Source organism: Podarcis pityusensis (genome assembly GCF_964106645.2).
Source record: "Podarcis pityusensis genome assembly, chromosome: 8".
NCBI lineage: Eukaryota > Metazoa > Chordata > Lepidosauria > Squamata > Lacertidae > Podarcis > Podarcis pityusensis.
Genome location: NC_138033.1, coordinates 24,734,894 through 25,022,276, shown reverse-complemented (window position 1 = coordinate 25,022,276; position 287,383 = coordinate 24,734,894). Strand labels below are relative to the sequence as shown.

The 287,383-nt window shown below is 44.4% G+C and overlaps 7 protein-coding genes and 3 long non-coding RNA genes across 23 annotated transcripts in view; 4 read left to right on the top strand and 6 right to left on the bottom strand.

Moving 5' to 3' along the window:
• The first annotated feature begins 5,742 nt into the window (after positions 1-5,742).
• Positions 5,743-41,997, top strand: WDTC1 (WD and tetratricopeptide repeats 1). Its single transcript, XM_081015740.1, has 16 exons — positions 5,743-6,002; positions 11,296-11,444; positions 13,472-13,555; positions 15,212-15,258; positions 25,211-25,322; positions 27,982-28,169; positions 28,695-28,877; positions 30,167-30,261; positions 30,594-30,709; positions 32,462-32,537; positions 34,298-34,394; positions 34,929-35,102; positions 35,843-36,078; positions 36,555-36,723; positions 36,913-37,105; positions 37,698-41,997. Exons 2-16 carry the CDS (start codon positions 11,316-11,318, stop codon positions 37,893-37,895), a joined length of 2,097 nt encoding a protein of 698 aa, XP_080871866.1. The 5' UTR covers positions 5,743-6,002; positions 11,296-11,315; the 3' UTR covers positions 37,896-41,997.
• Positions 41,998-46,161: 4,164 nt separating this feature from the next.
• Positions 46,162-55,508, bottom strand: LOC308482587. The gene is made up of 2 exons (XR_013989343.1): positions 51,856-55,508; positions 46,162-51,279 (listed from the first exon to the last, which is right to left on the bottom strand). It is a non-coding gene; the product is annotated as an uncharacterized lncRNA (long non-coding RNA).
• A 10,342-nt stretch (positions 55,509-65,850) lies between these two features.
• LOC308482586 lies at positions 65,851-80,198 on the top strand. The gene is made up of 2 exons (XR_013989342.1): positions 65,851-65,938; positions 80,086-80,198. It is a non-coding gene; the product is annotated as an uncharacterized lncRNA (long non-coding RNA).
• Positions 80,199-97,953: 17,755 nt separating this feature from the next.
• On the bottom strand, positions 97,954-108,464 carry LOC308482559 (trophoblast glycoprotein-like). 4 transcript variants are annotated; one of them, XM_081015782.1, is made up of 4 exons: positions 107,244-108,464; positions 104,058-104,263; positions 103,553-103,863; positions 97,954-100,680 (listed from the first exon to the last, which is right to left on the bottom strand). In XM_081015782.1, the coding sequence occupies exons 3-4, from the start codon at positions 103,828-103,830 to the stop codon at positions 99,843-99,845; spliced, it is 1,116 nt and encodes a 371-aa protein (XP_080871908.1). In that variant the 5' UTR covers positions 103,831-103,863; positions 104,058-104,263; positions 107,244-108,464; the 3' UTR covers positions 97,954-99,842. The 4 variants fall into 4 exon arrangements, with proteins under 4 accessions (XP_080871908.1, XP_080871907.1, XP_080871906.1 ...); XM_081015781.1 differs by lacking the exon at positions 104,058-104,263 and having other exon boundaries at positions 103,553-103,859; XM_081015780.1 differs by lacking the exon at positions 104,058-104,263 and having other exon boundaries at positions 107,244-108,463.
• Positions 108,465-112,906: 4,442 nt separating this feature from the next.
• LOC308482581 lies at positions 112,907-118,508 on the top strand. The gene is made up of 3 exons (XR_013989335.1): positions 112,907-114,123; positions 114,654-114,930; positions 116,344-118,508. It is a non-coding gene; the product is annotated as an uncharacterized lncRNA (long non-coding RNA).
• A 2,558-nt stretch (positions 118,509-121,066) lies between these two features.
• On the bottom strand, positions 121,067-132,445 carry TMEM222 (transmembrane protein 222). Its single transcript, XM_081016777.1, has 6 exons — positions 131,916-132,445; positions 128,413-128,497; positions 126,928-126,959; positions 125,973-126,069; positions 125,457-125,587; positions 121,067-124,558 (listed from the first exon to the last, which is right to left on the bottom strand). Exons 1-6 carry the CDS (start codon positions 132,065-132,067, stop codon positions 124,471-124,473), a joined length of 585 nt encoding a protein of 194 aa, XP_080872903.1. The 5' UTR covers positions 132,068-132,445; the 3' UTR covers positions 121,067-124,470.
• A 4,704-nt stretch (positions 132,446-137,149) lies between these two features.
• LOC308482569 (uncharacterized protein) lies at positions 137,150-148,311 on the top strand. The gene is made up of 5 exons (XM_081015807.1): positions 137,150-137,420; positions 137,590-137,694; positions 138,837-138,908; positions 139,258-139,318; positions 148,160-148,311. The coding sequence occupies exons 1-5, from the start codon at positions 137,241-137,243 to the stop codon at positions 148,264-148,266; spliced, it is 525 nt and encodes a 174-aa protein (XP_080871933.1). The 5' UTR covers positions 137,150-137,240; the 3' UTR covers positions 148,267-148,311.
• PHACTR4 (phosphatase and actin regulator 4) lies at positions 140,941-229,736 on the bottom strand. 4 transcript variants are annotated; one of them, XM_081015734.1, is made up of 14 exons: positions 229,483-229,736; positions 204,464-204,510; positions 165,406-165,582; positions 164,614-164,694; positions 159,114-159,278; positions 156,275-156,652; positions 151,824-152,388; positions 149,924-150,141; positions 148,978-149,137; positions 148,320-148,375; positions 147,000-147,061; positions 145,901-146,038; positions 143,945-144,021; positions 140,941-143,379 (listed from the first exon to the last, which is right to left on the bottom strand). In XM_081015734.1, exons 1-14 carry the CDS (start codon positions 229,719-229,721, stop codon positions 143,364-143,366), a joined length of 2,379 nt encoding a protein of 792 aa, XP_080871860.1. In that variant the 5' UTR covers positions 229,722-229,736; the 3' UTR covers positions 140,941-143,363. The 4 variants fall into 4 exon arrangements, with proteins under 4 accessions (XP_080871860.1, XP_080871863.1, XP_080871861.1 ...); XM_081015737.1 differs by having other exon boundaries at positions 229,589-229,689; XM_081015735.1 differs by lacking the exon at positions 164,614-164,694.
• Positions 229,737-244,084: 14,348 nt separating this feature from the next.
• Positions 244,085-247,847, bottom strand: MED18 (mediator complex subunit 18). 4 transcript variants are annotated; one of them, XM_081018203.1, is made up of 4 exons: positions 247,721-247,847; positions 246,109-246,219; positions 245,807-245,892; positions 244,085-245,326 (listed from the first exon to the last, which is right to left on the bottom strand). In XM_081018203.1, exons 3-4 carry the CDS (start codon positions 245,877-245,879, stop codon positions 244,773-244,775), a joined length of 627 nt encoding a protein of 208 aa, XP_080874329.1. In that variant the 5' UTR covers positions 245,880-245,892; positions 246,109-246,219; positions 247,721-247,847; the 3' UTR covers positions 244,085-244,772. The 4 variants fall into 4 exon arrangements, with proteins under 4 accessions (XP_080874329.1, XP_080874328.1, XP_080874331.1 ...); XM_081018202.1 differs by having other exon boundaries at positions 247,700-247,840; XM_081018205.1 differs by lacking the exon at positions 247,721-247,847 and adding an exon at positions 247,526-247,674 and having other exon boundaries at positions 245,807-245,890.
• Positions 247,848-260,467: 12,620 nt separating this feature from the next.
• The window catches only part of SESN2 (sestrin 2), a 59,581-nt gene continuing 32,665 nt past the window's right edge, over positions 260,468-287,383 (bottom strand). For 3 of the 5 annotated variants that reach the window (XM_081015745.1, XM_081015747.1, XM_081015749.1), the window contains exons 2-11: positions 277,146-277,211; positions 272,677-272,874; positions 270,662-270,844; positions 269,920-270,132; positions 269,112-269,271; positions 268,335-268,450; positions 267,511-267,701; positions 265,977-266,121; positions 263,510-265,107; positions 260,468-263,479 (exon numbers count right to left, since the gene is read on the bottom strand). In XM_081015745.1, the coding sequence (XP_080871871.1) occupies positions 265,021-265,107; positions 265,977-266,121; positions 267,511-267,701; positions 268,335-268,450; positions 269,112-269,271; positions 269,920-270,132; positions 270,662-270,844; positions 272,677-272,874; positions 277,146-277,211 (1,359 nt within the window). In that variant the 3' untranslated portion in view covers positions 260,468-263,479; positions 263,510-265,020. The remainder of the gene's footprint in view (positions 263,480-263,509; positions 265,108-265,976; positions 266,122-267,510; positions 267,702-268,334; positions 268,451-269,111; positions 269,272-269,919; positions 270,133-270,661; positions 270,845-272,676; positions 272,875-277,145; positions 277,212-287,383) is intronic. The other 2 variants (XM_081015746.1, XM_081015748.1) reach the window with 1 other exon arrangement.

Genomic DNA, 287,383 nt, shown 5'->3' with positions numbered 1-287,383 from the left:
CAGTCTCCTGGGCACTGACTGGTTCCCCGCCCTAGGACTGAGTATATCAGGGCTTAATTCAATCCAAACCTGCCCTGAGATGAGCGAGGCATTATGCAAAGAATTTGCTGGTCTCTTTAATGGAAAACTGGGTTGTTATAAAGGGCCCCCAGTTGACTTCGAGTTGGACCCTGGGGTGGCCCCAATCCGACTCAAACCAAGGCGAGTGCCATTTGCACTGCAACCCAAGATCGAAGCAGAGCTGGAGAAATTGGTCAAGCAGGGAGTTCTCTCACCCGTGGACTCTGCTAAGTGGGAGACTCCAATCGTCACGCCCCTTAAAGCAAATGGGGAAGTCAGGATCTGTGCAGATTACAAATGTACTATCAATAAGGCACTCAGGGGAAACTCATACCCCATTCCAGTCGTATCACATCTGTTGGCTAAACTGGCTGGGGGCAAGGTGTTCGCCAAAATTGACCTGGCACAAGCTTACCAACGGCTGCCAGTAACCCCACAATCAGCGGAAGCACAGACTATTGTCACACATAAAGGGGCGTTCAGAGTTAACAGATTACAATTTGGAGTTTGTGTGGCCCCAGGGATTTTTCAAGGGCTCATGGAACACCTGTTAAGAGGTCTGCCGGGGGTCTTGCCATTTTTTGATGACGTTTTGATTGCTGGAAAAGACCCACAGGAACTGGTTGCGCGTGTTCGTGCAGTGTTGCTCAAATTCAAGGAGGTGGGGTTGCAACTGAAAAAGGAAAAATGCAGTTTTGGGGTGCCAACTGTGGATTTCTTGGGGTTTAAAATTGATGCATCAGGCATCCACCCCACAGATGCTAAGATTAAGGCCATCATCGAGGCGCCACGACCACAGAACAAGACGGAGTTGCAGTCATTCCTGGGACTTACTAACTTTTATCATTCGTTCTTACCCCAGAAAGCTTCGGTAGCTGAACCATTACATAGACTGTTGCAGAAAAAGAATGTGTGGCGATGGGGGCAGGGGCAGCAGAAGGCTTTTGGCTCCTTGCGAGGAATGCTGAGTAGCAGGAGTGTCCTTGCTCATTATGACGAGTCAAAGCCTCTGGTCCTGGCATGTGATGCCTCTCAATACGGCCTGGGGGCGGTGCTAAGTCATAGGGAACCGGATGGGTCGGAAAAGCCCATCTCTTTCTATTCCCGTACGTTGTCACCCACGGAGCGCAACTATGCTCAAATTGACAAAGAGGCGCTTGCAACTGTGGCAGGAATCAAAAAGTTCCATGATTATGTGTACGGTCGCCATTTCTGCATTGAAACGGACCACAAGCCACTGTTAGGGTTGTTCAACCCGAACAAACAAACGCCACAAATTCTCTCCCCCAGAATGTTACGTTGGTCTATATTCCTGAACGGGTTCCAGTACACCTTGACCCATGTGCCGGGGAAACGGTTGTGCCACGCGGATGCGCTGAGTCGATTGCCCCTTCCTGGCGGGAGCACTGAGGATCCTGCTCCAGCGGAGCACATAATGATGCTGGAAACACTTCCGGGGGCTCCTGTAACGGCTACTGATATAGCTGAGAAAACGAGGAAAGATGCTGTTCTCTCCCGTGTGCTCACTTGGGTGGGGAGGGGGTGGCCAGGTGGTCCGCATGAAGACAAATTCAGGCCTTATGCGACTAGGCAGCACGAGTTGTCCATGCATAAGGGTTGTCTCCTGTGGGGAGATAGGGTGATCATCCCAGCACCACTGAGAAACAGGGTTCTTGAGACGCTTCACATGGGACACCCGGGAATGGTCAGGATGAAGTCGCTAGCCCGATGTTATGTGTGGTGGCCTGGAATGGACCAGAACATAGAACAATGGGTACGAACATGCAAGGCATGCCAAGAGGTGCGGCCGGAAGTGGCCAGAGCACCAGTCCACTGGTGGGAGCAGTCCAGATCTCCCTGGAGCCGGCTGCACTTAGATTTTGCTGGGCCATTCCAAGGAAAGGTCTTTTTGGTTATCGTTGATGCATATTCCAAATGGTTAGAAGTGGCGATGGTCCCTAGCATGGCATCAGCTGCCGTCATCAAGGTGTTGAGGCAGCTGTTTGCAACCCACGGGTTACCTGAGACCATTGTATCAGATAATGGGGCAGCTTTTGTATCCCAAGAATTCAGGGCATTCTTGGCTGATAACTTCATAAGAGGGGTCACATCCGCGCCCTTTCACCCATCCTCCAATGGGCAGGCTGAGCGCATGGTAAGAACAGCCAAAGAATCCATTGCGCGCTTAATGGAGGGTAACTGGTCAGCTCGCATCGCGCGAATGTTATTTTTGCAGCATGCGACGCTGTGTACCGCAACGGGCAAGTCGCCAGCTGAGCTGCTCTTGGGTAGGAGACTGGTAACGGTGCTGGATTATGTCCACCCGGATAAAATGCCAAACCATAATTCAAGAGCAACCCCCCAGGCTGAGACTGACACAACAAGGTATCTCGCCCCTGAAGATCTGGTCTGGGTGAGGAACTATTCACGAGGTTCGCGGTGGGTGGCTGGTGTGGTCACCCGGGCTAGTGGACCTGTGTCCTATTATGTGACCTTGGAAAATGGGCAAGTGTGGAAGAGACATATAGATCAGCTGAGGCGCCGGGCGCTCAGCAGGGAGGAGCCAGATAATTCATCCCTGGCTAACGACGCAGAGCTGCAAGACCAGAGTGAAAATGGCACAGAGGTGCAATCACCAGGGGCTTTAACAAATGAACCAGGGCCTGCTAGTCCTCACGATGACGAGGTACAGATAGGGGACCCTGAGATGTCGGGGACTCCATCTGTTCCTGACGAAACCCCTAGAGCAGCCCCTCTACCACAGGTAACACCCAATTCAGAACCTGCAACACCTGTTGTCAGGAGATCAAGTAGAAGTTGTAGGCCCCCACAGTACCTGAGAGATTACGTCTGCTGTGCTCACTAGGGGGGAAGGGGTGTTGTGTATTGAGTCAAAGGATTTTATATCTGTATTATTATTGTCTGTATTTGCATTAGGGTAAAGTAACTGCCTTTTGGTTCCAGAGGGTACAGCTACTATTGGTTCATTTAAGCTGCTGTATTTGGATCCTCTGTCTTATTGGTTCCCTCCAAAAGGCAGGACTGTGATTGCCTGATATTGTTCCCTCCAAAATGTATCCTTTCTTGCTAGTTCCCTGTCCCTATAAATGTAGCTTTCCTTTCCCCAGTAGTCAGTCTTGTTGCTTTAATAAAGAAGTGTTACTAGAGAACTGTCTCCAGCATGTTATATCAGGAGAGCTGAAATCACAAACCCCACGTCACAACAGGCCGTACTTCAAAATACAAAGGATTACAGCTGTGCAGTCCAATTCTATGCAAAAACAATGAAGTGTCCTGTCAGCACCATAAAAGTTAGTATTTGATTTATTTTTTGATACATTTCTATACCACACTTTGTGCAAAGGCCACAAGGTTCTTTTCTCTGCATGCAGCATAGCAAACAACATGACATACATACGGAACATAATATGCATAAAATGGAAAAGATAAAAAGAGCTGAATTGGTACAAGTACCATCAAATTGTTCATAATTGTTTTAAGTCACTGATATCATCATTTGAAAACTGGCTGGAAGAGGCGCTTTTCCACCTGTTTCTCAGGAGGAAAGCAATGGTGTGGCTAAACACATCTCTAGGAGAGAAAGCTTTCCGCAGATGTGGAGCCACCACTGAAAAGACCCTTTCATGGGTCCCAGTGGTTTGCATCTCATCCTGCACAGTGACCACCAGTCAGGCCTCATTCACTGACCTTAAGGTACATGCAAGTTGATAGGTGTGAAAGCATGTTCTTAGATCTGGGATGGGAAACCTTTGGCCCGTCCATCATCCCTGACCATCGCCCATGCCTGCTGAGGCTGATGGGAATTGTTCAGCAACATCTAGAGGTCCAAAGGTTCCCGCCCCATCTTAGATATTGGGGACCCAATAGTGTCGTGACTATGGCTTTCATGAACCATTTCATCAGCTGCATGGCAAGCTGTTATGAGATGAGAGGCAGATATGAGAAAAAGCAAAATAAGGGATGCTATTACAAACTTAGGCTGGGAAGCCTAGCAATGCAAGATGTAAGTGTTACTTTGCAGGGCACAACTTCAATTCAAGATCCACATTTTTTTAAAAAAAACAACAGAGTTATCTGAGTGAGCTCTGCGTTCCTGCATTGCAGGGTTGGACTAGATGACCCTTGGGATACTTTTCAACTCTACAAATAGATGATCAGGCAAAGTCTTCAAGGGTGCCATTGTGCCTGCAGGTGCTACACTGGTAACCCAACTCTGTTACTGTTTTCTATAGTCAACCATTGGACTCTCTTCAGTCCAAGTCTGATGGAGTCATATGAAGCCTATACATGTATACTCAGAAGTAAGTTGAATATGTCGGACTTCCTCAGTTTGTTGCAAAAGGACTGCAGCTTAACACAGAACCCCCTCCAGAAGAGCTGTAATGCAATTGCATCAGCTCTTAAAAAAATTATCCATCTTTAAAAAGACTTGGTACACATTATAATTTATGTTGTGAATGTATGTTGATGCAAGATTTTTGGGATTTAATTTTGATAAAAATGATACATATTACTGAAGAAACTATTGTTTGCTGTCCAAGATTAATGTTACTGATTTTTTATGAGGCAAACGTAGATATGTCAAAATAACTAGTTTTGGATATTATTTTGGCAGCTTGAATAGTAATACAAGCCTCAAATGTTATATTGGATAATTAGTAACACTCATTCTACAATATAGCTACAGTGGAGAAAATTTTGCATTATTTGATATTTTGACAGGGATTAGAATCTCCAGATTTTTTTTATGATTTGGCATTCCTTCATTACATATACAGCAGAAGCATCATTTTCAAGACAAGCCCTGCCACAAGAAGGGCAAATCTGGAACTATACTTGGCAATCAAATAACACTAATATTCTTTCATGTGAAAACAACTTTTATTGTCACTTTTTTCTTGCATGACATGGACGTTATGTAACTGTACTTATTCTATGTCCCTATTTTATCGTTTTGCTTTCAACCTTTTAAATTTTCATCTGTTGCTACTATTGTTCTCTCTCTTATAAAAGGAAATTTTAAAAAAATTAAAGCAAAAAAAGGCAATTCCTACGACTTTTTTTTTTTTAAAAAAAGCATTTCCGGCGGACACCTACAATTTCCTAGTGAACACTACGGTTCTAAACTTTCACACTGCCGTCCGACGCATGTCTACTCAAAAGTAAACACAACAGAGTTCAACAGAACTTACTCCTAGGTAACCATGCATAGCACTACAAGCAAAAGCAAGAGAAAAGAAAAATTAGTCGCGAAGCTCCCCCAGGCGGCTTTCATAGAGAAGGCGGGTTTCTGCCCTGAAGAATACCTCCTCCTCCCGCTTTCCGCTGGCCTAGGAAGGAGAGCCCATTTCCCTCTTTCGCAAACTTCAACTCCCAGCATCCCCTTCTGCCCCTGGTACGCCGGCCCCTCCCTTTACGTTACTCTAAGTGCGCAGATTGGCCCGAGCCTCCAACCAGTCAGCGGCCTCCCTTTTGGTCATTACGGCCGTCACTCCCAGCACGGCCAATTGGACGTTTAACGTCAAGGGAGGACGCGCTATTCCCGAAGCGCCCTTACGCCGCTCGCGCCGCGGAGGGGCCGGCGCGGGGATAGGGGTTGGTGGCGCAGTTAGCGTCGCGCAGGCGCTCTGCGGTCCGAGTCGGAGAAAGGGGAGGGGGGCGGTGGGAGAAGGAGGTGGCGTTAGCTGGAGCCCCAGACAGCTGGAGGGGATAAACAGAGGAGGGGGCCGCGGAGGGCTCGGGTCCCAGCCAGGCCGGGGCTGCGAAGCCTGGCGAGCGGCTCAGGCTGCCACCCAGCCACTCACCTCCCGGAGGGGCCCCTGCCCTGGCTCGGGCTTCGGGCCGCCCCCCTGCATGGAAGTTCAGGGGCTTCGTCCACTGGCTGCTGCGGCTGCTGAGCCTGCCCTGAGGAGGCCTGACAGGTAACTCCCGTGACCCTCCCTCCTTCCCTCCCCGTGAGAGATATCGGCTCCCCCCTCCCCACTTTTTTTCCTCCAAAGGTAGATTCCCCCCTCCAAGTGACACACGATCCGCCCCCTGCACTTCCTTGATTCCGTAATAACCCCATAGTCTGTTTCAACAAACCCCCCCCCCCACGTTTCCTCCCCTCTCCCCACGTGAATTTACAGGGGCACAAAATGGACCGCAGCATTTTGGGTTTCGAATAAGCATGTAGCTCCTCTGGCTGCTTTTGCAACCTCCCACTGTGTTCAAGAGAAGTTGGTGCACAGCTCACTCCAGGTTTCTTTCCCCCCACCTCCTTGAGGTTTCTCTCTGTCTCTCTCTTCCTAGCAAATTCCAGGGTTAGTCTTTCACACAGCAACGAACTCCCTCTTCCCCTTCGTAAAGAGATGGTGTGCTTTGTGGCCCCAGCAGATTCACTGTGGCGGAAGCTTTTAAGGAAGGTAGGAAGTTGCCTTCATGCAGAGTCCATCTAGCTCAGTATTATCTATGCTGACTGGCAGTGGCTCTCCAGGGTTTCGAATGGGTCTTTCCTGGCCCTCTGTGGACATGCTGCATATTGTGAGCCGAGGACCTTCAAGGAACATAGGAAGCTGCATTATACTGAATCAGTCTAATGATCTATCTATCTCAGTGTCCACCCCTTATCAGCAGCAGCTCGCCAGGATTTCAGTTAGGGCTTTCTTCCAAGCCTACCTGGAGATGCTGGGGGTTCTGCAGGAAAGGGTGTGCTCTGCCAGGGAGCTATCACCCAAATTTTAATAGAGTAAGGCCCAGTTTGTTAGCAGAAATAATAAGTTCATTAAAGCTTCTGCCACACTATGAGGTATTGCAAGACTTTAATAGGTAATGTGTTGAGGCAAACATCTCAGATCGGTTAGCATAGAACAACTGTCCCTACCTTGACCATAGAATAGTTATTTCTCTTGCTGTCCTTGGAACACATTATTTTAATACTGTGCCAGCTGTAAAAGTGATAAAGGTCTGGCAATATTTGTATGTGTTCAGCATTGTGATTGTGAGCAGGAAGGAGGTTTGGAAAAAGAGCAATCTGTGTGCTCTATGTGGACACAGACACACAAACACCAGCCCTCCTCTCATTGGTAGTATTGCCTGTCTTTGTATCTTATGTTTACTGCCTTGCTACTGTTTCTTTCCTGTCTTGCCTCTTCTGTCAGAAAATTGTCCTTCCTAAATTTGATAAGTAAGTTCTTAAATTCTACAGTAGTTTTAATATTATTCATAGTTGTAACCCCAACAGTTGTGAACCCTTGGTTGTTCCCATCCCATTTTTTTATGCATGGGGAAGTGAGGTATAAGTGAATGTTGTGCTGAGGGCCTCCTTGCATTTTCTTAGCTGTGGAGGAAATGTGTGCTAACTGCTAACTTCTGACTTCGAAATACCTTTCCTTGATGCCCATTTCCCTGCTGCCTGGCCAATGATATCTTGCACCCTGCATCCCCTTCCTAAAGCATGCTCCTTAACTACCATTTTAGTGCATAATTTTAAACTGGGTTGGTTTTTGTTGTCAATTGGTATCCAAAGTAGGTTTATTTCGCTCATGCAATTCTGGGCTTTTGAAAATCTCTGTGCCCTGCTTTCTGCTGTGAGTGTGGGCATTTGTACAAAGCAGAGTGCAGTATTTCTTTTTATTGACATGTTTCCATGTAGACCTCATGGGGGGAATTAAACCTGTGCTTGCTTTTTATTGTAATGGCAAACATTAAAAAAATAGGTATGAAATCATGTCACACATGTGCCTCTGACAGCATCAGAAAAGAGGTAGAACAAGCTCAAACATTAACCTGTAAAGCCAATCTAGATTAAATGTTTTATGTGTTAAATGAGTGTATCTAGCAAGTGTGAGGCTTAATGGCCAACCTGTGCTAAAGGAAGTTGGGAAACATCATTTGGCTCAATACTGGCTGACAGCCTATATGGGAATGTGTTCAACTACTGGTGGATGAATCGCATGACTGAATATGAAGATGGAAAAGTGCTTATAGGCATCATCTTGTTGTGAATGCAGATCTTCAGCATGCCTGTGATAAGTTATATTAGAAGATCCATAGAGCTCACTACAGCACAAGTATAGTTGCCAATCATACTTGGCTTGGTGGTATGATTGACAGATTTATTTTACTATTTGGAGTATGTTTATTCCATCTTTTGGGGTCAAAAACTCTTCAAAGGTAGTTCATGTTTAGAAGCATAACAGTGATTTAAAACATAAAGGGTAGCCATCTAACATGTTACATAAAGAAATTAGTGCCAGTTAAATTGTGAATTGGCAGCCTTGTTTAGTTAAAAATAGATAGAAATTATCAAGGCCTTAAGAATAATTTAAAAACAGCCAGAGAAGGAGCCAATCATACATCCATTGGAAGGAATTCCCCAGTGACAGGGCCACTACTGAAAAGTCTCTGTATCTTGTGACAACCAACCAAATTGATGTGAAGAGTGGGCCTATAAGCAGTTATCACCACACTGCAGACAATTGAGGAGGATTAGTGACAGTATAAGTGGAGGAACAGGACTGTAGACACAGCAATTGCATTCTGTCCTACTTGCAGCCTGATTCCATACAGGCTATTCAGGCGTACCAGTAAATTCTGCTCTGTTCAGTGAGATGTGCTCCCAAGTCAGTGTGTGTAGGATTGTAGCCTTTTAAAGGGACAGGCAGCATTTTAATGTGGCAGTGAAGCAATCCTAGTCAGGCATCCAGTTCCCCATGCCACATGCTCAGTCTGTTTCAGGAAACACATCTGCATGGACTGAGAAGAAAGCCTCCAAAAGTGAGTTGACCCTTTACTTCCCCTTCTCATGTCATTGGAGCACTGTGTCTTGGCCAATTATCTTTCTTCTCCCTTTCAAAAGTGAGAGCTCCTTTGGGCTATTAGGCTTCTTTTGAGTGGTTAGCATAGTTTCTTGCTGCAGAGGCTGACAGCCAGACATAATTATATCAGTATGGGACAGAATGGCTGTCAAGTTCTGTCCCCTGTCACCAAGCCTGCCATGCGTTTCTCTGAGGCTGGACTCCATTGAGCACGGATTGCAATGCTGGCTGAATCCCATCCTGAAGAGGCATCCAAGTCTTCAACTGTTCCTCTGTGGAGAGATGGTGTCCTAGCTTCTTCATTCCTTTCTACCATTAAACAAGCCCCTTGGGGTTTCTGTGCATGATCAGTTCTCTTGAGTGAGCACTGCAGCTTGTTTGTTTGCATGCATGATGCATGGCACAGCCAAAGCTCAAGTGCACTTTTACAAAAATGAGGAAAAGCCTATCTTGATATAGGCTGTTTTTCCTTGCTTCAGTGGTCGGTTGCATTGCTCGCATTCCTTCCTACAGTTTTGCCTCACGCTAACAGATTATAGGTAGTGGAATTGAGTGAGGATCACAATTCACAGCAAGTATGTAGCTAGCTGGTCAAGATAAGTGATGACTAATACGCAGGGATATATATAAAGTTAGTGGGGTGGGGGAACAAAATTTATTGAATTAGAAATTTTATCTTTATTAAATTTATATCCGGTTCTTCCCAAAGGAACCCAGCACAGCAAACACATCAGTGAAAAAGCAATACGATTAAAAATGAACATTTAAGCATGTAAAAAGATCTAAAATCAATCAAACATTTATAAACAATTACAGTGGTACCTCGGGTTACAGGCACTTCAGGTTATAGACGTTTCAGGTTACAGACTCCGCTAACCCAGAAATAGTACCTCGGGTTAAGAACTTTGCTTCAGGATGAGAACAGAAATCGCGGTGGCGGCAGCAGCAGGAGGCCCCATTAGCTAAAGTGGTGCTTCAGGTTAAGAACAGTTTCAGGTTAAGAACAGACCTCCAGAATGAATTAAGTTCTTAATCCGAGGTATCACTGTAAACATCTAGAAACAGTTTAAAACAATCCTTATCCTCTTGGCTAATAATTTCAAGGTTGCCAGGAACGGTTTCTTTCAGCTATCAAATGCCTGGGTAAACAGGAATGCTTTTAAATTTCCTCCTGAAACTAAGCAGTGAGGGATGCAGACCTCACCAGACCTCCCATAAATGGGTTTATGCCACGCAGGTAACAACAGGGCCTCCCCTGCCAGTCATAGGGCCTGAGATGGTTAATCCAAAAATCTCCAAGCCTTCCACACAAAATACTAAAGTAATTATCAGTAATATACAGATAAAACCAGCAGGATTTAAAAACCATTTTACGCACCTGACTTATGTCCAGATAGGTTTTCTGTACTAAAAAAAAATTTAAAAAAATGGTTGGTATCTAGAACAGCATGATTAAGGTGCCTGTCTATTATTAATAGTCGGGGTGTTCCAAAGCGTAGGTGCTGTCATGCTGAAAGATCGACTCATGGATGTGGAGCAAATGTTATATAGCACTTGTAAAACTTACACAGATAGAAGTGACACATATGGGGCAAGGCACATATGGGGCAATCCCTCAAGTCAACTGGCCTCAAGCTGTTATGGGCATTATATACTAATAGTAAAACCTTGAACTGGGTGCAGTAGCAAATTGGTAGCCAGTGCAGATCTTTGAGCCGAGGTGTAAAATGCTAACAGGATCCCACTTGGTGGACCAACCACAAGGGAAGCCTCACATAGAGTTCATTGCAGTAATCCAGTCTTGAAGTTTCAATTGCCTGGACTACCTCAGCTGTCGCAACTATCGTAAAGCTCAAGGTTCATAGGTGGCATGCCAGTGGATGCAAGTTGCTGGGGAGCAAGAGCAGAAAGGGGATGTTGCCTTCCTGCCCTGCTTCACTAGCTTCCTGAGGCACCTGGTTGGTCACTGTGGGGGAGCAGGTTGCTTGAACTAGATGGCCTTTGGTTGGATCCAGCAGGGCTCTTCTTATCTCCAAATGTTAGTGATGGATTCAGGCGGCTGATGGGGGAAAGGGGAGATCATAGTGGTAGGGCTAAGGGGAAAGGTGGTGGGAACTAATGACCTTGCTTGAATGGGAGAAGGTGGTGTAGGACCTGAGCCACAAGGTGTTGTGATAGCCGTGTGTTTAGATGGCTTTAAAATGGGGTTAGGAAAGGCAGCAATATGGAGGTCATGTTATCAATGACTACTAGCTCTAATAGCTAAATGGAATTTTCAGGTTCAGGGTCGTCTTCCAAATGCCATTTGCTGAGGGCGGTGAATCAAAGCAGGAGAGGACCATAGCCATCACATCATGATTTTCTGTATAAATAATAAAAAAATCTTCTCTTCCCCACCCCCCTTATTTGACCACAGGTAATTTCAATGCCTTCTGTATGGACACGAACTCTACTGGAATGCTCGGATGCACAGCAACACCTCCACTAGCTTGCTTTCGTCAGCCCTATTGTGAGAAGATGGCAAAAGCAAACATAACTAGAGACCTCATCCACAGGCAGCTCAAGGTACCTCTTGCGCTAAAGGGAGGGAGGAAGATAATGAATTTGAAAGGCAGTTGGAGTAGTTTGGTGTGGTCTCAGAAAACATACTTTTAATGTTTTAAGCTCAGATCAGATGTCATGGCCAAACCATGGTTTGGCTGTCAGTGCTGCTGGCTCTAGGTTCTTTTGAGGGGGGTAGAAGATGGGCAAAATTCCCTCTGAAGGCTTTCCTTGCTGAGTGGCTGTAGCACCTCTGCCCTGCCACTGCCCAGTCACTTGCCTTCACCCTCAGGACACAGTAGGCACAACTGCCCAGAGAGAGAGTGTGTTTGTGCTCTGTCTTATCACTCTCATTGCTGCTAGCCCACTTGGAGAAGGCAATGAACAGGTATATATGTATTTTACTTCATAGCCCAACTGTCATCTGTACAGATAAGCAGGTGGAATACAAAACAAATAAAACAACCAGATGCACAACAATAAAATACAATTTGAAACAGACAAAGGCAACCAAAAAACAACCATTCACTTAAAATGTCTCGGGAAAATAACCTGACATCAGAATGATGACAGCTGTACTTGTGAGAAGAGGGCATTCTGCAATTAGGGCACCACCACAGAAGGCTCATTTATCTAATTTATTTTGCATTATTGTATGTTGCTTTTTGTCAAATATGCACAAGGTGGCTTACATCAAAACAAATATTTATTTATTAAAATTTATATACTGATTGGTTGCAAGACAGACAAACTCTCAAACCTCTTATATCTGTAGGACTTACAAAAGCAGTCAAAGTGCAATTAAAAATGATAACAAGCAATATTAAATGCAAACAGTAGAAGCTGCCGGGTGGTGGGGGGGGGGACACTTGAAATTAAACTAAACATGACCTCTGAAAGTTTCCGGAGAACAAAGAAGTCTTCACTATGTGCCAGAATCCCATCAGTCATGGCCACCCATGCGTCTCACATTGTTAAATATGGAGCTTCCCCGGTTGTGAAACAAGGAGAAGAACCTCTTCAGAAGATCTCAAAGCAACAGCAAGGAGAAGAAGCAAGGGGCTTCCCATCATTTCACAGCTCGGCTGCCACCTCTCCTTCACAGCCACCCTCCATACCCTGGATTGTGGGGGCACTTGGAAAAGGGCCTCCATGGATTATCGTAACACTGTGCCTTCTGTTGGAATGTGTCAGGGCTGCCTCAGGTCTCAGCTCACAAAAGACCAACGCCAATCTCTTCTTATATACAAAAGTGTTTATTGCAATTCATTGTTTGCTTCATATCCGAGGCGCGCAGCCCCACGTCTGTACGCTTAGACCGTTGAAGTCCCCTCTGAGTCAGTCCCTCCCCTGCACCAGTTTAAGAGCCTTGCGCTGCTCCACCTCTTTCTCTCTTTCCTTTTCCTCAAGGTCTTCCTGCCCGCTGGGGTTTCGCCCCTCCTGGATTCCCCTGACGCGCTATCCCCCGACTGCTCTTCCCCCCTCCTGCGGGCTTTAGGACCTGGCCCTTCCTCCGGGCTCCCTGTACTTCCGTGCGCCTCTACATTTGAACTTGGCGCGCGCGCCCAACCTCTAACTTTCCTTTTGACAGTTACACTACTCCCTTCACTACTCCCCTCCCCTTCCGGGAGGGTGGCTTGCTCCGACCGACCTCCCTTCTCTGCTGCCGGAGCTGCTTCCCCTGATACACTGGAACCTCCACCCCCTTCGCTGCACTCTGGCGGGGAGGCTGGTCCTGACGCCCAGCTGCCACTTTGGGATCCCCCGCTGGCCCCCTGTTCCTGACACGTCCCCCCTGGGGCTCCCCTGGCCTTGACCACTGGCGCCCCCTTCTGGGAATCCTCTGATTCGCTGGAAAGACTCATGGAATCTCTTGAGTCATTGTCATCCTCTTCCTCGCTGTCCTGGGATTCATCCCCATCGCTCTCCATCTCCTCCCTACCCTGTGCCTCTGTCCCTGAACCCCTGACAGAATGGTATAGAGTTAGATTTAAGAGCTCACATATTGATTCCTGACATAGTAAGGCATGATATCCATTTGCTCTTTATAGGAGAAGGGTGCCCTCAGCTTTGAACGACACTATCATGTCACTGACCCCTTCATCCAGCGCCTGGGCTTGGAGGCAGAGCTGCAGGTAAGTTGCAAGTGCTGGAGGAACTGAAGTACAGCTCCTCCCCTTACAATGACAGCTGCTGAATGCTAACGAAAATCCAGTTTCCCCCTCAAGGATTGGTGTGCCTCTTCTGACACGTTTTGCATTTATTTAACATTTTGTGTTGGCGAAGAACCACATGAATTTGTGTTGGCAAAGAACCACCTTCAAGTGCCACCGTTTTTAATCTCTTTCAGGGATTGGGAATCTGTTGTCCTCCAGGTTTTGTTGGACTCCAGCTGCTGCCATCCCTGACCATTGCTCATGCTGTCTGGGATGATGGGAGCTGGAGCCCAAGAGTGCTTGGAGAGGTGGTCCATCCTTAGTCTACTTGGATTTCCCCCTTCCAAGAGCTAGGTCTTTGCCTAAAAGAATTGAGCACCTACCTATGTGTTTGTGATATGCAAATCTCAGCTAGATCTAAAGCATCAGTATCCTGTGAGTATCAGCCAAGCAGTCTAATCCTATGTGAGGTTACCTAGTTGTAAGGCTCAGTTCATTAGAAAGTGACATTATGAACCTACTTCCCTCAAATGTCCATGATTCATGGCTGTTTTTTTAAGGTAAAAAGACCACATGGCCACCTTGTCTCTTATCCTCCTTATTTTATTGAACTAAGGCTTTTTAAACAGGAGCATGGGCTTTTGCAGACAGCAAGTTCCTTGGCAGGAGGTGGCAATTCAGTAGCCGCCCCACACTGGTTGGCGCCAGATAACTTGTCGGAACTTGATATATCTGTATCACAACCCAATTTCAGTCATGTTGAATCCCTAAAATATCAGAGGTGGACATGATTTTTAAAGGGCATTGAGACTAGTCAGAGGGTGTTGTTGAGCCTACCCCCTGCCCAGTATACTTCCCTGTCTGAAACCTCCTTCCTAGCTGCCTTTCTTCTGGTGGGGCTGCGTTGGGAAGAAGACCTTTCATAGGACAAGGAGAGTTCGGCACCCTTTCCTTTCTATCGGAAATCATAGAATCATAGAACTGTGGAGTTGCAAGGGTCATCTAGTCCAACCCCCTGTAATGCAGGAATCTCAGCTAAAGCATCCATGACAGTTGGCCAAATGTTCTTTACATTGCTCCTTCATTTTATAAGGATTCAGCAGTGGCTGTGCTGACACATGGGCTGTCTGTTGTCACCTCTAGCATTGAGTCTCAGTTGCTCTAGACTAGAGCAGTCTTCTCCAACCTCCAATTATTGTTGAACTCCAACTCACCACCAGCCCCAGCTAGCATGGCCAGCGATAAAGGGTTAGTGAAATGGGGCTTGAGGATTCCTTTCTCTCTCCTCTCTTGGGAGTTATAGTCCAACAAGATCTGGAGGGTGCCAGAGGTTCCAAGAAAGATCTTCTGGAGTTAGTGGGGGCTGCTTTGCATTTCCTGCAACTTACTCTTGTTAGTCATGGTGTGGGAAGATTGTTTTCATGAAGTATGTGCAAGCAAGCACATTATGAGTAGGAAAGGGAGTGACAAGGGACAACTCACACTATACATCCAAATGAGGGTCTGAGAACTTAAAACTACAAGTGGAATTGGACATGTCCGAATAGTGTGATATTTTATTTTATCCCCATCTTGGAATTCTGTAAAATCTCAAATTTGTATAACACTTTGCATTACCTTGTATAACTCTTTCAGGGTCATACTGGCTGTGTCAACTGCCTTGAATGGAATGAAAAGGGAAAGTAAGTATGTCTTAAAATTTAAAGGATGACTGTAGCATGTATCCAGTGGAGGGAACTCTGTAAAATGTGATGAGCAACTGAGTTTACGATGGGGCCACTTTCCATTTTGCTCTCTTGCTTAGCCAAATGGTGCCTTTGCTATAGTCTTCCCACTTCCAGCAGCAATTTTTCATTCGTTTTTAAAGTGTAGATCAAGCACATTCATGCTGTGGCTAGCAGCTGTCAAACTGAGAAGCCATTGCCTTTATGCCCTCCTTGTGAGCTTCTGAAGACATCTGGTTGGCTGCTATTTTTTTTTAAAAAAAATATTTTATTAAGGATTTTCTTGTTTTACAGAAGTAAGTGTAATGCCTCATATTTCCCCCCCCCCCCATGTAACATTTTTACAAATCCGTTTCATTTGTTGAGGCATTAGGGGGAGAAGAAAAAAAGGAAAAAAGAAAGGGGGGTGGAGAGAGGGAAGATGGATGGGGGTGGAGTCGGGTGGCGGTGTTTCTATTATGTTTAATGTATGTAGAGTTTGGTGTCAGCGTTGCTTGTGTTGTTCACTTGTGTTCCTTTGGTGGTGAGAGAGGTTGGGGTTGGCCTAGGGTGTGATTGTTTGCTTGTGATTGGCTGTGGTGATCTTTGTTTTCGTGTGTGAGTGAGGTGGGTGTGTGTTTTGGATCAGGTTAGCCATATTGATTTGTATGCTGTTGGTGGATTATTGTCATTGTCCTGTTGGGCTGTGTATGTGATAAAGGGGAGCCATACCGGGGTGAAGGTGTCTTCTTCTGTTTGTCCCCGTGTCAGTTTCAGTTTATTAGTTAATTTTTCTAGTAGGGCTGTTTCCCCTACTATTTGGTACCATTGGTCCATGTTTACTCCTGACAGGTCTCTCCAGTGTCTGGTTATGGTGTTTCTGGCTGCTGAAAGTAGGTGGGTTATGAGTACTTTGTGGTGTAAATGGGCATTGTTGTCTTGGAATATGTTTAGTAGGGCCAATTCTGGGGTGATGTCTATTACTTGCTTAGTTATTTTACATATTTCTTGTATGGCTGTTGTCCAGAATAGTTGGGTTTTGGGACACTCCCACCACATGTGGAGGTATGTGCCTGTGGAGGTGCACCCTCTCCAGCATTTTGGTGAGGTTCCTCGGTGTATTAGCGCTAGTTTCCTTGGTGTTAGGTACCACCTGTAGGTGAGTTTCAGTGTGAGTTCTTTTCTTTTTGTTGATATGGATTTAAAGGGGGGTTTAGACCACATTCTGGTCCATTGAGTGGGGTTAATCTCATAGCCTATGTCATTTTCCCATTGTTTTTTGATTGCATCTAAGGGATTTGCGGGATTTTGGAGTAGTATTTTGTATATTGCGGATACCGTCCCTTTACCGTTTCCCTTTGTTGTTAGGAGGAGGTTTTCGAAGGTTGTCAGGGGCCTAGTTGCTGCTGATTTTACTGTTGGGTTGTTTAAGAGGGCATGTAGTTGGTGTTGTGTTAACCAGGGCATTTGGGTGTCTTCTAGTTTGTCTTGTATTTCTTGTGTTGACAAGGGTTTGTTATTTTTATAAAAGTCTATTAGGCAATATAAGCCTTTGGTTTGCCAGGTTTTTATCTGGAGGTTTTGTGCTGCATGGTGGAATAATGGGTGGTACGCCAGGGGGATTAGTGGGGATGGGGTTGGGGATAGTTTGCCTATTTGTGTTTTCCATGCTTTGAGCATGGTCTGTGTGTACCTGTTAAGTGTTGTGGGAATTTTCTTTAGTTTGTTTGGGAGGAGTGGGTATGTTGTGGTGCAGGTATTTTCAATTGTGTCCCTCTCTAGGTGTACCCATTGTTTTGTCTCATCTTCTAGTATATATGGGATTATATGGCGTATTTGGTTGGCATTGTAATATGCTTCTATGTTGGGGATTCCCCGTCCTCCTTCTGAGGTGGGGAGGTGCAGGTATTTGAGGCTTATTCTTGGTTTTTTATGTGAGAAGATGAAAGAGTGTAGTTTTCTCTGCCAACTGCAAAGTTGGGTTGAGGGGATCCAGATTGGGAGGGTTTGGAATAGGTAGGTTAGTTTTGGGAGTGTGATCATTTTGATCATGGCTATTTTGTCTGAGAGAGTGAAATTCATGTTGTTCCATCTCTTTAGGTCTTTGTTAATTTGTCGCCACAGGGGCTTGTAGTTCTGGAGGTACAATTTATTGAGGTTTCTGGTTATTTGTACCCCTAGGTATCTGAACTTGGTGTGGCAAAGTTTTATTTTGGTGACCTTCGTGAGTTCTTTTTGGGTGTGAGGAGGGGTGTTGAAGCACATAGCTTCTGACTTTGTAAAATTTACCTGTAGGCCCGACACCATTGCAAATGTGTTGAGTTCTCTGATTAGGGAGGTTGCTGTGCTTATGGGGTCTGGTGTTGTGACCATTAGGTCATCTGCAAAGAGCCCTAATTTATAGGTTCTGCCTTTTATTTCCACTCCCTTGATGTCTGTGGCTGCTCGGATGCGGATTGCTAAGGGTTCCAGAGCCAGGATAAATAAGAAGGGAGACAGTGGGCATCCTTGTTTTGTGCCTCTTTGGATAGCTATAGTATTAGAATCCATATTGTTAGTTCTGCATTTTGCTTGGGAGTATATTTGTTTGAGGATTTGTAGGAAGTTGGGGCCAAATTTCATGTTAGTTACTACTGCTAATATGTATTTCCACTCTAAGCAATCAAAGGCTTTGAGGATGTCTAGGGACATAATTGTCAATGGGAGTTTGGTTGCCTTGCTGTGTTCGATCAGGTTCAGTAGTTTCCTGATGGGGTCTGTTATATTGCGGCCAGGGACAAAGCCAGTCTGGTCTGGGGCTATTAACTTGTGTAGGAAGTTTTTTAGGCGGTTGGCCAAGATTGATGTGAATATCTTGTAGTCTTGGTTTATTAATGAGATTGGGCGGTATGATTCTACTTTGAGGCTGTCTTTTAGTGGTTTTGTGATGGAGACTATTTTGGAGTGGGTCCAGGTTTTGGGGATGGGGGCCCCTTTTATGATGTCATTGAATAGGCGGGTCATGTAGGGCATCAAGGATTCTTTGAATTTCCTATAGAATTCTGCTGTGAAGCCGTCTGGGCCTGGGGCTTTGTGTGGTTTCAGGTTTTTGAGGACCGCATCTATTTCCTCTGGGGTGATAGGGCTGTCCATGAATTCCTGTTCCTCATCAGTTAGTGTAGGCATGGATAGTCCTGCTAGAAATTTTCTGATTTCCTTCTCTGGTGGGTTATGGGAGGTGTATAGGTTGGAGTAGAATTCTGCAAATTCTGAGGTTATTTCTTCGGGGGAGAATGTTATGTTGCCGTCTTTTTTGGTGATGCAGTGTATTCTTGTTTTGAGTGCTTTTTTCCTACATCTATTTGCTAGTAATCTGGAGTTTTTCCCTCCATATTCGTAGAAACGTTGTTTAGAGTATAGAATGTTGATCATTGTTTTGTTAATTTCTAGGGAGTCTAGTTCTCTCCTTTTTTGTTCTATAAGTTTGAGGAGTTTTTTAGATCCTGTTTGTTTGTAGCGTGATGAGAGGGCTGTGATGTCTTGTTCTATTTTGCTAATTTTTGAGGAGGTTTGTTTTTTAAGGAATGTTTTCTCTTTTATGCAAGCTCCTCTGGTGACTGCTTTTATTGCGTCCCATAGGAGGGGGGTTGTTATATTGTTTACATCGTTTTCCTTGAAGTAGTTTTGGAGGGTTTTTGTGAGACACTCTAATTTGTTTGTTTGTAGTTAGGATGGGACTGAAGGACCATGATGGGGTGGTTTGTGTTCCTTCTCCTATTTTAACGATGACTTCTACTGGGGCGTGATCTGTGATTTTAATGTTACCTATGTTTGTTGATTCCACTGAGGGGATCAGACCCTGTGTGAGTAGAATGCTGTCCAGTCTGGACACTGTATCATGGCGTCCCGATTGGAATGTATGGCTGATGTCTCCCGGGTTTTGCTCACCCCAAATGTCATAGAGAGCCCTGTTTTTTAGCATTTTTAGTAACTTGTAAGGGTTCCTAGTTGTTGGGGGTTTCCTTCGGAGGAAGGTTGCCCATGGGGTTGTAGGGTGGATATCTTTCAGGTATATACCTTTCATATTTAGATTGAGGTCCCCTCCTAGGATTGCTTCCCCTTCAGAGAAGGAGAGGAATTTGTTTAGTGTCTTCTGGAAGAATTCTAATTGTTTCGTGTTTGGGGCATATATGGAGCCGATTGTCAGTTTGATTTTGCCATCTAGTGTCCCTTTAGCGAAAATGAATCTGCCTTTTTTGTCCTTGAGGACTGTTGTGGCAGTGAAGTTCAGGTCTCTACTGAGTATTATGGCTACACCATGAGCTTTCCCTGAGCCTCGTGCGACCCACTGTTGACTGAAGCGGGGGTCGCTCAGGAGTTTGCTGCCTTTGGGTGGGTTGTGTATTTCTTGTAGGAAGGTGATGTGTGGTTTCATGTTGTTTATGTATGAGGTGATGCGTTTTCTTTTGATGGGGTTTCCCAGCCCCCTCACGTTTAATGTAATTGCTTTTAGGTTAGCCATCTTGCTTATCTATTATGTGGGGCGATTCCCTGCCAACCCATTTGGGTTGTCTTGTATCTCTCTCTCCGTGTTGTTTAAAGTACCAGTGGGGTTGTGCTGACCTAGGGTGTGGTGGGTGGGGGGCTAGTGGGATTAGAGTGAGGTTTGGGTTAAAGAGTAGGGGGTAAGTTGTAGGGAGTTTCCTATATGTAGTCATATAGGTGTTTGTTTGGGGTATTTTGGGCCATCTGGCATTTAGCCGGTTGGTCCTAGGTCTCAGCTGGTGTGGAAGGCCGTGTTCAAGGACAGGCCATCCCCCCTGTTGTTTGCGATAGGGGGTGATCAGCGAGACAGTGTGAAGTGACTTTGTAACGTCACTGTCAGGTATAAGGTTCATAAGCAATGTTGCCAATGTTATGAGCAACATTGTTGGTGTGTTGGGGTGGGGATGTGGGTGCTGGTACGCTCTGGTGCCACCATAGTGCTGGTTGGGTATCAGATTTTAGCCTGATTGTGGGTTGTGTTATTAAGGTTGGAGGAGTTTTTTTTCTTAGTATGGAGTATGGGGATGTTGAAGGTGTGGGTGATGGGGAATGTGGTTGAGGTCGTCTGGACTGGTGTTGGGGTGGGGATTTCTGTGGGGGTGCGGGGCTGGGGGGGGATGTTGATGGTGTTAACTAAATCTATGTTTTGGGGGGGAGAGAGGGGGAAGGGGGGGGGAATCACCAGTCCTTCAGTTTGTGGTGTTTTCCTGGTTGCTTCATTCAGCTGGGGTTGTTGTTGTTGTTGTAGGGTTGTCCATCTGCGATGAATTGGTTTGGTTAATCTTGGTCTGGTTTCTTGTGTCGTATGGCCGGCGGGACGATTCTGAGCGTGATGCTTCTCTGCATTGGTTTGCATTGTTGTGCCGCTTCTGTTCTTTCTTTTTCTTCTGTACCGTCGTCCAGTTGTTTGCTGTTGTTTCCTCCTGGTTGGGGCTGTCACTTGGTGTGTTTGTCGGTTGCCATTCCGGTGGGAGGTCGAGTTCAAGGTTCTTTAGTAGTTGCAGGGCCTCAGGTATGTTGGTAGCCATGTGTTGTGTTGTATTGGTTGTTACAATGAGGCGGAAGGGGAAGCCCCATCGGCATTTGATCCCTGCTTGTTGGAGACGCTGGGTGCATGGACGCAAGCTTTTCCTCCGGTTTAGGGTATCCTGAGATAAGTCCTGTAAGGCCAGAATGGGGATTTCTCCATATCGAAGGTTGGTTGAGTTTCTGAGGTGGTTCCATACCTCTTCCTTCTTTTTGTAGCGTGTGAAGCATACAATGATGTCTCTTGGGGGGGCACTGGGTTTTGGCATAGGTTTTAGGGCTCTGTGAGCCCTCTCCAAGTCATCTGCCTCAAGTTTCAGGCTTGGGATTGTGTTTTTCAGCCAGCGTATAATTAGGTCTGCTGGGCTTTTCTCCTCTGTTTTTTCAGGAAAGTTGCGGAAGCGGATGTTACAACGTCTATTGCGGTCTTCAAGGTCGGCTTGCTTAATTTTCATCTCTCTGTGTTCTGCTTCCATTTGGTTTACCAGTTCGTCCAGTTTCTTGTTCACCCGTGCGTTCTCCTCCCGGTATTGCTCTATTATTCTTTCTTCCATTTGGTTCTTGTTCTCTAGAGCTTCCACTTTGGAGGTTAGATTGTTGATTGGTACCTGCATGGGAGCCATTGTGGCCTTCAGTGTTTCTTCTAATCGTGCTTCTAATCTTGCTTCCATTTCCCTCAAATCTCGTTTCGTTATTGGGTGGTCATCATCTTGAAGGGGAGTTACCGTCTTAGCATTGTTTGTCATCTCCCTGGTTGGTGTCATCTCAGTCTCCCTGATGGTTTTGGTTTGAGGTTGGCTTGGCGTCCACTTGGAGTAGGGTGTGTGGTGGTTAGGAGTTGTGGCAGTGGTGATTCCTGGGTATTGTTGGGTTGCTGAGCTGATCAGGCGTTCTTGGCTGGTGGCTTTTACAGAGCGTTTGGATTAGGTGGTCATTTGTGTCACTTCTAGCCTGTGTTTTAAGAACTTCTCTAGGGTTTCTGTAGTTGCCTCAGCGGTGCTGCCAAAGCGGGGGGGGGGGGGGCAGGTAAGCAGAGATAGGTAGACTAACGGACAGACAGTTCATATAAGGGGAGGGGCGGTTAGCAGGTAGAGATGCAAAAGATTAGAGGGGTGGGGCCAGGGGAAATATGTGTTTAGGAGGGGGTTGTATATACCCAAAAGGGGTACTGGGGTCCAGTTAAGGTGGGAGTTGGGGTTGGGAGTGCGCTCAGAAACAGAGACAGACAAATAGGCTATATGTAAAGGGTGGAGGGAGAAAAAGGAAGAGGAAGAAAGAAAGAAGAAGAAGGGGGGAGACGGGGAGATTGGAGTAAAAGAGGAGAGAGAGAGAGAGAGAGAGAGAGAGAGAGAGAGAGTTGAAAGAGAGAGGAGAGATGGTACAGTAATATCAGCGGTCATAGATTGCAGCAATAGTTTTAGCTATAGTATGAGGGGGGCAATGTATGATACGATGATATGAATGTGTGTATGTGTTTCCTTTAGGAGAAGGGGGGGATGGAGAAAGGGAGGAGGGAGAGAGACGGAGAGGAGGAGGGGGAAGGATGGGAAAAGGAAGGAGAAGAAAAGAGAGGGGGAGAGAGGGGAGGGGGGAGGGAGAGTGAACTGTGGCAATGGTATGGGGGAAAGTCTTATTTTAAAAGAGGGGGTGGGGGTGAAAGGGCTCCCCCCTCAAAAACAAACTGACAAACAGGCTAAAAAGGGGGGTTGATTTTAAAAAATAAAGGGGATAGAAAACAAAGTTGGGGATGGAAAGTGAAGGGTGGGATAAAAGGAAAAAATAAGGAGGGGTGAAGAGAGAAAGAGAGGAGAGCAAAAAGGAGGAGAAAAATAAAGGGGGGGAAATTGAGGGGGAGAGGATCAATAGCAATAGCAGTGATATGGAGAATTTTTTTTGTTTTAAAAGAGAGTGATGGTCATAGCAGGGGGCGAAGGATTCCCCCCTCAAGAAGAAGCTAACAATTAGAATAGAAAGGGCTTTAAAAGGGGGGGGGCGGAATTGTGTGTGTTTTTTTTCTTAAAAAAACAAAACTATTTCCCCCTAATTATTATTATTATCCTTTGTTTGTAAAAAGTAATTAAAAATGTACGGGTAAAAGATAAAAATGAGAGATAAAGGTTTAAAAAAAAGGGGGTTTTGTTTTTATATATATATATAGATGGATAAAGTTATTTTATTTTTAAAAATGTGTAAAGTACGAAGAGGATAGGTAAAAGAGAGTGGAAAGTCTGGGGCGAAGTGGCAGTCCCAGGAAATGACCTGTGTTGTTTCAGGGCTCTTTTCTGGATACTGCCATTTTAATTCTTAAGAGGGGAGATTGAGGTGAAAATAAAATGAGGTTTAAATTGAGGGTGTGTGTGTGGAAAAGTGTGTCTTTAGATAGTGTGTAGAAAAGGTAGAAATAAAAATAAAGATTCAAATAAAGGGTGGCTGCAGCAGCAGTGGCCCCTCTTTTAAAAAGAATAGTGATAAAAGTAGGTATATGGGGGGGGGGAGGGATAAAAAAGATATATATTTTTTTTTAAAGGGGGGGAGGGAGGGGAGGAAGGGGTTAAAAAAAGGGGTTAAAAAAAAGGAAAAGGGGAAAAAAGGTAGTTTCTTCCTTTCTGTGATCTCCTTTGTTATGCGGCTTCTCTGTGTTTTCCTTGCCGCTGGAGCTCACGGTCAGGCTCAGCCACGTGTTTTCAGGCTCAGCCACGTGTTTTTTCCGGAGCCTCTTTTGCCTTCCCGTGCTCACCTACCTCTCCTCTGCTTTCCCGTTGGCAGAGATGGGGGCAGCAGCGGTAAATTTGGGGCTCATTTTTCTTTCTTTCTTTTTCTTCCTCTCTCCACCTTTCTTTCTCCCTCTTTGCGTTAGCTCCACTGTCCTCCTGGTTTTGGAGCTCCTCTCGGCTGTTGGGGGTGGTGGTCGGGTGCCTTTCCGGCTCAATCTCAGTCGTGGGGGGGGGTGTTGGCTCCTTTGATAGACGCCCGGGCACCCCTGATTCCTCTCCGCTGGCGGTGCTGGCGGCAGCAGTCCTGGGAGCCCGGGAGTCGGCCAGACAGAGCCTTTTACTCTGGCTGGCTTCAGGAGCTCTTTTCTGCTGTTGCAGCCGCCATGCTGCCTCGCCGGAACTCCCTATGGTTGGCTGCTATTTGAAATTAAATGCTGAACTGGATGAGACCTTGGCTTAATCCAGCAAGACAAATTTTACTATGTTATTTCTTGCAATACAAAGTCGTGACTTTCAGAAAGGATTAAATTGGGAGTGGAGAATCTGTAGATCTCCAGAACTGCTTTCAGAATTTTTTTTTACAATCAAGCTGTGTATAAAATTTATGATATATAAAAAATAAGATGAAATAAGCAACATACATTCCCAACTCCTATCAGCCCCAGCCAGGATGGCCAAAGGTTCAGGAGGGTGGGAATGGCAGTCCAACAACATCTTCATGCCTGGATTAAATTCTGGGAGGTGGGAGTTATGTTAACCATAACATACTGTAAGCCATATAAAGGCAGGCTGCACAGTACAACCTGGAGACTTGCTGGAATAGAACCTGTGGACCATGTTTGACATGAGATGCTGGAAGTACTTTCTTACCTGTAAGTCAAGTCCTTGTATTGTGGGGAAAGTACAGTAGGGAAGAATAGACAACTCCATTAAATGTCTATGGAAAGCTTATCTGGCCAAGGGAACAGTTTAAATCAAAAGGCATTAGTTGGAGGTATGGGGCACTTTCCACAAATTGTCAGCTGATGATTTGCCATTACAGTGGTGCCCCGCAAGACGAATGCCTCGCAAGACGGAAAACCCGCTAGACGAAAGGGTTTTCCGTTTTGGAGGTGCTTCGCAAAACGAATTTCCTATGTGCTTGCTTCGCAAGATGAAAATGTCTTGCGAGTTCCTGCGGGGGTTTTTTCCTTTCCCCCCCCTTTTTCCCAAGCCGCTAAGCCGCTTATCAGCTGATCGTTAAGCCGCTTATCAGCTGATCGTTAAGCTGCTTAACAGCTGATCGCTAAGCCACTTATCAGCTGATCCGCTAAGCCCGCTAAGCCGCTAATACTGTAGTGCTAATCCGCTAAACCGCTAATGGGCTTGCTTCGCAAGACGAAAAAACCCGCAAGACGAAGAGACTCGCGGAACGGATTCTTTTCGTCTTGCGAGGCACCACTGTATCTTGTCCTGTTTCTGTCAATTATCATGCTGATAGTGGAGTCATTTTCTTCTCCTTCTAATTCCTTGCTGTGTGCTCCACAAACCTACATAGATTCTAGAGTGTCCCAGGTTGCACTTGCACCTGAGGTCTTCCTGCAAATGAATGTGGAACAATATGGAAGATCAGAGTTGTTTTCATGGGCAGCAAAGCTCATAACACTTTGTCTCCTTTGACTTCTCAGTTTGCTGGCCTCTGGCTCTGATGACCAGCACACGATAGTGTGGGACCCGCTGCACCATAAGAAGCTCCTCTCCATGCATACAGGACATACAGCAAACATATTCTCAGTCAAGGTGAGTGGGTTTTGGACAAAGTGGTGAAAGGATGAGCAGAGGGGAAATGGTCTCTTTAAGCAGTATGCATTTACGAATGGGTCATGCAACAACATGTCACAGTGAGGAGTGTTGCTGTTCAGGATTCCAGCCATTCCATTCTATTGTCCCCTGCACTCAACATTTATGCAACATTTCTTGCCTACATTTATTCCTCAGTAGGCCAATTTTAGGGTCGCCCTGCCTCCCTTTAGGGTTTTGTTGTTGCTGTTTTGAGTTTTTGCTCTTCTGCAAACCTTGTGATTCCTCTAAGCCTTCAGTGGGGAGTCTTCAGCCATCTAGAAGTTGCTAAACTGCAGCTCCCATCAGCCCCAGCAAGCAAGGCTCAAAACCTCGTGTACTTGTCTGGCTACACAAGCAACGGCACTCGCAGTCTGAATATTTGAAACAGAGGAGAACTTGTAAATCTTCAGCATTGGGGAGCAGACTGGACACTGCTGTGACAAATCTATTGTGCAGTGTCTCAGACCCAGGGACAGCCCCAGGCATTTGGAGGCGAATAATTCAAATGATGCCTGACTGATGGTGCTGTTCCACAACTGGTGCCCATTTCAATAGCACTTGTCCCAGAGAACCTCCCAGTTGGTTGTGCCCTGTGGGTCAAATAATCTGTATTCCACTCTGCTGCCATTAATGGCACTCCAAATCCTCATGGTAGGGCTGTCTCTGCTTCAATTATTTTTACATGGCCCAGACTTGGACTGTTTTTGGATGGTCAGTGTTGTTATTTCCTCATTCCCCAGTCAGTATACCAGTGGTGTGAAATAGCTGTCATCAGCACAAACTTCTGGCATGCCTGTTATGGCCTGCATGGGTTTTCTCTCGTAGCTCATTGCATGTGCACTAGCTGCTGTGTTTATGGTGACAGACTCATGTGACTGGTTCATCCAGTCCACATTCAGCTGAGGCTAAAGAGGGGAAAGGCGGCTGCACAGATTGAAAAGTGAAGCTTGCAGTTGTGTGACTCCCTTGCTGACATCAGAATGAATGTACAGACACCAGCTCCACACAGATAATGGTAGAGGCAAGCACAAGCCCCAAGTTGTGATGTTTTTCCTGTATATGCTGAATGATGTGTGGTAGCTACAAATCTCTGGGTGAATGAGTGAATTGGGCAATGTATTGTGCATACTTATCACACTTCTCTGGGATGCTCCAGTTCAGCATAAAGCAGGATGTCATGTGCTGTGCTGTCTGAATAGGTGGATTTCCTTTGTCACCATTTTTATCTCTCAGTCTTCCATTTCTGTTCTTTTATATTTGAGCATAAGGCCACTTATAAAATTATTATAAAATTATCACTCAGTAGGGCAGACAAAATAACCCACAGTTTGACCAAAAGTAACAATCATTTATTTCATAAAATTTATATACTGCTTGATTGTTTTTTGAAAAAAAACACCACCACAAGACCCCTGAAAACAATTTGCAAAAAGAATAAAATATATGTGGTGGTTCCAGTCCACATCAGGACACTCCTTGTTGTATGCAACTAGTGGGTCCTGCATGGTGATGTACTTACTCATACGCATTTCTCAAATATATAGTGGGTGCCAGATTAGCATTGTAGCAGCTCAACACAAACAGATATGTGGTTCTTCCTTGCTGGATCAGAGTGTATCTCTAAGGCTGGACTGGGGAAGCTGTGGTCCTCTGGATGTTAAGAACATAAGAAAAGCTTGCTGGATCAGGCCAATGGCTCATCTTATCCAGCATCTGATTCTCACAGCTTTCACCCAGATGCCTGCAGGATCTGAGCACAAGAGCACCCCCCCCCCCCAATTTCCAGCAGCTGCTATTCAGAAGCATTGCTGCCTCAGACTGTGGAGGCAGAGTGTAGCCTCCATCACTTCTAGCAACCATTGACAGACTTATCCACCTTTAGCTTGAGGCCTGGGGCCAAATGAACTTCCTGCTTTCCCTGCCTCCCCAATTGGCCCTGAATTGTGAGGGGTTGAGATTTGAGATTATACCAGTCCTATCACCATGGTGTACCTGCCTTCCTGGCCATTTGCACATTGAACTTGACATGAGCATATGCACCAACACACACACAAACACACACACACACACACACGCACAAAGCCTAATGTGCTTAATTCTCCCTGCAACCCCCGTCAACACACAAGAGTGTACATGTATGTACTTTATGTGCCCTGGAAACATTTGCATGCAGGGCTTGGGTTTCCTCCTCTTGTATTTGTCCTAAAAGCACTCTTAGGAAATACTGGAAATTTCACTGGAGGTGGGCACTTATCAGTTATGGGATGTATCCAGTGTTCTTTGTCTATAAGTGTAAGTTCTTTTGCGTTAGCAGCAGAAATTCATTGCACAATAGATTGTTGTACAATAAACTGCACAAGGTTACCAGCAACCTGCTTGTGCATTACCTTGTGCAACAACATTCCCCTGGAGCAAAACACTTTGCCAGCAGAACAAGCAGACCACTAAGTGATTTTCATTTAGTGCTACATTGGATACAACCCAAAGCCAATCAAATGGGGCTGCTCAGTGGCACTATCCTAAGCAGGCAATAGGATGCCTGTTTGTTGTGAGGGGAAAGTGTTGTGGTTGTGTTGGAAGATCCATGCTTTGAAAATCTTGCTTTGTTTCTCCACAGTTCTTACCACATGCAGAGGATCGGATACTTATCACTGGGGCTGCCGATTCCAAGGTGCATGTCCACGACTTGACGGTTAAAGAAACCATCCATATGTTTGGGGATCACAAAAACAGAGTCAAGCGTATTGCCACAGCTCCCATGTGGCCCAACACCTTCTGGAGTGCGGCTGAGGATGGGCTGATTAGGTACAAGTGCTTTCTTATCTGAAGTGCAACAGCTCTTCCTACTAATGGCAGTGAATTTTGTGAGGATGCTAAGAACTCTGTGTTGGATATTACAGTACTGCAGTTCCCAGGCTTGTGTGGTGTGAGAGCCAGAACTGTTTGAAGCCAAATTCAGTATAAGGTGCAATGCTGCCTTATACTGTGTTGATCATTGGCCCATTCAGCCCTGTACTGTCTGCTCTGTCTGGCAGCAGCTCTACATAGTCTTTGACAGAGACTTCACATTGGCCTGCTACTCTAAACTTTTAACTGGAAATGCCAGAAATTGCACCTGTGACATTTTTGCATGCAAAATGTGTGTTCTGCCAGTTAGCCTTCATCGAAGAGAACCCACCTAAGCAAAACCTAGGTAGGAAGAAGTAGACCAACAAAGCATTGGTGCCTTAATTCCCCACTTTCCTTGGTGGCTAAGTGTGTGATGCCTATCAGTAGCTTCTTCTGTTCTGTATGTACCTGTTAACACTCTTTCATTTGCTCATTTTTTAGACAGTATGACCTGCGAGAGAACAGCAAACACTCAGAGGTCCTGATTGACCTGACGGAATACTGTGGACAGCTTGTGGAGGCAAAGTGTCTCACTGTCAACCCCCAGGATAATAACTACCTGGCAGTGGGAGCCAGCGGGCCTTTTGTACGGATCTATGATATACGCATGATCCACAATCACAGGTAACGGTAGCTAATTCTTGGAGCTTGGTAGGGTTTAAGTCTTCAGGCAGAAGGGAAAATAATGTAAAACCAAGAAGAAAGACTTGCACCAATTCACATGAACTGTAGAGGGGGCTGCAAACTCAGAGTTTATTACAGGTTCCTTAGCGTTAGCTGTGCTGGTTTTGTAGCAGCAAACCATCAGTCATATTGCTGTGGAACCAAGGCCAACATTTATTTTAAGCTTAGCCATAGAGTGTACTCTGCCATGAGATGGAGTGCTTGACTGCCTCACCATAAAGGTGAACATAATGCACTTTGAACATGACGGTGCATCCGGGGTCACATGAGTAATTTCTGTTGTCCAAACCTTGGAAATTGTTCAGCTGTGAGTGATATATGTGGCTGTTGTAGAGAAGTAGACTCTCGGAAAGTATTCAGGTTAGTTTATTGCAACAAAAGAGAGGGACCTGTAGCAGCTTTTAAAAGGTGGAATGATGTAGCACACAGTTTCGTTTCAGAGAGCTTGATTCTTGTACAGTATGATGTGGACAGTAAAGGTGGTGAATATATTCATTTATGTACATGCATAGAAAAACTGGGGGGGGGGGGCGGAGACCAGCTTTATAAAGTGAGATAAAGGGGTACATCTTGATCTTTGCTTTTGCTGTAATTGAAAATTCTACGCCTGAATGCCAAAGCTATCAGTAGTATGACATCATACCAAAGACTTGCAGGGAGAGCACTGGCTTGTATGTACTGGAAGCTATTAAGTCTCGTTCCTGATTGAAAGTAAATCTATGGCATTTTATTTTGTGTTAGCTACATTTGCTTGCCTTTTTCCCCCCTTCTTCTTCCCTCCACTCTCTTTTGAATTGTTCCCATAGTTGAAATCTAAATTGTGAACTCTTTGGGACAATGATTTTTCTTTGTTTTGCTGATGTTAACTTGGTAAATTGCCATGTTTATAACAGCAGGAGTCTGTAAATAAAACTTTTTTAAAATAGTCAAACTTTAACATTGTCTGTTGCACTACACATGAAGGATTATTCCTTGTGGTAAGATGCAATCTGCATTCCTAATTTACACCAAGTGATAATGCCTCCCAAATTCAGCAGCCTCCTGTTCCATCAGTCCTCTTCTCCCATCTCTTTAATCATATAGAACTCAAAGACTGTCCCAGTATCCTCCCCCACTCTGCTCCCTGGTAGTTTCTTTGTGTTTCACCTTTTTAATTTAACAGCTTTGGTACTTTTCTTGCCCTCAAAACCAGCATCATCAAAATTAAATTCTTCCTCCCTTCTGGCTAGAAAAACAATGAAACAGAATCCCACAGCTGGAGTCCATACATTTTGTGACCGGCAGAAACCCCTTCCAGATGGTGCAGCACAGTACTATGTAGCAGGTAAGACAGTTTTGTGTGTTGTGACTAATCTGGGTCTGCTTGTGTTCCAAAAGATGGTGGTTTTGCTGTCTCATTAAGGAGATGCAGGTGCTTTTAAGTTACTTGGACTGGGAGTCGATGGCTTAAACATGGATTTCCTTGACTGTTGATAGCTTAGTATGAGTTGAGAACTCCTTCATATCACAAGTGACGGGTGCTACAAAGGCCATCACAAATATGAGATGCTTTTACGGTAAAGCACCTTTTGAAAGTTTGTAATAGTGGGCTGAGGTCACTTCTACTCTGTGAAGTTGCAGAGGTGAGCTATGCTTGAGTTTCTTCTTGTTCTTCAGGGCATCTTCCAGTGAAATTGCCAGACTACAATAACCGGCTGAGAGTTTTGGTAGCTACATATGTCACCTTCAGTCCTGATGGTACAGAACTCTTGGTCAACATGGGAGGGGAGCAGGTAAGAAGGATCACAGATGATTACCCATTAGAAATTGATGGGCAGGTGTTTTGGTACTGGGTTGTTGGAGGTTGTTGTTACCATTTCCCAATTTTATTTCTTTGAGCAACCCTCACAGGGCTGGAAAGTCATTCAAAAGATTTCCTAGATAAAACTCAAAGGGGTCAAGGTCAGCACCACAAGGAGTGAGTGGCCTTTGGCCCATCCACAGTGCAGAAAATATTGCAAAATAGAGAAAGCAAAGATTCTGATCAAACCAAATATGAAACATAGTTCTCTTATGTGGAATTACTGGTGCTGGTTATGCCTAAGAGCTCCCATGAAGAAGACGTGAAACATGTTGGGATCAAACCATACTTCCCTGCACCTGGAAGTTTCATCCCTTCTCCTTTCTCCAAATCTAGGTTTGCTGCCACATAAATCTCTGGAAGGGCCTATTTAATTATAGACTTGAAGTTAAATATATGAATTGCTTTCACTGAAAAGCATTGCATTCACTGCAGGGCCAGGTAGCTCTGAGCCCGGCCTTGGCTGCGGAGGGCGGGGTATAAATAAAAATTATTATTATTATTATTATTATTATTATTTTATTATTCAATGGTAGTGGTTTCATACATGTGGACGATCGCTTGGCAGTCATTAAATGATTTGCACAGTGCTCGTTCTGGGCAGCTAGTACTGCGTATGTTCTGTAGTAGTTCCTCATCCCTCCAATCTCTTTGGGTTGAGAGTTTCCTGAAGATAACAGCTGTGGGGACTTTCCATGAAGGTCATGAATCCCTTGGGTTGCCCTCTAGATGTTGCTGGGCTAGAAGTCTCACCATTCCTGACCATTGGCCATGTTAGCTGGGGTTGGAGTCCAGCAACTTCTGAAGGGCACAGAGTTCTCTATCCCTGCCTTAACTGTCTCTGAAAATCATAGGTCCCCTGGAAACGCTGGCAATGAACAAACACCTTATCCTTCCCAGCACTATCTGATTTTGGAAGCAAAGGAACACTTTCTTTGGTACTAGGAAAGTGTGACTTGGTGTACAGAACATGAAAGTGACATGGTCTCTGTCCATAGGTGCTTCCTTTTGGTAGTTTCACTGCAGGCTGTAGACTTAAGCTGGCTTTTCAGTGTGTATTATTATATTTTAAAAAAATCATACTCATGGTTTTCAGAATAGGAATTTTGCTGTTGTGTCTGAAGCCACATAAAATTGCCATTATATCCTTCCCTACTCTAAATTAATAAACTTATTCATGCTGTGTGTGTGCACACTCCAAGGCATGGGACACATTTTGGTAATTCTGATAATTCTGGGACCATTCCTAGGCTTCTGCATGTAGTCCTAGGAACATATGAAGAAATCCTTTTCCAAATGCAGGAAGTTTTTCCGTGGTTGCTTTTGTTCTCACCTGACAAATCAGTTTTCTAAGTCAAAGAGGTGGCTTGATTTAAAATTTCCATAAACTGATATAGTTTTGTTGTTTTATGACAAAGAAGCTGTTCTGTATATAACTCTGAAATCCATGGTTCTTTCTTAAGGCATCACTAGGCATTCAGTTCCCAGTGACCATCTTTTGAGGGTGGGGAGGCGCCTTTTGGGTTCTGAAGTCATGTTTTACATTACCCAGTAGAGGACATAGTTGCTCTCTACTAGAAACGTGCATGTTCATGGTAACTGGCAGAAAACAAATCCTTTTATTTCTTCATCATAACTTGGCTTGTGAAGCCTGCAAACTTACTGTCCTCCACTTGATTTCTAGGTTTACTTATTTGATCTGACTTACAAGCAGCGGCCATACACTTTTCTCCTGCCAAAGAAATGCCACTCTTCAGGAGGTGAGCGAACTACACTTATCTTGAATTGAAGAAAGCGCCTGTATTTGTATTCAACTCTTAAGGCATTTCTTTGTGGCCACTCCAGCTTTCCGCCTGTTTCTAGCCGTCTTGGAGGTTGACATAGATTTCAAAACTGGTGTTGTCCTTGGAATGGTGGTTGTGTGGAGGACTTGCAACTCAGTTCCAGCAAATTTTACTGCTTTTTATTCCCAATCAGTGTAATTTAAGTGTCTTTGAACAAACCGGGGAGATTCCAGTATTTAATTACTTAATGGGCTTTGCAGTATCCCATAGATAATGTGGTGACCCTCTCCTTGCTATTCCGCCCCATTGTTTTTTGGTGAATAAGTATTAGATACCCTTTTTGACTTTGGTCACATTCATGCCATTGGTATGTGGCTTTTGCTAATAACATGCAAGTAAAATATGCAAAACTCGCTGTCACATTGGAAGTGGTGATCTTTACCAAACAAGTTGCCAAGGTAGGTAACTTACGACATGCTGTGGCTTTGTTTAAGAAATAAACGTAATGGAATGTCAGAGCATGTTGCAAAGCAGAAAATGGGACTTTTTATATTGAGTTGTAACTCCCCAGTGCATACCTCTTTGCAGAGCAATAAAACCAGATGTTTATAATGGATAGACACTTATTTGCTTAAAGGGAATAGGGCTGAGGGAAGTGTATGAGGCAGGACTTAGTGGCTTTGAACAATCAACAAAGCTAATGAAACAGCACCGCAAGGCTTCCTCTTTCCCTGTACCACTGCAAATGGAAGCAACATTGCTGACTTCACTTACCACTCATAGTGCAGTTCTCTCTGTGTTAAGGGTTTCTCTCCCATTTGGAATAGTACAGCATGGAGTTGGTGGTGTAATGCTAGCATGTCAGGACACTACAAACATAAGCTAGTTCAATAGCCAATCTCCCTTTCCCAGGAACTGTAGTTTTGTGTGTATGTGCACCAGGGGTGGGGGATAGGGATCTTAACAAAATTGTTGGTGCTCTCTCTGACTTACGATTCCCTTGGGTTGCTTGGGAAAAGCTATTATCGTTAAATATGAACAAAGCCTACTAGTTTGCCATTTAGTTGTTATTTTTTGTTAAGTTTAAGTAAATGTGCCTCTGGAGGGAGCTGTATGCCCACGTCTGCATTCCTGGTTGATGTTGACTTTTGAGATACCTGGCACAGGCTAGCGACAAAGAGTTTTCAGAGATCCAGGAGCAGCTGCATCTGTCCAAAAGTCCAGGCGGGGGCGAGGACCATAGCACTTCTCAAGCTGGCAACTCCATGGGGGGAAGGGGGTGCCTACTTGATGTGTGTCATTAGGCCCCCTTTGCCTTGAGTTGACCCCAAACAGAATACCTCAGCAAGCAGGTCAAAATGGCTTCCCAATGCCTTGCCAAACCCTTCATCTGTAATCAATAAAAGTTGTGGCCTTATTTGGCCCAAGCTATGTGCCTTGTATAATTGGTATGGGTGGTCCTTGGAGGTGGGGGCGCCAGGCTTACACAATGAGCTGTGAGCCAGGGAAGAGCAGATTGAAATCTTGCTCCTTGATGAATGGCTACAAGTTCTATGTGAGTTATGAGTGTTTATTTCTGGGATGCAGGGGGTGGTGGTGGTTCGAACATATGCACTTTGTTTTACCCTTGGCCTCCTTGAGGATCGATGAGTCCATGAAACTGAATGGCCAAGTATGTGCAAGATGCCTGTACATTATCTGCAACTTACACCTTGCTTGTCTTTCCAACACTCAAGAGGTGCAGAACGGAAAAACATCAACCAATGGCGTGTCAAATGGCATCCATCTCCACAGCAACGGCTTCAGGCTGTCTGAGGGGCGAGCACACATAAGGTAAGGTGACATGATTGTCTTAAATGGTTTTGTATTTTTGATCTAAACCGTGTCCAAAAAGTTCTGGGAATTTACTTGAAGAGACTGAGAGTGAAGAGTCAACTTGACTGGAAACTGTGCCAAGTCTTCACCAACCTGTTGCCCTCCAGATGTTTTAGACTACAGCCTCATGCAACACAGCTGTACTGGTTGGGGCTGCTGGGAGTTGTTGCTGTTGTTGCCATTAATGCTATTATCTTCCACATATATCTCAAGGTGATGTACAAAGCATAATAAAGCCAACAAAAACCACTTTAACAACTGCACAAGAAACAGCAGAATATAATTTTTTAAAAAACAATACAGAATAGACTTCTGTGGCAGGAACTTGTTTATCCAGCTGGGAGAACTGATTGAAATAAACGTGTGTTTAGTTTTATAAAAGCAGAGTATAAATTTAATAAATCAAAGGGAGGTTGGGGGTAAGGAGGGGTTCCATGGCCAGGATCTATCTTGACATATTCCAGCTCTCCTCTCCTCCCCTCCTTTCTGAAGTCCACAGGTGGAGCTGCCTCCCTATCTGGAGAAAATCAAACTGCAAGCCAATGAGGCTTTTGCTTGTCAGCAATGGACTCAAGCCATCCAGCTTTATAGCAAAGCTGTCCAGAAAGCCTCCAGCAATGCCATGCTGTACGGAAACAGAGCTGCTGCCTACATGAAGCGCAAGTGGTAAGCAAACGAGGCCACTTTACTTAATGAAATGAGCCTCTCTTGCCATCTTAGGATAGCACTGTGGATACCTCTGCCCTTTCCTTGATCTCAAGAGTATGTGGATATTACTTCCTCCATAGGCAGCTGTCAGTCTGACTGCTAAAGCCACTGGCCTGCAGACTCTCTCGTGGGCTGTCTCTTTTTTAGACTAGCCTTCCTCAACCTGATGATGCCCAGACATTGTTGGGCTCAAGCTCCCATCAGCACCAGCCAGCATGACCCAGGGAGCTGTAGTCCAACATCATTTTGAGGGCACAAGGTGAGGGGAGAATGCTCTCACCAGAGGAGCCACATGAGCACCCCCCCCCCCCGATAGTTTATGCCTTCCTCTGCTTATCTCCTAACAGAAATAATGTCTTTCCCTCCTGGGAAAATTCTGCAAGCAATAGTGCCCATATATCAGGACCAAGTATAGTCTGGCTTTTGCTGCTGTAGAAGGGAAGCAGAGGTGCTTCTGTTTTGAGGGAAATGTGGGCTCATTCATAGCTCCGTGGTAGAGTGCATGGTTTGGATGTAAAAAGTTCCAGGTCCAATCCCAGGCATTCCAGGTAGGACTAGGAAAGACCAGGTCTGAAACCCTGGAGAGATGCTATCAGACATTTCAGAGAATACTGAACTAGATGGGGGTAAATGAGTTTTGGAAGCAAGAGGGGAAATGCTTTCCCACTGAATAATTAGGATTTTTGTCACCTTTACAGGGATGGGGATCACTATGATGCATTGAGAGACTGCTTAAAGGCCATCTCCCTAAATCCATGCCACTTGAAGGCTCACTTCCGCCTGGCTCGCTGTCTCTTTGAGCTGAAGTATGTGGCAGAAGCACTGGAGTGTCTGGATGACTTCAAAGGAAAATTCCCAGAGCAAGCACATAGCAGTGCTTGTGATGCACTGGACCGGGACATCAATGCAGCCCTTTTCTCAAAAAGTGATAATGGTGAGAACTGTTGTGCCAGCGTATTGCCATCCTGCCCTGAGCATTGGTGAAGGCTTAGATTCCTTTTCTTAAAGTATCAAACCTCTGAGGTATACATGATTCAAGACTATTCAGCTGCAACTTGCGTTAGCACTGCACTTTTCTTTTTATGCCTTTATGTTTTTCCGAACAGCGCAGATATCAGTTGTATGGTGGTGGGTGTAATTTAGATCAGGGCCAGACTGAGAAGCTAAGAGGGCCACATTCAGCCCCGGGCCTGAGGTTCCCCACCCCAGGATCCAATAATTTCTGAGGTCCCTTCCAGCTTTAAAATTCCTAGGTGGTTGTTGTTGTTTAGTCGTTTAGTCGTGTCCAACTCTTCCTAGGTAGAGGATGTTATTTATCGCTGTGAAGTAGGGTAGACTGAGAAGCAGCAAGGCTTTCTTGTGCTCTCCCAAGTGCTAGAAACAAGTAACACTGTGTTTGACTTTTTTTAGCGGAAGACAAGAAAGGGAGCGGCCCTATCTGGCTGCGAGCAACGGGCCGAAAAGATTCCATTTCGGATGATGAGATGGTGCTGAGGGAGCGCAGCTATGACTACAAGTTCAGATACTGCGGCCACTGCAACACCACCACAGACATCAAAGAGGCCAACTTTTTTGGCAGGTATGTCAACTTCTCTCAAGGTCAGGAGTGGAGTTTCTGCTGTTTATGTATTGCCCTTCCATCTGTACTGCCTGCTGAATTAGGGATCGAGAGAAATTTTGTTTGGTCCACATTTTACAATGATCAAACCTAACTCTTGCTTCAATTTTTCTACTTACTCTCTCCAACAATCCCTGCCCCCCCTCCCAGCAATGCACAGTACATTGTCAGCGGCTCTGACGACGGCTCCTTCTTCATCTGGGAAAAAGAAACAACAAACCTGGTGCGGGTGTTGCAAGGCGATGAGTCCATTGTCAATTGCCTCCAGCCCCACCCGAGTTACTGCTTCCTGGCCACCAGTGGCATTGATCCAGTCGTACGGCTGTGGAATCCCAGACCAGAGGTATGATCAGACAAAGGATTAGACAAATGCATGGATCTGCCTTCTACAGGCAACCTCTAGCCCTGGTTGCTGAATGCTACTTGCATGTGCTGACCTTTAAAGCCCTAAAAGGCCTCAGCCCAGTATACCTGAAGGAGCATCTCCACCCCCATTGTTCAGCCCGGACACTGAGGTCCAGCACCAAGGGCCTTCCGGTGGTTCCCTCACTGCGAGAAGTGAGGTTACAGGGAACCAGGCAGAGGGCCTTCTCGGTAGTGGCGCCCGCCCTGTGGAATGCCCTCCCATCAGATGTCAAGGAAATTAACAACTATATGACTTTTAGAAGACATCTGAAGGCAGCCCTGTTTAGGGAAGTTTTTAATGTTTGATGTTTTATCGTGGTTTTTTTTTATATTCCATTGGGAGCCACCCAGAGTGGCTGGGAGACCTGGCCAGATGGGTGGGGTATACGTAATAAATATGATGATGATGATGTTCAGAGCAATGTGCCTGCCGTGGGTTAAGCTTGGAAATCCAAAAGCAGCCCCACCCACTTTGGTTTGCCCAGCACGAGCAGCTAACGTTGCCTGTTGCCCTTCCTCTTGTTTTGCAGAGCGAGGCACTGAACGGGCGAGTGGTGGAAGACATGGAAGGCGCTTCCCAAGCCAACCAGAGGCGGATGAACGCTGACCCACTGGAGGTGATGCTGTTTAACATGGGCTACCGGATCACAGGACTGACTAGTGGTGGGACTGGAGGCTCAGATGATGAAGACAGCTCCGAGGGGCAAGTCCACTGCCGGACCAGCTAAAGCTGAACTGCCTCTCCTTCCCATGATTTTGGGGTTTTTTTGTTTTTGTTTCTTTGTTTGAAGGGAAATCTAGTTTGCTCAGTTTGAACTCTGATGAACGACTGCACTGTTTCACACTATGCACAGAGTAGGACACGTCAGCAGGGGCAAGAGTGGCTTTGTTAAACTGCTGCTACTATTTCTTCCCACCTTTTGCCCCGTTCCACTATTGAGCAGCATGGTAACGCGGCCTGTTGAGTTTTGCCTCCCAGCAGAATCTAGTCTGTACAGGGGTTCCTTTTCCACATTGTCTGTGAGCAGTGTAAAACTGGTAGCCATCCCCTCCTCCAGCGCTGCTGCATGGCCTGGACGGCGGGAGGCATTGCCTACATGAATGCATTTTACAGAGAGGATGTTTAAAAACTCAATAAAATGTAATACTAGGGCAGGGATTATGGAATTAAGTTTAATGCGGTGATCTGTGTCTCTGAAGCTTGGCTTGCCTGCTCTGCTGCTAGCTATTGGCCCATAGTTGTGGCCTCTCTGGTGTCTCTTCCAGCCCACAGGACAGCTGATGAGCCCAGCCTCTGCATCTAAAGCCATGGTCACAACCAAGTGGCTAGAGAGAACATGGACAGCTTAATTCATGTGACTCTGGAGGTGCAAAATACATGACACCAGGCAGAGAAACTGACTTCCTGGTATTCAATACTTTATTTCTTCCATGTGCAGAGAGAGAAATGGCTGTAATAGAGAGAGGCCCTGACACGGGGCTCTGTGACTTATGTGACTGGAGCTAGTAAAAAGACCTGATGTTGCTGCTCTTTGGAAAACTCCTGATTCCCCCACCCCACCCCTGGCAACTTCTCCCAGAATGTTTTCTTTCTTGTGTGTCTATGGTTAGGCATGTGGCGTATGTGGGACATGCCTCATCACTGCTTGGGACTGAATGCTGAAAGTGAACTGATTCGCTGGCTCTCCACAAGGTTGTCCTTCCTCATTTCCTTGACATTTGTGTGACCTCCCACCTCTGCCATGCATAGAGGAATCTCCATGGGGTTTGTGAACTTCTTAGTGGAGCCGCCTATCCTTTCTCAAACCTTGTTTCTGGTGGGCAGGAGTCTTTAAAGTGGCACAGGATGTTGACTCCTCTTTTTTGTTAAATGACTCCATTTTACCTGTTTGCTTCTAGCCATCAAATGGATACCACATAGTTGATGTAACGTGGCTTTTTTAAAAATATGATTGTGACCTAAGCCCAAGAGTCCCTGCGCAATACACGTAACATTTGTTCTCTCCTCATTTATGTTAAATTCTAGCATTGTTCCTTGAGGTAAGAATGGAGGGCGGAGAGAGAAAGGTATGCATGACCAGGACAAATGCTACGTTAAGGCTGGCTTTTAGGAACACAGAATTCCTGTGTTTTGTTTGGGAAAGTGATCTCTGGACATGGCGCACACCTTGACGTCTTTTGTGTCACATCTCTGGAGCAAGTGGTTGCAGAAATAATGGTGGCATAAAATCTGCTGTCAGTACAACTTCAGGGTGTGATGGTGTTGATAATGCGCCATTGTCTTGAACCAACTCAGACCTTCTCTTCCAGGTAACTCTTCTCTGGGATTTATGCTTGGAATTGGAAGCAAGGCAGGCAGCCATTTGTGGGTGGGTGTTGAGGAGAAATATGACTGTAACATTGCTGTCTCCATTAAACATCTTTGCTTTGCCTCCCCTTGAAAATGTGTGCCCTGAAATAAGACCTTCAATAGCATCCCATGGTCTTTCTGAGTAGAATGACATACTGTAGTCTTGCATCATGTAGTGCAGCATTCTCCAACTTGGTTCTCTCTAGATCTGTTGGGGCACCAGGTGTTGTTGGACTACAACTCCCAACCCCCCAACAACTGGTCATGCTAGCTAGGAATGATGGGAGTTGTAGTTCAACAACATCTGGGGACCCAAGGTTGAGAAAAGCTGCTCAAGGTGATGTTGAACTCAAATACATAGCTGTCCCAGCAAGAATGACCAGAGGCCAGAGATGGTGGTTGTTTTAGTCCAGTAATGTCTGGTGGGGCACCAGGTTTGAGAAATCCTGTTCCTTTCATGGTCCCCAATATGTTAACCAGAAAAAAAACTATGTTGTCTTTTGGCTCAACCCTTGCCAAAGCCAAGATGTATGCATATTATACAGAAGCAAAGACCTTGGTTTCACATAATTTTTTGTCACTAAGCAAATGGTGATTGTACACCCTTGCAGTCAGCATAACTCTTAGGAAACTTGGGCCAGACTATGCCAACTGTAGATTGCTCCCCTCACCATTTACTCAAACCATATTCTGTTGTCTTGGCTGGACAGCCACTTCCAATCCATCACTTTTTTATATTCACTGCACGCCACACTCTCTTTAAAAATCAAGAGCATTGCTGTGTTTTCAAGGATCTTTAAAACAGAATATCTTCTCTGAGTTGTAGGTAAGAGTTTTCCCTTGCAGTTTTCTTATTTCAGGAACTTTCCAGTTGTTTAAAAGTACCCCCCCCAAAAAAAAACCCCTGAGTTGATTGCCTAGTATTTAGGTCTCTGAGGGAAGGAAATATATTTTTTCTCCTATCCCACCCACTTGTTTTTGCTGGCTCACCCTGCCGCCTTTTTCATTTCATTGGCAATGCACTTTCTCCAGTCTGTAGGAAATAAGGTGCAAGCTTGGGTCTGCCTCCACTCTGCTCTAGAAGAACATACACACACACACACATATATATATATATATATGAACATATATACATGTATATGTATATGTGTATAGAGAGAGACAGGCAGACAAGAGAGACAGAGCAGGGTGACCACTGCTTCAAAAACATTGCAGTCTAGGGATAGTCAACATAGTGTCTGCCCTCCAGATGCTGTAGACTACAACTCCCATTGTTCCTGACCATTGACCATGTCAGCTGAAGTTGTGGTACAGAACATCAGAAGAGAACCATATTGTTTTACCCTGTTGTAGTCTTTTGGATTCTCCTTGGACCTTCAAGCATCCTGTTTATTGGATTCAATTGGCCACAGCGTTAGAACCATCAGCAGCCTCTTGTTTATTATAAATGGAGCAAAAGGAATAAAACCGCTTTGCGCATGGTTGACTATGGAAAAGCAGCATACAAATAAATGATGATGATGTATTAGGTGTTCCATGGGATAAGGAGTCCAGCGAGGAGACCCTGAAAGTAATTTGCCTTTCTCTGTTCTGGAGACGAAGCCACTTCAGTGTGTGGAGGGCAGGTCACAGGTGGGAGAGGTGCACAAGCCTTTGGTGGAATAACCCCAATACAGTCTGTAATTTCTCACTCATGTTCAGTTTCTTCGTCCTTGCCACATGCCACTTCAACTTCCTTTTCAAACCTTCACATCCAAAACTTGTGCAAAAAAAGTAATGCTGAGATTAGAAACTCTGTAGGAAATAGGTTTGGAATTCCTCTCTGCAGAGCTTCCACTGTGGCAGCTAATTTTATTTTATTTGATTTTGCTGCTGAGCACTGTGTTTTCCTTCCCTGCTATCCATGGAATGACAGCTGAAGTATCCCTTTCCTCTGCCATGGATAGATTTTTAGTTGCTGCTTAACTGAAAATAATATTCATGTTTTAATAGTGGGCTAATGGTTGCCCCATATTCTAGAGTACTTGATTCTGGGCTTGTAGACTATACTTGTGAATGAGGGGGGCATCTGTGTGGATGGAGAGAAGAAAACCGTGATGGAGGAAGAGGCGCTTTTAAATTGATCTTGTCCCTCTGCCTTAGCTTGTGTGCAGGGAGAGGATATACTCATATTGTTTTCCTCTTGGTTAACTCTTTCTAATAGAGAGATGCCCCCCAAAATACTATTTTTGTAATCAAGCACAGGGATCTCTTCTGGTGTATAAATATGATGAATGCATAGAAAAAGCTTCATTTTGGCTGCTGGGAAAACAGTTGCCGTATAACTTTTCAGGAATCTGAAATGAGATTTTCCCCAAAGTATATGTCCTTGCAGAACAACTGCCTTAGTTTTTTTGGAAGGTGTGGAGGTAATGGGGTGTTTCTGTTTCTCTGATCCCTGGAAGAGAAGGGGTTAAGCTATTAAAAGCATTTTTGTTCTAGTTTTCTTTTGGTGTCCTCCTTCTGTTCTTGAGACAGTTCTGACCTTGTGCCACTAGTTTGCTGCAAAGATTTGCATGGTTGGTGGGTATGCTAACGAACACCTGATCTTCCTGCTCGGAGGCAAGATTTTTACACTCCCCAGTTGCATAACTTGCGAAGCAGCAGCTTTGCATAAAAACGCAGAATTCAATGGTGGCTATATTTCTTATGCAGGGAGAGAAACTTTACCAACTTCCTAAATAAAAAATCAGCGGAAAAACCATTAGATGATCCTCTAAGAATCTCTGTATTTTTCCATGAGGGGAAAGGTTTAGGAATTGCTAGTTTAGGAGAAACTCGAATGGTAGCTGTTTGGCCCAGTACATGGTGGTCTGCTTTATGCCTCCTGTCAAGAGGGGTGGTAGCTGCCATATCTATACTTGGGGGAGAGTATAGCAAATTATTTGCAGGCTCAAGGGCTTGAGTCCCATCTACTTACAGCAGGGATGGGGAGTTTCAAGCCTTTGGGGGTCACATGTAGCTCTCCAGGCCTTTATGAGATTCTCCAGAGGCCAAAGCCCCTAACTAACTCTACTCTGTGCTGTCCTTGAGTGCATTTGCCTGGCTGGAATGTGCCCTTGAACTCTGACCATTCCTCTTACTTGCCTAGAGGGGGAAGGGTGTAGAAGTATAAAAGTCAGAGTCTTACCTGCTGTCCTGCCCACTTTTTCCTCTGAGTTCTCCCATGCAGTCTCTGGAAGGTTATCCACAAGGAAATGCAGCCCTGTCCCTGATCCTAAAGGAAGAGGTACCAGGTACCATATTTTTCACTCTATAAGACGCACCTAGTTTTTGGAGGAGGAAAACAAGAAAAAAAATAATTCTGAATCTCAGAAGCCAGAACAGCAAGAGCAATCGCTGCGCAGTGAAAGCAGGAATCCCTCTTGCTGTTCCGGCTTCTGGGATAGCTGCGCAGCCTGCATTCACTCCATAAGACGCACACACATTTCCCCTTACTTTTTAGGAGGGAAAAAGTGAGTCTTATAGAGCAAAAAATACGGTAATTGAAAGCACACCTGTCTGAAATCTTGGAACACTGCTACTAGTCAGAGTAAATTGCTGGTTTAGGAACAAATAATCTGACCTGGTAAAGGGTCACATCCTATAGTCCCATAAATCTGTGTGTGTGTGTGTGCATGGATGCATGGATATTTTCTCAGGGAAAGTTTGTCGCAGTCCTAGTAGAAAAACTCATGTCTTCTGTTTCCAGTATCCTAGAAAAATTACAAATCCTTATCTAGACCCATCACAATTACGTTTCTATAGTGTGGGTAACTGGGCAATCAATAGTATTGGCAGGATCAGTAAGGGAATGATGCATCATCCTGTGTTTGACAGCATATCCCTGCAGTGCTCCTGGTTTTCTTGTAGAAATAGAAAGCTCAGAATAGCTTGATTCCAAAGACTTTGCAAAATGAAGACATCTGCTAAGAGGACAGTTTGTACCTAGACCAGTTGGCTACACGTGTGCACCCAAGGATGAAGACAAGGCTGGCTGATATTCTGGCTTGCTTTCAGTAGAAAGATCCCTCTCTTAGGGATATCTGTAAGAAATTGTGCATACCGATCCTGAAAGGGTTGCTTCGCTAGGTACAAACTGTTCTCAAGAGAGCGCTCTATTTTGGGGAAGATCCTATTTTTTTATGCCTGGCGCTCTGACATTTGGCGCACAAGTTTGTAGACCTCCCTTCCCTTGAGGCTGCATTTACTAATCAAAGCAGTAAGCTATTAAGATTTGTGAAATATTTGCTATCTTTTTAACCTCTGCTACATCAGTGGGGTAAAAATGAATGGAGCCAGGTGCAATCACATTACATATCAATCTTCACTCCTGCATAATTGTATGGTTTTCATTATTAAATGTGAAACTGGTGAGCTGTTCATGAATGCATAATGTCTAAATGCCTTCCTGTACAGCTTGCCTCTTTGAATGTTTATATGGCAATTCAGTAGGGGCTTGTCTCAGTTAACTGTAAAGCAGAGACAGTCCTTGGCTTCCCTTTCAATTTGAAGATGCCTAAATTCACATATGGGATGTGGGTGGCACTGTGGTCTAAACCACTGAGCCTAGGACTTGTCGATCGGAAGGTTGGCGGTTCGAATCCCCGCGACGGGATGAGCTCCCGTTGCTCGGTCCCTGCTCTTGCCAACCTAGCAGTTCAAAAGCATGTCAAAGTGCAAGTAGATAAATAGGTACCGCTCCGGCAGGAAGGTAAACGGTATTTCTGTGCGCTGCTCTGGTTTGCCAGAAGTGGCTTGGTCATGCTGGCCACATGACCCGGAAGCTGGATGCCGGCTCCCTCGGCCAGTAAAGCAAGATGAGCACCACAACCCCAGAATTATCCGCGACTGGACCTACTGGTCAGGGGTCCCTTTACCTTTAAATTCACATATGCAGTTGGGGATGACCCTAAGAATATATTTGGGGTGATATTCTGGGTAGCAAATTCAGTTTTGATGTATTGCCGTCTGGGAGTTTTCTGCCACAGGCTTGGGCCACCCCTACAGAGATGTTTGTGGCCAAAATATGAGGTTAACCGACCTCCCTCCGGATTCTACTCAGGCTTTATGGCCATAGGTACACATGGATGGCTTACAGTTGAAATCAAAATTATTCAACCACCATTGCAAATCAGGTTTATTGTCAAAATTTACAGACTTTCAGCTGTTTGCAATGAGCAAATCAAACCAAAGCTATTCACACAGCTCAGTGCAACAGATGCTTCAAGTGGCTTCCCCAAATTCAGCTGAAATTGCAACTTATACTGGCTTCTCCGAGAGGAAATGGTGGGGCTCTGTCCTCTGGGGTCTCCTAGGTTCTGCACCCACCTGGTGAAATCCCCCCCCCCCATAGCCTTTGATTTCCACTTCAGCCATTGGGTAAGGTTGATTTGTCTCTTCCTTCCACCTCTTGTTCCTGGTGAAGATCTTCATTCACCTCTTCTTCCTTGGCAGGAGGACGTGCCATTTTGTGGTTTGCCTCAAGTACCAAAATGTCTTAGGCCATCCCTGCTTAGGGTGCTGCATTTTAATGTGGCTTGAGCAGAGAACTCTACAGGATCAGAACTATCCGCCTGCCAGTTTAAATGATACCAGAATTCACAGTGGGGTGTGCTTGCCTTGGCTGACCTCATGGTGGAGCTGTTCGTTACTTCTTAATGCAGCTATATCGTACAGTGGTACCTCAGGTTACATATGCTTCAGGTTACAGACTCCGCTAACCCAGAAATAGTGCTTCAGGTTAAGAACGTTGCTTCAGGATGAGAACAGAAATCAGGCTCCGGAGGCGCAGCAGCAGCAGGAGGCCCCATTAGCTAAAGTGGTGCTTCAGGTTAAGAACAGTTTCAGGTTAAGTACGGACCTCCAGAATGAATTAAGTACTTAACCTGAGGTACCAGTGTATAGGGAAATCACTTACAGACTGAAACTTCTCAGTGGAAACAGAAAATTGTAGGGTTGGGTATGGGTGTTTTTTGGACGGGGAGAGGGCAGGGGTCTTTAGCAGAAGCTCATTATAATATCCCTACTTAGAAAGCAAGTGGGAATTGCAACCCACTCCACTGGAGAGAATGAATTTTCATGGTAAGTCTAACATTCCCTTTTTGCATCATATTGTTCAGAGCGACAACACACTGTTAGGCACGAAGAAAAATTCTACAGTGCAGCGACTTCAGTGGTATAAGATGTCACCCCCTGCAATACAGGAATCTCTTGCCCAACATAGGGTGAAGGCTAAACACAACTCAACCAATGTTTTTATTAAGAGTAAACTGACTAAATAGAAATAATGATAGCCACCCTTTACTGCTTAATACCATTGTTTACTGCTACTATGCAGGGAATGGTTTAGTCAAAGATGACCCTGATAAAAGCACCTATATATGAGCAGAGAAGTGGGGTGCATGGCTGATGGACTTTGCAGAACTGGCGAAACTGATGGGAAGAATCTGGAACCAGCAAGACCAAGCATTCCAAAAAGACTGGAATAAATTTATATTATATTTGAAAGACAACTGTAAGCAATTAACATCTGAAGATTTGTAAGATGAAATTGCTACCTATTCAGGTTGAGTAATATAATATTTTGGGCAATGATATATAACAAGGATAGGAAACGAAGCAAATTGTAAAGATGTAAAGTTTAATTTTGTAAAACATCAGATGGGAGGGAGGGAAGTCAATAGGTTCAGTTGAGCCAAAGAGATAAAATAAGAGGGTACGATGGTACGTAATGTGATTATATGTAAAACCAATAAAAATCTTTATAATAATAAAAGAAGAAGTGTGAGACTAAGGGGAATTTCAAGAGGGCATTTGAACACAGAGCCATAGCTAGGTGATCTTGCGCCCAGTCCAGATTACGCCCCTAGCCACGGACATCCATCCATTCAAGTCCTCACACACTTCACCTTGAAATGAATTCTTTCACAGAAATCCAGTATTTAATTTATTATTTCTTAATAAAAGGTTTCAGCAAAGAAAATTACATTTTGATGTGAGTTGACAGTTTTTAAAAAATGTCATTCAGTTGTATAACAATACACACAAAAAAACGGTAAAGGACCCCTGACAGTTAGGTCCAGTTGTGAATGACTCTGGGTTTGCGGTGCTCATTTTGCTTTACTGGCTGAAGGAGCCGACGTTTGTCTGCAGACAGTTTTTCCGGGTCATGTGGCCAGCATGACTAAGCCACTTCTGGCGAAACCAGAGCAGCGCATGGAAACGCTGTTTACCTTCCTGCCGGAGCGGTACCTATTTATCTACTTGCACTTTGACGTGCTTTTGAACTGCATCTTCCAACCCACCTTTGTGCAATGGTATGCGTGTGCCCTACTCCTTACTAAAATGGAGACTTTATGTGCACACTGGTCCCCAGCCTCATTCCCTGAAGAATGGGGTTCTGTCCCCAGGTTCATCACAACTACCTGTGAGGAGCTGAGTGAGTTCCAGAATGTTCCCTCAAAGTTTCTTTCCAAAGTTTCCCTTTCCCCCCAGCATAGGGAAAAGACCACAAGGTTGGTAAAGGTTTTTTTTTTTTAAGGTTTACTTATAAATTCTCCAAATGTCAGATTCATGTGCTTCAGAAAAGGTTGCACAGGCAGTAAAACTCAGCTTAGATGCAAATTGTTTAATGTTACTTACTTACTGGTATAGGAATTCAAAAGTGGCTTGTGAGAGCCGTGCGGTTGAGATGGAGCAACCAGCTCAAACCTCTTCACACACTGAAGACTAGGGGAGAACAAAGGGAAATATTGGTTCCTACCAAGGTGAGGGGAAGTGGACATGTAGCTAAACCTGGCAGGATAGCTTACTCTATGGTAATATCTTCATTCATTCATTAAAATACATGTTGGTTATACGAAGCTGGTTATCCCACACCAACCACATATGGAAGTTGCAGATTCCCCTGCCTTGTGTCTTGTTAAATAACCCAAATAGGATTTGCACCTATTTCTCTGGTGTTACGCTGTTCTCCTTCTTGTCCTCAGGATCCTTCCATCTCTGCTCCTTCTTGGATTTAACCAAAGAGCTGTCACTCCAACCTGCCTATGAAAACTAACTTTTCTGTTCTGTATCATGATACCAATCATATTTTGTAATAAATGGCATATTCTTTCAGTCTAAGCTTGGCTTGCTGATTTCATTGCTAATTTACTCTGTTCTTGAGCCAAGAGTCACAGCAATCTGTGTTGGTTGAGAACATATGCACAAATGCAGTTAACCGGATTCTTATTGGTCCCATCTGCACTAGAAATTTAAAGCAGTATTATACAACTTTGAACAGTCACAACTTCCTCCAAATAATACTGGGAATTGCACTTAGTTAAGGGTGCTGACAGTTGTTAGTAGACCCCTGTTCCCCTCACAGAGCTACAATTCCCAGAATTTCCTGGCAATAGGGATTGCCAAGCTCCTCTGAGAATTGTAGCTCTGTGAGGGGAACAGGGGTCTTCCAACAACTCTTAGTGCCTTTAGCAAACTACAGTTCCCAGAATTATTTGGGGATTGTTTAAAGTTGTCTAATATTGTATTGATTTAAATATATAGGCCTTAATTTTATATTTATATGTTATGGAATTGTAGTGACCCAAATGGCTTTACACATGCAGAGTGCGATAGAAATGTTTAAATAAATAAATAAAACCCTCAGTGGGTATTTCAGAAGCCATTTTGTGTCAAATGAATGGTTCCTTAACCCCTGCTGAAATGCCTTGGGAAACCCCACATAGGTTTCACTCCCCTTCTTGATGATGACTCACAGGGGGAGAAACCAACTCTGCTACATGAAGGGGGACAAAACTTTGAGCCTCCAGCTATGGAAAGCACTACATCCAGTATGCCATCTTGAAGAATATGTGAAGTGCATGCCGGTTTTATGGTGCCAAGGTAGAGTAGGGGCAAACAAAAATAGTAATGCTTGGGTTTCAAAGGAAAAAAAGAAACTGAACACTCTCACCCCTCCCCAATGTTTGCCATGAGTTGGTTTGGCCCACTGCTTCACGATCTCCAGCCCTCCTGTTTGGGGACTCAGATTGAAAAGGGCTTTGCAAGGGGGTGGTGGGTTGGGTAAGTCCTGGAGGTTTGCAAACTGGCTGGCGTGTACGTGTTGCCGTAGGCCAAGAGCTAGTGCCATTTCTTTTATTTCAGTCATATCAACCAGACTTCTCTTAGCTTAGATAGCCATTATGGTTTGGGGAGAGGAGCTTAAGGTTGCTTTCCTTTCATTTTCCTTCCACTGGAAGCCTGTGTTCTTCCTTGCTCTGTCTGCACTCTTTAAAAACAATTATATTTCAAAAGGGTTGCACCAGTGTAATTTGAGCCTAATTTATGCCATCAAGGAAATATTTGTAGGAAATGCAGCATTCTTGACACTTTTTTCAATACCCACTACCCCAAAAGTTGTAATTTGCTTCATTATATTCATTAAAACAACAGGGCTTTTCTTCAGAGAAGATAATAATTAGAATGGGAGTATTAATTTGAAATTGTTTTTCCTCAGCAATTGACTGAGGCACATCGCTCATCCACACAGAAGTGTGCTTTGTCCCTTCTGTGCCGTGATTAAAATAAATAAAACTTGTTGCTGCTGCTTAAAAGTTCATGTTCTCAACCCTGAGGAGGGGGAGCCATGACAATACTTCCAAATGTGTACAAACTTCCCATTGGATATTTTTGTATTTGTTTATTTTATTTGAACAATTTATATATTGCTTAAAATTAAACAGGACTCTGAAGTGAAACTAAACAAAAACAAGTGAAGATTAAAAACTTTTAAAATGGTTAGGCTTCAGCAATCCCTCAAGAGAGATTCCCTCCTTTTCTTCCATATATGGTAATTCCACAGCATACTCCCACATAATGGAGAAACCAGGGGCTTCAGTTAGATCACCATTTTGTTCTGTTTAGGAATCATGCAGATTAAAGTTACCTGTTTCTTTTATGTTCAACTCTTTCTCCAGGGAGCATAAGGCATCACAGATTGTTCTCTACCACCCAGTTTATCCTCGCAGCAGCCCTGTGAGGCACATTGTGGAAAGGGCTGTGGCTCCTTGGTAGATCATCCACTTTGCATGCGGAAGGTCCCAAGTTCAATGCCTGGCATCTCTCCAAGTGGGGCCTTCCCTTTCCAAAACTGGAGACCCACTGCCTGTCACTATTGAGCTTCTTCCTATATTGAGCTCACCTTCCTATAGTTCCTAGGTTAGGCTGAGAGCTAGTGACGGTCAAAAATAACCCTAAAGGCTGAGCAGATTCATTGTTCTTAGCACAACTGGAGAAATAAATGAAAACTTTTTTAAGGCCGAGCAGGGATTTTAATAGCCTCCATCCGTAGCTCATCAATCTATCCACTAATGCACTAGTTCTCAGCTATACTCTCTCCTGAGCAGAAGCTGTTAACAGATATCTTAATGAGCACCTATGGCAACAATGCTGTGTTAACTGGTAACCCCAAAGTAATGCTTCTCAACTTTTCTATCTCACCAAAAGTGAGGTTTTCTCGCTGGTAATCTGACATAGTGCAGTGAACACAAAAGCTGCATGCACAATCTCTAATCCTCCCATGGCTGTTCTGTGGCTGTAATCATAAAGACTTGGCTTGAACGTTTCATTCACCTTAGGCATTAGGAACAGTGATCTTACTGATGGTCAGGATTCCTCTGTGTAAGAAAAAATAAAGGAAATAAGGGGGGAGACCACAGTCACCATGAAAACTCTTTTATTAAAAATATGCTTCTTGATGGGTAATAACACAAACTAAGGGCAATAGTCTTTTAGGCAGTGAGCAATGAACCCACTGACAGCCAATCATTGCTGGTCCCCCATCAATGGTAACAGATGATAATTGGTGAAGAGGCAGGCATGCTTGTAGCATAGTTCTCAACACTGAATGCAACACTCATGTCTGACAACAGAATAAATTTATATTTTATGGAATTGTGGTGTCCCAAATGGCTTTATGCATGTAGGGTGCGATAGAAATGTTTAAATAAATAAATAAAACCCTCAGTGGGTATTTCAGAAGCCATTTTGTGCCGCATGGTTCCAGCAGCAATGCTTAACCCCTGCTCGAATGCCTTGGGAAACCCCACACAAGTTTCTCTCTCCTTGATGATTTACCAGAGGCTTCTTGTAGCATAGTTCTCAACACTGTATGCAACACTTAATGTCTCATCACAAATGAAACTGATCTGTAGAAAACACAACTTTAAAAAAAAAAAAGACAATGCGCGTATTTTTGTAAACTAAGAAATCTTTAATAAAAATATTTTTTTTGAAAAAAGCCTGAAATATATCCTCATTTCTCGTTCTACCTTTCAGTAGTAGTAGTTTCAGCAGCCCTTCTTGGGAGATTTAAGGATGAGTTAATCAGTGAAAAGCTGATTGCTAACAGCACTCCTTGCAATTTGGGGACTTTTTATGGGGGCTTTAGTGCTTCTGACGGTGGGTTGGTCAACGACATACAGACAGAGAAGGTCTGTGTCATATCTGCTGAGGCTGACATGTCCTGTTACAACACTAAAGGAATATATCAGGTTCAGGGGTAGCATACAAATGAACCTGTTCTATCGTCATGATAGTCAGCCCCTGATCCTGACCAAGCTTCAGTTTTTGGTAGGGCTCCCAGGTTCCAGCTGATAGATCATGATTTTCTTCCCCTCTTTCCATTAGATCGGGTTTGGTATTAGGCATTTAAAACATGCCACAGAGTGCGTGCAGAGTAGACCACACAGATGGAAACACTGAAAAGACGCAAAAATAACATTGCATGGTTTAATAACAAAACGCTTAACATACATCTTACATAGCGTCTATAATCATCGCCCATCCATCCACCATGGCAGAGTAAGGTACATACTGCACATTATATATATATCATTCACAATTGCTGACACAGCTAATTACAGTGACTTATCAGCACCTGCTACACTGCTACACAGCTGTAAAAACTAGGTCAGGATATGCACCCTGGCTTTTAAAGTGGTACACACCTTGTGAAACAACGATGAACCCTAACATTTACAAACTATTCAACAGCTTCCTGGGGGAACTTGGACTCCAGTGCAGTCAGCAGTTTTGCCACTTGTTTCTTGTTCTAATCTGGCAGCTTGGTTGTTCCTCTTATGATGACCAGCCCAAAGGAAAAACCCCATCAATAATGGAACTTGATGCGTTGACTTTTTGGTGCTACTATAGATTACCCGTAATGAGGCAAAAGGGGCTACTTCAGCTGAAAACAACAAAATTAAAAGCCCACTGGGTTTCTTTGTTCCCTTCAAAAATTACATCATGAATAAGAACTGGGTATTGAAAACTACCATCTGGGAAAGGAAGAGGGTTCCTTAGCCCTGCATCAAATGCATCTGTTTGCACAACAAACTTTTTAGTAAAATTAGGCCCCTTCAGTGCTGGATTATAATGGGTTCATTAAGTGCTGAGTAGAGATATCAGGAAATACTGATGGAAATAAAAGAACGGAAAGCGCCAATTTTCATTTATTTGTCCCTTGGCCACAACAAAAATCAATTCAGTGAATACTATCTGTATTTGCCACTGTTACTGTTCGCAGACTGAAAGCAACATGTAAATAATTATTTTTGCATTGAGTTTCCTTTATACTGAAATATATGAGATAGAATAACATGCCAATTATGCTTACATAATTTGGTATTTAGTTATGTACGTTATGTAATTTTACCACGGTGGATTGTGGGGTGGATTGTTTTTTGGGAAAGACAAAACTGCAGAGCAATGGAAACATGGCTGTGGCTGAAGAATTCATAGTGGAAAATAAAACACTCCCGTCTTAAAACCCTAATGCTGAGCTGAAGCACCCAGCCCAAAAATTTCCGTGGGTGGTTGTTCCCCCCCAATAAATACTTAAGTTCAGAAACAGTACAATAAACCAAAGGAACACAGAAACCAACATATATTCTACATAAACAAAGCAAACAAAACTAAGATGAGAAGCCTGTCCATAATTTGAATATCCACAGAAGGAATGCTGGTGACAAAGGAAGGGCATAAGTCTTATAAAGATACATACATCAGTACACAACAGAAAAGAGGTATGTGTGACTGTGAAGCAGAGTTAGGAATCACACATCCTAATTTACAATACAATGAGCTAAAGGTAGTCTGGGTTCTCCAGGGTTGGAGTTGATATAGGAAAGAAAAAGGAACAGGTTTTCACAGAACCTGTCAAGCTTCATGCCCTAAAGACTCTGGGGGCATGCCTACTCAGTTGATTGCAGAGTACCAGCTCCAAAGGGATGTATTAATTTCATTAGTAATAGTTTACTAAGGTAAAAATAAGCTTAACAGTTCAATAACAGATCCCTGGAATAGTAATCTCTTAATAATCCACTTGCAGCAAAAATACATAACAGTAGAATAAAACTTACACTAAGTAAAAATCAGTCCATAATGAGAGAGGAAAAGAACAGGGAGAGAGGAAAAGAATGAACCCCCATCAAACTGCAGTTGTAGACAGTCCTGGGGCAGTTTGGCCTTGAGGGAGGGATAACTCACTAAGCTCATCCCAGCTGCATTTCTGTTCCCTTGAGAACCCTCCAAACTAGAATACTTCCGTTGGCTTCTGTACCTCAGAAACTCCATTATACCTGACAGAACCTGCCCTTTGTTTCCCCTGTGGCCAATTTAGATTGCCAAGTAAGTTTGTCTGATAAAGCTTCTTGCCATAGGTAGGTTTTGAGAGAGGGCAAAAGCACCCTCTCTGGAAAAAAAAGCAAGGGAGCATTTCTCATGCTGTGTTCTATAGCATTGTCATTGTGTGCCCTGTGGCATGGGACCCAGTGCCGTCACACTACCCTAAAACTGCTTCTGCTCTCTGAACCACGTGGGCAAGTTCCTGAGGCAGAAGGCCCATGTCAGACAGAATGTCAGAATATGCCGTATTGCTCCCAGACATACATACTTGAGAGAAAATATGTCTGCCCCCATTGTGGTCAAAGAAGGAAAGAAAATTGCACAGGACAGTTCTTAGCATTTGCACCCCTCCCTCAAAACAAACCTGTTCAGGCGGCACTTGCACCTCCAGAAACCTATCAAAATGGCAGGATTCCTGAGAAAACTCTTACCTATCCCTCTAGCATTGGCAAGTACAAAAAAGGGGCAGGGGGAGTTGCTGCTGTTGTACAATTTGGACTATTGGAGTTGATAGCTGGAAGTTATGGTACAAGGGTGTACATTTCTTTTCATATGCTGTTTTTATTTATTGCATTTGTTCATTGCTTCATACCAAACAACAACCTCAAAGCAACTTAATAAAGAATTGTTATAGGCAGGATAAACTTAGAAATTAATAAATGCTAGGATTTTGGTTATTTGTGGTATGAAGGGAGAATGCAAGCTGCAAAGGAATTCCTGTGCTGGCTTATGCAGACCAGCCCGGCTGGCTGGGGGAAGAACAGACAAGGTGTTTGAAGGGCCATAGAAGGATCCTTTGACCTGGGGAGTCAGATGTCACAAAGGTTGCTGGGGTAACTGTCTTGGGGACAGGAAAGGGGAGCTCAGACACAGGGGCTTCTGGGCAGAAGGAAGGAAGAAAGGGGAAAAGGAAAGGTCAGCAATGCTTTTGGCCATGCTTTAAGATCTGGACTCCCCCCATGCGGACTGAAGGTGTAAATAGGTGAATAAACCATATTTTTCAACGGCTATAAATATTCCCTCCTGGGCAGATTTTCCACAGTTTATGCTGTTATCCAATCCCAGGAACAACAAAACCTTCCACTCCTGGTCTGCACCCTATTCTGGCATTTTGAGTTTTGTAACACTCTGGTGGAATTTTGCTTGTATTGTACCATCAGCCTGAGATGCCCAACTCCTTGGCCTACCTAGCAGCAAGTCCCACTGGCTGTATGCCAAGTCCAAAATTAAACAATTCATTGGGTTGATCCATGTAAGCAAAGTGCCCAAAGTCAGGAAACACAGTCCAGGATCAATCAACACAGTCCCGTAGCAGTCGTAGAGCATCCGAGACCAAGGACCACCAACAAGGGCAGTTGAGTAGACCCAGCACCTTAGCTCTGCTTCCCTTTTATACCTTGCATGTTGATTGCAGCATCTGGGCTTCACGAGGCAGGTGACCATCATCTGTTCTGAGCCTACTGCAGCTGAGGAATCACAGGGAGAGGGAGTGGGTCAAGAAAAGGTCTACAGGAGAGGAAGCCGGAGGGTGGGGTTAGTCAGCCTCAAAAGCGGACATGTCCATGAGGCTCTGGAGAACAATCCCTCCCTCCAGTTGCATCAGGCGCCCTTGCAGGCCCTCACCGCTGCCCAGCCCTGCCGGGTGTCAAATTGCTGCTGCCTGAACCAGGGCTTTGTCCTGAAAGGGGGGGAAATTGTCCCTTCTCACTTCCAAAGCTGAAAATGTTAAATTCCTGTAGTTCCTTGGAAGAAACCTTGCCATTTCAATTGATTTCTAAAGATGATGTCCTGAAACACCCAGACCCAGGAGATTCTTTTTCTGCCCATTTTCTGAATGAAATCAAGGAATGTGGTGGCTATGTCTTGGCTCGGCAAGTTCAGCCGCTCATAGCAGCTGCTGAGGACCCTAGGGTCTATGCTGGGCACTGCACCCTGGAAAATCTGACACGGCAGCCACCTATACACTCTGGTCAGTGACCGAAATCAGTTGACTCAGCCACCTGCTGCCGTACAGAGCTGAGCAGTAGCCCATTGTAACGGCCACTACATAATACATATGGAGGTAGTTTGGGGTTGGATGAGTGAGCAGATGCAGGAGCAAACTGGCACACTGGGAACTCCAGTGGCAGCGGAGACAGCAGTACCAGGCAGGGCCCCAGATTGGCAGTTGGTGGGGCAATGGAGGTGGGGCGTCGTTGCTCACCTGCCTTCCAGATAATTGGGTGTTGCTGCCGGTTGCTGAGAGGGTGAGGCGTGAGGAGCACACAGTGCAGGCAAAGCAGAGGAGCCCCACTTGTGCTGCCCCATCAGTGGCCCCATGCTGAGAGCTCACTAAAGGTCTTGGGAGACCCTCTTTCTTCTGTTACTGGGAGGGCATTTTCCTTTGGGAAAGACACAGGAGAAAGACTCCACAGCCCACATTCGGCAGATACGGAACATGGAGCTCTTTGCTCATTTGTCCGCACTCTGCCTTTAGCGCCTGTTCATCTTGTGGAAACATTCATAAAATTTAGCAGAGTTTAAACAATCCCCTGTTTGAGATTATGCAGCGACAAGCGGGTTGCTAACTCATTTGAGTCCTATCAATAATTATACCTTCCTGGTGATAATCCCTTTCTTTTTTAAAAAAAAAAAGATATTTATTAAAGTTTCAGATAAAAGACACATCAATAAAAACAAGAATTTAAAAGTAAAAAGAAAAATACACAATACAAAATACAGAAAGAAAAAAATAAAAAAACAGTTAAAAACAATTCCATCTTTTCATCACTACTTTTGAATTTACTTATTTTCTGGACCTCCTCATACCTCCCTCTTTTGTATTCCAATTCAGTTTGTTTGTCCAGCAATTCCTTTCCCTGGTGATAATCCCTTTCTGTCCCTCTTAAAGAAAACAAACATGAATCTGAATCATATTAAGATAAACTACTATCAGATTCATTTGGGTTTACAGAGTTATTCCTGAAGGCAGGCTTAGGTTACATGATAGATAAACTATATACTAGATAGTAGTGAGTCATGAGAAGACTGCATCCAAGCAGTTACCAGTTAACACTCCTTTCAGCAACCGACTGTGGCGATCACACAGGGTCCCCGGACGTTTCACCATCTATTGATCCCTGTGCCACCACTTTGTTTCTCGCTGCCACAACCCAGGCCCTACCTGGTACAATACTGAGTCCAGTCAGAGTTAAATTGGAACATAAACGTTTGTTTATTTATTGCAGTTTAATAAGCGTGTGGTTTCATAAACGGTATCAGTCAATTACAATCATGGGGTGCCTATCCAGACCTATAACTTCCGCTACCTGCTCTCATTCACTAAACCAGTTCTCAGATATTTGTTTTCCTAGCTCCCAGCTATTCCTGACTCAGCTTATTTTGCTACACTAACTCAACCTACCCACAAACTATCCCAATTCACTCCCACGCCACCCAACGAACTCTACTCTTTTTCCCCTCCAAAATTTTAGTGATTTTCCAAAATTTATAACAAACATAAATACTAACTGTAATTATTCCACTCTTAATAACATTAAGTGACTTCCTCAAATCCCCCTGGCTGAGTTTCAATGTATATCATTGTAACAGTTTTCCAAAACAAATTTCTCAAAATTTACTTAATCAATTAACATCTTTCTTTTCATTTTAAATTTAAACATATTACTCTAGAACGTCACATATTTAAATCCTAAGCCTATTTGGTATTTGCAAGTATTTCTATTTAAATTATCTTAGCATATCTAACTAAATAGTCTTTGAATTTCATCCATTCCTCCTAGTACTCCTCCTCCTCCTGGTCGCGGACTCTTCCAGTCAGGTCGGCTAGCTCCGAAAAGTCCATCATCTTCATCTGCCATTCCTCCACTTGTTAGCCATGAATTGGAAAACACAAGAAGTGCCAACAAAATTCTAGGTGCAGTTGTGGCGTACAAAAACAATCTAACATCTTTCTTGGGCAATTCCAAACCTGTTATTCCAAGAAGAAAGGCCTCTGGTTTCTTAATAAATGTATATTTCAACATTATTATTTTTTTTCCAATTTATAAATCTTCTCCCAGAAGTCTTTCACCTTGGGGCAGGTCCACCACATATGATAAAAGGTACCTTCTTTTTCTTTACATTTTCAACATAGATTATCACTATTGTGATATATCTTTGCTAATTTTACAGGAGTTAAGTACCATCTAAACATAATTTTCATAATATTTTCCTTTAACACCGTACATACAGTGAACTTGACCCCTTTCCTCCACAACCTTTCCCAGTCTTCAAACATTATGTTATGTCCCACATCTCTTGCCCCAATCTATCATCACAGATTTAACTTGTTCGTCCTTTGCATGCCATTCCAACAATAGATTATACATTTTAGACAAATTTTTAACTTTAGAATCTAGCAACTCTGTTTCCAACTTGGTTTTTTCCGATCCAAAACCATTTTTCTTGTCTAGTTTATACAGTTCATTGATCTGGTGGTAGTGTAACTGATTTACTTTAATCTTTAATTTGATCAAATGGTTTTAATTTAAATCCTTCTTTATCTTCCAGTAATAGATCTGAATATCTCAACCAATTAGTTTCCATATTTAACTTTTTCTGGGCCTTTGCCTCCATTGGCGAAAGCCAACTGGGTGTTTTCCTTTCTAAGAGATGATTTTTAAAACCATTATGGGCCTTTATCTTGTCAATCCAAGTTCAACCAAGTGCTTTTGCAGAATTTTGTCTTTCTCTCCAACAGTCTTAATTCTTTGCTTTCTTCCTTCAAATTTGAAGGAGAGACCCTCCAGGAATTCCCCAACAAACTGCCCCTCCCAGAGCTGGTTTTATAGTCCCTCTGACTCTACCCCCTGGGTCCTGATTGGGTAACCTGTTTAACTATTTCACCTCCAGCACTCTCATGTTAACGTCACATACCTCCTCCCTTAAGAAGTTTTGATTCAGGAGAGTTAACTGATCAAACAGTTTTTTTGTTTTGTTTTTCTCTCTCTATATATGTACATAAACAAGTAAATTATTGATTGTCTCTGTTCATCCTTCACTCTCTGGTTTTCGTGATAAGGCTTCCGCCACAATGTTCAAGAATCCTTTCACACTTTTGATGGTAAAATTGAAGTCTTGTAGTAATAAGGCCCACCGCAGCAACTATTACTCTAAATCGATCGCAGCCATATCAACGGTGAGTGGTCTGTACATAACACAAAGCTTCATCCCCAGATGTACGGCTTCAATCTTTGAAGGGCCCGCACAGTTTCCAAGCATTCTTTCTCAACTGTTGAGAGGTGCTTTTCTCTAGGCAGTAACTTTTTGCTGATGTAGGTGGTTGATGCAGGTCTCCCTCTGGTCCTGGCTGGCATAATACGGCTCCAATTCCGGCATTTGAAGCATCCTCCTGTTATCCGGTAGGGGTTCACAGCAATTGGTTTGGCTTCCCCTGTGTCTATCCGATGTTCCACACCCTTGGCCACTCCTGGAATATTACTGAATAAGGATTCATATTCCTTCAAGATCTGTTTTACATCTTGCAATTCAAGGGTTAAAGACTGAGCCAATTTTATGTCCTTTAAACTACCCTGGGACTCTCTCGTCCCCCCAGCATGGTATGTCTGGTTCACATGGATCCTCTCGTAGGGCATACAGTGCCCAGTTTTCTGTTCTAAAATAAGGTTTGGTCATATTTATATGCACCACTTTCCGCCCTTCCTCTCCTTGCTGGATCACATAATTTACTTCATTCATTTTGGCTATTATTTTATATGGTCCTTCCCAAGCTAATTGTAGTTTGTTTCCTTTAATTGGATCTCTTTAAGGTATTCTGCAGATTAAACAAATACTCTACTATGGACTCTGGATCTTGATCTCACTGTTCTTCCCAATTCATGCAAAGTAGGTCCAGGGGCCCTTTTACTTTACGTCCCATCAATAATTCAGATGGGCTAAACCCGGTACTTTCTTGGGGTACATCCCTATATGCATACAGTAGTGGTTGTATTTTGTCCCAATCATTGGGATTATCTGCGGTATAGGCTTTAATCATTCTCATTCGGGTTCCATTAAATCTTTCAACTAATCCATTAGTTTCAGGGTGGTAAGGTGTTGATGTTAAATGCTTAATACCACACACTTCCCATAGTCTTTTCATTAGTCTTGATGTGAAAGAAGAACCCAAGTCAGTGATGATTTCACTGGCAAAGCCCAACCTACTCATATAGTTAATTAAAGCGGTTGCCACCGTTTCTGTTTCAATGTTTCTCAATGGAATGGCTTCTGGATATTCGGTTGTGTAATCCACTATGTTGAGGATGTATCTGTTTCCCTGCCTGCTGGCTCTAGGCCAGGGGTCTGCAACCTTTAAGACAAAAAGAGCCACTTGGACCCGTTTCCGAAGGAAAAAAAACCTGGGAGCCGCAAAACCATTGCGACATTTAAAACAAATATAACACTGCATATATTGTTTCTTACCTTAATGCTATATATACAGGATCGTGCAGTCAGCTTTCAATCTGAAGAAAAAAAGGACTTTCACTTTTAATTTACAGGGTTAATGGGACTTTTGCTCCTGAACCTCAGTGCTCAGTGTCTGCACATCAGGGCTGTAAGACGTCACCTTCATTTTCACACAGGCTTGCAAGCTGTCATCTGTGAGGCGTGATCGATGTTTGTTTTTAATATAGTTCATGTTGGAGAAGACCTGCTCACATACATATGTGGAACCGAAGATCGACAGGACTCCAAATGCATACTTTTTCATGTTTATATAAGTGTTGGGGATGGCATTCCATGTTTTGAATACAAGTTTGTCCTGTTTGGGAAGGTTTTCAATATCACTCCATTTATAATTCTGAGCCAGAATGGCCTTCTGACAGGCAACATCCTCAAGAGTAGCGGTCAAGCATTTGAACTTGGACACCCATATATCTTTGTCGGCTATATCGGCCAGTTCCATCTCAAGATCAGGTTGACTTACACCTGCAAATGCAGTCATATTCAATAGGGATGGATCGATCGCCAGGGGAGTGACAGGGAAGGATAATGTGGTTTTTTCCTCTCTGAACTCACAGAATCGTTTCCCAAACGAGCTTTGCATTACGGTGATTGCAGACTTGAAATATTCCAAATTTATCATATCATGACTTTGTTTGAACTCTGTCAAAGAGGGAAAGTTGAGACAGTGTACCTCTCTGGAAATCTTTGACAAACACTGTCAACTTGCACTCGAATGCCAAAACCTCCCCCAGCATGTGCAGGGCTGTGCCTCCTTTCCCCTGAAGGGTGTATTTAGCGTGTTTAGATGGGCTGTCATGTCTACCATAAAATGTAATTTTTCCAGCCACTCTGGCTGTTCCAGCTCAGCAAAGGTGAGCTCTTTGCTGGCCAGGAAGGTTTTTACTTCTTCCAAACATGTGACAAAGCATTTTAGCACCTCGCCTCTGGACAGCCACCGGACCTTGTTGTGGAGCAGGAGGTCAGAATATGTGCTTTCCACCTCATCCAGTAGCAAACGAAACTGGCGGTGGTTTAAACCAGTGCTCCCCAACCTTTTTATCGCCGCGGACCGGTAAATGTTTGATAATTTTTCCGTGGCCCGCTTGCTTTGATTTAATAATTTTAATTTAATTGTATTTAAACATGCCTTCAAAATAAAATAGAGCTACACCAAAAAATGAATATAAAGTGATTTATTTTATTTAACTCACTAGAATGCCAAATCAATGAGAACCCTGAGCTTGTTTCTTTGCAACAAGATGGTTCCATCTGGGGGTAATAGGAGACAATGACACCCGAAGTGTGTTGCTTATGTCCAGTTTATTCCATTGTTTTGTTTTGGTTGCTGTCACTGCAGAAAACCCCGCTTCACACAGATAGGTTGTCGGAAATGGCAATAGGGATTTAAGTGCTGTGGTGGCAATCTCAGGGTATTCCGCCATGACTTGAATCCAGAACATCGGCAGAGTTGTTGTCTTGAACGTAGTTTTAAGGCCACCGTCATTTGCAATCTCCAGCAGTTGTTCTTCTTCTTGCATAGACATGCTAGATTCGCCTGATTTGTTGGCAAATGGGTCACGGATCCATTCCTTACCAGTTCGTGGGTCTTTTGTGGTTGGGAAGTAGCGCTCAAACTCTTTTAAAAGCAAAGACAGGTGATCGTGCACCAACTGGCAGAATGAATGTTCAAGCTCAGTCTCGCCTACAAGCCCTGCTAATGTCTGAAACATGTCCAAAATGCCTCTGTTCATGCGCCGTCCCCACAACTCCAGTTTGGTTTTAAATGCAGCTACTTTGTCTGACAACTTGAAAACAGTTGTCATTTTCCCCTGAAGGCCCAGATTGAGTTCATCGAGCAGGCTGAATATGTCACACAGGTAAGCCAGTTTTGCGACCCATACCTTGTCACTGAAATGTGCTGCCAGCGGTGACTTTTTTTCTGAGAGAAATCTTTGCAATGGCTCTCGTAATTCAAATACTCTGGTTAGCGATTTTCCTCTGGATAACCATCTTAATTCTGTGTATAAGAGAAGGCATCTGTACTCTGCGTCCATCTCCTCACAAAGCTGCTCAAACAGGCGCGAGTTAAGTGTGTGTGCTTTGATGTGGTTAATAACTTTAACGACATCCATCAATACGCTGTTAAATTCCGGTGACATTTTTCGGCTTGCCAGCATTTCCCTGTGAATGAGACAATGCGTAGATTCACTCTCAGGTGCAACTTCCTTAATTCGAGCAGTTAAACCAGACAGTCGTCCGGTCATGGCAGCAGCTCCGTCTGTGCATATGCTGACACAAAAGGACCATTTCAGTTTTTCTGATATATAACCATCCAGTGACTTGAACAGTTCTGCTCCTGTGGTGTTGGTTGGCAAAGATAGTGCACATAACAAATCCTCATGCACATCCTCCTGATATAGATATTGCACATAAACAAGTAGTAGTGCCTTGTTGTCGATATCTGTAGATTCGTCAACCTGGAGTGCATACCACGGTGATGTATTAATCCTCTCCAACAATTGTGCCTCAATGTCTTCGGCTATTTCCTCAATGCGCCTAGTCACAGTGCTAGCTGACAAAGGCACATGTGCTATCTTTTCCACAGCAGCCTCTCCTAGAAGTTCACGGCAAATGCCTTTAGTGGAGGGCAAGATCAATTCTTCACCAATAGTAAATGGCTTTTTAGCCTTAGCAATGTGGTTAGCCACCAAATACGATGCTCTCAGTGCATTCTCCTTTATTGATGTGGTGGCCCTCATAAATATCTTCTGTGCTTCGTGCTCCTGTTTTTTTCTTTCAAAATACTCCAGGGGCTTGTCTTTTATGCCAGGGTGCTTGGCGGTCAAGTGGCGAAGCAGTTTTGAAGGTTTCATTGCCTCATTAGAGAGCTTCTCACCGCAAACTGCAGAGTGGTTTTGATGCGTGGGAATCACCTCTCCCGATAAATCCATATTTCAAATAGGACTCATGGTATTGTCTGTTAAAAGTTGCATGTTTCTTTGATGTTGAAGGCTCTTCTGTCTGTTCACTGGGCCTTTTTTTTCTTCCCAAGGAAACTTTCTAACGATGTCTGTTTCATACTCATTTTTGCTAATTTGTGGGTTAAAGCAGACACAATAACACGTCAGTACACACGAGTACCGGTGAACAGATAGAAGAGCTAGAAGAGTGATACCTTCTCTTTCTCTTCACTCCACTGCTGCTTGCAACCGCTCCGCTCCAGATGCCACCTAAATCCGGATAGCTCAGTTGGTTAGACCATGGTGCTGAATGTAAATCAAAAAACTATCAACACAAAAATGTGATCAGTGTTTTAAATATATGACCAGTGTATCAAAATAACTGTGAAATATATATATATAAATCACAAAAGATGACTGTGCCCCCTTTCAATACAGAGATGCCAGCGCTCCCCTTTCAATACAGAGATGCCAGTGTGCCCCTTTCAACACAGATGCCAGCATGCCCCTTTCAATACAGAGATGCCCCAGCATTCCCCCTTTCAATACAGAGATCATCGCGCCATAGTGCTGAGTCTCCTCAATAGCAGAGAACCCCCGCCCCCCCCTCCGTGCACTTATGCCTGAACCCGCACACATTCGACCCAGGAGTTGTTGACCTAAATAAGTGCAATAGGCCTGGGTGAATGAGAGGGCATTCTAATAAAACCATTGCTGCTCCTCTTTCCGTTTGATAGTGCTGAGTCCCCCCCCCCCCCCGTGCACTTACCTCACGGCAGCTTCTCTTCAGTCCCCACGTCTCCGACCTCGAGTCCTCAGTCCTCCCGTGGCGCCTCGGCCAATGGCGTGAGGTTTGCCTTTCGGCCAATCAGGAAGCGGGAGGACCCGCTCCCTGATTGGCCAGGAGGAGCATCAGTGTAACAATAGCGAATTTTCATTCGCTATTGTCACACAATGGGCGGGCTTGAGAGGGCGCAATGCTCTGCGCCTCGGCCACCCGCCACAGTGACATGATTTGAAGTTCCTCGGGCGGCCCGGTGCCAATTGATCCACGGACCGGCACCGGTCCGGGGGTTGGGGAACACTGATTTACTTCATTCATTTTGGCTATTACTTTATATGGTCCTTCCCAAGCTAATTGTAGTTTGTTTCCTTTAATTGGTCTCAGCAGCAATACTTCACTCTCAGGTGCAAATGACCTTACCCTGGCCTTGTCATACCAGTTTTTTTGCTTGGTTTGGGCACTTTTAAAATCTCTCCCCCCCCCCCCCAAACTCTAGGGATCTCTTTTAAGGTATTCTGCAGATTAAACAAACACTCCACTATGGACTCTGGATCTTGATCTTGCTGTTCTTCCCAATTCATGCGAAGTAAGTCCAGGGGCCCTTTTACTTTACGTCCCATCAATAATTCAGATGGGCTAAACCCGGTACTTTCTTGGGGTACATCCCTATATGCATACAGTAATGGTTGTATTTTGTCCCAATCATTGGGATTTGTTGAGCAGACTGATTTATTGCTCAGATAAGCCTGACGTCCGGCACGCTTCCGCTGCGCAGCTCTTGCCGGCCAGGCCTCTGCATTCCAAAGTCCACATTCCGATGCTCTGAGCAAAGCAGAGATCAGCAGCGGTAAGAGAAAGACCGCAAAAACTCCAGTGCCTGCTTCAGTGTGCTTAAATAAAGTCCACTCAGGATCTTAGCAGCTAAAAGAAGTTTTATTTACAGCAGACTATCCATTATCTATCACAGCGAACAGCATCGTGAAAAACACGTCCTCTCTCCTCAAAAGCGAAAGTAGAGAGAGAGAACAAAGGCTTGAGGCTCTCTGAAATGACGAACCTCCCCCCTCCCAACAGTAGGCAGGGCGTACACTCTGAGCTGTTTAACCCTGTAAGATCAGGTTCTCCTCACAGGATTATCTGCAGTATAGGCTTTAATCATTCTCATTAGGGTTCCATTAAATCTTTCAACTAATCCATTAGTTTCAGGATGGTAAGGTGTTGATGTTAAATGCTAAATACCACACACTTCCCATAGTCTTTTCATTAGTCCTGATGTGAAAGAGGAACCCAAGTCAGTAACGATTTCACTGGCAAAGCCCAACCTACTCATATAGTTAATTAAAGCGGTTGCCTCCATTTCAATGTTTTGCAATGGAATGGCTTCTGGATATTTGGTTGCGTAATCCACTATGGTGAAGATGTATCTGTTTCCCCGCCTGCTGGCTCTAGGCAATGGCCCTATCAGGTCCAACCCTAACTGTTGAAAAGTGGTTGATATGATAGGCAAGGGGTACAATTTGGCTTTTGTTTTGTCTTGTGACGAGGGCAGTAATGACGAGGGCCTGCTCGTCACAAAAATAAATCAGTCTCACACCAGGATGCTTTTTTGTAAAGGGTCTAACAGCCTCAGGAGAGAGAGAGAAAAAAGCCTCTCTGGAGCTGCAGCCCAGCATTTTTATTAAGAACAGTACAACAGTGTATCAATCATCATGCAAGGCAAACACCAAATATGGGGATCACCCCATTATCAAGCCATACAATAAGAACCAATCACCTTCCTTGCATGAGGCGATCACGCGCTCATCATGCCTAACACAGCCTGCAGTATCAAAAGGTCAAACTATAGTAAATTTCCATCCTGGCATCCATCTTGTCATGTAGGTACAAACAACCATTTTCCTACAGTCTTGACCGGTGCCTCTTCTCTGACATATGTCACAGGCTTGACAGTATTGTTTTATTTGTTTTCCCATGCCTGGCCAATAAAATTTTTGAGCCACTCTCCATTTTGTACATGTAATACCCATATGCGCTCCAAATACACTATTGTGAGCGTGCTGCATAAACTGTATCTGTCAATTATAATCATGGGGTGCCTATCCAGACCTATAACTTCTGTTACCTGCTCTCAACTCACTAAACCACCTCTCAGATATTTACTTGTCTTCCTAGCCCCTAACTATTCCTGACTCAGCTTATTTCGCTACACTAACTCAACCTACCTACAAACTATCCCAATTCACTCCCACTCCAACCAACCACCCAACTCTAACAAACTCCAGCACCTCCAGCACTCTCATATATTAACGTCACACCGACCAACGTGACAAAACTGCCTGCCACATAGAGGCAGTTAGTCCTCTCTTGGAATGTTGGACTTGACTGACAGCTTTATATCCCACACCCCTCACCTCCAGGAAGATGACTGCAGTGACTTCTGGCATCCCGGCAAAACGCTTACTCTTCAGAGCTGAAACGATGTATGCCTCTTCTGTCCTCCAGGTGAATGAGCACATAATAAGCCCCCACCGTAGTGGAGTAGAATTTGGCACAGGACAGGTCAAAAGTTCTGTGAAATCAGGATGTGGCGATCACACAGGGTCCCCGGACGTTTAACGGTCTATTGATCCCTGTGTCACCACTGTGCTCGCTTCCCCGCTGCCACCAACTAGTTACTCTCTGGTAAAACACTGAGTCCAGAGAGTTGTTAAAAGTGAACCAAAAAAAAAAAAAAAAAGTTTATTTTACAAACATTAACAAGTTTATGGTTTCTCAGATAATATTCGTGTCAGTATCTTTACCGGCCTATACCTTCCTAATACCTTCTGACTGTCAACTGTTTGACTGACTCCTCTTAACAAATTCTCACACTGTGGCGATCACACAGGGTCCCCGGACGTTTAACGGTCTGTTGATCCCTGTAGGAGCTATCTTTATTTCTTGTAGATTGCACAGTTGCTCCCCTCTCCCTTCCCAGCATGTTATATCAGCTTCGTCTGGATCTTCACGTATTGCATACAGTGTCCAGCCTTCTGATCTAAGATAAGGCTTTAACATGTTCACATGAACCGCCTTACGCCTTTCTTCCGCTTGTTGGATTGTGTAATTTGCATCACTCATTTTGGACACGATTTTGTACGGTCCCTCCCATGCTAGTTGCATTTTATTTCCTTTGGTTGCTTCACTATCGGGTTCAAAAGTTCTTACTCCGGCCTTTTTTTCATACCAGGTTTTCTGCTTTGTTCGGGCTGCTTTTAAATTTTCCCCTGCTATCTCTTAAGGACCTTTTCATGGTATTTTGCAGGTTGCATACGTAGTCTATCACTGACTCGGGATCTCTGTCTTGATACTCCTCCCAATTCATACAGAGCAAGTCTAACGGTCCTTTTACTTTACGTCCTAGTAACAGCTCAAAAGGACTAAACCCTGTACTTTCTTGAGGTGTAATAATTGTTGTAATTTGCAATCCCAGTCATTGGGGTTCTCTGCTACATAGGCTTTGATCATGTGGATCAAAGCCCCATTAAACCTTTCCACCAAACCGTTTGTTTAGGGATGGTATGGTGTTGAAGTTATGTGCTTGATGCCACACAACTCCCACAACCTTTTCATTAGTCGTGAGGTAAAAGAGGTTCCCAAATCAGTGACGATCTCACTAGCAAAACCTAACCGACTCCTATAATTAACTAAAGCATCCACCACGGTCTCCGTCTCTATATTTCGCAACGGGATGGCTTCGGGATACCTGGTCGCAAAATCCACAATTGTGAGGATATATTTGTGTCCTCGTTTAGTGGCTCTAGGTAATCATGACCCAGTCTCTGGAATGGTGTAGAGATTACAGGCAAAGGACACAGCTTGCCTTTGTCTTATCCTGGCCTGTGCGTCTTCTCGTGACAGATGTCACAGATTTGACAATATAATTTCATTTGTTTTCCCATGCCTGGCCAATAGAAATTTTGTGCCACTCGTTGCTTGGTTTGAGTAATCCCCATGTGTGCTCCAAATAAACTATCATGAGCTTGCTGCAGGATCTTCTCCCTGTAAACTTGTGGGATTACTAACTGCCTTCTGATTTTGTTCCCCCCACTAGATGGTATGGCAAGGACTTCTCTATATAATAGTCCATTGCTTAGACAGAATCGCTCAGGACTTTGAGGAGTTAAAGGCACGTCAGATTTGGCTGCCTCAAAACAATTAAATCAGCATTCTCTTGCTGTTCTTGGGCAAAACTAGGCTTTTGGTTTTTTATAAAAGGAACCAGCAAGTCTTCATTTCTCCCCTCACAGATCGGTTCCTCAGCTCTGTCTCCTTTGGCAACAGTAGTATTCCCCTCAGCATCGGGTGACTGTTGACCCCCCTTGGAGCGAGTAACTACAAAAGAACTCTGTACATGCCCTAAGAGATCCCATCCGATCAGCACAGCAGTGGGAATCTCCTCAGAAATAGCAACCTGCCACTTTCCTGACCAATCTTGGAACTTAACATGGATCTCTGCAACTGGTAGTACCTCAGGCTGTTTTGAAATTCCTTTTAATCGCATAACTTTTCCTGGAATTATTTTGGTGGGACAGATTGTCTCTGGGTGGACAATAGTGACTTGTGAACCTGTGTCTTTTAACCCTAGAAATCTCCTTCTTCAACCCAAATATCTTCCCCCGGCATTTTTCAAAAGAAGATTGTCTTGTTTAATGGCATAGCAATGTGCCACTTTAGCCTCCACCACTTGTGCAGGCTTCGGCCTATCCTGACTAGCTTGGCTCTCCTCAGCTGCTTTGAGACAATGGTTTTTTTTGGTTTTTTTTTTATAAGATATTTATTAGGATTTTCAAAATATTACAAAATAGAAAAAGAAAAAAGAAAAATACAAAATAAAAATAGTTAAAAACAATACAGTCTTTCAATCACTTACCTTTCATTTGCTTGTTTCCCAGACCTCACGCCTCCCTTTTCTGTATTCCACTTCAATTGTTAGTTTAGCAAATCCCTCCCCTCTTTGTTTATCCTAGTCTTCGATCTTAAAATATTGTAACATTAAATTTTTACCTATTAATAGTCCATTTTTTCATATTCCCTTATAATATTACAGCTAAAAACCACTTAGTTTCTATCCAACATCATTCTAACATTCATCAATTTTACAATATTTCTGTAAATAGTCTTTGAACTTTTTCCAATCTTCTTCCACCGACTCTTCTCCCTGGTCTCGGATTCTGCCAGGCATTTCCGCCAATTCCATATTGTCCATCACCTTCATCTGCCATTCTTCCAGAGTGGGTAGGTCTTGTGTCTTCCAATACTTTGCAATAAGTATTCTTGCTGCTGTTGTGGCATACATAAAGAAAGTTCTGTCCTTCTTTGGCACCATTTGGCCGACCATGCCCAGGAGAAAGGCCTCTGGTTTCTTCGGAAATGTATATTTAAATACCCTTTTCATTTCATTATAAATCATCTCCCAGAAAGCCTTAATCCTTGGGCACGTCCACCAAAGGTGAAAAAATGTACCTTCAGTTTCTTTACATTTCCAACATTTATTATCGGGCAAGTGATAGGTTTTTGACAAAATCTTAGTTTTGGGTTCTAACAGTTCTGTTTCTAGTTTTGATTTTTCCACCTGGAAGCCAATTTTCTTATCCAAATTATATGCCTCCATTATCTGATAATAATGAAGCCAGTCTCGCACTTTATCTTTTAATTTCTCAAAACTCTGCAATTTCAATTTATCTCCTTCTTGTTCCAAAATTTCCCAATATTTCGGCCATTTGGCCTCCATATTGAGCCTTTTCTGAGCCTTTGCTTCCATTGGTGACAACCACCTTGGGGTTTTATTTTCAAGTAAGTCCTTATATCTTATCCAGACATTTAACAATGCTTTCCTAACAATATGGTTTTTAAATGCTTTATGTGCTTTAACCTTGTCATACCACAAATATGCATGCCACCCAAAAACATTATTGAAACCTTCTAAATCCAAAATGTCTGTGTTCTCAAGAAGCAGCCATTCTTTCAACCAGCAGAATGCTGCTGATTCATAATAAAGTTTGAAGTCTGGCAGGGCAAATCCACCTCTGTCCTTTGCGTCAGTTAATATTTTAAATTTTATTCTGGGCTTCTTGCCCTGCCAGACAAATCTAGAAATACCTCTCTGCCACTTCTTGAAACATTCCATTTTGTCCAAAATTTGCAATGATTGAAACAAAAATAACATTCTTGGCAATACATTCATCTTTATAACAGCAATTCGACCTAACAAGGAAAGCTTCAAGTTTGACCATATCTCTAGATCCTTTTTCACTTCTGACCAACATTTCTCATAATTGTCTTTAAATAGGTTTAAGTTCTTGGTGGTCATATTAACCCCCAGGTATTTTACTTTCTTAACCAATGTTAAACCTGTCTCCTTCTGAAACCTCTCTTTCTCAATCGGTTTTAAATTTTTCTCAAGCACCTTAGTTTTTAACTTGTTCAGCTTAAATCCTGCCACATGACCAAATTCCTGAATCAATTCTAATACTGTTTTAGTACTAGATTCTGGCTCCTGTAACGTCAATACTAAATCATCTGCAAAAGCTTTCAATTTGTACTGTTTAGCTCCGACCTGTATGCCTTTAATCAGACGGTCCCTTCTGATCATATTTAGCAAAACCTCCAGGACCGAAATGAAAAGCAATGGGGAAATTGGGCAGCCTTATCGTGTCCCTTTCTCTATCTTAAATTCCTCTGTCACCACATTATTAATTATTAGTTTAGCCTTTTGTTCTGAGTAGATTGCACTTATACCATTTTCAAACCCTTGACCAACCCCCATCCCCTGAAGATTTTTCTTCATGAAACTCCAAGAAATGTTGTCAAAGGCTTTCTCCGCGTCTACAAAAATTAAGACAGCTTTAGTATTAATATTCACTTGCAACATCTCCAAAATGTTAATTATATTCCTCGTGTTATCAGACAAGTGTCTACCCGGGAGAAAGCCAGCTTGGTCTTTATGTATCTCCTCCACTAATACGTTTTTTAACCTTTTAGCCAAAATATCTGCAAAAATTTTATAATCCACATTAAGCAGGGATATGGGGCAGTAGTTCTTAAGTTGTGTCTTTTCAGACTCATTTTTCGGTATTAGTGTAATATAAGCTTCCTTCCACGACTGGCGCTTTTTTCCCCTCCAAAATTTCATTACAAACCTCCTTTAGTGGTTGAATTATCCAATCTTTTAAGGACCTATAATATTTTGAGGTTAAGCCATCTGGCCCTGGAGATTTGCCCATTTGCATGTTCTGGATGGCACCTTCCACCTCCTGTTCTGTTATTTTATAGTTCAACATTAACTTGTTTTCTTGAGAGATTTTTTGAAGTCCATTTGTTTTTAAAAATTGGTCTAAATCACACTCTTTCTGTGGCCCTTGTGTATATAGCTGTTTAAAGTACCTCTGGAAGCATTTTCTAATTTCCACTGGATTCTGGATGTTCTTTCCTTCCACTTCCAAGTTAGTAATGGTGTTAAGGTTTTGTCTTTTTTTCATTTGCCAAGCTAACAGTTTTCCACATTTATTGGCCAATTCAAATGTCCTTTGTCTCATCTGTTTAATTTTCCATTCTATTTCCTGATTCATCATCTTCATATATTGAACTTGGTATAACTTTATTTCTCTCAGAATCTCTTGTGACTTTGGTTTCGCTCTCAGTTTCTTCTCACCCTCTTTTATTTTTTCTAAAATTTTATCTTTTTTCTCATTTTGGGCTCTCTTCTTTATTGCATTCTGTTGAATTAGAAACCCCCTCATAACTGCTTTGCTTGCGTCCCAGATTACTCTTTTTTCGATGGTAGTGTTCATATTTATCTCAAAATAAATAGTTGTTTATTAGCCAAATTGTCACAGGAAAAAGGTCAGCGCTCTCCGGCAACAGCTGCGCGGCTTCACTCCACGGAAGAAGCAGTTGACTCAGCACCGCGCCAGACTCCCCGTTTTGCTCCGGAACTCTTTTCAGGGTTCCCTCGCAGATTGGGGGGGCGCTAAAGGTGCCCGCCGAGTCCCACGGTCACAGGCTTCACCCGCCTGTGGTTTTTGAAGGGGTCCCCGCTTCACCGTAGCGGCAAGACCCGATTTCCGCGGAGCTACTCCCGCAAAGCTAGAGGGAATCCTCCATTGCCGATGGCGCCGCCTCCGGAAGTCCTCGATACAATGGTTTTTTTGGAGGGCTAATATTGACAGACTTTTCCCCTCCAGCTCTACAATTAAAACTTTTGTGGCCAAATTTTCCACATCCCCAGAATTTAAGTTCTTTGGGATTTGTATAATTTGTTTTCCACCCTTTCTCCTCAGTGAGACCGGTGTTTGCTTGGGCCTTGTAATTTTGCCCTTTTGACAATGGCCTATTTCCCTTGTCTGTCTCTGAAGATGGGTTTCCCTTTGCCTGTTGGAATCTATTTCTGGTAGTCCCCCACACTCCCCCCCCCAAAAAAAAACTTGGTTCATCAAACCTATGGTCCCTTATTTCTTTTATTTGGTCAGCTAAGTTAGCGGCTTCTTGAAGCGATTGATGGTTTTTTTCCTTTATAAGATATTTTAATTGGCCGTTTATCGTTTCATAAAATTGGTCCAGAGCAAACACTTCTCTGATTTTTGGAACGGAGTCTCCCTCCTTCTGTCCTAACCATTTTGTGAGGTAGTTTGAGATTCTTAGCCCCAAGTTGAGCACATGTTTCCTCCCTCACTTTAGTTACACTTCTAAATTTCTTTCTCAGTTGTTCTGAGGTAATCCCAAACCTGATGTATATTAGTTGCTTAAACATATCAAAATTTTTGAATTGGTCCTCAGTCATTTGGGCATAGATTTCAGCTAATGCACCATTTATCTTGGCTCTAAGTATCTTCATCTTATCCTCATCTTTCACTTGAAAATCTTGACAAGCTCTTTCAAATGAGCCCTCAGGGCTATCTTTTCCCTTAAACTCAGGAAAACACTTTAAATCTTCCTTCACTTGAGTTTGACTACTGGTGTTATTACTATTATTTTGACTCTCCATAGCTGCTAATTCCAGTTTCCTCATCTCCAGCTGAAATTGCATTCTTTCCCTCTCATGCTTAGCTCTAATTCTTTTGCTCTCACTTTCCCTCCCAGCTCTAATTCTTTCTAATTCCAATTTGTATTCTTGTTCTAACTTCCACTTTTCAAAGTCTTCAGAGAATTTTGGATCTCCTGCCTCAGGTTGAATATTAGGTACATCTTCTAAACTCTGCTCTTCCCTCTGAGGATTTCTCTGCTCTTCCCTCTGAGCTCAATTTTTATCAGTTCCACAGAGCACCGGTACCGAACATCATTCCATTTGTTTGCCATCATGGAGAAAATCCTCTCCACATATCCTGTCGAGGCTGGAATGCTGAGATGTAGGAAATCATTTTCAAGATCAGTTGCTGTAAATACAGCCAGCCACCCAGCAAAGAACTGGCAGGTTTTGAGAATTTAGCATTTATCCATTTGACAAAATTCTTAAATTGGGATTTACGTAGAGCGTTGCATTCCCTCACAACTCCAGTTCACCTTTCCCAAATTTCAGCTTCCTAGTTCTTGCGTTTCTGTATACCCTTGAAAGACAACAACCACTGGCTTTCAAGATTATATATATATATATATATATATATATATATATACACACACACACCGTATTATTCGCCCTATAGGACGCACTTTTTCCCCTCCAAAAATGAAGGGGAAATGTGTGTGCGTCCTATGGGGCGAATGCAGGCTTTCGCTGAAGCCTGGAGAGCGAGAGGGGTCGGTGCGCACCGACCCCTCTCGCTCTCCAGGCTTCAGGAGAGCCCCACCGCCAGCCCCACAAGCTTGGGGGACAGCGGAGAGGCGCAGCGCGCCTTTCCCGCTGTCCCCCGACTTGGTTAGAAGGCTGGTGGGGGGGAGAAGCCTGCTCCTCCCCATCGCCAGCCCCGCAAACTTGGGGGACAACGGGAGGCGCAGCATGCCTTTCCCGCTGTCCCCCGACTTGGTTAGAAGGCTGGTGGGGGGGAGAAGCCTGCTCCTCCCCATCGCCAGCCCCGCAAACTTGGGGGACAACGGGAGGCGCAGCATGCCTTTCCCGCTGTCCCCCGACTTGGTTAGAAGGCTGGCGGAGGGCTTCCCCCTCCTCCAGCCCTGCAAGCTCCCAGAGCGATGCCAAAGCTGCACGCAGCTTCAGCATCGCTCTGGGTCCCGTTCTGGGGGAGGGGGAAGCTCGGGCTTCCCCAGCCCCGCGCCTGTGGGGAAAAATTTTTTTCCCCTTTATTCCCCCCCCCCCCCCAAAGCTAGGTGCGTCCTATGGGCCAGTGCATCCTATAGGGCGAAAAATGTGTGTGTGTGTGTGTGTGTGTATATATATATATACACCTTTATGGAACATATTTCACAACTTTATACAACAATCTACTATATTACAGTTTGTATCCCATCCCATACTAGAAAAAAGAAAATTTAAAAATACAAAAAAGAAAATTAAAACATCAAAGGACCTAAAATAGACTTCCGATTGTTCTCAAAGATCTGGCTTTCGAGCTAACCTCCAGCCCAGAGACTGCCTTCTCTGGATGAAAATTTTCTCTACAGGCAGATTTTTCACATCTCTGAGTTTATGCTGTTAATCAAATCAAATTCCAGAACCCACCTTACCTCTCAAAGTGCTGTGCCCATCCCCTTCTGGCTAGCTGTACCCACAGCCAGTCACAGAGTGAAGCTCTAGCCTGATGTTTCTCAACCTTCCGACCTTGTTTCCTTCCTGTAGCCCCCTGTCATGCCAGTAGAAAGGTAGCCATTTGAATGTTTTATTTGCAAATAAAACATGTCTCTCTTGTAATACAATTACATAACACATTATACTCTTAAATATTTATTTTAAGTGACCCTTGTGCTTGATGGCCAGAAACAAGCTTTATATCTGGTTCTATTGCTGTGAAGGATAACTGAAGATCACCTCTGTCCGTTATATTAAGGTGATTCTGTGTTAGGCTGAGCATGGCTGAAAACTGATTCTGCCATATATGAAGTAGGAAATGCCATGAAAACAATTTTGCTTTATCCCAAAGCTGTGGAAGCTTTTTGGATACTGTACTCTTAATCCAAAAATGGTCTGCAGCAGCATGCTACCTTTGCACAAAGAAACAACATCCCATACACAAACACTGCTGCAGCCACGCACCTTGTCTGTGGCAACTGAGATGTGGACAACTTGGTGCGCACAGTAGTGGAGTTTGGAAGCGGGAGGGACAAGGAAGCGGAAGCAACGTTGCAGCACAGTGTGCATGATGATCTATGCACTGGGAAGCATGTCACTTCTCTGTTCACTCCACTTCTCTGTTTTCTATTTTCTTCACTTCTGTTTTTCTTTTCTCGGTCACTTCTCTGTTTTTCTTCACTTGGTGCCCCATTTATGTGATTTTCACCTGTGACACCCTTGGAATATCCTGGGGATCCCCAGGGGCCACATGGCCCCAATTGAGAAACACTGCTCTAACCCAACATACTGAGAGCTATATCCCTCTGGTAGTACCATCAAATTCTGCTTTACCTGGGCCTTCTGTCACAGTAACCTTCAAAATCTTTAGCAGCCTAGTAGAGTGCTAAGTAGAGGCTAAACTTGTCTGGATCCACCCACCACATCACATGTGGGGCTAGCTGGTGATGATCCTACTTTGCTGCTTGCAACACAAGGAGAAAAGCAGAATTAGAAGTCAAGAAGAGCTAAGGGGTGGGCTTTTCTTCAGATGGTATCTTCCAGTGGCCACTCTAGGGTGAAGAGTGACCCAAACCTTTCCTGTTTGTGCAGTCCTGTCATGTGTGTGTTTACTCAGAAGTATGTCCCATTGACTTCAGTTGGGGTTGCTCCTGGATGCGGGCGCACAGCACGGGGGGGGGGGGCAGCCGTGGTGGCATCCTCCGCCAGTGCCTGCCTGCCTTCATTTAAGGTCTTGTTTGTGGCGATTACTTCATGAGCCAAGAGATTCTATCAAATCTGATGTGGAAGATACAACAAATAATCCACAGATCCCAGAGCAATATTGAGAATCCATTATTAATGGAGTAGCAAATGAGAAAATCCTCTTTCTCTCCCCTTCTTAGTTCTCTCTGGAGTTCATTCTGCTACTTTGGGACAATTTTGCGAAAGAAGGAGGCAGTCTCATCAGTTCATGCGGCCTTATGCCTGGTAAGGAGAACAACAACAAAATCGCTGCCTCACAGAGGCCATTGTGGCCTTCACCTGATCTTCTCCTACAAGGAGGTGATAACTTTGCTAAAGGTGATCAGTGATGATGTAACTGCAAATTAAGTCTCTGCCCTTCAAGCCTTGGTTCATTAACTTCAGCAGTGAATGGACTCCTTAAGAGTCCCCTATTTCAGGATTGAGATGAAGAGACCGCATCCCTCCTCAAGTCCCTGCAAGCTGAGAATGCTTCTCTGTAAGACAAGCTGTGGGATCAAGAAAGGAGATACTGTGGAAACAACTTGGACATTGTTGAGGTTTATGATAGGGCCAAACGAGGGAACCCCATGCTGTTTGTGGCAACTCTATTATGATAATCGCTCTCCCTTCCAGAGGACTGCTCTGGACACTGAATGTGCTCACTAGAGCCCACTTCCCATGATGAGAAGTGATGGCCCTAATCCGTAAGCAGCCCGTCTACCTATAATTTATTGACGCCCACAGAAGAAGATACAACCACTAAAAATTTCTGCAGGAATACAATGGTGCATCTTTGGGGAGATTCCAAATCTGCAATACTTACCGGGAGGAAACGTGGCATGCTCCCTCAAAGCTCCCTGTACCCCTTTTTGCCAATTTCCCTCGCTTTTCCGGAACAGAGGCACTGGCCTTAGAAAGGATGAGGCGCGGTATTTAGAATGATTTGGCCCAGACCCAGAAAGGAGGAAGTGAGTGAGAAGCAAGAGAAAGTTGCATGCAAGCAGCTTTTTATGTTGGAAGGCGTTAGTGATTGCGGGTCCTTGCTGTTGGTGGATGCATGTATGCTTTTTGGGGGACCCCACAGCGGCGTAGCTAGCCCCATGTTAAGTGCTCCACCCTTGGTGTGGCACCCCACGACACCTCTGGGACCCCAGGCCTAGGTCAGAAACTATGGAGTGTCAAAGGTGTCAACAGATTATCACAGAACACCTTTCCACAAAGAAGCAGGAATCAGTTGTAGGTCCTGTCATGCTCCTTTTCAGCTGCCTGTTATAAAACAAAGCCCCGGTGGAAGTGCTGACAGTAAAAAAGTTGAATATGGAGGGGAGGAGGGCAACCTATGAAGAAATCTTAATGAGAACAGAGGAAGGATGGAAACTGAAACCCTATAATTGTATAGAGAATGCATTTACGGGATGGTTACAGTATCAAGTGAATGATAAAGGGGGTAAGAAAGTGGGATTCAGTGAAAAGAAGTCAAGATATCAAATCAAAATAGTAGAGGGCAGGTCAAAACTTATCGAAAATGTATGTTTTTTTTATTGGAATGGAACACAAAAGATGAATTGACAAAAGACATAATGATAAAATGGGCAATTGATTTTGGGTATAATATTGAATATGACACTTGGGCAAAACTGTGGAACGAGGGCTTGAAATTCATGGCGTTTACTACCCTAAAAGAAAACATAATGCAAAGGCTGTACCGCTGGTATATTATACCTGTCAAGCTAGCAAAAATGTACCGAGTGAGCACTAAAGCATGCTGAAAATGTAAAATGAAAGTTGGAGAGTTTTTTCACATGTGGTGGACATGTGAAAAAATGAAACAAAAATAGATATGATTTATAACGAATTGAAAAAATTATTTAAATATACCTTCCCCAAAAAACCAGAAGCTTTTTTGCTGGGGTTGATAGGCAGTGAATTAAGAAAAGCAGACCACAGACTATTTATGTACTCTACAATTGCTGCCAGAATCTTAGTAGCCCCAAAATGAAAAACTCAGGAAATACCAACACTAATGGAGTGGCAGACCAAAATGGTTGAATATATAGAATTAGCAAAACTGACCCACAGGATCCGTAACCAAGAGGAAACAAAGTTCAAAAAGGAATGGAGTATATTTGTAAAATATATAGGTAATAACTGTAGAAGTTTAAAGACCGTAGCAGGATTAAAATAAATCTTGTGATGTGGATAGAATGCAACTAAGAACCTGTGAAAGAGAAAATTTAATATGAAAGCCTGTTGAAGAGAAGGAGAGAAGTCTGTGCGCGATAGAGCGTGTAGAAAATAAGTAGACATATGATTGTTGAACTTTAGAGTATTTATTTTGTTTGTATATGTTATAGAAAACTCAATAAAAAGTATTTGATAAATAAATAAAACCCATTTCTCATGGAAAGGGTCTTTTTTGTTGGGCTCTGTGGCGTTTGTACGGAGCCCCCAGTCGTCTCACAGACTATTGACCCATACACCACTAATCCACTGCCACCAACCTGGTCCTCCCTGGTAAATCACTTGGTCTCAGTCAGGTTCTTAAGTTCATAATGAAGATTGTGGTTTATTGCAAACACAAATAAACTTTAAATACATTTGAAACGCTGTTACCCTTTTCCCTCTTAGTCTTATTTTATTCTGTCTCTAACTCTTCTACCTCCCCTCACACAAGAACCAACTGCACTAACTGTCTATTTCCATCTATCTGCCAACTGCTTTCCCAACTGCCTTTTCCCAACCAACCAACCAACCAACCAACTATTAACTCTTTCTCTCCCCCTGTACAGACATTTTCAAAAGAATGGGCAAGCATCCCTCCCCCCTTAAAGAAGTTTGATCAGGAGGGATAACTGAACAGAGTTACACTCCTGATCAAACTGCATTAGACAATTAAAGCAAATAAACATATTTATACTTAGGTTATACATTTAACTTCCTATATTCTCTAGTACAACAATTGCCTATTGGTAAAACATGTGGGAATGTTTAGGGATGCGGGGGAGGATATATTGTCTAAGATGTCCTATCCCAACTTGTCTTTACAAGTTCAACAAAATCAGCAGAGTTAACATTCTCCTTTTCTTAAACACACGAACAGCAGATAGCTTTCTCAGACTCATTAGAGTCTGTAAATATTTCCTGGTATTTCCCCCATTTAATCCCTCCTAAAATAAGATGCTACACAGTCTTCTGTAAAGTATAAAACATTTACTCACAAGTAATCATCTGTTCACACAAAGGTACCCAGAAGGGAGACTTAAAAGGTTAGAACGTAGTTTAAATGTGGTGACTATCTCCTTATGGGAGAAAGCCCCCCTTTTCTTCTCTTGGCCTGGAGCCAAGGGTGCATCTTCGTAGTGCTGTTGTTAAGATGGCATCAAGAGGGGCAAGATGGTCGCCAGCCTGTGATTCTGGTTCTTTCTACTTCAAGAGAGACCACGCCCATCTCAAGTTACACATAGAAAGTTTCTTCTTAGTCCTGGAAAGCAGGAAGTTCCAGCTGGAGGACCGAGACAACTTTCATTTCTACTCTAGCAATGTTGTGTTTGGCTGCACCTGATTCTTACATCCCACAAAACATTCAATTATACAGAGGTTTTGGTACATTCTAGGCAACTCGGTTATCTACAGGGAAAAATATTAACTGTCTATGGTTAACCTTCATTATTGGATCTTCTTGATAAAGCATCGGCCACAATGTTCAGGGACCCTTTCACATTTCTTATGGTGAAATTGAAGTTCAGCAGCAACAGGGCCCACCTCATCAGTTTGCTATTAGTGCTCATCGTCCTTAACCAAAGCAAGGGTGAATGATCGGTGCACAGTATAAATTTCTGGCCCCAGATGTATGGCTTCAACTTCTGTAGGGACCAGACGATAGCAAAACATTCCTTTTCTATTGTGGAAAGTTGTTTCTCTCTGGGTAGCAATTTCTTGCTGACATATTTGTTGAATTAATTGGAGGATCTCACTGTCAGGGGGGAGGGTAGAACAGATTCTTGGTTTGGCAAGTACAGATTTGGAAGGTTTGCGTTGAACAACCTGATTAGATTGCCCCCTCCACCCTTTCTTCTGGAAGTCACTTACTAGATCGGATTCCAGAAGCAGAGCTATCCCTCACAGGCTGAGCTGTTGATGCAATCCAGGCAAAAATACCAGGCAAAAACGCATATAACTGGAGGCAAGACACTAAGCACAGCCATCTGACCACCTGAGATCCTTGTCTATCCTGCAGTGGGGTTTGGATAGGAGACGCCCTGGGTAGACCCTAATGACGGCGACACTTTGGCATTGGATTTGTCTTGCTGTGAATGTTGACTCCATCTAATAAAGTTATTTCTGAAAAATAAAGAAATGAAATTGGTGAAATGAAATAAAGAAAAAATAAAGAAATGAAATTGGTGGCTGGGCAGCTGAGTGATCTCAGCAGATCAACCTGCAGAATCCAGGGGTCCTACACAAAAATGTGGTCTTTTCAAAGATCTCAAACCTCAAAAGATTTTCTCTTACCACATACCCCTCACCATTCTTTGGCATTGTGAAGAGCTCCATGAGCAATATGCAACCCTCCCAAGGGAAGTTTTTATTGCTCAGGACTTAATGACATTAGCTTTCATTATGAGTTCAGCGGCTGGAGCATTGATGTCATTTGCCGTGTCTTCAAACCTGTAAAACAGAAAGATTTTGTCTTAATCTTTTTTAGTTTTGGAGCTTCCCTGAACTTACCTGCAGGGATACTTCTCCTATTTTCTGTTATATGCAGTATGCATGCTGTCTTGAAAAAATGGGGAAATCCACTTTCCAGTAACTTCAGAATTGCCTGAAATTCCCAGCGAGCAGCATATTGGACCTTCTATTTATATAGGGTATACCTCTGCAGATTTCCGGCTGCTGAGTGCATCATTTCTTGCAATGGAGAGATTTTGCTTCAAGACCCCAGAAACATGTTGATTAGAAACTGGAGTGGTTCATACCCCAGGAAGTGCGGTAAAAAGCGAGAGTCAAACTACTCGTACAAAATGTCGTTCTCTGCTGGATCCGGTCATTTGAGGGGAATCCTGCGCAGTGGAGATGGATGAAAGCACATGACTGTAATCACTTAGATGTTTTGGGAGATCACATAGAAAGATAGCCATATAGAAGAGAATCTACCTACCAAACTAATTGAGTGTGTGACAAATTCACAATTGTCTGTAAAGAAGTAGCCTAGAAAATCCTCTCACCCACAAATATAATATAGGAATTAGAGGAGAGTTAAAGTAGCTACTGCTATTTTTAAATGACTCTTTTTACAATTGGCTGTAAAAAAATTCAAACAATTGGAGGATTTGTCTTGTTGTGAATGTTGACTCCATCTAATAATGTTATTTCTAAAAAATAAATAAATGAAATTGGTGGCTGGGCAGCTGAGTGATCTCAACAGAATCCAGGGGTCCTACACAACCCCTGGTTGCAGAATCCAGGGGTCCTACACAAAAGATGCGGTCTTTTGAAAGATCTCAAACCTCTAAAGATTTGCTCTTACCACAGACCCCTCACCATTCTCTAGAACTGACCACAGTTTGCTCATGGGCAGGAGCGGAATAAGACTTAACAGCCTCCTGACCAAGTGCCCGATGCACAACATGGATGGTGCTTGAAGGAACGGAATCACCATCTCACCACTAGAGATCCTTCTCTTATCCCGCACTGGGGCTTTGGGGAGGATGGGCCCCAGGTAGACAATGGCAGGCATGCTGAGGAGATCTTGACCATTCTCTTTACAGTGACCTCAGTTATCATGCCGGATTTCTGTTGTTGTTCTGCCTGCCGCCCCCCCCCCCAGCTGTAGGGCATCTGAGGCCCCACTGCACACCCTGTCCCTACGGGCGCCGTGCACCCCATCCCTAGGGGCGCTTCACCCTGCCCCTGGGCACGTCACCCAAGGGGCCCAAGAGGTTTCCTCCACCACTGTCTCCAAGGTCTTCCACAGAGCTCTCCCAAGAGCACCTTTGGGCAAAGGATGTGCTCGGCTCGGAAGCTATGGCCTCAGGGTGGGAAGCTTTACTTTAGCACAGTTAAAACAATCCTCTTTCTAGTCTTTTTTGTTGGGCCCTTTCTTTGTCTTCTTCGTTGAATTAATTTTACTGTTGAGGGAACCATTCAGATCCCCAAATCCAGAGGTATTGAAGGATTTCACTGTCTTGTGGGGAGGAGGGTAGAACAGATTCTTGGTTTGGGAAACACAGGTTTGGAAGGTTTGCGCTGAACAACCTGATTAGATTGCCCCCTCCATCCTTTCCTCAGGGAGTCACTTACTAGATCGGATTCCAGAAGCAGAGCTATCCCTCGCAGGCTGAGCTGTTGATGCAATCCAGGCAAAAATACCAGTCAAAAACACACAAAACTGGAGGCAAGAAACTAAGCTCAGCCATCGCACCACCAGAGATTCTTCTCTATCCAGCAGTGGGGTTTGGATAGGAGACGCCCCGGGTAGACAATTGCAGACATACTGAGGAGATCTTTGCCATTCTCTTTACAGTGATCTCAGTTATCATGTCTGATTTCTGTTTTCGTTAATTCCTCTTTCTCCCGGTCTGGTTCAGATTGATATGGTCCATGTACAGTGGTGCCTCGCAAGACGAAATTAATCCGTTCCGCGAGAGTCTTCGTCTAGCGGTTTTTTCGTCTTGAGAAGCAACCCTATTAGCGGCTTAACGGATTAGCGCTATTAGCGGTTTAGCGGCTATTAAAGGCTTAAAGGCTTAGGGGATTAGCTGCTAAAAGGCTATTAAAGGCTATTAAAGGCTTAGCAGATTAGATAAAGGGGGGGGAAGCGAAAAAAAAATCTCTAGACTCGCAAGACATTTTCGTCTTGCGAAGCAAGCCCATAGGGAAATTCGTCCTGCGAAGCAACTCAAAAACGGAAAACCCTTTCGTCTAGCGGGTTTTCCGTCTTGCGAGGCATTCGTCTTGCGGGGCACCACTGTAATCAACACCAATCTGTTGGTCATAAACAATTTCGCATCCTAAAGGCAGTTCATCACCAACACAGTCAGGAAATGTCAGTGGCTTTGTAATCCTGTCCCGGGGGTCGATCCACAATGTCTGCCAGGTGTTGTGGTTGATGTAGAAGATGCACCTGTCGTAGTCCCTCGCTTCCTTCCAGCCAGCGGGCAAAGGCAGCTCTGAGCTCATGCAGCCCGATGATGCCTCCCGCCACCGGCTGCCCCATGGGTGCCCGACCCATCCCTTGCCCCCTAGCGGCCGGAGCCTGTTGCGGTGGCTGTTGTTGCTGGCGGCGATGGCACCCTCCACTCAGCCACAGCATCTCTGGTGGTGAGAAGGCCATCATTAGTTTCTTGCTTCCAGTTATGTGCATTTTTGACTATTTTCATCTGGATTGTGAACTGGAGAGTGGCGTGTAGAAAACGTCAAGGGAATCGGCTCTGGAAATGTCTGGATTGGAATCTGGACTGTCAGTTTTTGGAAAGACCCTAATGACGGCACCTCTTTTAGCATTGTGAAGAGCTCCATGAGCAATATCTACCTACCAAACTAATTGCAAAATCTACCTACCAAACTAATTGAATGCGTGACAAAGTCACAATTGTCTGTAAAGAAGTAGTCTAGAAAATCTTCTCACCCACAAATAGAATATAGGAATTAGAGGAGGGTTAAAGTAGCTACTGCTATTTTTAAATGACTCATTTTACAATTTGCTGTGGAAAAAATTCAAACATTTGGAGGATTTGTCTTGCTGTGAATGTTGACTCCATCTAATAATGTTATTTCTAAAAAAGAAATAAATGAAATCGGTGGCTGGGCAGCTGAGGGATCTCAGCAAATCAACCTGCAGAATCCAGGGGTCCTACACAAAAGAGGGTCTTTTCAAAGATCTCAAACCTCTAAAGATTTGCTCTTACCACAGACCCCTCACCATTCTCTAGAACTGACCACGGTTTGCTCATGGGCAGGAGCGGAATAAGACTTAACAGCCTCCTGACCAAGCGCCAGAACCTCCCCTTGGGCTGATCTGCCAAGGCCTGATGCACAATATGGATGGTGCTTGAAGGAACGGAATCACAATCTCACCACCAGAGATCCTTCTCTATCCCGCAGTGGGGCTTTGGAGAGGAAGGGCCCCAGGTAGACAATGGCAGGCATACTGAGGAGATCTTTACCATTCAGATGCAACCATTCAGATCCCCAAATCCAGAGGTATTGGAGATCCTTACTGTCTTGTGGGGGGGGGGTAGAACAGATTCTTGGTTTGGGAAGTGCAGATTTGGAAGGTTTGCGTTGAACAACCTGATTAGATTGCCCCCTCCATCCTTTCCTCTGGGAGTCACTTACTAGATCGGATTCCAGAAGCAGAGCTGTCCTTCACAGGCTGAGCTGTTGATGCAATCCAGGCAAAACTACCAGTCCAAAACACACATAGCTGGAGGCAGGAAACTAAGCACAGCCATCTCACCACCAGAGATCCTTCTCTTATCCCACAGTGGGGCTTTGGAGAGGATAGGCCCCAGGTAGACAATTGCAGGCATACTGAGGAGATCTTGACCATTCTCTTTACAGTGACCTCAGTTATCATGCCGGATTTCTGTTGTTGTTCTGCCTGCTGCCTCCCCCCCAGCTGTAGGGCGGCTGAGGCCCCACTGCGCATGTTGAATAGTGGGTAGACACGGCAGACGACACAGCTATTTCTCCACGACACAGTGATTTCTCCAAAACAGCTCTTTATTTTGTAAGCTGGAACAGAACTGAACAGCAAACAGCTCAGCCGGCCTGCTTTTATAGGCAGCCGGCTGTCAACATTGTAGCAACAACAACCCAGGGTTTCCCACCTAAAATAACTGACGTGGACCTGAGTGAAAACTACAGTATCCCCCTGCTGGCCCAGGGTGAGAACTTCAGTACATAACAGCGCACCCTGTCCCTACGGGCGTTGTGCACCCCATCCCTAGGGGCGCTTCACCCTGCCCCTGGGCACGTCACCCAAGGGGCCCAAGAGGTTTCCTCCGCCACTGTCTCCAAGGTCTTCCACAGAGCTCTCCCAAGAGCACTGTTGGGCAAAGGATGTGCTCGACTCGGAAGCTATGGCCTCAGGGTGGGAAGCTTGACTTTAGCACAGTTCAAAAAATCCCCTTTCTAAGTTGATGCAGCAACCAGCTTGTTGCTGACTCGTCTGAGTTCTACTAATCAAGATGCCTCCCTGGTTCAAAATCCCTTGGAATCCCTCTTAAAGAATACACACACAAATCTGATTCATGCTCATCTAAAACTGTTTTACTCTCTGGTTCCTTCAGGTTTACAGAACTGTACCTGAAGGCAGCCTTAGGTTACATAACAAGCAAAGAAACTATACCAGAGGGAAGTTGGTCCTGAGGTGACTGCAACTGAGCAGTCACCTTTCAAAACTACCAGCAACCGCTTAGAACATGGAGGCTGTTAGTCCTCTGCCAGAATGTTGCACTTGACTGCACCTTTACATCCCACACTCAGATGTTCCTCAACTGAGCAACAAGCTGGAGCAAGCAGTGGACTGGTGCATTCCAAATCCCTGACCCTTCCACTTGGGAAGGTTAATAAAATAATAATAATAAAAACAACAACAAGGTTTCTTTGCAATTTGAATCTAGACTTCCAAATGGAACCTGGTTCAACTGCGGCTCCAAGCACTATGCTAAGGGAATCTGCCTGAGTTTCATGCTCTGGACCATGGTCTGAGAAGTTGGACCCCCTCCTACCCTCTGCTCTCTGGACAGGGACAGATGCATTTGTCAGCATTGGTTTCTCTATTTTTCAAAGTTTTCTGGTCTTTTTCGTTGGGCCCTATCTTTGTCTTCTTTGTTGAATTAATTTTACTGTTGAGGGAACCATTAATATCCCCAAATCCAGAAGTATTGGAGGATCTCACTGTCTTGCGGGGGGGGGGGGTAGAACAGATTCTTGGTTTGGGAAGTGCAGATTTGGAAGGTTTGCATTGAACAACCTGATTAGATTGCCCCTCCATCCTTTCCTTTGGGAGTCACTTACTAGATCGGATTCCAGAAGCAGAGCTATCCCTCACAGGCTGAGCTGTTGATGCAATCCAGGCAAAAATACCAGTCCAAAACACACATAACTGGAGGCAAGAAACTAAGCACAGCCATCTCACCACCGGAGATCCTTCAAATATTAATCTCTCTTCACTTAACACCCTTCTTAGCAGAAGCATTTTCTCCTCACAGGAACAGTAGGACGGCAAATCTTCTACCAAGATAAAGTTGGCCTTGTTGTGAGCCAGGTGTCCCAAAGAGACAGTGGGAAACAGTGAGGTCACACACACTGAAAGCCCAATGAATTCACAGGCAGGTTGAGAGGAGAACAGGTACTCTCAGGAGTGGCTTCCAAGTGCCATGATGTGCTGGGGCAGGGCAGGGATGAATGCATAGGGGCGCTGCGTGCCAGTCCAATTTCTCCAAATTCATTACCCATCCTGAGACTCAGAAAATGATTCAGGAGGTTCCTGGGCCCCTGCCTAGCCACATGACTGGTTTGTAATTTCCATCATTCACGACGCGAGTCCATCCATCCCTACCAGGGAGGGATGTTGCTTTACTTACCCAACAAGCAGCGCTGCCACTCATGACACACACCTGCTTGTTGGCAACAGGCTGAAATAAGCTTAGGGCAGCACCCTGGACGACACCCTTGCATATAGACTGGTGGACAAATGGAGGCCTCCTTACCACCAGCACACTCGGGATTCCCTGGGCTCCCTCCAGGTGACAGGAGGAGGCATGGCAGCAGACTGGGTGCAGGCACAGTGAAGAAGGCGCAGCTGAAGGACTGCTGAATTGCTGGCATACTTTGGAGCAGCTGGAGACCTTGAAGGAAGGCCTAGTACATCACTAGGAGAGGTACATTTTCAAAGGTCATTAAAGAATTGCTGGGGTTTGTTTTCTCCATCTTTCTCCTCTGGATGGAGGGGAAGGGGAGCTTCTCGATGAAATTCCTTCCTGCACGGCTCCTCATGCATAGGGACGGGTGTGGCTTCTCTCTTCCCCACTTCTGCATCAGCACCCCTTCTAGGATCTGTTGAGCCCGCTCCCTTCTTTGCTTGGGCAGGGAGGAGGGTGCCTAGGAGGAACTGCAAGGCAGGATTGTGAGCAGGTGGCAGAGCCAGCCCATCATTAGACAAGGTGAGGCCACTGCCTCAGGCTGCAGAAGCCCCCCAGGTGACACTGCTGCAGGTGCCCCACCTGCCTCACCACCTCTGCCAGTGGCGGAGAAGCACCGGGAAAATGCCAGTTTCTGGCAAGAGCCCATCCAGCAGCAGTGTGGACATGATGACATGAGCCCACATCCATCATGCTTTGCCTGCAGCAGCCAAACATCCCAGGCTGGGGAGACTTCCGGAGCAGCGCACCTACAGTCGGGTGGGGATCTGCGTTCCTGATATCTCGAGGCAGACCCGGCATTGGAGAGAGGCAGAAATGGGTGACGAGGCATAAGTCACCCGACCTCAGGTGGGGATCCTGAGGGCAGAGCCCATGGAGGCGTGATAAGGGGTCTCCCAAAGTGAGAAAACAAAGTATATAGCCAAGACGCAGGGAGGACCTCCATGCAAAAGGGTTAATTCCCTCTCTGACACAAACGCCCCAAAAACCTGGCAAGGTAGCGCTGAACTCGCCAATAAGAGAGAGACTGTTTATCTTTAACAACTCCCCACTAGCGAAGGTGGGCAGCAAGGGAGAGACGAGATAAAAAGCTTGTTTAGACACAGAGTTTGGCTGGAAATAAAGAGGGGATCGCAACACAGCACTGGCAATTCCTGTTATAATACCCCACGAAGAGTTTGTTGGGAGCAAAAACAAAACACCCCAAAGGTTTAAGGAAATTGTGATAAAAAAGAGATGGAGATAAAAGACGGAAAAATAAAGGGTCATACAATAAACAAAAGATGCAGGCAGAGCCCCAAGGGGAAAGCGGGCGATTGATAAGACTACCCCAACTAAAAAGAAACAAGTTTTGTTTGGGTATTAGCTCAAAAGTTCATGAATCAAATAAGTTGTAATTAAGTAGCAAGTCAGTTGATTGTATTTGCTATTCATATGCTATTCATATGTCTGTAAAACATTACACCTGATTTTACTATTAATCAATGGAATGCAGGAATGTGTTCCTATCTTTGTCTAGGCCGGTGGGCATCAACAAAATATATTCGGTATATATTCACAAAGGTGCAAGAAAATTACTGTTATTATTCTGGAACCTGTGGTGGCTGTGGGTTTGCAGTTTAGGAAGAGATGTAAATGTTCCTTAATCAGAGAGAGAGAGAGAGAGAGAGAATGAAGTTTCAAAGTAAAATGAAGTTCTTCTGCATTGGGAGCCCTTCCTGCTCCTTCTGCTGAATGGGACCCTCGGTGGCTCTGCCACTTATTTCCTCCAAAAATTCCTGGAGCAGATCGTAGATGATCAGTGGTAGGAATATGACCTCGACCGCAAGGTCCTTGGCCAGGTAACACACTGCCTGCAGGAGCTACTCTGGAGGCAGGTAGGCGCCAAAGACCTGAAAGAATAGATGAGGCTCAGGGATGCCATGACAGCCACACTTTGTGGAAGAAAACCGATGGCCCCACTCAGCAGAATGAACAGGAAGGGCTCCCATTGCATGAGGGCTGGCCTTTAGAAATCCATCAAACTGCCACGGTTTCTTCCAAGGAACCTCGGGAATTGTAGTTTGATGAAGGTATTGAGAATATAAAGCCATCCAATAACATTGTTTTCTGGATGATCTACCGTTCCCAGGGTTCCCCATTTAAAGGGGTTCTCCATTCTCCTGATGCAGATAACAGGCACCCATCCCAGTATAGATTGTAGCCCCCATGGGAGCAAAGGGTTAAAGCCTTTCATCACCAGGTCCCAATCTGAATGTGGACTTTGCACCTTCTGGTGTCATGGCTACTTTTATTCTAAGGGTTGTCTCCAGTGTTAGTCATCTTCAGAGTAGACCCACTGGAATTTTCCACTCCCATTTCTGACAGAATCCACCAGCCAAGGGGACTAGTTTTGCTAGAAAGCTGGTTGTTCAAACAGATGCCTTGGGAAGAGTCGTCCTGTTAACCAAATGCCCATCACTGATGCACGTTTCGGAAACAAATTTCATCTTCATCTGAAATGGTAACACAAAGTGATGATAAAAGTGGCAGGTGAATACTCTTGGCCCTGCCCTGGTCTCCTGCGCTCCAGAATGATCCCTGTGTGATCTAGAACAGGCACTTTGTGTAGTCACTGCCTATTTGCTGTCGTAGGAAAGAGTGGGGGAAAGCACCAGTTCCACCCCTTGCTGCCTTGCGGAGAGGAGAAATGGCTGTCTCGGCCTTCTTGACTTATGCTCTGTTGCTCTTATTTTTAAAGAACCTAATAGTTTCTGTTGTGCGAAATGACTCTGCCTCCTGCCATGAGGCAAGAATCAGTTGGAGATCCAGGAGGAAGAGGCTTGGAGACTCCTGACACTGAGGGTGGGGTGGAGAAGGCTTTTTTTTTTTGCTGCCTGTCCTCAGAGAGAGAAAGATACTTTCTGAGTGAGTCCTACAGATTCCCAACATATCTCTTATGGCAATAGAAGCTCAAGAGCCCCATACACGAAGGGAAACTTATCTGTCGGACCACTTGTGTCAGGACTGATCGTTGTCCTCTTCAGATCACCACACAAACGCTTCTTGTTCTTTTATCACTTTTTATTGCGTATTAACAAACAATCTTATAAACGGTTCCTCAACTATTATTCCTCAGAGTCCCTCATTTCAGGTACCTTCTTAGCTCTGCTTCTCCGTGACCAGCAAATCTCAAAATGGCGAACGCTTTCCCGCTCTTTTTTCTAACCTCGCTAGAGCTGGCTTGTATCTCCCCTCCTCCGAATCTGAGCTATAATTTAACCCTTGTCTTTCCTGTGAACATCCTGTCCCTCCCTGTTGTTCCTGTTGCTCTCTTCTGTTAGATTCACTGCTTTCCTCTCCCCTCGCCATGCGGAAAGCTTTCTCCCTCTGGAAAACTGGAAACTTCTAACTCTAACTGTTCCCTGACATCTTGTTCCAGGTATGTGGAAGACGTACTTGGCCACTTTCTCCAGGTATTGATATGATAGTACAGAGAAAGCACAGAAAGCCTCTGTGGCGATCACATAGGGTCCCCGGATATTTAACGGTCTATTGATTCCTGTGCCCACTTCCCCGCTGCTACCAACCCATTACTCTCGGGTAAAACACTGAGTCAAGACAGTTGTTAAAATTGAACCAAATAAACAAGTTTATTTTATAAGCATTAACAAGCTTATGATTTTTCAGATAATATTCCTGTCAGTTTCTTAACTTTAGTTTCTTTACCAGCCTATACCTTCCTAATACCTTCTGACTGATTATATCAACGGTTTGACTGACTCCTCTTAACAGATTCTCTCACTCTCTCACATCAGATTAGCCCAACCCACAGACTTATCTTCTCTGTCTTTCTAACTCCAGACTGACTTCTCAACCACCCTAACTCTAACTCCTCCCCTTGGGTTCCCATTGGTTAGTCATTTTACAATTACCGTATTTTTTGCTCTATAAGGCTCACTTTTTCCCTCCTAAAAAGTAAGGGGAAATGTGTGTGTGTCTTATGGAGCGAATGCAAGCTGCACAGCTATCCCAGAAGCCAGAACAGCAAGAGGGATCGCTGCTTTCACTGCGTAGCGATCCCTCTTGCTGTTCTGGCTTTTGGGATTCAGAACATTTTTTTTCTTGTTTTCCTCCTCCAAAAACTGGGTGCGTCTTATGGTCTGGTGCGTCTTATAGAGTGAAAAATACAGTGGTTAACCCTTTCCTTATGAACCCAGTATGATGTCACACACCTAGGAGGGCAAACACCACAGCCTCCTTTCTTCCTTCCACTGTTTATTGTATGCAAGCCACTTAAGTGAGCGAAAAGTGGCATAGAAATGCAAAATGCCTCCTGCGGCATCTCTACCTGTCAGGGAAGAGGAGGAACGTCCTCCCACCAGATGTCAAAGAGAACAACAACTACCAGACTTTTAGAAGACATCTGAAGGCAGCCCTGCTTAGGAAAGCTTTTAATGTTTGATGCCTTACTGTATTTTTATATTTTGTTGGAAGCCGCCCAGAGTGGCTGGGGAAGCCTAGCCAGATGGGCGGGGTATAAATAATAAATTATTATTACTATTACTATTACTATTATTACTTGAACAACAAATTGAAGCAGGGCTGTCTGAAGGGATTTCTAATGTTTTGGCAATTCTCTGACACGTAGGGCCTCTTGGGGACTGTTGGGACCATCCTTAACATTAGTCTCTCTCCACTCTGGACTTTTCTTAACAAACAGCATTCAAAACGAGCCAGCGTTAGGTGCATTTTGTGACTGGAAACCGGCATTTTGCAAGGACGTGGAGAAGTTTGGTAGCCAGGTTTGCAACTAACCTTCCATCTGGCTAGGTGCTGTGCTGTGCTGCGCGGAGCAGCGTCGCACCCTAAGACACACGTCTCTTTTTTTATATATATAAAATATTTATTGAAATTTTACGATAAACATAGATTTAAAGAATTAAAAAAAAATAAACCAGAAATTACATAGAGAGGAAAAAAAACAAAAGCTAACAAAAAAATACCAAAAAAGAGACCTAAAAAGGAGAAAAAAAAGGATGATACAAAAAACAGATAGCTAAAAAAATAGAGGGGGGAAAAAGAAAAAATATTTTAAAGAAGAAAAAGTCCATTTTTCAATGTCTTTAGGCTCATTTGCTTATTTCCTTGACCTCCTCACACCTCCCCTTTTTGTATTCCCGTTTACAAAATCCTTTCAGCAAATCCTTACCCTCTTTCATTTATCTTTACTCTGTATCTTAACCTATTATAACTATATATTTTCATCCATATAGCTATCAATATTTACATATTCTTATTAACCTTATTACCAAAACCACTTATTTTCAGTCCAACATCATTTTAACATTCATTAATTTTACAGTATTTCTGCAAATAGTCTTTAAACTTCTTCCAATCTTCTTCCACCGACTCTTCTCCCTGGTCTCGGATTCTGCCAGTCATTTCCGCCAATTCCATATAGTCCATCACCTTCATCTGCCATTCTTCCAGAGTGGGTAAATCTTGTGTCTTCCAATACTTTGCAATAAGTATTCTTGCTGCTGTTGTAGCATACATAAAAAAAGTTCTATCCTTCTTTGGCACCAATTGGCCGACTATACCCAAGAGGAAGGCCTCTGGTTTCTTCAGGAAGGTAAATTTAAATACCTTTTTCATTTCATTATAGATCATCTCCCAGAACGCCTTGATCTTTGGGCACGTCCACCAAAGGTGAAAGAATGTACCTTCAGTTTCTTTACATTTCCAACATTTATTATCGGGCAAATGATAGATTTTTGCAAGCTTGACTGGTGTCATGTACCACCTATAAATCATTTTCATAATATTCTCTTTTAGGGCATTACATGCCGTAAATTTTATACCTGTGGTCCACAACTGTTCCCAGTCAGCAAACATGATGTTATGTCCAACGTCCTGTGCCCATTTAATCATAGCTGATTTAACCATCTTGTCCTGAGTGTTCCATTTTAACAGCAAGTTATACATTCTTGAAAGTATCTTTGTTTTAGGATCTAACAGTTCTGTTTCCAACTTTGATTTTTCCACCTGGAAGCCATTTTTTTTGTCTAAATTATAAGCCTCTCTTATTTGATAATAGTGAAGCCAGTCTCACACTTAACTCTGCAGTTTCAATTTGTCTCCTTCCTGCTCCAAAATTTCCCAATATTTCGGCCACTTGGCCTCCATATTGAGCTTTTTCAGGGCCTTTGCCTCCATCGGTGACAACCACCTTGGGGTTTTGTTTTCAAGTAAGTCTTTATATCTTGTCCAGACATTAAACAATGCTTTCCTGACAATATGGTTTTTAAATGCTTTATGTGCTTTGACCTTGTCATACCACAAGTATGCATGCCATCCAAAAACATTATTAAATCCTTCTAAATCCAAAATGTCTGTGTTCTCAAGAAGCAGCGAATCTTTCAACCAGCAGAAAGCTGCTGATTCATAATAAAGTTTGAAATCTGGCAGGGCAAATCCCCCTCTTTCTTTTGCATCAGTTAATATTTTAAATTTTATTCTGGGCTTCTTGCCCTGCCAGACAAATCTAGAAATGTCTCTCTGCCACTTCTTGAAACAATCCATTTTGTCTAGAATTTGTAGTGATTGAAACAAAAACAGCATTCTCGGCAATACATTCATCTTTATAGCAGCAATTCGACCCAACAAGGAAAGCTTCAGATTTGACCATATTTCTAAATCCTTTTTCACATCCGACCAACATTTTTCATAATTGTCTTTGAATAAGTTCCCATTTTTAGCTGTCATATTAATCCCCAAGTATTTCACCTTCTTAAACACTGTTAAACCTGTCTCATTCTGAAACTTCTCTTTCTCAATCATTGTTAAGTTTTTCTCAAGGACTTTAGTTTTTAACTTATTCAACTTAAATCCTGCCACATGACCAAATTCTTGGATCAGTTCTAATACTCTTTTAGTACTAGATTCTGGCTCCTGTAAAGTCAATACTAAGTCATCTGCAAAGGCTTTCAATTTATATTGTTTAGCTCCGACCTTTATACCCTTAATCAGATGGTCCCTTCTAATCATATTTAACAGAACCTCCAGGACCGAAATAAAGAGTAATGGGGAAATTGGGCAGCCTTGTCGTGTCCCTTTCTCTATCTTGAATTCCTCTGTCACCACATTGTTAACTATTAGTTTAGCCTTTTGTTCTGAATAAATTGCACTTATACCATTTTCAAACCCTTGACCGACCCCCATCCCCTGAAGATTTTTCTTCATAAAGCTCCAAGAAATATTATCAAAGGCTTTCTCGGCATCCACAAAGATTAAAACTGCTTTGGTGTTAATGTCCTCTTGCAACTTCTCCAAAATATTAATTATATTCCTCGTGTTGTCAAACAAGTGTCTGCCTGGGAGAAAGCCAGCTTGGTCCTTGTGTATCTTTTCCCCTAATACTTTTTTTAGCCTTTTAGCCAAAATGTCAGCAAATATTTTGTAATCCACATTTAACAGGAATATGGGTCGGTAGTTCTTAAGTTGTGTCTTTTCAGACTCAGTTTTCGGTATAAGTGTAATATATGCTTCTTTCCACGACTCTGGCGCTTTTTTCCCCTCCAAAATTTCATTGCAAACCTCCTTTAGTGGTTGAATTATCCAGTCCTTCAAAGTTCTATAGTATTTTGAGGTTAAGCCATCCGGCCCTGGAGATTTTCCCAACTGCATATTCTGAATGGCACCTTCTACCTCCTGTTCCATAATTTTGTAATTCAACATTGTCTTATTTTCTTGAGAGCTTTTTTGCAATCCATTTGTTTTCAAAAACTGGTCTATATCAGACTCTTTCTGAGGCCCTTGTGTATATAACTGTTTAAAGTACCTCTGGAAACATTTTCCAATTTCCACTGGATTCTGGATGTTCTTTCCATCCACCTCCAAATTAGCAATAGTGTTTAGCTTTTGTCTTTTTTTCATCTGCCAAGCTAACAGTTTCCCACATTTATTAGCCGATTCAAAAGTCCTTTGTCTCATTTGTTTAATTTTCCATTCAATTTCCTGATTCATCATCTTCATATATTGCACTTGATATAACTTTATTTCTCTCAGAATCTCTTGAGAATTTGGTTTCACTCTCAGTTTCTTCTCGCCCTCTTTTATTTTTTCCAAAAAAATTTCTTTTTTCTCATTTTGAGCTCTCTTCTTTAATGAATTCTGTTGAATCAGGAACCCCCTCATAACTGCTTTGCTTGCGTCCCAGATTACTCTTTTATCCACGGTAGTGTTCAAGTCTAAGACACACGTCTCTTGCCAACCCACCTATCTGTCGCAGGGGCAGAGCATGCGCACAAGGAATAGGCACGGTTCGCGCCAGTTTGTGCCCCTCCTCCTCTCCCTGCAAGGCAGGTTGACAGGCCTGAGGTGGCAGGAACAAGATGGGGGAAATGGCAACTGGCGAACTGCTGCTCCTCCCTGAGGCACCTTATCCACACCTCGTAGCAGAATGACCTCTTAGATCTCCCCTCAGCATCTTGGCGCTGCTTCCCAAGGCATGCTAGTGGGGGAAGAAGAAAACGCCAAGCGATGGATGGTATAGTAGGGCACTATAGAGCATGCCCCACAAGCTCCCATTTGCGGTGGGCGCGTCACCCCTTTCGCTCTAAAGGCTGAGGGAGCCGTGCAGTGCTCCTCTCACCACTCCCCTCAGTCTGCAGAATCGCCTTCAGAAAAGTCCCTTCCCCTTTCTTTGGCATCTGCAGGGCCGAGGTTAAGGAAGCCTGCTCTAACTGGTTTGCTGTAATGTCCAAATCTGTAAACTATGATTTGGAGGCTGCTGCTGATCACAGACTACATGATTCAGGAATATGAACAAACTGAGGCCAAAGCACAGCAAGAAATGAGTGTGAGTGATTTGAAGAGAGCGAAGCTGATGCTGCGGTATTGCTGATCTTCCAAACCATGGATTGGAGGACAGGACTGTGACATCTGAACTGGGCCATAGAGGGGATAAAATTTCTTTCCACCTGTTAAGTAGCAGGGAGGCCATGATCTGCCTCCTATCATTTCTATCAACACATTATAAAAAGCTTTCTTTTAACCTTTCAAAGCTTTCCACACAAAATTGAGGCCTCTAAATTCTATTATTTCATTTATTTCCATTGTTTGTACCAAAGAACAATGTAGGGATTTTACAATGTTGGTTTTAATTTAATACTTTTTTATACATTGCTTTTTTCTTGAAAAAGAGAAATAAGTTATAAATGTATAAATGCTTCTAAAGGGGCAAATTCAAGTTCATGGTGGGATGGGAACATTATTCACTGTTTGCCCAGAGGAAAAAAATGTACAAGTGAGCATATGATTCTTTCACCACATGAAGAATTTCTGAAGCTGCCTTGTGCATTCTGATAGTTGGTCCACCTAACCATAACCCTGGGGGGCTTCTGCATTCAAGGCATGTACTCTAACTCTCAGCAATGCCTCCTCCTCTCAGCAATGCCCCTCCCCATTTCTATGCATCCCCTCAACACATCTCACTACTGAAAAAGGAGTGTGGTGGCAGCAACAATGATGTAGGCTTGACCCCATGTTGGCAGCTGTTTCCTCCAAAACATAACAGAATGAAATGCAAGGCCCTGATGCCTCTGATGGTCACACACAAGACACATAGCATTGTCTAAACCCCACTGGGCACAGAATCCAACTTAGCGTTTTAAGTAGAGAACAAATGTTGCTTCCTGTGAGGAGCAAGTCTCCTAGGTCTAAGTGGGCTTTTGGGGGCAACTAGGCCTTTAAAATTGATCCTCCCATGAGAAGGGAAATAAGTGAGGGGGAAAGGCAGCTGCTTTTTCCATAAAGCTGTTTCCTTCTGGGGCTTTTTCACTTGTCTCGAGGTATGGGACTGAAGTCCAGTGCCTTATTTCAAAAGCAAAATGGCCTTGTTTGCATTTTGACAAAAAATAACACCAACCCACAATTTAAGATTCAGCACAGCAATGATTTTGCATTGGTAGCAGGAGCTGAGGTCCCCTCTTTGGTCATCTAGAAGGGGGGGGGGGGGAGAAGCTGATCCTCAATTTTCTTCTTATGTTGGATTTGAAAACATTTTTCCTGCTCTATTTCACCCTATTTGTTTTTCTTCTGAGAAGGGAGGTTCCTTACTATTCCTATGTAGGTCTAAAGGCTGGTCAGGTTTCTGCAGGGTTTGGGGTGGTGTTTTTTTAAGGCAGGCTGGACAATATCCTTATGAACTTACCCAAATGACATTGTCTGCTGAAGTTTCATCATAAGCTATGTACACTACTTCTGTTGTTGTTTTTTTACTACATTCACTTCTTGGTCCCTTTGGAAATCTGTTTTTGTGAGTTCTGGGGATAAGATGGTAGCATGCAGTAACAAAGAACAGCAAGGGCAGTGAGCGGCACAGGGGGCTATAGTACAGCAGGGGAACTGCAGGGCGGCACGGGGGGGGGGAGACACACCTTCATCAAACATGGAAGGGAAATCCACCTACATCTGCCAGGATTGCAACCGAACACTTTATGCTAATCATCAATGAGCTTGGGAAAGGAACATCTTACGTATGATGGGTTTGGATTGGCATGGGCGAACTCAGAATTTATTGCCAGCAAAATAGCTTTTTAAATATTTGCTACTCACTTTCATGAACCAGCCACACTCACCGACCAGATTTCCACCACGAATAACTTGCATGTCGCAGCGCTAACCACAGAGGACACCCTGAGAATGCTACATTGTGTGAAAAAGGGGACTTGTGAGACCAGAGTTTTGGAAGCTGTGTGGCAGAGCTAGCTACTTTCCTCAAGCATGTGAGAATGCCAAGGCAAAGGCCTTGGGAGTTGGAGGAGTTCCAAAACATGGACAATAAGAAATGCTACAGAGAGACGCAGGAAGGTGAAAAAATAATCCCTGATTCCCTTTCTAACGTGAAAGCAATGCCACTGGCGGACATGTCTGAGGAGGACCAAACTGAAGCGGCTGAAAGACGGAAGTTTTGGCAAAACAAAGCTTTGTGAACAAAACCCTTTCCTGAACAAAAGTGGTTGCGTGACATGAGAAAATCTAAATGAGCCATTTGAACTCAAGCTTGCACTCTGTCAAAGGCCATTGCCAAAGGAGATGCTGATGCAGACCCTACACCCCCCCCCCCACCGTTAACATGAGAGAGAACACATGATGTGATACTGCTGTGTTGTGGATTTTTCCACCTGCACTAGCAGCGCCCAGCGAAGTGGTTTAGAAAATGGGTGTAACGTCACTGCACTGCCAAACATACTGCTATACAAAAATGTTAAGTGGGTGGAGTTATTGCAGGGGCTGCGGGTTTTGGTGCTGTTCTCTCTTTGTGGTCCATAATCACACTGAGAACCAGTGTGTTATAGTGGTTAAGAGCGGTGGACTGGTGAACTGGGTTCGCGTCTCCGCTCCTCCACATGCAGCTGCTGGGTGACCTTGGGCTAGTCACACTTCTTGAAGTCTCTCAGCCCCACTCACCTCACAGAGTGTTTGTTGTGGGGGAGGAAGGGAAAGGAGAATGTTAGCCGCTTTGAGACTCCTTAGGGTAGTGATAAAGCGGGTTATCAAATCCAAACTTTTCTTCTTCTCTTGCTTTAATCACTGAAACAAGTCTTGCCTCGGTTTTTTGTTTGTTTGTTAAATATTTGTTGCATTAGTTGAAATGCTTTATGCTTTGTGATTGTCAATATTTTGTCTTCCCTCCTGGTATCAGAAGAAGAGTAATAAAAAAGAAGAGTAATAAAATTGCACCATCGTTGGTGTCTGTCTGTCACAACGGCAAGCACTGTGTTAAGTACTGAAAACCAGAACAAAGTAATATTTCCCTGTAAGGACAAACTTGCATTTTATTTTTTGAGTTGTGTCCTCCTACAATTGTTTGTGGACATGTTGAAAATATCCTAGAGTGTTCTAATTTTGCAATTATTGCCCTTAAATGCAATACATCATGGGGGGGGGGGGCAAACAGCTATATGCTTAAGACCAGCAGGAGAAAATGTATTTATTCCTCCTTAGAACTCCTGGGGAAAGGAGATCAGTGTTGCATAACTTTGGCTGCAACCCTCTCTATGTTTACTCCCTGTTAAATTCAGTGAGATTTCTGTTACTTAAGCTCAAACTTGCAAGTACTTTTCAAGAGTTTCCCACTTCCCTTCAAAATGGTTCTATGATTGGGAGGAGGAAGCTGTGGCTCTTAAGATGTTGGACTTCACCTCCCATCATCTCTGGCCATTGGCCATCCAGGCTGGAGCTGATGGGAGTTGGAAAAAGGTTGCTACATCCCTACAGGTTACAAGTTCCCCATCCCTACCTACAAGGGCCACTGCAGGAAATAAAACACGGCATATATACACTTCTCATAGTTCTTACAATAACCCTGTAAGGTAGGTGGACCATTATCATTGCCATGGCTATTGTTCACATCACCACGTTGCTGACCAAGCTAAGAGAGGACAGTGTCTCTGAGGCCACACAGCTGATTCTTTGGCTGAGCTGGATTTGAAAACAAAAGGAATGACAGCTCAAAGCAAATGCTTTCAACCATGATCAAAGTCAGCTCTTTGCACCAGGCACTGTTTTTGTTCAGAAGACCCAAGGGTGGGACACAGAATGTACTCTTGAATTTAGCAGCATTGTTGTGGAGTTTGCCAACACTATTCCAAAACCCAGTGAAGAGCCCCTACTTGATTTCTGATGAGCACACTACTGATACCAGCAAGGAGAAGAACAGACCCATCAGTTTCTAGCTAAGAAGGAAGAGACAAATAAGATGCCTCTGTTGTTCAGTGGAATAATGCTGTGGATTTTGCCACAGGCTGATCTCTATGCTCAGAAAAAGAATGTATAGCAGCTCTCCTATAACTGTACTATTGGAGAATGAAGGTAAAGGGTAAGACAATGGCAAGATTTAATGCTGTCACAAGTTCTTTGCACATGGAAAAATTGTATGGCAGGGAGGTGAGAAACAATGGGCAGAGAAGGCAGGGAAGCAAATTTCAGCTTGACGTCAGGAGAAAATACCCAACAGAGCTTTCTCATAGTGGAACAGACTGTGGTGGGCTGTCCTTTACCGAAGGTATTTATTTAAGCAGAGCTGGATGACTATCTGCCAGGGATGCTGTAGTTGCATCCAGCACTGAGTAGGGATTGAACCAGATGACCTTCAAGGTCCTTTCCAACTATATGATTCTAAGCTAGTCTTCCCTCAAGCATGCTTATTCTTAGCATGCTGGAGGTTTGGGGCCTTTGACCAAGCATACCACCATAGCATTCCCCCATGTGTCCTCAGAAGCGGTGCAGTTGCTGAGAGAGGTCCTTTATGAAGACCAAAGTTATTTGGCCATGTCTGACATAAGCACCACACCATCTCCTGGACCTGTTACTCAATGAGCAAGACAGATAACTGATCCTGTTGAGACAGGACAGAAATAGACTCCCCAGAATATTTAAGACTCAACAGGATAAGATTCCAGACTCCTGGTCCTCCAGGAGGCTAAACATTTTGGTGACAGCACATCCCATCAGAATGGTGACATCTTCTTTCCGTTCTCTGCAGAACTGGCTCCTAGAACTGCGATATGCTCTTCCTTTTGCGTTTCAAATTAGCCAAACCACCTGCAGAATGTTAAGGATAAATATAAAAGGAGGCTCTTTGAGGCCACACCCAGAGTTTTGATCCACAGGTCCCTCTGTCTTAATTGGCTTGGGTTTTCAACGGCAGAGAAGGCATTTCTAAACAGCCCACTTCCAAAAACTATGGGTGCCATCAGTTCAGGGTGCCTGATAGACACAGCAAAGGAACATTGGAAAGCCCCCCCCCCCCAAGCTATCAACAGCATTATACATCCAGTGCCGAAACCTGCGTGATGTGGCGATCGGAGTCTATTTCATAGCGATACTGATACTCCTCTATCAGACTTTGGCAGGTATCCCTCATGCTGTTCATCCATGTCTTGATACCCTTACGGTTCAAGTAAAGCACAAAGAGGAAGATGACACCGATGACTCCTAGGACTGCACCTAAAGCCGCGTAGGATGTCTGAAGAACATTTTCGCCATGCTGGCTGGTGTGGCACTCCAGATCTGCCCCAGCCAATTCCACCAGGGAGGCATTTTTCAGTTCCTGTGGGAAGGCACAAGCTAACTTCTCCACATCCACCACCAGCTGGCTCTGGTTCAGCCAGTTCACCAGGTCTTCTATGTCGCAGTTGCATACAAAGGGGTTGTCCTTCAGGAAGAGGCGGAGGTGCGATTGCCTCCTGAGGGCAGACAACGCTTCTTTCCTCAGGGTCTTGAAGGAATTCGAGGTCAAATCAAGGTACTTAAGATCAAGGCCAACAAAGGTGGAGTTCTTGATGTCCACCAAGGAATTATTCCTCAAGTCTAAATGCTCGAGCTTGGAGAGTGTGGAGAACATGCCACCTGGCAAGTAGACAATTTCATTGCTGGGGAGTTCCAGCCTGGAGAGGTTCTGGAAGCCCCCCTGGGCCAGGGCATTCGCCACAGGGCGGATGGCGGAGGAGTTGCATAGCGAGTGGCTGAGGTTCAGCTCTCGGATGGAGTTGTTCCTAGCGTTGAAAGCATTGGGGTGGATGGCAGCCAAAAGATTATGACTCAGGTCCAAGTAACGCAGGCTTTGGAGAGTAGAGAAGGCCTGTGACTCTATAGTGTTAATCCTGGAGAGAGAGAGAGGAAAGACCAAACCTAAATCATTCTGTAATGTCTCAATGATAACACTCTGAGGATCGGTGTAAAACGAGCTTCTAAGCTGTCTACCTTGGGGGGGGGGGGCAAGCAAGGTAGCCCTGTATAGGGAAGTTTTTAATGTTTTCCTGTGGTCAATGTGCTTAATTTATTGGAAGCTGTCTAGAGTGGCTGGGGCAACCCAGTCAGATGGGTGGCATATAACTAATGAATTATTATTATTATTATTATTATTATTATTATTATTATTAATTGGTGCACCAGTTCTGGGATGTTCTCGCAAGATCTCACAGAACCATCTGACTTCTGATGAGATCTTGGGTGGGTATTCCTAGCTTTCCAGAGCTGGGGAGCTGGATGTGATTCAACTGCCAAAAATAATTTAAAACAATTCACTTTGGAAAAGTTTTGGTTGAGATATTTCGCTGTGCCTCATTTCAAAGCGAAGTGAGAATTGCGGGCTGCATCACCTTATACAGCAAAGTGAAGATGGTATCATATATTAGTGATCTGTCACATTAAAAACTCATTGCATGTAGAAAAGTGGATCAACAGGAACGTACCGGTAGATTGAGCAGATGGGCCTTCCCTTTATTTCTTGGCCCAAGTCCTTGTTTTAATGGGATTGTTTTAGAGCATATTTTAATGATAGATGTTTTAACAGGATCACTTTACTGTGTGCTTTAATTCTTTTACTTCGATGATGGATGTTTCTACTTCATTGCTTGTGTTTGGTTTTTATACTTCTACACCAGTTATAACCCTATTTTGGCATTAAGTGGCAAATAAATAACCTTGCTGTTTATTCAATAATGAAGTTTGATTGCTCTTTTTAGAGGTGGAATTAGATGTAAAAATAAAAAAATAATATTATTTAATTTCAGAAGGATATATCTGGTTGTGGGGACCAATGTGCCTAAAAGAGCACCTTCCCCAATGTCAGTCATCGCAGATCCTACAATCAGGAGGTGAGGCCTTATTGGTGGTGGCGCTGCCACTAGGAGCTGCCTGACACATGACAGGGCCTTTTCCCCAATACAGAATGCCCTCCCTGGTGCAGTGCATCTGTCTCCTACGTTAATTGCCTTTCAGCAGGTTAAAAACTGGAAGGTCCAGTTTCTGGCAACCTTGAAATCACTGGTTGAGAGAATGCTTTTAACCTGTTTTTAGAGTGCTTTTGAAAATGTTTTTATTAGTAATGTGTTTGCTGCCTGGGCTTCTTTGGGAGGAAGAGTAGGATATAAATTGAAAAATAATAATAATGTTCCTGAGAGCTGTTGGTTCCCAGTTCCACAGGAGAGTCCTATGGAAGAGCCCGTTATCCTTTTTAAAAGGCTCATTTCCATGGCCCCTTTGCACTCAGACCTAAGCTTTTGGCAGGCACTGCAGCTATCCCAGCCAGCCTCCTGGATGGTTGCAGAGGCCTCGTGGCTCTGATACAAAGACCTCAGAAGTCAGTGAGTTTGGTTGCCCCTTATACTCCCTGCCACCAATGAAAAGCAGGCAGGGCACCAGAGCATCAGTCTAGAGCTTTAATTGCAGTCTCCGGCAAGCCTGTTGCCATGGTAATGCCTGTTATCTCCACAGCAAAGGTGGCAGGACATGTAAGCACAGACCAGGGAACACTGACTCCGGGTGAATGCTACAGAAGACTGCAACAGATACTCTATTTTTCCTGTCCTGAATCTCCTGACATTCAGCTTCACTGGATGACCCCAGGTTCTAGTATTAAGAAAGAAGAAGAGAAACTTCTCACGATACTTGTCTATTCAAAATCAGCAGTGCAATCTTATATAAGTCTACTCAGAAGTAAGCCCCAGTGACTTCAATGGGGCACACCCCTGGTCAGGGGATATATGGGCATAACATTTGAATAAGAACAGAAGCAATAGTTGTAAATCAAAAGCCATACTTTATTTTTAGGTGGGGTGTGTGTGTACACAAGGTGCTATGGTGGAAGAAGCTGTTGTGACAGAAGGGAGAATACCTTTTCTGAGACGACATCTACATATTTATATATTTGTATTAAAAGCTCTCAGTGGTCCCACCTGCTTTGTACATTATAAACATTTACAGCTCACAGAGCTAAATTTCCCAGAGTTCCTTGGGAAGAGGGATTGATTTCATAAGCCACTCTGGGAATTGCAGCTCCGTGAGGGGAGATGGGGCATTGTAACAACTCTCCACTCAGCCTTTTTCAACCTGTGGGTCCCCAGATGTTGTTGAACTACAACTCCCATCACCCCTAGCTAGCAGGGCCAGAGCTCAGGGATGATGGGAGTTGTAGTCCAACAACATCTGGGGACCCACAGGTTGAGAACCGCTGCTCCACATCCTCAACAAACTACTTCCCCCAGGATTCTTTGAGGGAAGCCATGACTGCTTCAAATTACCATAAACATGGTGGAAGAGCTCAGGCTTGAGCACTAAATGCCACCCACACTAGGCAACTCTCTGTGTGGCCTTCCAAGCTATCCCTAGGCCACGCTGCTCCCTAGGCCTATTTCATTTCCTTTGTTGAGTTCCTTAATTTCAAACACAGTATGAACTCCATTGCCTTCTAAAAAAAGTGGGTAGGGGAAGTTCAGCAGTTGAGCATCTGCTTTGCATGCAGAAGTTCCTAGTTCTCTATGCCCGGTATCTCCTGATAGAGCTGGGAGAGAACCCTATCTGAAACCCTGGAGAGCTGCCAGTCAGTGCAGACAAGATGGGCCTATGTTCTGATTTGGTATATGGTAGCTTCTTATGTTCCTGTGTGTGTGTGTGTGTGTGTGTGTGTGTGTGTGTCCTCCTCTGGTTCCACTTTCTTTTGAGCACTGCTCCCCAGCTTCTAGCGAGCTTTACCTATTGCTGGCCAGAGAGAGCGTGACCAAATTTGGCAGCCCCTTGAAATCCTGGCTGCCGATGTGGGCGATCTGGTTGCCGGTTATGAAGAGGTTGCGGGTATATCCAGGAATGCCAGCTGGGATGGAAGTCAGCTCTTTCTGGACACACTTCACGGTGCGGGCCGGTTCTGAGCACTCGCAAGGGACTGGGCACAGCTGGCCGGAGAGAGGGGCAACAAGGAGGAAGAGGAGCTCCCAAGCGCCCAGGATGGCACTGGGAGAATCCCGAGGGGTCATTTCCAACACAACTCCAATTGCGAATGATCCTGGCTGGTGATGAAGGAAAGAGGTAATTGTTAGAACACTGCACAGTTTGCTTAGAGAGAATAAAATCTGCCTAGTAACGTTCCTCCACAAGAGCAAAATGGGAAGAAACAGATGAGCGTGCCAGTGTGGTATAGTGTAGTGTAGTGGTCAGAGAGCAGGCAAACCAGAATTCAGGTCCTCACTCTTGCAAAGCTCACCTTCCCATTTAAAGGGCTGTATGTAGTTCAGTGGTAGAGTGTTGTGTTTTCTATGCAGAAGGTCCCAGGTTCAACCCCTGGGATCTTCAGGTAGGGCTGGGAGCATTCTCTCTGAAACCCCGAAGAGCAGCTGCCAGCCAGCAGAGACAATACTGAGCTCCATAGGCCAATAGCCTGAGCTGGCATTAAGGCAGCCTCCTATGTTCCTACCTCACAGGGTTGCCATAAAGAGAGAGAAAAAGAAGGTCAATGTATGCCACCATGAGCTCTTTGGAGAGAGGACTATATACAGTAGATTTGGAATGCAAGGATTACAAATCAATTACCAGCCCTAGGACAGTGTTCACAATCTCTTAACATGGATTACTATATAGTTATACAAGCATTATGCAGCACTTCATGTAAGCTTGCTCTAGGTTCTTTTTTAGGATTTGGGTTGTTAAAACACTAAAGTTGCCAAAACAGTTCAAACCAGTCACTCAGCATGTCACTAAAATTACCAAAACAGTTCAAACCAGTCACTCAGCATGTCAGTTCTGAACCACAGGTTCACCAGTAATGGCTACATAAATGCCAAACTATGCCAAACTTCTGGGTGTACAAACTGGACACATTAACCCTGGGGAGCCTCAACCTGGAGGACAGTACCGGCTTCAGCGAATGAAGCCCACCTGAGCCATTCCATCCTCAAAACTCTCTTTAAGTGTCACCATTTCATTTCTATCAGAGCAGCTGGTTAAGGCAGAAATCCAAACATTGACTCTGTTTTGTTAATTACAGCCTTCCTTCCTTCCACAAAGATCAAGGTGGCAGAGATGACGTTCCCAACTGACGTTCCAACCCAACCAAGAACTACTTAGCACTAGAAAGGTTGCCATATTAAACTATCTCCTGGGGCTCAGCACTGCGTGTTCAAGAGTCTTCATGTATCCTTACAATAACCCTGTAAGGTAAGTCAGCATTATTATTTCCATATATGTAAATAGTTTAATGCTGTATTCTTCAGTTGCTGCAACTCACTCTGCAACCTCGTGGTGAAAGGCAGGTAAGAAATTAATAATAGTATTGACAAATGTGGGAATTGAGGCTAAGAGATCTAATAGGGACCACTGATCAGTAGAACAAGATATGCTTACATGCAGAAGGTTTAGGTTAAAAGGATCACAGGTGGCAGGAAAGACCCAGGGCCCTGGAGAAATGCTGCCAGATAGAGCAAGCAGTTCTGGGCCAGTTGGCCAAACAGTCTGGCCTGGCATAAGGCATATTCCTATGCCTTTTTCTTAGGCCATTTATGAGCATTGGTGAGGTGGGGAGAGAGTCAGACCTTTGATGCATTTAGCTCAGTACGGTCTACACTGACATGCAGCAGCTCTCCAGGGTTTCAGCAAGTCTCTCCTAGTCCTGTCTGAAGATGCCAGGGATTGAACCTGCAACCTTCTGCACTGAGCTATGTCTGACCCACCCCCTCGCTGACACTCTGTTCTGCTCCTTTGAAGAGTCACACGATGGAGGAAGGTCTTCTTCCTGATCTTCTGCCAAGCCTAGGGAACATGGAGCAGGCCACTATCCATGGCACACGGCTTCTGTTTGGACTAGATCAGCAAGGCCAAGAGCCATCTGGGAGGCCCAGGACCTCCACACCCACACTGCCCAGGCTTGCAACCCAGGGAGGTCACTTGCTAATGCAGTGATTTGATTTCACCTCCTGAAGGCACTCTATTGCCTCTCGAGACAGGCGGATGCCAACAACCATTAGAGGACATAGGGGAACATACATAGGAACAGAGAAAGCTGTCTTATACTGACTAGGTCAGATCACTGTCCATCTAGCTCAGTACTGCCCACACTGACAGGCAGCAGCTCTCCGGGGTTTCAGATGTGGGGAGATTCTACAAGCCCTACCTGGAGATGCCAGGGATTGGACCTGGACATTCTGCATGTAAAGCAGATACTTTACCACTTACTGTGTGACGGTAGAGGTGCAGTTTGAACTGAAGGCTTTCTGATTCACAGTGCTATGTTATCCCTGCTGGGGGCACCATCCTGAAACTCCTGGTCTGCCCAGAAGCAAACTCAATAGGTTAAAAAAGCGAGGTTACGTTTTTATCATTCTGCAATAATCACCCTGACTGTCAATGTGGCAGGCTGGTGGAAGAAGCTTATGAGGACCACATGAAACATTTTTGAAGGCTCAAAACTCCAGGTCACGGCTACGCATCAAAGCACCGCTCATGGATTCCTAGTTTCTAAGGCCTTCCTTTGTGCACAAGCACAAACATGCCCATCACCCAAATACCACATCCCCACCTTCTTTAGCCAATATCCAACCTGGTCTAAACATATCACAGAGCAAAAGGGGAACAAGATGCTCAGGTTCTAAGGTGGCAGAATGGCATGTACCACGTTGGACAAGAGGTGGGGGCAACCACTCTGGAATGCTCTGCAGGGAGGGCTTTGAAAACAAGCAGAACAATAAAATTTCCCTGCAAGTAAAAAATTAGCTCAACAGGGAAAAGGGGGAGTTAAAAATCTTTCTTCCTGCTGTGTTAACTTTTAATGAACCATTTTAATGGTTCAGTCCCTACTCTGATGAAGCTAAGCAAGTTGGGGGTCTGGTCAGTGCCTGGATGAGAGACCAGTTGGAAAGCAGAGGCTCTGCATGGAAGAAAGGTAGCAACCAAGTGTAAGTAAATAAATAAATAAATTAGATGATGGATGGATGGATAGATGATAGAAAAATAGATGATAGAAAAAGGAATCATTCCACAGTTCATGCTACACCCTCAGGATACTAACATGCCAGTTCTACTGCAAGACTAGATCTTGACCCCTTAGGGCCAGTCCACACATCATAACATAATGACCTTTTGTTTTTATTAATTCATTCAATTAGATGTATATACCATTTAATCATCAAAACTTCCAAGCGGTTGACACAGAACAATAAGAGCATATATTAAAAATACTAAAATCAAATGCTAAAAACAATCCCTCCCAACCCTCTCTCACACAGACACACCTCTGCCCTGTTGCATTTGCCCTCCACCCCACCCCATCCCCCAGAATCCTGGCCAAACGGCAATGGGGGTGGGTGGGATACCTACTGTACGCAGACACTGCCACCCCAGGGTCCTCCCATCAACAAATGCTAAAAATTAACCACCATCTCCTCCAAAGTAGACACACCTTCTCTCCCTCCAACCTGGCTCTGATGCTTTTCTTCTTCTTGCAAAGAAAAGAAAGATGATGCAAACTTGTTGGAGAGCAGGATCCGTGCTGTTTCCCTCTACCTTCCCAAAGCCAAAGATCTCTCTGCTTCCCAGGCTGGGATCTCCAGGCTACACAATGGGATGAAATAAATTCAAAGGCAAAATCGGAGGCGGGGCTTGCTGGGGGAGGGGGACCGCCCTCCCTTTCCCAGCTCCCATCCTCTCCCTTAAAGGTATAGGAGCCCCCAAAAGGCAGCAAGCTCGCCCATCTCTTCCAGTGCCTCCTTTGCCCCAGGGTCAGTGGGGAATATCAGCTCACTCAGAAGGAGGGGACGAGCTTCCCCAAGATGGCAAAAGCAGGGCAGGATCTTGCAGGTGCTTGGGATTAAATTGGGAGAACCACGTACACCACCTTGAGCTCCTTGAAGGAAAGGAGGGAAATGACTGTAAATATGTAAATATTTTAAAAAGCAACCCTTCTAGACTGGGAGTTGGGTTGGAGGAGTTCTGCAACATATTATTGACACAATCACAGTGCATTTGTGGTGGATTTATACTGGAGCATCCACACAGCATTCTGCTTTATTAGTTGTCCTACAGTGCTGTGTATGTTGTAGCATTATTGCCCTCTGAAAAGGCACCCTTGGGCTGTAGCTCAGCAAAAGTGGTACCACACAGCCCTCTCAAATGGAACAGTTGTGGTATACAAAGTTACTGATTCCAGCAGGCAGCTTTAAGGAGTTGCACCAGCTGGAAATAAAGCAGAACATGTGCCCTGAAACCTTTGCGGGTGCTGGGAATTGTAGCTTTGTGGGCAATAAAACTACAGTTCCCAGGATTATTTGGGTGGGTGCCTTGAATGAATGACCTGGATTCATCCTGGTTTAGGATGGGCCCACGACAAATCTTGCATCACTCTGCCATCTCAGTTGCAGCTGCCACTCCCCTTAGTGATGGATAGGTTTATGAGAACCCTCAAAGAGCTATGTCCATCCAAGCTGTCACTGGATGGCTCCCTTTGATCTCTCCTTATGAACAGAGGCGCCGGCCACGCACAGTAGGGCTCGAGGCAGTATTGCTCATCTTGGCTTTGTGACCTGCTGCCCCTGCAGAAGCCGACCGGGTAGGGGTGGGAGGCAGCAAGATGGATAGCACTTTCCCAATTGCAAAGCATTTATTTGGTTTTTAAACAGCAATATGTGGGGGGGGGGGCGGGGAGGACAGCACTTCCTAATCAGATTATTCAGTCACCGCACAAAGGGGCATCTCTGCTGGAATCAAGGCAGCTGGTGGCCAGGATCTTGTGGGGAGGTGGGGGAAGAAGCAAGCAGCTTGGGGAGTTTAGGGGCAAATGTCTTCCTGCCCAGTGTACAACATGAGCCTCAGGGTTTGTGACAGCACAAGGCAGATTTTGCTGGATAAACAACAGCAGAAGGAGAGAGAAGGGCTAATGAAGCAGGCAAGGCAAGCTGTAGAACTTGGCAGAGATGCAAAGACAGATTCATCCTCGGCGAAGTTCTCTTTCCAGAGAGTTGGTGTCAGTATTCCATGTCCCAAAAGACAATATTGCCAACTACACAACAGGTTTTCTACCAGTAAGGGCTGGTCTCTCTCCCATCTACCCATTGTAGTGGGTGCATTGAATGGCCGTTGCAACGTAAACATAAAATACATATAAAACACAGAACACCGGGGGGGGGGGGTCATCAATCCAACAAGACAGGAGTAAAGCTTGTGAATAAATATAAACAGAATTGAAAACATTCATCTGATTAAAAACTTCGTCACAGTGAAATGATGCTGGCTGGCGAGCTTTAGGATTTGGGACAAGTGACCTGAGTTGGATGTTGGCACAACTTTGCCAAGAAAATCTCAACGGCGTTTGTGTCCGGATTTTCACTTTTTGAAATATGGGAACCCTCTTATGTTGGCTTCCTTGACAGATGGCCGCCCAGTGTTCAACTTCTCCTTAAATTCCTCCCACAAAATAGAGTCTGCCACCTTCCACTTTCAAACAGCCCTTACCAGATCCACTTCCTTGCCATTGCCGTTGCAAAATTGGTTGACTGATCTCCTGTTAATAACTTGTTCAGGCACCAAGGCCCTCTTCCCCTCATGAAGGGCAGTCCTGCTCATTTATACCTGGCCTAGAGTGACTACACAAGCCTGGCATTTGACCCAATGGCCTTGCCCTTGTGGCTTGTGTGAAGAGGGGCAGGCATCACCTCCTTTTTTCCTTAAGCAAAGGCAGAGTCCCTGTTCCCTTCCCTCTAGCCAAGCCACACAGCCTTGAGATCAAAAGGTGCAATTTTGCACCTCCTGGAACAAAAGGGTCATCAAAGGGTGCATGTGTGTGTCAAAGGCATGCAAAAAGGAGAAAGCAATAATGGCAAAACCAATTCTGTCACCTCAGTGTGAAACCCCCTCGATCATTATACAAATGAGGAAGGAGGGATGGGAGGCCTTGATGAAATCTGTGCTTTCAACAAGCAGAAAGGCACTTTTTCGCTGCTGGCGAAGGCTAGTGTCTTCCTTTTCCTTGTGGAAAGAAAACTACATGAAGGAGCCGTTGCTCTTTGACTAAAGCTGCTGTGGGGATGCACTATATTAAAATAAAATATTTTATTAAAAAAAAAGCAGAAAGGCATTTTTCATTACCATCATCAATCAGGGCAGATTTGCCCTGCTTTGGGGGGGGGGTCACACTGAGGCAGGGATGGAGAGCTTGTATGATAATGGAAAGCCAAGGGACCATGGGAGTCTATTGCTGGCCAAATAGGAGGTGCTCTTATATTGGGCTGAAGAACATGTGGCCCTCCAGATATCACTGGGCTACAGCTCCCATCTCCCCTTACCATTGGCCATGCAGGCAGGGGCTCAGGGGAGTCTGGAGGGCCGCAAATTTCCCATCCCTCTCCCATACCTTTAAGGACAGAGATGTTGGCCTGCTGCAGCCAAATTTCTACCAAAGGCAAGACTTGAAGCAAATGTGAGACTTGAAGACTATGTTCAGTAGTCTTTCCCTGTATTTGCACGTTGTTGGCACACCAGGAGGAGGTGGCCACGTCTTCACTCAATGCACATTACCTATTTGGTTTCCCTGCACCTGCAGCATCTTGAATTCCTATTCGTGAAGCAAATGTACACACTTCAGCTTAACTGATGTGAACACAGTTTAGGATTTAAAATCGGGTGGAAACTGTTTTGAAGGGAAATGTGTCGATCAGCCTTCTTGATGATCCAGCTCACACTTCCATACATCACTACTGGGAAAAACATAGCTTTAACTATACGGACCTTTGTTGGCAAGGTGATGTCTCTGCTTTTTAAGATGCTGTCTAGGTTTGTCATTGCTTTTCTCCTAAGAAGCAGGTGTCTTTTAACTTTGTGACTGCTGTCACCATCTGCAGTGATCATGGAACCCAAGAAAGTAAAACCTCTCACTGCCTTCATTTCTTTCCCTTCTATTTGCCAGGAGGCGATGGGACCAGTGGCCATGATCTTGCCATGGGTTAGCCTATTAACGCAGGCCGTGTGATCAATGCCTATGCGGATTCAGTCCACAATAAATTACATTAAGCCTAGCATAACACCACAAAGGTACATTTCCCAGAATGGGTTAAAAACCAATCCCTCTTCCTACAGAACTCTTGGAATGGTAGCTCAGGAGAATAGGTGTCACCTAACAACTCTCAGCAAACTACAGTTCCCAGGATCCTTTTGGGGAGGCTATGATACTGGTATGATGCTGCTTTAAATGTATACTGCAGATGGAAGCTTTTAAGGTGCCACCGGGTTCTTTTTTGTTTTAGGAGCAGACACACCCCCTCAGGAATTCAGCAAGATATTTCCCCAAAACTCAGTCAGGGAGGAGCTTTAATAGGAGTGACGATAACATTATAATGTGAGGCCTTGTTGGTGTTGCCACCCAGCTTGCCTGATCTGCGACAAGGCCTTTTCTGTGGTGGTTCAGCTAGTGAGGTGCGCCTGTCTCTATTATTAGCTTTCAGGAGGAATTTGAAAACATTCTTATTTACCCAGGTGTCTGGTGACTAAAGGATGCTGTTCCTGGCAACCTCGAGATCATTGGCTACAGGAATGTTTCTAACTGTATTTGTTTTAGATATTTTTAATCGTAATTTTTTATGTTTAATCTGTTTTAAAATGGTTTGTTGTTTTTGCTTTGTTTCTGTTTTTAAATTGTATATCTGTTTGCTTCCCTGGGTTACTTAAGGGAGGACGTGCAGGATAGATAGAAGTCAATTAATTAGCTAGTTTTTGAGTTCTCCAGAACTTTTCATCGGTTTAAGCAAAGCCATGGGTGGAGGCAGCAGATAGAAAAATACTAGCTTGATCAAGCAGCCACAAAGTCTGCATTTAGTCAGAGTCTTAAAAGGCGTATAGGAGGAGATTACAGACTTAATTGGATTAGACTCAACTAGGAGTTATGGAAGTTTCAGATTACACCTAGAGTTGCTGGGAAAAAGAAACCCATGATGGTTATTTTAGAAAAAAGATAGAATCATTTTTTGCGGTGGGGGGAATCCTTTTAAAAAAATATAAAATCCATCACTTACCTGGACCTGCCACCACACACAGCAAAACACACAGGGCATTCGCTATTGTAAAATTGTTTTAAAATACGCTTTGGATAGAACGGTTACATTTATTGCTTCTGTTTGTTCATTCAATATGCTGGAAGCCACTTTCGGGAGCGATCTTGAAAAAACTAAAATGAAAGGGTTGATTAATGAGGTGAAGCCTTCCACGCCACTGAACTTCATGCCAGTAACACATCCACCCTGCTAAATTTGTGTGTGCCAGGATCTGTTAAAGGCTTTGGAAAGGGGCCTGTGTTTAAAAAAAAAAAAAGTTGGAAAACCGACTCTGAATATTCTTGCTAGTCCATGTCCCTCTTCAGCCTGAGGGCCACATTCTTTCTGGGCAAGCTTCCAGGGGCTGCAGACTCGGTCACATCATTCCCCATCTTCTATCCAGGCAAGTAAGAGGTATCAGCACACAGTTCAAGGTCATATCCCAGCCACGTAAAATGACTAGAGGTGGATGCAGAGTGGGAACTGTGAGGGGTGTGGCCTGAAGGCCAGGCAGAGAGAAATGGAGGGCCGCATTCAGTCCTCAGTCCTGACATTCCCCATACCGTCTAACTAGGGTAAAGTGGAGAATATAGGAAGCTGCCTTGGACCATGGACCCATCTACTCTATAGAAAAAGATTTGATGCACAGATCAGGATGCTGGACTAGCAGAACTGGGTGGGCAGAAGGTAGACCAGAAGTCCGGTGGTGGATCTTTGGATGATTTCCACATAGACTGGCAAGAATTTCACACTCCCTGTTGTTTAACAAGGGCAAAAAAACCCTCCCCCTCCCAAGCACTGCTCAAATGAAGGCAGCAGGAGCCAGTGAGGGAGAAAAATGATACCTAGAGTTATTTTTTTCAGTGTGTGTGTGGACTGTGATCTCAGTTCTGACCATCATGCTGCCTCTGTGCACCATCCATTTAAAGCACACACAGCTAAGAACCCTTGGGAACTGTAGTTTATTAAGGGTGCTGTGAGCTGTAGCTCTGCAGTGTGAGCTACAGTTCTAAGAATTCTTGGTGGCAACAGGTAAGGTGCTTTAAATGTATTTTAAATGGATGGTGTGCATACAACATCAGAAACAAATCCTGGGATCAAAATTCCCCCCGTTCTACATACTGGTGGGCCTCAGGCTTCTAGTAAAGAGAGAAACGGAACTCTCAAGCCTGAAGCCGGTCCGCCTCTGGACTAGATGGTCTCTGAGCTTTCCCAAAAGCATTTTCAGTATCTGTAAGCTAAGGTTCCAGGATCCAGGTTGCTGTGCAAAAGCCTGCGGAAGCTGTTAGTACATTAGTGCATCAAGCTTCGGGCTGGGCTAGGAGGGGAGCAACGCAGCCCCTGCTGCTGTCATTTCAGATGTTCCGAATGCGCACAAGCTTAAGTGCAATTTGATATCATTTCACCAAGAAGGCCTTTGATGCTGCAGCGTGTTAACAGGATGAGAAAGGCAACCCCCCCCTTTCCATCCAGCTGTGACATCGCCCTCCCCTCCAACCCCACTTCAAAGGATGCCTAGCAGCTGACCCCTGCTGTGGCATGCCTGCCTTCCTCCACAACCATCCCTCACTTTCACAGGCTTTCCTGCTGGGCGGGTTGTTTCCTTTCCTTTCTCCCCCAAGAGGCAAAGAATTCTGCTTAAGTCGAGGAATGTTAATGCTGTGTTGGTAATAATGACAGGGTTTCTTTCCTTTCCTTCTCTCCCCAGCCCTATTCTGGCAGCAGCAAAGGAATCTGATCTGATGCAGGAGGAGGAAGCTCCGGTCCCTGGTTCTTTATGTGGAAGTTAAAGCCCTTTGTGTCCAACCAACAGGCCTTAGGCCCAAGCAAGCTTGCAAGGGATGGATGGCAGGCAGGCAGTCCAACCTGATGCATATTTACTTGGATGTAAGGCCCACTGACTGGGACGTGGGTGGCACTGTGGTCTAAACCACAGAGCCTCTTGGGCTTGCCGATCAGAAGGTTGGCGGTTCAAATCCCTGCGATGGGGTGAGCTCCTGTTGCTCGGTCCCAGCCCCTGCCCACCTAGCAGTTCGAAAGCTCATCAAAGTGCGTAGATAAATAGGTACCGCTCTGGACCCGGAAGCTGTACACCGGCTCCCTCGGCCAGTAAAGCGAGAAGAGCGCCGCAACCCCAGAGTCGTCCACGACTAGACCTAACAGTCAGGGGTCCCTTTACCTTTCCCAAAGGCCCACTGGGCCCAACAGGGCTTAATCTCAGGTAAGTGTGCACAGGATTCCAGCCAAGCTGACCAAGCCTATGTCAGCATCGCCCTTGAGCCAGTGCCATCAACTGGACTCATCCACTTCAGCCCTGACTGGGCTAGGCGAGCTGGGTAGCACTTCCAGAGACCACCTTCTGCACAGGAACAGGTCAAAGTGCTGTGGACTCACAGCTTAGAGTTGTGAGCACCGGATTCACTTCCACAAGAAGACAGTTGTCGCATAGCAGAGTACAGCAGAGCATAAACGACTCGGAGAGCAGCTCTGTAGAATATCTTCTTTATTCTATCTACAACTATAATACACAACTATGTACAGAGCTAAATGAGGTCTAAACGAAAAATGCTGAACTGCACTGAGCGTCTGCAGCTGCTCTTAGCAGCAACCTTATCTATACACACGATCTCTCTCTAACACTCAGTCTCTCTCTCTCTCCCCCCCCCCCAGACACTTTGATGTGAGGCTGGAGTGGAATAAGTAGAGAGCAGAAACCGCCCCCTCCTCTCTGGAGAATCAGCAGAGCATATCAGCAGATTCTTGGATATGGGAGGGGTGAACTCTCAGCCTAGGTATACCTACTCGGAAGTAAGGTCCATTGGAACTGGTTAAGGTGGAAGGCAGGGAGCCCAACAGTAGGTGGTGCCAGAGGCAATTCTAATTTTGTCCTCACCTTCCTTGCAGGGTCCTATGAGGGTGAGATGAAGCCTAAGCAAGAGGAAGCTGGCACTGTGGGCTGCCCCCCCCCACCAGATGCAAGTAGAAAGGCTGCCAGGTGGAGCCTGCCTAAGGGCATCTGGGTTTGGTGGGCCCCATTCGTGTTCATGGACTGGCTTACACTGATTTAAGGCAAGTGACATGTTTTATGTCCTTTGCTTAAAGGTAAGCGGTGAAAGCTTGGTTATTTTAGAGGGACTTTGGGGGAACATACCAGCTGATTGCCTTTACTCACACTGCAACTGTGGTTGTGTTTTGTATGCTTTATGACTTTAAAATTGTTTATATGGCATGTTCTATTGTAACTTTATATTGGTTTTCTTATTGTTCTTACTAGTGGGAGCCTTGGGGAAAAAATCAACAGACAGGTCAAGGGAAAGTTAGGTGAGCCCTAAGAATTTCCCCAAGCTACGGCCACCTGCTGCACACCTGACACCAGGTGTCGAGCAGGTAGCGACAAACTCAGTCATGCAGCCGATCCCCATGCCCTGCCCTTGGGCAGTACGGAGCACACTGGGGTTGCAAAGCACTTTGTGCAGCTCTTTCCAAATGCATGGCAGCCAGCTGGTTTCCGGGCACTTGGGAAGATCTGTGCAAGGGGCTTTGAGAGGTAAGAAAGGACAACCCACCCATCATCTGATGTCATAATACCAGGTGATTGACAGGTGGGCTGTTGCACCCATCTGTCAATTTGCCCCATATATATGGGGGCAGATAAGGCTCTAGTCTTCCAGACCAGGTTCTCCCATCTCTGACATAAAATACACAACATTGTAGCTAAATCATCTCTTAACACAGGATTTCCCAAACTGGGGTTTCCCACTGTTTTCGGAGTACAATTCCCATCATTCCTGACCATTGATCTTGCTATCTAGGGATGATGGGAGATGTAGTCCAAAAACAACTAGAGACCCAAGTTTGGGAAACACCGATCTAACCTGAGGAATAAATCAGCAATACATTTCTTTCTTTGGTTCTTCAATAACACACTGCAACTGTGGGCTAAACTGATGGGCTGTGCATCACAGATACATAGGCTTGGATCTTAAATTTAAGATAAATGCATTTTTTTAAATGTCTCTTCCTTCCCGCTGCCCCATAAGACCCCCAGAGAGCCTCTCTGCAGCATTTGGGGTTAAGAGGGCTGCTTATGTGTTGCCCCCAAAAGGGACTTGTTTGCATTAAGTTTCTGTATGCTAATTTCTATGCATACATGCAATTTTAGAAATCCTTTACTATAATTTAAATTGCAATTCCCTTATCATGGTGGGAAGGACTGTGATCAGGTGACCTGTATGACATGCTGTCTAGGTGATGCGAACTGGATAGGCAACTTCAAGGCTCCTCTCCTTTCTTAGCATTCTTAACCGGCGTTGGACCTGACAGCCTACCAAACGGAGGCTGGGTCTCCAAAAAGTAGGACACCAGGGGGCTGCCCTGAATGTAGAATGGGGTTTGGGTCAGGGAAAATTTCTTGGGGGAGGAAAAGAAGGAGAACTCTCCTCCCATCAACTTATTTTACTTGTTTACTCCTGATCTCTCCAGGTCTTGTGCTGGCATCAGCTGAACTCTAAGTGCCAAAAAGCTTTTGGCAAGAAACAGAGCTTGAGAACATGAAGGCAAGATTCCAGAGAATGTCACCTTGGTGAGATGAAGACGAGAGGGGAGGTAGAGTGGTACCTCGGGTTACATACGCTTCAGGTTACAGACTCCGCTAACCCAGAAATAGTGCTTCAGGTTAAGAACTTTGCTTCAGGATAAGAACAGAAATTGTGCTCCAGTGGCACGGCAGCAGCAGGAGGCCCCATTAGCTAAAGTGGTGCTTCAGGTTAAGAACAGTTTCAGGTTAAGAACGGACCTCCAGAACGAATTAAGTACTTAACCCGAGGTACCACTGTACAGAAACGGATAATCAAGTTCATGGCTGTGTACCCCCTCTCCCCCACCACCAAGAAAAAAAAATTCTGGGAACTGTATTTTGTTAGGTTTGCTGGGAATTGTAGCTCTGTGAAAGGTAACTGCAGTTCCCAGAGTACTTGGGGTGGCGGTGCTTCTTTAAATGTATGCAGGTAAAGGTAAAGGACCCCTGGACGGTTAAGCCTACTCAAAGGCGACTATGGGGTTGTGGTGCTTATTTCGCTTTCAGGCCAAGGGAGCCAGCGTTTGTCCACAGTTTTCTGGGTCATGTGACCAGCAGGACTAAACCGCTACTGGCACACGGAGGACCATGATGAGTGCCAGAGCATATGGAAACGCTGTTTACCTTCTCACCGCAGTGGTACCTACACAGCGGTACCTATTTATCTACTTGCACTGGCATGCTTTCAAACTGCTTAGGGTGGCAGGAGCTGGGACAGGGCAACGGGAGCTCACCCCATTGTGCGGATTCGAATCACTGACCTTCTGATTGGCAAGCCCAAGAGGCTCAGCATGTATGCAGCCCATGTCCTGTTAAGGAGGGAGAAATTGTGATTGATTTATTAGAAACCTTAAGCTTTAATCTACTTCCTGTGCCTTCAAAACTTGAAAAAAATACCTAAGCATCTTGTGTGCAGAATTCAGCTAACTGCAGTGGTTATTAGGGGAAGGGCCATAGTTCAGCGGTGAAGCATCTGTTGGGCATGCACAATGTCCCAGGTTCAATCCCCAGCATCTCCAAGTCTGAAACCTTGGAGAGATGCTGCCAGTCAGTGCAGGCAATACTGAGCTAGATGGGCCACTGTTCCAACTTAGTATAAGGCAATGTCTTACGTTCCTATTACCATGTCCCAGGTTTTTAACCTTTATTTATAAAATCACTGATAATGCCACTCACTAGCCCTTAAACAGACACCAAAGCCCCTCACAAGAAAACAATTAAAGTACAATAAAAGCAAATCAAACACAGTAAGTTAAACCAAGTGCAGAATAAGAAAAATGTAGGCAACAGCAGAGAGGAAAACTTCAAAACGAAAGCTAAAGAAGATTTAAGAACATTTTAACATGTTCTAAATATTATGCAAGGAGGGAGCTGACTAGACCTCTAGGGATGGGGATGGAGTTCTACGCAACCATGCTCCAAAGAAATGAGAACAAATGGGTGTCCTGCAACTAAATTTTGCTCAAAGTAAACGTATTGAAAGCTAAAATTCTTGAGTTTCTTGGGAGGAGGGACTGGTGGTTAAAGCAGTCTGGGAATCGTGGCCCTCTGAGAGGCATACAGTTGTGCCTTGGTTTTCAAATGCCTTGGTTCTTGTACGTTTTAGCTCCCGAACGCTGCAAACCCAGAAGCAAGTGTTCTGGTTTGCGAACGTTTTTCAGAAGCCAAACATCTGACATGGCTTCCACTTGAGTGTAGGAAGGTCCTGCAGCCAATCGGAAGCCGCACCTTGGTTTTTGAATGGTTTCAGGAGTCGCACGGACTCCAAGAATGGATTAGGTTTGAGAACCAAGGTACCACTCTATGGGTCTTCTAACAACTCTCAGCATGCTTAACAAGATGCAGCTCCCAGGATTCTTTGTGGGAAGCCTGGATTACTTAAAGTGGCATGATATTACTTTAAAAATGTATGGCGCAGATGAGACCTCCTTTTAAAACCATTGCTTTTCTCTGTACTTTAATAAATGTTCATGATGTCTATTTGCCGTTCAACTTGATTTCCAGAGCGTTTTCTTTCGGATATTTTACATGGTTTTATGCAGACTGCTTAAGCACGTGGTTTTGTTTTTTGATCAAGTGGCTATTAAATCTTGTTTTAGAAACTGAATAAATGAAAAGAAATAACACATGAGGAGGCTGAGCTTGTGTCATGATCTGAACTCAAGCCTCCTTGCTCCCATGACTTCTCCAATTTGCATCAAAAGCATGCAGTCGTGATCTAATAACCCAAATGTCAGCCGGGACACAGACTTTGTAATCAATCAAGGCTGTGACAGTGGAGGTGGAAACAGCAGCAAAGTGTGTGAACCGCTAGTCCAAGGAGGCAGCGGTTTAGAGGGACTTTAATAAAGGGAAGCTGCAGGGTTTCAGGGATGAAGCCAGCCAACTAAAAGCAACCTGCTTTTAATTAGGGGCAATGTCAGTGCTTAGCTTAGCCATCCTGCCAGTGTGAGGTCTCCATGGACAGGGGGGCCCTTGACATCTAAACCAATAAATGCAAGTAGAGAGCAAGCAACAAGATCAAGGCAGCTTTGCAGGTTACCCAGAAAAGCTGCTAGCAAGGATGCACAGTTCTCAGTGGCGTAGCGTGGCGGGTGCAGGGGGGGCCGGCCGCACCGGGCGCAACATCTGGGGGGTAGGGTTAGGGGGCACAAATCCACGGGTTAGGGGGCGCAAATTACTTGCCTTGCCCCGGGTGCTGACAACCCACGCTACGCCACTGACAGTTCTTGTCAGTTTCAGGCTCTCATTTTCCCCAGTGTTAATTTCAGTTCTCCACGTCTGCATCCTTTTGCTGATTAATACTTTTTTCTTGTCTTTATGGAAAACACACCAGCATTTTAGCACATTTTCCACGGCAAACATTTTTCAATGCAATTCCACCTGTTTTTTGTATATATATTTTTTGCAAGCAACTCTCCCCTGATACAATGTTTGTAAGCTGTTTTAACTCGTGTGCTTTTTAGATTGAAACTTCCCCAATATATATTTTTTGTGGGTTGAACTGCATTGCCAAATTCAAGTAAGCGCAAATGTGGAGAGGTAAATTTTGTTTCAGAAGGTGCAACGTACGTAGCTTCATACTAAAATGAGAAGTGAACAGAATTTCTGCCACCACCCAGGCACATATGAAGGACCCCTCACCTTTCCTTTCCACACACACGTCTTCTGCGGAGCAGGAAGCAACGGCAAGATGGGAAATTCCTGAGGACACTTCTAGACTGTTCCTAATTTGCAGGTGGAATTCAAGCATGTGCTGGCAAGTTCTGGCTGTGCAATTGAAGTGACTGGCATTCTTGTGCAATTAATCTGTTCCCCCACCTGACTTAGAAAAGTTATAGGAAATGCACTGGAAAGTGTGGGGGTAACAGTTGCTTGGGCAGGCTTAAACCTTGGTGAAATCCTCTAATGTTGCAGGTTCCACTTGATTCATGCATACAAAACAAGCCCCTGACAGGGTCAAGGGGTACCTGCCCATATTTCCTGAAAGCACATTCCAATGGAAATTGTAAGCCCATTAAAAACGGGGTCATCTCCCCCCCCCCATCAATGGGCTTCTGTTCACACTCCCCACAGTGAGATAATCCCCCCCGCCCCATGTGCTGCATTTTGTGTCTTAAATTGCTGTACCTGAGTTGCTTCCCCACACCCTCAAGCTCCCCTCCCAAATTCCTATTCAATAAAGCTGTCATCTGAGCATGTGCAATGGCTGACTCGGGTCTAAAATGCCTCAGCCTAACAGCAGGTTCTGTCTTTGAATCCAATGGAAGCTGGTTTGAGCACCAAACAGGAGCATTTCTCAAGAAACTACAGGGTACATATGGATTGTGGCTAATGACATGTGTACATGGCTTTGAACAGCAGTGCACCGGCACCAGAGTAAGCAGTAATGCATGCACAATCCGTAATTAAGACATATCTGTCCACCCAGGCCTTGGAGATGTGAGATGTATATATTTAGGACCCACATTGGTTTCATAATTTTTAGTTTTCAACTAAGACCTTGGGATGAAGGTTGGTAATAAATAGTAATATGTGAAAATAGTACAGTGGTACCTCGGGTAACAGACGCTTCAGGTTACAGACTCCGCTAACCTAGAAATAGTACCTTGGGTTAAGAACTTTGCTTCAGGATGAGAACAGAAATTGTGCGGCAGCGGCAGGAGGCCCCATTAGCTAAAGTGGTACCTCAGGTTTAGAACAGACCTCCAAAACGAATTAAGTTCTTAACCCGAGGTACCACTGTAATAATGTTGTAGAATACACCTGCAAAAGAACACCATTTTTGGAGGGACTGTTAAGTGGATGTGAACCTAATCAGTGCTTGGTTTGGATATCCACTAGGAATGCCCTTGTAAACTATTCTGCTTTCAAAAACAGAAGAGATAAAAACAGGGTGGTAAGCTTCCCCTCAAAAATGTTACAGAAGTACAGAATTTAAATATGATCATGGGAATCCACCTTATTTGTGCAAAAAAAAAAAAAAGTAAACGTTAATTTCTCTACAGTGAGTTTGATCATAGCCATGCAGCCGCTGAGCTCTCATCAATTCTGAACACAAGCCCTTCTCTCCTCCCCGACAGCTGGAGGGAGGGAAAGAGGCAGCCTGAACAATGAAGCCACCACTGCTTGGAGACATACACAGAAATGCATTTATTTTTCACCATCATCGGGATTATGAAATCACAGCAGCAGAGTTCAGTATATACAAAGGAATCCAGCACCCCCTGGAGAAACGGCTCACAGGACAGAGGCCCATCTGGCTAATCATCAGCAAAGGAGGGGAAAGGGGGGAGGGGAGAGAGGGGGAACCCCAAGTGGCACATCAATGAAGCTTCCAGAGAAGAAAGGAAAATGAAGAGGCTGGAATGTAACAAAAAAAAAGTAAAAAAGCAACAACCCTAGAAAGCCTCAACAGGGTAGGTACCAAATAAACAATGACACCTTTGAGAAGAACCTTGGCACCTAACCAAATCTCTGAAGACATCTAGCCGATGGGAATGCAGAATGCGTGCAGAGATAGTGGCATACAATGACCTCTAAACCACAGGTTTCTCACTGTCCCTACAACCAGCAAATTTCTGGCAAGAAATGTGAGGCAACAGCTGTATGCTAGCGCATATACACACACACCAAGAAACCCTCTGTGCTGCACCCTATGAGTGAGTGACACACAGGTGTCGAAAATCCCTGCACAGAAGTGCTTGCCCTTAGAGGAAGGTTGTAACACACCCTTGCCCTAAAGAGGCGGCGTTAAGTGGGCAGCACAGCATTCAAAAAAGTGGCAACTAAACAAGTGCTGAAAGAGGAGGGCCAATTCATTCTGCGGGGTCATGGCTTGCGTGCTATACGGGCTTGGGGTGAGGATGTCCCAAATTTATTTCCACTAAGCCCACATTCCCACCCACTGCCATGGCCATGCCAACAGTTTCAGTTTTTTTCATCAGTACGGTAAACAAAAGCAGGGCTGAAATTGGGGTGCACAGTGGAGTAAAGTGGTGGCTTTGTCATAAGGGGCATAGTTAGATGATCAGCAACCACTTAAAAACTCACCACAGAAGACCTGCAGTGTGTGTTGGGGGCAGGCATGGGAGAGGGCAGTTGCTTCCCATCAGTTATTGGTGCCCACCATTCCCATCCCTTAGCTGCAACAAGGAAATCCTTTGGAGTGGGATTCAAAACCCCGATTCGTAACTTCTCTGTGCCTTTAGTAGGTTAGCACATTTGACTTCTGGGGTGCGTCGGAGAAGTTCCACTGTCTTCTCAATTGGTCGCCTCTCTTTCTATGATTCTATGGTCTTTAAGCAGAGGCTTGACAACCATATGTCAGGAGTGCTCTGATGGTGTTTCCTGCTTGGCAGGGGGTTGGACTCGATGGCCCTTGTGGTCTCTTCCAATTCTATGATTCTTCACCGCTAAGCAGGCTGTTCAAGAATGTAGAAATATTATGAGAATGCAAGGGGTGGGGGGAAAGGGAGCGAGAGAGGGAAGGAGGGAGAGGAGTGATGGGAGTTTCTGGCATCTTTGCTCCTCCTGCGTCTATTGCCAACTTTAACATGTGGCAAAGCTTGTACAGTTGCATCATGTCAGCAAAGCACTTTTTAATTCACTCAAAAGACCAGTTGAGGCTACTGCTACTGTAGAAAGGAAGTTGGCTGTGAGCGCCAGGTCTGTGAGTTGCTTGGGTTTCCTGGAGCTCTTTTTTTTTTGTTTTGTTTTTTTTGGCAAATCACTGCAAGATTCCCCCCACTCCAACACACACACACACACGAGAGCAGGGAGGGAAGGATAGAGTGTCTCTATTCAGTGGATCTGGTCTATTATTTCCCTCAGAACTAGAATCCCCGCTGGGTGTGGGAGTGTAAGCGGAGGGGCAGCGGGATGGTCCACCACACGCATTCACTTTGATCTAAGACCTTTGATCTCCAATCAGCCTAGAGCTTATTGATCGGCTTTCTACAGCTGCCGTTGTTCATGGTTGAAATGGCAAGAGTCCGACACCCAAGAGGACCTGCTCGGACGCAGGTGTTTCAAGGGGAAGACAATGCGCTGCTCCATTGCAGTGCAAAGTACTTGGCATCCAGGGAGTGTGCAAAAGACTGGAAAGGGTGGCAATTAGCATGGGGAGGGGGGAAGGGGGTGGCATGCAGCAGAGCGGTGTAGCACTTTGCGTCCCCTTCGGTTAAAATAAGGAGGAAGAAGACTGCGCTTTTCATTGCTACATGGGCCAAGTCCAAAATTAAGTGGGCGGCACACAATTTTCTAGTGCAGCCTTCGCCACCCTGGTGCCCTCCAGATATTTTGACTACAACTCCCATCAGCCCCGGGCAGTATGTGCTAGCTGTGACTGATGGGAGCTGCAGTGCAAAACCTAACGTGGTCACCAGGTTGCTGAAGACTGCCCTGCTTTCAGGTTACCTGGAAAGCAGTACGAGAGAACTTGGCTCTTGAATGAATGGTTCTCTTCCCTTCAGAACAGACTTCATACCGGTAGGACTTCCAGCTTCACTGGGTTAGATCAGGCATCTCCCTGGGGCGAGTTTTGCTTCTAGAGTCTTTCAAGGCACAGTGTTGTGCAGAACTACATTATAAGCCATAGAGTTTAACCATCAGGTGGGTAGAACACTCTGTTTCTATCACACACACGCGCAGAAAATCTTTGGGAACTGGTTTTATGAAGGGGACCGAGATGTCTTAACTCTCAACAAGAACAGCTCAAGGTCACCCTTGGAAACGACTGCACCAAATATCACTTAAGTTGATATGAGCTTGGGCGGGGGGGGGGGGTTTAGAGAAATCAGCTGCTTTCAGAACAATGGCATTTCTGAGGAGCAAATTAAAAGCAAACAAAAAAAATGCACTTCTTGTGCAAAGGAGAAGAGGACACAACCTCCACGCTATGGTAAAAAGTCCTATCTGCAGAAGCGAAGACTGATGGCAACCCCAGCTCTCCTGAGCAACGAGGCTGTCATTTCAGGCTGCCAATCGCTGTGGTACCCAGTCACAGGAACACTGTTACAACCAAGAATGCCACAAACCCCCTTTACCAGCACAAGCAGATTTAAAAACCAAACCCCTCCAACTCCAACCCACAACCCATAGCATCCACTGCTATCATTCCTCATAAAGTGCCACCGAGAAGCTTTCTGCGAGAGATTGGGGAAGCTTACAACCAGCCCCGGCACCTACTGCAACGTGCCCAAAGTCCTCGCCACACCACCTGCAAGTCCAAGTCCAGGTCGTGCATCCCTACGCAGGAACTTTGAACCAGAAGAGACCTTTGGTGAGAAGCAAAATGCAGTGGTTCCCCCCTCTCCCTTGATGTTTGAAGGGAAGAATTATGAGGAAGAAAAGGGGGGTGGGGAAGGAAGAAAAGAAAGTCCACCAGGATAAAGGAAGAGTTGTTATTAGGCAGCACTTCTTTTCTGCGGGTTTCTGGGCCACGCAGCTTACTTCCACAGCCTTCCTGGGCTCGGAGAGCCAGAGTTTTCAAGACTTGACTTCAAAAGAGGGGAGAACGCTGGCGTCGTCCATCATCGCAAGTGAAGAGTCAGGCTGACTATCAGGATAATCCCCAAAAAGAGGATGAAAGGAAGCCAGGTCTTCACAAAGCCCCCTATGCTGCAAGGGAGAGAAAGAGACATTTAGAGAACAAGAGAGGGAGCAGGGCGAGTAGGTGGCAGGTGGGACCATGAAGGAGATGGGGCAGAAAGTGGAGAGGGTTTTTGGGAAACTGGAAGCACAGGAGGGAAAACAAGCTGTGCCAGTCATCTCGGCTTTACTTAAGCCTGTTAAGGAAGGTTGTGGCATACGTTCAAAGCACGCAGCTTTCCTCAAAGAATCTTGGGAGCCTGTCCAGGGTTTGGCTCTGTGAACGGTAATCTACAGTTCCCAGGATTAGGGTGGGAGGGTAGGCTATTTCCAACCTGTGTACAAGGTGGTGAAAGTGTTTGTGTGCAATTTAAGCTCAGCCCTACTTAAATCTGCATAAATACCAGGTAACTCAGCACAGGAAAGCTCAGTTTCCAAGCTGTACTTTAGAAAAGAATATCCGGAGAAAATACATTAACTGGCTACAGGTAGGTAGCCGTATTGGTCTGCCATAGTCAAAACAAAATAATAATAAAAAAATTTCCTTCCAGTAGCACCTGAGAGACCAACTAAGTTTGTTATTGGTGTGAGCTTTTGTGTGCATGCACACTTGGCTGTGCTTTTTCAACTGTGCAAGTGAAGTTCCCAGCAGGTTTTGCCCACAGCCACCAACTTCCTGTCCATAAAGTTGGCCACTCATCACAAGGGCTTGCTGTTGACCCCGGGACCAAACCTGCTGTCCAGAAGGGCTTGATGTTGCAAGCACCATCAGATTCTATGAGCCGAATAGTTTTCAAATCCCAATAAACATAACCGGTCACCAGACTGCTACGTACTGCAGAAGCTTGTTGGAGATCAAGGCCCTTGATCAAAGTCTGCAACTCTGCACGCCACAGTATTCACAGCAACAGTCAAGCTTTCTACTCACCTTACGTACTTTCCGTATAGAAGGGAGAGGAAGCAAAGTTTGACCATATTCCAGGAAGTGCTGTTGTCATATCGCATGAGGTTTAAGGCCAGGGCTACGTGAGAGTGGCAGTTGTCACAGCAGAGGTTGTGCTGAAATGGTAAAAAGCACACTGCTGACGATACTTTTATTATTAAATACATATTCATTACCCACCCTTCAGCCTAAGGTCCCAGGGCAGGCTACAGCATTAAGAACAATATTAGAAACAATCTAAAACAACTAGCTGGGGCTTATGGGAGTTGGAGTGTGACAACATCTGAGAAGACCACAGGTTGCCGGTCTGCGATGCAGGGTTTTCACAGTTAGAAGGGCTCATCTAAAACAACTCCTTGTTTATCTTCAGTAGCTGGCAAGCAAGCTTGTGTTTCCAAAAGGTTTCTTGATCAGCAGCAAGAGCCTTACTCTGCCCTCCCAGCCCCAAACCAATTCTGGGTGCATGTGACCCTGCCGATTTGAGTACTGAAGTCACCTCACCATACGGTGCTTGTACTCCTCAGAGGCGTCGTGCACCGCAGTATCCCAAGCATTAGGGCCACAGGAATACACTTTGCTGGGATCCAGCTTCCAGTATCTGGGAAAAGGGGATGGGGATAGAGAGAGAAGAGAACTAAAGATGCCAGTTCACATGTTTGTTTTCAACAACCTGCTCCCTCCCCCCCCACAACATTCTCCTTTCTAATAAATTCTGTTGCTAGTAGGATTTTCAAATGACATCTGCCAATTTAGATCCAGAAACTCTGAAAGCAAGGCTGTGTGTATGTGTGCGTGTGCTGTGTGTGCATTCATCAGCCATTACTTGTGCTTGGGTAATGGAAGTGCAGAAATTATAACTGGATGCAGCATTTAACATCCTGAGAAACCCTTTCCCTACTTAAACTTGTTTCCAGCCCTTACTGCTGCACACACAATATAGAAAGTGCATGGGTGGAATTTCAGAAGCTGTAAATAAGATGGTTCCCAAAGAGGATTCCCAATGTATTGGGGATCTGCATCTTCTAGCCCTTCCTGCTCCTTATGCTTAGATCTGGGCAAAAAGGGGGGGTGTAGCTTTGAAGAGGTCCAATAGTTGTCTTCCCCATAAGGATTACAGATTTGGAATCTCCCAAAAGGATTCTGTTCATTCAGAAGTTTCAGCATCTTTTTGTCTTAGTCTGTGGGCACCAATAAATTACACATTCCGTCCATTCTCAAAGCAGCAGAAATATTATTATTACACTGGAACCTCAGAAGGCTGCAGGTTTGCTGCTTAAGGAGAGATTTCATGTTATGCTCCTCACTGAGAAGCACAGGTCCCAGTTCTCTGCTGCAATCTGAATTTTTAGTCTGCCTTAATAGCTAAAATTCGGCATGCATTGCTCAGCTTTTTTGTGGATACAGTTTCTTTGCAAGTAAATGCATCAGGAAAGGGCGGAGAGAAAACAGCACTTACTTTACAGGCCTCCCAAAAGCCATGTTGTCTTCCTAGTAGAGAGAGCAGGGGGGGAAATAATAAGCACACTTCATTTCCTGAATAGCATAAAATAATTCATATCACTAAATACATAATTTTAGGTTCTGAGGAATTACAACAGGGGCTGTTAATGCCCACAGAAACCTTTCCAGTGTGGTGTAGTGGTTAAGAGCGATAGACTCATAATCTGGGGAACCGGGTTCGCGTCTCCGCTCCTCCACATGCAGCTGCTGGGTGACCTTGGGCCACTCACGCTTCTTTGAAGTCTCTCAGCCCCACTCACCTCACAGAGTGTTTGTTGTGGGGGAGGAAGGGAAAGGAGAATGTTAGCCGCTTTGAGACTCCTTCGGGGAGTGATAAAGCGGGATATCAAATCCAAACTCTTCTTCTTCTTCTTCTTCTTCTTCCCTACAAGGGCTCCTCCCCTTGTTGAAGATTGACTTGAAAAACACCCACCATTCTGTTCTAGTCAATAGAATAGATGTTTGGATGTGCTTGGTGCCAAAAGACTTACTCCAGTTTGAAAGATTGCTAACACATAAGTCAGACAAATTAGCTACTGCGCCCCCCCTCCCACCACCAGCCCCCCCTTCATGTTTTCTTTTCCTAATTTTGCTGGGACACTTGGAACAGGATTGTCTTCTTCAATGCTTATTATCTCTCGAGAGATAGAGAGAGGCCAAGAGGTTTGTGCATCTGTCTGCTTCAGAACATTCTGAAACTAGTAACCAAACATGAATTTTCAGAGCTCTTTGGAGCTACTGGAAGGAAAAGGAAACTAGCCCTGGAAATCTATACACAGCTGAGAATAAGTCCCACTGAACTCAAGAGAACTTGCTTTTGAGTAGAGAAGTATATGATTGCACTGTTATAGCCTCCAGGTTTCGTATACAAGAGGAAGGAGCAACCGGTGGAGGAGGAGGAGGAGGAGGAGGAGTTTGGATTTGATATCCCACTTTATCACTACCCGAAGGAGTCTCAAAGCGGCTAACATTCTCCTTTCCCTTTCTCTCCCACAACAAACACTCTGTGAGGTGAGTGGGGCTGAGAGACTTCAAAGAAGTGTGACTAGCCCAAGGTCACCCAGCAGCTGCATGTGGAGGAGCGGGGAAGCGAACCCGGTTCACCAGATTACGAGTCTACCGCTTTTAACCACTACACCACATGGTGGTGGAGAGCCCAGTCTTATTCTTTACATGACCATCTGGATGAATCTCAACTCAGTCTTGTTATTTAACCACTTGCCATGTTATCATAGGCAACTAGGAATTCCCCTCCCCATGTGCCCTCAGAATCAGCTCTGGAGGGTCCTCCAATCCCCTGGAGGAGATTTTGAGGGTGCGCAGGGGTGCGGCTGCTGAGAAGAGGAGGAGAAAGCAAGAGTACTGCTGCAATAGTGGAACAGCAGCACTGGCCACAACTCAGTGGTTGCCAACAAAGCCACAGGAACAAGCTTCTACTTACCGAGACATAGTATGGCCCTGCAAAGTCCCGGATGACTCCAGCTGAGGTACAAATGCCCATGTGACCAATAATGGGGAACAGCCATCTACCAAAAGAAGAAAAGAAAGTATCAGGGGGCCTAGTTTTTTGTCCTTGAAGGTAAGTTGCTAAAAAGATGCTGCAGTGGCTGCCCAAGGTGATGGTCTGACAGGACTGAACAGGGTGAGAGACAGTGACAATTCTGACAGTCCATCAAAGCCAGCAGGACCTAACCTGGGCACAAATCAGATGGGATATTTAGTCTTTTTCCTGTTTCAAGTTCCCTGTGCTCTGAATGGTTGTAGACTATATGTATTCCTCCTGAACAGGCTACACTCATGCTTCTAAACAACTACTTTCCAGGCCACAAGTAGATAAGTAGGAATCATCTCCAGGTGATCTGGTGGAAGAAAGCCTTTGTAACCTAGGGGCAGTTGCAGACAATTCATTTATTGAATATTCATCCTGATTTGTTTTGGGGAGGTTAGACAATGTTGTGCCAAAGCAAGTGTCACCATACACTTTCCAGTGTGTTTCTCCATTAAGTTTGATCTTTTGGGGAGGTGGGTTTGTCCTGCAATGCCTCCCAATCAGCTGATCTGCCAGTATGAGATTGAATCTCACTTGAAAAATAGCAAGTCTGGAAGCATCCTAGAAGAAGAAAGCTGGAGCTTTATTCCCACCAGTCTTTGGGGAACAGATTCATTTCACAGGAGCAGCCTAATGGTGTGACCTAATATGGTGGTATGCAATTCAATCCCACCCTTCTATACAGAAAGTACAGCAACAGTTGGGCAGAGTCCATGGTCTTTAAAGCCATCAAGGATATTTGCCAGAAGATAACTAAGGCTGCAGGGACGCAGGTGGCGCTGTGGGTTAAACCACAGAGCCTAGGGTTTGCCAATCAGAAGGTCAGTGGTTCGAATCACCCCGCGACGGGGTGAGCTCCCGTTGCTCGGTCCCTGCTCCTGCCAACCTAGCAGTTCAAAAGCACATAAAGTGCAAGTAGATAAATAGGTACTGCTCCGGTGGGAAGGTAAATGGTGTTTCCGTGTGCTGCTCTGCTTCACCAGAAGCGGCTTAGTCATGCTGGCCACATGATCCAGAAGCTGTACGCTGGCTCCCTCAACCAATAAAGCGAGATGAGCGCAGCAACCCCAGAGTCGGTCACGACTGGACCTAATGGTCAGGGGTCCCTTTACCTTTTAACTAAGGCTGCAACTCTAATCCCACTTACTTGGAAGTAAGGCTGGCCCACTGAATTAAATGGGACTTACTTCTGAGTAGATATGGTTAGGACTGCATCATACCCCACATGCCAATCTACAGAACGCTGTCAGTACCAGCTGAAGAAGTTGACACCCTCTGCAGCAGACACACAAGCTTTATGGCCAGGGAGCCCCAGAGGTTTGCCCTAGAAGATTGCATGAAACCAAGGAAGAGGTGCAAGGATCTACAACAGGAATAGGGAACCTGTGGCTATCCAAATGTTGCTGAACTACAACTCCCATCATCCCTGACCATTGGCCATGTTTGTTGGGAGTTGTAGTTCAGCAGCATCTGGAGGACCATAGGTTCCCACACCTGGTCAGAAAGTTTAGGATTTTTTGTCTGACCTGTAAGAGTCAAGGAACATTTTCTTCTTTTGTCCTTCAGGCTTTCAAAACAATTTCTGAGTTATGTAAATACCTGCAATACTGGACAAATAAAATTTCTGTATACCTAAACCATGCTTGTGTTTTTAAACCCCAGGGTTTAAAAACCCTAGGCACCAAAGCCTGCCACATTAAGGCCCAAAGAGACACAACATGGGAGATCATAGAGCTGGGAGAAACCTCAAAGGTTATTGAGACCAGCTTCCATCTTAATGCAATAAATACACTCTTAGTTACCTGTGATAAGATCACAAAGCTTTTCTTTAACTCAAAGCGGCTGTGTGGAGCACTGATTTTAATTAGGGCACTGGCTCCAAGGGCAGGTGTTTAACTCTTTCCCCATAGACACTTTCCCAATCTAAACCGACATCAACACCCTGCTCCTATTTGCTCCACAGAAGGGGGAAAAACAGATTATACTAGATTTCCCCATACAAGAGTAGCAGCAATTTTGTGGGTGGGTGTGAGCATCTGACATTTAGGTCAGGAAAATGAGACCAGCAGGGAGAAAATGTTGAATATCTCTTTCTCCAGCACTACAATCTGGGGTTCACCATGGCTTCTTTAAAGCGTCCATTCAAAGATCTGACTACAGAACTCCTACATCAGGGGTGGAGAACCTTTCTCAGTCCAAGGTCCACTCTCTCTGGCAGGGAACTTTCTACACACTAGGCGAGGCTGGGGCCAGAGGCAACAAAATGGGTGGAGCAACAAATGTGACTCTTACTTTCTACATTCAAGCTATGCAAAAGTCAGAGGTGTCTTTGCTGTGATTAACAAGAAGGGTTTTTAAAATTTCTGTTGCAAAATGTTTCAGCTTCATCTGCTATTATGATAAAGATGAAATTATGCTCTTTTTAAGGTGGCAGTTATAGAGCTATGAGGATGGAATACTCAGATGGGTTTTAAGGAATATTCATTATTTTAGTGATTAGCTGAATCCTAAAAATCCAGACCTATCTCTGTACACACATTTATTTTATGTCTTTCTGTTCTGAACCTACTGTTCATCTGAAGTGCACCAAGGTGAACCCCCCATGTACTATTTTTTGTAAGCAGGAAAAGAAAAAAAGATTCTGTCCACAATGGAGATACAAAATTACTAGAACAAACCCGGGGGGGGGGGGGGGACCCAAGCAACAGTACCAGCTGTGTAGACAAAAAAATAAAAAAATAAATCACACCACGTTCTAAACTTTTTCTTTTGTTTTAAATTACTTCACAAGGGGGAACGTTTAAAAAATGAACAGATCCCAATGCTCTACTTAACTACTTGATACAGCACAATTTTCTAATAAGCACAGTCTTATATATGACCCAACAACCTGACCTACTTCTGAAGTTTGATTTTGCCCCTGAAGAAAAGTATTTAGGAAAATGCAGAGAGGGACATCTTTTGTCTCTGCTGCTGCTGTTTCCCCCCTCTTCTCCCCCACTATCTCGCCCTCGTTAAAACTGGAGCTATTGCTTCAATAATTCCTGGTCCTACCTTTGTGTCTTTTACACATTTAAGCTTAAATCATTATTTCGACCTTCCGTTTTATTTTGTGAGCGCCCCAGAGAACTTTCTTCGTTAATGGGCAATCCGTAAACAACAATACTTCGAGCCCCGCTTCCTTCCAAAAGAACAGCCCGTATCTTACCGCCACAACAGCCCTGTGAGGTAGGCGAGACCCAGAGCAAGTGTTGCAAGACTGCCCGTGTCGTCCCCCCACCCCACCCCCCAAAAACCATTTCCCCTTCCTAACAGCCCTGCGGGGTAGGCTAGGCTGAGCGGGGCAGGGAGGGGGGGCTCCGACGCGGCGTCCCGAGAAGGGGGCGGAGACTCACGTGAGCACGGGAATGGGCGTCCACACCACGCAGTAAGGGAAGCGGCAGCGCTCCGGATCCAGCCCTGCTCCCCCGGCGCCGCCGCCGACCCCCACGCTGACGCCGCCGTGGAACTGCTTCATCTTCCCCACCGCAACCTCCTCTTCCTCCATCACCAGGAGGGGGAGGTTCCGGGCCGGGGGCCGGGTGACGTCACTTCCTGGATGCGGGAGCGCCGCTTCCGGGACGGCGAGGGGGCGGGGCGAAGTCCGGTCAGCCTATCGCGTCGCTGCATCGGCGTTGTTTCTGAACCTGCCTTCTATCGAGGATTCTAATGAGCTCGCCTGGTGACGCCACTGAGGGCAGCCCCGTCACTCAGCCGCACGTTCCCTCCGCCTCGCAGAGATGGGGGGGGGAGAGAAAGGCTGGGCTGCTACATCTTTTATTAAACACTGGTGATTTTACTAAGTTTCAGTTTATCTTGAGCGTTGCAGCCAGTTCACGGCGTTGCAGCCAGTCAGCCGAGCCGCGACAGTTTTCCGGCGTAGGGGGGAGGTACGTTGCCTGCTCCCCACCCCACGTCACAACCTGCCCGTCATCTGTGCTGGGGATTGTTGTTTAGTCGTGTCCGACTCATCGTGACCCCATGGACCAGAGCACGCCAGGCACTCCTGTCTTCCACTGCCTCCCACAGTTTAGTCAAACTCATGTTCGTAGCTTTGAGAACACTTGTCCACCCATCTCATCCTCTGTCGTCCCCTTCTTCTTGTGCCCTCCATCTTTCCCAACATCAGGGTCTTTTCCAGAGAGTCTTCTCTTCTCATGATGTGGCCAAAGTATTGGAGCCTCAGCTTCACGATCTGTCCTTCCAGTGAGCACTCAGGCCTGATTTCCTTCAGAATGGATACGTTTGATCTTCTTGCAGTCCAAGAGACTCTCAAGAATCTCCTCCAGCACCATAATTCAAAAGCATCAATTCTTCCGCGACCAGCCTTCTTGATGGTCCAGCTCTCACTTCCATACATCACTACTAGGAAAACCATAGCTTTAACTATAGGGACCTTTCTCGGCAAGGTGATGTCTCTGCTGTCTGGGTGCTGGGGATCGCCCAGCCAATCTGCGGCCAGGGTGGGTGTGGCCACGGGCCGTTTAATTTTGGCGTGGCGCGCTCACTCTTCCTTGCCTTTTTGGATCAGCTCCGAACTTTGCCTGCGGTTTTCTTTCGGTCGTTTTTTTCCTGCTCTAGAAGCCTTTTGTTTTGAACATCGTTGCCTTCCCCTGTAGAGCATAGCAGCCCGGCTTCAGCGACTGCTTCCAGCAGGGCTGGCTGCCTGCAATCACCTGTGAAGCCGGCGACTTACAGCTGGGGAGCAGCGCATTTTTCCCTTGGGCTGCTGAAGCAACGCCCACCGCCCTTCTGCTCTGCCTTTGGCTTCCCGCTCGCTAATTGCCAGGAGGCATTGCTTCAGAGGTCTCCCTTCACCACAAGCCTCAGATTGGGTGAGATGGTTTGGATTCCCCCTTCTCCAGTTGCTTCTCCTTACCTCCCCCCCTTCACCCTTTGCTACACACACACACACACACACACACACCCCTAAATACACACACGCACACCTTGCTTCTCTGTGGATTTTGTGAGAACTTTCCCACCCCCCACCCCCGCGGCTGCGTTCGTGCTTATTTGCATTTACTGCATTTGCTTTTGTGGGTGTGTGCATCTGCCTTGTGTTGCTGCTTGTCGTTTTGGCTGTGGCACCCTCTTTTCATGCTTTGCTCTGATATGATCTTGCTATGGCAGTTGTCAGTCACCATGTTGTTGGGGCCAGGTAGGAATTTTTTCCAAGTGGCAAATTGACACCAGCCATTTGGTTTTTGCCTTCCGAATAGCAATCCACAGCTTTTGTGAGGTTAGGCATTGGGTAAGCCTTTGTTTCGTTGGAAGGGAGGTTGTTGCCTCGCCTGGCCCAGCTCAGTAAGGGTATCTTGTTAAAGGGATCCAGGGTGTGAATACTGTCTAAAGCCATGTCACAGCCCCTACAGGGACCTATCTGACATAAGTTATAGGGCACCCCCTATCTGTGGTTTACTCTTCCCTGCAGACGAGCAAGAGTCAAGACATAGCCTGGCTTCACACCTGCACCTAAGCCAAACCGCTCACATCTGTAACCAATAAAGTTGTGGTCTATTTGAACCCATATTCAGTGTCAGTGTGGTTTATTGTTCTCCTGGGAACTTTGTGGCTCGGGTGCCTTGGCATGCAAGCACAACTTCCGAGTAAGCATGCATAGAACTAGGCTGTCCTCTGTAGTTCTGTTAAACACAGATATACTTTTTATTATATTATTATTTATCTATTATATTATTTATCAAATTTACATACCGCCCTTCATGTAAGGATCACAGAGCGGTTTGCAGTAGAAAAAACACACACCATAGGTGTAACAATAACGCACACACACACCCCACACACACCATTTAAAAGGCCATAGACTGTTTATTTCACAAAAGGCCTGGATGAGGAATGTTTTCACCTGGCACTCAGCTACTTCTGCATATGTATAGGACTGGGCTCCATATGGCCCTTTGTGGGTCTGTAGCTAAAGTCTGCAGGAAAACAAAAGAGTTTGAATAAATATGCAGATCATCTCTCAGCGAAGAGAAAAGTAATCATGCTTTTTAACTTTTTCATAAACTATTGAGGGAGGCAGTGAAGTTTGTGGACAACACTGATGGGCTGTTAACCAGAAGGTTGGTGGTTCGAGCCCACCTAGGATTCCCACATTGCAGCCGGTTGGACTAGATGACCCCTGAGGTAAGTTTACCAGATTTTTTTTCAATGAATCCGGGGACACTTTTCAACTTCAATGGATTTTGTATGGGGACTAATTTGTAAATCCAGGGACTGTCCCCAGGAAACGGGGACGTCTGGTAACCTTACCCTGGAGTCCCTTCCAACTCTGCTGTGATTCCATGATTTCAGATGATCAAATGTGCAGATTGTGAAGGGCTCCACAAGAATCTCTCCAAACTTGGTGATGTTAAAATGGCAAATGTGTTTCAATGTAACTTAAGTCTGAAGTGAGGATGCACATGGAGCAAAATATCATACACACACACACACATATATACAATCAAATAAATACTGTTGTATAAAACCATTTAAAATAATAAATTCAACAAAAAAATGTGAGCCCAAGGATTTTCCTACAACAATAAAAAAAATCCTATTCCTCAGTGTCTCAGCACAGTTTGATAGGATTTCTGATGCTGCTGGCATTCTTTAAGAGGGGTTCACTGAAGAGCAGCTCAAGATCCAGCTGACTACTGTCCTCGTGGGTATGAAAAACCAGGAGACGGCTGGATTGTGGACGAAAGCTCTGCAGAAGTTTTCGTCCTGAAGGAGGCCAAGGAACATGTGAGTGGGCAATGAGGTATCATAACACATAACCTTTGTACAGAACATAGTTGGGGAATAGTGTAACTGATACCAGTGGGTTTTGCAGTTGGCACTGATCAGTTCGTTTTTGGCAGGTATTGGCTTCGCTTGGAAGTTCACAGTTGAAACCATGAGCTTCCTGGCTGAGCACCTTGCTGCTATGCACTAATTTATGACCATGGACTTCTATTGTTTGCTCCAACAGTTTATTAAGCACTTCGCTGACAAAATGGTGAAGGTAAGGTGCTGCAAGGATTGTAGAGAAGAGACTTGGACCATTTCTTTTCAGTGTGTGAGCCAACCTCATTCTATTGGGTCACATGATACGCAATGGAAGCACTTGCTTACTATTGTTTGTTCAGAGGGGCCTGACAATTTCAGGGCAAAAGTTTAACCAGGTGTCCAGAAAAATCTTGTTTTGTGAAAGGCGGAGTTCCCAACAAGTATCTCCTCTTGGCTATCAAATGAGGGGTACTTGCTCTGTGAGGCAGTAGAGGTCTAGTGCTCCCAAGTGTATAAACAACTACCTGACTTTTAGAAGACATCTGAAGGCAGCCCTGCTTAGGGAAGCTTTTAATGTTTGATGTTTTATCATGTTTTTTCATATATTCTGTTGGGAGCCACCCAGAGGGGCTGGGGAAACCCAACCAGATGGGCAGGGTATAAATAATAAATTGTTAATACTAATAGTAATAATAATAATAATCTATTTTATTTGCGGCCACAGATACCGGCAGCAGCACCCTCGGCTATGGAATCCTCATCCTCATGAAGTACCCCCAGGTAGCAGGTGAGGTAAATGGTAAAGTCGTTCTGTTGCACACATTTTATTATTTATACATTTACTGCATTTCTAGGCCCACTTTATCTTCCAAGGAGCTCAAGGTTCTGCTCCTCCCCATTTCATCCTCACAACAACCCTGTGAGTCAGGGGTCAGCAACCTTTTTCAGCAGGGGGCCGGTCCACAGTCCCTCAGATCATGTGGTGGGCCAGACTATATTTTGAAGGGGGGGGGAATGAACAAATTCCTATGCCCCACAAATAACCCAGAGATGCATTTTAAATAAAAGCACACATTTTACTCATGTAAAAACAGCAGGCAGGACCCACAAATAACCCAAAGATGCATTTTAAATAAAAGGACACACTCTACTCATGTAAAAACACGCTGATTCCCGGACTGTCTGCGGGCCAGATTGAGAAGGTGATTGCAGCCTAACTGGCCACGTGAGTACTTTTTCCTGTTCTTTTTCAATGCACGTTATGGGGGGGTGTTCTGAATGCAGGCTATTTATTCCACATTTTTCATCCCACTGTTTGGCTCCTAAGAAGTCCTCAAGGCAGCTTGAAGTAAGAAAACACCACCCTAGAATAATGTGTACAATGGGATGGTCTGCAGGGGTTTGCCACGCCATCCACCTCTTTGCCAACCAGATCAGGATGCGGAATGGTCTGGCTGCAACTATCGGCACCTGAGAATGTCACCCGCAGATGCCACTCACTTGCTCACAGGACCCACAGCTGCAGCTCATCTGCGAGTGGGAGATACCCAAAGATAATGCCATTCTCCCATGCTAGCATGTGGATTTGGTTCCCTCTGGTGCCCAAAGACAGGAAATGCTGGTCTTTGCCAGCCTGCTCACATTCCCTCCCCTTTTTGATCAGTCCATCTTGTGCTCAGAAGAGAACCGTGGTATGTCCCCCACCCCCCAATTCGTCTCCTCAGGCTTGTCTCAGTTTCCCTTTGTGGATAGTCTGGACTGAGCCAGCATCTGACTGTGTTATTGTATAAGTTTCTCATTTCGGTTTTTATCCTAGTTTCAGCACGGGGCTCCTCTAGACACAAGTGGAAAGGGGGCATGGATTTAACGTTTTCACCTTTGGAAGTGAGAAGGGACAATTTGTGGTCATGGTTCCTCTTGTTTCCTGCTTTCAGGATGAAGCCCTGGTTCGTGCAGTGGCAGTTAGACACCTGGGGCTGCTGCGGGGCAGGGCTGGGCAGCGGTGGTGTCCCTGCTTGCTGGAGGAAGGCATTGCGGAAGTGGTGAATGTGATCATTCACCTGGAGGACACAGAAGAGGTGGCAGAGGTGAGGGCCTGCATGGATTGTTCTCTGGAACCTCATGGACATGTCCACTTTTGAGGCCACTAACCTCTCCAGCTTCCTCCCCTTCTCTTGACTCCCTCTCTTTCCCTATCTATGACTTGGGGCTTCATTCTTTTGGGATTATCACCCCGCTTCTCTTCTTGCATTGCAGGCAGCAAAGGCTGTTCTGAAGCTGCTGGTCCCCAAAGTCATCTGGTGGGCAGAACCGAATGTGTTCCACCTGCACCATGCGCTGCATAAGGCAGCTAAATATTTGGTAAGGTCACCTTCATTCTTGGGATACTTCTAACTGCTTTGTGAGCTGGTGTAAAGAGACCAGGGCAGCTTTGTGCAGGGTTGTCCCGTTTTATCTTTCCAACCGCCCAGTCAGGTTGGTAATGGGAGCAGCTGTGCCAGGAGCCTCTAGAGAAGCTCCTAGCCATGTGGCGAATTGGGCCCAAGTCTCCCTCATCCAGCTCCTGTGCTCTTAGTCTGTGCGTTAAATCACATGGGATGTCTTTGGCATTTAAGGTGGGTATAGGATATTCCGGAATTAAGATTGCCGGAAGAAATATCAACAACCTCAGATATGCAGATGACACAACCTTGATGGCAGAAAGTGAGGAGGAATTAAAGGACCTTTTAATGAGGGTGAAAAAGGAGAGCACAAAATATGGTCTGAAGCTCAACATCGGAAAAAAACAAAGATCATGGCAACTGGGCCCATCACCTCCTGGCAAATAGAAGGGAAAGAAATGGAGGCAGTGAGAGATTTTACTTTCTTGGGCTCCATGATCACTACAGATGGTGACAGCAGTCACGAAATTAAAAGACGCCTGCTTCTTGAGAGAAAAGCAATGACAAACCTAGACAGCGTCTTAAAAAGCAGAGACATCACCTTGCCAACAAAGGTCTGTATAGTTAAAGCCATGGTTTTCCCAGTAGTGATGTATGGAAATGAGAGCTGGACCATAAAGAAGGCTGATCGCCGAAGAATCGATGCTTTTGAATTATGGCGTTGGAGGAGACTCTTGAGAGTCCCATGAACTAGAAGAAGATCAAACCTCTCCATTCTGAAGGAAATCGGCCCTGAGTGCTCACTGGAAGGACAGATCGTGAAGCTTAGGCTCCAGTACTTTGGCCACCTCATGAGAAGAGAAGACTCCCTGGAAAAGACCCTGATGTTGGGAAAGATGGAGGGCACAAGGAGAAGGGGACGACAGAGGACAAGATGGTTGGACAGTGTTCTCGAAGCTACCAGCATGAGTTTGACCAAACTGCGGGAGGCAGTGGAGGACAGGAGTGCCTGGCGTGCTCTGGTCCATGTGGTCATGAAGAGTCGGAAACGACTAAACAACAACAATAGGATATTCTTCTATGTGCACAAACCTGCTATTTCTCCATTTTCTTTTCTGATAGATCAAGACGTACAGCAAGGACGTCGTCCGGGGTGCTGCCATGAGCTTATTGCAGCCTGCTGCCAACAAACAGGTATGTGTCCCGAGTAGCAGCACTGCTTGTTGATAAGTAAAGCAACATCCCTCCCTGGTAGGGATGGATGGACTCAGCTCTTGAATGATGGAAATTACAAGCTAGGCATGTGACTAGGCAGGGGCCCAGGCACCTCCTGAATCTTTTTTCTGAGTGCCCCATGGAGTGTCTCAGGATGGGTAATGAATTTCAGGAAATTGGATTGGTATGCAGTGCCACTATGAATTCCTGCCCCACACATCATGGCACTTGTAAGCCACTCCTAGAGTACCTGTTCTCCTCCCCACCCTCCCTTTGATTCCATTGGCCTTTCAGAGTGTGACCTCGCTTTTCCCCACTGTCCCTCTAGGACACCTGGCTCACAGCACAGCCATGTTCATTATGGAAGAGGATGTCTTCCTACTGTTCCTGTAAGTGAGGAGAAAATGCTTCTGCTGAGAAGGGTGTTAAGTGAAGAGAGATTAATAATATTTGAAATGATCTGAAAAGGACTTCACTGCCCTCAAATATCCCCCTATTGAACGGAGTGAGTTTGGGGTGGGCTGGGGTGGATTACCAAATGTTGTACAGTTGAAGTGAAAAGGGACAAGAATTGTCCCTTCTCCAAAACGGAAACAACCACTGCTTGTGGACACTTGCGATGGATGAACCTATCCATTTCCATTTCTTGCTTTTGCAATGTTATTTATGATGTAATGCTCTTTGCTTTTAAAACTGAATTGAATTAAAAGTCACTCAATGTTTCACTGCAGAAGGAATGGCACACATGGGAAAAAGCAAACCCAGACAACAAATGTCAAATAGTATTTCTTAGAACGGCCAGCTGGCAGGGAAACAGTTCAGAGCTAGGAGGTGCCTGGAGGAGCTGGTCCTGGAGCAGAGTGGATGGAATGAGCCCTTCTTCCTATCTCTCCCATTCAGGCAGCCTGATGGAATTACCAGGGAATAAGTTCCATTGAACTCAGTGCAATTAGTTCTGGGCAGACATGCAGAATACTGCACAGTTAAATAGCTATTGAGTGTTAAAAATGCAGCTTGTGGCCTTCCCTTTGCATACTACCCAGCTCCCCAAACTCAACACTTTGAAAATTTAGCACAATTCCACTTTGTTTGAAGCTCCAGGCACCCTCAGCTGCCCTTTCTAGGGAGCCAGGATGCCCTTCAAGAGGAGGCCAAACACTCTCCCATCTTTAGTATTGATCTAATTTCAGAAGATGCAGACCTCCTGTTCCTTTGAACTTACTAAATTATCTAACTTTTTATAGTGACAGTCCTTGCAGAACAGTTCAAGGCTGCCCTCTAGTGGATAGAAATTTTCTAGAGTGGACATGTTTTGGCCTGATTTTTGAAAGAACTGTGCACACCAGGGATGGTGAACCCTTTTCTGCCTGAGGGCCGCCTTCCAGGGGACAGGTGACAATGGCAGGCAGAGTGGGCAGGATGCAGTTTTTTTGTATGGCACAGGGGTTTCTGCACATATAAACTCACCCAGTGCTTTTTTTCTGGGGGGGGACGGGACGGGACGCAGGCCTCATTGATGGGCAGTATTTCAATATGAGTAGGAAAATGAGAGTACCCCTAAACATTTTTTTAAGAAAAAAAGCACTGAACTCACCTATATCTCCCTTTAAAAAATAATAATTCTAAGACCGTTCAGGACCAGCAATTGCAGAGGAAATGAATGCATTGCACTGAGTAGATTTGATATAATAATCTCCACATTTCCATCTGTAAGATGGGGGTGGGGGGAGTATGTAGCTGCACTTTTTAGTTGATAGTTTTTACCTCTACAGGGAGTGTAGAGGTAGCAAACCTTCCTTGGAGGTTTTTAAGCAGAGGTTGGATGGTTGTCTGTCATGGATGCTTTAGCTGAGATTCCTGCATTGCAGGGGGTTAGACTAGATGACCCTTGGTGTGCCTTCCAACTCTACAGTTCTATGATACTATGACACCCCAAATCACTCTCTGTATCTGGGAAGTGACTGCACAAGAGGTCGGCGATGCAACTGAGAGGGAGAAGAGAAGAGAAAGCTTTTTCTTTTCTAAAAAAAATTTATTCCATAAAATCTTATTGAAAGGAAGACAGCTATACAATGCAATGATCTGCTCTACAGAAATATATTTTACACACTTTGAAAAAGCAGTTCTGGCATAGAGCGCTTCAGCACTCCCCTGATGTCTACAATAGCTTCTCTCCTTGCACTCTTCCTGAAGAAACGCTATTCAAGTAGCAGTAGGAATCCTGTGGGCTCTCCCAGATGCTGGTCTCCAACTCCCGTAATCTCCAGCATTTGGTCATGCTGACTGGGTCCCCTAGGAGTCCAACAAATCTGGAAGACCACAGATTGCCCATCCTCTGCCTTAAAGGCAACAAAGCCAAACTCCACCCCCCCTCACCCCATGCAAAATATTCTCACCAAGTCAGTGCTCAAGAAAACAAAAGGATTTGGGGTGTGGTTTGGGGGAGGGGGAGAAAGAGAGAACAAAAAAGGTCAGCTGAGGGGTAAGGGGTTAGGGGTAGAATGAAACCCTTGAGGTACAAAAGCAGAGTTTGAGATCTTTGTATCCCTGGTCTGCCCAGAAAGGTGACTAGGACATATTGGAATGGGATTATTGATGCTTCAGCACAGGGGTGGAGAACTCCCACCAGCATGGCCAATGGCCATAGATTATGGCAGTTATAGCCCAAGATTACCTGGAGGCACCCACTTACCTGTCTACTGCTGCCTTTAACAGTTGTATAGCAAGGAGTGTTCCAGGCTTTTGTCCTTTGCTCATGAAAAGGTATTCTGTTGGATTCAGATAAAGTGAGTGGTGCAGTCTCCACTGAAATCAATGGTTTTTTAAGACTTGACAATCTTATTCCTATGGATTTCAGTGGGTTCTAAAGTCATTTAATCTGGATCCAGTGCCTCCTGACACTCCTTATCTTATGTGATTGTTGCAAGATATAGCAGCCCTTCTTCTATTGCATCTTACCCACCAGAAGGTTTGGCAACTGGGTAGACTTCAGCAGTATGTAATGGCCTCTTCTCAAGGCGAGGAAGCATAGAATGGCATGGGACACAGCCTTTAGCCATCTGTGCGCTGCTTACCCACTGGTATAGCATCATGTTCTGCAAGGGTAGCTTGTGCAACCAAAGCAGTTGTCAAACATGGAGCCACCTACATCCGTCTTCCCCAAACAGAAGCTTGCCAAGTGATGTTGAACTACAACTCCCAGCAGCCTCAGCTGGTGTGGTCAATGGTTGTGGGCCAACAACATCTGGAAGGCCTGAAGCTGGGGGAAGCTGACCTACATTAACATGCATCCAAATCCCTCCCAGCCTCTCACACAAAAGGGTGGTCAACCCTGCAACCCAGTAGTGGCTTGCAAAATCATCCAGAAACATTCCACGAGAGATCAAGGGATGCCATATTTGCTAATGTTTATAAATACGAAAAGGTCAATTTCAAGCCCTTCTCAAGCACGTGACATTTGGAACTTCCAATACATTTTGCTACTTGACTAAGAAAAGGCAAGTTCCACTCTAATTTCAGAAAGTTTTTAAAAAGAAAAGGAAGAAGTCATGATTTTTTTTAATATACAATATATTCCATGCCATCTGCTTCCTGAAGGCAACTTGTTTTAGGCTTTGCAGTTCCTGTTATATAGGACTAAATATGCACCAGAAAAAAGAGGTCTCAACGTTACAATTTTTTGTTGTCCATCTTAAAAAAATTGTCTAAAAACTGCCCCCCTCTCTCAAAATGCAGCATATGCCATTTAAGAACTATACAATTTTTCTGCAGGATGATTTAAAATTGGTCAGTAGTGATTCTGCATATTAAGTACATCCAAAAGACATAAGCAAAAAAAACAAAACAAAAACAAAATCTCCCATAATGTGTCAGTTTCCTGCTAGGACAGTATTTTAAAGTTTCCTTTGTACAGAACGCACGCACAAGCACACACTCTCTCTCCCACATGCACAGGCACACATTCTTGCTTCCTGTTCACTACCTACAAATGCTGCTCCAATATTATCTCTTCCTTTGAAAAAGCCTATGAAACAGATCAGAACATACTATTTACAGCAGAAGAGGAAGTGGGGGGGCATTATCCATTCAAACGCTGGAGCTGTCCACGTCTAACATGAGTCAGGGCACCCAGCTACAAGCAGGGGGTATTGCTGATTCATCTGAGGTATAGTGTTTCTCTCCCCGCCGTTGTGATTTGATGGCACTTGACAGAAACTCCTTCCAATGAAATGCAACTTTTGGACAAGGCTCTCCCCACCCCTCTTTTGTTTCCCTGAAGGAGGTCATTTCCTGGATACGATCTGAAGGCAAATCTTAGACAAGCCTCAAAGGTTCCTCTTCAGCTCAGGAGAGGGCAACCAGCAAATGCCTCAAGTCATCAGCAACCTTCTCTGGCACATCTATCAGTGTTGGGGAGCGGGTTTTCTAAAGGATTCATGGCCGATGAAACCTGCAAGAGAATCACATTGTGCTTGTGAGAATGGCAATGGGCTTGGACACCTCCCCTCCCCCCTTTGGGTCTTGCATGCCGCATCCAGGTCATGCCCTCAGCACATGAGAACCACAACTGTCAAGCTCTCACTGCTAGATGGTGCTGGCCAACCATCAAATACTATCAGCAAATGTCTGCCTGTGTTGATGTCTCCATTGCCCCTCACCCAGAGCACACCCACTCCCTTCTTGGCTCCAGCCTGCCGCACAACGTTCACCAAACATGGGTTTAGCAGGGGCATGTCCTACTAGAAACTTGCCCCCATGGATTCCCCATCTTTTGTGAGCTTTGGACATAGAATCATAGAATTCTATGATTCTATGTCCAAAGCTCACGAAAGATGGGGAATCCATGGGGGCAAGTTTCTGCCCTCTCCCCACCCCAAGATATCACACACTAGAGAGGCGATGAGATGCTGGTTCAAACCTGACCATGGCAAGGAAGGCTAGTGGGAATGCTAGGAGCTACTACAGTCCTACGAAAGAAGCATGGGAAGGAAAGTGGGCGCCTCCCTCTTACACACCGTGTGAACTGCTTGCTCTCTTCGTGGACTTCCATTTCAGAGCTCTTGAACTCGTTCAGCTCCTTCCGGATGGCAGCCTAAATGGGGAGAAGGAGCCCTGTCAGTTCAGATCTGAGCACTTCCAGCCCTGACAGGTGCTATCCAATCAGCAGGGTGCCCCAGCTTTGTATGTCTGCCTTATGCCTATTTCATCCTATCAGAAGCAGCCCAGCTTAGCCATTCTGCTGCACTTCCTCTTTGGATGTTCTGACCAGTAGCCAGGATCAAAGCACAAAAGGAAAGAATCTGTCAGGAGACCAGAAGGACCCTGGGTGGGGAGGTGGGGAAACAGCTGGCAGGAAACACAGGGTTTCTGGAAGCTTCATTACTTATGGGGGTTTCAGTATGGTTTATTTACTTACTTACTTATTTTGGTTATGTAAGAATGCTTCCCCTGCTTTTCTAATGCATAAGCATCACTTAAGGCGGCTTCTAACAAACAGAACATTTCATATCACATTCCAGTATCAAGACAAAACACCATGCAATATAGTGTATAACACAGAAAAGGAAGTGCAGATAGAATATTTACTTCCAACAGAACATTGTTGCACAGTTTTCATGCAGCCACCGAGAAGGCACTCACTCTTGCCCAGCAAACAAGCTCCCCTATCAAAGAGCCCCTACAACAGATGCAAACACATGGACCTATAAAATAGGTGGCGCTTCTTTGTGTAGGTGTATCAGACTGTTATTTATAACAAGCTCTATCAGACTATAATCAGTGCTTTTGTGGTCATCATGACATTTGGTTCCCCCTTTGCAATATAGCACAGGAAACCTCATTATGCAGGGGCGGCTGAACGGATGGTGCTGTAAGAGGCATGAGACACAGCCGGAAATGAAGGCAGCAAGGAGGATGTTCCTCACTGCCCAGAGGATGAGGAACAGAACAAACCCCTTGAAAGTTTGCACATAGGCAAGGCTCAACTTATAAGATGATGAAGAACATGGTGGTGAAATATAGCACTGTCCCATGTATATGGCACTTTTGCAGAGCACAAGAGAGCAGGAGGTTCCTTGAGAAGTTTAAAATCCAGTATCTTATACAGTGGTACCTCGGGATGCGAACGGGATCTGTTCCGGAGCCCCGTTCGCATCCTGACCATAACGTAAGACACAACAGCGCGTCTGCGCGTGTTGTGTTTCGCCACTTCCGCGCATGCACATGACGTCATTTTGACCGTTTGCGATGCGCGAGCAGCGAAACCCAGAAGCAACGCGCTCCGTTACTTCCGCAGAGTGCAACCCGAAAGCGCTCAACCTGAAGCGTATTTATCCCGAGGTATGACTGTACAGGTGAGCAAATAGAGAACTGCAAACAGACACAGGCAGGGGTGGAACGTGTATTTACTTCAGATGCACATACCTGAACCTAATTCAACATCCTGCTTTCATAGTGGCTGACCAGATGCCTATGGGAAGCCCGTAAACAGGATCTGAACTCAACTGTACTCTCCCCTCTTTCGGTTTTCAGCATCTGGCATTCAGAAGCCTACTGCCTCTTACTGTGGAGCTTTGATGGGAAGTAGGGATGAGGAACCTGTGTCTCTCCAGATGTTCTTGGACTACAATTCCCATAATCCCTGATCACCAGCCACACTGTCTTGGTCTGATGGGGGCTGGAGTGCAACAACATTTGGAGGTCACCGGAACAGGAAGGCAGAGCAGAAGGCACACAGCCACAAAACATACACTAGGGTTTCATTACTGCACTGCAGGGATGAAAGACTTTGCAGAAAAGGTGGGTTTTGAAGAAAATGACAGGTAATGTCATACAAGTATTCTGAAAGGCAGCCCCTGTCCGTAAGTCGTTTGAGAAGACAGGAGGCCTTGGACATCTGAGGGTGGCAGAGATGCATTGGGAGAGGAGTGTGGAGAGACAGGCTGGGCAGAGAGAGCATTTGCCTTTCTCACCTTGTCAGCAGGGGTTAATTTGGTCCATGGCTTGTCTGCTCGCCTGTCGTAGTCCTGGGCATCTGTTACCTCCACATATTCATTAAACCTCAGGATCTTCCTTGCCTGCAGTTCAGCCACAGTAGGCCTTTGACTAAGCTAAAAGGCAGAGAGAGAGAGAAAGAAATTGTGATTTGCAAGTGAAATCAGGTGGCCTGCTTCACAAGGCTAAAGTGGATCCTGGCACAAGCGCTGCACCAATCCAGTGTCACAAGTCCTAGCATGGCAGCACTGCATATCCAGGTAGTTGCTCCAGTCCAGTGACTTGGAACCGTGTTGGTTGCCTTGGTGCATCTGTCTGGTGCAAAGCCTCCCAATAATCAGGTATGGAAAGAGGGAGTGTGGTGTACGGACAGGGTGGGTGAGTGGTTTTGTGAAGAGAAAACTCACTTAAGTCACCAAAACCAAAGATACCTCTTGCCTTGGTGCAACCTTGCAAAATAAGGATTAACCCAAAACCCGTGAGGAGCAAATGTCACCTCCCAGGCATAATCCTGGTGGGCTGACTGGCTTCCACTAGTGCAGCTGGTGCAGAAGGAAATGTGAACAAAGTCATTTGTTAGGGCAACTCAGTATGGTTGGGGGTTTTCCCTATCATTCTCATATATATATATATATATATATATATATATATATATATATATATATGTATATGACCTGGATTAATTACATCTGGGGCAGGGCTCTCTCTGATCACCTTATGCAGAGGAGAGCTATTGCGGAGTCTCAAAAAGGGGTAGGTCTGAGGTGGTCTCCTTTCTGCTCTTCTTCAGAAATATTGGGCAGCCTACTCTGTAGACTCTCAGGCTCCACTGTGCAGAGGCCACGTGGGAGTTCGTGGAAAGTGGGGTAATGCATGAAGAGCAGGATCCGTGCCACAAGATGACTCTTCACATGCAGGAGAGCAGTGTTTACAATATTACATTGGTGGATACTGCGCTGTGCTTTGTATATGTTTGTAAATGAAATAACTTTGTAATGTTTAATGAAACTTTTTTTTACTTAAAAAAATATTAATAAAGCAGTACAGAATTCCCAGCAGCCCATGATGCTCCAATACCTTTCTGGTGAGCCTGCGCTTTATTTCCCTTTTTTCAGCTTGCCGGTCAGCCTCATTTTTTGCTGTGAAAGAGAAAAATGATTGACGCTGTCTGAAACTTCTCTTTCCTCCCAACATAGTTTAGCATTAACAAATAAAATGTTGCAATTATTTATCTATGAATGGTACACACCTGTCAGTCAAGTGCTTCTACAGATTTGGTCTCTTGCATGAAGGAGGTATTAGGAACTTGGTGTGTATGTGTGCATTTGATACTATATAAAGGTAATATGGGTGCCCATCCACACCCAGCAAGGTTCCTTATGACCCTCCATGCAAAAAGCTGTTCCCTTGGAAACAATTTGATCCACTGATTTTACTTTAGACCACTCATTCCTGGCATGAAACAGTTTATTAAATGACTCTGGATAAATCCAAGCAGAGGAAACCAGCTAGATTTATGACCTGACAATCCCTCACTAGAATTGTGGAAGAAGAATAGCATTTATTGCCTTAGTCCACAGAACATAGCAGCATGACATTACTGAAATGCTTCTTCTACACAGGACTGGTCCCTGAAGACAGTTTAGAAACTTTAACTGGTGCAAAACATGGCAGTTTGATTTCCTGCTTGGCCCCACCCCACCCTCCAGGAATCATGTTATTCCCACATCGCTGACAATCTAAATTGGCTGCCAATGTGTTCCTGGATCCAGTTTACGGAGAGTTTGGAGTTCGTTTTACATTTAAAGTCCTATGGCTTGGGCTCCGCCTTCTCCACATGTCTTCCTCCTTAGGTTATCTGGAGAAGACTCCCTCGTGTGCGGCATCCCTATTAGCTCAGGTTGGAAGGCCTTAGCAGGTAGGGCTTTTTCTATGGGGCTAGAGCCATGGCTGTGGAACTCTCAGCTCAGAACATGAATTTAAAAACAGATACAGCTAAAAAAACCACCCACCCATTATAAATATTTTTTTAAAAGCAGGCCGCCATATTAAAACAGCATGGCATATTAAAACAGCACTCTTCCTCCTCTTCCTACAACAAAAGGCGGTTCTACCACCTGCAGTTGCCAAGCAGGAAGAGCTTGCCCTGTGCGCTATTCATTAATTGCAATCCAGATCACCTACTGCAGCATATGGTCTGCTGGAAATTCAAATGAAACTTTCCATGCAAATCACAGGTACGGTAGCAAGAATGCTGCACGGCAGGAATAGCAAGCAACACTGCAGCAGCACAGTGTTTGGGACAGCAGCCAAGGGACAATGCCTCGGAGCCAGAGTGCTATAGAAATGATCTGAATACTCCTTAGAAAATAAGCACATGGAGAAGCTTCTACTTACGCTGAAGTATATTCCTTTGCTCCAATTCCTCTGGTGTTGGTCTCTGACTTAATCGCCTAATTTAAGAGTAAGCAGGGGCAGAAAGGCAAATTACAAGTGCATCTTTTAAGGACAAAAGCACAAAAGAAGACTCTGACACAGACTACAAGAAAACCTGTTGAAGGCTTTCCCCATCTTTCTTTGCACTAAGGTAGTTTGCACGTAACCATGGTTTAGCACTAAACCATGGAGCCCCAATGAGCCTGAGTAAAGTGTCAGGCTCACACACATTGCTCTTTTCCTGCACAGCTCTAGAACAGCAAAGGTGGTTATATTTTATTCCTGTTTTACTGTATTTTGTATTTCATTGCCTTGTATTTGCATTACTGCGGTTAGTGACTTTTGAGTACCATTCGGTGGACAAGCAGGATATAAAACGCAAGAAATAAATGCATACTTAAACAGCAGCATGTCTGAATGGCTTTGATTTCAGGAAGCAGAGAAAGTGTCCTTCTGCTTCCAGTGCTGGCAGGCCAGATGTGCAAGATCTGCCTAGGACCACAGCTGGATGGGTGGCTGTGTTTAGTACAAATTCAGAGAGGAAAACGGCACCTACCTGGGACATCTCCCACGCAATCCCTAACTGGGACCTATTGCACACTTCCTTCTGCCTTCCTACCTGATCAGTGTCGTCCCAATCTGCTGGCGGATTTCCTGCCACTCTTCCTTGCTCTTCCGAGGAAACGTGGTGTTCTCTTCTGGCAGCTCCTGCCTGGGAGCCATGTTGCCCAGTTTCATGGCTAGGGTATCTTTCCTCTTGACTTTGTTGGCTAGTGCAGCTTTGGAAAGAGAGAAAGAAAAGGAGATCTTGTCACAAAACAAGCAGAGTGGCTGACCCCCAGCCAGCCATACCCTCACTTTCAGATCGCATTACTATTTTGCTGACAGTTGCAGCATGGATAAGTCACAAAGCGGGAGGAATGTGCCACTGAAGCAAAGGAGCACCTGTCTCCTAATGCAAAGCATGTACAGATATAGGCCTTTTTGATCTTGCACCTCAGGGCCGAAGTATATATTACATAACATTTATGTGTGTTGGTTAAACACACACACACACACACACACACTGCATTAGCTGCAGGGAGGGGCCCTGATCATTAATGGGGTCACAGCAAGTGTGGGGAAGGAGAGGTGCACTGTTTATTCTAGGTCTTGAAGAGGCTTCCAAAGAAATATATACAGGACTTAAAACGAATTAAACCTCAAAAACACTTAAACCCCCTGGATATTTAATAACACCAGATTTTTTTTAAACAGCAGAGCAGCATTTGTAGATAGAACAGGTGTCTGAAACTCAGCAAGGGCAGTGGCCTGTCTGACTTCTAGTGGGAGGGAGTTCCACAGAGTTGGGCCCACAGCACCTCTCCTGCTGTGGATGTGAGGTAAACATCCCCCTTGAAGTTAGTGTTGGCACTGAAGAAGAGGAAAAACACACGACATCAAAGGGGGGTTCCCTGCTCCCAAGGCAAACAGCACCTGTCCCAAATAAGGGAAAGGGTTAAATTCTCCCCTGCATTTTTGTGGCCCTCTCTGGAGTTAGTTCTGCCCAAAAGTGAGAGCCTTACTGTTATGGCTGTCATCTTCTTCATCCTCTTCCTCCTCCTCCTTGTACAGAATAGGTCCCTCGGAGTCTGAGTCGCTTGGACCCTCCTCTTCATCCTGTACTGTCTGGAGGCTGAGCCTGGGAATGACCGTAACAGTGGGAGACTCTCCAATGTAAACATGGGAATTGGAATGATGCACATCCTCTTGGACACCTTCCTCCTCTTCATCATCGTCTGGACTAACAGAAAGGCACACAATTGTGATTTTTAAAACAAAACACTCCAGGTCAGCCTTCTACAAGCATGCAATTGCATGCATCAAGGTTTTATTTCCTTCCCTTGGCCTTGATTCAGTATAAACTTATGGTTACACTTCGGGACTCCTTTCTGACCTCGATACCTGAACAGCAATTAACCGCCAGTGGCTTCTCCCAACCTGGTGCCCTCCAGATGTTTGGGACTGCAATTGTCATTGGCACCAGCATGACCAAGGGTCAGGGCTGATGGAGGGAGGAGGGACAGCAAGCTGCCCAGAACTCTGGCAACCATTTCCCCCTGCAATGACTAGTCAATGTGTATTACACAGAACATGCTTTACAGATTTCATACTGCCTGCCAAGCTCTATTTTCAGGGCTCAGAGTGCTGGATATTAAAATCTTGCCCCACTTGTGAACACCTTAATAAGCTGTTATAATTATACAGTGGTACCTCGGGTTCAATTCGCTTCAGGTTACAGACTCCGCTAACCCAGAAATAGTATCTCGGGTTAAGAACTTTGCTTCAGGATGAGAACAGAAATCGTGCTCCGGTGGCGTGGCAGCAGCAGGAGGTCCCATTAGCTAAAGTGGTGCTTCAGGTTAAGAACAGTTTCAGGTTAAGAATGGACCTCCAGAACGAAATAAGTATTTAACCCGAGGTACGACTGTAATTAATTCATTAATTAACTTTGTATAGCGCTCATCATCCATAGATCCCAGGGCGGTTCACAACATAAAATTACAGTATAAAAACCACAAAATACATAATAAAAATGAGAACAGCAACCAATAATCCCCCTCCCACAACACTTTTAAAAGGGAATTGGATGTCAATCAGCCCAAGGCCTGGCTGAAGAGGCAGAAGTTATCCTTCATGCCACGTAAAACAAACATCCAGAAGCTGCTTAAGACTGAACAGCCCAAGAAAGACTATACCTAGGCAAGTTAATACAATCATACCTTGGTTCTCGAATGCCTTGGTACTCGTACGTTTTGGCTCCCGAACGCCACAAACCTGGAAGCAAGTGTTCTGGTTTGCGAATGTTTTTTGGAAGCCAAACGTCCGACACGGCTTTCGCTTGAGTGCAGGAAGCTCCTGCAGCCAGCTGGAAGCTGCGCCTTGGTTTTCAAATGGTTTCGGGAGTCGAAAGGACTCCCAGAATGGATTAAGTTTGAGAACCAAGGTACCACTGTAATAATAAAATAATAATACCAAGTTGAGCATTAAGGATTTTGGTGCTCATGCATCACAAAGTTCTTTGTGTGCCTCCCCATTTGTGGTATGTCCTCCCCATGGAAGTTCTGCTGGCACCTTTTGGCACCAGGCAAAAACCTTCCTTTTCAACCAGGCCTTCAGCTGATTAATATTCTACCGCCTTTTAAACATGCTTGTGAGAGGGGAGTGGGATTATTGTTTTATTGTTTCTGTTTTAACTATTTATTTGTGCTTTTAACTTGCATTTCTATTTTGGGAACTGCTCTAAGATTTTTTGATGAAGGGCGGTATATAAATCTAATAAATAAAAATAAGTAAATAAGAGTTCAGAAATAGACTATTTCAATAAAGTGTTGGGTATGCAGCAGCCGAGAGACTTGAAGTAGGAAATAGAAGAACAAACGGACTGCACAGAGCTCCACACCAGCAATTTCAAGTGGGACTCACACTTTCAGCATCTCAATAGTAACCGGCAGTGACTTCGTTCTGCCCAGGGTCCCGTTGTCGTCATAGGAGCCTTCGTTCTCAAACAGGAGCGAGTGTGCCCTGTGTGAGCCTTCTGCTGGCGGCGTTGATGGCAGGGGGCTAGCCAGCGCTTGCTGGATGCGGATGTGGAGCGGGAGCGGGGGCAGCCGTGAAGGCATCCGAGGCTCTCCAAAGCCCTGCTCGGCCATCCTCTTGCCTGCATCTAGCACGGAGAGCCCTTCCTGCGGGGTTTCCGCCCACAGTTCAGAGGGAAGGGGAGGCTCTGCCCCAGGGGTGGAGGAAGGGACATGGGCGGGTTCAGGAGGAATGTGCGAAGGCAGAGGTGGCGAAGGAGAAGGCGGTGGGTGAGGTGGCAGCATGTGCGCCGGTATCGAGGAAGGGTAGGACGACCTTTCATTAGGCGACTTGGGAGCAGCAGCCGATTCAAGGGATGAAGGCAAGTTTAATGGGATGCCTCTCTTGGGAGGCAAAGGCGGAGAAGGCTTAGACAAAGCTGTGCCGCTACTGATCGCTTGAGTCAATTCAGCTAGAAGAGAAGAGAGGAACACTTGTTAGTATGGTTACAGCAAGCACCCCAGATCACACAAAGGGGACCCAGACCAGGCAAATTCCGGAAAGAGGCAGGATCATTCCATGCCTTCAGTCCTTACCCCAATGGAAAACAATTTGCCAGGTACCTACAGGTCATTGGGTGGCGCTGTGGTCTAAACCACTGAGCCTAGGGCTTGCCAATCGGAAGGTCGGTAGCTCCTGTTGTTCGGTCCCTGCTCCTGCCAACCTAGCAGTTCGAAAGCATGTCAAAGTGCAAGTAGATAAATAGGTGCTGCTCTGGCGGGAAGGTAAACGGCATTTCCATGCACTGCTCTGGTTCACCAGAAGCGGCTTAGTCATGCTGGTCACATGGCCCGGAAGCTGTATGCCAGCTCCCTCGGCCAATAAAGTGAGATGAGTGCTGCAACCCCAGAGTTGGCCACGACTGGACAGGGGTCCTTTACCTTTTTACAGGTCATTGGCAGACAAATGGGGCAGAGAGCCAGCAAGGTTGAACGGATAATGAATGGAACTATAAAGTTTTGTTTTTCCTACTCATCCTTTTATTGATGGCTTTTCCCTCTTTTCTTGCCTCATATATTTAGGTGCTGCTGTTTACACGCTGTTAATTTACAGGGTTTGGCTGTTAATGTTTCGCTAGCTTAGTTAACCAAGCCATGATTTATTCAATGAGGGTTTCTTAAACTATGGTTTGTTTGATCAACTGAACGCTGCCCGGTGGCTTAATTATGTTTAATGCAAACAAACCACAATCTAAAGTCATGTTTTCATTGTTGACTTGCAAACCTTAAGATGGCTTGGCACTAGATGCAAAACCACCACCCTTCAGTAACCATGGTTTGTTTGGCCGCATGTGGGGTACCTCTGGATGCTGCTGAACTATAACCCCCATCATGCCTAGTCACTGGCCATGCCTGCTAGAGCTGATGGGAGATGTAGTTCAGAAACATCCAGTGGGCCAAAGGTTTCCCACATCTGACCCAGGTGCTCACTCAACTATAAAGCCACAAGGGGCAGGTGAAGCTGGAAAACAAAAGAAACTTTGGAGATACAGGCCATGGTTTCTTTGATCATCTGTGGGGAAGCTCCTGATAAACTTGTGGTTTGTTAAGGAAACCATGGCCTTCCCCAACTTGGTGCTCTCGAGCTGTTTTGGACTACAACCCCAGCCAAAACAGCCAAGCTGCAATGTGACAATTTTACTCTTAAAAAGTGGGGCGTAAAGGCATTTAATAAATAATAATAACCGTTATATTTAGATCTGTGATCAAACCCGTTATAATTTTGGGATGTCACTCTCTCAGCCTCAGTTCCTCAACTTACCTCCATCTCAAAAAATTAAGAGAAAGCAACAACCTTGTATAGAAAAATGACAGCTTTAGATCACACCCATACACTGTATACTGGATTTTTACCTATTATTCTACAGCAAGGTAATTTCCAGTCCACAGGCCAATTTTGGCCCACCACAGGTCCAATATTGGTCCACAATGCTGTTTGCCCCAAACCACATCCACCTGCCCATCAACTGAAGTGCCTTGTTACATCAGCTGATGGGCAGGATGATGGGATGTAATTCGACACTGGATGTGAGAGCAGGGAACAAGATAATGCAGTCAAGGCTGCAGGATTTAATCCCTGCTCATCACTCATTCATAAATATTATCTTAGCCCTTTGTTTTCTGCCTCTCCTGGGGCTTTCTTGATCACATCAAGCTCTATAGCAAAAGCTCAAATTGTGACATGTTCCTCCCTGTGGCAGCCCAAACAGGTTCTAGGGGAAGGACAGACTACACCCTACTACTCCTTACCCCCGCCCCCCTTTTTACATATGTACTGACTTAACCAGAAGATTTCATACACACCTGATTCACCACATCAATATTCTAACATGGATGCCTACATACTTCATATTAACATGGGAAGCTGGGTCACCTCCTTGCTTACTGTGTTGTCTGATGGCTCTGGTTTCTGCTTTTAGTAAAGAGTGTTTTCGTTCCCTAGGGTTTCATCCACAAGTGTGCCATGTTTATTTCCATGGGATGAGGCAAGTCCTCTTTGTATTATCTGAGTCAGTCGTCCCAAACTTCGTGCCTTCTAGATGTCACTAGACTCCCACTCTTTCCGGTCCTGGTCAGCATGACCAATGGGCTGGGGTGTTAGAAGCTGGAGTCTAACAACATCTGGAGAGTCACATGCTTCAGGAAGCCTGATCAAAACTATACCTACAGACCAATCCATTTTTGTCTCTGAAGTTCTATTTCCATGCATCCCCCAGCGCGCGCGCACACACACACACACACCCCCAATCCCAGGTACTATCTTGCCAAGTCCCTTCTCATCGCTTTCTATTTATGCTCTTCCCTTCATATGAGATTGTAAGGTAGGGCTCCGCAAGCGATACAGTATAGAATTTCCTGCTATCATTACCTTGTTTGTCAGAAACAAAAGGCACACTACACCTTACAATTTGAGTACATGTGCGTTCAGAGTAGGATTGCGAAATCTACCACACACTCCCACTGCGAATTCTCAGCAGGTGAGCAGGAACAGGTGCAGTCTTGGAAGATCTGTTTATGTTTCACCCCTCCTTCTCCCCACACCCTCAAACCGCAGGTGTTGCATAGCCCTTCCCTATATACTGCCAGGCTGTGAGTGCTACAGACATTCTTTCCGAAAAGCTTATGGCAACCTGCTCTTGTTGGTTACATTCCCTTGCCTTTCTTCCTTCATGGCATTCCATTTCTAAACAGCTCAGGTGAGTGGCTTTGTTGATATACCTTTGAACTGTGTTAAGAGATACATTGGGAAATACAGCACTGGCTTGGGCCGCATATTCCCCACCTATCCTTTACAATATATGAAGCGAACACAAAAAATGCTTTGCTTCAGAGAACTAAGAGTTCTAAAACCTGACCAGCATCTAGAGGGAGGAACAGCTTGAAATCCCATGAACAGCTGTAGACTTGCAGGATGAACACTACACAAGTACACACACCTACATGCATGCAGTAGTGTCTTACTACATGTTCATGCTTGGCCTGTGATGAGCTGTGCTGTGTACACGGCACATTTCCACAGGTTTATGCAATGGATCCTTGCTATTTGGAATGGGAATGAGTTACCAGGAGCATTGCAGAAAAGGTAGGACAGTTAAGAGTATAAGTCACAGAACAGTCCTGCTCATGGTGGCCATGCCAAAAGAACAGCAAACTTCACAGCCAATTAAAGATATATCTTATTCCTGATGTTACCCAGGAGGGTAACCTATTAAAGCACAGAGGCTTGAGAGGTTAGGACTGCCTCACTGTCTCTTTCTCTCTTACATACAAACTTCTTTAAGATGGTCTTATATGCTCCAAGTTCTAGTGCTGTGTCTTTGGAAAAGTCTCCTAAGATACTTACAACAGAGGTATAAGAAGAAAGGAAAGTGGCATCAGGAGGCCTAGCAAAGCAAGAGAAAGGAATAAGAGACTGTGTAGAGCGTGAACGCAAACCAGATCCATTCAGAAAAATAAAAGATCCAGAGCATGTGTGCCATGATCCACTCCCAATTGGTAACAAATAGACAAGAGTGAAACAATTATTTCCTGTATCTCAACATAACACTTCATGCATTTGATGAAGTAGCCCTTGTAGACTTATACCACAATAAATGTGCTAATCTAAGGACAAGTACAGACATTAAAAAGCAAAAGAAAAATGTGGAAAACTGAGTGATTATATATATATTTGGTACTTTGTCTTCAGACTTTGCCCCATCCACACTGAGCTCGTATCAATTACAACTGCAGTAAGAATCAAGGAAGGGCCTGGAGATGGAACAAGGCACATTGCATACACAAAGAAGAGCCACTTACCTATTAAGGGGTTGCTATTCCTATTCATTGGCTTGGGAGGTGGAACAGGGGGTTGCTTGGCTGGTGCTGCCGTGGTAGCATTCGTAGCAGCAGTAGTGCGAGCATTTGTGAAAGCAGAGGGTACAGTCCTAGGGGCTGGGGAGGGAGCAGTGGAAAAATTGACCCCTTTCGCTGTGCTGGTGGCAGCCGCAACTGTGGAGGAAGGCATAGTCCTTGCGGTGCTGCTGGGAAGACCAAGATCCCTCGCCTGCACGTTGCTTGTTTCCTGAGAGGAGGATGACAAAGGTCGTTTCGGGGGAAGCAGAGGTTGTTTAGGAGCATGAGAATCATGATGGTGGTGGTGCTCCACTTCTGAATTGGGATGGCCGTCCAAGGTTCCTGCAATGAAACGTATTTTGCTTTTGTTTTCAGCGACATTATGACAATACCTAGAAAAGAACATCTCATCTCAGGGTAGCTCTCTAACCATTATAGGGAACATCATTAAAGGGAGCCAAACCTTTTAAAAGTACTGTTATCTGCCCACTTGACATAAACCCATGAGCTTTCTTACATACATGAAGGAGAGGGTTGTGGCATCTTAGAAACTAATTCATCTTTCTGCTGAGTATGAAGGTTTGGACCACAACTTACTTCCTATATAACATGGACCATCTGCCTCTAATATAGCTTTCTCGCCTGGTATCCTCCGGATATTTTGGATTCCAACTCTCACCAGCCCCAGCAAGCACAGCCAAAGAATCTAGCAGCCACCAGGCTGAGGGAAAAGATTAGTGCCCACAAAAGCATTGGCTACTGTAAACCAGCTGGCCTTAAGGTGCTTCACACCACTCTCTTTGGGTGTGCTTCACACCACTCTCTTTGGGTGGCTACAAGCCAAGAGCATATCCAGACAGTATGTTTTGCACTCCTGATTGGACACAGCAGCTGAAGGTTCCTACCCACGACACCTCCAGCACAGGGAGCCTAAAAAACTACCATAGACTGCATAGATACCATAGTCCGTACTGGTTTCTGCCAGCCATGCCAACCAGTAATCGTCAGTACAGTGTTTAAGACCTTGCATGCCTCTGTGTGTGATACAGATCAAAACCAGCAACAGTTTCCCAGTTCCTGTATTTACAGCGAGGAAACTGTGCCTCTCCATACATTGTTGGACTCCATGATCCCTGACCATTGGCTATGTTGCCTGGGGATGATGGGAGAGGGAATCCATCAATTTCTGGAGGGCCTGAAGCTTCTCCATCCCTGACTTAGAACCTTAGCAGGGATATCCTGAAATTTAAGCATTAATGAAAATCAGTGAGTAGTATTATTAATATGCTAACCGTAGCTATGCTTTGCTCTAGTGATAGCATCACCTCATAGCACCCCAGGAGTCTCTTCAGGCACTCCTTACATGCATATATGAACACACACCCTGCCATCACCAACTGTTTTGTGGCATGTTTGTACATGGCACATTTTTTGGAATGTTTTTAGGTTTCGTGTTCAAAATTAAACTTGCTTGTAAGTTGTCATCATATGAGATGGACAGGGCTTAAACTAATAAGTGCCTCCACTTATCGGAAAACAGGAAGCAACCTGAAGCTGATTCAGATCTCTGGTTCATCCAGTTCAGTATTGTCTACACTGGCTGGAAGTGGCTCTTCAGGGTTTCAGACAGGGGGTTTCTCCTATTTCTACCTGGAGAGGCCAGGGATTGAACTGGGGATCTTCTGCTTGTAAGGCAGATGTTCCACCACTGACCTGTGATCCTTCCCCAATGAAACAGCAATAGAATTAGGTGATTTTAAACTCTGGATTAGGGATGCGGGTGGCACTGTGGGTTAAACTACAGAGCCTAGGGCTTGCTGATCATAAGGTCGGCGGTTCGAATCCCCGCGATGGGGTGAGCTCCCGTTGCTTGGTCCCTGCTCCTGCCCACCTAGCAGTTCAAAAGCACGTCAAAGTGCAAGTAAATAAATAGGTACCACTCTGGTGGGAAGGTAAACGGCGTTTCCGTGCGCTGCTCTTGTTTCGCCAGAAGCGGCTTAGTCGTGCTGGCCACATGACCCGGAAGCTGTATGCCGGCTCCCTCGGCCAATAAAGCGAGATGAGCGCCGCAACCCCAGAGTCGGTCACGAATGGACCTAATGGTCAGGGGTCCCTTTACCTAAACTCTGGATTTAGTTGTTTTATTGAGGGAGCCCTCTTTAAATGGCAATGCTCATTTCTTCAGAATCTAGTTAGCCAGACCTGCTGCATTTGGGGACCCTTCTGCTCAGCCTGCTAAGTGAAGCACTGAACTTCTACCTCCTGCTCCAGCCCTGCCTTTATGGCACCACAGATTGAAGAGCATTCTAAAAGTGCTGAGTTTTTGCAAAGAGGGCCTCTTCCTAGTAGTCAGGAAAAGGATCCTATGCAGTGTTCTCAGTTTCCACCCAACAGTTCCAAAGAATTCTGATTAAGCATTAAACAATTGTCCCTGGAAAGGGGTGGGGAAGCTGCATTGGAAAGTCTTTGCAGTTATTTATGTGCTGTTTGTTGGAGGAAACTTAAAAGGTTTCTTCCAATTTCCAAACTAGAGTTCAACGTGAAGGCTGGCACTCACCAGCAAAGCGTGGGCAGGAGGAGACAGAACGTCTGATAATAAGAGAGATAAATTGGGTGGGGCTAACCCCCTGGAAGTGAAGGTGTGAGTCGCTTGTGTTAGAAACTTGCGTGAGAATGAGGGAATCTTCATGGGTGGGTGTGCTCCACAGGAGAGACCCAAAACTGGTATTTTCACAGTGAAAGCCTGATAGTTAATGAAAAACACTTCTCAGGGAGCCACCACTCCTGCATCCCAGTTTCTCACCTTGTGATTTCTTCAGCTCCTCTAATGGAACAGGCTTCTTAAGGCTTGTTCTTTTTCCAGTCTCTTCCTCCAAGTGTGCAAGGTTGACAATCCCAGAACCATCAATGGGGATAGTGTGTCCATTTTTCAAGGCATCGTGGCTGAGTTTGTCTGGCTCCTCCTCATCTGTTTTGGTTGTGGGGGGAGATAGATTAAATAAATAAGAATTAAGGAAAGCACAGGCCTGAAGATCGAGGCAGGAAATTGGCCAGGAAGGAAAAGGTGCACATACCATGTAGCAACAAGCCTGCCAGGAAAACACCGAGTCTGCAGGTGGTGGCTGAGGAATAAATATTGGTGGCTGGGATTTAAAGAAAGAAGGCACCTTTGAATATGCCTTAGCTGAGACTCCTGCATTGCAAGGGCTTGGACTAGATTACCCTTGAGCTCCCTTCCAACTCTACAATTCTATGATTCTGTGATAATATCTACAAGTAAAAAGGATTGATGAGTGGCGTTGTTAAGGTAAAATAACATCTGGTCCATTTGTCATGACACAGGTGGGGGAATCCCAAGTATAGCAGCTGGGGCAGCCCTTCTCGTTTTCTAGCACATTTTTCTTCAACACAGTCAAAAGGCTGAGGGCCCTATTTATTTAGACCTGACATGGGAAGCTTACAGAGGAATGCAGTCACACTGCAACTGATGGAGCTATAGAGCCTAGGAGCTTTCATCTATTCTAATTAAACACCAGAGAAACTTAGAGACAGCAGCCAGCAACCCCAAAGAATTCATAATGTGCCTCTAGCCTTGACAAAGGTGGGAAGCTTTTCCCCACTGTCTGGGTTCAACAACTGGAGTCCAAAGCTTTCCCTGTTAGTGTTATTCTCATTAGAAAAGAGCTAAGAGTCCCCTGGATAGCTACAATAAAGATCTATGATTCAAAGAGAATTTAAGACAAAAGGTGGCATCCAATGTTAGCTATACTCAGATTAGACCCATCGAAATTAATGAACATGGCTAACTTGGGTTCATTGATTTAAATAGGCCTACTCCGATTAGAACATAGTTAAATACAAAGCTAGCAGGATGCAGCCTATTGGTTATAATATCAAAGTGGTCCAAGATACAGGCATAAAGCATTATTTATTTTTAATTGACCTATTTGTGTTAAGGTTCAAACATTTGTGCACAAATCCACAAGAGCCTTGCCAGGTATCTAATCTTTTCATCATTAATGGGGTCTAAACAGCAAGTGGTGGATAGATCAAAAGGCAAGCATCTGCCACCTCTTACTGGTTGGTTTGATAAAACATGGAAACTTTTAAGTTACAGGCAATATTTCAATCCAAATTAAAGGGATGTGTAACCTGCTCTGTTTCTAGAAAAATGTTTTCTATTTATTACGTACGTAGACTTGGCAAATATATATATGCATAGAAGACCTTTGCATCCAAGTTCAATATTTATTTTGCACTGTGAAGGGAAATGGGGGAGCAAAGGGAAATGCTAAAAGAAACTGCTCAAGAAATGTAAACTTTGCAGCTCTTGAACTTCAAATGTACAGGCAACAATGCTTCTCTATTTTGTAGCCACTCTTAAAAAAAAACCTCTTAAAAATAAGTCAAACCAGGGAGGGGGGCAGGGAAAGAAGTGCAAGACCTTGAATGAACAGTCACATAACACTGACTAGAAAAATACTTAATCTTATTCTGGTTTGGAGGGAACAAGTTTCCTCAATTGCTTTGCCAACTCATAAATTCACATTTTTTTACATCCAATGACACAGAATTGCACCCCAAGAGCACCTGCATGCACATCTGCCAGGGCCCTGTGTTGCAGGTCCTTTTAACTCGGTATTCTTAATGAAAGCACCCTGAGGGTTGTGCTAGGAAGTGAGACTTGAATAAAAAACGTTCCACATCTTCTCATGTATTGTGCTTAATTCTTCTTGCACTGTCAGCATTTGGTGTAGCAGCCCAGGGCAAGGCCAGATCCAGAGGGTGGCAACATCGGGCCTTTGCTAGAGCAGCAGAAGGTCTGCCACTCGTATCAGTGCTACCTTTTCCGAGAAAATCACATGCAGCCCCAACAGCCTAACTACACGCTGACATTAACACTGTGTGTTTTTAGAAAGGAGCCCAATTATCATCAAGATTGCATCGCATGGGGAAGGGAGGTTTAAGCCTTCCCTCCTTGGCTATAATATATGTGAAAGTCACCACATTCATTCTCTGCCAATATGAGGGGTTGTTGTGTTTTCCCTAGCAGCAACTTTTGCATCTGGTAAGATCTCCTTCCTGCACTTAAAAAATAATAATAGCCGAAACTCACGCAGGAATTTTGCACATACCCCAAGCCAGAAAAATACATTTAAAAGAAGCAGTATAGAGGAAGAGGAATAATAAAGTGTCAGTCATTCCCTCTAATGACAAGCGATATATTACTTTTTGAAGCACTGTTCTATTTGCCTCTCTTCCTTGGATCTACTACTGTCTAATTATGTCAGCGACCGAGCAACGGCAGAAACAAGCCCCCAGTTCTCAAGGGGCTCCTCTTCTTACTCTACCTCCGATTTACCTCTTAACTCAATTTGTTCCAAGTTTGGTTTACTTTGGGCAACTGAGAGTGAGTTGTTGTGGTTTGCTTAAAAAAAAAATCTACGATAAATTCAAGAAACAAACCCCCATTTAACATCGCTTGTGCCTGGAAGATTTTAAATGTTTTAAAATTGCCTGCCGTAGTTCAGCTTTATCTCTCAATGTACTTATCATATTACACCAATGTACACAAACATCAGTTGCTCAATCAACAGGTATACGTACCATTAATTAGCAACAATTTTTGTCATATACTGTTCCGAGTTTTTGGCTTTCTGTGGGGGTTGATTTGGGCTTTTCCGCCACGCTACCCACCACCCCGGTACTTTTTTCTGCTTCCAATTTCTCAGCATGCTTCAGTTTAAGGAGGAAATTAAGGCAGAAGTTCAGACAATTATCCTGGCAACATATAAAGGCAATGGCTTTTGATGCAATGCCCTACAAAGGCAAAGCAAAAAGCCTCTGACATATGATGGCTTCTAAAACTGAAAGCTGATAAGAGAGAGTGAAGAAACGAGTCGTTTTTGTGAGGGATGGTAGATGCAATGAAATATGTTCTTTGAAGACTAAAACCTATATGAATGGGATAAAGGAGCGTAGCAGTAACTAGGAAAAGGATCTGGAAGATAAGCTCAAGGTAGGAAGGAGCACAAACACCCTCCCACCTCTGAATTTGTGTGAATGTCCACAGAACCCACACCTGGAATTAAAGTTCTCCAAAGGGCAGACAGGAAGCACAAGCTCCTTCAAGCTCACTCATTACAGTCCAGCCTTCTGCAACCTGGTGCCCTCTAGTTGTTGGCAGACTCTGACTTGCATTAGCCCCAATCAGGATGCCCACTGGTTAGGGACGTGTAGTGAGTCATTTAAAAAACTGTTCTGCATTGCTTTTTAAACTTTTTAAATGTTACTGTATGCCACCCTGATGTTTTGTGAGAGGGCTATATATAAAGGTGATGGACTCTCCTTCTTTGCTGGTTTTTAAGCAGAGGTTGGATGGCCATCTGTCATGGATGCTTTAGCTGAGATTCCTGGATTGCAGGGATTCGACTAGATGACCGTCAGAGTCCCCTCCAACAATACAATTCTATGATTCTAAATACTTAAATAACTAAATGGAAATTGTAAGCCAACAACATCTGGAGGACACCAAGTTGGAGAAAGCTGCCTAGGTTTTATTTTTGCCAGCTGGGAGGGCTTCAAAAGCATGTTGCTGTCTCTCTTTCTTTCTAAAAAATACACAGAGTTTATTCCTTCAGCAGAAAAATTAGTCCCTAAAACAAAGAGATTGAAACAAATCTGTGAAGCAGCTATACTGTTCTTAACTCTAAATTGTAGAGGTTCAAAGTTATTTTCAACCACCCATCAAGATATAAGAAGACTCATTCTAAAAATTTAGAAATTCCACTAAAATGGTTGTTCCCCTTCTACAGCTATCATCCTCCTCAAACTGGATTACCAGAGGACACTCTGTGGTGCAGGAGGATAAGAGATTATGTGGATATGAAGTATAAAGGAAACTGGTCTTCTGTGGCTCCCACTTACAATTAGCCAGCTGTTGCCTAGGCACTCAAGTGTCTCTATGGCAGGGCTGAGAGCAAAACAACCAGAATCAGCAGGCTCTGTTCCAACAGCAAGGCTGATGTTATCTTTCTTCCCCTCCACCCATCTCTTTTAGAGTCAGAGGGGAGGGCTAGGAAGGGAAGGGGGACTAAGCTCTCATTCTATTGAGAACCTAAGAGGAAAGGGTATTTCCTTTGCTATCTTTTCCTGTGGGCAGGGCTGGATTAACTATTATGCTAAGGCCTCTACAGAGTACGGTTCAGTTTAATGGTTTGACTGCATGCAAAAAATGTGTCCAGCTTGCTCCTTGCAAAATTCCCCATAGCTCAGAACAGGGTGTCTTTCCCCACTAGCACAATGCAGAGGAGTACACTTCCTAGCTGGAAGAAAACAACACACTGAGCTTAGCCAGCCTGAACTTTTTCCTGCAGAAGACTGCAAGGGTGAGGTGCAGTGGCGTTAGGGAAGCTGTGTTCATGGTGATGTATTGGTCTGCACAAGTTTTTTTTAGTGTAAAAATCATGGCAGATGAGAGACAAAGATCTGCAAGTGTGAGAAAAAGACTCCGAGAACACGACTTTGCTTAGCCCCCCTCCTGAGACTGTCCTTCAGCCTAGCTTAGAGGGGAGGAAGTCCAAGTTATTTGTACTCCAATTTGCTTCAGACCTTCCTGCCTCTAGTAAAACGACAACCAATTATTGCCATGCTGTAGCCAAGCAGCCACACTTAAGCAGGGACTTGTCTGAGCATCTGCTTTAGAATATAAGAAGCTGCCTGATATTCCTACTTGGTGATCCATCTAGCTTAGTATGTCCTACACTGACTGGCAGGAGCTATTCCAGAGTTTCAAACTCCCCACCCCTCCCACACTTCTGTTGAATGTATAAGCAATACATGCTCCTTTTGCCCAGACTTACCTGCAGATTTTCGGCATTGAACCTGCAACCTTCTTTATGCAAAGCCACTAGGCTATGCTTCTTTCTCTTTACCATATGCACATGAAATCCAAGAGAAAACCTTTACTACAGAGCTCACTACGTGAACTTTGGCAAGACACAGCCTCCCAAGCTAAACTACCTCATAGGAATGTGGTTGGGGCTAAAATGTCACATGGGGTCCCTTTGGGGAAGGGAACAAAATAAAACAGCTGTTCACCTCCAAAAATGAGCAATGTCTATAGTGGGAAAAGTTTAAAAGGCAGAACAAGGAGAAAGAATCACATGTAACTGATGGGGGTGGGGTGGGGGCGGAAATGGCAGGGTGGGGGCTGCACACAGGCATGGAATCCCAGAGGTGAGGTTTACTGGAGAATCAGAATGGGCAGTGTAGGGTGGACAAAGGAAGACGGGTAAACTCACCCTGTTCAAGGTCTTCCAACAGAACCCCTCTTTTAATGAGCTCCTCTCTTGGCTTTCGCATTGAAATCTTTCGTTCTAAAACTGACATTACATTGGAGAAAAAAACCAGCACTCAGAATACAGGGCAAGTCGGAGATTTTGAAAAAAAAAAAAATCCTTTAAGACACCATATGTGACCTAAGTGACTGTTTTTTTTAGGGCTGAATGTTAAACTACTAGAGAGTCCAGACTGTTTGTGCTTATCTAAAACACTAGGAGGGACACAAACTATTTCCCCCAAACCATATCTCTGCAAGAAAAGGGGCTAGCAGCATCTTATTGCTAAAAGCACATAGCCTTTACTTTTAAGAAAAGTAGTTCCCAAACATCTTTTCAAGAGAACCTCTGTCTGTGATTGTGCCTTGCTCAAGGCTCAGTCCCTAATGTTTGACCAGTTTTGAGGGTTTTCCTAAATTTGTGAAAAGGAACATTTTCTGTCCCACATCACTGCGTATGACATCTTTTACAGCTCCATTCCACCACCATCACCACCAGCCTTCTCCAAACATTTAGGGGCCTCCATGACCATTATGTGATGAAGTACAACTTGAGAGAGACAGTTGCAAAAACAGCTGTTCCCTTGCATGAGTGTAGATTACTTCTCAAATTTAAGTTTAAGATTTGATACGGGCCAATTCTGGAATTTTGCGAAAGCAGCTGAGAAAGGTGGGACCCAAGAAGGACAAATCCATTCCATTGCAAAGAACCCTCATAGGCTTGGTAAGAAGGGGATACAAAAGTTTAGTGTATTACCTTCTGAAGTCTCCTTAAACTTGCCACTGCTTTTCTTTTTTCTCCACTTCCAAGGTTTAAAGATCTTGCCAAAACCTGAAAACTTGCTTTTTCTCTTGGAAGGAGGTGTCATGTCACCAGATTCCAGAACGTCAGCCCCCATTCCAGCATCTTGTGATGGCTGATCCACCTCCTCAGCTACACAGAAAGGAAATACAGAAATATTTAATTACCTGTACAGTGGAGATAGAAATAAAGAAAAACTGTCTCTCTTGTTCTGTGTTAGGAAGATGCCTTATACCAGGTCAGACTATTTGTCCATCCAGACCACTATGATCTGGCAGCAGCTCTCCAGGAGCTGAGACAGAAAGAGGTGTTTTGCATCACTGGCTACTTGAGCTTTTTAAGTAGAGATGTCAGAGACCTACTGCATACAAAGAATGACTTGCATATGAACCCATCTTTGTAGGCAAATCCACTTAGCTCAGCTGCTTTCTCTTAAAGGTTTTCTAGTGCTGCAGATCTAAAACTATTTTGCATTGGTTAATTCATAATGGTCAGCTCTTGTCTTCAAACGTCTTTTAAAACAAAATATTTATTTTATTTCATTTATTTATTTTATAAGGACATTTATAAACTGCCAAGGAAAGGAAAGAATCATGGCGATGTACCGTAAAATCATAAAAACATAATGGTGTAAAATCATTTACATACAGAACAAAACGAGCAACACTTGGGGAAAAGCAAAAACTTTTTCAGCAGGTAAGGAAACATTATAATTGTAGGTGCCTGTTTGATTTCACTAGGAAGTGTTCCCAGTTATGGCACTGTATTTTACGTAAGCTGCCTTGCCTTAAAAGAAATGTTCTAAATAAATAAAACATTTGCAGATTCCATCTTTCCATCCTCAAAGCCAATCCTCCAACTGACTGACTAGCAGAAATACAGGCTACATAGACGCCATACATTTCAAATCACATTTAAAGCCCACATTTAAAGAACCTGGGAACTGTAGTTTGTTAAGGGTACTGGGAACTGTAGTTCTGTGAGGGGCAAGCTACAGTCTCCAAGATTCTTCTGGTGAGGATGTACTTTGAACATGCTTCAAATGTATGGTGTGTTCACAGCCATAATGTAAGTGGAAGGGAGAAACAGAGATACAAAGCCAGACAAGATGACTCTGAAACCTTCACATAGCCAGGCATTGTCAAACAAGAGCAGCAAGGAAAACAGTAGATATGCAAAGTCCAATATGTGTGTGCAAGAGAAGGTAGAAATGTGTTCAGAAATCCATTATGTGACCTATGATTCACAAACAAAAATACTTTCCGTTGTACTGCTTTGCAGGACGATCTCTGCATCAAACCAGCCAAAATTATCTACTTTATCAGTAAAGTTACACTATTTGGTTTTTTCCTTCCTATTAAAAAAAGAAAGAAGGTGCTGATATCCTGGGCCAAGAGTAACAATCTCAGGAAAGCAACACAATAATCGCCTCCTACTCCACCTACTGTTCTGGCATTTTCCTAACATTTTCAAAAAGGAAAAGAGCTCAGGAGGGGAGAGCTGACTTGTGGGAAAAGAGTTCTGCAATTTGAAGCACCCAAATGAGTACAGCAATACAAACAGGACTTGGATATGAATCCTGAGCCCAGATAGATTAGCCACCCATGCAGAATATTTATGTTTTCTGCAACCTTGGATTGATTGCCCAACTGTAGAATGAGGCGGATGGATGGGAAGGGGGAAGCTCCTGAAAAAACGGATCAACTGGTAAGGCTAGCTGCATAAATGCCTCCACTGGCAAGCAGGTGCCCGTTTCATAGACCTCAGGTTCACCAATAGCTGCTCCTGCCTCTGTGTCCCTTTTGTTTTTTTATTACATTTCAAGCACACTTTGATCCTACTTTTTTCCAGTTGGAAAAACTTCCAAAACAGCTTTGTTGTTGTTGTTTAGTCGTGTCCGACTCTTCGTGACCCCATGGACCAGAGCATGCCAGGCACTCCTGTCTTCTACTGCCTCCCACACCCAAAACAGCTACCAATGGTTAAAATATAATCAGTTAAAAGGTTAACAGAGGCAGCTAACCTTTTGTGGCCATAAGGCCATACTCACTCTTGGGCCAAACCTGTAGGGGGCTTCTTGCCAGTGGTGGGTGTGTTTACCCCACACTCTTGATCTCTCACACACAGGTATACAGCCCTACCCATGCAAACCAGCTGAGGTGGGGGTTGTTCTCGCCTCTTCTCCACTCATCAGATGATCAATCAATTGAATGAAGAGGGGCACTTTACATACCCATCAAGACACTGGGCTGGCTAACTGGTTTAAACCTCTCCACCCACCCGAGCATCATGTATACTCTATAGCAGGGGTAGTCAACCTTTTTATACCTACCGCCCACTAATGCATCTTTCTTGGTGGGAAAATTTCCTTACCGCCCACCAGTGCTCGATGGAAGGATACCTTAGAACCCCCCTACCACCCACCTAGAATCCTGAAACGCCCACTAGTGGGTGGTAGGGATCAGGTTCAAAACCCCTGCTCTATATTGTATGTTATTTTTGCAGCCACAAATTTTGGTGAGGTCTTTGGTGTGGGGTATAAATACTGGCTTCTTGTCCAGATGAGTCCCCCACCCCAAGAACGCGTTTGCCACTCCTAACACAGAATGAAAACCAAAAAGAAACAATTAAAAGAGAGGGGGGAAGGAAGGGGCCAACCAAACAATAATCAGCAGACATAATCAAAGAGCAAGTCTAGCCTTTGAAATATTATCCACCGAAAACAGGAGGAGGGGCACTCTTTCCTATTGTACTATTTCAGCCACTACATTTTTTGCGTGATTTAGCTTTAATGTTGTGAAGTTTCATTTTACTTAAAAGTGAAAAAGGTATCCATTCCCAATAAATAAATCAGGATACTATAGAGTCCAAATGTCACGAGTCCCCTAGTTTAGGAGCTCAGAGCAAACATTATACCCTATGGGTGCAAAACCCTAGAAAGATAATAGCAGCACTATTTCATCATACTGTCACATTTTGCATACTATAAAATATTCAGACAATCAACAGGTGTTGGACACCATAAAGTGCTGTTACACAAATCCTTCCAGCTTGTCCAAGTGACTATACAGTGGTTTGTGATGCAGTGAAAGTAGACTGCAGTGTATAGGGTTTGAACATTATAAAATCAAGCTTCCAATCCCCATTTAAACCTCACTTAATTTCCTTGACTAAATCCTCCTCTCTCAGTGTTACTCACAAAGCATTTTTACAAGAACAGAAGCATGGCAAGGCACTCCGCACACTGAAAACCATAAAAACCATACAGAAAACCACTTTAGAAATAAATACATTTGCTCCTCTCTCTCTCTCTCTCTCTCTCTCTCTCTCTCTCACACACACACACACACACACACACACACTGTATAGGATGTCTATCATCTTTGTGGCAAATACTAGGGAAGTTCAAACCAACAGGATACTAGATAAAGGACATTAAGATATTCCAGAAAAAGAAGACTGAGCAAGGAAAGCATGATTTCCACATCACATTTTACTCAGAGAACAACAATTCATCACATTCCTTTGTCTAACTAAATGAATGCCATTAACTTCATTAAAATGTGCAGGAATAGCAAGGAGGTGATCAGGGAAACAGAAGCACTTCCAAGATGCACTGTCTCCCCTCCTTCTGCTATGACCTATAACATTAATCTGTAACGCAGATGCTGACAACCTGGATCCAAACATGGATCAACTAAGTCCTCTGTGCAAAGCCTGCTTCTTTCCACACACAAGGGAAGAAGGAAGGGTACTACCAGAAGAAAGGAAGGAAAGAAAAATTCATTCTGAATCAGGGAGATGCCTGCCAGCAGTCAGAAACATTCAATTGCCAAGAAGTGTATTCACAATGCTCATTGGAGCATTCTGAACTTTTGTCTGGCAAGAAATGGTGAGCAAACATTTCCAAGCCTATTCATGGCCAGTAATGGTGCCATGCAAAACAGCAAACACCTATGTTGTGACAGAAGACCAGCTAAGTTGACCTCAAAATATATTTGGGATGCACTTCAAGTACTTTTTGAAACCCAGGATTTGATAGGACATTCTGGAGCAAAACTAGCTATGTTCCCTCCTTAAAATAAGTTTTCTGATCCTCTAATTAATGGGTGGCATGCAAAATTGACCCGCCTGTCACTTCTTCACTTTCATATAAAAAGTTAGGAGTGTTTCTTTTTTCCCCTTCTGCAAAACCCTCTGGATGTCAAGATAGAGCACTAAACAAAATGATCAATTAGGCAGTTTACGTGTCACAATTAAGCCTGCTCTTGTGTTTATCACAGCTGAAATTCAACACAATGCCTGCATTGCCTAGGATGCACAATCAGTTTAACAATTCTGCTTTTTACTCTTGGGCTTGTAACATTCAGAGACATTGACAAATAACATGTAAGAAGCGAAAAACAACAACAGCATGGCTACAATTTAAAATAAAAAGATAAATGCATGGCCAAACCACCACTTAACCTAAGGCATACAATAGTTTGCCCTTTATTCTGGCTAGTTTATAATTAAGAACAGTTTTTCATCATCCTAAACAAGACTGACACAGAATTATGCTAAAATGCCCAATGAAGTCTAATAAAAACTTCTAGATGCTATTCTTATAGCTCAAAGTGAAAACAGATGTGACTTGGGAGATCTGGGGTTTTGATTTCCCACCCCCTCCAAGTTATTACCCAGCTGGAGAAAAATAACACAGATATGATACAGGTAACTGTCTTTTCCATCAGTAGGATTAATAACAGCAGGATTGGGGGAGGGGGAGAATGTAGGTAAAAGATTACTGCCTGTTCTAATCCATCACCACCATTGCAGCACACAGCTGCTTAAGTAAAAAAGAAGAAGTCAAAACAGTTCATGGACCTCCCACCCACACCACGTCTCTTTTGGCCTTTAAGAGTTTATTACCATTCACTTCCACTTATTCATTTATTTAGAGCATGTCTACAGTCACAAATGCTCCCAGAGTGGTTTACGTACAACCATTTGTAGCAAGACAGTCCCTGCCCACAGGCATATAATCTAAAAGCATGGCACAAGAGGAAAGGGGGACAAGGAGGGAAGAGGAAGAAAAGGAAACAGTTCAGGGGCATGAGGTGCTTTCAGAAGAGCTGATGGGATGAGTGGGATACCACTGACACAAACAGAAGAGCCACTAAAAGATCCACCTTATGAAGCAACAGTGTCTTCTGTTTGTTCTGTATGATTAATTAGTGGGTGAATCAGATGCTCCCAGTATGCTTTAGGACTGAGGCATTTCAGGTAACTGCATTACTCAGAGATGGCTTATGCACCGAGGTGATAAGCGTGCGTTCCCTTGGATTCCCCCTGGAACAAATCTGGATCTCGGCAAGAGCAGAGATGAGGCACGTGGCAACCCAAGGAAACAACTGCACACTGGCATTTCATGTCCAGATTTGTTCGTAAAAAAAAAATAAAAAAAAAAATAGAAGGGCTTGCATAAAAGCCCCTCTCGGTGCCAATCAATCTTTGTTGCGTAAGAAAGAGCTTCAGAGAGCACACACCAACTTCACATTTGAGTCATGAAGTTGGGAAAATAGACACATCAGTGCCTTCCAGAAGACACAACAGGTGGAACTGAGAAATGGGAAGGGCTGCAGCTCAGCTTTCCCTGCCGATGGGCCCAGATTCAGCTCTTTGCACTTCCATCTCTAAAGGATCTCAGGTAGCAAGTGGTGGGAAAGACCTTTGTCTGAGATTCAAAAGAGTTGCTGTGTAGACACCACCAAACTAGGTAGGCCAGCTGTCTCACTCAGTAGAAGGCGGCCTCTCAATGTATGAATTTATTCTCGTGTTGAGTAAAATAAAAACCACAAATGCAAACACTAATCAAAGTGGTTCACAAATCAAAACATATTCCAGGAAAACAGTATAAAACATTTAAAACTCTTGGAATACACATATCCACAACATTACAAGTATAACACATGTACTACAACAGATGAGCACTACAATACCAGATCAATCACCTGAGGAAAATTTCCACCTTTTAAGAAATTCTTATATTTATATAATGCCTTTCCTTCAAGGAGCTCAAGTACATTGCCCTCCTCCATTTGATCTTCACAACCACACCTTGTGAGGTAGGTCAGGCTAAGAGTATGTGACTAGCCCAAGATACAGTGAGATTCAATGTTGGATGGGGATTTATACCTTAACTCTAGTGTCCAAAGTATATGAAAATATCCAGTTCAATCGCCCTAGCAATTAAGGTAATTCTGATGCCAATTCAGCTATTTGACTTTTTTGCCACAAAAATTATTTGTGCAAGGTAGGAAGGAAACCCAAATAAAACAGATGTTGAAAAGTCAAGCAGAATAAATAACTGCGACCTAGGACCCACTTACCTACGGGACCGCCTCTCCTGGTATGCCCCACGGAGGACCTTAAGGTCCACAAATGACAACATTTTGGAGGTCTCAGGTTGCAAGGTGGTTAGATTCATCTAAACTAGGGCCAGGGCCTTTTCAGTACTGGCCCCGACTTGGTGGAACGCTCTGTCACAAGAGACTAGGGCCCTGCGGGACTTGACATCTTTCCGCAGGGCCTGCAAGACAGAGCTGTTCCACCTGGCCTTTGGTTTGGACTCAGTCTGACCCTTTTGTTTCCCTCCACTTATGCATTTTAACCTGTATTTTAAATTGTTTTTTTCTTTTACTATTATGTTTTTACTGTAATTTTACTGGTGTTAGCCGCCCTGAGCCCGGCTCTGGCCGGGGAGGGCGGGGTATAAATAAAATTTATCATTATTATTATTATTATTATTATGCATAATCTTGCTATAAATTTGGTCCCAAGGAATAAAGATACAGAGCAGGTAACATCAGTTCTTATATCAGACCAATGTCTCCTTCCATTGGAATATTCAAGCTTTTGCACTGCACAGATTCTGAGAAAGCTGAGTAGAATATCACAATCTGCATCATATCATACTTTTTTTTTTAACAGTTCTACTGTGCCTGTGATTCCCAGTAGGTGTGAACTTTTAAGTACATTTGGCAACAAGGTTACCAGAGCAGACAATCTAAGTAAGTGTATGTTTATAAATTCATGACCATCTTTTAATCCCAAACAATTTCATACAGCAAATCAAACATTTTACTATGTTGGTACATATTCTGAACACAGATTTGTTTATTTGTTGTATTTATAATCCACTTTCATAAAAGTATAACATGGTGGTATACAACATACAAGATTATAATCAAACAAGTAAAAGCACCAGTAAAAACATCAATAAAAACACCAATAAAACATCAGTAAGTATTGGTTGGTTTAAAGGAAGGAGGAAGCATATCGCAACGACCTGCCTAAATAAAACAGTTTTCAGGAGATGTGTAAAAGAAGGTAGGAACGATTCTTGCCAAACCTCCACTGGCAAGGAGTTCCACAGGGCCGAGACTGCCATACTAAAGGCCCTAGTAAAGGCGAAACAAATCTCAAGACAATGGGGAACCACTGGGGAAGTGCCCCATCAGAAGATCTGTGATTGAGAGTGGAGCACTTCAGCAGAGGTACAATGAAGCATCATAATTCTATAAGGATTTATTCACGTATGTCATCAGTGAGAGACACACAAGACAAATGTGCCAACAATCACAATTACTGAGAGGCTGACACTTGGGTGACATGACATTTCTGTTGAAGATTAATGCTCTTGCATATACCAATAAATATGAATTATGAACACTGTGAAGAGGGTCACTGGGACCTCAGCCTCAGACCCGAAGGCAATCTAAACCAAGGAGTGATTTTCGTAAGCATGGTTCACTGGATAGCAATTGCTGGATTTGGGAGACGAAGTTTCTCCTACAGCGAAAGACATTTGACACAACACTGTTTCAGCATGATATGTGTAAAGAAGAACCTAGCAGGACCTGCAACAAAATGTTGCAGTATATCCTCACTTTCCACATAGGTGTACTCCAGTGCAAGGTGCCAAGTAGCCTTAGTGCCACCCAGACAGCACCATAAGCATAGTTTCCTGTTCTCTTTTCCAACTGACCCTTAGCATTCCATGGCTGCTGAGTATGCTTGGTGCCCAAGAAGATGTTTTGGTGGAAGGGTTGCCCACTTGGCTTTGATTTTTAAAAGAAGTTGTGGGGCTTTTTGGGTACTTCCACAGACCTCACTTAATGTTCCCTCAGTGGTCCTGTTTTTGGCTCCACTCCTGACACCACCCACTACCTGAATTTGCTATTAAAGGGAGCAGCAACACGTTTGATAGCTGACAGGAAGATAAATTTAGAGTACTGCAAATACCCACACACCAAAGTATTTTTTATCGAAGGACGGTGTATCACCATTTGCAGAAGCCATATCAGTTGATCAAGATGAATTATTTTTAGAGTTCTATATAATATAAGGCACTACCATGGTATATTTGGTCTTAATACGAGAGAGAGATTTATTTTAATTGTTTCTAAGCTGAACAGTCAGATAACACATGGTACACCCATCTTGCTGAATTGAAACAAGTCTGAGTCTGATCAGTGCTCAGATGGCAAGCTCCCTGAGAACCCCTTGACCTCAATGATGGAAGATATAATAAACATAATAAAATAATATGTCTTAAACACCTTCATATATCTTATTAAACAAGAAGCTGAAACTTATGTGAACACCGACGGCATTCACACAACTATAGTACTAGGCGAAAAGGCAATGGGAACATTGATATTCCACTGAATAGTGGTTCTAAAGGGGCAATTCAACGGAAACACACAATGGGTTGGCACAGGTGTGTAGCGACGGCATTCAACCTCAAGTAGAGGGGAATGGAATAACAACAGTTAAATGCAGTAACCCTAATGAATCAAAGCACCACATGTGGTCAAAGAAACTGGCTCACTCTTATTTTTAAGGATGTTATGAATGGCTGGATGACAGGGACTGATGCAGTTGAGATGCTCGTATCCCTTCACCATTCAAAGACTTTGTGAGCATGGGCTGTCTGGTTCTATCACTATTTTACCTCCTTCTTCTTTTTAAAGCTTTCTTGTGTTATACATTCCAGAAGGGTAGCAAGGTTAGTTACAACAAACACAGGAAGGAGTCCCATGGCACCTTAGAAACTACCAGTTTTTATGAGGCACAAGCTTTTGTGGCTACGTGTTCACTTCATCCAATACATTAACATCAGCAAATAAATTAAACATACAAATATAGATATGCAAACAGATGTGTGTATGCACTCATAATTCAGGTGAAGGCAGCACTTCTTGCATCTGATGAAATAAGCTCTAGCCCTTGTAAATGTATGCCACAATAATTCATATAGTATTTATTAAGCCACAGGGCTCTACTTTATATGACAAGTCGTATGTCCCCAAGTGATGAAAAAAGAAAAAGATTACAAGTGCAGAGCTATATACTTTGGTAAAAGTATGAAGCACACTTGCTCCATAGCAAGTGTATTTCTTTCAGGCCCAATACCAAGACCACAAAATTAGGTGTAAAATTAGCATATTGCATTGCACCAGCAGCAGGTGCCAACTTTGGACATAACACCAACACAGTCATCATGCGGCTAATGTCACCAAGCCAAGAAAACCCCATGATGACAGACACATCAGTGAAAACCTGTTATGCAGCACAGTAAGCCAGTAGGCCTTGGAATAGGAACAAATACAACTCAACGACACTTCACCTTTGCATTTGCTCTCACCTGAAGCCAGCAACAATTCTTCTGAGGTCAGTACAAAATAGCACACACTTTGCACCCTAAAATGCAGCAAAAGAGGTCTTACTCATACCAACCAACAGTGCAATAAAATCTAGGAACATTGGAAGCTGCCTTATACTGAGTCAGAACACTGGTCCATCTAAAAAAAAAAGGGGGGGGGGAAGAACACTGGTCCATCTAGGTCAGCATTCTCCGCACTGACAGGCAGTAGCTCTCCAGAGTTTCAGGCAGGGGGTATTCCCAGCCCTACCTAGAGATGCTAGGGACTGAATTTGGGACCTTCTGCATGCAAAGCAGATGCTCCACCACTGAGCTATGGCCTTCCCCATGCAAGCCTTTTGTACTGTACTGATGTAGTAATATAAAGGCAGTGGTATTTCCATTTTTGCTCTTTCATTAAGGAAGCCTTTTCACATGCCCTCGACATACCTTCTGCCAAAAGTCATATTTCTCATTCAGAAACTGCAACTCCCATATGATTAAGAGTAGCAGTCAGTTTTGAGACACCTACTTCATTCAGGCATCTGAATGATTCACAGGGAACACTGCTCCCATTTTAGACATGTCTTGCCATCTACATGTACCATCTGAATACTTCCTTGTTTCTTGACAGCAAAATAATATTTTAAAGAATTTGTCATAATTATTTGCCTATACCAGAGGTTGGGAACCTGCGGACATTGTTGGGCTATGGTTTCTGTCATCCCTGACTAGTGAGGTGGGTCTTCTGGAAAAATTCGAATTGGAAACCTATGCAAATTACTGGATAATTTCCATAGGTTTGGGAATATGTCTAATGCCCTAAAGAGTGGTCTAATTTAGCATGTTTATTTTACTTGTACTTAGCAAACAAGTTAAAACAGTTTGAAACTGCCAAGATTGCCTAATAATGAATTTGCAATTGGCATTCATTCATTGTTACTAAAGAACTTATGAAAGAAAAAAATCCCCACGGAAAAACAAAGCAGTGGAAAAATTTCCACCGCCCATTACTGTCCCTGACAGTTGCCATCCCAGATGGAGTTGGAAGTCCAGCAACTTCTGCAGGGCAACAGCTTCTCCACCCCTGGGCAATACCCAACTTTTCCAACACTGCTCACACCATTTCACAAACGATCAACTTTAAGTCAGATAAGATGTAATTATATGTCCTTTAAATGGCTATACAGAAGTTATACCAAAATTCTGGCAGACAAATACATCACAGGCAGTTAACATTCTTATTTCATAATGCTTTGTGAGCGTTGCAGCCTAGTAGGAAAAGGAAATCACTTGTTTCCACAGCTGCTTAATTATACTCTGAAGTTCAAGCTCAAACACGAGAATCAGTTTGGGTGGCACTTCTTTTCACAGGGAACCTAAGAACAAGTCAAGGATGAATCTCTTACCTGAAAACTGGACTGCCTCACATTATGTTTGCTCAAATGTTTATACAACTATCATGATCTGAGTGTGGGGAAGTTCATCCCCACTCCCATCAAAGGGAAAGGGCCTATTATGTTGCTTCCATGGCTAAAAATGAAAATAATAAAAGTGTATGTATCTGGCAGATCTTTGGAAATTAAATAGCACTTTTCCAAGGTATTAACAACTGATTTAAAAATGGTTGTTTCCATCATTATAGAGTCGGTCAATACTATCCACAAAGGCCACATACACAGGCTGCATTAGGGACAAAAATGTTTTCTAATTACTTGTGAAAGCACAAGCAGATATAACTATTTGTGTGCCACAGTAGACATGTTAGAATTCCTCCAGGTGACATATTTATCAAGCATTTGTTCTGATTTATTTTTATTTACAAACATTATGTGGGGGGTTAGATTACATTTGGCCTTTATGGAGTATTCATTCTGATTTGTTTGTGGGGTGGTTATATGACAATGAATATTCATCCCAATTTGCCTGCAGGGGTGTTTTCCCATTATTTGTTTACCAAACACATTTCCCTGCCACCTTCTACATTGCTAAAAGCCCAATTCTTTTTTTAAAGTGGTGTGCTGGAGCAAAGCAGTCATAGAATGGTAGAGCTGGAAGGGACCCTGAGGATCAGCTAGTTCAACCCCCTGCAATGCAGGAATATGCAGCTATCCCATATGAGAATCAAACCTGAAAGCTTGGCATTATCAGCACCACACTCTAACCAATGGAGCTAGCCACACAGTTAAGTCCTTTAATCCACTAACTATGCAAACCTAAAGTTCTGGTATATGCTTGAATACCTCCCACAATACATTGGTAGCAGTCTGGAGGTACCCTTAGCTATAGCAAAAGCATGGCACACACACAAATATTGTGGCACTAACAGTTTTATTGCACCTTAAGCTTTCAGGAACTAGAGTCTACTTTATCAGCTGCCTCTGAGGAAGTGGGCTTCAGTCCACAAAAGGCAAAATACACCTACTAGCCTTTTAAAAGCCAAAATACTCCTCTTTAACTACCAATGTACCCCCCCCCCCAAACAGCCAATGAAAATACAAATAAGGTGCTTACAAATAAATAGGTTAATACTAAATATAGCATGCTAGGGGCTATGGCACAGATAGCCAATATGGTACTTCCCAGATGTTGCTATAACTCTCATCACCCCTAACAACTGGCTGGAGTCTAATAACATCAGGAACACATACACCATGGTGGCTCCTCCTGATGCAGTACGTCCTTCCGCCTGCCCCCACAAAAAAGCGTCTTAAAAATCAGATGAATCACACAGAAAGCTAGCCTACAACAGAGGCCATGTAACTCATACAAGTCAATCTAGAAAATATATTTAAAGTCCACAAACCATCTGAATCAGTCGTCACCTCAACTAAAACCATCTGTAAAATATTTGCAGGGTCAGTTTAAGGAAAAACTAGTAATTTGGCTTGAGTTACTATGTAAATGTTTGTGGTAGATATACAGAAAGCCTCAACTGCCAAGCTCCCTTATCCAGCCCTTATAGCAGGGAATGCCAGGCAACAGGGTGAGGCCCACCACGCCATCTGGGGAGCGTTACAAATGGGATCAGAAGTTGCCAGCTCTAAGTAGGAGTGGGAAAAGACAACAACTGATGCCACCCCACTGGAAGAATAGTGATAAGCCACATGGGAGATCTTGAAACAAAAAAAATCCCCAAATCGAAAACTCACTCTGCTTCCACTGGACATTACTGGCTGGAAGTTTTTCATTCAAATGCATTCTCCTCCTCAACCCCTTTGGCAAAGTTAGGTAATCTTAGACTCTGGACTTTAAATGGTCTTACCAGCAGGGGGAGGGGGGGCTTCTCTAAATGGTAATGTGTTTTACTTCACCGCAGCCCTCCCCCAAATAAACTCTTGTACTTCCAGAACATCAGATCACAGATGCAATTTAGAGCCAACACAGATTAAAATATCCAACTAAAGATCAGTCATATCAGAGAGGTAAAAAGATAACTCAACACCTGAACCTTAGTATGAAACGCTTAATTCCAGCCCAACGCACAACATGTTGCTATGCTTGCTGCTGAACTCTTTAAAGCCAGCTTTTCCCATCATCTGACCATTTTGGCAGGAAAAAGCGAGATCAAAAGGACTGGTTCTTAACAATGTGGCACAGAAACTACAACCCCCCCGCCGCCGCCCACAGAGCAGCAAGTTAAACAGCAAAGTGTATTCCAACCCAAAGGCCTTTAATAAATAATATTATTTTTCTGGATTAAGAAAACAATCCCTTTTTGTCACTTGTTGAGAACTGGAAGCCCCTCTGAGCTGAGTGCAGGTTACACAATCCTTACATTCTTTTTTGAACATGCTTCACCTGCAACTCTCGCCCTGCCTACAGCCGCAGCTAGACCCTCCATTACTCACCTGAGGGAGCTGGATTTACCGGTCTTGAGTAGCGTGTCTGCCCCATTATGAGAGTCTTCGAGGTAGCTCAGGGAAGGAAGAGAAAGAAAAGAGAGTCTATTCTGGAAGCAGACATTAGCCTTCGGAAGATGACAAGCCAACTCCACAGGGTGAGAGCGACGGAATTGTCTGGAGTCCGGGGAGCAGAACAACAACAGCCAGAACTCAGGAAACGGCCGGGGTGTAGGTCGAAGCACAAACCCCTCCTGTATTTCCTGTACCCCTGGGCCGGACACTTCACGATTCTCATAAATAAGCTCCCATGCCAGCTCCTTTCAAGGAGGAATGCCTGTCATTCCACAGTGCGAACTCTGTTTAGGGCTGGATCTCAGGAAGGGGGGCGGAGTCTTCCAACCCCAGAAGCCAAATAAATCAACACCCCTTGCTCTTTAAAAAGCAGGAGTTTAAATGCTGTAAGGGAGTGGAGGAAGGATCAAGAGAGCTCAAAAGAGACTTCAAAGGTAGAACAGCTTTTACAAAAACAGCCCCACTACCTAATTGCCACAGTTTTGCTATTCGGAGAAGAAACCTGAGCTTCCCCAGCCCCGTTGAGGGCAGATTAGAAGACCAGTAGACACAGATCCAAAATAAGGCTCTTATAAGGTGCTCTGTGTTGGTTTGACTCTGGAGAACAATAAATAAAGGCTTAATTAAACAAGAAAGCTGGGGTTTTATTGGGTGTAGGTGTGCTTAATTTCTTCTGTACCAGCATGGACGGGGGAACTGTGCTCCGCATGAAAAGGAAATGTGAGCTGAGGGTGACAGTGACTTTGCTAATACAGTATATCAATTATGTGTGCCTCCTATGGAACTCATAAAGCTTGCAAAATGTGCAAACAATTAATTGGGCTAACCAAAGGGATAGTTTCGTTCTTATTCAGTATGTGTTGTCTTATTTAACATAACACATGTCTTGTGTAAGACACGTAGTATGTGAGAAACAGAATTCCCTCTAGTATCTGACTTAAAGCACTGTATGTGTCCATGGTCTGCCAATAATTTAATTCCCACCATTATGAAACACTGATATAAGCCCTGTGCATGCATCTGCCAGTGTACAAACTTTCAATTAAAGTGGTCCTAAGGAGATGGCATTTGTTTTCATGGATTGTGGCAAGTTAGGCATAAGACAGAAAGTTAGTGTGGAAGAGAAATATTGGGGTGGGGGAGTAGGGGGAATCCCACTCCTCTGGCTTCAACGCTTACTGCAGTTGCTGAGCTTGCTTTTCCTTCCAGTTGAAATTTCCAACCTAACAGATGGAGAAAACCCCAACTATTCCAGATTCCAAGACAGATTCAGCTGCATTGCACTTCACAAGACTTGGAATCTGTATTATGGTCAATTAAAGAACTCAGCTTCATCAAGACACTTAATTTAAAGCTCAAGTTGTTTGTTTTGAAACATACAATGGTACCTCGGGTTAAGTACTTAATTCATTCCGGAGGTCTGTTCTTAACCTGAAACTGTTCTTAACCTGAAGCACCACTTTAGCTAATGGGGCCTCCTGCTGCCGCCGCGCCACCAGAGCACGATTTCTGCTCTCATCCTGAAGCAAAGTTCTTAACCCGAGGTACTATTTCTGGGTTAGCGGAGTCTGTAACCTGAAGCGTATGTAACCCGAGGTACCACTGTACAAGAAATCACCCAGACACTAAGTGCAAAGGTGAGGTGGCAATGTTGAGTCTTCAAAGAAAGAAGAGTTTGGGAGAATTCTCAGAGAACACTGAGGTCTATTTAAAGCACTAGGTGTTCACTGTTAAGATACAGGTTAAATCCAACAGATGAATTCCAAAATGACCAATTCCATTAGTCATTTAATTTTTTTAAGGGGAAAAATATTTGTTTTCAGTTTTTGTGATAGTGAGCTTCTTCTATACGCAACGTTTAATACTGAATCATCCTAGACTCAGTTGAAAGTATACTGCACCAAACAAGTGGGATGAACTTCCAAGTGAATGTGCCTAGGATCGGGGGTGAGACAATTTGTATCTAGAAATATTTGGCTTGCCATAGGTCCTGTAAAATGGTTCACAACTTCCTGTGTTGCCCTGGCAAAAGGCTGGTTTGCACACAAAAGCAATGATGAACCCCCCATTTCTACAGTAGCTAACTTGACTATATTTTGATTAATGTCTGAAGGGCATTCATGTGTCTCAAAACACTTAGTAAACATGCCCAAGGAGCCTGTGCTAATTGCTGCTCTTTGGGACACATTTACCACACCTTTTCAGTCATGTTAATGCCTTTTGAGCATCCACAATGGAAATGAAGACTCTGCATTTTGCTGATATCTGAAGCAACCTTGATTGAAGTCAGATATTACACTTCTCCTGGCCCAGTGTTTCAATACACTTCTCCTGGCCCAGTGTTTCAATAGGCCAAAGAGAAGCTGACCCTGTCAGATGTCAAAGCCTCATTAGGGAATGTATGCAGTGTTAGGGGAGGGATAGTATCTCTATAGTGGGGGACACACCATGCTCCTTCTGGGGTAGTTTGCGCACCCCTTTGGTCCCCACCCTGCAGTTAGCTCTCACCTGTGGCTCCTATCAGCATGTGACAGTGGCCACACCTCGGAAACAGCTTCGACTAGCAGGCTAAACCAGGTGAAAGTAGCCAATGGGTCTCAAACCCTCAGTGAGTTAGTATGTGAAATTAGCATGAGAAAACATGCTCTGGCAGATTGAGCAGACAAGATCAATAGTGGGTCCAACAGTCAAGAAGGAAGCTTCTGCATGTGCTGTAGAGGAAAGAGAGGCAGCTGGTGCTTGTCAACCTGGGAAAGTAGCCCATCTAGGAGAAAGAAAACTCTGATCCTAACCCTCCACTACCTTGCAGGGTTATCTATGGGGGAAGAAAGGGCTAAGAAGTAAACCCTACACAAATCTGGAGTGGAGTCCCTAAGATGGTTGGATGGCAGCTTGTATACCTCCTTCCAGCAACTCCTGCAGCCAAATTGGTGGCAAACATATTGCTCTGTTTTTATTTGGACCACATCAGCATGGCTGAGATGAGGGTCTTGTTGTCTGTACAGCCCAGGACCTCCATATACACTGCCTGGGCTTGCACCTTGGGGAGGTCACTTTGGTGCTGCTAACGCAGTGGTTTGATTTCATCCCCAGAGTCGCACTCCATTCTCTCTTGAGACAGACAGGGGCCAACAATTAGGAAAGACACGTCTCATACATTAGGAATCACTGAAATATTGAGTGGTCTCCCACAACTGCAGAACTGAAGGATAGAATTTCCATTACCACCTCAAAAATTGTATCTTAAAATAATGAGGCTGAACTTCAGACTTCAAAGATAAGCAAATTTATTTCAATAAGAGCAGCAAGGTTAAATGTGGTCAATACAAGTAAATAGAGCAACAGCAGCTTTCTCTGCAGCGATAGTCAATCTTCAAAGCCCTTCAGCAAATTTTATTAAAACCAGTTTCAGCGGGAAGACCTGCGTTCAAATCCGTACTGTGGCATAGATTTACTGAGGGGCTTTCCATGATCTCTGCATGGTTTTCTAATAAATGAGGAACTAAGATCTCCCTTTTAAAAAAGGTGTTATGAGGTTAAGAAAAATGTTGCTACTTGTCAAAAGCTGGAGGGAAAGGATGGGTTTCACCTTTAAGTCATCATCAAGATAAATTACTTCATTTAAAAAAAAGAACCTTCTTTTCTTGAGCATATTGGGAATACTTCATTATTGTGTCACTGGGCTGCCCTTGAACACTATCCAGAGGCTATACTGAACACAGTTGTGCTTCCATCTCTTAGGAGACAAACTCCTTCCCTGTATGTGATTAATACACTTAATCTACATTTCTGCCCAATAGCATAGTTCTCTAGAAGGCTCACAAAGATATAAAAATATAACAAACAATATTAAAAATATAATAAAAATAATTGCTGCAGAAACATTTGCAGCACAGGGACATCTAAATCCAAATTGAAAATCAGTGGGATAGCAATCAGATTTTTTAAATAAGCCTTTTGGGGGAGAGTCTTCATCTGACACTGAAATTACCTCAAAAAAGTTGTCAGGAGAGTCTCTCTTGAGGCTGGTGCGCGCTCTCTCTCTCTCACCCACACACACCCATGGTGTAGGGCAGGGGTAGGCAACCTAAGGCCCGGGGGCCAGATGTGGCCCAATCGCCTTCTCGATCTGGATCGCGGACGGTCTGGGAATCAGCGTGTTTTTACATGAGTAGAATGTGTCCTTTTACCATATTTTTTGTATCCATAAGATGCACCTGATCATAAGACGCACCTAGTTTTTAGAGGAGGAAAACATGAAAAAAAATATTCTGAATCAAATGTTGTACTAAACTATTTAAAGCAGCAAAGTGGGCAGCTCCTGTCCGCTTTGCTGCTTTAAAGCAAGCCTCAGAGGAGGTAAGGAAGGAAAAAAGTGTGTCTTATGAAGCGAAAAATACGGTATTTAAAATGCATCTCTGGGTTATTTGTGGGACCTGCCTGGTGTTTTTACATGAAGAGAATGTGTGCTTTTATTTAAAATGCATCTCTGGGTTATTTGTGGGGCATAGGAATTCATTCTTTTTTTTCCCTTTCAAAATATAGTCCACATGGTCTGAGGGACCGTAGACTGACCATAGCTGTCAAGTGTCCCTTATTTAAAGGGACAGTCCCTTATTCCAGCGCCATGTCCCGCTGCTGTCCCTTATTGATGGATGTCCCTTAAATGTCCCTTAAATGATGTCCCTTAAATTTCAAAGGAAGCAGCTCCTCTCCCTCCCTCCCTGCTGGCCAGGGAGGAGGGAGGCTCCAACTGTGTTGCTTGGCTGTGTTGCTCACCCAATAAGAAGTCTAAGAACGACTGGGGGGTGGAGCTTGCATGCCTTGTGTGTGGCTAGTTAATGCAAGCTGAGGGGTTTTTTGAATGCTGGGCGTCATTTTGTTGCACATGCTGCTGCAAACTTTGCAGTGCAAAGCCAGGCCGGGGAGTCATCTTAAGTTGAGGCTGCATAGGCTTTGTGGTGCATGTGATTCAGATTCTATTCAGTTGAACCTCTGGTTACAAAGTTGGTTGGACAGTGTTCTCAAAGCTACCAGCATGAGTTTGACCAGACTGCAGGAGGACAGGAAGACTGGATTGCCTGGAACAGGTGAGGCTGCTGGTCCCTTATTTTGGCTGCTGGTCCCTTATTTTCAAGGCTGCTGGTCCCTTATTTTCAAATCTGTAAGTTGACAGCTATGAGACCGACCCATGGCTGAAAAAGGTTGCTGACCCCTGGTATAGGGGCAGTTTACAGATCCATACTCCAGCAGCCCTTTGTGGATCCTCACTTCTGCCTCTAGGCCTGAAATCCCACTTGGAAGTGGGTTAAAAATACCTCCTTTACTCAGTAACAGTGTTCTTGATCATTGCCTTCAGCAGAGGTATACATATTTCAGGAAATGTTAAGTCATTCATACAGTCAGTACCAAAGAAATGCCACAATAGCTGATCTGCAACTATTCTGAACCACCCGTCAATAAGACAAGCTATTTATAGTCATTGGTCTCACTAGGCGGGAATCTGTATACAAAGCAACTTTCCTAGAAGCAAGCATCTTAAGGTTTAAGGAAGTTTGTATTAAGCATTAATTACTTCTAAGGGTCTCCGGGTCTAACTGAGATATCCATCTTTACAGCACACATTCAATGGCCAAAGTCCAGTGGCAGCACTAACTCAGGGACCTCCATATATCAAGGTGACTAGCTCTCATACCCCAGTTCACAATGTGCATATCAAGATATACCTATAGAATAAACAAGACCACATTACTCACACATACCAAGCCATGCACGATAAGCGAAGGCAAACACCACCAAGCTGCCACCACTTATGGAAATTAGAGCCTTGAAAAACACAAAAAACATATGCCTTCCAACATTTCACAGGAAAATCAGGGAGACTTTAAAAAACAGTTTTTACTGTCTGAACCCACCATTGCTGAAGGCTCTTATTTCCCTGTTGTATCTCAAAACTCTATGTGACTAGCCAGTGTTAGAAACTCAAGATATATAAGCTAGGCTCCAAATGGCTCCTTAAGCCAAGGTTGCATTTGCCACAACGGAATGTATAGTTGCCATTTTTGGGCAAGATGGCTCTAAATCTTATTTTTCAAATGATGGACTGACTGTGATTGATTTCCAGTTAAACATCTGGCTAGTTCGAGATGACAACCTTGGGCTAGGTTAAGAACTTTGAGAACTGAAGAAGGAAAGTCACTTGATCCAGAGATAGTCCACATATATATTGGCCTATTTTGACTTCTTTTTCTTAATGGTGACTGCTCTTGCTCAGGCTGCACAGAAAAAGTGATTTAGTTCCAGAAATTCATTCTGATTGTATAGATATTATATAACTGATAGATATACCCTACAGATGGGGTATTAGTTTACGAGAGCAGTCCAGATCCAATGATCCCGAGGTGGTGATATCAGGTGCCATCCTGGTGCCCAGGCATCTTCACTTCTTGTTGATGTTGTTGTTGTTGTTGTTGTTGTTGTTGTTGTTGTTGTTGTTATATCCCAGCTTTTCCCCTGACAGGGACCTCAAGGCAGCTTAGAGCTACAATTCCATTTACAGTCGTACCTCGGGTTCAGTACTTAATTCGTTCCGGAGGTCTGTTCTTAACCTGAAACTGTTCTTAACCTAAAGCACCACTTTAGCTAATGGGGCCTCCTGCTGCTGCCGCGCCGCTGGAACATAATTTCTGTTCTCATCCTGAAGCAAAGTTCTTAACCTGAGGTAATATTTCTGGGTTAGCGGAGTCTGTAACCTGAAGCATATGTAACCTGAAGCGTATGTAACCCGAGGTACCACTGTATCTGTTGAAGATGCTATACACAATCCCTTCCCTCACACTCTTTTTCTTTACAACAACACTGCAATATAGTAAGGCTGAGAGGTTGAAACTGGCTCAAGGTGACCGATGTTGATGTGTATATGACATCTATGTGTGCAGGAGATCAAACATGGGAGAAGCTTCCTGATGTAGAATATGTTGTCCCTATTTTCAACTGAGAAATGTAGAGGGGTATGCGCTCATATTTAACATGAGACCTAGGAGAAAGCTAAATACTGTACTGAAGAACTCAAGTGGACAGATATCAACTCTGGCAATATTTTTAAAGGGCATCTTCAAATTCTTTCCAAAAAGAAAAAATGGTGCTATAAAATAAAAGAGAGAGAGATACTAGAAAAATTGGGGCTGTCCCTATAAATAGGAAAAGTTATAACATTTACATATTGAAGAAAAAATAATGTTAGTACCTCATACCTTCTAAGAAAAAGAAACTGCAACCAACCCTTTCAACAGAGTTCAATAAAAATTAGAGAGCCTTAATTGCAAAAGTAGTACCTACAGAAAGTTGCAAAAAGTTCTCTGATTTGTAATTTTGTAAATTAAAAAATAGCTTTTTATTGGTTCTGGAGGGGGGCATCTTCCGGGTTGTTTTGTGGCAGGCTTGCTTGGATGTTTTATTTCAAAAAAGCACAAGGAAGAAAGTTCTGCTATTCCACCCACCACAACTGAATAATCTGAATAATAAACATCTGAATAATCTAGATAATCTTAGACCTACAGATTGACAGGGATGAGCAAAGCCTGATTATTTCCCATTTTAAATTCATCCATCCCCAAGGATGGCTAGAAAGACCCTGCCTAAAGTATCCCTGATGTGGGATTTTGGAAAGTCTTTCCAGCAGCCTTTAGAGAAGGATACTTGTATGGAACATTTGTGCTTTGCCCTTCACCACCCACCCGTGTGTTCAGGAATCCAGTACTGGGGTTCTTCTAGGTATTTTGGCTAATACCTGGGACCCACAGGATCAAACTCCTACACATATCCATAGCCTGCTGAGGTTGTACATCTTCCCCTCACATCCTCAGTGAGCCCTTGGTCATGGCCCCAAGTGGTTGCTCACACTCAGCACCCAAGACTTGCTGCTCTAGCAAGCTACCTAGTTGTGCTTAAAGACAGAATCCGTTGGCCTTGACTGGCAAATTTAACCTGCATTTGAAAAAAGAAAAAATGTGAACCAGTACCAATCCCGCCATTCTCTTCAAAATCCTCCCATTAATGTCACAAAAAAGAATTCAACACTTAATTGCACTTGAAGCTTGAAGTTTAGAAGTTGCTTTGAGGCCCCCTGGAGCCACCTGGAGGCCCACAGGATACTACAATAAGGAATGACTAACATTCTTTGCCTTCATTATTGCAACACAAACATTTTCATTGACTCAAACACATCAGATGTTAACATGGGAGGATCTTTTTGCCAGTCCTGAACTGTCAGTTCAGGATCAACAACGATGGAGCAATTGCTTTACAACTATCTCGGCAACAGGGACCCCACAGATTAGATAGAAGATCCAAATTGAGGAAAGATTTTTTTAAAAGATTCTTATTGTCTGATGAATGCATCACTACTGGATTTATAAACATTCCTGGAGGGAGCTCAAGGCAGGGAGAGGTGGAAACAAATAGCATTCTGAACATTCTTAAATAGTTTTTCTCTGTTTCATCAGGTTCTCCCCTCCCACCCTCCCCCTTTCCAAGTGCCCACTTTGAAGGGCTTTTAACCTGCTTGTTGGATTTTCCTCTTGGCTTTCATATTTTGCTAGACCAAGCATGTGACACCTGTGGACCTTTGGATGTTGCAGAACTACAGCTTCTATTATCCCTGACCATTGGTCATGCTGGTTGGAGTAGATGACAGTTGGAGTCCAAGAACATCTGGATGACCACAGGTTCTCCATCCCTGACAACTGAAGGCCTACTTTCTCATGTTCAAGATTTGGATGCCCACACCTTAAATCTCAAAAGAAGGGCCAGCCAATGTGGCATCTCCAAATACTGTTGGGCTCCAACTCCCATCAGCCCCTGCCTGCAGCATGGCCAAAAGGTGAGGGACGATGGACGCTGTAGTCCAACAGCATTTGGCCTCCCCAACTTCTTAAATAGTATGTGAAATGGAAAATGAGAATATAGCACTTGCACTCATTTTCCCACATAATATACTACATCTGAACAAATTTCCACTTAACGGTATTTGCATTCCCCTAAACCTTGAGGAAATAAGGCTGCCACCGTATATGTGTGTGTGTGTGTGTGTGTGTGTGCGCACACTTTTTATGCAATTGGTAACAATTAATACAACCACATTGCAAAAGCTCAAGAAAAACATTTTTCATTTTGTTTTTTGACAAATCCCAAAGGAAAAGAAAATGACAACATCTTAATTTAGCAAAAGGGAGCTTTTAGGTATCCCCCCCCCCAAAGGCAGTATTTAATATTTCCCCATCAAACTTGGCAAAGAAAACATTCCAAATTACAGTAATGCAATAAAGAAAAAAGGACTTCTAAAAAACAAACAAGTTCAAGACCCATTTGCATTATGAAAGAAGATGCTGATTTGTAGACACTGACTTCATTGGTATCACACCCCTTAAAATATTAAAGACTGCAATGTTAGAACCATGACCACTAACTACCACAAGCTTACCGAACAAATTCAAAACTCCAGTCTCTACCAACAGCTTCCATAGTCCAATAAATCCAAAATTCCATCAGAATGGCTCAACTGCAACCAGAAATTCAGCATGAAAGGGAGCCAAATTCACTTTGGGTTCACTCAGACACACTGTTCATATTATTCCAATTACTAGAGAGCTCTGAAGGACACACAAGTGTCTAAATTTCACAGTCCTTAAACAAGCTTGACAGCTTTCATCTTTCAATGCCAGGAAGTGACAGTCAAACACAGATAGAATAAGGTTGTGCCAATAAGTATTCAGATTGGTTGGCTGAATTTAAGCACTCTGCTTCATTAAGAAAAAAATAGAATAAACCCAACAGAACTGCTAGGTCTGAACATGAACTATGGTCAGTCACAGTTTGCAAGATACACTAATGATTAAAATCAAATCAGTCAATTTTAATGTCCCAACTATTTCAACTTGATTTGCAATCTGATTTGACAATTTCACGGCTGGCTTTTAAATCCAACTCTGTTTATGATTTTCTTCCCCTCCCCCTGCCATCCCCAAATCAAGGATGTTATTTCTCCCTGCCCCACCTTCTTATTTCACTTTTAGGCACTTTTTCAACAGTACCTTCCTCCAGATACCTGGTTTTTAAAAGAATAATATCCCTCAAAACCAGATATCTGGAGGAAGGTACTGTTGAAAAAGTGCCAAAATTCATTTGGCAGCTGTGAGCCCATAACTAAACAGGAAATAGAAAGACTTCCCCAAATCTGCTGGAGGGGTAATATATGCCAAACAAAATCATACCCACAAGACTTTAATGAAAGTAGAGAATACAAAGTTTTAGTTTTAGTTTCTGGAAACACATCTGGGAGGCAGAATGCACAGCACAGACCAATTTCCCCTAACTTGGTTTGCTCCAGATGTTTTGCACTACAACTCCCATCAGCCGAAGATGGGAGTCATAGATCAACGTCAGAGGGTGGGCATCAAGTTGGGGAAAGGCTTGTATAGGCAGATGTAGCTAACTTCACTAGGCCAAGAAATAAAATGGTGGATGGCAAGCAATGTGCAAAAAAGTCTTCAAAACAGGGAACTAATCCAACCTCAAACAAGTAAGTTCAGGCATATGTGGAACTTTCTGAAGATTTGAAAACTGAGCCAAAAACCACAGAAACACAGTAGACAAGAAAGGGCAGTGATGCAGAAGCCATGTGACAGAGCTATCGAGGAGCATCAAAAGGCAAAAGGCAACCAGACAAAACAGAATGTTTCTGGCGGGAAGCATATTAACCATAGTTTGCATCAGTCTGCACACAACTGAAAGAATTCCTAACGTAAGGAATGCAATGAAAACATTCCTCTGAGGAAAAGATGAGAAAGGAGTGATCATGCATTCACAAGACTGTCGGAGCCAGCCGTTACAAATGGCGCAGTTTAGCATAAAATAAAGACACAGAGAGCCAGCAATATTTTCAGGATGGTATGAGCAGCTCCTTTTCGAACTTCTCTCCTCTCCCGTAGCTTTTTGATTATCCTTTGTCTCTCTCCAGCCGCATGGCCGTTTGCCAGTGTCTCACGTTACCTCATCTGGTCAAGGCTTTTATTACACCCATCACCATATAGGGTCATCACTGCCCAGAGGAAACACAACTCCATTTAAGGTCAATACATTCCAATACATTGTAAAGCTCAGAGTGCTGGTCAGCCGAGGTCAGGGGGCACCCTGCAATATTACAAGCCTTTGCCGTGGCTTTATGACTCCCACATGCCCTCTTTCTTTATTTTATTAATCAGAGTCATATATGTCAGTACCAATACGGTTATATCGAGCGCGATAAGTGACTCTTGTGACACCGGAAGCGGGCCGCGGACTGGAGAACCATGCAGTACATATAGAGATTAAGGAAGGAATACATTGGATACAGCAACACAAAATAACACAAATAACTACTATAATGATCACTAAAATCAATAAATGTTGAAGCCAACTTCCATCCGGAAGCCAAGAATATAAGAATTCTGATTCCAAGCTGCATGGTAGGCTTCCTTTCTAGTTTATTAGCCATGCACTGGTGTCACTCCTATAGCACTGAGATTGGTCACTGTATGTTCCTGTAAGAGAACAAGAGCTATTAAAAGTGAAATTCAATGTATATTGACAGTTTGGATATATGCCCCATGATTCTTTCCCCTCTTTAATTTGAAAACAAATGGGGGCAGGCTCATGGAGGGTCAATTGTACTGGAGGCCAAAAAGTTTGCTTAGGGGATGTAATATTAGTAAATTGAAAAGATCCATTGACAGGCACACCATGAAGCATTATGCCTGAATGACTGGCAAAAGGCGCCATGTGCATACACACCCAACATTTAGAAGCATGCAATAAACTGGCAAACATAATCATATCTTGTACAAAAATATTATCCCTCCATATCTTATGATAATTTTCTCCCCTAAAAGTCTTATTCAACAACACTGTTCTTCTAGTTCGAAAGTGGCTGAGCCGTGGATACTGCCAGCCAGAGTAAGATTCAGGCGACAGCTGCTTACCAGCCGATAAGGTGAAATATGGTGGTTTCAACTGGACTGGGTCGTCGGCTTCTCTTCCTTGTATAACGGTGCAGCAAAGGATGGCAAGGCAAATGGTTAGGAAGGCAAACACTGCCAGATGCAGCTCGTGTGCAGCACCTCTAGGTGGTGCATGCGGAAAGGTTTCAATGCTTCACCCACAAAATGTTGACAAAGTGTAGGGGAGTTCCGCATGCCTTGAGGCAGGACAACCCACTGATATCGCTGGGTGGGCTGCGAATTGTTATATGCTGGCAATGTAAAAGCAAACCGTTCCCTGTCTGCTGGAGCCAGTGGGATGAAGATGGTTCAATGTGGCCGAAAGTCAATTGTTCAGAAATAAGCTGGTCAGAAATAGCTAGTGCCGCTGCTGCGGATTTTTCTTTTGGTAGAGGCCACTGTTCTACCCCCACTGGGGTATCGGTGATCCTGGTTTGCCACACTGGAAACAAGTTGTATCGGTGGCTACAGGCTGGTTTTCATTTAGCGCTGCTGCCAGCAGATGAGCCTTGTGGGTGGCTGTACCTACAGACTGACAAATGCGAAGCATGGCTGCTGTGTCTGTGGCAGGATTGTGTATTATCAGTCGCAATGCAAGTTTACAATCCTCATTGGCATTTTCAAAGGCCAATTGTTTGATGATTATTTGCTTGGCTTCAGGATTTTCAATTTGGCGACTCACTGCTGTAAGCAGCCTATCCATAAAGGAAGAATATGATTCTCTTGCCTCTTGCCTGATTGAACCCCACCTTGATTGAATACTGGGTTCTGGAATTTTTCTCATTGCTTGTTGTAACAAGGCTGGAGCATACGCACGGCAGGCAGTTTCCCATTCGTGGGCAAACAAAACACCAGCTGATGGGGGTAACACTGTATGGGCCAAAAGCTTGATGTCCTCTGGAACCAAGAGCTGGGCTAATGTGGCTTCTAAAAGCGCCCGCGTATATGGGGCTTGGAGTCCATTGGCCTTTACTGACTGTTGCAGCTCTTTCAAGATCTTATAGTCAAAAGGTTGGTATTGGGCTTGGGTGCCTGCCGGGGCACCAGCAGGGGGCACAATAACAGGGAATGCCATAGTATCCTGAATTAAGGAACAGGCAAGGACTGCACGTTGAAAAGGGGTAGCTGGTTCTGCCGCTGAAAGATTAGGATCATTGCCAGCCAGACCACGGTATTTTTGCAGGATTGGGTCCTCTGGTGAGGAACTGTAGTCCGGAGGTTTGGGGTCTGGGGCTGCTGGCAAGGCGAGTGCTGGAACAGATGGCAGCACAGCAGGCTGAATTAAAGAAGCTGAAGGTTGTGTTGCCAATGCAGCCATGGAGATATTTTTGGGTGATAAAGAGCCCATGGCGTAACGAACCTTGCACCATGCATTTAGAATCTGAAGACCAATGCTGGGGTGCCCATGAAAATGTGCCGCAATCTTGTCCCAAAGTTTTAATTCCCAAGTCCCATCTGCAGGAAACCAGGGGGAATGCTCTTCGATGGCCAGAATGAGCTGTATCAAATCACCCTCCAGAACTTCCAATTTGTTGGAGGAGAGGAGAAATTTTAAGTCTTTTAAAAATTTCTGTTGGGGAGTAGACAAAGAGCTGCCCATTTTTCTAAAATCAAGATAGAAAAAAGAGATCGAACTCACCGGGATCTTTTTAAGATGATTAGCGCTTGCAACCCTTGCCGGGCGTGGTGAGCCGATGATATCCTTTGCGTGAATCGAAAAACCTCACACGGTTTTCTTTTAAAAGCCTCAGACGTATTCTTTTATTCAGCCTCACACGGGGCACCACTTGTCGGAGCCAGCCGTTACAAATGGTGCAGTTTAGCATAAAATAAAGACACAGAGAGCCAGCAATATTTTCAGGATGGTATGAGCAGCTCCTTTTCGAACTTCTCTCCTCTCCTGTAGTTTTTTTATTATCCTTTGTCTCTCTCCAGCCGCATGGCCGTTTGCCAATGTCTCATGTTACCTCATCCGGTCAAGGCTTTTATTACACCCATCACCATATAGGGTCATCACTGCCCAGAGGAAACACAACTCCATTTAAGGTCAATACATTCCAATACATTGTAAAGCTCAGAGTGCTGGTCAGCCGAGGTCAGGGGGCACCCTGCAATATTACAAGCCTTTGCCGTGGCTTTATGACTCCCACACAAGACTGTCCCTCTTTGCAAACTATAGTTTCCTAGGAGTCTCCTATATACCTGGCACCAGGTTTTTCCTCTATTACTTATGCAGGCAGTGACCATTTTGCACACGTCCAATTGACATACCAACACCGGCAGGCTGACGCATGACCGCTGACGTGCGAATGACCCAGAACACAACCCCTGCACAAATGGGGAGCTTCCTGTACCAATATGACTCCAATTCAATGTTTTCACAATTGGGTCCAAGAAGCTTTTGAATATGAGAATAATAAACAAAGAGCATAGGTTAGAGGAAGGGCATCTGCTGTGAATGCAGAAGGTCCCAGCTTCAATCCCCAGCTAAAGCTGGGAATGTCCTCTGTCGGAAACCCTGGAGAGCTGCTGCCAGTCAGTACAGACAACACTGAGCTGAGATGGACCAAGGGTCTGACTCAGTCTGGGGCAGCTTTCCATATTCCTACTAGTAGCAGTGTTTGCTCTTTTGGCTTAGCTATATAACGCCAAATAAAAGCTCTTTGGTTTAGCTTTTGGGAAGCAACCAATATTTACAGGCACCTGCCCTATTTTACTTTCTAACTGGAGTAGAAGCTTATTAAAATGCGAAGCAAGTTCAGCATATGCAAGCTCAGCAGCTGATCACTTCGGGAAGACTTTGGCCACCACTGGTAAGTAATTGAAAGGAACTTTCAAACAAGAAACTGGTTAAACTCTTTCATTTTGAAGAGATAAATTCAGGAGCAAAAATGCTCTTCACATTTCGTTCTGTAATCACTAAAACTTTCTCGACTTCCACAGTGGTTCACTTATTTGTCACAGATACACACAAGCTGCTTTTTGCTAGGCTTTCCTAATTGCATGAATGTAACCATAATTACAGGTTTGGCCTCCTTGTACATTGCACCAATATACCTTTTGAAATGATTTATGAATAAATAGTTCCCCAAAGACAGGATCAGCGCAGAAGAAACCCTTCCAGTTTAACAGCCTTGTGATTCAGGTTACTACAAGCCCAGCAACACATCTGCCCAAGAAATATGAACATCACTAAGTTGTGCCATCTCAGAGATGATCTGGTTGCTTGCTTAGCATCCCAAGCTACTTCCCCATGCCAATTGCCAAGCTCCACTAGAACCTTATTCTCCATGAATTTGTCTAATCCCCTTTTAAAGCACTCCAAGGCGGCCATATCTACATCTTGTGGTAGTAAATTCCAGTTTAACTACACATAGTTCTGTTTGTTTTGAATTTTTCTACTATTCTGCTTCAATGGATGTATGAAAGAGAGAAGCATTTCCCTTTCCACTTTCTCCAGACCATGCATAATTTTATCCACCTGTATCATGTGTCTTCCCCCCGCCACACCCCTGACTTGATTTTCCCCTAAGCTAAAAAGACCTGAACTTTGTAGCTGCTTTTCATAAGACAGAATGAAAATAAACAGGGCAGCAAAACTACTCCATCAGAGAGAGAGAGAGAGAGAGAGAGCGTACCAAGTGACAAAGCAGTCCAATCCAAAGGCCAGATGAAATAAGATAGCCTTAGTGGTCCAGTCACAGGCAAACAGCATAGGGGCCACACAAACATTCATTGGGACAGGGGCCCAATCTCAGCCCCAATGTCAAAGTGGCTGTGTCCTGTGCAGTCACATTTCCAAATTCTTCCTCTGTACTTTAAAAACAAAACAAAAAAATCTATGCAACTTGAAAGAGATCTCCTGGTCACCCCAGTAAAACAAGACAAAAGTGTTTTGCTTACTTAAATTAACCCCAGAGCCAAATGCAGAAATCTGATGCCTAACCCAATTTAATGAGGATCAGTCAAGCATGCTGGCAATGTGGGGGAGGACAACAAAGATCCTGCATAATGCGGGTCCAGCCCTACTGACACAATGAAATAACAGCTGCTTACAATGGAAAGGCCATTCTGCAGGGCGGGATGGGGGGGGTGGAAACTGGCAAGTGGTGATAACAGGGACTGAAAAACAGGTAGGTGCAGCACTCCAGCATTATGAAAGAAACAGCTGCAAAAACGTTATCCTTCTCCAGATATGATCTTTTACACTTCCTGAGATACTTGGCTTTTCTCTAGACACAACCCCCCCCTTCCATCTCACACTTTCAGTTCTACAAGAACAAGATGCACACATTTGGTTTCAAGAGGTTAGCAACCCCTCTTTGTGTGGGCTTTCTAGACTTTGCTCTAGCTTGCAGGTATAGGCAGCCTGTGGTTGAAGTGAATAAGCAATTAACTTCTGAATCCTGTAGTGATCAGACTATTATTTACGCACACAAACACACATTGAATGTATGAAGCTGGTATTTGGGAAGGGTTTTCATTTTTATCTTCACAAGCTCTCCTACCAAAATCTTAAATGTAAGAACTAGAAATCATAGGCAAACACATAGCAGGTATGGAGTCCCACAAAAAGTTGCTAGAATGAGAGACCCAATTGAGTTTGGAAGCAAGAGCAATTGGGGGCATTTCAAGCTGTCAGGCATCAGTATGGACTGGCAGCCCAGAGTGCCTGGCTGAGTAGACAAGCAAGTTGCGCAGAAGGCTAAAAATTGAAGCTTGATCTCACCTCCTCAGTCATGAACTCCCAAGGCAGTCTTGTGCAAGCTACTATCTTTCAGCACCCTAGTTCACCCCCATCTGTGGCACGGCACAAAGAACACAGGAAGTTGCCTTATACTGTGGCTTACATACAATGGATGGATTTACTAACACCCAGGTTTTGGAATGCTTTGTCCCAGGAGATTCTGTTAGCATTCTCTTTGACATTCTTGGCATTTAAAAAAGTCATATTTGAAATTCTTGGCATTTAAAAAAGTCATATTTGTTGCAGGAAGCATTTTAAAGATCTATGTGGCTGATTTGTCATATCTGTCATTGTTCTTACCTATACCTATTTCCAGCACAGCCTTTGGAAATTGTCACACTTGGATCAACCGAGATATGCCTGGTGGGTGTCAAACCTACTGGGCAGCACTGCAAAGAGCAGCAAGAATTATTTGCTTCTCACCTTTTCCTTAATAAGGAACTGTAACACTGGAAAGCCAAAGGAAACAAAAGGAAAGTTTGATTTCATGACAGGCACAATAGAAGACATGCCGATTTTTCCATGGTAATATTTTTCAAGTCAGAATTGCACCCTGTGCATGCAAAGCAGCAGAAAACAGGCACGGCCGCGATTTCTGGAATCTGCGCAAACACGATTTCCGGCGTTGGCATCAGAGCATGCACAGATGCGATTTCCGGCACCGCGGAAGCGAGCCCCTGTGCCGCGCCGCACTGGTTTAGCACAGCACGTGGGGACTCGCCGTGCAGGCAGCTCAGTTCGGGGGTGGCTCGTGGGCTGGTTAAACGACCCCCGTGGGCCGCTTGTGGCCCATGGGCCTTAGGTTGCCTACCCCTGAGTCAGGCTAACATGGGACTGATATGCCTTAAGGCTCCTAAAAGAAGAGCCCCGGGAAGTCAAAAGGCTGTGGGTTTCAAAACAAGCCAGGATGAGTATGCAAACCTCATAAGAGCAGCAATAATGAATCAGGCAAAATGCCCCTTTAGTCCAGCATTCTGTGGCCACCAGAAAGTAACGAGGCGCCCAACAGTCCATCATGAAGGCAACAACAATCCTCTCTCAGCAACTAGTATTCAGGTAGCTTTTGAAGGTAGAAAAAAACCAGGGCTGCAGCAACCCAGAGAAATGCTCACCTCACCCAGCTGTTGCCTGCATCTCCTCAAAAGGCCAGTCTTGGGCTCGATTCACACATGAAATCAGCAGCATGGGAGTCAGGGTGCATGGATACAGGTGTGTTTGCAGAGCACAGGGACTCCGCACCATGGAGAAAGGCTGCCTGCAACTTTGGAGGCCCAAAGCCCAAAACTGAATCAAGAATCTGCAGATAACATTGAGAACCAAATGTCATGTATCTGTAGAACTGAAGGAGACAGTCGGCCTTAAGTATGATCATCCTTATTTTTATTTTTTTTAATGTAGATGTTCTGATGTAGCATCCGATAGCATTGGAGCAAATTCCTAGGCTTCAAACAGTGAATGGGGCATCAAGTGTCAGAGGGGAAGGCTTCACTTACATCAAAGGTGCAGGCCATTTTAAAGGTTTGTTTAAGACTTTCAGCAGATGTATTTAAAAAGGAAAAAAAAAACCTCCCAAAAATTACTCTCCGAAGATAGAGGTGAACACTCTATTCCAAGATTCACAGAATTGTAGAGTTGGGACACCCTGACGATCATCTAGCCCAACTCCCTTGCAATGCAGGAATATGCAGTTGTCCAATACAGGGATTAAACCTGCATGGCAAAAAGAGTAGGAAGGAGAGAGCGAATGGCGGCCCTCCGTTGCCACCTCCACTGGAGCCATATAGCCAGGGGCTGAGGAAGCCTCTCCGGCACCCACTGGCGGAGGAAGAGGAGTGTGTGGGGAGCGCACCGCACCCGGCAGTGTGATCCTGGTGGGGTGCCATCAAGGCTGCCCCCCCGCCCGCGCTGGGTGCCACGCCCCCAAGATGCATGTCACGCCCCTGTGGTTGGTGTGCCACACCCCCGGGACGCGTGCCAGCCCCATCCCCGCCTGCTCTCCGCCCCCCGGTGCTGGAGCATGAAGCTCCGCCACTGTCAGCACCCGGGGTGGGGCACGTACGAACGCCACAGGGAGGCAGCGGGCCATCTTATCACACACACACACACCCCAGGGTGGCACCTGGAGTGAGCCGCCTTCTCACCCCCTCTTCGTATGCCCCTGCATACAGCGCCCATTGCAAACAGCAGAAGGAGAGATCTGATCATCTCAGATTTATAACTTAGAGGATTCTTCTATGTACAGTGGTACCTCGGGTTAAGAACTTAATTCATTCTGGAGGTCCTTTCTTAACCTGAAACTGTTCTTAACCTGAAGTACCACTTTACCTAATGGGGCCTCCCGCTGCCACCGCTGTGCAATTTCTGTTCTCATTCTGAAGCAAAGTTCTTAACCCGAGGTACTGTTTCTGGGTTAGCGGAGTCTGTAACCTGAAGCGTCTGTAACCCGAGGTACCACTGTATTCTTATTTTGAACTGCTTTGTTAAATTGTTTTATACAAGTTTAAGTTTTGCTTGTCACCTAGAACATATAAATTTAAAATAAATGAATAATGCCAGGTTACCAAGGTGCAGACATGTGCTCAGCCCACTAGAAGCGCCTTTCTGTAAGCCCCTTACTGTGCCTCTGCTGCAACAACAGTCCCAGAAGACAAATAACTGAAGAATGAGACCAAAGGAAGGGCCACTGTGAGTTTAGTTCTTATATGAGAACCACCACCGCCCACATAAAATAGGGTGTTGATATTGCTACACACACAAGAACAGTAAACGAACATGAAATAAATTTGGAGCTAACGGAAATAGCTTCCCACACAGCACCATTCGAAACTGCTGAAATGCACAGTTGACTCCCACTGGCCTGATGCCCTTTTGAGAGAGATGTTGCACCCCACTTACAGTGTTTCAGCAATTTGCTAAGAGTCAGTGTTTTTTATGCCAATTACAAGGATAGATTTTGCATTAAGGAAGAAAAATTACTTAGGTCCCCCCACCCAGCTCACTAAAACATTAAATTTGAAGCTCCATACCTGCAACACGCAGAGAGACACTTAAGTTTAAGACAACACCAAACCACCTCATCAAGTGTCAAATTTCTATTGTTTCATAAAGAATGGAACACAGAGCAATTTCACATGTAATTTCAGTAAAAAGCCCATGGAAGCCCTTTACAGCAGGGATAGGGAACCAGCGGCCTTTCAGGTGTTGTTAGACTACAGTTCCCATCATCCTGGACCACTGGCTATGCTGGCTGGGGCTCATGAGAGTTTGGGGTCCAGCAACACTGGAAGGGCCATATAGGTTCCTCAGCCCTGCTTTGCCTCATGGGTAGAGAAGCTGCAGCCCTTTAGATGTTGTTGGGCTATGACTCCTATAATGTATTTATTATTTTACTCACTAAATTTATATTCCACCCATCAACCCAACTTTTATAACAAGATTTATCCCGTATCAGCTTGTCCATTCACTGAAGAGCCTTCTGAGAGGCCCTGCACTTTGTGACCCCACCCCCACCCATATTGTAGATTATCATGCTGGTCAGAGTCTTTTCAACACTGGCATGAAAATTGGAGCTTCCTTCCAAAGAAGGTCCATCTCATTCCATCTTCATTAGTCTACAGCTATGACAGTGGTGCCTCGCAAGACGAAATTAATTCGTTCCGCAAGTTTTGTCGTCTTGCGATTTTTTTCGTCTTGCGAAGCACGGTGTCGGGAAAGTTTTGGAAAAGCTTCAAAAATCACCAAAGTCTTTAAAAACCTGAAAAAAGGCTACCACTCCTCGAAGTCAAGTCGCAACTGTATTAACGGTGTTAAGAAAAAGGAAACAAACTTGCAAGACGTTTCCGTCTTGCGAAGCAAGCCCATAGGGAAAATCGTCTTGCGAAGCAGCTCAAAAAACAAAAAACCCTTTCGTCTAGCGAGTTTTTTGTCTTGCGAGGCATTCGTCTTGCGAGGTACCACAGTACATGGAGGGGTTTCCCTGCCTTTTGGAGTTAATTGCTGAATGACTGACGTTGCTATAATTCTATTGTCTATTTTGTTGTTGCTGTTGCTGAGATGTGCCTTGTATTTTAGGCATGATGCTTTAAAACAACCAGTATTTTCATAGTTGCTTCATGGAACCACAAATTGAAAGGATGTGGAAAAAATATTTTAACAAACAACTGTAAACAAAAAAATTCTCATGAATGAATGCTGACGTTATACCTTTGCACTGAGATAGCCGATATAGTGCCTTCTAGATGATGTCTGACTCCCATTTCCATCAACTCCTGTCAGCATTGCCAATGGTAAAAAATGAAGGGAGTTGGAATCCAACAACACTAGGAAGGCACTACAATGACTATTCCTAGCTTATCACTTGGAAGCTGTACATAAGGTAAAATCTTCCATTAGAATTCTAAAAACTACTCATTACAAACAAGAAGCAGGTATTTTTTGCCACACAGGTAGAAAGCTCAAAGTGAAGCCTGCCATCTAGTGTCTCGAGAGCAGAAGAGCCTGACTACACAACACATAACATGAGGCACTTATATAATTGGAGCAACCAGAAAAATTGGGCATGAATGCCAAGTTGAGGCTTGTCAGACAGGCAAGTGCAACAGGAACAACAACATTCTGACCAACATGCCTGCAAATCTTGAACTGAAATAATAAGGGTGAATTATAGTCAGCAGTAAATTGTGTTTACAACTGCCACAGATAAGGCCTTTGCCAAATATGAAGACTCAGCAAATCTATTTTATTCCATTTTTAAAATGTGTATGCCATATCCTTGCCATCATCATTACTATTCAGAGGCTTAACAAGATCTCATTAAACTCTGCCCTGCCTTTTATATGGGACCGGTCTTAAGAATAAGACGTGCATATTGGGAGACATTCCTTTCAGTTCACCTCACCTCCCTATTGACCTCCCCACTCCCACCATCCCAATGCTATTCTTCTCACAGGTGAGCTTGCTTCTAGGATCAGAGCTCAGTTGGGAGGAATAGTGAGGCTGGTGCTGCATAGAAACAGACAAGCTGGGCTCAACCCACCTTGAGGATGTGTTTAAGGAAGAGGAGAGAAGCAGGGCAAACACTGAAACAAACACTGACACAAGCATAGTCCATGTCCCCAAGAAGCCTGCCATCTAAAATCCTGGAGGCTTTATCAACAAAATAGAAATTAGTGTTGCCAGCACATCAGTGCAATACCATTACAATCCTGCATAGTAACATTAAATGCATTTCAAAGGCCTGGTTCACATGTAACGTGAAGTCAAAGTGTGGCTTAGCAAGCCTGTAATATCCATGGGGGAAACTGCAGTCTCTTCACCTCTTCCCTGGTTCTGCTCCTGCTGCTGCACCACCCAGAGGTAAGCAATGGTTAGGTTTAGAATTACATGTGAAACCAGGTCCATGGTCGCTTAAAGAGAACCAAATCATGAGCCTGACTTTGGACAACACAAGTCAAGGCTTGCTGCTCCTGGCACAACTAAAAGTAGAGGAGGAATGAAGCAGGGATTGTTGTGCATCAAAACTCTGCTCATTTGCATTAAGTCATAGCTAACCATTAACTAAGCCTTAATGTGACATTTGAACACAGCGGCAAAAGATTTACAAATATACCATTTCCTCTAGTGCTGTGTCCTCCAAATCAAATCCATTCTGTAAAATTTGCCCCATTTTCAGTTATGCAAGGAAGAGAAAATAAAAACATACGACTTCAGAATGCTGCTGTAAGAGTAAAAAGTTTTCTAGGAAAGCAAGAATCACACAGCAAGCTTTTAATAGAGACCTGCACCAAAAAGGCATTGCTATGCTGATTCACATTAATCCTCACTGCATCATAAAACCCAGACAACTGTTATGTATTCTCCTCTGGAGGGTTTAATATCCACAAGCTTAAAAAAATTTAATTAATCTTTTCATGAGAACACAAGGCAAAACAAAAGCTCAATCTAATAGATTTTATCTTATTATCAGCCATATTACTGCATAAGGCAGCGGATTAGCTGCAGCAACCAAGCAGAAACTGCTTCTTCCTCACAGTTTCTTCAAAAAGCAGCTGGGGAAAAACTTTCCTTGGGATCCCCTCGTGGCCAACAAGGTGCACAACAATGCTACTCAGAAGACTCACAAGGTCTTCTAATCTAAATAGCTAAGCACCTATTGTGCAAGCGGTAAACAAACAAATGGCAAAGGACAGAAATCAGTCCAGCCACCTGGTTGGGAAATACATGTAAGTAAATAAAAGATGGGGGAGAAAGTGCTGAAGTCAACAGAGCTGGTCTCAAAAGACCTGGACTGCAAAGCTCTGCTTCATGGCCACTCTGGCCTCTGCCCAGAGCCCTATTTGCAGTAGGTAACTGATACTTGGTGGGAGGGAAGTAGCCCCATCGTCCCCCAAGCTACATGCATTCAATTTAATGTACACATAGAGTCCACAAAGATGCAACTATCTGCATGCAAGATTCTCTTCCAGGATTCCTAATTACACAGGGAGAACCCTAGGCTGGAACAGCTGCAAGTACACAGACTCCATGCAGGCACACAAGACTCCCCATGTTCACTCTATGTTGTGAGTACAAGGCTATAGAGATCTTAAATAGTTACCTGGTAAGATAAAACAGCAACATGCTGCATCAATTGCTCCTAGCAACTGAAATCTAGCATTGCCAAGCTGGGCTGTTTGTGGGGAGGGGGGCAGTGTTAAACCCTCTGATTCAAAAGTCGCAGGAATTTTGGCTATAGCTGCATTAACTCAGCCATGAAAAGTTTGCAGATTTGATCACTGCAGCATGAAGGCATACATTACTATGGGGGGAATATTAAATACATCTGAGCAGTGCCTTTTTTCTCAAAAAATGTTTAGGGGTTCTCTCATTTTCCTACTCATCTTGAAATACTGCCCCTCAATGAGGCCAAACTTAGATTCACAAAATGTTTAGGGGTATGCGTACCCCTGCGTCCCCCCCAGAAAAAAGCACTGCATCTAAGAATAGAACCCTTACAACAATTATCACTTAGATTATCCAAAGAGCATTCTGCAGTACAGAATAGCTTGCATCAAATCTCAAGGGAAAAGAAATGGGGCAGTAACACTAGTGAAACATCCAATTAAAGGAACAATTACAGCACATAATAGTAGCTCTGCTGTCATCAGGAGCACCAACACGAAGACATTTCAGTCACGGACTCCAGCATAGACAGGAAACTGCAGTTATGCCAACCAAGTCATTAGGGCCTTGGAGACCGATTTCTGCTGTGTCCCAAGCTGGCCTTTCCATAACTAATCCCTGTCATTACGGGCACTGGGACAATGCATGACAGAACAGTGCCTCCTGGTTCCCAAGTCTTGGACTACAAAAAATAAAAATAAAAATCAATGGCCACTGTGCAGATTTGGGGTCACAAACTTTTTAAAAGGCTGCAACAATAAAACTAAGTCAGAAAATCTCTTTGCCATATCCTTTGGGGGGAGTCTTTTTAAAAGGACAGAATGTATAGTCTATCATCCACAAAACAAATAGTTTCTTACAATTATCTCTAATAGATCAGGCAACACCAGAAATGTCAAAAGGCAGGTGGGTCACTTGCAAAAGTAATTGCCTTTGCTGCACATTATGTATTGTTAAGAATTTTGGCAAAAAAAAAAAAAAATCAGATGGAAAAGAGTTTACAGCATCTTACTGCCAGCTTTGCACAAATTTTGAAACTTGCCAAATCCTTTTTATGCCATCAATTAAAGTCACCTACATAGGTTAATTTGACCTGGGAAAGTCATATAGCACAGACAACTGTTTTTAATTCGTGTTTAATCCTTTCCTTCACACACAACACATGGCATAATGCCATGCACAAATAAATTAGAGAAGTGCTTCTGAACCCAAATAAATCATTTTCCTTCTCCATTGGTACACCACAACCATTGGTCCATTTAGCTCAGTACTATCTACTCAGAATGAAAGTAGCTCCCCAGGTTTTCAAACAGCAGCTTTTCCTAGCCTTACATGGAGATGCTGGGGATGCAACTTGGGACCTTCTGCCTGGAAAGCATTTTTGAATTCTACCACTGACCTATAACCTCTCAACCGCAGAACTGTCATTGTGACCCAGAAGCTGTTTTGAGAAAAGCTTCTGGCATCATAACTGCTTTTCACAGAAATTTTTGAAAAAGCTGAGTATACATAAGATCACATACTTGCAAATTTTTCAAACCAAGGGAGAAAATGTCTTCCAGGTCTAAAACTCATTCAGGTCAAAATCTTAAACTAACAGCAAACTCAGAGCTCTTTATGTACTTGTTTGTAGGGTCAGGCATTTGCCTGGTGAAGGACTGATCAAATTCTGTCAAATAATCAGATATACTTCAGGAATTAACTTTATAAATTTAACTTTAGAATTCTAAGCACAGTGACTGCAATCTTATGCGTAAACCAGCTCAATATTTGACTGTGGTCAAATAATATACAATCAGTGCATAATATCTGACTATTCAATTGACCACTGTGCCAATGCCATTTGTGCCAGTGTGCAAATGCCACAATTAAGACTAAAAGTGAACTTTAAAAAATGAACATTTAGAACGATTGGGGACAGAAGGGATTGCAAAGTCTGATTTTGGATAATCAGAAGAACACTTACCAATGCTGTCTTCCGTTTCCTGTGACATGCTTGGTTTTTGAGCAAATCTTGCAAAAGAAAAGAGAAATTAGAAATTTTATTAAATCATGGATCTGTTGAACACCAGAAGATTTGACATCCGAGCAAAACAAAAACATCTCCAGTCAAAAACACAAACTCATATACAATATGGTCAAAGAGTGTTCCTAGGAACTTTAGGATTTCCTTCTTACATGCAAAGTTCCAACTTAACGAGAAGGTTGGTGGTTCAAGCACACCCAGGAACCGCTGTGGGAAGGATTCCTACATTGCAGAGGGTTGGACTACATCAGTGTTTTTCAACCTTTTTTGGGCAAAGGCACACTTGTTTCATGAAAAAAATCACGAGGCACACCACCATTAGAAAATGTTAAAAAAATTTAACTGTGCCTGTATTGACTATATATAAAGTAATTCTCTTGAATAGGAATCAAATAAACACAAAGAAAGTATTTTATAATTACTTTATTATGAAATAGTAAGTAAACAGAAATATGAAAAATTATAAAATACTTTATTCAGTGCGCAACCTGGGCCTGTTTGGCTGAACACAAAGCTGATATTCTGGCTGGAATCGAAGAAAGACACACACGTAGCTCTTCGTCAACAGCTCTCAGTCTCTCTCTGTATTTAGTTTTTATAGCAATCATGCTTGAAAAGCTCATCTCACACAGATATGTAGTGGAAAATGGGAGCAATGTCAAAATAGCTTTGTTTGCCAGAAGGGGGAACTCCTTGGCAGTATCCAACCAAAAACTGACCAAAGGTAGATCAGCAAATCTTAGCTTGAAACCACGATTTTGTCTCAGTTCAGTTAGTTCCTCCTGTTCCTGTAAAGTCATGTCCTTTCCACCAACTGATGCTGAGCTATAAGGGTCCCTAACCCAGTCAAGGCATTCAGTGGAGACTGAAGAGAAATAAAATGACAACTTCTCCGGTCCTCCTGGTGACTCGAGTTGCGCGGGAAGAAAGTCGGAAGATGATGTCCTACTGTGATAGGTCCAGGCTGGAGTCTGGACCAATCACAGCCCGGACATCAGAAAAGTGGAGGGTGTCCCCCTGAGGAGCGCCAATCGGCGCCCCTGCTGGCCGAGGGTGGGGTCAAAAACCCCACCCCACTCATACCCAGGACACAGTCCGGCGCCCGCCTAGTGGGCAAAAATTTGAATTTTTATTTTTTTAAAAATCTTTCGAATTTTTCCCACGGCACACCAGGCAACATCTTGCAGCACACTAGTGTGCCGCGGAACAGTGGTTGAAAAACACTGGACTACATGACCAACCCACTACAAAACACCATTGAATATAATGGAACTTACTTCCAAGTAAAAATTATGTTGAAGGACAAGATCAGGGTTCTGGTGACAACACATTATGTCGCTACCAATGCCAGACAAAATGTGTGGACCCCAAATTACATTTAAACTTTAAAATCATATTATTTTCACTCTGTAGGACAAATCTTTAACCCAGATCAGAACAGAACTTCTGCACATCAGTAATAACCCTAAAAACACATCAGTCCATTTCTCTCTAGGGTCATTCCATGTCAGTTCAACGCGGTCATGCCACCCACTGTCTTGAATTTTGATGAAACTTGGTGTACACCCTTCCTTTATGGTTGAAAGAAACCCCCTTTCTTGGAGGAAATAAAATAAAATGTACACAAGGCCGAGGATCTCAAGAGGGACAGAAACGCAGATTTCATGAAACTTTGGAGTGCTATAAAATCAAAACGGTTTGTGATAGAGGGGAAAAAATTTAAGGGGGTTTCTTTCAACCAAGGGGAATTCAGTCACATGAGCACCAACCTGCAGTCTGAAGTGGTACTTCCTAAAAGACAGGTTAACATTTAATTACCCAGATTTTTAAAGTCCCAAGTTTGGGAAACCCTGTCTTACTGCAACATTTGATTTTCTAGATAGGTTATGATTTCATTTGTACCCTTAAGAACAGGGGTTGGCAACCTATGGTCCAAGCGGCCCATAGGGGTCATTTAACTGGCCCATGGACCCCTGCCGTCCACTCAGGGACCCGCGCCGCCCACTTGGTCAGCTTCCGTGCACTGCGCTAAACCGGTGTGGAGCAGACAAGGGACCACCTTCTGCGACGCTGGCCAGCTTCCCATTGGTTGCAGGAAGCTCCTGCAGCCAATGGGAAGTTGTGCACGCCTCCTCCGTGTCGGAAGGAGTATCGAAAATAGCATTTGCGCATGCATGTGTCCGCCCACTCCGGTGTCTGTGGGACCGTGAACCGGCCCAAGCCACAAAAACCTTGCCGACCCCTGCTTAAGAACCATTCACAAATGAAGTTGCATATTAAGCTATTTTTAACCTGGTCTTGTCTGCAGCATCATTTTCTATGCTTCCAGTTTAGCTCTACTGACAAACCAAGTGGGCGGAAATTTTAAGTAGAAATGTATCCTTTGGGCAAAACAAGAGAGGCTACCCATCTAGCTCTTCCTTGACCTGAAGGAAAGGCAGAACAAAGGAAAGGAGGCTTGTAGAAACCACACTGAGCTATAGGTTTATTGCTAGTCTCAAGGTGTGCGGGTGAGATGACAAAGGAGTAGCAATCCTCTGAAAACCAAAGGTTTGGTCTCCAGCAGCATTAACACACAAACTGTAATGCAACTAGACAGTTTTCATCTCCTAAGAAATAGTTTTCATGTTGGGAAGTGATACTACTGTAGTTAGGGGATTCTCTCTTATTTATATCCAGTCCTTCCACAAAGGAGTTCGAGAAAGCATGCCTAGTTTGTTTCCCACATTTAATCCTCACAACAACCTTGTGGGGTAGATTAGCCAGAGAGTGACTGGCTTCACAGATGAGAAGGAATTTGGCATGCACACATAAATTTGCACACATGGGGGGGGGGAGCTCTTCCAGTCTATTCAGGATTGAGGACTACCCAATTTTAAGAAATTAAGAGGCTCTGGAAGTGACCTTCTGTAGAAAACTACTGCCAAATCCCCTACAGGTTGCCACTTGTTCAGAATAAATGTGCCATGAATCAGCCACATTCTTTCAAGTTTATGCTTCAAAAAATTGATAGATAGTAGACCTAATTTATATGGACACCACGTTGGATTTTAGTTTCTTTCACAATAAGCTTCACCAGAAAGGTCAATTTGCACACAAACAAGCGGTTACCAACTCCCCTAACACAGTCACAAGACAGGCCGATACGCATGCTTCTAAATTAAACAAGGAAAAACCACCAACTCCATGAAAGAAAATACTGTAGTATGAAAGCTTGCAAGTTCCAAAAGGGAGGCTTTCCTCACAATAGGGAACATCTGAGCCGCTACTAGTGCTAAATTTCAAAGGTAGTCAGAGTTACAGCTAAAGTAACAAAGTATTTGCAACATCATCAAAACCAAACAAATGTACCACAACGTTCTCATGGCACTTTTTCCCTAGGCTGTGCACACCTGTGTATACCACAGGAAAGCAGCATGTAAGCAACAGTTTATCAGCTATTAGACAACTCAAGAAAGCATGAATCCTCTGGACAATATGCATATTACTATTACTTTAGCCATATTACTATTACATAGTTTTAACACACTCATGTGTTTAAGCAGTATGGTTGGAATCAGGTCTTATTTGAGAATGCCCCCAGATTTTCATGGATATGCCAGTCAACTCCCAAATGTAGTTCATGTCACAGCTACTCCCTAAAGAAGTTCCCCCTGCATTCCCTGATAGCTATGATTGTGAAGGCTATGACTACCCATAGTCAGCTCCATCTATTCATGTTAACTCTTAAACAAGATGAAGCCATTTGTTCTTGAACAGTTGAGCCAGCTAGGTAGCATCAAAAGTTAAGCATTCACACCAAATATCTTTGTTTTGTAATGTAAATTAGCAGGGATGGAGACCCATCACTGGGGGCCAAATACAGCCCTCCAAGTCTCACCATCCAGCCCACAGGAATGTTCTCAAGCCACACTTCCTCTCCCTATGTCACAACCCCCACTGCCCCTCCTTAAATATTTTTGACTGGCTGGAATGTGTCCTCTTGGTTGCCTAGATGGCAACATGGATGTATTCATCAATCCAGGATTCCCAGGAACTCTTCAATGAACTCAGTGAAGTGAATGTATAACAAGGAACCAAGCTGGCCAACAGCTTATTGTTCACCAAGAACAGTAAGTGGCTTCCTAGCAAGTGGGACTCAACATGTCTTGTAAAATGGGTCATTTGCACAATTTGCTAGGCCTTTTGAGCTAGTTAACTAGTTAATGCCTCTACCTAAATGACGAAACTGTACCCTAGAATCCCAGATTCCCCATTTTTCAAAACAAGAAATGATGTGAATACGCACACAACTGACTGCAATTCTACCTAACAGTGTGATTCTACACTCATGATTTCAGGTCCTGAGTTATAAGTGCCAGTATCTAATGATCACAACAAAGCAGCTCGGTATTGGAACTCTGCCAGTTTTATTTAGTGATACTTCCATAAAGCTAAAGCCACAAGACATGCAATAGCCATTTCAGAAGACCAGCCCTCATGGTTTGGTGAAAGACATCAATGCTTTGCAGATTCACCTGAGCCCAAAAGATTGTGGAGCTCAAAAACCAAAAGGCAAAGGTTTAAAAATCCCAACAAGCTACCTAGCAGTGGCAGAGAACAAATAGCTAAAATAAATAAGTACAAGTTGTAATAAATTTAAAAATTAAAAAAATTGTCCAGTAGCACCTTAGAGACCAACTACGTTTGTTCTGGGTATAAGCTTCAGTGTGTATCATGCACACGAAAGCTTATACCCAGAACAAACTTAGTTGGTCTATAAGGTACTACTGGAAGGAATTTTTATTATTATTTTGTTTCGACTACAGCAGACCAACACGGCCACCTACCTGTAACTAGAACTACCTGACGCCAAGTACATGTTGTGTTACTCACATATACAGTTTTATATGCAAAGTGTCAGGAGTAATAATTTCTTGAGAAAGTTTCCATTTCTGATTTCCATACATGGATACTGCTTTTGGGAGATAATGCTTAACACTCTCTCCACAGGACACTGCACGTAAGTGACTACAATAGTTACCAATATACCCAAAGAATGCCAACAAACCTCTTGATACAAAATGGGATCAAATTTATCAAACAAGAAATGCTTCAATTTGTTGCTGGCTAGTCCTTAAACCAACATGACTTAAAAAGGAATGATGCTTGTGCATCTGGAATAATTTACTTGGGTGTACACTCACCTGTGAGCCAATTCAGAAGAGTCATCAAGCTAGAGGGAATATAAAAGAATCATAAACATGTAGAGTTGGAAGGGACCCCAAGCGTCATCTAGCCCAAACCCCTTGCAATGCAGGAATCTCAGCTAAAGCATCCATGAGAGATGGTCATCCAACCTCTGCTTAAAAACCTTCATGGAAGGAGAGTCCACAACCTCCCAAGGGAGACTATTCCACTGTCAAACAGCTCTTACTGTCAGATACGGTAGTTTTTCCAAACCTCCATATCCAAAAAGGCCAAATCTGAGAAACGGGTCAAGATCCCAATAGAAAAACTTAAGATTCAGAATTTATTCCAATCATAGATTGGGAGGAGTGTTTAACGCACGTATGTATGTACGTACACTTCTGCATATTAGGAAAGAGAGATCATTCAGTTTCAAACATAAATGTTTCAGATTAACATTTTAGCTTTATTGGTGCTATAGCTTAGCAGGGCAACAATATATTTCATTTTAATGGAATAAAAAGAACCAAGCTTAAAAAAGAACCCCCTCGACTCCTAGCATTTTGCAACCTGCTCTACCTTGCACTTGTCTGATCCACAGCAGGACCCACTGCAGTGAATGCACTGCCTCCTCTGTCCTTTCTCCTGCCTTTGCAGCTGGGCACCTGTATGCCTCAACACACTCAATCATTTTGTAAAGAACAAACAAAGGCAAAGAAGCCGTTGAATCTGGCTAGGTCACCCTCCCCAAACACATTGGGTTAATTCAGAGTAGCAGCTGTGGCAGAAGCACTCTACTTGTAGCTGCCTGATAATCCCTTCAGTTCTGCTCTCAATTCCACTCCCCCCTCCATCCATCCAAATGAGGTCAGGTCAGAATCACTGTAAACAGCAAAATTAGGCAACCACCCCAAACTCCAGCTAAGAACAGGAGCTGGAGAAGTACAGGTAAGACACCAGATGATTCTGTTCTAAATAGCCACTTACAGTGATCAAAATCAGAGCTTCTGAACATCCTACACATTTCAAAGGAATCTCCATTTTTTCCAGGACATGCAACATGAATGTATGTAGGTAGAAGGAAGCCCAGAGCATCTTTGGCATGGAAAAGGCAACAGATTCCCTTTATTCTATAACACCACAACACAGCTCTTTAATAGATGCTTTAGAGAAGAAATAGGCAAACTCGGCCCTCCAGATGTTTTGGGACTACAACTCCCATAATCCCTAGCTAACAGGACCAGTGGTCAGGGATGATGGGAGTTGTGGTCCCAAAACATCTGGAGGGCCAAGTTTGCCTATGCCTACTTTAGAGTGTTGTGTCCCTTGGCTTATGACATTTTCATCCAATAACATCACCACTGGTGGCTGCAACCACACTCAAATTTCTCAGCTATAACATCCAAGCACAACAAAGCAATAGCACTTCGCTACACAGTTTGTTGAGCATGCAGCATCAATAGTTACTTCCTATTTCCCTTTAAACACTGCACACAACTTCTCTCACGTTGTCTTCTGGCCTAGTATTTGAGGCATTAGCAAAACAGACAAGAACATTGGGATACAACATCAGGGTATTAACAAGACTGGTGATGCAATAGTGAGACCCACGAGAAATGAATGTTCAAAGTCTAACCAACTGGGCAAGCAGTTTTTGTTTTGGCTTTTTTGCAAAGGTGCAATATTTTCATTTACACTGTCAAGTCATAATGCACAGCACTGCCAAGCAGCTGCCTGCACTGCAGTCAAACCCTTTCTGAACAAGTAAACCAAAGAAGCAAGCTACCAGTGTGAATGAGCCATGATGGTAATTAGCAATGGCTGAATTCAGCTCTTTAAACAATAGACTTTTGGACAGCATGTTAATTATTTTAGCATTATTCTACCATGCAACCATCCCTCCTTTAATTCCCACCCAAACATTGACCAATCACAACAGGCACACTTTGAACTAAGCACAGAGTAGTCCTCCCAAAAACACACCATCTAATAAATGATCCTGAACACATGAACACACACATTTAAAAGGTGTGGTCTATGAACAACTGTTACAGAAATTTAAAGCAAAGGTTGTCAAAGTTTAGCCCAGTTAGTTTTCCTAGTTCCAAATAAATAAAATAACAGGTAACTAGATCCAACAGGTCAGCTTTGGCTGCAAGCAACACAAGCAGTGGCCTGCATCCTAACAGCTGAGCCCCAGTTGGATGTTTGATCATGGGGAAACCCCTCTGCATAGGGCTTTGTAAAAGGGAAGAACCCATTTAGGCTCAGCTGTAAACCTGCTTCTGGATGAGAATGCCAGGTCTAGAAGCTGCAAGTGTCAGGCAGGAGGTCCCCAGGAGACAATGATAACAGGAATAAGGGCATTAGCATCAATCAATAAAGGGTATCAATCAGTTGCCAAGAAATCAAAAAAGGCATATTTTAAAATTCTAGTCATCCTGAGGCCAGAAGCCCTTTGGCAAAGTCCTGATTTCCTCACATGTTGGTTTTGACTTTTAAAACTATTAATAACTTGGGACCAGGTCCATGAAGGATCCTCAGTCTCCACATTTACATAAGTAAAGGTAAAGGGACCCCTGACCATTAGGTCCAGTCGTGACTGACTCTGGGGTTGCGGCACTCATCTCGCTTTACTGGCCGAGGGAGCCGGCGTAAGCTTCCGGGTCATGTGGCCAGCATGACTAAGCCGCTTCTGGCAAACCAGAGCAGCGCACAGAAACGCCGTTTACCTTCCCGCCGGAGCGGTACCTATTTATCTACTTGCACTTTGACGTGCTTTCAAACTGCTAGGTTGGCAGAAGCAGGGACCGAGCAACGGGAGCTCACCCCGTCGCAGGGATTCGAACCGCCAACCTTCTGATCGGCAAGTCCTAGGCTCTGTGGTTTAACCCACAGCGCCACCCGCATCCCTTCCACATTTACATACCTGGACCTTAAATTTTTCTTCTGTGGCTCTTCTTTGGATGTTTCCACTGGGCAAGGTGCGGTGAGTGGCTATTAGGTAAAGGAAATTATGAGAGGTGGTACCTCTACTACAGAATGTCCTCCCCAAGAAAAGCACATCTGTTGTCTACCTTTGACAGCATATCAGCACCAGGCAAAGGCCTTTTTACTTTCCCAGGCTTTTTAATCTGTTCCAGGTCTTACGTCAGTTAGTTTTGTCTTTGCCATTTTTTATGTAGCTTTCATATGCTTTATTGTTGACCTCTTTTACAGTATGCATTTTAACTTCCTTTTATTCTTCTTGTAAGCCTCCCTGAGGACATTTATAATGTTTAAAATTAAGAAAGAAAAAAGGTTGTGCATGTTTACACCAGTTTTTGCAGATCCTACTGGTAGCAAATTTGCTGTGCAAGCAACTAAAATGGTATTTACTTCCCCTTTCTGCACATAAGAATGCAATTCATACCCTGTGTCCCTAGCATTTGTGCCAGTGCAAGTTTGATTCCCAGCACTGCCACAAAGGCACTAGTTGTGCTTTCAAGCTGGCCTTCTAATCCCAATTATTGATGTACTTGAAGTACTTCAGGAAATAATAAGATACTCAGCAAGAAATTAGTTATTGACTATGCAGTCTGGAAAGGCAGAACATGGTCCAGAAAACAACTTCCTGTCCGCAGCCCAGGTTCATTGTGCGAAATCTATTAGAACCGTTACATTTTATGACGAGGGAGGGAAAAGCTGATCACTGACCTCCAAGGCCAGCAATACTAATAGTGATCATTTTTTTAAATGCCACTGATTTTTAAACAGGCTACAAAAGTCCCCCAAAAATGTGCACACCCAAATTCTGCATGCAGAGCTATGACAAAATAAAATGGTGTGGGTGGATTCAACAGGAGCGCAGCTTAGTAGACATCACCTTTCCTGTACTTCCTGCAGCTTTCTAAGAAAGGTTCTACAGTGGGCTGATAAAGTCCATATTAGAACATCTGTCAACAGTTTTAACTGCATTAGTTCCTGGTCCATTTCTGGCCCAATTCAAGGTGCTGGTCATGACCTTAAATGGCTCTGAACCATATACCTCAAGGGCAAACCACATTACACAAACATTGGCCCAGGTGTTAACCTCCTTTTGCTTTTAGAAGATGCTGGGATCGGTGGGCAGCTGCTCCATGTCATGAGCCACTGAATTGCAGGCAGCAACTTTTGGGTGAAGTGCCCTCAGGCTCTGGACTTACTCGGCCCACCCAAGTTGGCCAATGGCTCCTTTGGGACAGGAAAGAGATTAAGAGGGCTTTCTGTTGCAGTTGCTTAAGCAACAAAGTGCTCTGAGCTCTGGTGCGTTCCTGTATGCTTTGGCAGTTCTTCAGTTGGCATGCTGCTGAATCCTGCCTCATTTCATAGAACTGTAGAGGGGGAAGGGTCCCCAAGGGTTATCTAGTCCAACTCCCTGCAATACAGCAATCACAGCTAAGAGGCCCTGGAAGATGGCCATCTAACATGATTAAAAACCTCAAATGAAAGAGAGTCCAGCACCTCTTGAGGTAGTCCGTTCCACTGTCGAATAGCTATTACCATCAGAAAATTCTCCATAATACAGTGGTACCTCAGGTTACATACGCTTCAGGTTACAGACTCCGCTAACCCAGAAATAGTGCTTCAGGTTAAGAACTTTGCTTCAGGATGAGAAGAGAAATTGTGCTCTGGCAGCGCGGCAGTAGCAGGAGGCCCCATTAGCTAAAGTGGTGCTTCAGGTTAAGAACAGTTTCAGGTTAAAAACGGACCTCCGGAACGAATTAAGTACTTAACCCAAGGTACCACTGTATTTAGTCATAAGCTCTTTTTTTGTTACTTGAATCTATTTGGTCAGGTCCTATGCTGTGGAGCAGCAGAAAACAACCTTGCTCCATCATCCATGTGACACCTCTTCAGATATCTGAAGATGGTTATCCTATCACCTCTCAGTCTTCTCTACTCCCAATTCCCTCATAAGGCTAGCTTTCCAGGCCCTTTATCATCTTGGGCATCCTCCCCTGCACGCATTCCATCTTGTTGATATCCTGCTTAAGCTGTGGTACTCAGAATTAGACTGAGTATTCCAGGTGGGGTCTAACCAAGGCAGAAAAGAGTGGTACTATTACTTCCCTTGATCTGGACACTATGCATGATGTTGATGCTGCCTAGAATTGAATTAGGTTTTTATGCTGCTGAATCACACTGCTTACCTGTTGGTTGCAACTACTGGCTTTATCTCATACCTCCTCCTCCAGGAACCAGCCCCAAAATTCATCATCTAAGGTGCGGTAGGGTCGTCTCAGTTATAACACCCTATCCTTGGAATACATTCCCCAGGGAGGCTGACCAGATGCAGACTATCTTTTTGGCACTGTCCAGGTTTTAACACATTTTAGTGAGAAGAATGGCTTTATTCAGCCTTTGGTTTCCCTCCATTGCAATATAGGATGGTTTAATTATATATATATATATAACTTCCGGGTTGGCGCCATCGCCGAATGGCGGACTCCCTCCGAGCTCCGGAGGGAGCCTGCTCGGCAGGGGCTGGGTCCTACCGCACCGGCGATGCGGGGACCCTTAAAAACCACGGCCACGGAGGCCGTGGACATGGAGACTCGGCTGGCACCGCTAGCGCCCTCCCGACTCGTGAAGGAGCCTTTTTAAAGGCTACGGATCGGGTGCCGGGGAGAAGCGTGGTGCTTTGAGTCCTCTGCTATCCCTGCCGAGCGAAGCCGCATGCCATCCGGCGGAGAGCGCTGACTTCTTCTATTGAAAATTCGGACTTCTTAACAACAACCCGTGAGTAATTTGGAAACCGGGTTCAAAAGGAGAAAAAAAGAATTTTTTTTCGGATTGGACACGAGCGGGGGGGGGATCCAAAAAGGAAGTCAGTCCCCCTCCCTACTGTAAACCTTCCAAAACAAGGATGGGGAAACCAAGGTCCAAAAAGATTTGTATTGCTGATAAAAACTAAGAATTCCACGATGGGGAACTACAAGAACTGTGCTGGAGGAAGAATTAAGGGAGAAGGGAAACGTGACCCCCCCCCCTGGGAACCGGGGTGATTGAAGAGAGAGCCTGGTGAAAAGAGTCGGAGATTTTGACAGTTGTCAAAGTAGCTGTCAAAGTCGGAAAGCAGAGAGGATTTTATTATGAGAACTTTGCTGGTTAAATTTGTTACAATTTGCTATAACTCGTTAAAACTTGGATACAAAATGGCGAAAACATGGATAACAATCGGACTTTTGGACTAGAGAAAACAAAGTTACAACAATCCCCCTAGAGGAGTTTCGGGACATTACAAAGATGGTCGTAAGTGGAAAAATACCATTGGAATTTTACAGGACTGGTTATCTTCTGGGAAAGCTGCAAAACGGAAATAATATTTTGTCTACAGGGTGTTCAGCTAAAGGAGACAATAGAATTTTCTATTGAAGAAAGGAAGGGACTGAACGCAAGTTTTTGTTCCTGAATAACAATAATCCCTGCAGAGTTACTAAACTTCTGAATTAGAACGTTTCAGCAGCGGAACAAGAGGAAATTGGACTACAACTTGGAAAGAACAATGGGGGGAGTTTTATTAAAGATTTGAAGTTAAATGTCTTAAAAAATAACTATAAAAAGAAAAAGCCAGCAAGGAGTTGGGGGAAATAGGTGATTTATGGACTTTAAGAATTCCAGGCAGATAACATGGTTTGGTGGTCAGGGGGAAATTAAACCGGGGACGGGGGGGGAGAACTAAAATCCAAAGGCTTGTCAACTTTTTTTTCTGAATTGGCTCTTTTTCACCTATTATACTTTTTATTTCTTATTTCTTATATTTCTATTGTGTGGGGTGTCCTTATCATTAAAAAAAGGGAAATTGTGGAATGAAAATGGGGTGGGCCCTGGGGAGAGAACTTTTGTCTTTTATTAAGGGTATTGATGAGGAGTGTATAAATTTTAAATTCGAATAATGGTCTAAACAAATTAAGTTTCAATTAGAACTGAGAGCTTGTGGAGCCAACAATATGAAAGGGGAATATGGTAGGGGTGGGGGAAGGGGGGAGTCCCGGAAAGTGGATGTATGAAAATAAGGCTTTGAATGTACTTTAATCTTTACTTTCTGTATTTTTGAAAATCTTAATAAATATCATTTAAAAAAAAAAAAAATAATTATATATATATATATATATATATATATATATATATATATTAGTTTTTAGGTGGACAGCTTTGTAAAGTTTTTCTTAACCTAAAAGGCATTGTATACCAACCTCAAAATAGCTGTTTGAATCCAGGTGCCTCTAATAAAAAATTACAGTATTTTTCGCTCTATAACACGCACCAGACCATAACACGCACGTAGTTTTTAGAGGAGGAAAACAAGAAAAAAAATATTCTAAACGAAATATTTTTGTGGTTCATGCTGTGGCCACAGACATGTGATCTGACAGTGAGTTTGGAGTAGCCCAATGCAAAAATCCTGAGGATCCATGTGGATCCATGCTTTGTAACCACGGAGGAGGGAAGGAAGGGGAACCATGGATCCTCTGCTCACGACTGCAGCAGATCCCCCCCGCCACCCGCAGGCATTCGCTCCATAACACGCACAGACATTTCCCCTTACTTTCTAGGAGGAAAAAAGTGAGTGTTATGGTGCAAAAAATATGGTACATCCTGTGCCCTCTCACACAAGTGAAATGGACCAAAAGAATTTGAGCAAGTTGATACTTCCTTGGCAAAGTTCTTTGAGAACAAATGAAAGTGTTTCATCATTCTACTGACTTTTACTGATTATTCGTACTATAAAAGCAGAACTTGCTTTGCTATGAAACATTATACACACCTGCATTTCCTAGGGAAACTCCCAGAGCCATTAGCTTGAAAGAATTGCTAGCAGTCAGGAAAAAGGAAACAAAAACATCTGAAAGTCACCAATATGGTTAAAATATCCACATCGTGTTGCAGTAGTGATGGTGAGTTCAGGTATGTCTTTAGCAGAAAATTCCTTACCAGAATTAAGTATAAAACCATATGTACACTCTTCAAACCAGGTTGCAGTGAACTATGGACCCCACCCTCTTGGTAAATTTTCAGCTGCTACGGAAACAACAGGCGGTTGTGTAGCACCATGAAATGAGTCAGCTACCTGGAACTGAGGTGCACCTGATTGGGCAGCAGCTAAAGAGCAGCCAGTGCCAAGGAAACTCCCCTCACCGTTGGCACCAATGCTCTGTCATGAAAAAGCAGTTACTTCAATATTGCTCAAACAGTTTCTTCCCGCTTTCCCTATTAAATAAACAAATGCATCTGATACTCAGAGGCAACATCATTCCCCTCTATTTCCAGTGTCTAGGTTAGGTGTGCCACTGCTTATATTTAGCCAAAATAGTACAAGTCAGTTACCATCAGAAAACCTGGAGGTGCCCCAATGTTTTAAGAAGTATTTAAACAATATTTAGAAAAACTGCTAAGGGGTGAGAGGATGGAGCATGATCAGTGGCCAGACAGTGCTGATTGACTGTTTGGAGGGCAGGTAAAACGGAGTTTCTGAAAACTTGGACAGGAAAACTTCACATTTTGTTGCAGGTTCAAATTGTGCCACTAAATATCAGCCCCTGAAGAGCAAGATTGAGGGATAAGCTCCTGCCTTCATACCCTATTGATGGGTTTCCTATCTCGAGTGTAGGGCATAGGATGCTAGATTAGATGAACATTTACACTCTGAATTACACTCTGAACATTTACACACCTAAATTAAGCAAACACCCTCAAATGGTATTATAATCCCCTTGAAACGGGTTGGCTGATGCCATGTGCACAATTACAGGAGAATGATTTGGAGCCAAAACATTTTTCAAAGGCATATGATGCAACAACCTTGTTGAAGCTTAGGGGGTTGATGCCTAGATGGAAGAATGTTTGGGGACCCTATGTATGGTGCTGAGTTCCATGTAGGAAGGAAGGAAGGATTATAAAATGTAACATATCAAGGACTAGAAATTCATTTTATCACATTACCAGAGTTCTTTCTATAGTACAATATGGTCCTGAACAAAAATAAGGTGATGATCAGATTTCTCATAGGAAACATATCCTGAGCTTATCAGCTACTTTGCATATATTCAATTAAGATAAATTAGTTTTGAATATACATGTAGTTCTGCACCTGCAATCAACTGGCACATGTCAACTACTGTTGGTTGTTATCTTACATTGAAGTAATCCTGAAAGGTATAGTGCTTTACGTTCAACCTTAAAGAGGGAGGGAGGGATATACTGATACTACAGACATAGCATGGAAGTTGAAAACCAGGAGTTTCCTTTTGTCTTCTTCATTTCTGTTCCTCTGGTGTTACTGCTGTCATATTTTCAATGCACACACTGCATTTAAAGGAACAGAATTGTTTTTAGGTTTTGTTAAGGCTCCAATAAATGGTTATAGACCACCCTTGAAAGCTTCTTTCCCACATAATGCTTCTGTGTATTCAACATGCATTGTCTGTCCAGTTGTCACCTCCCTCCTCCAAACAACCAGTTTGCGCCTAAGAGTGAAACCACCTTTAGAACAACCATCACACAGAATGCTTCCAGTCAGGCAGACAGGGAAGTATCACCACAGGTTTGCAGCCTGGAGGCTCAAATGCAGCAAAGTGGATTTCAAAAATGGTTTTTATTTCTCCATCACTAATGCTGCCAAATCAGAATAAATCCTTCACAGAGAGGAGATAATCTAACTTATGTGCTAACTGGAAATGTAAGCATCTCCAAAGCTTTCAAGCCATCCTACCTGCCTACTTAAGGGAATTAGTATTATTAGTTTATTTATTTTTACAAAGAAAGGGTGAAAATGTTTTTTTTTAAAACACAAATTAAGTTTTATTTTTCAAAGCACGATGCTAAAACATAAAGGGCAAATCCTAGCCCTTCTGCATCCTAATAGAACCACATTTATCAAAAAAGGCTTTGTGGTATTTATATCATTCAGATCAAGGTAGGGGAACCTGTGTCCCTTTCAGATGTTGCTGGACTGCAACATGCAACATCCCGAGGCAGCATGACCAATGGTCAGGGAGGCTTAGCTGCAGCCTGTTTCCATGACAAATTTCCAATGCGGACTAAGGCAAGCATTAGATATACTGGGCACTAGTTATTCCCCACAGGAAACTTAATGTGATTTATCGAATGCTCTGCTGATCTCACAATGCATCAGCTTCATTTGGCATTTATTTAAAATGCACTTCTACAATTAATTGGCCTCAGGCACAATAGCCAGCTCATAATAGATGAGAGCAGGATGGGGCAGAGAGGAAATTGCATCTAAACACTATAATTTGGTCTACATCTCAATAAAAATGAGATGCAAGGAACTCAAAAGGCACACAGTATTTCACACACACTGGAATTTTTATTGTATTAAGTAGTCAATACGGCCGTAGCAGATGCTTCTCCATGCTTTGTTTCCATTTTTATATCTCCAACCACCACAATGAACAGCTGCCTCCCTCTACTTAAAAAGAACATAAATGCACAGGCAGGTACAAGTTGCTCAGCTAAAGCCAGCTGATTAACTTAAAGCCATCATCATCCGGTTAAGAAGACCCACAAACATACAGACATCACATCTAAAATGCAAAGCAGGTCACACATTGACACTCCTACGCTTGAGCAGTAGATGCTTTCTGACTTCCTCCTGGCTCTGATTACAATTTTAGTCAGCTAGGGGATTTCAGCACACAACTAAAGCAAAAGGGAATGCATCCATCTTAAGGGTCACATTGTGGGTTAATTTTCCTGACATCTGGAATATCCTGTTTTACACGGCAGGTATATGGATCAGGAGCCGCAGCATGGACCCACAGCATAATGCATTTGTTATAAAATACACACGGGTGACGCTGTGGTCTAAACCACAGAGCCTAGGGCTTACCGATCAGAAGATTGGCAGTTCAAATCCCCGTGACGGGGTGAGCTCCTGTTGTTCGGTCCCAGCTTCTGCCCACCTAGCAGTTCGAAAGCATGACAAAGTGCAAGTAGATAAATAGGTACCGCTTTGGCAGGAAGGTAAATGGTGTTTCTGTGCACTGCTCTGGTTCGCCAGAAGCGGCTTAGTCATGCTGGCCACATGACCCAGAAAAACTGTCTGTGGACAAATGCCGGCTCCCTCAGCCAGGAAAGCGAGATGAGTGCGCAACCCCAGAGTTGTCCACGACTGGACCTAACAGTCAGGGGTACCTTTACCTTTTACACTTTGTCCCTACTAGTTGCAGGCGTTAATTTCCAAGCCAGAGAGGAAAAAAGGAAAAGAACAGTTCACTCTTTGAATGTATTTTCATTCCTGAAGAAAGACACTCTCTGTTGTTACTGATTTCAAATATTTATGCAAGCTACTACTGCATGAATTTTATTGTTGTAAGAAGCTTTGAGACATCTTGGTAGAAAACAACAAATAAACTCAAATAATTTATAAAATCAGCTGGAATGGTACCTAAAGCAAGTGTCAGGCTCATCCTCTGAATGTGTTTTCTTTCCTGGGTCCAAATGTACCCTATTTATGATGGGAACTGCCTTTCATAAACACATATGGCTTCCTCTAAGAAGATTCACATGTGGCAGAACTTGTTGCTGCTTCCCTTGAATCACATGTAGTCTCAAGGCCCTGCAGTCTGCAGCTATGCCGTACCTGCATGAGCCTCACCCAGGATGTAATTAAGGTTGAAAGCTAGCACAAGGACTGACATAGTCCAGAATGGGCTGAGTTTAGCAAAAAGAAAGGGGGGGGGCTGCAGCCAGTTCAGTGGATTCTTTCCACTGACTAGTGAATGGCATGGTTATCCTTCTCTCCACAGCTTTCTTTCAGTTTTGCTGGTAAAACTCCAAATAGGCCCTGCTCTACTACGAAACAGACACTATTCCAGTTTTTTCGCATATAGCTTTGTAATTTGATTTGATCTTGCCTACACAAACCCCTCTGCCTATAATGGTTTATGGTTGGAAACTAATCACCCAGAGTACTAGGCTCTCCATAGCTGACCTCCATCCCTGGATACCCTGCATTGCTTCCTGACTTTCAGGAAGACATGCTCAATTAACTAATAATGGCTAGGGAAACCCAGCCAGATGGGCAGGGTAGAAATAACATCATATTATTATTATTATTATTGTGCTAGACAGCATGTTGTTGTTGTTGTTTAGTCGTTTAGTTGTGTCCAACTCTTCGTGACCCCATGGACCAGAGCACGCCAGGCACTCCTGTCTTCCACTGCCTCCCAAAGTTTGGTCAAAGTCATGCCGGTAGCTTCGAGAACACTTTCCAACCATCCTCTGCTGTCCCCTTCACCTTTTGCCCTCAATCTTTCCCAACTTCAGGGTCTTTTCCAGGGAGGCTTCTCTTCTCACGAGGTGGCCAAAGTATTGGAAAATCAGCTTCAGGATCTGTCCTTCCAGTGAGCACTCAGGGCTGATTTCCTTCAGAATGGATAGGTTTGATCTTCTTGCAGTCCATGGGACTCTCAAGAATCTCCTCCAGCACCATAATTCAAAAGCATCAATTCTTTGGCGGCTAGACAGCATGCCCAGTCTTAATTAAGCAATTGCAAATTGCATTTCATAATCCACATACCACTGGCACAAAAACAACAGAATAACATCATTTGCAAACGTGCGTTTTCAGATCTTTCCTGCCTTCCCCACATTAAATATCAGAAGCAGCGCAACAGCCTCCCATCTGCCTAAAACCAATGGGAGTCTGTAAAGGCCTGTTACTTTACCAAGTACTGCACTAGTGCAAGCTAGGAACAACTGTACTGTGCCAAGGATCCATTGGCACGGTACAGCCATGAGAATCAGGCAACTTTGAGCCACTATTTTAATTGACCACAGTGACCCAAAGTGATATGTCAGAGGCAGTACTGGAAATTATAATGCTGCTCCTAGCCACCAAATGTAGGAGTTTAAGGCAGGTTTTGGCACTGCAGCTCCAGGAACTGCCCAAGGAGGCATCATGCCAACACCAAGCCTGGTGAAAGCTACTCTGCATTCACTTTTCTTTTTGAAGTATCAGATGTTTACAAGTGAGGGTAAGGGTTGTGGATTGAGTAAAAGTGTCTCCTCTAAGAGTTTTCTGGGGAAAGAAGAGAAGGGAGAGAGGTGCAACATGATACAGACATCATAAGAGGGAATTAAAAGATATAAAAGGCATCACTGAAAATGAGCAGAGTCAATGAAGTTACTATAGTGTCCTGTGCATTTGGCGAGAACTGATATTAAAACCGTACCCTCAAGAAAAGAGTCATCCCTGGAATAAATTTCATTTCTAGCACATGACTTTTCTCCCCTTCTGACCCCTCTTTTTTCTTTGCCTTTGAGATCAGGAGATAGCCACACTTTTAGAGAAGTGAAAGTCACAGACAGGGATAATAAGGGCCGGAAATGGGCTGAGTGTTATTGCTCTGGTGGACAGGGTTGCACCTAATAGTACCCTCTCCTCCATTGTGTCCCATTCTGCCTTGCTAGACAACTGGTATCATACAATGCCTCCTATACAAGGCTCCTTCATATGTTCACAGATGCAGTCTGGCTCACGCCACCAGAAGAATATTTTGGGAGAGCATGGTTTCCTCCCGCCCACTCCCCAAAGCATTGTATGAAAGAGCTTTGGTGACAGTTATTAGGAAATGAAGACAATTCAAACAAAGATTAGTATGTCAATAAGGATTTAGCAAGGTCTCTGGGCAGAGATCAGTTACCGTAGATAGGCATGCCAGGCTAAAGTAAAGTCCATAGCCATGAGTTTTCTTTCATTTTTGAATCTGTGATAGGATAAGGGGGAAAGCGCAGATTTTTGTTTACAACAAAGCACAACACTTGATTTCAAGTCAGACATTTCTAAAATATGGGAGGGGGGTGTTCTTTATGACCTTGAGAGGGGCAGGGGAAGTTGTCTTCTCTTTAACAGCTCTAATCTACATTTAATGGAGGGAAACTATAAATCAGCTGATCAACATACATACACACACTTGAGATCAGAGTATTTTTTTACAATAATCACTTTGATTAAACATTGTGACCCTCAACTATTTACCCTATGGTAACAAATCTCAAGGGTGTATAAATGTTCTACAGTTACTACAGGAAACAACCTAAACTGTGAAACATTGTTTTACTAGGGCAAGGCTAGTTACCAAGCAGTAAGCAAATGAGATATGATCCAGAGACAGAATTTATAGATACTCTGCTGGAAGCATACACAAGGTTTATAGCATCAAAAGCTGTTATTCAGAAAGAAACTTTTACAGTGGTGCCTCGCAAGACGAAAATAATCCGTTCCGCGAGTCTCTTCGTCTAGCGGTTTTTTCGTCTTGCGAAGCAACCCTATTAGCGGCTTAGCGGATTAGCGCTATTAGCGGTTTAGCGGCTTAGAAAAGGGGGGGAGCGAAAAAAATCGCAAGAAATCGCAAGACGTTTCGTCTTGCGAAGCATGCCCATAGGGAAATTTGTCTTGCGAAGCGCATCGAAAAACGGAAAACCCTTTCGTCTAGCAGGTTTTTCGTCTTGCGAGGCATTCGTCTTGCGGGGCACCACTGTAATGGAATTTAACTGTCAGAGCTTCCTCACTAAATTAGAGCGCTGGGCCACTTTTCATTAAAAAATAACAACCCCAGAAACTGCATCAGAAACAAGCAGTTAACTACCCATATGTAGCTTAACTATTCAGTGACTACCCCACCCACCACACTTATTTAAAAGATGGATTTTGCATCACTATTCCTAATGCTTGGAAGAAACTGATTACATAGATCCATTCCAGTCTGGCTTCAGGCCCAGCATAGCACTGAAACCATCTTGGTTGCCTGTTGGGTGACATTTGTTAAGAGCGAAATAAGAGGAAGTGCAGCTCTGCTTTTTCTCCTTCATCTATTGGTGGCTTCTGATATCGCCGACCACAGTATCCTTCTTGGGGGAAGTGCGGATTGGGGGGGCTGTACTTCAGTGGTCCCACTCCTACCTCTAGAGTTGTTTCCAGAAAGTAGTTATGGAAGGCTACTGCTCAGCATCATGGAAGTTCTCCTGTGGTATCCTGTGGGGGTCCCCTGTGCTATTTAATATCCATATGAAACTGCTGGGGATCGGTCATTAGGAGATTTGAAGTGAGGCAACACCCATATGCAGATGATGCCCATTGATATCTCTCTGTTCATTCTGAATCAGAAAAAGCAATTCAGGTGCTAGACCAGTGCCTGGAGATGTTGAAGGACTGAGATGGGGCAATGAAGCTGAGCCCTGAAAAGAAAGAGGTGTTAAGTGCCCTAAATTCTTAAGTCCAGGAGGTGAGGAAGTGGCCTGTCCTGGATTGGGTTGCAGACCCCTGAAAGGGACAGGTCCATAGTTTGTGGGTGCTCTTGGATTCAACACTGTCACTGAAGTTCTCAGGTAGCATTGGTTACTAATAGAAACTTAACTGGCCTGACCCACACCTTCTGGACAAACGTGTGGATCAGATCATAGTAAACATTCTAACTGCAATCGTTATCATATATGATCGGATCAACACATGTGTCCAGGAGGTGTGGATCAGGCCAGTTAAGTTTCTGTTAGAATTCACAGAAACTGAATTCCACAAGCATCCCTACTGACTGTACCAAAGCCTTTAGCAACCTTGTAAATATGCCCACAAAAGTCGCTAGCCTCCAAAACTTTTTACTAGCCTGCTGTGTGTTAGCAGAGGAGTAATGTGCAGCTCTTGTCCCTCTTGTAGAAACCTGCTGCATATCTGTACTGGAAACCAAAGCAGGGACTTTCTTCCTCTGGCAGCTTGATTAGTTTCTATGCTGAACACAGAGGAGGGACAAAGTTTTCAGTCTCTCATATGCCTACACATAGCTCACTTACCTGCACCCAAGTCCATTTTCAATTATGGCTCCCAGGCTAGTGCTCAAATGCAAGACTGTCAGTGCCTACAGACACCCTTCTAGAGAGAAAAAAATACTAAGAGGTTTTGAAAGCACTTTACAGGGTGGGGTGGTGGGCAATGATCTTGATACCGAGAACTGGAAAACAGAGAAAAGGTTGAAGGAAGCAAAACACAACTATTACTGGTAAGTTGCTTCCCTGCATCCCATAATGACTGCTACCAGTAGCCAAGGGTGGCTTCCTAGCAATTCCTTCCACATGCCATTGCCTGCCATTTTGCAAGCTGCTCTCTGGCTTTTGACCCACCCCACTTTCTCCAGACACTTTATAAAAGTTAAAGCCTTTGGCTTTCCAAATGCAGTGTTCAGAGTTATTATCTGAGCAAACATCTGGTCAAGAATGAAGGGAAGTTCTTTCAGTGGCTTTTTTTAAATACCGCATTAAGTCTTTGGGAATAGAGGAAGCCAAACACTTGAAATTAAATAAATAAATGAGGCTCACCACTTAAGTCATTCATAACAGCAGCACCGCTACTGTCATACAGCAACACCCAAAAACAACCCTTATCTCAAAGGACTCAGTGAGCACTGCTAATTAACAGCTAAAAATAAACGTTAGGAAAAGCAAGTTCTTTACTCAAAGGCAAGCTCTGATTGTCTCAGAACATTCTACCTCTCATGTGCTTTAAAATAAATGCAACAAAAGAGATATACATTTAACAAAGGGGGTATTGATCTAAGAGACATATTCAATAATGGAGCTATAAAACTTTGATGACACAACCCAGTCACAGTTGGACACTTTGAAGTCCAAAGGTACCAGGAGTGCCTCTTCCCCTGAAAATTAAGCATGTGCTGAGATATCTCCCCCTGAAGTTAAAAGGATTTCAAACTTTAGTTGGGACATCTCTTTTGCATGTATATATCTCTATCTCACCTTTCTTTCATGGAGCTCAGGGTGACACATATTCGCTTTTCCTTCCTCCATCCCAATTTCATTCTCACAACCACCCTATGAGGTAAGTCAGGCTGAAAGAGTGTGACTAACCTAAGGTCTTATGATTGAGATGCACAGCTGGGATAGGGGGAATTGAACCCATGCTACCCAGCCTAGCCCAATGCTCTAACCATGACATTAACTTATTTTCTAAGCATTCATTACTTCCTGCAGACTTAAAAGGGAAACTCTGTGACTTACTGATTAAAGCCCTTACTTTTGCACTTCCTAGTTCATAAATTTTGAGCTCCTTGCAAAGCATATCCCTTCTGTTTGGCATGCATTTCAGTGTCAATAACAAACTAGCTTTAGTTAACTCCTCATGTTTCCTTTATTAAGGTTGGATTTTCTCAAGTTTATGCCACAATAAATCTCTTTTTAAAAACATATTGCTTTTGAGGCTACAGACATAACACATATCCCTCTAGAATTTATATATCAAGTTAACAGCAATTGTCACCTAATTTTATTAATACCTCAACATCACCAATCTCAGTGACTACCATCAAGAACAGCCGCACATGACCAATATACAGACCTATTTTGCTCGGTAGAAGTGATTTGCTTCCCAAGATTATCAAATTAAACTAGAGAATAATTTAACTGGTGGTTGAATGAAGTAGAAAGTCTGCATAATCACATACTTCTAATCCGAAAGCACAGAAACAAAGATGCAATCACAGTCTAGATCAGCTCCTCAGCAGCAATTTATATTCCCACTCAGATCTTCTAATGGAAGCTCTGTCTTCTTACTATCTATGACTCGCTAAAACTAAAAAATCTCAATTTACAACTGAAGAATCACAACCATTATTTTCCAGTCTTCATTTTCAGAAAACAGTAGCTGGCTGTGTGCTGATTTGACCTATTTAACATGCATTCCCTCCATTTTGTGGAAAAGCATTACTTCCTGCTCCATAAGACTGTAAGAGTTAACACATTAAGCATTTGCACACCTCTGTCTTACTTCCCATATTTGGGGTTAGGGAAGAACATTCTTGAACGTGATAACTGAGATACAGAAAAAGGGACCTGAAACAATTATTTCATTCTTACCGACAACCCAAACTTTTGCACACTGCACAAGTATGACATACCCCAGTCAAGCCCAACCTGAGGTTGGCACAACACAATCCAAGGTACTCAAAAGGGTTTAATAATCCCATTGGAAGAAAACAGTAAAAAGATAGCATGTTTAGTCCACAGCAACAATATGTTTACATGAGTCATGTGAATAAAAAGACTTGATTAAAGACACACCACATGAAAAAGACAAAAGATACCCCAGGAAACCAACATTGAAGTGCCTAAATAAGTTGACCCCCTTTTTGAAAAATGTAGAATAGTCATCTCCCAATTCAGTATTCTGAGAACAAGGACACTTCCCTAAGTAGGTAAAAATATGTTAAGAATCTAATCTTAGATACAGATGCCTAGAAGCACAGATCCTCCACTGCAACATAAAGGATAGCAATTTCCATATCATAGGCCAACATCCATTTAATTAGGTCCAAATGGGATGGTGGGCAGCACAGTACATCTAAAGGTTGGGAAACTCTGGATGAGGGAAGAATTGACTAAAACATTCACTTTTTATGGGGGGGGCAGATTAAGACATAGTTTGAATACTCCCACTTTTGCAAATGTAAGTATTTAATTTTTAAAAATAAATACAGTATGCTTCCTCTCCTGAGGCTTAATGCAGCTAGAAACATTAAACGATTAGGGTTGCTTCCTTTTCTTAGTGTAAAACAGAGGAAGATACCAGCATCCCAAAAGTTTACTGTCTGTCTCACACAGATTCCTCTGCTTAAGTTCAAGCAAGCCACATCTATTCTTCCCAATAAATTTCATAATTTGTTTACAAGTTAACAAACATGCTCAGATCAGTTCATTAGGGTAAAAAGAGAATACAAAGACAAATCTCACTTTCTGAGCTACAAAACAACCACAAATCAACCAGCTACCCTTCAAATTGGTCTTTTGAGGCATTCAAGTCAGTCTTTTGAGGCATTCAACATATACAGCAACATATTTTCATCTTGTACTGGCAGATACATATTGAGACAGACACACACACACTTCCAAAAGTAAATACAGGACATCACTCTTGATTTAGTTTTTTGTAACACACTGAAAACTCAAGAGGAGAATTCCCTTTTGGCATGAGTGGGGAGAAAGAGCCAATATACTTGATAAAACACAACAGTCAAAGTCAGGGAGGGGGCAGGGAAGACGAGCGATGAGTGAGGGGTCATGCAAGTCACTCAGAATGCATTTGGGGGGCAGGGGGCACAAAAGGGAGGTCACCTAGTGACAGGAAGGCACTGACAGATCAACTACCATCTAATATTAGAAGAGGTGGTTTAATACCAGAGGCAGAGAGCGAGAGATAGAAATAATGAGAAACTCCCCATTTTTTTTAATGATGGGTGCAAGATACTATAAGGGCTGAGGGAGCTGAGAGAATTCAGGAAAAAGACAGTGAATTTGGACGGGCAGATGTATTCATTTGTTTAAAAGAGTTGCAGCCCGCCTTTCAGAAGCCTCTTTACAAAACCAGCCACAACACAGATCATGTCAACCGATTGAAAATGAGCAGTTAACAACACGGGGAAAGCAGATCTGTTGATGCGAATGCATTAAAAAAAAAAAAGAAGCAGCAGCTCGGAAGGATTAAGAAGGAGCAGGAAGCAAAGACCCTTGCAGCGTCTGAAAGGGAGGTTGGCCAATTAGAAAAGCGGGATGTGGTGGGGAGTTGGCTGTAGGGATAAAAGAAAGCAAATGCCCCACCCACCCCTCACAGAAAACTAAAGTAGCGAAAACAAAACAAAAGAGTATGGGGGGGGGGCTGCGAGAGAGACCCCCTCGCTTCTCACTGAGAACGGGGGTGAGAATTAACTGTCGGCTAAACTTGTTCACTTTCCTCACTCACTCACCTGGAGTCAGATGAGGGGAACCAGCAGCACCTCCTCACCTGGCGAATTCCTGCCTGGACGGCCGGGCGGCCGGCCCCTACCCTCACTTCACTCCAACTCACCTCACCTCGCGCCACCAACGCCGCCGCCGCCGCCGCCGCCTCCGCCTCCTCTTTCTGAGAGTCCCTCAGGGGCTGAAGGTCCCCGTCGCCACCGCCGGAAGCCCCGCTCCTGGGAAGGGGGGGTGAGGCGCGCGGCATGACGGGACTTGTAGTTTACGGCGAGGCCCCGCCCCCGCCCGCGGGGGATCAAGGACGCCGGACAGGTGAGGTCAGGAAGGAGGACGGGCCAGGAAGCCGGGTGCTTCGTCGTCTGGTTTCGTGCGGAAAGGAGGCTTAGTGGGGGGCGGGGGATGCTGCCTTGTCACTAGACGGACGGGCTTCTCCGGAGGGAAATAAGTTCAAGTTATATATATAGTTCAATAAGTTCAATCTACATATATATAGCGCAGAATACATTTTGCAGTTGGGATGATGATGATGAGTTATAACAGCCGAGGGCTTTGTGGCGCCTTAAAAACTTGGCAAGGGTATGAGATTTCGTGGGGTAAACTAGTAAACTCGTTCACGAAAGTTTATGCCACTGTACGCCAATGCGGCACAGACTCCTTGCAGTTTTTGCTGCAGATGCCCGATATGATTCCTAATAATAACAACAGTAGTATTGCAGTTAGGCTAGTATTGCAGTTTTCAGTGCGATCCTGTACATGCCTGCTCAGAAAGATGCTCCATTCATTCAGGGAGCTTACTCCCAAGTAGATAGGATTTGCAGCTTTAGTTGATTAACAAAATAAAGTTAAGCTGGTATCCTAAGGGTTCTGTTTGTTTTTCATGGAAAAATGTTAATAGAGGTGAAATACTGACACAATTGCCTTCCCATTTATCTTTAAAATACCTCCCACAATATCATTATCTGACTAACCACAAAGGATAACTTAGCTTGTGCTGCTAATAACCGGAACTTAGTTATTAAAAACATTTGCATACTTATAAATGAAAACATACAAATGGCACCTCCCTGACTTTGAAGCTACTGCAGACAGAGTTTATAACTCAGGTTTCAGTCCAGCCTTAAGTATATACACTCCAAGAACTACCGTAGCTGCAGGTCATCCAAGTTCCACCCACAGTTGCCTCACCTTACAGAGGGAGTGGGTGGAAATCTGCAGATGAACTTTCTCCTTCAAATGCTTAGGCATCCCTTCCGGCAAAAGTATGACTCAGGTACCAGGAATGCCCACAGGATTCCTCTTCTTTCTTTCTCTTTCTTTCTTTCTTTCTTTCTTTCTTAAATTGACGCCTCTTTTTAAGGAAGAGCATGTGATTATTTCTTTTTCTCTGTAAAAAAAAAGAAGGTAGCTAGGATAGCTAAGCAGTACTTATGACTAGTGCCTTAATGATACTTGACTCATTGGGCTTGTGCATCAAAGTGGCTAATACCAGAAGCCCAGTGCTTTTTTTTCTAGAAAAATAGGTGCCGGTACTCACCATGAAGTTGTTACAGTCACTGCCACACTTTTTAACCAAAAGGGGGGGTGGTACTGCGTACCCTTGAGTACCCTCTGAAAAAAAAAGAGGATTGCATAAACCTATGAATGTTTGCTCAAAAGCAAGCTCCATGGAGCTTAATCTGAGGAAAGTATGCATAAGATTTTGGGCTTATGGGCCCCTCCAACCTGTTGGGGTGGAGGGTATATTTTGCAATAATGGTGTTTTATTAGTGGATTTGTGCTGGACTGTCCACACATTGTTTTGCTTTACAGTGGTACCTCGGGTTACATACGCTTCAGGTTACATACACTTTCAGGTTACAGACTCCGCTAACCCAGAAATAGTGCTTCAGGTTAAGAACTTTGCTTCAGGATGAGAACAGAAATTGTGCTCCGGCGGCGCAGCAGCAGCAGGAGGCCCCATTAGCTAAAGTGGTGCTTCAGGTTAAGAACAGTTTCAGGTTAAGTACGGACCTCCGGAATGAATTAAGTACTTAACCTGAGGTACCACTGTACTTGTAGTTCTGTGATGCTTCTGCAATGTCGCTTCATTATTGCTGTCTGGAGGGACACTCTTGTGCCACAGTGCTACAAAAGCAGGACAACACCACCACCTTGGAATGGTCAAAAACTTACAGAATGCCAGCAGGAATTTTTCAGGACACTCACCATTTGGAAATGAAATTGAATGAATGGGTTAACTCCAGTGTAGGGCTAAGTTAAAGTCACTTAGCAGTATATTTGTTCCACAGGCAAAATGTCTTCTACAAAAAAACTGTGCAAGAGACTGCAGAAGCAAGTTGCTGGCAACTTCATCGTACCATAGAGTGAGCAGTCTATTGCACAACACATTTCCACTAGTGCAACGGTTGCATTAGATTCCTCTGTTGTGCAAGATTAAAACTTGCCCATCTGCTACCACAAGAGCCCTTGAGCTAGAAAACAGAGAAAGGTACAGCCCTATGTCCACTCCAACACTTTTGCAAGTAGGCACAAACAGTATTAAAAGCGGAATCACATATAACCACCCAGATACCATTATATGCACAGATAACCAATGTATAATAAAATAACTTTTGGAGGGACCCAAATAAACTCAACGATCTGGAAGTTCCCTTTTGCAATTCTACTTCTGCCATGAACCCACTAGGGACAGCAATCCTGTAAAACTTACAAGGGAGTAAGTCCCATTGAACACTTACTTCTGAATAAACATGCATAAATTTAGGCTGCATTTGATCTTAAGCAAGCCCTAAGAGCATAAGAAGAATGCTGATGGATTATTTATTCAAGTTGGCACCCCTGCACTTACTCACCATAAGGGAACTGGTCCAGCCCCATTATCAATCACCTGACTGGAAAGACAGATAGAGCTGGATTAATGACACCCAGCTCCATACAGCTTTATATTAATGTTGAACAATATGGAGGACAAAATGGATCTTTGAGGGACCCCATAATGAAAATGTCATGATGCAGAAGGAAGATCATTATGGAATCCACCCTCCAGGTAGGAGCTGAGCCACTTAGAAGGAGGTGCCTTCATTCCCCAACCTCAGTGATATAAAATGCTACCAAATGATCCAGTAGAACCAACAGAGTTGAATTTCCCCCTTTTATCTCCTGGTGTATGGCACCCATCATGGTGGTCAAGCCAGTTTCAGTTACAAATCTGGGCCAGAATCTAGATTAAAAAATGGATCCATCTAATCAGTTTGTGAGCATGATCAGTCAAATAAGACTTCTTAAAACTGGGTGACAGAAGTAAATACAGTGGTATAAAATGGAGGTCCGTTCTTAACCTGAAACTGTTCTTAACCTGAAGCACCACTTTAGCTAATGGAGCCTCCTGCTGCTGCCATGCCGCCAGAGCACGATTTCTGTTCTTATCCTGAAGCAAAGTTCTTAACCCAAGGTACTATTTCTGGGTTAGCGGAGTCTGTAACCTGAAGCGTCTGTAACCTGAAGCGTATGTAACCCGAGGTACCACTGTACTAGCAACCAACAATATCTTCTGTCATGTCGTAAATATCCTGTCATCTTTCCTATACATAAACGTGAGACCGAGCCACTGGGATATCAAAGGTGAACTACATGAGCAGAGAAGATTCAGGAACTTTCGCTTCAGGACAAAGTCAATCAGTAACTTGCTGCCATTAGCAAAATTAGGAGTCGGGCAAACCATTTGACCTTGATCATGCGGAAGAGAATTCTGTTTACGCGGACAAGAGCAGGCTGTGCAGAGAGACATACAAAACCACACAATTACTTTTGCCAACAATGCCTGTGCAGAAAATTATTATTATTAGTTACATTTATATACCGCCCTTTATACAATATGCATGTGTGCTTGGGCCCAGGGTCTTTTGCCTCACCATCCCCACTACTGACTCCCTGTTGCTACTCAGCTTTTTTTTTAAAAAAAGTGTCACCGGATTCACTGAAAAAAATCTGGTAAACATACCTTAGAGGTCATGGATTTTTTTGTGGGCTGACTTGAGTTTTCTCAGGCCACAGATAAATGAAGCACATGGAGGAAATGGGTGGTGCACAGGGTATATAAGTGAAAGAACAAGGAAACTAAATGAGACAAGTAAGACCAGCAACAATGCAACAAAAGGTTGGCTATGTGGAGTGCTCCTGCTCAAGGTTCCAGCCATGAAAAAGGCCAACCATTCCCTTTCCCAGGATATACCATTCCACCCCCCCACCTCAGTGGTTTAGCATCCCACTCCCCTCATCAGGTCCTAGGGCTGGGAGAGAGATCCTGCCTGGAACCCTGGAAAGCTGCTGCCCATCAGTGTAGACAACACTAGCTGCTCTCATGGTCTGACTATACATTGTTTTCCTACCTGCCAATGCCTTCTTCAGAGTCCATGTGACATGGAAGCCTCTTTGGCTGTGGTACCCAGGTGTAGAACACAATCCCCAAATAGCCTGGTACAAAACTAAAACCTTTTGCTTCATTACTCTATTCTGATGAAGGGTGGTATATGAACAAGTCAGGCCATTGGTCCATCTAGCTCAGTATTGTGTATATGGCCAGTGTGGTGTAGTGGTTAAGAGCGGTAGACTCGTAATCTGGTGAACCAGGTTCGCTTCCCCGCTCCTCCACATGCAGCTGCTGGGTGACCTTCAGCTAGTCACACTTCTCTGAAGTCTCTCAGCCCCACTCACCTCACAGAGTGTTTGTTGTGGGGGAGGAAGGGAAAGGAGAATGTTAGCCACTTTGAGACTCCTTCGGGTAGTGATAAAGCGGGATATCAAATCCAAACTCCTATACTGACTGGCAGCAGCTCTCCAGGGTTTCAGGTGAGGGTCTCTCCCACCTCTACCTGGAGAGGCCAGGAATTGAACCTGGGACCTTCTGCATGCAAGGTTGATTCTCTAGCACTGAGCTTCGGCCTTTCCCCAATAAAATAATGAATACCTAGGTTCCACTCACCCATTAAACTCACTTGTCTCTCAGTCTGTCCTCCCTCACAGGGTTGTGTGAATAAAATGAGGTGGCGTGGGGGAAACCATCTATGCCTCGCTAAGCTTGTAGGAAAGGCAAGATAATAATGTTAAGTTTTTCGGCTCACAAAACTGAGTGTGGAACAAGAAATAAGGAGAAACAAATTTCTGGTTCCAGAAATTTGAAACAGAATTCCTTCCCTTTGTCAATCCAGCAGAAGATCCAGAGTGGAATGAGAGGTGCATTTTTGCTGTTTGCTCCTTCCCCTGAAGCTTCTGATGCCTCCCCACCACAGCGATCTGCAGGGGGCCTCAATCCTCTGGAGCAGTTTGGGGTCAGGGTGCAGGGGGGGGGGGGAATTGACAAAATTTGCCTTCCTTTCTCTCTGCCCCCGCCCTTCTCCGGCATGAGAGCTTTATGTTTATGGGATTTCTGGACCCAATACCATAATTATAGTGAGAGAACCACCCCGAAATCCTTAAAATGCACTATGAATTGCAGTTTTGCTCCTGCTGTTGTGACTGGTACCCAAAGGTGGGAAGCCTACAAATTCCTCCTTTGGCACATTGACTTCCTCCAGGTTCCAGAGCTTCTGCAAAATACAAGTAAAAATAAATGCAACTGGGAAAAGAGGAACAAAGGAAATTCTGGCAGATCAGCAAATCTTTCAGTAGTAGAGAACTGCTATATATTTATATCCCTAATGACCTTTTAATAAAGTGTAACAAACACAGAGGCATTATTCTGAATCGAGTTGGCAGTGAGACTGGCTGACTCTGGAATATGGATGACAAATACTCTTTCAGTTTATTATCTGTCTGTTCTAGCAATTTTGAGCTACCATGATAAAAACTGTAACAATGCAAAGCCCTCTATTTTGAAATAGATATAATCAGAATTGCATTTGAGAGGAGCAGCCTCTTAATCTCTGACCAGTTGAGGCTCCATCTATTTTTTAATGCAGTTTGGGAGGGAGGGATATGTTGCCATTTTCTTCTACTTGTGAAAAGGTTACTGTGCCTGTAAGAGCTGTGTCACAAGCAGATATTCAACAGACATTGTTCTCTACATTTCCACAATGTGAAATCATTATCTGTTGAATATTTGCCTGTCCTGTAAGATGTTAAATGGGAAGGAGTCGGGCAGGAAGACTGACAGCCCTGTTAGGAAGTGATGAGGCCATCACTTTTTAAAGATTCCAAAACCTATCGTAGAACTAAACTGTCACAAAATAGGGAGCAAACTTCAGAGTACACCAGAAGTCTTCATCAGCTTGGATGTTGAGCAAAGGAGTGGAGGTGGAGAAGAAAAAAGATCTAAGGGCTCCAAAGATTGCCTGTTTACTCAGCATTAATCCGGATTTGCTTGCACAAATCTTACACGGCGGTTAGACTGTGTCTAGTCTTTATTGAGCATTTGTTCTGAATTGCTTATAGCGTAATTATATAACCTGATTTGCTTGTGGAGAGTGCATACATCTTCCCATTCACCATTCATTCATCCCACACTTCATTCGGTACAGTTCCCTGCTACTTTCCAAACCACAAAAAAAGTCTATTGTTGTCCTTTTAAAGTGGATTTGTGGTGACAGAGCACATTAATCCACTTTAATTGCACAAACCTAAAGTTCCTATAATATACTTGAACACACACCCTAAAAATTATTGAAAGGCACCCTAACTTGATGAGAACTAACCTTGTAATCTAAAGCTTGGCAGGAGTTCACCTTAATCTGTATTGGTCTCAGCCTTAGTGTAGGAAGAGGTACTACTATGCAGTTTCAGGAGACAAATAGTGAGGCTGGGAAAAAGAAACACACAGTTCCCCCCCATTTTTAAAATAATGAAATCCTGCCATTTTCTGCCCCTGTCTATAGCCTTAATCAAAATGCAAGAGGTTATCGTAGATAGCAGAAGTAGGAGAAACGTGGCGATTTTTACATTAGCAATACGGGAGTTTCATTTTAAGTAGTGTACTAGGTAAACAAAATCAATAGAAACGAAGCAGATCCCACCCTCTCCCTCGTGGGTCAACTTTGACAGGTGGGCAGGATTGATAGGTAGGTGACCTGCTTTGCTTGCAGGGTGGTGGTGGTGAGATAAAGTTCTAATCAGCGGTGCCAAAAAGCTTCCCCACTCCTGACCTAGTGGCTGTGGAGAATGTAATTTCAAAGAAAAAAGTCCATGGGATTCAAAACAACGACTTTGGAAAACCAGGGATGAAAATAATAAAGAGAGTCTCCTTTTCTAATCATACTGAAGTGGTTAAGCACAATGGTTTAATCACGAGGTCGGGAAATGTGCAGCAATAAAGTACCAGCAATGTCCAGAAGGTGGCTCTGTTGAATAAAAAAAGCCTTAGTTTTTTTGGGTACAGGATTGGATCACCGTACTCGATGTTCCCCGCAGAGAAAACACAATTTTATTCAAGGTACTTTACCAGCAGGACGTTACAAATGGTGACAAGGGCAAGGTATCAAGGAATGCAGTAGATTAGATTTACACAGGGGGTACGAGCTGCAGATTGGACTAGTCAGATGAAGACAGCATGTTTGGGTCAGTATTCCTCCACTGGTAATCCTTCACCCATCCAATCTTTATCCACTCGGTATAAATGCAGGAGTTTCGTCCTGTGCCCTCTCTAGTAACCAAACACAGCTTCTCGTGCTTTTAAAGAAAGAAAAAGTGGGCAAACTTATGAAAGGACTCTTCTCGTATTTAATAAGTACTACTATATGGGCCCAACGCTGAACACTAAATGACATATTTTGCATGCAAACAGTCACAGGGGACAGGAAACTGCTTTTTATTGAATCAGGAGACTGGTCCATCTTCTTCAGTCCTGTCTGTATGCATGAGCAGCAGTGTAGTGGCAGGCATCTCATCCATCCCAGCTTGGGGAAGCTTATAGATGAGGACGGAATCCAGGACTTTCTGCATGTAAAGCAGGGGTGGGGAACCTCCATCCTGTGGGCCAAATTTAGCTCACCAGGCCTCCCCAAGTGGCCCACTTGCCCATTTCAGGCAAGCCATGCCCACCAGCCTGATGTCATATATGATGTCAGGAGTGGGGCAGGTAAGGACAGGGTTTGGCCAAAAGGGGCTCTGTACAGAGGTTCCTAAATGCCTGACAGCCATATACTGGGTACTGGGGAAGCACTGGGTAAAAAAGGTAAAGGTAAAGGGACCCCTGACCATTAGGTCCAGTCATGACCGACTGGGGTTGCGGCGCTCATCTCGCTTTATTGGCCGAGGGACAGCCGGTGTACAGCTTCCGGGTCATGTGGCCAGCATGACTAAGCCGCTTCTGGCAAACCAGAGCAGCGCACAGAAATGCCGTTTACCTTCCCGCCAGAGCGGTACCTATTTATCTACTTGCACTTTGACGTGCTTTCGAACTGCTAGGTCGGCAGGAGCTGAGACTGAGCAACAGGAGCGCACCCCGTTGCGGGGATTCGAACCGCCAACCTTCTGATCGGCAAGCCCTAGGCTCTGTAGTTTAACCCACAGCGCCACCCACGTCCCAGCACTGGGTAAAGTGCTTTGCAAATTAGCGCTCTGCACTTCCCAAGCACCAAGCATGGGGGTTGGAAAGCTTGCTCAGCTTGCTATGCAGTGCTTCCCAAATGCATGACAATGAAGCCGGCTGAGCAAACCCTATCTTCCCACCCCCACCAACCAACCGTGACAAGTGTCAATTGCCTGGCATCATTATAAAACTGTATGATTCACAGGTAGGTAGTCCAACCCAAGCTGGTCTGGAGATAATGCTCCAGCCCATTGGGTGAAAAAGGTTCTCCACCTCTAATGTATGCTGTACATATCTGTAACTCAGGTATAACTAAGATTTTGTGGGGAAGGGGAGACCTGGTCTGTTGAGGGACAGTCCAGGCTCCTTCCATTAAGACTGAGATTTCATTTAAAACAACAAAACACACATCTAAAGCACATTAAACTCACATTTAAAGCATATGGCTTCCCCCTACAAATACTGATAGATGTAGTTTGTTCAGTGTCCTGGAAATTGTAGCTCTGTGAGGTGGAAACTACAGTTCCCCTGATTCTTTGGGGGAAGTCATGTGTGTTAAATGTGCTTCAAACCATGTAATAAGCCATATCATAAAAAATTATTGTATTGCATTGTGGCTATTAGCTTGTTCCTAAATTCGTCCCCAGACATCTTTAACTTAAAAGGATCTCAGCCAGTGGGGTTCAGAAAGACCCCCACCCAAGGCTAGTTGGGCCAGTGGCATAACTCATTATAAGGCACACACAGAGAGGGGGGGGGGACTGGTTACAATAGTGTTGACCAGCACCCAGTACCCTCCTGCCTGGATATACCGTATTTTTTTCTCTATAAGACTCACTTTTTCCCTCCTAAAAAGTAAGGGGAAATGTGTGTGCGCCTTATGGAGCGAATGCAGGCTGCGCACCTATCACAGAAACCAGAACAGCAAGAGGAGTTGCTGCTTTCACTGTGCAGTGATCCCTCTTGCTGTTCTGGCTTCTGAGATTCAGAATTTTTTTCCCTTGTTTTCCTCCTCCAAAAACTAGGTGCGTCTTGTGGTCTGGTGCGCCTTATAAAGCGAAAAATACAGTATATTGTGTGGGCAGTCTTACCAGCTTCCCCTGTTTCTGGCTCCAGTGTGGAACAACAACAGCCAGTGTCAGTAGATTTGGCAAGAGTCTATTCTAATTTTGGCAAATGAATATAGGCAACTCATCCTATTAAATATCAGCTTAACCAGATTCCGAGGAAGCAGCCAAGCCATTTAAAGAGCAACAAGGTAGATTTAGTGCCAGACTATTTACTGAGACAGTGGGAACGAGACACGGGAAGTGCCAGGTACAAGGACTGTTTCACCTCAAGGCACTTTGATGGAGGAATGTACTACAAAAGAGCAACGTCTGTTGACTTGAGTTTCATCAAGTTACTTTAAAAGAGGATTGGACAAGTTCATGAAGGGAGGTAACAGCTCTGGAGCAATGATGCCTATGATCCGCCTCCATGTTTGAAGGCAGCAATGCTTCTGATGACCAGTTGCTGGAAATCCCAGGATGGGCGAGTGCTCTTGCACTTTGGTCCTGTGTCCAGGCTTTCCATAGGCACTTGGGTGGCCCATGAGGACAAAATGGCCAGAGTGCTGATCTAGCAGGCTTTTCTTGTGTTCTTACCCTCAACCAAGTATACAAGGCAATGGGGAGGGGGGTTCAAGATACAACAGACCAATACATCTACTGTTCTGTAACACAATTCCTTCCCAACTTTAGGGTGTTATATATAACCATACACATACACACAGTTAACATCCGCTGCCTTGCAGCTATAGTCATTCCTGAGAAAGGCTTTGGGAGTAAACACCTGAGGAAAAATTTGTACCCACTGCCTTGTGGGATATCTTCAGGAGAAGAAAATGCTAAGGCAGGCTTCCTCAACCTCGGCCCTCCAGCTATTTTGAGACTACAATTCCCATCATCCCTGACCACTGGTCCTGCTAGCTAGGGATCATGGGAGTTGTAGGCCAAAAACCTCTGGAGGGCCGAGGTTGAGGAAGCCTGTGCTAAGGAGTAAACCCTACACATATCCAGAATGGAGTCCCTAAAACAGTTGGATGGCACCTTGTACGCCGCCTTCCAGCAACTCCTGCAGCCGAGCTTGTGCCAAACATATTGCTGTTTTCCTTGGGACCACAGCAGCGAGGCTGAGAGGGGGGTCTTGTCGTCTGGGCAGCCCAAGATATCAAGCCCCATACACACTGCCCACCTTGCATTCTGGGAAGGTCACTTTGGTGCTGCTAATTCATCAGCTTGACTTCACCCCTGGAGGCACACTGCGTTGTCTGTCAAGACAGACAGATGCCAACAACAACATACACAGTAAGAAGCTTACCAATTCATTCTCAGGAAGCTGGAGCAGGAACACATTTTTCCTCAAACCGTACAACATGGAAAGAGAGTTTGTTTTTGGTTTAATAAAAGACAAACAGAAGTATCAATTTTTAAAAAAATAAATAAAAATAAAAGCTTCTTCCAGTTGTTCTGAAACTTCAGAGAGAGAGGGGGAACACATTCTGTTAAGCCATGAAAAATAAGAAGGAAACCCAGCAGGAAGGAAGAAACGTTGATAGAAAGTGCATGTGTGTGTTTGATTGACTGGTGTGTGTTGATCACGTATGGGTGTGCTTGAACTGAATGGAACGCTTTTTAAACTGAAGTCAGATTAAGTCGTGTTTCTTGGGCAGAATCCAATGTCCTCATTCTGTTAGCACAAGGATTTGCACTTGCACAAGGAAATTCCTTCCCCCCCCCCCCAAATCTGCTCCAGAGGATTGGGGTATGCCCTAGGATAGATTTAAGAGGGTGCACAGTGGTAGAAGAGGGCAAAGTTCTGTTGCAAAAGCAGAAATCTTTGGGCTGACCAACAAGTCAGTTTGTGCTAATTCGGATATAACTCTTAGTTGCTAGGAATTCAATGGGATTACCGTAGTTTAACGGGGACACGGGTGGCGCTGTGGATTAAACCACAGAGGCTAGGACTTGCCAATCAGAAGGTCGGCAGTTTGAATCCCCGCAACGGGGTGAGCTCCCGTTGCTCGGTCCCTGCCCCTGCCAACCTAGCAGTTCGAAAGCATGTCAAAGTGCAAGTAGATAAACAGGTACCACTCTGGTGGGAAGGTAAACGGCGTTTCCATGTGCTGCTCTGGTTCGCCAGAAGCGGCTTAGTCATGCGGGCCACATGACCTGGAAGCTGTACGCCGGCTCCCTCGGCCAATAAAGCGAGTTGAGCGCAGCAACCCCAGAGTTGGTCAGGACTGGACCTAATGGTTGGGGGTCCCTTTACCCTTTACCGTAGTTTAAGTGTATGATTGATTGGGCATACAGTGGTTGGGAAGAGCAAGCTGATCTCTCTTTTGCATAGCTGTCAGTCGTGCTATTTATAGATGCGAAATGCATGGTTTTAATTTGTAGTCTTTTATTTCCTGGTGTTTAGAATATGCTTTGTTTGGTTGTTTATGTTTTGCAATGTGGAACTGCCCTTGTATTTTGTAAGCCATTTATATTTTGATGCTAAACAGGATGCTCTTAGCAGCTAATCATGTTTTATACACTGTGGAGCTTCCCCCATCTTTTATTTATATCCTTTAACTTGTGCTGTAAACTGCTTTGAGATTTGTTTAAATGTTAGCATATAAGTTGTCAAAAGAAGAATGGGGCAACTTCAGGAGGCTGCTGGAGGTGCATAAAAGCAGTTTGAATGCACAGGTTGGTCACCTGTGCTCTCAGTTGCCTGATGTATTGGTTTATCCACCTGCAATGTCATCAGGATTTATTAAGCTGCTCTTAACTTGTGAGGTGCCAGCTGTGAGTCTGTTTTGACGCTGGACTGACTTGTGACAATGGTTACTAATTATGAAGGTAGCAGAAAGGCATGTATAACACACCAGCAATGTGTAACTTATCTATCACAAGAATGAAGAAATGGTGGACAGAAAATGCACACAACTGACACATTCACAACACATTATGGAGAGGACCCCCAATATATATTTTTCTGTTTATGCAGCATTTTTGGTGTAGATTAAGAAATCTATCCCCTCCTCCCACAAAAAAACACCTGACTGGCTCTTGAGAATCATAATAACTCTTTTGTAACCCATCTCCACACATGCCTACCCATACTGTGAGAACTTCATTAGAGACCCTCCTCTAGGCTCCCTGCCATCTAGTATGGCAAATGGTTTCATCAAGGAAAGGGTCTTTTCAGTGGTGATACCTTGATTTTATAACACTCTCCCCAAAGAGGACTGCCTGCTGCTCACTTTAATATTTTTCTTCACTAGGTACAATTTTTAAAAATATTTCCTGACTTTTAAACTTTTGATGATTTTGTGCGTGCATGCACAGATCTTACATATTTTACTGGTTTTCTTAAATTGCTGTTTTTTTGCTTTCTAAGTTTTGATTATCGGTTGGAGGGGAAGGTGACTCTATCATGCACATTTTACTGCTGCTTTTATAAATTTGGTATTTTAAGAATATTTCTATAGATGTTATATTTTACTGTAAGCCACTCTAATTGTTTAATTGAAGGGCGGAGTGTAAATCATGAATATAATAGACCCTCAAGAACATGTCTTTGCAAGACAATGCCATACAGCTTTACTGGGAAGCAATTCCCATTAAGCTCCAGTTTGAAGTATCTGGAAACAGTTAGGAGGAGGATTTTATTTTATTTGGACATGACAAGTGCATTAAACATTTACTACTCACTTAGCTATAATTATACTAATTATGATTAGTGTTAGCATAATGGAAGCTCTTTAGTGGAGTAATTATGGCCGGTTCTGAAACGATCCAGCTCAGAGAGGATGAGTCTTATGCCAATTACATAACAAAAGAGCAGCGTAATTATTCTGTAAGGGACAAAGGATTCTGTAGGCATATTTTAGGTCCTGAGGCAAAGTTACATTCTGTTCCTATGAAATAATTAAGTGTGCCAAGCCAAGCTGCAGTGCAGGTCTCACCTTGGATAAGCACAGCTGGTGTCATTGGTCATTAAAGTGCCTCTGTACAACACTTGTGTCTCAATGGCAGCAGCACCTTAGATGTGACATTCTGCTCATTCTTTAACAATGTACAAGGAGAAAGTGAGAGAAATTCCTGGGGAGAGAAGTCACTCCATTCCTCTCCTGAATTCCTGTGCCTTTGCTGGCCAGGTGGCATGATAATCCAGTCTCTCCAAAGTTAATGCAACAGGGGTAACTCATTCTATTATTATCACCATAAAAGCATCAATGTGCAATGGCAATGAGACAAGGATACATCCTGTCCCCTCTGCTCCAATTAGTCTACTAAATTCTTATTGTAATATTCATTGTACAACAGCCAGCAGCTCAACCCAATATGTTTATACTAAGAGGATGCCCATTCTTCCAAGCTTACCTACCCATATCTTATTCTATGCTCTTAGTTTCAAGCGGCAGGGAGAGAAGAGGAGAAAAACATGTTAGAACTGAATAAACTAAAATCCAAAGGACATTGGTCCAAAAGGAATATCCAGGTCTAAAATTTCCCTTTCCCCAATACTCTAAAAACAAGAAATACTTGAATGAGTTTCTCATTCCCAGTCCTACTTCTAACATTTCCCCCTTACCCCAAATCCATATGTGACAAAAAAACAAAAAAACCATGCCTATATAGTACTAAGCAGTACAGTAAGCCCAAAACTTATCCACATTTAACTTGTGTGCATTCAGCTTTACATGCAAAAAAAATTGTAAGATTTTTCAAAAGGGGGTGAAAAGGAGGTGGGCATCTGCGAAAAAAGATTTTGGCAATCCCACCCACATTGAATCCGATGTGTTTTGACTACACACAATTCTGGCTTTAGGCATTACTCCTGGAATGTAATCCCTGAGTAACTTGCAAGCTTCCTATACTAAGATTCTGGGAGAACTAGTGTGATGTAGCACATAAGGACAAACCTAGGACGTGGGAAACTTGGGTTCAAATACCTGCTGAGAGATACTTGGGATCATTCCCTCCCAGTCCAACTTATCTCACAGGGCTGTTGTGGGGATAAAATGCTGGTAGCAGGAAATCCATATGCATTCTGACTTAACTGAAACGTGGCCAGGGCAACATTTTATTCATGAATGATGAAGAAAAATCACTTGGCAAAGTGGGATGGCACCAGATAAGTAACACTAGGTACATCATTTGTCTTATGATGTGGGGTGTGAACTGAAGAAAGGGAACAGTACGTGTAGGAAGTTGCCCATTCTTTTGTATAAACCAGGCTGAACCCTCCATTTGTTGCTGGACTACAACTCCCATCAGTTCTATCAAGATATAGTAGCTGGCTCTGCCCCCATCTTGCCAGAGGAAGATTTGATTTTAAATTACAAAAACTAGATGCCCCAACTCCAAAATGCAGTAAGAGAAAGCCAGTTGCAATACTAATTTTATTTGGAATCACCAAGTAATAATAATAATAAAATCCATTATTACTTAGTAAGAGACCAACCCAACCTTCTGAATTTTGTTTTGCTTTCAAAGGTCTGAGCAAGATAACTCTTATCTGTACTGGTTAAAGCAAGAGTGGGGGACCTGTAGCCCTCCTGATGTGGCTGAACAAAAACTTGCATCACCCCCAGCAAGTATGGTCAATGGCCAGGGATGATAGGAATCATAGTTCAGCAACACCTGAAGAACCAAAGGCTCTCCACACCTGCGTTAAAGCTTTCTGCAATTCCTCAGTCTCTGTAACAGGAAAGAGTCAAGCTTTAGCTGCTGGCCATCTTGCTCACATCAGTCTTTTAGGATCAATTTTCTCTAGGTGAACTAAAGGCTTTAGCTGCTCAGCAAAACTCCTCATGTCATCAGAAACCATGTCTTGTCCTGCTGGTGCTACAATGCTGAGCTCCACAAGATAAGAGAGGGACAAGGGCTCAATGTTATCAGTGTTTCCTGGAATCAGGATGCGGAAGATCTTGTACACCACAATCTTCATAATGCCCTTGCGGAACACGTGCCCCTTGGCAACAAACTCATGGTCCATGCGGAAGCCCATCTCCACCAGGAAGTCCGTCAAGTTCTCAGATGTGGCAATATCAACACAGTTGCGTACCAAGGCATGGCGGTTTTTGTCGCCCATTTCTGGCTGCCCAAGGTACCGCAAGTGCCAGGGAGTGCCTGCTTTGTCCATTGAGCGCCGAGTGCGGAGAACAAATGGGCTGGCCTGCTGCCCCTTGAGCAGGAACACCATCTCATGATCCAGAAAGGTCTCAGGTTCCATGTTATCACATAGGCCACGGAGTCGATGAAGGAGGCTCTCCAGGCTTTGATCCAAAACACTCCCTAGAGGGAGAAAGGAGGGATTAAGACAGCATCACTGAACAGGTAACCATCCCCATTAACAAATGGAAAGCATCCTACTGCCCTGACAGTCCAGTAGCATCATGCCAACATTTAAAAAAAAAAACCTATGGCAAGCTGCAAATAGTACAACAGCCTAGCTGAACGGAACATGGATCAGAGAACCATGTGAATTGGCCAAGTGAAACAAGTGTTTGCTAATACAGCTATCATGCAGGTACACTCAAGGTCAGCTCATTATCGAGTATATACTCTGTGCCCAACTTAGGTTTGTGGTTTTATTTGTGGAAAGACCCTAGAGTTGTCCACTCACAATCTCAACAGTTGTTCTGTTTCTTTAACTGTCCTGCAGCTATAAAAGGAAAACACCTACATTGCTAAAGAAACATATATTCTTCCAGTAGAATGTCATATGGTATGAATCAGATATTACAGTTAAGCCAAGTCTTGCTTGTGACTTACCTTGAAGTAAATATTCCATCATGTTAATAGTGCCTCCAGTGACAGGCATCATGGTGACGGGAGGGGCCTCCATGGTATTTTCTTCTCTACAAGCAGCAGGATCAATAAAAAAAACAAGCTGGTCATTCACGCTGAACCATGAGATAAATGTAAAAACATAAGAAAAGCCTAGCAGGAGCAGGCTAAAGGCCCATGTATTGCAACATCCTGTTCTCACCGTGGCCAACCACAGCATGGTTATTTCAGCAAAGCAGAACCACAACGTATCCCCAGTTCAAACACCACAGGTGCCCCTTCTTTACCTTTATTACTGTGTGTGTATATAATGCGGTCCAAATATCAATTGGGAGACAATGAATCCAGAGCAGGGTTTCTCAGGTTCATGAGCTTCATTCAGGGGGTCCACGGAGTGCCTGTAAAAATACAATTAAAAACCATACAGCATCAAAGACAGTGCATTATAGCTGTTACAGAAGGCAGAAAAATCATTACGTGGTCTGTCAAGAGAACTTCAGCAGAGAAGGGGGGGGGGGAATTAGGCTCAGAAGAAGCACTCCCTCGGGGTCATGTTCTTACCTCCCCTGTGTGGAGGATGCATGAATCAAGACCTAATTCCTCCTGCCCACCCCTGCACCAGCTTTTCCCCCTAGCAGCAGGACAGGGAAGCAACCAACCTCTTCCCAGCTCAAGGATAAAAACACATGGCCTTGCAGATGTTGCTAGATTTCCATCTCCCATTAGCCCCAACCAGCATGGCCAATGGGAGCTGTCAACAACATCTGGTGAGCTAACAGCTTCCCCATCCCAATCCTAAAATAAGGCAACTTGGTGACAGACAATCTCCAGTGTAAAATCCCATAAGCTCAGACAATTCAGAGGCTCTCCTGGGGTTACTGACATGTATGACCATGCATCTGAAATGAACTTTCCACAAGTTACTCATTGGCCTGACCAAGAACAATCGTAAGTCATACAGCTCCATTAGGGTCTACAATATACTAACGGCCCACTCCTAATCAGGCATACTTGGTGGTAGCTGTCTTTGATCCAGCGGAATTCCCTTTCATTAAGTAAGCATGCTTAGAATTGCAGCCAGCTTCTCCCACCCCCACTAGAAAGTGCATATGTAAATATTTAATATTAACAGCTTTATCTTACATACACATAGTAGTAAGCCCTGTGGATTTTTGTAGAATATACTGACAAGTAAACATCCATAAGGATTTTAAATACACTCAGCAAGGTAGCCAGTGTAAAGAGACTTTTCAGCTTTATGTTTTTAAGTCGCTCTCTTAACTGACTGATTTATTTTGTTGTTGTTGTTTATACCCCGCCCATCTGGTTGGGCTTCCCTAGCCACTCTGGGCAGAATATAGCGTATCTAAAAACATAATAAAAACATCATGCATTAAAAACCTCCTGATACACGAGACTGCCTTCTAAAAGTTACGTAATTCTTTATCTCCTTGACACCTGAAGGGAGGCCGTTCCACAGAAGAAGCGCCACAACTGAGAAGGCCCTCTGCCTGGAATGTGGAATACGACAAAAAGAAGGCTGTAAATGCTCCTTATTTCACACCAGTTTCCCGTAAAAGGATTCCCTTTGTTCCAGAGATACGATCTTCATTGGGATATCGGGGGGGGGGGGTGAGAGAGGAGACACCTCCAGTATCTCCTGAGAAGTCCTACTTATCCCAGCTAAATGCTGTCCGAACTAACCCTCCGTCTGTAGGCCTCAAAGCCCCGGTCTCAATTATTATCAGCGGCGCAAAAACCTTATCTCCGGCTCGGCTGAACTAGTAACTTCAGGCGGGGGCTGTGCGCACGGCCTAGGAAGAAAACTTCAGGTGTTGTACAGGGGGAAGTCTCCAGCAAGGCGGAGAGGCCTATTACCTGCAACACTCTTCGCCTCACCGTTTGGAAGCACTCTTCCTTCTCTATACAGCCAGTCAAGCAGCGCATGCGCGTTCTCCTCCCCCTCCCGCGCTGTTCATGGGCATCGCCATCTTTTTCCTGACGTCACCGTACGGCACGTTCTCATTCATTCTGTGTTCGCTGAAAGAAAACAACAACAACATCGCGGTTTGCGGTAAGAAAACTCCGCCGCAGGCGGAGTGACGTTGCCGCATTACGTTATATATCTGCGCCGCCGAAAAGCAAAATACAAACTACGCCGGATCCCTGTTGAACTGTAGCTATGCGGTGCCCCTCCCGGGGTTAGGGTGCGTCTCAGGCTATGAACGATCTAGGACCAGTCTTTGGAAATCCTTCAGGCAACCCAGTTGGGGGGGGGGCTTACTTTTGAGTAGACCTGTATAGATTTGGGCCTCTCCTCCTCCTAAAATAATAAGTAGTAGCCCCAATCCAGAACTGTGGTTCAGCATCCGGATAATTTGTCGACATGTTTTGTTCCCCACCACCACGAAATTTTATTTTACTTCGAAACAAAGTTAATAAATTAAAAGCAAAAAGTTACCCCGAGGCTGCAATCCTGTCTTATGCTCTTACCCGGGAGTAAGGCCCGTTAAACTCAGTGGTTTTTCCTTCTGAGTAGTCTTGCATAGATAGGATTGTGCTGCAAATGAACGAATAAAATCCCTGATTAGACTTCTTCGCTTCATCGTAGGGAGTTACTGTTGAAACAGCCTAAGGAGAAGTTCAGTTTTGGTTTTTAAAGACCGCAGATGAAAGGCTGAGTTTGGGTGTTGAGAAAGACACAGCTTGCAGTGAACTTAAAAACAGGAATATGGGGGACGAAGATTGGTGAGGTGCAGAGCAGTACTGGGAAGGCAATGGACTCGGGCCAAACCCACAAAAATCTACTCTGCGTCATGACATCCTCTCCAGGCTTGTAAGGCAACTGTATCTATTGCTTAGTTTCTGTCACTGTGCTGATCAAAAACAATTACTATGCCCTGACTATAGTGAATCACCATATTTTCAGAAGATTGCAAAGCATTTTTTTTTACAAATAGCAGTGACTCAGAACAGGTGTTTATTTTCTTATTACATAATTTGCACCTTTCTCGGAAGTGTCCAGACTGGTTTGCATATAGCTTCCATTTAGGCTCTTTAAAAGACTCGTCCAGTTCAACACCAGCCATACAGGAACATTGTATATCTCTAAGCAAGTGGCAAAATTCTGTATTTCTGCATTCAGAGGAAGGACTGCAACTCTGGCAGAGCGCATGCTTTGAATGCAGAAGGCTCTAGGTTCAGGCCCCAGCATCTCCACGTAGGACTGGGAACATCTCCTGTCTGAATACCCAGAGAGACCTGCCAGTCGTAGAATACTGAGCTCAATGGACGAATGGTCTGTCTGATCTGTCTGATTCAGTATAAGCAGTGCTGTTTTTCTAGAAAAAGAGGTGCTGGAACTCACTATGAATGTCTCCCGTGTTCTCTTAAAATGGCAATAGCACCCACCTGAGGGGTGCCAAAACTGAGTTTTGGTGAGTTCCGGCTGAATAAAAGCCCTGATTATAAGGCAGCTTCCCACACTCTCATGGTATGAAAGTACCAAACTGCAGTAAACTGCAATTTACAGTTGTTTACTTGCCTCTCTGTTGGGTAGCTTGTACTTCAGGTTTTGCTTAAGTAATCCACTGAGTAGCAACTTCTCCCATCCCTTTGTGATCTTTGGTTTTTACAAAGCAAAAGCATGGAGCAACTGATGAGTGAATCACAACCTTTCCTATCTCCAGATTTACCTAACCCTCCCCTCCCCAATAGTGTTAAGACACTTCTAAACATATTTTGGAAATTCTCTTATTTCCTTCGGATTTCTCAACACCCACCTTTGTTTGGCACAATTTTTTAGTCCACATACCCTGCTGTGGCAAAGCCTAAGTACATTGTTTTGGATGGATGACATCTGTATGTCTCAGGAGACAATGGAAGATTGATTGATTGATTGGTTGATTGATTGATTGATTGATTCATCGATTGATTGATTTTCTATACCACCCTGTAGCTGAAGGTCTCAGGGCAGTTCACATAAATACCATTTCTCTTCTCCTTCCTGCTGTCTCTTGTGATAAAGATGTAGATTGTGAGTTCCTCAGGGCAGGGACCTTTTATACTTAGCAAAAGCACTATGCACATTGCTGATGTATTTTTATTATTAATGGTGTTGCTATTATTAATGCTCCAATTTTTAATAAAAGCTATAGACAAGTATCCCAGGAGATTACATTCCTTAATGCTGGTATCAAGCTTCTGTCCTGAATCTCCAAGTAATGGTTTCATTCACAATTTCACAGTAAATCATGGTTCAGTGGTGGTAAACATCCTTCTCCTGTTGTTGTTGTCGTTGTTTGTTTATTTAATTACCCACCCTTACCCCAAGGTCACAGGATGAGTTACAGCCATCTAAAATAAAACAAACCAGAAAACCAGACTCGGAGCAAACTATAGTATGCCCTGACATGTGAACTGGGCCTCTATGTCCTTACTAATGGAGTCCTGGATTTCATTCTGCATAAAAGGCCAAATAGCTGTTACCATTGCATTGTATCTATTAGGAACATAGGAAGCTGCCTTATTTGAAGTCAGACCATTGGTCCCTCTAGCTCGGTACTGTGTACACTGACTGGCAGTAGCTGTCCAGGATTTCAGTCATTAGATTCCCAGCCCTTCCTGGAGATGCTAGGGATCGAACCTTGGACCTTTAGCATGTGAAGTGGGTGCTGTACCACTGAGCCCTTCTGCATGGACTCCATGGACTTCCACTTTACAGCCCAGCATGTTAAATTTCTGAACACCTTAAATCACCTGCCTTTTTGCCTTCCTTTTATTACTCTAAAGAGCAGGTGTCTGTAGAGCAACCATCTGAGTATATCTGTTGTTATCGCCCCCATGTCTGTCTCCTACTGAGTGCAGTTGCAAGAACAAAGTGATTTATAGCTACCTTCGAGGGCACAGAAAGGGCAGCTTGCTGCCACACAAGCTGCAATCAACTCTGTTATGTTCAGTTGGAAAAAACTAGTTGGGAGAAGATGCTTCTGAGAGTTGTAGGACTGAGTCATATAACACAAGTCTACCTTCCTCCCTGCCAAGGCCTGGCCTGCTGTGCCTGTCACCGTTTTGCCATTTGCTGATGAGATCCTAAATGCACGTGCAAGTCAGAATTCATCTCCCTTTGCTTTCATAGGCAATTGCATAACAGTGATACAAATACCACCATTGCATAGCCGTGGCAAAAGGTACACTGTGGTTTGCAGTGCAGAGATGTGAAAGGGAAGGGCTGTAAGCTCAATGGGAGAGCACAGGCTTGTCAGGTTTAATCCCTGGCATCCTGGTCAGGATGAAAGCTCAGACTAGGGGTAGCCGAAGTGCTGTCCTCCTGATGTTGCTGGACTACAATACCCATCATCCCTGATCATTGGTCATGCTGGAGTGGATAATGGGAGCTGTAGTCCAACAGCATCTGGAGGGCACCACAGGGCTTCCGCTGGTCTACATCGCCATAAGTGTTGATAAGACTGAGCTAGGTGAGCCAGTGGTTTCACTCGGTATAAGGCAGTTTCTTATGTAAAGGCAGGTGACGAATGGAGATGTGTTGTTATAGGTACTAGCATGTACTCAGGGCATCATGAGAGCATGTGGCATACTTTATTGAAGGGTGCCTGTGCCAGCCTGACAAATTGGTAAGGAAGGCTTCCTCAGCTCATCCTACATACTAGCAATAAATTGAGCTCATTTTCTGAGGCTCCACCACCTGCACTACCCATTCAAAGCTGTATCATATCACTTTAAACTGTTGCTATTGTTGCAATTTATTACCTGCCCTTCACCTAAGGTCCCAGGGTGGGTTAAAAGAATTAAAACACAATATTGTGCAGTATTAAAATGCAATATTAAAAGCAGCATATGAAATATAAAATTGCAGAAATAAGGTGGGTCCTAAAAATATACCTCTCAAGTGTCATCTCAAGGGAGTTTTTGAGGGTGGTGGAACCACCAAGTGGGCTCCCCCCACCGATCTTAGCACCTGAGAGGGTCTGTAGGGAAGGAAGTGGTCTTTCCCGTATTTGGAGCCTGAGTTGTTTAGGGCTTTAAACACTGTACTAACATGAGCACCTTGAATTGAGCCTGGAAACAAACTGGAAATTATGGCTCCCCCCCCCCAAAGAAACCTGGGAACTGTAGTTTATTAACAGTGCAGAGAGTTTTTAGAAGACCTTTGTCCCCCTTACAGATGAGAGTGTGTTCATTTGATGTATGCTACTGCAAAATCAATAAAAATATTTGAGGAGAAAAGTATATCTGGTACTTTCTGACAAAGAAAGCAAGCTTGTGAAACGGTATATAGTCTCACATGCTGTTTCTTTCTCTGACAGCATCTGTTTCAAAATCATTTTCAAATGTTTTTCAAACTGTCTCTTCTGCTTGATGACCTCAGTATAAGACATATGTCACCCACAAGCCATCTGTCACTGGCTTGTGCTCTGTGGTTAAGATAGAAACTGGCTGTTTTGTTTTACAGCTGGCGATCTTTGCCCGTCTAGGAAGAAAGCGCATGCTGTAACTTATGGACGGGACCTAGTTGCAGGTGGACTTAGAACAGCTCACCTCATATATTTGCAAGGCCCTAAAAGGAAATACTTTTTTGATGACTGTCAAGAAAAGACTGCAAGTTTCCTTGGGTGGCAGGGAAGGTGTCCATGATTTCCACCCCTCACTATCTATCAAAGAAGAATATTGTCAGCCTAGTGAAGCTGCAAAATAAATCAACCAAAACGATCGAGGGGCTGGAGCCAGTCCCACACAAGGAAAAGTTACACATATTGGAAGTTCTTTTGGTAACTAAGCAGGGTAGGGGAAACACACAGCAACAAAAGAGGCCTTGGAATGAAGGTCAATGGAGACTGTGGCATCTTTAGGATATGTGGTTTTATTTACATACATGCAACCTGAGCACAGGGTGGGAGGACTCACAAGCCAATAGAGTTTGCCACCCCATTCAGTTTCCAGGGAAGCCCTGACCCATAGCTTTGGTTCCAGCTCAGAGCAGTACCAGCTGCTGTGTCTCCAGGTTCCAGCATCAGCCAAAACTCGCACACCACAAATAATGATGAATGGCCAACTGTTCAGAGACGCAGGAGGCAACTCGATAGAGCTGGCCTTTTAAGCATGGCTGATGGAATGAGCTCTTTTCCCCACCTCTGCAGGCCCATACACTGTTTATTTATCTATCTTTTGTTATTATTTTCTGTGAATACTGAGACCCCAAGCTACGATTATCTTGTAAGATGTTTCAAACTGTTCTGAATGCAGTCATACCTCGGGTTATAGATGCTTCAGGTTGTATTTTTTCAGGTGACGGACCCGCTGAAACCCGGAAGTACCAGAACGGGTTAATTCCGGGTTCTGGGGCTCGCACATGTGCAGAAGCGTTAAATCACGCTTTGCGCATTCGCCCAATCGCGACGCGCTGCTGCAGGTTGCGAACATGCATCCCACATGGATCACATTTGCAACCTGAGCGTCCACTGTGTAGTGTTTACCTTTAAAGGGTGGGGATAAGATAAGAAGGTAAGATAAAAAATGTAGGTGTAGCCCTCTCTGCCCTGAATGCCATCAGCTGTAGCTATTGTAGGACTGATTCCCGCCTCCAGTTAACACAAGGAACCCACTTAAGCCATTGGAATGGCCTTTGTCAGGCAAATGATGGAATCACCATGCTCCAGACTTTGTCCTTGGTGAGAGCTGTCTGCCTGTCTCTGACCCAGATGGGACATAATCTCCATCTGCACCTTGGAGCCTGCAATCAGGAGTGCACATTATTATTGGCGTTGCAGAGTCCAGAATGCCACACTGTCTGCAGAAACATTCCTGAGGCCGAGAAATTGGTGAATGGTGGGACTTTGGCTGGGCCTACCCAACAGAATGCCTGTGTTCACTGCACTTTTTTAATGGATTTATTTAAATATCCCTTCCTACTCCTTTTACCTTTTTGTTTTCCTTTTTGTATCCTGTTTGTGGCTCATACAGACTATGGGATTTGCATTGGCTTTTTAAAAAACTATGTACTGCATTTAGTGGTACATTCAGCATAACAACCAAACGCAGGCTAGTGGGCATAATAATATTTATATTTCAGTTACAGCAGTTCTTTTTGAATGCATATGCTTATAAATTAGCATGCGCCCATTTTATGCAAACCTTGGTCGTTTTGGGAGCAGAATAGCACTGCAAAATTCAGAGAAGTGCACATTTTGAAGAACAGCTTTGTTTTGGTTTGCATTTCTGAAATGTGGTTCACCTTTAAATGTGATCTGAATCAAATATCTCCCCCATTCTTACCTTGGACTAGTCAACTATAAGTTCTTATTGTGAAGTCAGTACTGCCCATGCAGGCAAGATTCTGTTTTCCACCCCCTCCAGCACCTACATAATATTACCAGCATCAAAATGCCTGCCTGTGTTTCTGCCCATCGATTCAGGCAGGATTTACCCTTGGTGCAGAAAATCCAATAAGTTACTTTACAGAAATACAAAACTGGAATACCGTAATTTGCAGTGTGAAATCCCCATCTGGAAGCCCCTGATCTCTCACCACCATCTACTTCACAGGGTTGTTGTGAGATTAAACTTGGCAAAAGGAGAAGTGGCATGTGACATCACCCTGCACTCCTTGCAAGAAGAATAAAAATGTTAAACATACAAAAAAATAAAGCATTGGGGTGTTTATCTGATATATCAGGCTGTTATCCTTGCCTACTCATTCCCCTTCTGTTTATGGAGAGATATAAGTCTTACGCGGTAATCGCAACCCAAGGTTCCCAACGTATTAAGTGGGGGAAATCCACAGATGCAAACGGCAATCCGCACACAACTTGATTGTTGAAATCCTGCTTTGCAAAGAGGCCTGATTGCTCAATGTGTGATCAAGCCATCAACTAAGCCCGCTTGTCTCGTGCTCTTGGAGACTAATGATGATGGGAGTCACGTGCTGCTCAGAGCGATCATGTGGTCCCCCGGCCATTGGAGACATCCCGCACGTATTGGCTCTGTCAGCAGGAACCGTTTTAAGACATGCAAACAGTAGCTGTCAACAAGAGGCAAGGCTGCCCTTGTTTAACTAATCACCGGAAGCGGAGGAGATTTGCAACTGTTACCTCTTGCGTTCATGACAGCGGAGAGGAGAGGCCGCCATTTGGCCAAGACCACCCAAAGAAGCCTAAGAGCCAAGCCTCCATCCCAGCTGCCACAAACTCTCTCCTCACCCATGGCTGGCACCAGAGGTTGGCACCCTCAAGATATTATTGGAACCCTGACCCATTAAGACCAGGAGGGGGAACTTTTTTCAACTGCCCTGGAAAAACTGGGACGTCTTTTCCCCCACAAGAGCACGGTGGCCATTTGGGACACCTTGCCCTTGCATGATTTCAGGCCAAGATCTCTCCCTGGGAAAAGCGTTTTTTGGGTCCACAGTCTTACACAGTTCACGTGACTCACACAGGATTTCGGACCCAGATTTTTGGGCCACGTCATTTTGGAGGATATGAGGCCGTATTGCCTTCGGGGGGGGGGGTGTCGCATGGCATTGATGGGCATGGCCAGAGGCAAAAGAGGGTGAAACAACAAATGTTGATTTTACCTTCAAGCTATAGGCTAGTTTCTATACATGCTCACACACCACTATTATTTATTTATTTACAATATCTCTATACATCCAATAGAAAACGTTGTCTGAGGAGGTTGCAGTGAATAATAATAGTAAAATAATAACAACCATAAAGTGGGATCCTGCAACCTGGGGCTCTCCAGATGTTGTTGGACTACAACTCCCGTCAACCTTAGTCAGCATGGCTAACAGTCAAGGATGATGGGAGTTGTAGTCCAACAACATCCGGAGAATGCCAGGTTGGGGACGGCTGCCTTAAAGTACGGAAATAAAACATATAAACAGGAAAAAGCAGCAGCAGAATAATACCAACGTAAAATAAAACGGGCAACTGGTGATAACAATAGTGAAAAGGATTTGAAAATCCCTAAATGCTTTTTAAGACCCGACACGCCTGGCATAGGAAGGTGGTCTTCACTTAGTGGGCCTCTCAAAAAGGCTTTGAAAATCTCAATAGGATAGCTGTGTTGATTGCATAGGGACTATCCAGGTTTAGGGAGGAGGAAGTGTGGGACAGCAGTAGGTGGAGAATGAAAATCAAACTCTTCTATGAGCAAATTAATCTGGCCCTTTGGCCTAGTATCTACTAGTGCACTTAATAACAAAGCACTGCTCACATAGTGTAGAATCAATAATCAGGCCAGAGAAGAGCCCTCCCCCCTTACCCCAGCATTTAAGGTGATATATTAATGCTCTGTCTGCAGTATTTTATCAGTGCTGATTGACACAAAAGTCATTGCTTGATACTGCCATCAGGAACATTCATGTGTGAGCCCTCAGGCTATCTGCACCATACCTTTTAGCTCTTATCACCTTGGAAACTTGCTTTTTTGTGTGTGTACTGGTTGATTACATCTTAAAAGCATTCAAGGGTTTGTTCATGGAAATTAGGAAAAGCAAAAGATAAGCTTTGGAAGAGTTGATCTTTTTACTTTAAAGCAATCATTTGCAAGATTTCAGCTCCTGCCATACAATTGTCAAAATGTGTTGTACTTGCAAGCACACAACTGCAAGATATGTAGAATCAGAAACATGTATGACTACCTTTCATCTAGCTCAGTAGTTTTCTATGCTGCTGGTAGTGTTGAGACTTCAGGCTTTTTTTTAGAAGCCAGAGATCCACTGACCAGAGCCCAATGCAAAGTAGTGGCTTAGCTGGCTGGACATATGCTAAGAATAAATGAACAGGGTGCCTCTGAGCATGCACACCCCAGGAATATTCTATCCATGCCAGAAACAAGGTTGTTGTTGTTGTTTAGTCATTTAGTCGTGTCCAACTCTTCGTGACCCCATGGACCAGAGCATGCCAGGCCCTCCTGTCTTCCACTGCCTCCCACAGTTTGGTCAAACTCATGTTGGTAGCTTCGAGAACACTGTCCAACCATTTCTAACAAGGTTAGAAAGCTCCATTCCTTGTTTTCTGTTTCAGAAACCTCATTTAGGAGAGTTTTGTGTGCCTTAATAGTAAGTTATGGATATTGTTAGATAACCCAGAATAGAAACCCTTGCAAATCAGATTCAAAAACCTACCAGTAGCTTCTGAGCTACTTTCTGCCCATCTACATACACTGCCTGGAGGCAGCTCTCCAGGTTTTGAGACAGGTGCCTTTCCCAGTCCCAGCTGGAGAAGCCAGGAACTGAATGGGAGGGCTTCCTTCTACATCAGGGGCGGACAGGTCAGAGCCCTATCAGAGCCAGCCTTGCAATGGGCCGAATGTGACAGGTGGTCAGGAGCCCTGAGGCTTTGGATCTACCCTCCATCAGCTGATGGGAGGCAGGGCCGAGGTTGGCTTCCCTTTGCCTATGCATGATCAGAAGCACACTTTAAAGTTCCGAAATGTGCATTTGCAGCCACTAAACTAACTGGCCCATACCTAACATCAGTTACAGGGCAAATGGAGAAAGCAGCCTCAGAGGCCAAATTTGAATCCTAGGTTCCCCAGCCCTGTTTGACATTTATTTTATTGATGCTAACAAAATTCAATACAGTGGTACCTTGGATTACATACGCTTCAGGTTACATATGCTTCAGGTTACAGACTCCGCTAACCCAGAAATAGTACCTCGGGTTAAGAACTGTGCTTCAGGATGAGAACAGAAATCGTGCTCTGGCAGTGCGGTGGCAGCAGGAGGCCCCATTAGCTAAAGTGGTGCTTCAGGTTAAGAACAGTTTCAGGTTAAGAACGGACCTCCGGAACGAATTTAGTACTTAACCCGAGGTACCACTGTATACCACTCAATTGTAAAACAAACAAACAAACCTCTAAGTGATTTAAAATATAAAATAAATCATAAAAACTATCAGTAAAACATAGTTTCAAACAGGTATTTAAAATATGTTTAGAATGATTAAAATCAGCACTAGCTAAAAAATAAAATAAACACATGTCTGGATAGGCTTGCCTAAACAAACATGTTTTAAGCAGGCACCAGAAAGAGTACAACACAGGAGCCTGGCTGGTGTCAGTAGGCAGGGAGTTCCAAAGTATAGGTGCTGCCACACGGAAAGCCTGATTTCTATCAATTGCAGAAGGAAAATTATCTGGCATCTGCAACAGTGCCAGTTCTGCTGAACAAAGTGGTTGAAGGGGCATATATGTGGTAAGGCGAACCTGCAAGTAAACTAGTCCCAAGCAATCAAGGGCTTTATCTATTAACAGTAACCCATAGGCAACCAGCAGGTGTTATATGCTGACAGGTTCTCACTGCTGTCAGCAACTGTGCTGCAGCGTTCTGTGCTAACTGCAGATCAAGCCCAAGGGAAGCCCCACGTAGAGTGCACCGCAGTAATCCAGCCTTGAGACACACTTTCTCTCCCTGAGCTACAGGCCTTCCCAAAATATGACCAGCTTTGCACTCGGATGGCTTGCATGTTGCCTTATCCAAATGGGAGGCCCATTTTAAGCAGAGCCCCCCACCCCCTTACAGGGCTGTTACACTTTGGCGGCTAGTCACATATGAGGTTTGAAATGCCATTGAGCTCTGCTCTTATCTACCACTAACCAGATGAGTTTTGCACTCGTAGCAGCACAGAACATTCTCTGCCTTGCTTCATGCCTGCTCAAAGCTGATAAAAAGTTTGTTATCCCAGAAACTCTTACAAAACTGGTGTTGAGTAACTCCTGCAAACCGAGAGCCTTGGGATGAAAAAATCCTTGGATGCTGGTCCTCAAAGCTACTTCTAATCCTTTCGCCCTCCATCAAATGCAAACATCCATGGCCTGCATCAGGTTGCTGGCCAAAGGAGACCCCAAAGGAATGGCTGTTTTCAAATGGCAGTGCCCCTCCAAAGTACAAACACATGCCCATTGTAGGCATCTCAGCCAGGGCTGCAGTTAGGGATAGGAGGCAGGGAGACATTCAACACACATTTAGAGGAGGAGGGGGCTACTGATGGCTACTGGTATCTGAACATCAGTGGCTGAAAACCGCAGTGGGAGCCGGCAAGTGCTCTCGTGTTCAAATTCTGCTTGCGGGTTTCCCAAACGAGGCTTCTGATTGGCCACTGAGATAATCAGATGCAGGATGAGATGGGCCATTGGGCTGACCCAGCAGGCTCTTCTTATGTTCTCCACCGTATATTTAATGCGTATTCAAAGCATGTGACCCTGGCTGAAAGCTCGTCCTAACCACCTGAACATGACGAGGAGAAACCCATTCACTGATCGCTGATGCTATAATGCTAATTCACTTTTAAGGTGCCTTGTTTCAGCAGTCACAAGAGAGTCTTAGTGACTGCCTTAACAACAAGCCAAACAGGGAGGGCCAAGTGGCTGAGTAGGACTAGGAAGCAGACTGGCTTGTACTGGCGAGGGAGCAGCTGCAGCCGCTCTGCACAGGCACACCTGGGCCAGAGCTGCACGCCTAAACTTTTATCTGGCAGGGTTGATATGGGGATAAGATAAGGCACTACTGTTCAGTCCATCCTGAACTGCTGCTAGGCTACTGCAAGGAAGAAATGGCTTTCAAAGAGGATTGGACAAATTCATGGCGGATAAGGCTGTCGAGGACAGCTACTAGTCACGGGGGTTATGCTCTGCCTTCAATTGTAGAGGCAGTAATGCTTCTGAAGGCTGCTACCAGCTGCTGGAAAGCAGAGGGGAGAATGTTATTGCAGTCTTCCCAAAGGCATCTGTCTGGCCACTGTGAGTAACAGGATGCTGGCAGAGATGGACCATTGACCTGTTCCAGCAGGCTCTTCTTCTGCTCTTAAATGTGTCTGTCAACACACAGAATGATGGGTTCTAGGAGCCTCAGCCTGAACAAGGAAGACAGTCTCCCTGCTCCTGAACGTGAGAGATGTGGCTCAGTGGTTAAGCACACTTGCTTTGCATGCAGAGTGTCCCAGGTTTGATCCCTGGCATCTCCAGGTAGGCCTGGATAAAACTCTGTCTCAAACCCTGGAAAGCCACTGCCAGTCAGGGTCTGACTCAGTACAAGGGCAGCTTCCTATGTTTCTAAATCCAGCTTTTCATCTTCTGTTGAAAACCAGGTTTGGTTCCGCAAGTGCACAAGGGGCCCCAAGTCTTGAAAGCAGCATGCCGTTGTACCCAATACAATAAGCTGGGCTGTGTGTGCTTACTTGTGGTATCCACAAGTCTTTCTCCCATTCAAGGACATAAGAAAAAGCTTGCTGGATCAGGCCAGTGGCAAAGCACCCTATTCTCAGAGTGGCCAAACAGATGTTTGTGGGGAACCAGCAAGCAAGATTCAACCCCAAGAGCCCTCTCCCCTCCTGTGGTTTTCACCACCTGGTATTCAGAAGCATTGCTGATTCCACCTGTGGCATCACAGCACAGCTGTTCAGGCTAATAGTCCTCTCCTCTGTGAATTTGTCTAATCGCTCTTTTAAAGCCACCCAATTTGGCAGCCATCACTGTCTCCCGTGGGAACGCGTTCCATAGTTCCATAGAAAGTGCACGGAGAGGCACTTTCTTTTGCAAATGTGTCCACAGGCTCGAAGACGGTTGGCAACCCCTGGCTTCACTGATGTAGGCAAGAACTCGGTTTAAAAACAAACCGGACAGATGTTTGGAAAAACCAAAAGGCAACTTTATTTCTCAAAAAAACAAACAAGAACTGGTAGCAAAGTCACAACACTGGTACAGTCAAGAGTAAATACATTTTTTTAAACACACACACACAACATAACTTATACGGAGCAGAGGTCCCACCCAGGTTCCAGAGGCATCCAAGTCTGTACTGCTGGAGGGGTGAGGAAGGGGGAGTGGGAGGGAGGGAGGCCAGGAAGAGAGAGCAATGGTGTGCATGGATTGGGTTTTTGTTTTTTTTAAAAAAAGTATACCTGTTGGTATGAGATTTGAGAATGGTCATTGCACAGAGACTGGGAGAAATGTGAAAGGTAGTGGCACATTCAGGCTAAAGTCACAGACACAGCCTGCTCTCTCAGGATGCTGTGGGACCCTCTGCTCCCCCGCCCCACACTGCACCTCTCAAGGTGGAAACAGACAAAGCTTTCCTAAGAAAGACCCACCTGAAACAGGACACATGATAATCAATCAACAGAACTGCATTTGGATATGGACAGGACCAGGTTTTTCGCTCCTTAAGAAAAAGTGGCGAGTATCTAAATCAGCTCAAAAAGCCGGCTTGGGAAGAAGAGGGGGGTGGCAGGGGGAAGTGAGGAAAAGATCAAAACCAGCTTGAATAAAGAGTCGAGGCCTGCTCAGCTCAGTTTAGTCACGGGCCAAGCTAGCCTTTGAATTTCACAGTGCATTTGCTGCCTTAATGTGCAATACTGCCGTGGGCAAAGAGAACGAGCCATTACGCTTTATGGGGGCTTTGTTTCTCCAGGGAAGCTGAGCAGCAGGCTACTCTGGTGAAGCCACTTCAAATGGATCCCCCCTGTGAAAAACAAGGGGGACAACTTAACCAAGAGTCCTTGCAGAGTGTGGCCTAGAGGTTTAGGTCCTTGCAGAGTCAAGGCCCCACCTTCTGCCTACAAACACCACCACAAGACTTGCTTTGCAGTGCAGGAAGTGTATGAATGTTAACACACAGTGACCGTACAGTGTCTTGAAGCAGAGTTAACTAAGCAGCCAAACATAAACCCCAGCCTTTTTGTTTTTCCACCCAGTGAGCAATGTGTTTCAGTTAGAAGAAAGAATATCCTTTGCAGTCTCTCAAGGCATCTACAGAGTCAGTCTGGAAAGCCATGATCACTAGTATCTTGAGAATTTACAAAAGGGTGGCTAACCAGTGGCCCTCCAGATGTCGCTAGGAACCAATTCCCATCAGCCCCCAGCCAACATGGCCAAGGGCCAGGAATGAAAGGAGTTAAAGTCCAAGAGCGTGTGGACGACCACATGTTAATCACCCTGCTTTGAAAGTCAGCATATAAACACCAAAATCATTCTGAACTCTACACAACCAGGTGAAATTTGAGAAACCCAAGGCTCCATACCAAATCTACTGTATTGGGACCGACGGACGGACTGGGAAGCCATGGGGCAGCCAATGTGCTGCCTTCCAGAAGCTATGGACTACAACACCCATCAGCCCCAGCCAACATGGCCAATGGTCCTACAACGTCTGTAGGGCACCATATGTTGGCTATCTTAAAATACCATTTCATGAGCTGTAAAGCCAGTCATATGAGGTAGGCCCCAGCAAATGAATCCTGTGTACCTTATCTTTGACCAACCAAGGCCGAAATACTGTTTTAGCTTCCCTGCCTATGCCAGCTCTGTGATATCTTTACTTTTCCTAGGGCAGGAACTGGGGAACCTGTGGCCTTCCAAGTGTTGCCGGACTACAAATCTCATCATTCCTGAACATTGGCCATGTTGGCTGGCGGCTGATGGGAGTTGGGAGTCCAGCAACATACAGAGGGGTGCAGGTTCCCTATCCCCCGTCTTAAGGCTTATAGAGACAATAAGCATATACTTCCAAAGACTGGACTCATCACAGGGAGCTCCTAGGGGATATTTACAGCATAACCAACTCAGAGGTAATATAGGCTCTCTCTGACCTGAGCAAACCAGGCCTGGGAGGCCAAGTCAAAGAGGCAGCACTAACTTTCAATCAGCACCCCCACAAAACCCCCTGCCTATCTCATCTTTCCTGGTGTCCTCCAAATGGTCTGCACCACAACTCCCATCAACCCTAGTCTGCACAGCCTGGTTGGCCGGGGCTGATGGGAATTGTACTCCAAAATAATCTGAAAGGCAACAGGTTGGGGAACACTAGGCTAGCTTGAGCTACCTCTGCCCGTGCCAGTCTTTCATATATTTCAGGAATGCTCCCTAGAGTCCTGTTCTTCTTACCAGTCAAGCCAACACAGGATTTTCATTACTAAAGTTTAAAAGGGGGGGGGGGCACATATATACAGAACAACCAAAACAATCTTGCGGGCATCCTCCAGGGGTTTGGTACACGCAGTTTCATGGCAACAATCCAAGAGGTAAAAATTCAAGATTGTGAATATGAAAGGAGAAAGCGCCAGACCTTGATATGCATCTACACCACCTTTACGTGTTAAAACCTTTTGAAATTATGGACACTTAGTTCCTTCTTGAAGTGTAAAAAAACCCACACCCAAAAATGGGTTAGCAGTGAGGGGGGGGGCAGCTTAAGAAACCCAACAAGAGTGTGGTGTTGTTTGAAAAGTTATCTTTAAGGTTTGCTTTTTCACAGTTTAGTGATCTACTCTCTGACCAGGGAAATCAGTTAAGGCAGATACACAGTGGACTCACAAAGAACGTGTGTGTGTGTGTGTGTGTGTGTGTGTGTGTGTGTGTGTTTTGAGCATAGGGCCTGAATGGGGTCTTTCTTGGCAGAGGGGAACCCTCCTAACTTGAGAGAGAGATGAAAAGCGCACAATGTAACATTAAGGCATGATGTTTAAATGCTCTCCACTCTCCAGTGGTCAGTGCTCTTTAAATACTTCCACATATTCACATTTCTGGAGACTGCTTTGGCAACAGGTGAGGGTCTGCTCTATACACGCAAGAGAATGAGGTGGTAGAATGGAGCACACCACTTCAGCCAGCCAGAGAAGGATCACATTTTTTCCATGCCCTCTCATGTTATATATATATATATATATATACATATATATATATATATATGTATATCTTTTTATTCCCTGCAAGTAAAGGACTAGTACATCAGAGAGAGGGGGTTTAGTTGAGCCTGCTTCCTTTATGCTAGCTCTTTACCTACAGGGACATCTACTTATTTACTGCAGGAGACCATTTAAAAATGGCACCTCTCACCTGCAATTGCACGGCAAGTGTTACCACTTTATTCTATCGCACAAACAGATCAGGCCAACCTCTTCTGAAAATGTCTGTTCAGTCCCCAACTCTGGGTCATCTAGGTGGGCCCATTGTTGCCTAATCAAAACATAGAGGAACTTGTGGGCAGGGCCAGGAGGCAGAGAAAATAACAGCTCCATAAACGCTAAACACCCAAGTTCTGGGATCTGTGAGACAGCCTAAATACATGCGCGCGCACGCGCACACACACACACGTTGGGAGGTGATGCATTTTTAAGGGAGGCAAGCACAGTTGGACATCTCTATCTATACCCCAATTTTCACAGATGCAGCAGCCTTCTGTTCTGGATCTGGTCCTTGAGAATCTGTGTACTCCAAAACTGGTTTCCTCAGCTGAGAGATCTCTCCATCCCTGGCCAGGAGAGACCCTTGCATTTTGCCCACTTTGACAAGGTGAAAAGAAAAAGGGAAATCTGGCCAAACTTAACCACAACCTGGTATACTTTTGCCCCGTGTGACCTCTTTTAAGCCAGTTGCCATATATGGAGTGCAGTGATCTCAGGCAGGAAGCTAAGAAATGTAGTGTAGTCACCAAAATTGCAGTGGGGAAACTGCTTGTTTCATATGATTCTCAGGCCTCCCCCCACCTTCCAAAGCGTGACCTCCTCGAACATTCACAGTCCTACATTCAAAGTCCTGCAGCAGGTAGAGAAAGGAAAGCCCGACATTGCGGCAGAGAGATCTCTTTGGTTAATCAGGTCTTTGCCTCGGCTGGTCCAGCAGCGTTGTCGTTGCAAAGGACATGGCCACGAGATCCGACATTCATTGCACTAATCACCTACTGGGTAGGGGTGGGTGTGTAGGGGGAGGTATCTGAGAGTAGCCACAACAGGAAGCCACCACCAATTTCAACACATGACAGGCCAGCAAAAGGGCATTGGCAAAACGAGCCTTCCAAGATGGAGGCCAAAAGCCTGGCCATCCAAACATGACCACCCCTCTTCCCAGCTGGTGGCAGAGCCAACAAGCCACACAGCAGGAGGGGGGTGGCTCCCAAGTCTCAGCCGAGAAAGCCGGGGTTAGGCAAAGTTGGTTTTCACCACACGTGTACAGTTTGGTCTCCTGCACCGCCCTCCTTGGCTGGTCGCTTGGCAGGAGATGCTCAGAACAGTGTCAGAAACGCCACACACAGCCCTCCAAAAAGTCACAGGGGGAGCAAGGTGACAAAAGTGTCTTTCGCAACGTAGTCCAGAAACACGCCTTTGTGTGGGGAGGGGAAGGCTCCCCTGTCCAAAAGAGCTGGCCTGCCCCCCTTAGGGACGGCAAGGGGGAGCAGAGTCCCGTCAGGTCATGTAGCGGGTGATGGCACGCAAGGCGTACAGCAGGGCAGCCTGCATGCGGGCCTCCAGCAGAAGCAGGTTGATATGCACCTGGAAGGTGAGAAGGGATAGGTCAGAATGGAAAGGGGCAGAGAACAAAGCAAACATGCCAAGGCCCAGCAGGGACTACCGCTGAGGCCTGCCTGTGCCCTGAGCCCTCCTTTTTAATTTTGTCTCCTTGGCAACTGGTGCTCCTTTCCCCCAGTTATAATCCCCTGGTGTTTCCCTGGGGCATTGTGGGAAATTTAAATGGTGACACCCAATGGAGCCTTCGCTCAGAGCTCAGCATTGATTAGGAGAGCAGCATATATATATATATATATATATATATATATATATATATATATATAAAAATCCAAGCAATTTCAGAGACAAAAGCTCTTATGAGAAAAGTATAGGATATATCCAATACTAGTCCTGGCCCACTGAATGGATGTATTACTAACTTAGGCCCATTCATTTCATGGAAGGAGAGGCGAAATTCAAACAGGAAATGAAAATAAATCAGCTAGTTTGAAAGTTTGTGGGATAGGGTTGTACTCCGAGTAGACCTGCTGAAATTAATGCTGCTAACTCTGTTGTGTCCATTCATGTCAATGGGTCTGCTCTGACTAGGAATAGCCCTGGATACAACCCACAGTGTACAAGTGTGCAGCCATATCCTATATTGGGACCCTCCCAGTCTTGTTGGACCCAAACCTCATAAGCCCAGCCAGTGCAGCCAATGGCCAGTGATGATGGAAATTACTGTCACACGTCATCACAGTGTGTGTTGTGTCCTCGGCTCCCCCGTCCCTGCTATCACTCTCTCAGCCATGAGAAACTCAGACCAGTCTCTTGAGACCCCAGAAAGAGTGAGAGAGAAACAGACCTCCCTTCTCCTCTCCCTCACCCCCCAAGGAAATATCATGTGGCTTTACCTTTTCAGAATGTTTGAAATGCCTCCAGAAGTGAGTGTACATGCGCTTGGTGGCTTTCTCTGGATAGCAGGCCACAGTTTTGATGTAGATTTTCAAGCTGCGCTCCAAGAGCTGGTTCACCTCCCTGTAATCATAGTCGTCGTACCTGGGGGGGAAAGCGCAAAGATGTGAACGTTATGGGGCTGCCTTCTGTCAAGTCAGAACATTAAGAACGCGAGTGGCCCAAGTAGTGCAGCTTCCTGTTCTCAAAGAGGTCAAGCAGATGCCTAGGGGAAGCCTCCATGCCAGACCCGAGTGCAAAAGCAACCCCCCCCCCCCATTTCCAGCAACTGGCGTTCTAAGGCCTCTGGCGTTGGTAGCAGAACACAGCCACCAAGTACATCTAATCCTCTTTGAAAACCATCCAAGTTGGTGGCCATCACTACTTCCTGGGGGATTGAATTCCATAATCTAAGCATGCACTCTGTGTAGAGATCCTCTTTCTTTATCCATCTTCCAACAGTAGAGTCCATTTTGACGGGCAGCAACTCTCTGGCGTCTTCTGCAGAGGAGCCCTTTCCTGGCTCTGCTCATCAAGGTACTTTAAAGTGGACGCGCCAGGGACTGAGCCAGTGAAATTCTGCATGCAAGCACATGCCCTGTACCCCTAAGCTATGGCGCTTCCCAGAGAAATCACTTCTTTAGCCACACGCCAACCAACAGCACAACTGTCCCTTCCCTCTTCGTTTAAGTCAGGGGGTGAGCCCCTGGCCTAATTTCATTGGGGGGTGGCAAAGAAAGGAAAGAGGGTGGGCAGAAAGAGAAACCAGTGGTAGGAAAAGGTTAGCTACCCCTGCTCTAGGGAAGCTGTTCCATTCACATGGCAGATCCAGCCGAGGATATGACAGGACAAGTCCTCCCACATCCCACAAACGTGCCTAACATCCGACCTCTCTATGAATTAGGTGACTCAGCTCCCTTGAGTCACACCTGTTTGGCGAGATCTGTGCAAGGCTAGTCACAGAAATCAATCCAGCCAAAACACACAAAACAGTCAATCTCCTCCTTCAGTCCTATACTAAACAAAGCAACCGGTCTGAGAAGGACGATGGATCTCAGTAGATTTCTTGTGAACCAGGCTATGGTTTAGCATCACATGACTAAGCTTTGGGCTTGTGTGCTTCCTCCTCTCGCCTATGTGTCCTACTTCCTGATCTGAGGCAAACCATAGTTGACATGAACCAGCAAACTAGGGTTTATCTGCAAAGTTTCTTACAATTTCTAATCCCACTTTTCAGACATTTGTAGTTTCCCAAATGGGTAAGCAACTAATTAAGCAAAATCCATGAAAAATAGATGGCGCACATGAGTACAAGGCTCATCCACAAAGTGGCAAGCTATGGTTTGGTGCTGCAAGCAACTTAATCCAATGCTTTCCTTTCTTAGAAGTAATCATTCAGCAAAGTAAAGGTCTGGAAAGGTCTCAGGTTAGCCTTGATGAGACACAATGCAGTGCGGAGGGGAGAGGAGGGGAAGGGAGAAACCAAAGTCTTACCGAATGCCGAAGACACAGTGCACATAATTCCAGATGGCCCTCCGGAGCATGGATGTGTCCACCCCACTGTGCATGGCTATGGTATTATAAGTCAGGTTGTAGACCACCTGGAATTTCTCATCCAGCAATTGCCCCACATCAGGATATAGGCGATTGATGAGTGAGTAGCCATGGTCCTCCCAGGTGTAATCCTGTGTAGAGAATGAAACATAACGACATAAAGTGAGCCTGTTGGATCAAGCCCATGGCTCATCCAGTCCAACATCCGGTTCTCACGGTGGCCAAGCAGATGTCTGCAGGCTGGACTGGAGCGCAACAGCACCCCGCCCACCTGCGATTCCCAGCAATTGGTAGTCAGAAGCATGATGCCTCTGGCAACGGAGGTAAAGCATAGCCAATGTGGTTAGTAGCTGCTTATAGCCTTGGCCGCCATGAATGTGACTTATGCTCTTTTAAAGCCATTCAAGTCGGTGGCCACCACCAAACAGCCTCTGTGCCACAAAGCCTACTGATGCTCTTAAGTGGTTTGCCATTTTGTCAGATCTTGCCCTGCACTCATCTACTTAAAGTAGAACAATATAGTATTGTAGGATGCACAGGTACTAAGTTCATCTATCTATAAGATTTGAACTCTGGTCTCCAAGGTCACAGCCCAACACTTTTACTGTTACACCACACTGGCAAATATTGCATATTACCAATCTGCTGGATTGCTATCAAAGGACAGAACTGGCATTGCGTTTTAGAGAATGAGGGAGGGGGGTTGGGAGAGACTAGGAACCTTCACACACAGCAGGGACCGTGAATGCATGCGGACAAGGTACCTGAGCTCGGAAAGTCGGGGGCGTCTGTTCTCCTCTCCTGGTGAAATCCTTGTATCCAAATTCTGGGTCCTCCACAAAGCACATCACATTGGGAGGCAAGGAGTGTTCAGCAATGTCTAGTGGGAATAAAGCCCCAAGGAAGATTAATGTGAGAGCATCAAAAACACCTCCCTCTGGACAGTGCTTTCTCTTATACCAGGGCAGGTGCTATGTGCAACTAAGCTGTTCAACTAGAATACAACTGTGTCCTAATATACACCCTAGAAAAATAAAGGGAGTTTGGAGCCTAGAATTATTCTTTATTCATTTTGCCAAGACAGGACAGGAATGGCACTATAGTTCCCATCTTGCATGTGTATAATCCTTCTCCCACAAAAGGAACTTGCTCTCCTTTTTCCAGCTTTAGTGGCTAAATGCAGAACACATCTGTACTATACATGTAAAGCAGTATCATACCATACCAAACTGTAGTTTGTTTAGGGGTGCTGTGAGTTGTTAGGAGATCCCTATTCCCTGCAGAGAGCTACAATTCCCAGATTTCCCTAGGAAGAGGGATTGATTGTTAAACCACTCTGGGAACTGTGGCTGTGTGAGGGGGATTACCTTGTTGCACTAAGTTCCAGTGCAAGAGTCTCTACTTCCCTTTGCACAGTCTGTTTTTGGTTGTTAACAGCACAGTCACTGGGAGATCCCCCCTCAAATCTTTTCCAAGTCTAGCAGGCCGTAGCACTAGGAAACTCCCCACTGAAATGGCTTGGATCCCATCTGAGAACTTGCCTGTCTTACCCGAGGGAGTAACGAGCAGACTCTCTCTCTTTTCCATCTCAAAGCGGGTCTCCATCTCCTCCTGGGTGACTGCCTCCTCTTCCAGCTGGCACTCTTGCAGAAGCTTCATCCTCTCCATCAGCACTTCCACCTCCTCCATAGCATCTGAGCCCTGAGAACATTGGGACAGAAACCAGTCAGTCCTCAGAATGACGGCTGGAGAGGGGCACACATTTATGAAGTGCTTAATTGGGGAACGGCCGTAGCTCAGTGGTACAGCACCTGCTTTACATGCAGAGGGGCCTCCAGTTCAATCCCCACTTGGGGGTGGGAATGTCCCCTTCCTGAAACCTTGAAGAGCCTTGGAGAGCTGTTGCCAGTCAGTTTAGACAACACTGAGCTATATGGGCCAATGGTCGTTACTTAAAAGCCGTGCTTTTTTCTGGGGGGATGCGGGGGTACACAAACCCCTAAATATTTTGTGAATCTAAGTTTGTCCTTGTTGAGGGGCAGTATTTAAATATGAGTAGGAAAATGAGAGTATCTCTAAACTTTTTTTTTTAAAGAAAAAAGCACTGCTTAAGAGTATAAGCTTCCTGAAATAAACCTCTAAAGTTTCATAAGCCACTCTGGAAGCCTTTGAGGCTGAAAAGCAGGACAATGAATGCTTTCAGGTAAGCAGATATATAATGTGGAAATCACAGCACTCCCAACACTCTCCAAGAATGGACCCTGCCAGTTTTGGGTGCTGTTTTCTAGTGGGCTTTAAGGGTCCTTTGCATTGAGAAAAATGGAACCCCCTCCCCTTACTGCCACTCACACTGGAACTGTTTACTCCATCCTCCGAGGCCGGACTGCTATCACAACTGCGTGGCGAGGGCGGCCGAAAGACGTGGCCTCCTTCCTGGTCGATCTCCAGATTGATGCCGCAGCCAAAAACGAAGGATGCAAGCGAGTGGTAATGTGTGAGGAGCACCAGAGCCTGGATGAGTTCTGCCAGAGACCAACTGTTGTCGCCCGTCTTCAGGAGCGCCTGTTTAAAACAAGCACCACCACCAAAGGGGTCCCCATTTAGCTCCATGCATCAAAAGAAGAACTGCTCATCTTTAAATGGGAAATGAATAATATCTTGCTCAGAACTCTGCTGTACATAAGGCTGGCAAGGCTGCGCTGCGCTTCCTAAACAGCAGGGCAATGGGTTTCAACAGGTGGGCAGGGCAACCTACCTGCCCCCCATCTGATGTCATCTGATTGACAGGCAGGTTGTCTTGCCCAACAAAGATGGTCCATAGGGTGGTGCCAGATAATGATCTGGCTCACAGGCCAAAAAGGTACTCTATCCCTGCAACAGACAAGAATGGTCTGACCGGGTATGAGTCAACTTCATATATATGTAAGTGAATCACTTTCTGTGGCCTGCCATTAACAAGAAAATGGGTGAGTTTTTTGTTTTCGTTTTTTAAAAGAGCAATGGTCTTATTCACAATACACTGTCCTCTGTGGAGTTCTCAGTGGATGTTTGAGCAACTCCCAATTCCTTCCTTCCACCCTTAGTTACTCACCTCAATGTGTTCCTTGGTAATCAACCAGGGCCGGTGGGCCAGGATCTTGTTGATTTCGTTGAGGTTCCTCAGTTTCTGTGGGGCATACTGCAAGCCTCGCAGCCACTCTGGGTCCCCACCCACCTGCAGGAACTCCCCCATGTGGAAGCCAACCAGATAGGAACACTGATGTCTTGCAGCAGCCTGAGAAAAAATGGGGTAAATTAATAAGAGGGGTAACTCATAAAGAAATGCAGGAGAACAGTCTCTGCCAGGAATCAGAGTACATGGCCACATTAACAACACGGGACCCAGATTTGGGGGAAAGCTACCCATTGGGCAGTGCTTAATTAGCCACCCTGAGCCCGGTCTTGGCTAGGGAGGGTGGGGTATAAATAAAATTTATTATTATTATTAATAATAATAATAGTTTCTAAATACAAGGGATACACAGGAAGCGGTTTTCTACTGCCAAGACCATCAGCCCACTATGCTTTCTCCAGCTTGGTGCCTTCTAGATTGCTGGGTTCCTAGCCAGCTCTAGCCAGAGTGGCCAATGGTCAGGGATGATGGGAGTTGTAGTCTAGCAGCATGTGGAGGACAATAGCCTGGGGGAAGCTGGTCTACACCCATGGACAGTGGCTCCACACAGGTTCAGACAGGCGTCTTTCCTGGCCAAATGTGGAGGTGCCAGGAAGTAAACTGGGGACCTGGCCTTCTTCTGCATGACAAGTACATGTTCTGCCACTGAGCAGAGGTGCTACTGAGGTGGACCCAAGTTAGTCATGTACCTCAATTTCAATGGATCTTCTCTGAGTAAGACCAACATTGAAAGCTGCACGCTATAGCTACGGCTATAGGGCCACATCCGCACCAACTGAAGGACAATTATTACCACTTTGTTACGGCTTCCCCCAAAGAATCTCGAGAACTAGAGTGCTGTTAGGCAAGCTCTGTCCCTCTCACAGTAATATTATTCCCCAAGTGGCTTAACAATCATTCTTCTTCCCAGAGAATTCTGGGAATTGTAGGTCTAGGTGGGGAACAGATGTGGCCTAAGAACTCTCAGCACCCTTTGCTAACTACAGTTCCCAGGATTCTTGGGCAGGCGGACAGGGACAATGACTGTTTAGAGAGAGATGATACTGCTTTAAATGTGCAGTGCGGAAGGGGCCTCTAAAATTCTAGGTCTTGCGAGGGAAGTCAGTAAGGAGTGTGCAGTTAGGCGACACAAACACACAAAAGTGACCAGCAGCCAGAGGGAAATAAGATGGGAATTTAATCAGGATGATTTGTTTAATGGTCATGAATGATTCACATATGGTGACAAATTGATTTTCTTTTGCCTAACTGCCAATCACATTACTTTAAAAAATGTTACATTTATAACTTTTATTTGATTCTCATTTATAATACCTTACTTTCTGATGTTCAGAGGTTATTTTGTATAGCTGTTTTCTACCTTCCACACATTTTTGTAGCTGATTCTATGGTGTAATGTTTATTTTGATACTAAAGAGGATTCAGAGGACTTATTATTTTGATACTAAACAGGATTTATTTCAATGCTTAGCCGTGTTTTAGGGAATGTAGAAATGATCTGGGCACTTTTTGTATTTGCTGTATATTTAAGACATTTTAATCTATGCCGTAAACTGCTCAGAGTTTTGTTTAAATATAAGCAGCATGTAGGTTGTCCAAATAAATAAAAATATGAAGTGAAACAGTGATAGAAACAGCCAGTCCATTAAAAAAACAAACAAACAAAAACCTGCCATTTTGTGGGTGTTGTTGGGGAGTGGCTGCCTGGGGCAATGCTATGACCACTGGAAGGATTAGAAACAACTCTGAGGTAATTCTGTCGTAATTCAAAACACAGAATCTAAACAGGTGCAGGGATAGCTAGGGAATTAAATAATAATAATAATAATAATAATAATAATAATAATAATAATGAGAAGAAACATTTTAAAATGAGGTGTTCTTTAAAATCTACACCTACTGACCCAGGTTCCCATTTCTCCTCAGTCACTCACCATGATGGCAATGTAATGGCGCTTGTGATATGGCAAAGGCCCATCCATCCGCAGCAGGAGGTACTGAGTTTTCCAGAAGCTTGTCAGGTACTCAGGATGCAGCCCCATCACCATGGTAATGTTATCCACCCTGCCTGTGGAAACAAAGGCCTCAATGAAGAGGCGCCGCTGGGCACTCTCTACTCCTTCTTGTAGGATCTACAACAGGTTAAAAACAAAAAAAAGGCAGGAATGTAATGGGTTGTCCAGGGGAGCCTCTTTTATTGAGCATTCGTGCCTATTAGCTTGCAAAAAGCATACGCAGAAGTTAGATTGCATCCAGTCTTTAACGGGGCATTTGTTCACATTTATTTGCAGGCAGGTTATATGGTGAAGAGCTCCACTAGTTTTCACAGTGCGTTTCCCCATTACTTCCCTAATCACAAAAAGTACAATTCTTTATGAAAAGTGAATTTGTTGTGCTAGGGTGACAAAGTGCTTTAATTCACTTTAACCGTGCAAACCTAGATTTCCCAGTATGCACTTGAAACCCTCCTGCAAAATACTTAAAGTCTGGAGTTAACCCTGAGTGCCTATATAGTTTTTGGAGCTGCTAAAAGCACTTCAAATACACAATGTCAAATACACAATGTTACCAAAACAACCCTGTCCAAGTAGATTACCATCTCTATGGGCAGACCCAAACCATACCTTTAAAGGACATGACTCCCTGCCCCTGACTAGAACTCTGGGAACGGCAGCACCACTTCCACAGCATCCTTAACAAATTACAGATCCCAGAATTACTTAGGGGAAGTCACTTGTTTATTGCTCTGTATTTTATGCTTTTTTAATGTTGTAAGCCGCCCTGAATTCCAACTTGGGGGAAAGATATGATATAAAACTATTAAAGAAATAAATCAATGTGCTTTAAACATGTGCTGGATGTGCTTCAAACGTATGAGGCAGATCTGCCCCTACTAAAGTCACAGGAAGCCTGCAATAAATGCATTCAATTGTCACAGCTTCACCTGAAGGAATCCTCTCCTTTACAGAGAGAGCAAAGCCTGGCAGACTTTTTATCCAACTCGACATTGCACTTTTCAAAGTTTATTGAGCAAACAACAGAGAGAGAGAGAGAGAGAGAGAGAGAGAGAGAGAGAGAGAGAGAGAAATTTAGCTGTTTCCCATGGCAGCTGAAGGGCTCAGCCATCTGATGCAATCGGGTTGTTTGTTCAAATTCCAGGCCAAAAAAACAGCCACCACCAACAGCCCAGCCCATCACACACCTCCTTGCCCCTCCTGCTTGGCAGGGAAATTTCAAAAAACACGGCTCTCTCGGTTGCTGGAATCAAAATCCTGCCTGGTGACGTCTCTGGAAGCAGATACTGTCCTTGTGGCCAGCACCACAGAGCTGTCCAGGAACAGAACCCATATCATTTCCCCAGCCAGACCAGCCAATGGCTCAATGGCTCCGAGTGGCACCCCCTTGTGAAGGAGGGGAGAGGAGTTGGCACTAGGCCAGAGAGAAAAGGAGAAAGGGGCAGCTGTCAGCCCAGAAGGAACCCCCCCACACACACACCCAAAGGCTGCATACACACCATATATTTAAAGCACCCCCTCCAACAATCCTGGGAACTATAGTTTGTCAGGGGGCGTGGGAGTTGCAGCTCTGCTGGGGTAAACTACAATTCCCAGGACTCAGGGGAGTGCTTTGAATGTGGTGTGTGCCTGCAGCTGAAGTCTGTAACAGGAGCAGAGTCACAAAGGATTTGAACAGATTTATGTTGCCCGAAGGGTCCACCCCACCCCACCCCAGGGCTTGAAAGGAGGGGTGAGGACAGCATCTGATGGGTGCAACAGCGGCCAGGGAGAGGTAGCTGGCGCTCAGTCTTTTGATAAGTTGTTTGTGCATACACAGGGAGGGAAGGTCACTCGATAAATAAGGAGATGACGACATCACAGGGCAACGCTCACACATGTGTCACTCCCATCACAGGAAGAAAAAAAAAGCACAAGGGTGGGGGAAGCCAAGGACTTTGCTGTGGCAATAAGCAAATAGCACTTCGTGTTATGTGTTGCCCTGCTGGAAAGCCAGCAAGGCTGGCTGCCCCCCAAAAACCAGGAAGGGGTGGGGGTGGTGATGGGGAGGGATTAACACCTCAGATGCCTCTGAACCCATGGCCAGCAGTTTTGCAAGATTGCCAGAGGTCAGGGAAAGAAACAAGTAAACAATAATCCATCTCTGTTGCTTTAGGCAAGAAAACCACCATAGAAGGGGGCAATCCTTCTTCAAGGTGCGAGGAAAACATGGGGGAAATACAGGATATTTTTATTTCAGTGCTGGTGGTGAGAGGGGTTGATTTTCATTTGCAGCCTCCCTTCCTTCATCCCAGTTAAATAGGCAGCACCCCAGAAGCAATACAGTCGTACCTTGGATCCCGAAAGCCTTGCGAGTCGAACACTTTGGCTCCCAAACGCCACAAACCAGAAGTGAGTGTTCCAGTTTGTAAAACATTATTTGGAACCCGAACGTCCTCCGCGGTTTCTGATTGGCTGGAGAAGCTTACTGCAGCCAATCAGAAGTCGCGTCTTGGTTTCTGAACGCTTTGGAAGTTGAATGGACTTCTGGAACTGATTCCATTCGACTTCCAAGGTACCACTGTATTTTGAAACACACACAAAAATATATCCTATATATACAAATAGCAAACTTGTTCTTAATGCAAATCCTTATCTAGGCAAAATAGTACCATCCATGCATGAGGAGGGGAGAGACGTTAGCAGACCCAGGGGAGCGCCAAGATTTGCAGGAATACAATTTTTTTAATTTGTAAGAATAAAAACTTAAGTGGATCCCTTTACCATCCAAAAAAGCTCACTGACAGCCAAGCATGCTTAACAGCCACAGGAACAAGGTTGGTGGGGGGCAACCGGAACACAGTGTTCTCAAAAAGTGCATGGGTGGCTGGCCTCCTAGGGGCAGGGAAGAATGGAGTTTTCTCAAAAAGGGCATGGCTGGCTGGTAGGCCTTCTGAAGTAGAGCACTCCGCACTGCAACATTTTCTTGCAGGTCCTACTAATAAAATAATTGATGTTCTGGTATTTGCTTCTTATCAGCAGAACAACAAACTATTTATGTTATCAGTACCAGGGAACAACAAACCTGTTTTTAGCTACTGCAGTTTCCCTCTGGGAATCGGAATTTATGAAGCAGTTTGACTGGCTTTTTCTAGCCTCCTTTAAGGAACATGATCCCTAGACTTCAGCAGAGGGCAGTCAGGCTCAGAGACAAGTGACTGAGGTCACCCAGTGAGCATCATGGCTGAGTGGGAACTTGAGCCCTGATCTCCCAGGACCTAGTCCGACACTAACCTTAACGCTGCCTTGATTAATTGTCATGGAAGTATGGTCTATAATTATCTCAGTAAATAGATAAAACAGAAGCTGGAGACAGTGGTGTGTAGTGCTCAGAACAGTGGTAGCTAGAGATCACAAGACAGTCTTCCCTCCCAAAAGGAAATTCGTCCCACCCACCCCGAGGTTTTTTAAAAGACAGTGTTGGGGCCCAGCCAGGTCTCTCTAGATCTGTTCATGAAATTTACACATCTGTTCCTTCACTGTGTGCACAGAAATACACCCAGGGATTTTTTTTCAGCCAGAACTCTCCAGACGTCAGTTCTGGCACCTCTCAGGTGGGCGCCATTGCCATTCATGGTGAGTTCTGGCACCTCTTTTTCTAGAGAAATAGCACTGAATACACATGTTCCTTCCTAACATGGAACCCAACAAACCCCACCCCCAAATCCAGCTCCAGTTCCCCTAGCTGAAACATTCTCTCATCCCAAAGTATTGCTTCCTCAAAAACGAAACCAAATAACAGGGGCACTGACTAACAAGAGAGCTATTCCCATGCTCAGGATCACCCTGAGGTTTACACAATTAAAAAAAATAAATGACGACAACTAAAGAGCAAACGGAAGTCCTACATATGGCACAAGGAAGATAGAGAATGTTCAGCCATGGAATATTGAGTGTGGGAACCCTGAACAGCAGGAACCCTGAATAACAGTACTCCTGCTTATAGCCAGCAAGCACACTGCACCTTTGCTAATATTTATTATTTATCGATACTCAGTTCTTTAATATTATAGCACCTGAGGACTACTAGATGCTGAATGCTTGCCAGCTATTTCTTGTGCATATGAGAGATCTCAAGTACATAGCCTGTTTGCTAAGGGTGCTTGGAACTGTAGCATTGTGAGGAACAAACTATGGTTCCCAGGATTCCTGCCCCAAGGTAGGGAGGACGAATGTGTTTTAAATGCACACTGTGTCTGCAGCTAGAGCTAACCTTCCCAGCACCCAGACTCCTCCCCGCCCCCCAGATCCATCCCCATAAATGCAAAAATAACTAGCACCATCACTGCAAGGTGCTCTCTAGTAAGGCCTGGAAGAGAGAAAAAGAAGTTCCAAGCTGTGCATCTTACCTCTTCCACCGGGATGAAGGAACTGGGGCCTCTTCCCAACTGCCGGGGGATTTTGACTCCTCTGTCCTGGAAAATGAAAGGAACAGCTGTTTTTAAAAGAACCAACACTCACATCAAAGGGGATTCTGCCCCACCCAGTTACCTCTTCCCTGGGAGGACAGCCATTGCCAGAGGCTGTCCGTCACAGTTTGGGGGTGGAGGAAGGGTGGGGTGGGGAGAGTAAGGCAAGAGTGAAAGAAAGCACAAAGGAGTGGGGGGAGTGCGCCAGACCCTAGAGAGCAAAGGCTGCTGGAAACTTCAAGTTAGGCTCTGCGGATGAGATGTCTTTTTCTCAACCTCTCCTCCTTGCAAAAGCCGCTTGGAGCAATAGCCCCGGAGGAATTGCATCAGATAAAAGACCTGCCCAGAACTGGTTAGCTCAGTGTGAAGTTTGGGGATTTCCATCAACCTCCCCCACATTCAGAAAAGAAAGCGACAATATCTCAAAGGAGGAGGAGCTGGTCACCCTTTGCTTTTGACTCAGGAATTCTGCTACCTGATGAAAACAGTCCAAAGCGTTACAGGGAGATCACCCATCTCCCTGCAACAGAGGGCCTTGCATCAGCAAGACAATCTCCCCAGGACAGGAGGCGTTTGGTAACCTAGTTTCTCTCTCACACTCCACAGACCAGCGGTGCCAGGGCAAGAAGAGCTGCAGGCTGGAAGACTTTTATCTAGACAGCTGATCCTAAGAGCCACCTGCTGAATTCCAAGACTAGACAAACAGAAGGCAGACAAACCCAGATCACCACCTGCCACTTCTCTGCTGTGCTTTAGGCCACTGGCTAAGAGGGGTTTTGTTGAAGGCGTCAACTGAAGACAGCTTAGTGCTGCAGGGCCTCCGAGCACTCTCTCCCCCCCTCCCCCCACCTGAGCGGAGAGTTTTCTGGCACTCCTAGACAGGACTGGGAGGTCTGTGTATATCAGAGAGCCAGGCCTACACTCCCCGCTGGGCTCAGTACGGAAGAGGGAAAGCTGAGCAAGCAGTGCTTATGCGCTACAACACAGAGGAAAGTAGCATTGTGCCCTAAATTTTGCAAGAGAGATTGGCTACCAGTGGAGTTATCTCTATGCACTGACCAAGGCTAAGGTCGACAGACGCAACTGCCAGCTCGCCGCCGGTGAGTGCATCTTTCTAACCTGGCGACTACAGCATTGGAATCTGGAGAAGAACAAGGAGTGTCCTCCAACAGCGTGTGGATTCTAGGAAACTCGTATTCCCACACTGGAAACCATACCGCTGTGAGGGGTATAGGGGTTTTGATACTGCTTTAAATGCACAGTGCATATGGGCCCCCAGAAGTTATACAGTTATCTAGTTATCTCCCGCTTGGACTACTGCAATGCACTCTACGTGGGGCTACCTTTGAAGGTGACCCGGAAACTACAACTAATCCAGAATGCGGCAGCTAGACTGGTGACTGGGGGCGGCCGCCGAGACCACATAACACCGGTCTTGAAAGACCTACATTGGCTCCCAGTACGTTTCCGAGCACAATTCAAAGTGCTGGTGTTGACTTTTAAATCCCTAAACGGCTTCGGCCCAGTATACCTGAAGGAGCGTCTCCACCCCCATCGTTCTGCCCGGACGCTGAGGTCCAGCGCCGAGGGCCTTCTGGCGGTTCCCTCACTGCGAGGAGCAAAGCTACAGGGAACCAGGCAGAGGGCCTTCTCGGTAGTGGCACCCTGTGGAACACCCTCCCATCAGATGTCAAAGCAATAAACAACTACCTGACATTCAGAAGACATCTTAAGGCAGCCCTGTTTAGGGAAGTTTTTAATGTGTGATATTTTAGTGTATTTTTTGTTTCTGTGGAAGCCGCCCAGAGTGGCTGGGGAAACCCAGCCAGATGGGCGGGGTACAAATAATAAATTATTATTATTATTATTATTATTATTATTATTATTATTGACTTTTCAGCACCACACCCAGAGGTCAAAACGCTTCAGCTTGATTATCTCAGTGGTCTTTCAAACAACCCTGCAGCACAGGCCCTGTATCCACCCCATTATGCAGAAGGAACATGGAGCAGGGAATCCAGTAAAGGCTACTTAAGTGAGCTCTTGACGGAGTCAGGAGTTGAACTAGAAACCTCGGCTGGCTCTTAGCCGCTGCACCACACCAGGGCTCTCCTATTAAAATGGCAATTTCAGGATGAACACTGCTCTATAGGCAACCAGCAACCACATCTTCCCATTTCTTGACTGTGCTGGAGCTTTCAAAAAAGTTAATTACATCCAACAATAACATGCAAAGTTAGTAACCCTGAGGGCTTATCATCTACGTTTGATGTGGCTGTCAGCACCAAACAAGCTGTTCACCACAAAATTAAGAGATACAATTAGAGGCAGCAGAAACTCAGGTGGTTTTTTTTTAATAAAAAACCCGTAAGTTACCAAAGGTGGGAGTGTGGAGGCAGAGAGAAAGGGAGGGGGGAAAGGACAAGCAGCAACACATTGGCCAACATGTCTTCAAAAGCCAGTCATGAGATTTAAAACAGCCTTCTCCTGGTGACCTGCAGATGTCGTGGGTCCCCATCTCCCATCAGCCCCAGTCAGAACGGCCTGTGATTAGGGATAATAGAAGTTGTAGGAAAACAACATCTAGTGGGCACCAGGTTGGGGAAGCCTGCAAAAGATGCCCCTTTAAGCAGAATGTAGTGATTTAACACTATCTTCAGGTGTCCATTCTTTCCTATCACCTCACAGAAGTTCATTGTATTTTTTAAATGATGCTTTTACTTATTTACTGAAGAAATTAAAAAAAAAAAAATTCAGTGTTGTCACAAGGAAGGAAAGTAATAAGGAATTAGCCTGCATTTTGGAGGGTTAAGTACTTTCAAACATCACTGCAGGCCAGATTTGCAAATGGATAAAACTGATCAAAGAATGGCATAAAGGAGCCATCTGAAGAGCTGATGGTATGAATTTAAAAGGAGAAACAACCTCCACTATATTATGGTGTGGGTCACAAACCCAAAGGTAGCAAGATCCCTAGTGAAGGTTGCTAAGATATCACCACTTTATGTCCTTTACGTTTGGTATTTTACCTTGTTGTTTGTTCTTGCGCTAGTATTCTATTTTCTTTACTTAAGTACTGTATTGCATTTGTAGAGTTCTAGTTATAGAACTGTAGAGTTGGAAGGGACCAAGGGTCATCTAGTCCAACGCCCTGCAATGCAGGAATCTCAACACGAGTTTCAGTAATAAAAAAGCAACTCAGATTTAGCAACACAAGAAGCTACCTTATGCCAAGCCAGACCACTGGGTCTGTCTACCTCAGTGCTGTCTACACTGACGGGCAGCAGCTCCCCAGGATTTCAGGCACCAGTCTCTTTCAGCGGGGATTGAATTTGGGACATTCTGCATGCAAGGCAGATTCTCTGCCACCAAGCTTGCAGCACTAGAATCCTTAGGACTGTAGGAATACACACACACTCTTCTCAAAAAGTGAATTTTCCCAACTGCAACTATCTTGCTCAGGACAAACATAAGTCTGGATGAGCCCTAATTAAAATACTATTTTGGTCAAAACCTTCAGTGTTTCCATTTGGGCCTTTTCATATCCCTTTCTATTTTAAAAGTGCACATAAAAAAAATAAGATATTCAAACACAACAGAACGCTACTCTTTGAAAATGTAGGTCTGCACATCAGTAGGGATACCAGAGAACTTCAACAAAAATGGAAACGGGAGCAGAAATTGCTGGTGTTCCCTTATTCACCCCATGTCTGGAAAGCTAAACAATCCAACGAATATTATCTGTGGTCAGTGTTGTCATTCTTCAGTCCACCAATGAAACGTGTTTGATAAATTGTCGTCGCTACCCCCAGCAATTTGCATTGTGTGCGGATTAATGTAACTGATTATGTAATTAATTCATCATAGCGGAAAAGAAGATGAATAATGCATTCTTGTTGGAAGCCAATTTGCAGCAGAACAGAAACAGCGCAGCATGCAATGCATCCAAGGTGGAACAGAAGTAGATTGCCTTCTTACATCCCTACTCCCCAGAATGTAGGGATGGGTTTCTGCTGTTTTTAGTGCATGATCATCACGGGCAAAACGTGATTTTGTTAGCAAACAGTGAGCAAAACTGCCCTAGATGTTTCCTCCATCAAGTCACGGCCGTTCTAGTGCTGCTCTCTGCAAGCGTGAGAACACAAGTCGCCTGTGGGTTGGAGGGTGAGCGGGGCTATTTATTCCACCCCCCCCCCTTTTAGACTTTCATTAAACATTGAAAAAACGAGCGAGCAAGCGAGCGAGAAACACATACAAACAAGTAGAAAAAAGAAGCCCACAAACCAGTATTTACACTTGCGCAGCTGGCTAAATAAAGGGTTAAAGAAAAGCTTCCTTATTTCACAGTCTCCAAAAATGCTGACTCCCTGGAATGACACTTTTTTTTTTTAATGGAAAGAGCCAGAAGCCTATATCCAGAGGCACACACAAGACACTGGTGAACTAACCTTTGCCACTCTTCCTTCTCTCCCCCCCCCCCCCGCCACCATGCACACACCCTAACTAAGCAAGTCTAACTCAGCTCAAATATAAAGCTCTCCAAAGCTGCTGACTCGACAGACTTTTTTTTCCAGCCTCTGAGACAGACACACACACACAAAGAGCTTTGATAAAGGGAGGGTTAGAAAGCTGAGAAAGGGGAGGGAGAATAGGAAGGTCAGGCCTCGGCTGGAGGCGCTTCAGATTGCCAAACAGCAACTAAACTGGACTCCTTTTTTGTCGCCAGATACTTGAGCCAGCCAATCACAGCATGGAAGAAACACAAGATTTTGTAATCCTTTGAGCTTCCATAAAATAAAGCTTCAAAAGTGCAATATAAATCATCACAGGTGGTCATTAGTAATACAGGCAATATTTATGTCCCACTCACCTTATTTCTTTCCCTGATCATCTAAACCATCAATATTTTATTTTTTATTTTATTTTAAATAATTAATTCACTGACAGAGGAACAATGAACCAAGCCAGCATGGTCAGTTCCACATCTCTAGCCAGCATGGTCAATTGCATACAGCGCAAATGTCCTGTTTTGAGCGGGACACCTTCGATTGACAGAAGCCACCCTGATCCAAATCCTGGGTTTTGGCTCCCATGCTCTGAATGTGCCACAGCGTGGGACCCAAATACATATGTTCTTGGTCGCAAGACAGTTGGCTCACACCAGAGTGCAGGACCAAAAAATGGAACAGCCGGTGTACTTATGGAAGCCGGTGCTGCACTTCCGGGATTTCAGCCAATGGGGACCAAAGGAGTGTGGAAGCAAAAGACACATGTCTTTTGGTTCCGCGCTCTTTTGGTTCCGCACAAGTGAAGGCAAGGCGGTGGCTAGCAGGTGGGCAGTGAGCGAGTGGCAGCAGTATTGGGGTGCTGTGTGTGTGTGTGTGTGTGTGTGTGTGTTCCAAATTGCCCTCCCGAAATGGGGGTATGCAATTGTCAAGGAGGAGAGAATAATAATTATTATATTATTTATATCCCGCCCACCTGGCTGGGTTTCCATGCAACATCTGAAGGGCTATAGGTTCCTCATCCCTCTTCAAAGGCAATCACTTGTGATTAAAAGGTGGCCCTTCTTCCATTTTTAAAACTGTCTGGCGGGTGACGACTAGGGAACATGCCATCCCAACAGTGCCTGCCCCCGCATATATGGAATGCCCTCACCAGGAAGGAAGACTTGGCTCCCAAAACTGACATATTGTCAGTGCCAGGCAAAGCCATTCCTCTTTTTCTCAGGTATTGGTGGGTTCTTGTTTTTCCTTGCAGCAGTTGGGACATCCCCTCCACACTGTGGGGGGCTGTGTGTGGTGGTTTGACCTATGTTAGTGGGATAATTTGTTTTTTATGATATGATTACCTCATGTTGTGCTTCATTTTAATGATTTTGTTTTTTATATGTTGCTTATTTTACTATTACTTGTAAGTAACTCTGAAACACTTGTATAAAGCTACAGCTTATAAAACACAAATAATAAAATGCCCTCCTTTCCATTGTTTTAAGTGTGATTTCAGGTCTCTTTTCTCCATCCATCCTAATTCAATACTTTTATTTTGCGAAGGGATATGTGCTATTTTAATATATATCTCAAAAATGTGAACACATGGCAAAACAACAGAGAACTTAAATAACATAGGATCGCTACAACTGTTTCTAGCATGGATATTAGCCAGAGCCAGCATAGGGAGCCTGTGGCTTTGGGATGGTCTTGAACCAAAACTCCCATCAGTCTCAGCCAGCATGATCAATGGCCAGGAATTATGGGAGTTGTGGCTCAACATCTGGAGGGCTACAGGTTCCCCATCACTGAAGAGAAAAACACTGCAATTACGCAACCAAGATTGGCAGGTCAGTCTATGGCATGATTTGCTAGCGAACCTTGGCCATTGCAAAAACAGGGAAACAGGTCTTAGCCATGCAAAACAAAAGAAACGAATGCATTAAAGAACTGAACTGGATTGTGAAGTTTATAATGTAAGCACTGACTTCAAAGCTTGGGTTGGATAAATTTAACTTTCTCTCAACAATAGAACAGATGCCTTGAAACATAAATCAATCAGCGAGGAGCTGTTTGTACTGAATCCCTTTGCATGGAAAAAAACAAACCTGTGAAAGCAAGCCCAACCATGCCTCATCCACCCCCATCCCCGCAGCAAGCCAACAGACTGTATTTTTCGCATTTGAAAAGCTCGAAAATTGCTACCAGGTACCTACTTCAAGGGACTAATCCACATGCTCTCAGTCACTTGAAGACCAGTGGTGCCAAGTTTGGCAGATACATAAAACCAGAAGTTATAAGAGTATCCCATGTAAGGATTAATAGGAGAGTCTCAGATCTGAAAAGACTGAAGAGCTGAACTTTTGCTGCCTCTCCATTCTTCCAGATGGGAATTTCCTGTTGATAACTTATATATAATCTATTTACTCTCAAGTGTTCCCCGTAAGTCAGTGGACCAGCTCAAAGCAAGTGGATTGTCAACCCAAACAAAAAAGGTCTCTCCCCTTTCAACATGGATCTCTGATGTCAAGCAGCCAAGCAACATTTATTTACTCTCATTTCCTTACAACCAAAAAGTCAGACTGACCTACCTTGATTTTGGTCTTTCTCTTTTTTTAAAAAAAAGAAAGAAAATGGGGTGGGGTAGCTTCTTTTTGCCTGCTTTCACGACAGAACTTAAGCCCGATCACTTCCCATCCTCAGCGGCTTCTGTGCTTCCTGTTCTAACACATTGCATCCCTAAATAGTCTTGTGTCTGCCCACAGATGCATCACGTCACAGACCAATTCCCTATGATGCAACTTGTTTCCACCAAGAGGGTGGGGAGCTGAAACAGAGGACTCCTTTGGGAAACAGGCAAGTCAGCCAAAACGGATTGTTCTCCCAAAAGGAGAATACTCAGATTATGGATTTTTGCCTCTGCCACCCACCTCCTCTTGATGTCTGATTAATCTCATCCTCCAGCCTCCCACTGGCACAGCAGTTGAACCAAATGTCCCCACCTTCTCTGTTAAGACACAAAACCCATGCACAAATCCTACACAGTCTGTTCACTCAAATCTGGCAACATTGGCTTTATAAAACTCTAGAACATGGGCATAGCCAGGGGGGCTGGGGGCAGCTGCCCTCCCCCCAAATCAATAAAAATATATACCGTATTTTTCGCTCTATAAGACGCACCAGACCATAAGACACATCTAGTTTTTGGAGGAGGAAAACAAGAAAAAAATATTCTGAATCTCAGAAGCCAGAACAACAAGAGGGATCGCTGCGCAGCGAAAGCAGCGATCCCTCTTGCTGTTCTGGCTTCTGGGATAGCTGCACAGCCTGCATTTGCTCCATAAGAGACACACACATTTCCCCTTACTTTTTAGCAGGGAAAAAGTGAGTCTTATAGAGCAAAAAATACGGTAATTAACTGAGGTCCTATCCCCCCAACAAAAGGCCCGCCCCTCCAACAAAAATCCTGGCTACGCCCATGATCTAGAATGAATGCAGGTGAAAGGAGAAGAATCAACCTCAAAGAGGGCCTCCCAGTTCAGAAAATGATTACAGTAATGATCTACCTAGCAGGGTGGTGATAATAAGAAAAGAATCTGTAAATCACTTTGTACACTTTTAACAAGTCAGTTCTTAGTGCCTCCACTACCTTGATTTCAGCAAGGCATTTGACAAGGTGCCCCATGATATTCTTGTAAAGAAGCTGGTAAAATGTGGTCTTGACTATGCTACCACTCAGTGGATTTGTAACTGGCTGACTGACCGAACCCAAAGGGTGCTCATCAATGGTTCCTCTTCATCCTGGAGAAGAGTGACTAGTGGGGTGCCACAGGGTTCTGTCTTGGGCCCGGTCTTATTCAACATCTTTATCAACGACTTGGATGATGGACTCAAGGGCATCCTGATCAAATTTGCAGATGACACCAAACTGGGAGGGGTGGCTAACACCCCAGAGGACAGGATCACACTTCAAAACGACCTTGACAGATTAGAGAACTGGGCCAAAACAAACAAGATGAATTTTAACAGGGAGAAATGTAAAGTATTGCACTTGGGCAAAAAAAATGAGAGGCACAAATACAAGATGGGTGACACCTGGCTTGAGAGCAGTACATGTGAAAAGGATCTAGGAGTCTTGGTTGACCACAAACTGGACATGAGCCAACAGTGTGACGCGGCAGCTAAAAAAGCCAATGCAATTCTGGGCTGCATCAATAGGAGTATAGCATCTAGATCAAGGGAAGTAATAGTGCCACTGTATTCTGCTCTGGTCAGACCTCACCTGGAGTACTGTGTCCAGTTCTGGGCACCACAGTTCAAGAAGGACACTGACAAACTGGAACGTGTCCAGAGGAGGGCAACCAAAATGGTCAAAGGCCTGGAAACGATGCCTTATGAGGAACGGCTAAGGGAGCTGGGCATGTTTAGCCTGGAGAAGAGGAGGTTAAGGGGTGATATGATAGCCATGTTCAAATATAGAAAAGGATGTCACATAGAGGAGGGAGGAAGGTTGTTTTCTGCTGCTCCAGAGAAGCGGACACGGAGCAATGGATCCAAACTACAAGAAAGAAGATTCCACCTAAACATTAGGAAGAACTTCCTGACAGTAAGAGCTGTTCGACAGTGGAATTTGCTGCCAAGGAGTGTGGTGGAGTCTCCTTCTTTGGAGGTCTTTAAGCAGAGGCTTGACAACCATATGTCAGGAGTGCTCTGATGGTGTTTCCTGCTTGGCAGGGGGTTGGACTCGATGGCCCTTGTGGTCTCTTCCAACTCTATGATTCTATGATTCTATGATTCACTTCCTTGTCTCTTCTGCCAACCATCTCCCCCCCTCAATGCAAAGACTGTTTTTATCTCTTGTCTTTAAAGGAGTGGTTTAAGGCTTCCCCTTACTTCTTGATTAAATGATTTTTGGTTAACCATTTAAAAACTCCACCAACTACTTTTTTTTGCCCATCCCCATGCCTCCACTTCCTAATTTCCTTGTTTCATAGAATGATGGGGGCGAGAGTATGTTCAGCTGACATTTTACGGAGAAGCTGCCTCATCTTGACTTCCCCAAAATGATCAGCAAACCAAAATGCAGCTAGCCACACTTCTCCAAATTTCGCAACGCAGTTCTCCAACAATAAAAATGTGCATATTATTGAAAAATCTGCCTGAAAATGTAAATGTAAACAGCTCAGGACCGCAATACCTCAAGAACCACTTGTCTCCACATGAACCTACCTCGACCCTGAGATGATTCTCTGAGGTCCTTCTCCGTGTGCCTCCTCCATGAGAAGTGTGGAGGGTGGCAACATGAGAACAGGCCTTTTCTGCAGTGGCTCCCCTTTTGTGAATACTCTCCCCACAGGGCACTTTCACTATATACCTTTAGGCGTCAGGTGAAAATGATCCTTGACAATCAAGCCTTTGACCAAATAACATCCAATCCCCTTTTAAATATGTTGTGGGAGATTACTGGTTTGTTTTTGTTCTTATTTTTATTATGTATTTTGTGTCCTTTATGTTGTATTTTTAGGTTGCAAACCACCCTGAGATCTATGGGTGAAGGGTGGTATATAAATTTGATTAATAAATAAATTAATAATAAATATTAAACAACATTGCTTGCAAAGATGTGTTCATAGCAGGCCACAGGCTTTCTATCTGTGGTCTACACCAGTTGGTACCAACTCTCTTAAG

Bases quoted from the DNA above. Each gene is read 5' to 3' on its own strand.
- WDTC1 (XM_081015740.1), top strand. From the start codon at position 11,316: ATGGACACGAACTCTACTGGAATGCTCGGATGCACAGCAACACCTCCA. The intron at 28,170-28,694 runs GTACAAGTGCTT...CTCATTTTTTAG, and splicing joins GCTGAGGATGGGCTGATTAG to ACAGTATGACCTGCGAGAGA. The intron at 32,538-34,297 runs GTGAGCGAACTA...CCAACACTCAAG, and splicing joins GAAATGCCACTCTTCAGGAG to AGGTGCAGAACGGAAAAACA.
- LOC308482559 (XM_081015782.1), bottom strand. From the start codon at position 103,830: ATGACCCCTCGGGATTCTCCCAGTGCCATCCTGGGCGCTTGGGAGCTC. The intron at 100,681-103,552 runs GTAAAGCTCGCT...CTCTCTCTCCAG, and splicing joins CTCTCTCTGGCCAGCAATAG to GATTAACACTATAGAGTCAC.
- TMEM222 (XM_081016777.1), bottom strand. From the start codon at position 132,067: ATGGAGGAAGAGGAGGTTGCGGTGGGGAAGATGAAGCAGTTCCACGGC. The intron at 126,070-126,927 runs GTAAGTGCTGTT...CCCTTTTCCCAG, and splicing joins GCTTTTGGGAGGCCTGTAAA to ATACTGGAAGCTGGATCCCA. The intron at 124,559-125,456 runs GTGAGTAGAAAG...TCTCCCTTGCAG, and splicing joins CTATACGGAAAGTACGTAAG to CATAGGGGGCTTTGTGAAGA.
- LOC308482569 (XM_081015807.1), top strand. From the start codon at position 137,241: ATGGTTCCTCTTGTTTCCTGCTTTCAGGATGAAGCCCTGGTTCGTGCA. The intron at 137,695-138,836 runs GTAAGGTCACCT...CTTTTCTGATAG, and splicing joins ATAAGGCAGCTAAATATTTG to ATCAAGACGTACAGCAAGGA. The intron at 138,909-139,257 runs GTATGTGTCCCG...CTGTCCCTCTAG, and splicing joins AGCCTGCTGCCAACAAACAG to GACACCTGGCTCACAGCACA.
- PHACTR4 (XM_081015734.1), bottom strand. From the start codon at position 229,721: ATGCCGCGCGCCTCACCCCCCCTTCCCAGGAGCGGGGCTTCCGGCGGT. The intron at 165,583-204,463 runs GTAAGTGTTCTT...CTTTCTGTGTAG, and splicing joins GGAAACGGAAGACAGCATTG to CTGAGGAGGTGGATCAGCCA. The intron at 149,138-149,923 runs GTAAGGCTCTCA...CTCTTTCCAAAG, and splicing joins AGAAGATGACAGCCATAACA to CTGCACTAGCCAACAAAGTC.
- MED18 (XM_081018203.1), bottom strand. From the start codon at position 245,879: ATGGAGGCCCCTCCCGTCACCATGATGCCTGTCACTGGAGGCACTATT. The intron at 245,327-245,806 runs GTAAGTCACAAG...TTCTCCCTCTAG, and splicing joins GATGGAATATTTACTTCAAG to GGAGTGTTTTGGATCAAAGC.